The 255,300-nt window shown below is 46.6% G+C and overlaps 2 protein-coding genes across 5 annotated transcripts; both read right to left on the reverse strand.

Moving 5' to 3' along the window:
• Positions 1–78,261: 78,261 nt before the first annotated feature.
• Positions 78,262–207,818, reverse strand: mipol1 (mirror-image polydactyly 1). Of its 4 annotated transcripts, none has more exons than XM_075448532.1 (14): positions 207,470–207,818; positions 195,866–195,957; positions 166,300–166,366; positions 165,923–165,966; positions 164,505–164,781; positions 153,996–154,101; positions 153,103–153,202; positions 151,610–151,736; positions 137,298–137,331; positions 137,038–137,208; positions 114,456–114,509; positions 97,260–97,354; positions 82,706–82,909; positions 78,262–78,798 (listed from the first exon to the last, which is right to left on the reverse strand). In XM_075448532.1, exons 1-14 carry the CDS (start codon positions 207,628–207,630, stop codon positions 78,732–78,734), a joined length of 1,599 nt encoding a protein of 532 aa, XP_075304647.1. In that variant the 5' UTR covers positions 207,631–207,818; the 3' UTR covers positions 78,262–78,731. The 4 variants fall into 4 exon arrangements, with proteins under 4 accessions (XP_075304647.1, XP_075304646.1, XP_075304649.1 ...); XM_075448531.1 differs by having other exon boundaries at positions 153,103–153,208; positions 207,470–207,814; XM_075448534.1 differs by lacking the exon at positions 207,470–207,818 and adding an exon at positions 196,300–196,587 and having other exon boundaries at positions 153,103–153,208.
• A 25,938-nt stretch (positions 207,819–233,756) lies between these two features.
• lrrc57 (leucine rich repeat containing 57) lies at positions 233,757–243,865 on the reverse strand. Its single transcript, XM_075448536.1, has 6 exons — positions 243,720–243,865; positions 241,154–241,408; positions 239,932–240,067; positions 239,580–239,848; positions 234,599–234,784; positions 233,757–234,521 (listed from the first exon to the last, which is right to left on the reverse strand). The coding sequence occupies exons 2-6, from the start codon at positions 241,235–241,237 to the stop codon at positions 234,480–234,482; spliced, it is 717 nt and encodes a 238-aa protein (XP_075304651.1). The 5' UTR covers positions 241,238–241,408; positions 243,720–243,865; the 3' UTR covers positions 233,757–234,479.
• Between the last annotated feature and the right edge of the window lie 11,435 nt (positions 243,866–255,300).

The following is a 255,300-nucleotide window of genomic DNA, read 5'->3' on the forward strand; positions in this document are numbered from 1 at the left end:
ACATGTTTCCACATGTTCCCACATGTTCCCACATGTTCCCACAGTTCCACATGTTTCCACATGTTTCCACATGTTCCCACATGTTTCCACAAGTTTCCACGTTTCCACATGTTCCCACACGTTCCCACACTTTCCCACACGTTCCCACACATTTCCCACATGTTTCCACATGTTCGCAAATGTTCCCCGATGTTCCCACATGTTCCCAAGTGTTCCCACATGTTCCCACACGTTCCCACACGTTCCCACACGTTTGCACATGTTCCCACACGTTCCCACATATTCCCACATGTTTCCACGTTTCCACACATTCCCACATGTGCCCACATGTTCCCACATGTTTCCACATGTTTCCACATGTTCCCGCATGTTCACGCACGTTCCCGTATGTTCCCACATGTTTCTGCATGTTCCCACATGTTTCCATGTTCCCACACGTTCCCACATGTTCCCACATGTTTCCACATGTTCCTACATTTTTCCACATGTTCCCACATGTTTCCACATGTTTCCACATGTTTCCATGTTTCCACATGTTCCAACATGTTCCCACATGTTCCCACATTTCCACGTTTCCACATGTTTCCACATGTTCCCACATGTTTCCACTTTTCCACATGTTCCAACATGTTCCCACATGTTCCCACATTTCCACATGTTTCCACATGTTTCCACACATTCCCACATGTTCCCACATTTCCCACATGTTCCCACATGTTCCCACACGTTCCCACATGTTTCCACAAGTTTCCACGTTTCCACACGTTCCCACACGTTCCCACACTTTCCCACATGTTCCCACACATTTCCCACATGTTTCCACATGTTCGCACATGTTCCCCGATATTCCCACATGTTCCCACGTGTTCCCACATGTTCCCACACGTTCCCACACGTTCCCAAACGTTTGCACATGTTCCCACACGTTCCCACATATTCCCACATGTTTCCACGTTTCCACACATTCCCACATGTGCCCACATGTTCCACATGTTTCCACATGTTTCCACATGTTCCCGCATGTTCCCGCACGTTCCCGTATGTTCCCGCATGTTTCTGCATGTTCCCTCATATTTCCATGTTCCCACATGTTCCCACATGTTCCCACATGTTTGCACATGTTCCTACATGTTCCCACATGTTCCCACACGTTTCTACAAGTTCCCACACGTTCCCACATGTCCCCACATGTTCCCACATTTGCCCACATGTTTCCACATATTCCCACGTGTTTCCTCGTTTCCACACATTCCCATATGTTCCCACATGTTCTCACGTTTAAACATGTTCCCACATGTTTCCGCATGTTCCCACAAATTTCCACATGTTCCCACATGTTCCCGCATGATCCCAGACGTTTCCACATGTTCCAACATGTTTCCGCATGTTCCCACATGTTTCCACAGGTTCCCACTTGTTTCCACGTTCCCACACGTTCCCACATGTTTCCACACGTTCCCACTCGTTCCCACATATTCCTACATGTTCCCGCATGTTCTCACATGTTCCCACATGTTTCCACATATTCGCACACATTTCCTCGTTTCCACACATTCCCATATGTTTCCTCGTTTCCACACATTCCCATATGTTCCCACATGTTCTCACGTTTCCACATGTTTCCACAAGTTCCCACACGTTTCCAAATGTTCCCACATGTTTCCACATGTTCCCACACGTTCCCACATGTTCCCACATGTTCCCCCATGTTCCCGCATGTTCCCGTATGATCCTGCATGTTTCTGCATGTTCCCACATGTTTCCACGTTCCCACAAGTTCCCACATGTTCCCACACTTTTCCAAACGTTCCCACACGTTTCCAAATGTTCCCACATGTTCCCACATGTTCCCAAATGTTTCCAAGTTTCCACATGTTCCTACATGTTCCCACATTTCCACATGTTTCCACATGTGTCCACATTTCCACATTTCCACATGTTCCAAAAAAATTTCCACATGTTCCCACATGTTCCCACATGTTTCCACATATTCCCCGATGTTCCCACATGTTCCCACGTGTTCCCCGATGTTCCCACATGTTCCCACGTGTTCCCACATGTTCCCACACGTTCCCACACGTTTCCACATGTTCCCACATGTTTCCACATGTTTCCAAATGTTTCCACATGTTCCAACATGTTCCCAAACGTTTCCACGTTTCCAAGTGTCCCCACATGTTCCCACATGTTCCCAAATGATCCCACATGTTCCCACATGTTCCCACATGTTCCCACATGTTCCCAAATGTTCCCACACGTTTCCACAAGTTCCCACACGTTCCCACATGTCCCCACATGTTCCCAAATTTTCCCACATGTTTCCACATATTCCCACATGTTCTCACGTTTCCAAATGTTTCCACGTTCCCACACGTTCCCACACGTTTCGAAATGTTCCCACATATTTCCACATGTTCCCACACGTTCCCACATGTTCCCACATGTTCCCCCATCTTCCCGCATGTTCCCGTATGATCCCGCATATTTCTGAATGTTCCCACATGTTGCCACATGTTTCCACGTTCCCAAATGTTCACACACTTTTCCACACGTTCCCACATGTTCCCACACGTTTCCACATGTTCCCATATGTGCCCACATGTTTCTGCATGTTGCCAAATGTTTCCACGTTCCCAAACATTCCCACACTTATCAAAACGTTCCCACACGTTTCCAAATGTTCCCACATGTTTCCACATGTTCCCAAATGTTCCCGCATGTTCCCGTATGTTCCCGCATGTTTCTGCATGTTCCCACATGTTCCCACATGTTTCCACATGTTCCCACATGTTCCCACATGTTTCCACATGGTCCCATATGTTTCGACGTTTCCACATGTTCCCACATGTTCCCACATGTTTCCACGTTTCCACATGTTCCCACACGTTCCGACACATTTCCACATGTTCCCACATGTTTCCACATGTTCCCCGATGTTCCCACATGTTCCCACACGTTTCCACATGTTTCCACATGTTTCCACATGTTCCCACATGTTCCCACATGTTCCCACATGTTTCCACATTTTCCCACATGTTCTCAGATGTTCCCACATGTTCCCACATGTTTCTACAAGTTCCCACACGTTCCCACATGTCCCCACATGTTCCCACATTTTCCCACATGTTTCCATATATTCCCACATGTTTCCTCGTTTCCACATATTCCCATATGTTCCCACATGTTCTCACGTTTCCACATGTTCCCACATGTTTCCACGTTTCCACATGTTCCCACATGTTCCCACATTTCCAAATGTTTCCACATGTTTCCACATGTTCCCACATGTTTCCACGTTTCCACATGTTCCCACATTTTCCCACATTTCCAAATGTTTCCACATGTTTCCACATGTTTACACATGTTCCCCGATGTTCCCACATGTTCCCACGTGTTCCCACATGTTCCCACACGTTCCCACATGTTCCCACACGTTTCCACATGTTCCCACACGTTCCCACATATTCCCACATGTTTCCACGTTTCCACACATTCCCACATGTGCCCACATGTTCCCAAATGTTTCCACGTTCCCACATGTTCCCACGTGTTTCCTCATGTTCCCACATGTTTATACGTTCCCACACGTTCCCACATTTATCCATAAGTTCCCACACGTTTCCAAATGTTTCCACATGTTTCCACATGTTTCCACGTTTCCACATGTTCCCACACGTTCCCACACATTTCCACATGTTCCCACATGTTCCCGCATGATCCCAGACGTTTCCACATGTTCCAACATGTTTCCGCATGTTCCCACATGTTTCCACAGGTTCCCACTTGTTTCCACGTTCCCACACGTTCCCACATGTTTCCACACGTTCCCACTCGTTCCCACATATTCCTACATGTTCCCGCATGTTCTCACATGTTCCCACATGTTTCCACATATTCGCACACATTTCCTCGTTTCCACACATTCCCATATGTTTCCTCGTTTCCACACATTCCCATATGTTCCCACATGTTCTCACGTTTCCACATGTTTCCACAAGTTCCCACACGTTTCCAAATGTTCCCACATGTTTCCACATGTTCCCACACGTTCCCACATGTTCCCACATGTTCCCCCATGTTCCCGCATGTTCCCGTATGATCCTGCATGTTTCTGCATGTTCCCACATGTTTCCACGTTCCCACAAGTTCCCACATGTTCCCACACTTTTCCAAACGTTCCCACACGTTTCCAAATGTTCCCACATGTTCCCACATGTTCCCAAATGTTTCCAAGTTTCCACATGTTCCTACATGTTCCCACATTTCCACATGTTTCCACATGTGTCCACATTTCCAAATTTCCACATGTTCCAAAAAAATTTCCACATGTTCCCACATGTTCCCACATGTTTCCACATATTCCCCGATGTTCCCACATGTTCCCACGTGTTCCCCGATGTTCCCACATGTTCCCACGTGTTCCCACATGTTCCCACACGTTCCCACACGTTTCCACATGTTCCCACATGTTTCCACGTTTCCAAATGTTTCCACATGTTCCAACATGTTCCCAAACGTTTCCACGTTTCCAAGTGTCCCCACATGTTCCCACATGTTCCCAAATGATCCCACATGTTCCCACATGTTCCCACATGTTCCCACATGTTCCCAAATGTTCCCACACGTTTCCACAAGTTCCCACACGTTCCCACATGTCCCCACATGTTCCCAAATTTTCCCACATGTTTCCACATATTCCCACATGTTCTCACGTTTCCACATGTTTCCACGTTCCCACACGTTCCCACACGTTTCGAAATGTTCCCACATATTTCCACATGTTCCCACACGTTCCCACATGTTCCCACATGTTCCCCCATCTTCCCGCATGTTCCCGTATGATCCCGCATATTTCTGAATGTTCCCACATGTTGCCACATGTTTCCACGTTCCCAAATGTTCACACACTTTTCCACACGTTCCCACATGTTCCCACACGTTTCCACATGTTCCCATATGTGCCCACATGTTTCTGCATGTTGCCAAATGTTTCCACGTTCCCAAACATTCCCACACTTATCAAAACGTTCCCACACGTTTCCAAATGTTCCCACATGTTTCCACATGTTCCCAAATGTTCCCGCATGTTCCCGCCTGTTTCTGCATGTTCCCACATGTTCCCACATGTTTCCACATGTTCCCACATGTTCCCACATGTTTCCACATGGTCCCATATGTTTCGACGTTTCCACATGTTCCCACATGTTCCCACATGTTTCCACGTTTCCACATGTTCCCACACGTTCCGACACATTTCCACATGTTCCCACATGTTTCCACATGTTCCCCGATGTTCCCACATGTTCCCACACGTTTCCACATGTTTCCACATGTTTCCACATGTTCCCACATGTTCCCACATGTTCCCACATGTTTCCACATTTTCCCACATGTTCTCAGATGTTCCCACATGTTCCCACATGTTTCTACAAGTTCCCACACGTTCCCACATGTCCCCACATGTTCCCACATTTTCCCACATGTTTCCATATATTCCCACATGTTTCCTCGTTTCCACATATTCCCATATGTTCCCACATGTTCTCACGTTTCCACATGTTCCCACATGTTTCCACGTTTCCACATGTTCCCACATGTTCCCACATTTCCAAATGTTTCCACATGTTTCCACATGTTCCCACATGTTTCCACGTTTCCACATGTTCCCACATTTTCCCACATTTCCAAATGTTTCCACATGTTTCCACATGTTTACACATGTTCCCCGATGTTCCCACATGTTCCCACGTGTTCCCACATGTTCCCACACGTTCCCACATGTTCCCACACGTTTCCACATGTTCCCACACGTTCCCACATATTCCCACATGTTTCCACGTTTCCACACATTCCCACATGTGCCCACATGTTCCCAAATGTTTCCACGTTCCCACATGTTCCCACGTGTTTCCTCATGTTCCCACATGTTTATACGTTCCCACACGTTCCCACATTTATCCATAAGTTCCCACACGTTTCCAAATGTTTCCACATGTTTCCACATGTTTCCACGTTTCCACACATTTCCACATGTTCCCACATGTTTCCACATGTTCCCCGATGTTCCCACATGTTCCCACGTGTTCCCACATGTTCCCACACGTTCCCACACGTTCCCACACGTTTCCACATGTTCCCACATGTTCCCACATATTCCCACGTTTCCACGTTTCCATACATTCCCACATGTGCCCACATGTTCCCACATGTTTCCACGTTCCCACATGTTCCCACATGTTTCCTCATGTTCCCACATGTTTCCACATGTTCCCACATGTTCCCACATGTTCCCACATGTTTCCACAAGTTTCCATGTTTCCACACGTTCCCACACGTTCCCACACTTTCCCACACGTTCCCACACATTTCCCACATGTTTCCACATGTTCGCACATGTTCCCCCATGTTTCCACGTTTCCATACATTCCCACATGTGCCCACATGTTCCCACATGTTTCCACGTTCCCACATGTTCCCACATTTTTCCTCATGTTCCCACATGTTTCCACATGTTTCCACATGTTCCCACATGTTTCCACAAGTTTCCATGTTTCCACACGTTCCCAATACGTTCCCACACATTTCCCACATGTTTCCACATGTTCGCACATGTTCCCCGATCTTCCCACATGTTCTCACGTTTCCACATGTTCCCACATGTTTCCACGTTTCCACATGTTCCCACATGTTCCCACATTTCCAAATGTTTCCACATGTTTCCAAATGTTCCCCGATGTTCCCACATGTTCCCACGTGTTCCCACATGTTCCCACACGTTCCCACATGTTCCCACACGTTTCCACATGTTCCCACACGTTCCCACATATTCCCACATGTTTCCACGTTTCCACACATTCCCACCTGCACCCACATGTTCCCAAATGTTTCCACGATCCCACATGTTCCCACGTGTTTCCTCATGTTCCCACATGTTTATACGTTCCCATACGTTCCCACATTTATCCATAAGTTCCCACACGTTTCCAAATGTTTCCACATGTTTCCACGTTTCCACATGTTTGCAAACGTTCCCACACATTCCCACATGTTTCCACATGTTCCCCGATGTTCCCACATGTTCCCAAGTGTTCCCACATGTTCCCACACGTTCCCACACGTTCCCACACGTTTCCACATGTTCCCACATGTTCCTACATATTCCCACATGTTCCCACACGTTCCCACACATTTCCACATGTTCCCACATGTTCCCCGATGTTCCCACGTGTTCCCACATGTTCCCACACGTTCCCACACGTTCCCACACGTTCCCACACGTTCCCACACGTTCCCACACGTTTCCACATGTTCCCACATGTTCCCACATATTCCCACATGTTTCCACGTTTCCATACATTCCCACATGTGCCCACATGTTCCCACATGTTTCCACGTTCCCACATGTTCCCACACGTTCCCACACGTTCCCAAACGTTCCCAAACGTTCCCAAACGTTCCCACATGTTCCCACACGTTTCCACATGTTCCCACATGTTCCCACATATTCCCACATGTTTCCACGTTTCCATACATTCCCACATGTGCCCACATGTTCCCACATGTTTCCACGTTCCCACATGTTCCCACATGTTTCCTCATGTTCCCACATGTTTCCACATGTTCCCACATTTTCCCACATGTTCCCACATTTCAACATGTTTCCACATGTTTCCACATGTTCCCACATCTTTCCACAAGTTTCCACGTTTCCACATGTTCCCACACGTTCCCACACCTACCCACACGTTCCCACACATTTCCCACATGTTTCCACATGTTCGCACATGTTCCCCGATGTTCCCACTTGTTCCCACGTTTTCCCACATGTTCCCACACGTTCCCACATGTTCCCACACGTTTGCACTTGTTCCCACACGTTCCCACATATTCCCACATGTTTCCACGTTTCCACACATTCCCACATGTGCCCACATGTTCCCACATGTTTCCACATGTTTCCACATGTTCACGCATGTTCACGCACGTTCCCGTATGTTCCCACATGTTTCTGCATGTTCCCACATGTTTCCATGTTCCCACACGTTCCCACATGTTCCCACATGTTTCAACATGTTCCTACATGTTCCCACATGTTCCCACACGTTTCCACACATTGCCACACGTTCCAACGTTTCCACGTTCCCACACGTTCCCACATGTTTCCACATGTTCCCACATGTTCCCACATGTTTCCACGTTTCCACATGTTCCCACATGTTCCCACATGTTCCCACATGTTCCCACATGTTCCCAAATGTTCCCACATTTCAAAATGTTTCCACATGTTTCCACATGTTTCCACATGTTCTCAGATGTTCCCACATGTTCCCACATGTTTCTACAAGTTCCCACACGTTCCCACATGTCCCCACAAGTTCCCACATTTTCCCACATGTTTCCACATATTCCCACATGTTTCCTCGTTTCCACATATTCCCATATGTTCCCACATGTTCTCACGTTTCCACATGTTCCCACATGTTTCCACGTTTCCACATGTTCCCACATGTTCCCACATATTCCCACATGTTTCCACGTTTCCATACATTCCCACATGTGCCCACATTTTCCCACATGTTTCCACGTTCCCACATGTTCCCACATGTTTCCTCATGTTACCACATGTTTCCACATGTTCCCACATGTTCCCACATTTCCACATGTTTCCACATGTTTCCACATGTTCCCACATGTTTCCACAAGTTTCCACGTTTCCACATGTTCCCACACTTTCCCACACCTACCCACACTTTCCCACACATTTCCCACATGTTTCCACATGTTCGCACATGTTCCCCGATGTTCCCACTTGTTCCCACGTGTTCCCACATGTTCCCACACGTTCCCACACGTTCCCAAACGTTCCCACAAGTTTGCACATGTTCCCACACGTTCCCACATATTCCCACATGTTTCCACATTTCCACACATTCCCACATGTGCCCACATGTTCCCATATGTTTCCACATTTCCACACATTCCCACATGTGCCCACATGTTCCCATATGTCTCCACATGTTCCCGCATGTTCACGCACGTTCCCGTATGTTCCCACATGTTTCTGCATGTTCCCACATGTTTCCATGTTCCCAAACGTTCCCACATGTTCCCACATGTTTCCACATGTTCCTACATGTTTCCACATGTTCCCACATGTTTCCACATGTTTCCACATGTTTCCACGTTTCCAAATGTTCCAATATGTTCCCACATGTTCCCATATTTCCACATGTTTCCACATGTTTCCACATGTTCCCACATTTTTCTGCATGTTCCCACATGTTTCCATGTTCCCAAACGTTCCCACGTGTTCCTACATGTTTCCACATGTTCCCACATGTTTCCACATGTTTCCACATGTTTCCACGTTTCCAAATGTTCCAATATGTTCCCACATGTTCCCATATTTCCACATGTTTCCACATGTTTCCACATGTTCCCACATGTTTCCACGTTTCCACATGTTCCAACATGTTCCCACATGTTCCCACAGTTCCACATGTTTCCACATATTTCCACACATTCCCACACGTTCCCACACATTTCCCACATGTTCCCACACGTTCCCACAGGTTTCCACATGTTCCCACATGTTCCCACTTGTTCCCACATGTTCCCACATATTTCCGCATGTTCCCACATGTTTCCACATGTTCCTAGTTGTTTCCACGTTCCCACACGTTTCCACATGTTTCCACACGTTCCCACATGTTCCCACATGTTCCCGCATGTTCCCGCATGTTCCCACATGTTCCCGCATGTTTCTGCATGTTCCCACATGTTCCCCGATGTTCCCACATGTTCCCACGTGTTACCAAATGATCCCACACGTTCCCACACGTTTCCACATGTTCCCACACGTTCCCACATGTTTCCACATGTTCCCAAATGTTTCCACGTTTCCACATGTCCCCACATGTTCCCACATGTTCCCACGTGTATCCATATGTTTCCACATGTTCCCACATGTTCCCACATGTTCCCACATGTTTCCAAATGTTCCCACATGTTTCCACGTTTCCACATGTTCCCACATGTTCCCACATGTTCCCACATTTACAAATGTTTCCACATGTTTCCACATGTTTCCATGTTTCCACATGTTCCCACACGTTCCCACACATTTCCACATGTTCCCACATGTTTCCACATGTTCCCCGATGTTCCCACATGTTCCCACACGTTTCCACATGTTCCCACATGTTTCCACATGTTCCCACATGTTTCCACATGTTTCCACATGTTCCCACATGTTCCCAAACGTTTCCAGGTTTCCACATGTTCCCACATGTTCCCACTTGTATCCACATCTTCCCACATCTTCTCAGATATTCCCACATGTCCCCACATGTTCCCACATTTTCCCACATGTTTCCACATATTCCCACATGTGTCCTCGTTTCCACACATTCCCATATGTTCCCACATGTTCTCACGTTTCCACATGTTCCCACATGTTTCCACGTTTCCACATGTTCCCACATGTTCCCACATTTCCAAATGTTTCCACATGTTTCCAAATGTTCCCACATGTTCTCACGTTTCCACATGTTTCCACACGTTCCCACACATTTCCACATGTTCCCAGATGTTTCCACATGTTCCCCGATGTTCCCACATGTTACCACGTGTTCCCACATGTTCCCACACGTTCCCACACGTTCCCACACGTTCCCACACGTCCCCACACGTTTCCACATGTTCCCAAACGTTTCCACGTTTCCAAATGTTCCCACATGTTCCCACATGTTTCCACATGTTCCCACATGTTCTCAGATGTTCCCACATGTTCCCACATGTTTCTACGAGTTCCCACACGTTCCCACATGTCCCCACAAGTTCCCACATTTTCCCACATGTTTCCACATATTCCCACGTTTCCTCGTTTCCACATATTCCCATATGTTCCCACATGTTCTCACGTTTCCACATGTTCCCACATGTTTCCACGTTTCCACATGTTCCCACATGTTCCCACATTTCCAAATGTTTCCACATGTTTCTACATGTTCCCCGATGTTCCCACATGTTCCCACGTGTTCCCACATGTTCCCACACGTTCCCACATGTTCCCACACGTTTCCACGTGTTCCCACACGTTCCCACATATTCCCACATGTTTCCACGTTTCCACACATTCCCACATGTGCCCACATGTTCCCAAATGTTTCCACGTTCCCACATGTTCCCACATGTTTCCTCATGTTCCCACATGTTTATACGTTCCCACACGTTCCCACATTTATCCATAAGTTCCCACACGTTTCCAAATGTTTCCACATGTTTCCAAATGTTTCCACGTTTCCACATGTTCCCACACGTTCCCACACATTTCCACATGTTTCCACATGTTTCCACATGTTCCCCGATGTTCCCACATGTTCCCACGTGTTCCCACATGTTCCCACACGTTCCCACACGTTCCCACACGTTCCCACACGTTCCCACACGTTTCCACATGTTCCCACATGTTCCCACATGTTCCCACATGTTCCCATATATTCCCACATGTTTCCACGTTTCCATACATTCCCACATGTGCCCATATGTTCCTACATGTTTCCACGTTCCCACATGTTCCCACATGTTTCCTCATGTTCCCACATGTTTCCACATGTTCCCACATGTTCCCACATGTTCCCACATTTCCACATGTTTCCACATGTTCCCACATGTTTCCACAAGTTTCCACGTTTCCACACGTTCCCACACTTTCCCACACGTTCCCACACATTTCCCACATGTTTCCACATGTTCGCACATATTCCCCGATGTTCCCACATGTTCCCACGTGTTCCCACATGTTCCCACACGTTCCCACACGTTCCCACACGTTTGCACATGTTCCCACACGTTCCCACATATTCCCACATGTTTCCACGTTTCCACACATTCCCACATGTGCCCACATGTTCCCACATGTTTCCACATGTTTCCACATGTTCCCGCATGTTCCCGCACGTTCCCACATGTTCCCATATGTTCCCGCATGTTTCTGCATGTTCCCACATGTTTCCATGTTCCCACACGTTCCCACATGTTCCCACATGTTTCCATATGTTTCCATATGTTCCCGCATGTTCCCACACGTTCCAGTATGTTCCCTCATGTTTCTGCATGTTCCCACATGTTTCCATGTTCCCACACGTTCCCACATGTTCCCACATGTTTCGACATGTTTCCATATGTTCCCGCATGTTCCCGTATGTTCCCGCATGTTTCTGCATGTTCCCACATGTTCCCGTATGTTCCCGCATGTTTCTGCATGTTCCTACATGTTTCCACATGTTCCCACATGTTTCCACATGTTTCCACGTTTCCACATGTTCCAACATGTTCCCACATGTTCACACTTTTCCACATGTTTCCACATGTTTCCACATGTTCCCACATGTTTCCACAAGTTTCCACATGTTTCCACGTTTCCAAACGTTCCCACACATTCCCACACGTTCCCACACATTTCCCACATGTTCCCACATGTTCCCACACGTTCCCACACGTTTCCACATGTTCCCACATGTTACCACTTGTTCCCACATGTTCCCACATATTTCCGCATGTTCCCACATGTTTCCACATGTTCCCAGTTGTTTCCACGTTCCCACACGTTTCCACATGTTTCCACATGTTCCCACACGTTCCCACATGTTCCCGCATGTTCCCATATGTTCCCGCATGTTTCTGCATGTTCCCACATGTTCCCACATGTTTCCATATATTCGCACGTTTCCACGTTTCCTAACATTCCCACATGTTCCCACATGTTCTCACGTTTCCACATGTTTCCACGTTCCCACATGTTCCCACATGTTTTCGCATGATCCCACATGTTTCCACGTTCCCACATGTTCCCACATGTTTCCTCATGTTACCACATGTTTCCACATGTTCCCACATGTTCCCACATTTCCACATGTTTCCACATGTTTCCACATGTTCCCACATGTTTCCACAAGTTTCCACGTTTCCACATGTTCCCACACTTTCCCACACCTACCCACACTTTCCCACACATTTCCCACATGTTTCCACATGTTCGCACATGTTCCCCGATGTTCCCACTTGTTCCCACGTGTTCCCACATGTTCCCACACGTTCCCACACGTTCCCACACGTTCCCAAACGTTCCCACAAGTTTGCACATGTTCCCACACGTTCCCACATATTCCCACATGTTTCCACATTTCCACACATTCCCACATGTGCCCACATGTTCCCATATGTTTCCACATGTTCCCGCATGTTCACGCACGTTCCCGTATGTTCCCACATGTTTCTGCATGTTCCCACATGTTTCCATGTTCCCGCATGTTTCTGCATGTTCCCACATGTTCCCCGATGTTCCCACATGTTCCCACGTGTTGCCAAATGATCCCACACGTTCCCACACGTTTCCACATGTTCCCACACGTTCCCACATGTTTCCACATGTTCCCAAATGTTTCCACGTTTCCACATGTCCCCACATGTTCCCACATGTTCCCACGTGTATCCATATGTTTCCACATGTTCCCACATGTTCCCACATGTTCCCACATGTTTCCAAATGTTCCCACATGTTTCCACGTTTCCACATGTTCCCACATGTTCCCACATGTTCCCACATTTACAAATGTTTCCACATGTTTCCACATGTTTCCATGTTTCCACATGTTCCCACACGTTCCCACACATTTCCACATGTTCCCACATGTTTCCACATGTTCCCCGATGTTCCCACATGTTCCCACACGTTTCCACATGTTCCCACATGTTTCCACATGTTCCCACATGTTTCCACATGTTTCCACATGTTCCCACATGTTCCCAAACGTTTCCAGGTTTCCACATGTTCCCACATGTTCCCACTTGTATCCACATCTTCCCACATCTTCTCAGATATTCCCACATGTCCCCACATGTTCCCACATTTTCCCACATGTTTCCACATATTCCCACATGTGTCCTCGTTTCCACACATTCCCATATGTTCCCACATGTTCTCACGTTTCCACATGTTCCCACATGTTTCCACGTTTCCACATGTTCCCACATGTTCCCACATTTCCAAATGTTTCCACATGTTTCCAAATGTTCCCCGATGTTCCCACATGTTCCCACGTGTTCCCACATGTTCCCACACGTTCCCACATGTTCCCACACGTTCCCACATATTCCCACTAGTTTCCTCGTTTCCACACATTCCCATATGTTCCCACATGTTCTCACGTTTCCACATGTTTCCACACGTTCCCACACATTTCCACAAGTTCCCAGATGTTTCCACATGTTCCCCGATGTTCCCACATGTTACCACGTGTTCCCACATGTTCCCACACGTTCCCACACGTTCCCACACGTCCCCACACGTTTCCACATGTTCCCAAACGTTTCCACGTTTCCAAATGTTCCCACATGTTCCCACATGTTTCCACATGTTCCCACATGTTCTCAGATGTTCCCACATGTTCCCACATGTTTCTACGAGTTCCCACACGTTCCCACATGTCCCCACAAGTTCCCACATTTTCCCACATGTTTCCACATATTCCCACGTTTCCTCGTTTCCACATATTCCCATATGTTCCCACATGTTCTCACGTTTCCACATGTTCCCACATGTTTCCACGTTTCCACATGTTCCCACATGTTCCCACATTTCCAAATGTTTCCACATGTTTCTACATGTTCCCCGATGTTCCCACATGTTCCCACGTGTTCCCACACGTTCCCACACGTTCCCACATGTTCCCACACGTTTCCACGTGTTCCCACACGTTCCCACATATTCCCACATGTTTCCACGTTTCCACACATTCCCACATGTGCCCACATGTTCCCAAATGTTTCCACGTTCCCACATGTTCCCACATGTTTCCTCATGTTCCCACATGTTTATACGTTCCCACACGTTCCCACATTTATCCATAAGTTCCCACACGTTTCCAAATGTTTCCACATGTTTCCAAATGTTTCCACGTTTCCACATGTTCCCACACGTTCCCACACATTTCCACATGTTTCCACATGTTTCCACATGTTCCCCGATGTTCCCACATGTTCCCACGTGTTCCCACATGTTCCCACACGTTCCCACACGTTCCCACACGTTCCCACACGTTCCCACACGTTTCCACATGTTCCCACATGTTCCCACATGTTCCCACATGTTCCCATATATTCCCACATGTTTCCACGTTTCCATACATTCCCACATGTGCCCATATGTTCCCACATGTTTCCACGTTCCCACATGTTCCCACATGTTTCCTCATGTTCCCACATGTTTCCACATGTTCCCACATGTTCCCACATGTTCCCACATTTCCACATGTTTCCACATGTTCCCACATGTTTCCACAAGTTTCCACGTTTCCACACGTTCCCACACTTTCCCACACGTTCCCACACATTTCCCACATGTTTCCACATGTTCGCACATATTCCCCGATGTTCCCACATGTTCCCACGTGTTCCCACATGTTCCCACACGTTCCCACACGTTCCCACACGTTTGCACATGTTCCCACACGTTCCCACATATTCCCACATGTTTCCACGTTTCCACACATTCCCACATGTGCCCACATGTTCCCACATGTTTCCACATGTTTCCACATGTTCCCGCATGTTCCCGCACGTTCCCACATGTTCCCACATGTTCCCGCATGTTTCTGCATGTTCCCACATGTTTCCATGTTCCCACACGTTCCCACATGTTCCCAAATGTTTCCATATGTTTCCATATGTTCCCGCATGTTCCCGCACGTTCCAGTATGTTCCCTCATGTTTCTGCATGTTCCCACATGTTTCCATGTTCCCACACGTTCCCACATGTTCCCACATGTTTCCACATGTTTCCATATGTTCCCGCATGTTCCCGTATGTTCCCGCATGTTTCTGCATGTTCCCGCATGTTCCCGTATGTTCCCGCATGTTTCTGCATGTTCCTACATGTTTCCACATGTTCCCACATGTTTCCACATGTTCCCACAAGTTCCCACATGTTCCCACGTGTTCCCACATGTTCCCACACGTTCCCACACGTTATCACACGTTCCCACACGTTTCCACATGTTCCCACATGTTTCCACATGTTTCCACGTTTCCATATATTCCCACATGTGCCCACATGTTCCCACATGTTTCCACGTTCCCACATGTTCCAACATGTTTCCTCATGTTCCCACATGTTTCCACACGTTCCAACATGTTCCCACATGTTCCCAAATTTCCACATGTTTCCACATATTTCCACTTGTTCCCACATGTTTCCATAAGTTTCCACATTTCCACACGTTCCCACACGTTCCCACACTTTCCCACACGTTCCCACACATTTCCCACATGTTTCCACATGTTCGCACTTGTTCCCCGATGTTCCCACATGTTCCCACATGTTCCCACACGTTCCCACACGTTCCCACACGTTTGCACATGTTCCCACACGTTCCCACATATTCCCACATGTTTCCACGTTTCCACACATTCCCACATGTAACCACATGTTCCCACATGTTTCCGCATGTTTCCAAATGTTCCCGCATGCTCCCGCACGTTCCAACATGTTCCCGCATGTTTCTGCATGTTCCCGCATGTTTCCATTTTCCCACACGTTCCCACATGTTCCCACATGTTTCCACATGTTTCCATATACTCCCGCATGTTCCCGCACGTTCCCGTATGTTCCTGCATGTTTCTGCATGTTCCCAAATGTTTCCATGTTCCCACACGTTCCCACATGTTCCCACATGTTTCCACATGTTCCTACATGTTTCCACATGTTCCCACATGTTTCCACATGTTTCCACGTTTCCACATGTTCCAACATGTTCCCACATGTTCCAACTTTTCCACATGTTTCCACATGTTTCCACATGTTCCCACATGTTTCCACAAGTTTCCACAAGTTTCCACGTTTCCAAACGTTCCCACACATTCCCACACGTTCCCACACATTTCCCACATGTTCCCACATGTTCCCACACGTTCCCACACGTTTCCACATTTTCCCGCATGTTCCCACTTGTTCCCACATGTTCCCACATATTTCCGCATGTTCCCACATGTTTCCACATGTTCGCAGTTGTTTCCACGTTCCCACACGTTTCCACATGTTTCCACACGTTCCCACATGTTCCCACATGTTTCCACATGTTTCCACATGTTCCCACATGTTCCCAAACGTTTCCAGGTTTCCACATGTTCCCACATGTTCCCACTTGTATCCACATCTTCCCACATCTTCTCAGATATTCCCACATGTTCCCACATGTTTCTACAAGTTCCCACACGGTCCCACATGTCCCCACATGTTCCCACATTTTCCCACATGTTTCCACATATTCCCACATGTGTCCTCGTTTCCACACATTCCCATATGTTCCCACATGTTCTCACGTTTCCACATGTTCCCAAATGTTTCCACGTTTCCACATGTTCCCACATGTTCCCACATTTCCAAATGTTTCCACATGTTTCCAAATGTTCCCCGATGTTCCCACATGTTCCCACGTGTTCCCACATGTTTCCACACGTTCCCACATGTTCCCACACGTTCCCACATATTCCCACTAGTTTCCTCGTTTCCACACATTCCCATATGTTCCCACATGTTCTCACGTTTCCACATGTTTCCACACGTTCCCACACATTTCCACATGTTCCCAGATGTTTCCACATGTTCCCCGATGTTCCCACATGTTACCACGTGTTCCCACATGTTCCCACACGTTCCCACACGTTCCCACACGTCCCCACACGTTTCCACATGTTCCCAAACGTTTCCACGTTTCCAAATGTTCCCACATGTTCCCACATGTTTCCACATGTTCCCACATGTTCTCAGATGTTCCCACATGTTCCCACATGTTTCTACAAGTTCCCACACGTTCCCACATGTCCCCACAAGTTCCCATATTTTCCCACATGTTTCCACATATTCCCACGTTTCCTCGTTTCCACATATTCCCATATGTTCCCACATGTTCTCACGTTTCCACATGTTCCCACATGTTTCCACGTTTCCACATGTTCCCACATGTTCCCACATTTCCAAATGTTTCCACATGTTTCCACATGTTTTCAGATGTTCCCCGATGTTCCCACATGTTCCCACGTTTCCACATGTTCCCACACGTTCCCACACATTTCCACATGTTCCCACATGTTTCCACATGTTCCCCGATGTTCCCACACGTTCCCACACGTTCCCACATGTTCCCACACGTTCCCACACGTTCCCACACGTTTCCACATGTTCCCACATGTTCCCATATATTCCCACATGTTTCCACGTTTCCATACATTCCCACATGTGCTTATATGTTCCCACATGTTTCCACGTTCCCACATGTTCCCACATGTTTCCTCATGTTCCCACATGTTTCCACATGTTCCCACATGTTCCCACATGTTCCCACATTTCCACATGTTTCCACTTGTTTCCACATGTTCCCACATGTTTCCACAAGTTTCCACGTTTCCACACGTTCCCACACTTTCCCACACGTTCCCACACATTTCCCACATGTTTCCACATATTCGCACATATTCCCCGATGTTCCCACATGTTCCCACGTGTTCCCACATGTTCCCACACGTTCCCACACGTTCCCACACGTTTGCACATGTTCCCACACGTTCCCACATATTCCCACATGTTTCCACGTTTCCACACATTCCCACATGTGCCCACATGTTCCCACATGTTTCCGCATGTTTCCACATGTTCCCGCATGTTCCCGCACGTTCCCACATGTTCCCACATGTTCCCGCATGTTTCTGCATGTTCCCACATGTTTCCATGTTCCCACACGTTCCCACATGTTCCCACATGTTTCCATATGTTTCCATATGTTCCCGCATGTTCCCGCACGTTCCAGTATGTTCCCTCATGTTTCTGCATGTTCCCACATGTTTCCATGTTCCCACACGTTCCCACATGTTCCCACATGTTTCCACATGTTTCCATATGTTCCCGCATGTTCCCGTATGTTCCCGCATGTTTCTGCATGTTCCCGCATGTTCCCGTATGTTCCCGCATGTTTCTGTATGTTCCTACATGTTTCCACATGTTCCCATATGTTTCCACATGTTTCCACGTTTCCACATGTTCCAACATGTTCCCACATGTTCCCACTTTTCCACATGTTTCCACATGTTTCAACATGTTCCCACATGTTTCCACAAGTTTCCACAAGTTTCCACGTTTCCAAACGTTCCCACACATTCCCACACGTTCCCACACATTTCCCACATGTTCCCACATGTTCCCACACGTTCCCACACGTTTCCACATGTTCCCACATGTTCCCACTTGTTCCCACATGTTCCCACATATTTCCGCATGTTCCCACATGTTTCCACATGTTCCCAGTTGTTTTCACGTTCCCACACGTTTCCACATGTTTCCACATGTTCCCACACGTTCCCACATGTTCCCGCATGTTCCCATATGTTCCCGCATGTTTCTGCATGTTCCCACATGTTCCCACATGTTTCCACATATTCGCACGTTTCCACGTTTCCTAACATTCCCACATGTTCCCACATGTTCTCACGTTTCCACATGTTTCCACGTTCCCACATGTTCCCACATGTTTTCGCATGATCCCACATGTTTCCACGTTCCCACACTTTCCCACATGTTCCAACATGTTCCCACAAGTTCCCACATGTTCCCACGTGTTCCCACATGTTCCCACACGTTCCCACACGTTCTCACACGTTCCCACACGTTTCCACATGTTCCCACATGTTTCCACATGTTTCCACGTTTCCATATATTCCCACATGTGCCCACATGTTCCCACATGTTTCCTCATGTTCCCACATGTTTCCACACGTTCCAACATGTTCCCACATGTTCCCAAATTTCCACATGTTTCCACACGTTTCCACTTGTTCCCACATGTTTCCATAAGTTTCCACATTTCCACACGTTCCCACACGTTCCCACACTTTCCCACACGTTCCCACACATTTCCCACATGTTTCCACATGTTCGCACTTGTTCCCCGATGTTCCCACATGTTCCCACATGTTCCCACACGTTCCCACACGTTCCCACACGTTTGCACATGTTCCCACACGTTCCCACATATTCCCACATGTTTCCACGTTTCCACACATTCCCACATGTAACCACATGTTCCCACATGTTTCCGCATGTTTCCAAATGTTCCCGCATGCTCCCGCACGTTCCAACATGTTCCCGCATGTTTCTGCATGTTCCCGCATGTTTCCATTTTCCCACACGTTCCCACATGTTCCCACATGTTTCCACATGTTTCCATATACTCCCGCATGTTCCCGCACGTTCCCGTATGTTCCTGCATGTTTCTGCATGTTCCCAAATGTTTCCATGTTCCCACACGTTCCCACATGTTCCCACATGTTTCCACATGTTCCTACATGTTTCCACATGTTCCCACGTTTCCACATGTTTCCACGTTTCCACATGTTCCAACATGTTCCCACATGTTCCAACTTTTCCACATGTTTCCACATGTTTCCACATGTTCCCACATGTTTCCACAAGTTTCCACAAGTTTCCACGTTTCCAAACGTTCCCACACATTCCCACACGTTCCCACACATTTCCCACATGTTCCCACATGTTCCCACACGTTCCCACACGTTTCCACATTTTCCCGCATGTTCCCATTTGTTCCCACATGTTCCCACATATTTCCGCATGTTCCCACATGTTTCCACATGTTCGCAGTTGTTTCCACGTTCCCACACGTTTCCACATGTTTCCACACGTTCCCACACGTTCCCACATGTTCCCGCATGTTCCCATATGTTCCCGCATGTTTCTGCATGTTCCCACATGTTCCCACATGTTTCCACATATTCGCACGTTTCCACGTTTCCTAACATTCCCACATGTTCCCACATGTTCTCACGTTTCCACTTGTTTCCACGTTCCCACATGTTCCCACATGTTTTCGCATGATCCCACATGTTTCCACGTTCCCACACGTTCCCACACGTTCCCACATGTTCCAACATGTTCCCACAAGTTCCCACATGTTTCCGCATGTTCCCACATGTTTCCACGTTCCCACACGTTCCCACACGTTCCCACACGTTACCACACGTTACCACACATTTCCCACATGTTTCCACATGTTCGCACATATTCCCCGATGTTCCCACATGTTCCCACGTGTTCCCACATGTTCCCACACGTTCCCACACGTTCCCACACGTTTGCACATGTTCCCACACGTTCCCACATATTCCCACATGTTTCCACGTTTCCACACATTCCCACATGTGCCCACATGTTCCCACATGTTTCCACATGTTTCCACATGTTCCCGCATGTTCCCGCACGTTCCCACATGTTCCCACATGTTCCCGCATGTTTCTGCATGTTCCCACATGTTTCCATGTTCCCACACGTTCCCACATGTTCCCAAATGTTTCCATATGTTTCCATATGTTCCCGCATGTTCCCGCACGTTCCAGTATGTTCCCTCATGTTTCTGCATGTTCCCACATGTTTCCATGTTCCCACACGTTCCCACATGTTCCCACATGTTTCCACATGTTTCCATATGTTCCCGCATGTTCCCGTATGTTCCCGCATGTTTCTGCATGTTCCCGCATGTTCCCGTATGTTCCCGCATGTTTCTGCATGTTCCTACATGTTTCCACATGTTCCCACATGTTTCCACATGTTCCCACAAGTTCCCACATGTTCCCACGTGTTCCCACATGTTCCCACACGTTCCCACACGTTATCACACGTTCCCACACGTTTCCACATGTTCCCACATGTTTCCACATGTTTCCACGTTTCCATATATTCCCACATGTGCCCACATGTTCCCACATGTTTCCACGTTCCCACATGTTCCAACATGTTTCCTCATGTTCCCACATGTTTCCACACGTTCCAACATGTTCCCACATGTTCCCAAATTTCCACATGTTTCCACATATTTCCACTTGTTCCCACATGTTTCCATAAGTTTCCACATTTCCACACGTTCCCACACGTTCCCACACGTTCCCACACGTTCCCACACGTTCCCACACATTTCCCACATGTTTCCACATGTTCGCACTTGTTCCCCGATGTTCCCACATGTTCCCACATGTTCCCACACGTTCCCACACGTTCCCACACGTTTGCACATGTTCCCACACGTTCCCACATATTCCCACATGTTTCCACGTTTCCACACATTCCCACATGTAACCACATGTTCCCACATGTTTCCGCATGTTTCCAAATGTTCCCGCATGCTCCCGCACGTTCCAACATGTTCCCGCATGTTTCTGCATGTTCCCGCATGTTTCCATTTTCCCACACGTTCCCACATGTTCCCACATGTTTCCACATGTTTCCATATACTCCCGCATGTTCCCGCACGTTCCCGTATGTTCCTGCATGTTTCTGCATGTTCCCAAATGTTTCCATGTTCCCACACGTTCCCACATGTTCCCACATGTTTCCACATGTTCCTACATGTTTCCACATGTTCCCACATGTTTCCACATGTTTCCACGTTTCCACATGTTCCAACATGTTCCCACATGTTCCAACTTTTCCACATGTTTCCACATGTTTCCACATGTTCCCACATGTTTCCACAAGTTTCCACAAGTTTCCACGTTTCCAAACGTTCCCACACATTCCCACACGTTCCCACACATTTCCCACATGTTCCCACATGTTCCCACACGTTCCCACACGTTTCCACATTTTCCCGCATGTTCCCACTTGTTCCCACATGTTCCCACATATTTCCGCATGTTCCCACATGTTTCCACATGTTCGCAGTTGTTTCCACGTTCCCACACGTTTCCACATGTTTCCACACGTTCCCACATGTTCCCACATGTTTCCACATGTTTCCACATGTTCCCACATGTTCCCAAACGTTTCCAGGTTTCCACATGTTCCCACATGTTCCCACTTGTATCCACATCTTCCCACATCTTCTCAGATATTCCCACATGTTCCCACATGTTTCTACAAGTTCCCACACGGTCCCACATGTCCCCACATGTTCCCACATTTTCCCACATGTTTCCACATATTCCCACATGTGTCCTCGTTTCCACACATTCCCATATGTTCCCACATGTTCTCACGTTTCCACATGTTCCCAAATGTTTCCACGTTTCCACATGTTCCCACATGTTCCCACATTTCCAAATGTTTCCACATGTTTCCAAATGTTCCCCGATGTTCCCACATGTTCCCACGTGTTCCCACATGTTTCCACACGTTCCCACATGTTCCCACACGTTCCCACATATTCCCACTAGTTTCCTCGTTTCCACACATTCCCATATGTTCCCACATGTTCTCACGTTTCCACATGTTTCCACACGTTCCCACACATTTCCACATGTTCCCAGATGTTTCCACATGTTCCCCGATGTTCCCACATGTTACCACGTGTTCCCACATGTTCCCACACGTTCCCACACGTTCCCACACGTCCCCACACGTTTCCACATGTTCCCAAACGTTTCCACGTTTCCAAATGTTCCCACATGTTCCCACATGTTTCCACATGTTCCCACATGTTCTCAGATGTTCCCACATGTTCCCACATGTTTCTACAAGTTCCCACACGTTCCCACATGTCCCCACAAGTTCCCATATTTTCCCACATGTTTCCACATATTCCCACGTTTCCTCGTTTCCACATATTCCCATATGTTCCCACATGTTCTCACGTTTCCACATGTTCCCACATGTTTCCACGTTTCCACATGTTCCCACATGTTCCCACATTTCCAAATGTTTCCACATGTTTCCACATGTTTTCAGATGTTCCCCGATGTTCCCACATGTTCCCACGTTTCCACATGTTCCCACACGTTCCCACACATTTCCACATGTTCCCACATGTTTCCACATGTTCCCCGATGTTCCCACACGTTCCCACACGTTCCCACATGTTCCCACACGTTCCCACACGTTCCCACACGTTTCCACATGTTCCCACATGTTCCCATATATTCCCACATGTTTCCACGTTTCCATACATTCCCACATGTGCCCATATGTTCCCACATGTTTCCACGTTCCCACATGTTCCCACATGTTTCCTCATGTTCCCACATGTTTCCACATGTTCCCACATGTTCCCACATGTTCCCACATTTCCACATGTTTCCACTTGTTTCCACATGTTCCCACATGTTTCCACAAGTTTCCACGTTTCCACACGTTCCCACACTTTCCCACACGTTCCCACACATTTCCCACATGTTTCCACATATTCGCACATATTCCCCGATGTTCCCACATGTTCCCACGTGTTCCCACATGTTCCCACACGTTCCCACACGTTCCCACACGTTTGCACATGTTCCCACACGTTCCCACATATTCCCACATGTTTCCACGTTTCCACACATTCCCACATGTGCCCACATGTTCCCACATGTTTCCGCATGTTTCCACATGTTCCCGCATGTTCCCGCACGTTCCCACATGTTCCCACATGTTCCCGCATGTTTCTGCATGTTCCCACATGTTTCCATGTTCCCACACGTTCCCACATGTTCCCACATGTTTCCATATGTTTCCATATGTTCCCGCATGTTCCCGCACGTTCCAGTATGTTCCCTCATGTTTCTGCATGTTCCCACATGTTTCCATGTTCCCACACGTTCCCACATGTTCCCACATGTTTCCACATGTTTCCATATGTTCCCGCATGTTCCCGTATGTTCCCGCATGTTTCTGCATGTTCCCGCATGTTCCCGTATGTTCCCGCATGTTTCTGTATGTTCCTACATGTTTCCACATGTTCCCACATGTTTCCACATGTTTCCACGTTTCCACATGTTCCAACATGTTCCCACATGTTCCCACTTTTCCACATGTTTCCACATGTTTCAACATGTTCCCACATGTTTCCACAAGTTTCCACAAGTTTCCACGTTTCCAAACGTTCCCACACATTCCCACACGTTCCCACACATTTCCCACATGTTCCCACATGTTCCCACACGTTCCCACACGTTTCCACATGTTCCCACATGTTCCCACTTGTTCCCACATGTTCCCACATATTTCCGCATGTTCCCACATGTTTCCACATGTTCCCAGTTGTTTTCACGTTCCCACACGTTTCCACATGTTTCCACATGTTCCCACACGTTCCCACATGTTCCCGCATGTTCCCATATGTTCCCGCATGTTTCTGCATGTTCCCACATGTTCCCACATGTTTCCACATATTCGCACGTTTCCACGTTTCCTAACATTCCCACATGTTCCCACATGTTCTCACGTTTCCACATGTTTCCACGTTCCCACATGTTCCCACATGTTTTCGCATGATCCCACATGTTTCCACGTTCCCACACTTTCCCACATGTTCCAACATGTTCCCACAAGTTCCCACATGTTCCCACGTGTTCCCACATGTTCCCACACGTTCCCACACGTTCTCACACGTTCCCACACGTTTCCACATGTTCCCACATGTTTCCACATGTTTCCACGTTTCCATATATTCCCACATGTGCCCACATGTTCCCACATGTTTCCTCATGTTCCCACATGTTTCCACACGTTCCAACATGTTCCCACATGTTCCCAAATTTCCACATGTTTCCACACGTTTCCACTTGTTCCCACATGTTTCCATAAGTTTCCACATTTCCACACGTTCCCACACGTTCCCACACTTTCCCACACGTTCCCACACATTTCCCACATGTTTCCACATGTTCGCACTTGTTCCCCGATGTTCCCACATGTTCCCACATGTTCCCACACGTTCCCACACGTTCCCACACGTTTGCACATGTTCCCACACGTTCCCACATATTCCCACATGTTTCCACGTTTCCACACATTCCCACATGTAACCACATGTTCCCACATGTTTCCGCATGTTTCCAAATGTTCCCGCATGCTCCCGCACGTTCCAACATGTTCCCGCATGTTTCTGCATGTTCCCGCATGTTTCCATTTTCCCACACGTTCCCACATGTTCCCACATGTTTCCACATGTTTCCATATACTCCCGCATGTTCCCGCACGTTCCCGTATGTTCCTGCATGTTTCTGCATGTTCCCAAATGTTTCCATGTTCCCACACGTTCCCACATGTTCCCACATGTTTCCACATGTTCCTACATGTTTCCACATGTTCCCACGTTTCCACATGTTTCCACGTTTCCACATGTTCCAACATGTTCCCACATGTTCCAACTTTTCCACATGTTTCCACATGTTTCCACATGTTCCCACATGTTTCCACAAGTTTCCACAAGTTTCCACGTTTCCAAACGTTCCCACACATTCCCACACGTTCCCACACATTTCCCACATGTTCCCACATGTTCCCACACGTTCCCACACGTTTCCACATTTTCCCGCATGTTCCCATTTGTTCCCACATGTTCCCACATATTTCCGCATGTTCCCACATGTTTCCACATGTTCGCAGTTGTTTCCACGTTCCCACACGTTTCCACATGTTTCCACACGTTCCCACACGTTCCCACATGTTCCCGCATGTTCCCATATGTTCCCGCATGTTTCTGCATGTTCCCACATGTTCCCACATGTTTCCACATATTCGCACGTTTCCACGTTTCCTAACATTCCCACATGTTCCCACATGTTCTCACGTTTCCACTTGTTTCCACGTTCCCACATGTTCCCACATGTTTTCGCATGATCCCACATGTTTCCACGTTCCCACACGTTCCCACACGTTCCCACACGTTCCCACATGTTCCAACATGTTCCCACAAGTTCCCACATGTTTCCGCATGTTCCCACATGTTTCCACGTTCCCACACGTTCCCACACGTTCCCACACGTTACCACACGTTACCACACTTTTCCAAATGTTCCCACACGTTTCCAAATGTTCCCACATGTTCCACCATGTTCCCATGTTCCCACATTCCCACGTTCCCATGCTCCCACGTTTCCACATATTCCCACTTGTTCCCACATTTCCACATGTTTCCACATATTTCAACATTTCCACATGTTCCCACACGTTTCCACACATTTCCCCATGTTCCCACATGTTCCCACGTGTTCCCACATGTTTCCACATGTTCCTACATGTTCCCACATGTTCCCATATATTTCCACATGTTCCCACATGTTCCCACATTTTCTACAAGTTCCCACACGTTCCCATATGTCCCCACATGTCCCCACATGTCCCCACATGTTCCCACATTTTCCCAAATTTTTCCACATATTCCCACGTTTCCTCGTTTCCACACATTCCCATATGTTTCCTCGTTTCCACACATTCCCATATGTTCCCACATGTTCTAACGTTTCCACATGTTTCCAAACGTTCCCACATGTTCCAACATGTTCCCGCATGTTCCCGTATGATCCCGCATGTTTCTGCATGTTCCCACATGTTTCCGCATGTTCCCACATGTTTCCATGTTCCCACACGTTCCCATATGTTCCCACATGTTCCCACATGTTCCCACATATTCCCACATGTTTCCGCATGTTCCCACATGTTTCCACGTTCCCACAAGTTCCCACACGTGCCCACACTTTTCCAAACGTTCCCACACGTTTCCAAATGTTCCCAAATGTTTCCAAGTTTCCACGTTTCCACATGTTCCCACATGTTCCCACATGTTCCCAAATGTTCCCACATGTTCCCACATGTTTCCACATATTCCCCGATGTTCCCACATGTTCCCACACGTTCCCCATCGTTTCCACATGTTCCCACATGTTTCCACATGTTTCCACATGTTCCCACATGTTCCCAAACGTTTCCACGTTTCCATATGTCCCAAAATGTTCCCACATGTTCCCACATGTTCCCACATGTTCCCACATGTTCCCACATGTTCTCACGTTTCCACATGTTCCCACATGTTTCCGCATGTTTCCACACATTTCCACATGTTCCCACATGTTTCCACATGTTCCCCGATGTTCCCACATGTTCCCACACGTTCCCACACGTTTCCAAATGTTCCCACATGTTCCCACATGTTCCCAGACGTTTCCACATGTTCCCACATGTTCCCAAACGTTTCCACGTTTCCACATGTCCCCATATGTTCCCACATGTTCCCACATGTTCCCACATGTTCCCACATGTTCCCACACTTTTCCACACGTTCCCACACGTTCCCACGTTTCCACGTTCCCACACGTTCCCACATGTTTCCACATATTCGCACGTTTCCACGTTTCCTAACATTCCCACATGTTCCCACTTGTTCTCACGTTTCCACATGTTTCCAAGTTCCCACACGTTCCCACATGTTTCCACACGTTCCCAAACGTTTCGAAATATTCCCACATGTTTCCACATGTTCCCACACGTTCCCACATGTTCCCACATGTTCCCACATGTTCCCACATGTTCCCAAATTTTCCCGTATTATCCCGCATATTTCTGCATGTTCCCACATGTTCCCACATTTTTCCACGTTCCCAAATGTTCACACACGTTTCCAAACGTTCCCACATGTTCCCACACGTTTCCACATGTTTCTACATGTGCCCACATGTTTCCGCATGTTCCAACATGTTTCCAAGTTCCCAAACATTCCCAAACTTTTCAAAATGTTCCCACACTTTTCCAAATGTTCCCACATTTTTTCACATGTTCCCACATGTTCCCGCATTTTCCCGTATTTTCCCGCATGTTTCTGCATGTTCCCACATGTTCCCACATGTTTCCACATGTTCCCACAAGTTTCCACATGTTCCCACATGTTTCCACGTTTCCACATGTTCCCACATGTTCCCACTTTTCCAAACGTTCCCACACGTTTCCAAATGATTCCACATGTTGCCACATGTTCCCACATGTTCCCACTTGTTCCCAAATGTTTCCACGTTCCCACGTTTCCACGTTTCCACATGTTCCCACATGTTCCCACATGTTCCCACATTTCCACATGTTTCCACTTGTTTCTAAATTTCCACATGTTCCCGAACGTTCCCACACATTTCCACATGTTCCCACATGTTCCCACAGGTTTCCACATGTTCCCACATGTTCCCACAGGTTTCCACATGTTCCCCGATGTTCCCACATGTTCCCACACGTTCCCACACGTCTCCACATGTTCCCACATGTTTCCACATGTTTCACATGTTCCCACATGTTCCCACATGTTCCCAAACGTTTCCACGTTTCCACATGTTCCCACATGTTCCCAGATGTTCCAACATGTTTCCACATGTTCCCACATGTTTCCGCATGTTCAACACATTTCCAAATGTTCCCACATGTTCCCACATGTTTCCACATGTTCCCACGTGTTCCCATATGTTCCCACATGTTCCCACATGTTTCCACATGTTCCCACATGTTTCCACATGTTCCCACACATTTCCAAATGTTCCCACATGTTTCCACATGTTTCCACATGTTCCCACATATTTCCACATGTTTCCACATGTTCCCACACATTTCCAAATGTTCCCACATGTTCCCACACGTTCCCACACGTTTCCATATGTTCCCACAAGTTCCCACACGTTTCCACATGTTCCCATATGTTCCCACATGTTTCCACGTTTCCACATGTTTCCACATGTTTCCACATGTTCCCACGTGTTTCCACATGTTCCCACACGTTCCCACACGTTTCCAAATGTTCCCACATGTTCCCATATGTTCCCAGACGTTTCCACATGTTCCCACATGTTCCCAAACGTTTCCACGTTTCCACATGTCCCCATATGTTCCCACATGTTTCCACATGTTCCCACATGTTCCCACATGTTCCCACATGTTCCCACACTTTTGCACAAGTTCCCACACGTTCCCACGTTTCCACGTTCCCACATGTTCCCATATGTTTCCACATGTTCCCACAAGTTTCCACATGTTCCCACATGTTTCCACGTTTCCACATGTTCCCACATGTTCCCACTTTTCCAAACGTTCCCACACATTTCCAAATGATTCCACACGTTTCCATATGTTCCCACAAGTTCCCACACGTTTCCACATGTTCCCATATGTTCCCACATGTTTCCACGTTTCCACATGTTTCCACATGTTTCCACATGTTCCCACGTGTTTCCACATGTTCCCACACGTTCCCACACGTTTCCAAATGTTCCCACATGTTCCCATATGTTCCCAGACGTTTCCACATGTTCCCACATGTTCCCAAACGTTTCCACGTTTCCACATGTCCCCATATGTTCCCACATGTTTCCACATGTTCCCACATGTTCCCACATGTTCCCACACTTTTGCACACGTTCCCACACGTTCCCACGTTTCCACGTTCCCACATGTTCCCACATGTTTCCACATGTTCCCACAAGTTTCCACATGTTCCCACATGTTTCCACGTTTCCACATGTTCCCACATGTTCCCACTTTTCCAAACGTTCCCACACATTTCCAAATGATTCCACATGTTGCCACATGTTCCCACATGTTCCCACATGTTCCCACTTGTTCCCAAATGTTTCCACGTTCCCACGTTTCCACGTTTCCACATTTCCACATGTTCCCACATGTTCCCACATGTTCCCACAGGTTTCCACATGTTCCCCGATGTTCCCACATGTTCCCACACGTTCGCACACGTCTCCACATGTTCCCACATGTTTCCACATGTTTCCACATGTTGCACATGTTCCCACATGTTCCCACATGTTCCCAAACGTTTCCACGTTTCCACATGTTCCCACATGTGACCAGATGTTCAAACATGTTTCCACATGTTCCCACATGTTTCCGCATGTTCAACATATTTCCAAATGTTCCCACATGTTCCCACACGTTTCCACATGTTCCCACGTGTTCCCATATGTTCCCACATGTTCCCACATGTTTCCACATGTTCCCACATGTTCCCACATGTTTCCACATGTTCCCACACATTTCCAAATGTTCCCACATGTTCCCACATGTTTCCACATGTTCCCCGATGTTCCCACATGTTTCCACATGTTCCCACACATTTCCAAATGTTCCCACATGTTCCCACACGTTCCCACACGTTTCCATATGTTCCCACAAGTTCCCACACGTTTCCACATGTTCCCATATGTTCCCACATGTTTCCACGTTTACACATGTTTCCACATGTTTCCACATGTTCCCACGTGTTTCCACATGTTCCCACATGTTCCCACATGTTCACGCATGTTCCCGCATGTTCCCAAATGTTCCCAAATGTTTCGACGTTCCCACATGTTCTCACATGTTCCCACACGTTTCCACACGTTTCCACACGTTCCCACACGTTCCCACACGTTCCCACGTTTCCACATGTTCCCATATGATTCCGCATGTTCCCACACGTTTCCACACGTTCCCACATGTTCCCACATTTTACCAGATGTTTCCACATGTTACCAGATGTTCCCACATGTTTCCAAACGTTCCCACACGTTTCCACATTTTCCCACATGTTTCTGCATGTTCCCACACGTTTCCAAACGTTCCCATACGTTTCTACACGTTCCCACACGTTTCCACACGTTCCCACACGTTTCCACACGTTTCCACATGTTCCCACATGTTTCCACATGTTCCCACATGTTCACACATGTTCACAAATGTTCCCACTCGTTCCCACACGTTTCCACATGTTCCCACATGTTCCCAGATGTTCCCACATGTTCACACATGTTCCCACATGTTCTCACGTTCCCACATGTTCCCACATGTTCCCACATGTTTACACATGTTCCCACATGTTTCCACATGTTTCCAGGTTTCCAAGTTTCCACGTTTCAACACGTTCCCTAACATTCCCACATGTTCCCACATGTTCCCACACGTTCCCACATGTTCCCATGTTTCCACGTTCCCACACGTTTCCACGTTCCCACATATTCCCACACGTTTCCATATGTTCCCACGTTTCCACGTTCCCAAACGTTTCCACGTTCCCACATGTTCCCACACGTTGCCACATCTTTCCACATGTTCCCAGATTGTCCCAGATGTTCCCACATGTTTCTACATATTCCCACGTTTCCACATGTTCCCACATGTTCCTACATGTTCCCACACGTTCCCACATGTCCCCACATCTTCCCACATGTTTCCACGTTTCCACACGTTCCCTCATGTTCCCACATGTTCTCACGTTCCCACATGTTCCCACATGTTCCCACATGTTCCCACATGTTTCCACATGTTCCCACGTTCCCACATGTTCCCACACGTGTTCCCATGTTTTCACGTTTCCACGTTTCCACGTTTCCACATGTTCCCAAACGTTCCCACACGTTCCCACACGTTCCCACGTTTCCACATGTTTCCAAATGTTCCCACATGTTCTCACACGTTCCCACACGTTCCCGCATGTTCCCTCCTGTTTCCACGTTGCCACACGTTTCCACACGTTTCCACATGTTCCCACATGTTTCCACGTTGCCAAACGTTCCCACATGTTTCCACATATTCCCACATGTTTCCACACATTTCCACACGTTCCCACATGTTCCCACACGTGTTCCCACATGTTCCCATACGTTCCCACATGTTCCCACATGTTTCCACATGTTCCCACATGTTCCCACACATTCCCACATGTTCCCTCACGTTCCCGCATGTTCCCGCATGTTCCCACATGTTCCCACATGTTCCCACATGTTTCCACATGTTCCCACGTTTCCACACGTTCCAACTTGTTCCCACATGTTCCCACATGTTTCCACATGTTCCCACATGTTCCCACATGTTCCCACACATTCCCACATGTTCCCACATGTTTCCACATGTTCCAACGTTTCCACACGTTCCAACATGTTCCCACATGTTCCCATATGTTTCCACAAGTTCCCACATGTTTCCACATGTTCCCACATGTTCCCACACATTCCCACATGTTCCCTCACGTTCCCGCATGTTCCCGCATGTTCCCACATGTTCCCACATGTTCCCACATGTTTCCAAATGTTCCCACGTTTCCACACGTTCCAACTTGTTCCCACATGTTCCCACATGTTTCCACATGTTCCCACATGTTCCCACACATTCCCACACATTCCCACATGTTCCCACATGTTTCCACATGTTCCAACGTTTCCACACGTTCCAACATGTTCCCACATGTTCCCACATGTTTCCACAAGTTCCCACGTTCCCACACGTTCCCACACGTTCCCACACGTTCCCACACATTCCCACACGTTCCCACATGTTCCCACGTTTCCACACGTTCCCACATGTTCCCAAATGTTCCCACATGTTCCCACATTTCCACACGTTCCCACATGTTCCCACATGTTTCCACATGTTCCCACATGTTCCCACACATTCCCACACGTTCACACACGTTCCCACATGTTCCCACATTTCCACACGTTCCCACATGTTCCCACATGTTCCCACATTTCCACACGTTCCCACATGTTCCCACATGTTTCCAAATGTTCCCACGTTCCCACATGTTCCCACATGTTCCCACACGTTTCCACATGTTCCCACGTTTCCATATGTTCCCTCGTTCCCACATGTTCCCACATGTTCCCACATGTTCCCACATGTTCCCACACGTTCCCACATGTTCCCACGTTTCCACGTTCCCACACGTTTCCACGTTCCCACATGTTCCCACACTTTTCCACATGTTCCCACGTTTCCACGTTCCCACACGTTTCCACGTTTTCACATGTTCCCACGTTTCTGCACATTCCCACATTTTCCCACATGTTTCTACATGTTCCCACATGTTCCCATGTTTCCACGTTCCCACATGTTTCCACAGGTTCCCACACGTTTCCACGTTTCCACACGTTCCCAGACGTTTTCACATGTTCCCACATGTTCCCACATGTTCCCACACGTTCCCACATGTTTCCACATGTTCCCAGGTGTTCCCACATGTTCCCACACGTTGCCACATTTTTCCACATATTCCCAGATTTTCCCAGATGTTACCATATGTTTCTACATGTTCCCACATGTTTCCACATGTTCCCACATGTTCCCACACGTTCCCACATGTCCCCTCATGTCCCCACATGTTTCCACGTTTCCACACGTTCCCTCATGTTTCCAAATTTTCCCACATGTTTCCACACATTTCCACACGTTCCCACATGTTCCCACACGTGTTCCCACAAGTGATCCCAAATGTGTTCCCACACATGTTCCCATATGTTCCCATACGTTCCCAAATGTTCCCACATGTTTCCACATGTTCCCACATGTTCCCATATATTCCCACATGTTCCCTCACGTTCCCGCATGTTCCCACATGTTCCCACATGTTCCCACATGTTTCCACATGTACCCACGTTTCCACACGTTCCAACATGTTCCCACATGTTCCCACGTTCCCACATGTTCCCACATGTTCCCACATGTTCCCACATTTCCACACGTTCCCACATGTTCCCACATGTTTCCACATGTTCCCACGTTCCCACATGTTCCCACATGTTCCCACACGTTTCCACATGTTCCCACGTTTCCATACGTTCCCTCGTTCCCACATGTTCCCACATGTTCCCACATGTTCCCACATGTTCCCACGTTCCCACACGTTTCCACGTTCCCAGATGTTCCCACACGTTTCCACATGTTCCCACGTTTCCACGTTCCCACATGTTTCCACGTTTCCACACGTTCCCTCATGTTCCCACATGTTCTCACGTTCCCACATGTTCCCACATGTTTCCACATGTTCCCACATGTTTCCGCATTTTCCCACGTTTCCACGTTCCCACATGTTCCCACACGTGTTCCCACGTTTTCACGTTTCAACGTTTCCACATGTTCCCACACGTTCCCACACGTTCCCACGTTTCCAAATGTTTCCACATGTTACCAAACGTTCTCACACGTTCCCACACGTTCCCGCATGTTCCCACATGTTTCCACGTTGCCACACGTTCCCACACGTTTCCACATGTTCCCAAATGTTTCCACGTTGCCACACGTTCCCTCATGTTTCCAAATTTTCCCACATGTTTCCACACATTTCCACACGTTCCCACATGTTGCCACACGTGTTCCCACAAGTGATCCCAAATGTGTTCCCACACATGTTCCCACATGTTCCCATACGTTCCCACATGTTCTCAAATGTTCCCGCATGTTCCCACATGTTCCCACATGTTCCCACATGTTTCCACATGTTCCCACGTTTCCACACGTTCCAACATGTTCCCACATGTTCCCACATGTTTCCACATGTTCAACCATGTTCCCACACATTCCCACATGTTCCCTAACGTTCCCGCATGTTCCCGCATGTTCCCGCATGTTCCCGCATGTTCCCACATGTTTCCACATGTTCCCACGTTTCCACACGTTCCAACATGTTCCCACGTTCCCACGTTTCCACATGTTCCCACGTTCCCACACGTTCCCACATGTTCCCACGTTTCCACACGTTCCCACATGTTCCCAAATGTTCCCACATGTTCCCACATTTCCACACGTTCCCACATGTTCCCACATGTTTCCACATGTTCCCACATGTTCCCACACATTCCCACACGTTCCCACACGTTCCCACATGTTCCCACGTTTCCACACGTTCCCACATGTTCCCACATGTTCCCACATTTCCACACGTTCCCACATGTTCCCACATTTCCACATGTTCCGACGTTCCCACATGTTCCCACATGTTCCCACATGTTCCCACGTTTCCACATGTTCCCACACGTTCCCACATGTTCCCACATGTTCCCACGTTTCCACGTTTCCACATTCCCACACGTTTCCACGTTCCCACATATTCCCACACGTTTCCACATGTTCCCACGTTTCCATGTTCCCACACGTTTCCATATGTTCCCACGTTTCTGCACGTTCCCACATTTTCCCACATGTTTCTACATGTTCCCATATGTTCCCACGTTTCCACGTTCCCACATGTTTCCACACGTTCCCACACGTTTCCAAGTTTCCACACGTTCCCAGACGTTTTCACATGTTCCCACATGTTCCCACTTGTTCCCACACGTTCCCACATGTTTCCACATGTTCCCAGGTGTTCCCACATGTTCCCACACGTTGCCACATTTTTCCACATGTTCCCAGATTTTCCCAGATGTTCCCACATGTTTCTACATTTTCCCACATGTTTCCACATGTTCCCACATGTTCTCACATGTTCGCACATGTTCCCACACGTTCCCATATGTCCCCACATGTCCCCACATGTCCCCACATTTTCCCACATGTTTCCACGTTTCCACACGTTCCCTCATGTTCCCACATGTTCTCACATGTTCGCACATGTTCCCACACGTTCCCACATGTCCCCACATGTTCCCACATGTTTCCACGTTTCCACACGTTCCCTCATGTTCCCACATGTTCTCACGTTCCACCATGTTCCCACATGTTCCCACGTTCCCACATGTTCCCATACGTTCCCACAAGTTCCCACATGTTTCCACATGTTCCCACGTTTCTACACGTTCCAACATGTTCCCACATGTTCCCACATGTTTCCACATGTTCCCACGTTTCCACACGTTTCCACATGTTCCCACATGTTTCCACGTTGCCACACGTTCCCACATGTTTCCACATGTTCCCACATGTTTCCCCACATTTCCACACGTTCCCACATGTTCCCACACGTGTTCCCACACGTATTCCCACATGTGTTCCCACACATGTTCCCACATGTTCCCATACGTTCCCACATGTTCCCACATGTTTCCACATGTTCCCAAATGTTCCCACACATTCCCACATGTTCCCTCACGTACCCGCATGTTCCCGCATGTTCCCACATGTTCCCACATGTTCCCACATGTTTCCACATGTTTCCACATGTTCCCACGTTTCCACACGTTCCAACTTGTTCCCACATGTTCCCAAATGTTTCCACATGTTCCCACATATTCCCACACATTCCCACATGTTCCCACATGTTTCCACATGTTCCAACGTTTCCACACGTTCCAACATGTTCCCACATGTTCCCACATGTTTCCACGTTCCCACACGTTCCAACATGTTCCCACGTTCCCACATGTTTCCACATGTTCCCACGTTCCCACACGTTCCCACATGTTCCCACGTTTCCACACGTTCCCACATGTTCCCAAATGTTCCCACATGTTCCCACATTTCCACACGTTCCCACATGTTCCCACATGCTTCCACATGTTCCCACATGTTCCCACACATTCCCACACGTTCCCACATGTTCCCACGTTTCCACACGTTCCCACATGTTCCCACATGTTCCCACATGTTCCCACATGTTTCCACATGTTCCCACATGTTCCCACACATTCCCACACGTTCCCACATGTTCCCACGTTTCCACACGTTCCCACATGTTCCCACATGTTCCCACATGTTCCCACATTTCCACACGTTCCCACATGTTCCCACATTTCCACATGTTCCCACGTTCCCTCATGTTCCCACATGTTCCCATATGTTCCCACGTTTCCACATGTTCCCACACGTTCCCACATGTTCCCACATGTTCCCAGGTTTCCACGTTCCAACACGTTTCCACGTTCCCACATATTCCCACACGTTTCCACATGTTCCCACGTTTCCACGTTCCCACACGTTTCCACATGTTCCCACGTTTCTGCACGTTCCCACATTTTCCCACATGTTTCTACATGTTCCCACATGTTCCCACATTTCCATGTTCCCACATGTTTCCACACGTTCCCACACGTTTCCACACGTTCCCAGACGTTTTCACATGTTCCCACATGTTCCCACTTGTTCCCACACTTTCCCACATGTTTCCACATGTTCCCAGGTGTTCCCACATGTTCCCACACGTTGCCACATTTTTCCACATGTTCCCAGATTTTCCCAGATGTTCCCACATGTTTCTACATTTTCCCACATGTTTCCACATGTTCCCACATGTTCCCACATGTTCCCACATGTTCCCACATGTTCGCACATGTTCCCACACGTTCCCACATGTCCCCACATGTCCCCACATGTCCCTACATGTTCCCACATGTTTCCACGTTTCCACACGTTCCCTCATGTTCCCACATGTTCTCACATGTTCGCACATGTTCCCACACGTTCCCACATGTCCCCACATGTTCCCACATGTTTCCATGTTTCCACACGTTCCCTCATGTTCCCACATGTTCCCACATGTTCCCACGTTCCCACATGTTCCCATACGTTCCCACAAGTTCCCACATGTTTCCACATGTTCCCACGTTTCTACACGTTCCAACATGTTCCCACATGTTCCCACATGTTTCCACATGTTCCCACGTTTCCACACGTTTCCACATGTTCCCACATGTTTCCACGTTGCCACACGTTCCCACATGTTTCCACATGTTCCCACATGTTTCCACACATTTCCACACGTTCCCACATGTTCCCACACGTGTTCCCACACGTATTCCCACATGTGTTCCCACACATGTTCCCACATGTTCCCATACGTTCCCACATGTTACCACATGTTTCCACATGTTCCCACATGTTCCAACACATTCCCACATGTTCCCTCACGTTCCCGCATGTTCCCGCATGTTCCCACATGTTCCCACATGTTCCCACATGTTTCCACATGTTCCCACGTTTCCACACGTTCCAACTTGTTCCCACATGTTCCCACATGTTTCCACATGTTCCCACATGTTCCCACACATTCCCACATGTTCCCACATGTTTCCACATGTTCCAATGTTTCCACACGTTCCAACATGTTCCCACATGTTCCCACATGTTTCCACATGTTCCCACGTTCCCACACGTTCCCACACGTTCCCACACGTTCCCACACAGTCCCACACGTTCCCACATGTTCCCACGTTTCCACACGTTCCCACATGTTCACAAATGTTCCCATATGTTCCCACATTTCCACACGTTCCCACATGTTCCCACATGTTTCCACATGTTCCCACATGTTCCCACATGTTCCCACATGTTCCCACATGTTCCCACACTTTTGCACACGTTCCCACACGTTCCCACGTTTCCACGTTCCCACATGTTCCCACATGTTTCCACATGTTCCCACAAGTTTCCACATGTTCCCACATGTTTCCACGTTTCCACATGTTCCCACATGTTCCCACTTTTCCAAACGTTCCCACACATTTCCAAATGATTCCACATGTTGCCACATGTTCCCACATGTTCCCACTTGTTCCCAAATGTTTCCACGTTCCCACGTTTCCACGTTTCCACATTTCCACATGTTCCCACATGTTCCCACATGTTCCCACAGGTTTCCACATGTTCCCCGATGTTCCCACATGTTCCCACACGTTCGCACACGTCTCCACATGTTCCCACATGTTTCCACATGTTTCCACATGTTGCACATGTTCCCACATGTTCCCACATGTTCCCAAACGTTTCCACGTTTCCACATGTTCCCACATGTGACCAGATGTTCCAACATGTTTCCACATGTTCCCACATGTTTCCGCATGTTCAACATATTTCCAAATGTTCCCACATGTTCCCACACGTTTCCACATGTTCCCACGTTTTCCCATATGTTCCCACATGTTCCCACATGTTTCCACATGTTCCCACATGTTCCCACATGTTTCCACATGTTCCCACACATTTCCAAATGTTCCCACATGTTCCCACATGTTTCCACATGTTCCCCGATGTTCCCACATGTTTCCACATGTTCCCACACATTTCCAAATGTTCCCACATGTTCCCACACGTTCCCACACGTTTCCATATGTTCCCACAAGTTCCCACACGTTTCCACATGTTCCCATATGTTCCCACATGTTTCCACGTTTACACATGTTTCCAAATGTTTCCACATGTTCCCACGTGTTTCCACATGTTCCCACATGTTCCCACATGTTCACGCATGTTCCCGCATGTTCCCAAATGTTCCCAAATGTTTCGACGTTCCCACATGTTCTCACATGTTCCCACACGTTTCCACACGTTTCCACACGTTCCCACACGTTCCCACACGTTCCCACGTTTCCACATGTTCCCATATGATTCCGCATGTTCCCACACGTTTCCACACGTTCCCACATGTTCCCACATTTTACCAGATGTTTCCACATGTTACCAGATGTTCCCACATGTTTCCAAACGTTCCCACACGTTTCCACATTTTCCCACATGTTTCTGCATGTTCCCACACGTTTCCAAACGTTCCCATACGTTTCTACACGTTCCCACACGTTTCCACACGTTCCCACACGTTTCCACACGTTTCCACATGTTCCCACATGTTTCCACATGTTCCCACATGTTCACACATGTTCACAAATGTTCCCACTCGTTCCCACACGTTTCCACATGTTCCCACATGTTCCCAGATGTTCCCACATGTTCACACATGTTCCCACATGTTCTCACGTTCCCACATGTTCCCACATGTTCCCACATGTTTACACATGTTCCCACATGTTTCCACATGTTTCCAGGTTTCCAAGTTTCCACGTTTCAACACGTTCCCTAACATTCCCACATGTTCCCACATGTTCCCACACGTTCCCACATGTTCCCATGTTTCCACGTTCCCACACGTTTCCACGTTCCCACATATTCCCACACGTTTCCATATGTTCCCACGTTTCCACGTTCCCAAACGTTTCCACGTTCCCACATGTTCCCACACGTTGCCACATCTTTCCACATGTTCCCAGATTGTCCCAGATGTTCCCACATGTTTCTACATATTCCCACGTTTCCACATGTTCCCACATGTTCCTACATGTTCCCACACGTTCCCACATGTCCCCACATCTTCCCACATGTTTCCACGTTTCCACACGTTCCCTCATGTTCCCACATGTTCTCACGTTCCCACATGTTCCCACATGTTCCCACATGTTCCCACATGTTTCCACATGTTCCCACGTTCCCACATGTTCCCACACGTGTTCCCATGTTTTCACGTTTCCACGTTTCCACGTTTCCACATGTTCCCAAACGTTCCCACACGTTCCCAAACGTTCCCACGTTTCCACATGTTTCCAAATGTTCCCACATGTTCTCACACGTTCCCACACGTTCCCGCATGTTCCCTCCTGTTTCCACGTTGCCACACGTTTCCACACGTTTCCACATGTTCCCACATGTTTCCACGTTGCCAAACGTTCCCACATGTTTCCACATATTCCCACATGTTTCCACACATTTCCACACGTTCCCACATGTTCCCACACGTGTTCCCACACGTATTCCCACATGTGTTCCCACACATGTTCCCACATGTTCCCATACGTTCCCACATGTTCCCACATGTTTCCACATGTTCCCACATGTTCCCACACATTCCCACATGTTCCGTCACGTTCCCGCATGTTCCCGCATGTTCCCACATGTTCCCACATGTTCCCACATGTTTCCACATGTTCCCACGTTTCCACACGTTCCAACTTGTTCCCACATGTTCCCACATGTTTCCACATGTTCCCACATGTTCCCACATGTTCCCACACATTCCCACATGTTCCCACATGTTTCCACATGTTCCAACGTTTCCACACGTTCCAACATGTTCCCACATGTTCCCATATGTTTCCACAAGTTCCCACATGTTTCCACATGTTCCCACATGTTCCCACACATTCCCACATGTTCCCTCACGTTCCCGCATGTTCCCGCATGTTCCCACATGTTCCCACATGTTCCCACATGTTTCCAAATGTTCCCACGTTTCCACACGTTCCAACTTGTTCCCACATGTTCCCACATGTTTCCACATGTTCCCACATGTTCCCACACATTCCCACACATTCCCACATGTTCCCACATGTTTCCACATGTTCCAACGTTTCCACACGTTCCAACATGTTCCCACATGTTCCCACATGTTTCCACAAGTTCCCACGTTCCCACACGTTCCCACACGTTCCCACACATTCCCACACGTTCCCACATGTTCCCACGTTTCCACACGTTCCCACATGTTCCCAAATGTTCCCACATGTTCCCACATTTCCACACGTTCCCACATGTTCCCACATGTTTCCACATGTTCCCACATGTTCCCACACATTCCCACACGTTCACACACGTTCCCACATGTTCCCACATTTCCACACGTTCCCACATGTTCCCACATGTTCCCACATTTCCACACGTTCCCACATGTTCCCACATGTTTCCAAATGTTCCCACGTTCCCACATGTTCCCACATGTTCCCACACGTTTCCACATGTTCCCACGTTTCCATATGTTCCCTCGTTCCCACATGTTCCCACATGTTCCCACATGTTCCCACATGTTCCCACACGTTCCCACATGTTCCCACGTTTCCACGTTCCCACACGTTTCCACGTTCCCACATGTTCCCACACTTTTCCACATGTTCCCACGTTTCCACGTTCCCACACGTTTCCACGTTTTCACATGTTCCCACGTTTCTGCACATTCCCACATTTTCCCACATGTTTCTACATGTTCCCACATGTTCCCATGTTTCCACGTTCCCACATGTTTCCACAGGTTCCCACACGTTTCCACGTTTCCACACGTTCCCAGACGTTTTCACATGTTCCCACATGTTCCCACATGTTCCCACACGTTCCCACATGTTTCCACATGTTCCCAGGTGTTCCCACATGTTCCCACACGTTGCCACATTTTTCCACATGTTCCCAGATTTTCCCAGATGTTACCATATGTTTCTACATGTTCCCACATGTTTCCACATGTTCCCACATGTTCCCACACGTTCCCACATGTCCCCTCATGTCCCCACATGTTTCCACGTTTCCACACGTTCCCTCATGTTTCCAAATTTTCCCACATGTTTCCACACATTTCCACACGTTCCCACATGTTCCCACACGTGTTCCCACAAGTGATCCCAAATGTGTTCCCACACATGTTCCCATATGTTCCCATACGTTCCCAAATGTTCCCACATGTTTCCACATGTTCCCACATGTTCCCATATATTCCCACATGTTCCCTCACGTTCCCGCATGTTCCCACATGTTCCCACATGTTCCCACATGTTTCCACATGTACCCACGTTTCCACACGTTCCAACATGTTCCCACATGTTCCCACGTTCCCACATGTTCCCACATGTTCCCACATGTTCCCACATTTCCACACGTTCCCACATGTTCCCACATGTTTCCACATGTTCCCACGTTCCCACATGTTCCCACATGTTCCCACACGTTTCCACATGTTCCCACGTTTCCATACGTTCCCTCGTTCCCACATGTTCCCACATGTTCCCACATGTTCCCACATGTTCCCACGTTCCCACACGTTTCCACGTTCCCAGATGTTCCCACACGTTTCCACATGTTCCCACGTTTCCACGTTCCCACATGTTTCCACGTTTCCACACGTTCCCTCATGTTCCCACATGTTCTCACGTTCCCACATGTTCCCACATGTTTCCACATGTTCCCACATGTTTCCGCATTTTCCCACGTTTCCACGTTCCCACATGTTCCCACACGTGTTCCCACGTTTTCACGTTTCAACGTTTCCACATGTTCCCACACGTTCCCACACGTTCCCACGTTTCCAAATGTTTCCACATGTTACCAAACGTTCTCACACGTTCCCACACGTTCCCGCATGTTCCCACATGTTTCCACGTTGCCACACGTTCCCACACGTTTCCACATGTTCCCAAATGTTTCCACGTTGCCACACGTTCCCTCATGTTTCCAAATTTTCCCACATGTTTCCACACATTTCCACACGTTCCCACATGTTGCCACACGTGTTCCCACAAGTGATCCCAAATGTGTTCCCACACATGTTCCCACATGTTCCCATACGTTCCCACATGTTCTCAAATGTTCCCGCATGTTCCCACATGTTCCCACATGTTCCCACATGTTTCCACATGTTCCCACGTTTCCACACGTTCCAACATGTTCCCACATGTTCCCACATGTTTCCACATGTTCAACCATGTTCCCACACATTCCCACATGTTCCCTAACGTTCCCGCATGTTCCCGCATGTTCCCGCATGTTCCCGCATGTTCCCACATGTTTCCACATGTTCCCACGTTTCCACACGTTCCAACATGTTCCCACGTTCCCACGTTTCCACATGTTCCCACGTTCCCACACGTTCCCACATGTTCCCACGTTTCCACACGTTCCCACATGTTCCCAAATGTTCCCACATGTTCCCACATTTCCACACGTTCCCACATGTTCCCACATGTTTCCACATGTTCCCACATGTTCCCACACATTCCCACACGTTCCCACATGTTCCCACGTTTCCACACGTTCCCACATGTTCCCACATGTTCCCACATTTCCACACGTTCCCACATGTTCCCACATTTCCACATGTTCCGACGTTCCCACATGTTCCCACATGTTCCCACATGTTCCCACATGTTCCCACGTTTCCACATGTTCCCACACGTTCCCACATGTTCCCACATGTTCCCACGTTTCCACGTTTCCACATTCCCACACGTTTCCACGTTCCCACATATTCCCACACGTTTCCACATGTTCCCACGTTTCCATGTTCCCACACGTTTCCATATGTTCCCACGTTTCTGCACGTTCCCACATTTTCCCACATGTTTCTACATGTTCCCATATGTTCCCACGTTTCCACGTTCCCACATGTTTCCACACGTTCCCACACGTTTCCAAGTTTCCACACGTTCCCAGACGTTTTCACATGTTCCCACATGTTCCCACTTGTTCCCACACGTTCCCACATGTTTCCACATGTTCCCAGGTGTTCCCACATGTTCCCACACGTTGCCACATTTTTCCACATGTTCCCAGATTTTCCCAGATGTTCCCACATGTTTCTACATTTTCCCACATGTTTCCACATGTTCCCACATGTTCCCACATGTTCCCACATGTTCTCACATGTTCGCACATGTTCCCACACGTTCCCATATGTCCCCACATGTCCCCACATGTCCCCACATTTTCCCACATGTTTCCACGTTTCCACACGTTCCCTCATGTTCCCACATGTTCTCACATGTTCGCACATGTTCCCACACGTTCCCACATGTCCCCACATGTTCCCACATGTTTCCACGTTTCCACACGTTCCCACATGTTCCCAAATGTTCCCACATGTTCCCACGTTTCCACACGTTCCCACATGTTCCCACATGTTTCCACATGTTCCCACATGATCCCACACATTTCCACACGTTCACACACGTTCCCACATGTTCCCACGTTTCCAAACGTTCCCACATGTTCCCACATGTTCCCACATGTTCCCACATTTCCACACGTTCCCACATGTTCCCACATGTTTCCACATGTTCCCACGTTCCCACATGTTCCCACATGTTCCCACACGTTTCCACATTTTCCCACGTTTCCATATGTTCCCTCGTTCCCACATGTTCCCACATGTTCCCACATGTTCCCACACGTTCCCACATGTTCCCACGTTTCCACGTTCCCACACGTTTCCACGTTCCCACATGTTCCCACACGTTTCCACATGTTCCCACGTTTCCACGTTCCCACACGTTTCCACGTTTTCACATGTTCCCACGTTTCTGCACATTCCCACATTTTCCCACATGTTTCTACATGTTCCCACATGTTCCCATGTTTCCAAATTCCCACATGTTTGCACACGTTCCCACACGTTTCCACGTTTCCACACGTTCCCAGACGTTTTCACATGTTCCCACATGTTCCCACATGTTCCCACATGTTCCCATGTTTCCAAATTCCCACATGTTTGCACACGTTGCCACACGTTCCCTCATGTTTCCAAATTTTCCCACATGTTTCCACACATTTCCACACGTTCCCACATGTTGCCACACGTGTTCCCACAAGTGATCCCAAATGTGTTGCCACACATGTTCCCACATGTTCCCATACGTTCCCACATGTTCTCAAATGTTCCCGCATGTTCCCACATGTTCCCACATGTTCCCACATGTTTCCACATGTTTCCACATGTTCCCACGTTTCCACACGTTCCAACATGTTCCCACATGTTCCCACATGTTTCCACATGTTCAACCATGTTCCCACACATTCCCACATGTTCCCTAACGTTCCCGCATGTTCCCGCATGTTCCCGCATGTTCCCGCATGTTCCCACATGTTTCCACATGTTCCCACGTTTCCACACGTTCCAACATGTTCCCACGTTCCCACGTTTCCACATGTTCCCACGTTCCCACACGTTCCCACATGTTCCCACGTTTCCACACGTTCCCACATGTTCCCAAATGTTCCCACATGTTCCCACATTTCCACACGTTCCCACATGTTCCCACATGTTTCCACATGTTCCCACATGTTCCCACACATTCCCACACGTTCCCACATGTTCCCACGTTTCCACACGTTCCCACATGTTCCCACATGTTCCCACATTTCCACACGTTCCCACATGTTCCCACATTTCCACATGTTCCGACGTTCCCACATGTTCCCACATGTTCCCACATGTTCCCACGTTTCCACATGTTCCCACACGTTCCCATATGTTCCCACATGTTCCCACGTTTCCACGTTTCCACATTCCCACACGTTTCCACGTTCCCACATATTCCCACACGTTTCCACATGTTCCCACGTTTCCATGTTCCCACACGTTTCCATATGTTCCCACGTTTCTGCACGTTCCCACATTTTCCCACATGTTTCTACATGTTCCCATATGTTCCCACGTTTCCACGTTCCCACATGTTTCCACACGTTCCCACACGTTTCCACGTTTCCACACGTTCCCAGACGTTTTCACATGTTCCCACATGTTCCCACTTGTTCCCACACGTTCCCACATGTTTCCACATGTTCCCAGGTGTTCCCACATGTTCCCACACGTTGCCACATTTTTCCACATGTTCCCAGATTTTCCCAGATGTTCCCACATGTTTCTACATTTTCCCACATGTTTCCACATGTTCCCACATGTTCCCACATGTTCCCACATGTTCTCACATGTTCGCACATGTTCCGACACGTTCCCATATATCCCCACATGTCCCCACATGTCCCCACATTTTCCCACATGTTTCCACGTTTCCACACGTTCCCTCATGTTCCCACATGTTCTCACATGTTCGCACATGTTCCCACACGTTCCCACATGTCCCCACATGTTCCCACATGTTTCCACGTTTCCACACGTTCCCTCATGTTCCCACATGTTCTCACGTTCCACCATGTTCCCACATGTTCCCACGTTCCCACATGTTCCCATACGTTCCCACAAGTTCCCACATGTTTCCACATGTTCCCACGTTTCTACACGTTCCAACATGTTCCCACATGTTCCCACATGTTTCCACATGTTCCCACGTTTCCACACGTTTCCACATGTTCCCACATGTTTCCACGTTGCCACACGTTCCCACATGTTTCCACATGTTCCCACATGTTTCCCCACATTTCCACACGTTCCCACATGTTCCCACACGTGTTCCCACACGTATTCCCACATGTGTTCCCATACATGTTCCCACATGTTCCCATACGTTCCCACATGTTCCCACATGTTTCCACATGTTCCCAAATGTTCCCACACATTCCCACATGTTCCCTCACGTACCCGCATGTTCCCGCATGTTCCCACATGTTCCCACATGTTCCCACATGTTTCCACATGTTCCCACGTTTCCACACGTTCCAACTTGTTCCCACATGTTCCCACATGTTTCCACATGTTCCCACATATTCCCACACATTCCCACATGTTCCCACATGTTTCCACATGTTCCAACGTTTCCACACGTTCCAACATGTTCCCACATGTTCCCACATGTTTCCACGTTCCCACACGTTCCAACATGTTCCCACGTTCCCACATGTTTCCACATGTTCCCACGTTCCCACACGTTCCCACATGTTCCCACGTTTCCACACGTTCCCACATGTTCCCAAATGTTCCCACATGTTCCCACATTTCCACACGTTCCCACATGTTCCCACATGCTTCCACATGTTCCCACATGTTCCCACACATTCCCACACGTTCCCACATGTTCCCACGTTTCCACACGTTCCCACATGTTCCCACATGTTCCCACATGTTCCCACATGTTTCCACATGTTCCCACATGTTCCCACACATTCCCACACGTTCCCACATGTTCCCACGTTTCCACACGTTCCCACATGTTCCCACATGTTCCCACATGTTCCCACATTTCCACACGTTCCCACATGTTCCCACATTTCCACATGTTCCCACGTTCCCTCATGTTCCCACATGTTCCCATATGTTCCCACGTTTCCACATGTTCCCACACATTCCCACATGTTCCCACATGTTTCCAGGTTTCCACGTTCCAACACGTTTCCACGTTCCCACATATTCCCACACGTTTCCACATGTTCCCACGTTTCCACGTTCCCACACGTTTCCACATGTTCCCACGTTTCTGCACGTTCCCACATTTTCCCACATGTTTCTACATGTTCCCACATGTTCCCACATTTCCACGTTCCCACATGTTTCCACACGTTCCCACACGTTTCCACACGTTCCCAGACGTTTTCACATGTTCCCACATGTTCCCACTTGTTCCCAAACTTTCCCACATGTTTCCACATGTTCCCAGGTGTTCCCACATGTTCCCACACGTTGCCACATTTTTCCACATGTTCCCAGATTTTCCCAGATGTTCCCACATGTTTCTACATTTTCCCACATGTTTCCACATGTTCCCACATGTTCCCACATGTTCCCACATGTTCCCACATGTTCGCACATGTTCCCACACGTTCCCACATGTCCCCACATGTCCCCACATGTCCCTACATGTTTCCACATGTTTCCACGTTTCCACACGTTCCCTCATGTTCCCACATGTTCTCACATGTTCGCACATGTTCCCACACGTTCCCACATGTCCCCACATGTTCCCACATGTTTCCACGTTTCCACACGTTCCCTCATGTTCCCACATGTTCTCACATGTTCGCACATGTTCCCACACGTTCCCACATGTCCCCACATGTTCCCACATGTTTCCATGTTTCCACACGTTCCCTCATGTTCCCACATGTTCCCACATGTTCCCACGTTCCCACATGTTCCCATACGTTCCCACAAGTTCCCACATGTTTCCACATGTTCCCAAGTTTCTACACGTTCCAACATGTTCCCACATGTTCCCACATGTTTCCACATGTTCCCACGTTTCCACACGTTTCCACATGTTCCCACATGTTTCCACGTTGCCACACGTTCCCACATGTTTCCACATGTTCCCACATGTTTCCACACATTTCCACACGTTCCCACATGTTCCCACACGTGTTCCCACACGTATTCCAACATGTGTTCCCACACATGTTCCCACATGTTCCCATACGTTCCCACATGATCCCACATGTTTCCACATGTTCCCACATGTTCCAACACATTCCCACATGTTCCCTCACGTTCCCGCATGTTCCCGCATGTTCCCACATGTTCCCACATGTTCCCACATGTTTCCACATGTTCCCACGTTTCCACACGTTCCAACTTGTTCCCACATGTTCCCACATGTTTCCACATGTTCCCACATGTTCCCACACATTCCCACATGTTCCCACATGTTTCCACATGTTCCAATGTTTCCACACGTTCCAACATGTTCCCACATGTTCCCACATGTTTCCACATGTTCCCACGTTCCCACACGTTCCCACACGTTCCCACACAGTCCCACACGTTCCCACATGTTCCCACGTTTCCACACGTTCCCACATGTTCACAAATGTTCCCATATGTTCCCACATTTCCACACGTTCCCACATGTTCCCACATGTTTCCACATGTTCCCACATCTTCCCACACATTCCCACACGTTCACACACGTTCCCACATGTTCCCACGTTTCCACACGTTCCCACATGTTCCCACATGTTCCCACATGTTCCCACATTTCAACACGTTCCCACATGTTCCCACATGTTTCCACATGTTCCCACGTTCCCACATGTTCCCACATGTTCCCACACGTTTCCACATGTTCCCACGTTTCCATATGTTCCCTCGTTCCCACATGTTCCCACATGTTCCCACATGTTCCCACACGTTCCCACATGTTCCCACGTTTCCACGTTCCCACACGTTTCCACGTTCCCACATGTTCCCACATGTTTCCACATGTTCCCACGTTCCCACATGTTCCCACATGTTCCCACACGTTTCCACATGTTCCCACGTTTCCATATGTTCCCTCGTTCCCACATGTTCCCACATGTTCCCACATGTTCCCACACGTTCCCACATGTTCCCACGTTTCCACGTTCCCACACGTTTCCACGTTCCCACATGTTCCCACACGTTTCCATATGTTCCCACGTTTCCACGTTCCCACACGTTTCCACGTTTTCACATGTTCCCACGTTTCTGCACATTCCCACATTTTCCCACATGTTTCTACATGTTCCCACATGTTCCCATGTTTCCACGTTCCCACATGTTTCCACACGTTCCCACACGTTTCCACGTTTCCACTTGTTCCCAGACGTTTTCCACACGTTCCCACACGTTTCCACGTTTCCACTTGTTCCCAGACGTTTTCACATGTTCCCACATGTTCCCACATGTTCCCACACGTTCCCACATGTTTCCACATGTTCCCAGGTGTTCCCACATGTTACCACACGTTGCCACATTTTTCCACATGTTCCCAGATTTTCCCAGATGTTCCCACATGTTTCTACATGTTCCCACATGTTCCCACACGTTCCCACATGTCCCCTCATGTCCCCACATGTTTCCACGTTTCCACACGTTCCCTCATGTTCCCACATGTTCTCACGTTCCCACATGTTCCCACATGTTCCCACATGTTTCCGCATGTTCCCACGTTTCCACGTTCCCACATGTTCCCACACGTGTTCCCATGTTTTCACGTTTCCACGTTTCCACATGTTCCCACACGTTCCCACACGTTCCCACGTTTCCAAATGTTTACACATGTTCCCACACGTTCTCACACGTTCCCACACGTTCCCGCATGTTCCCACATGTTTCCACGTTGCCACACGTTCCCACACGTTTCCACATTTTCCCACATGTTCCCACATTTCCACACGTTCCCACATGTTCCCACATGTTTCCACATGTTCCCACGTTCCCACATGTTCCCACATGTTCCCACATGTTCCCACACGTTTCCACATGTTCCCACGTTTCCATATGTTCCCTCGTTCCCACATGTTCCCACATGTTCCCACACGTTCCCACATGTTCCCACGTTTCCACGTTCCCACGAGTTTCCACGTTCCCACATGTTCCCACACGTTTCCACATGTTCCCACGTTTCCACGTTCCCACACGTTTCCACGTTTTCACATGTTCCCACGTTTCTGCACATTCCCACATTTTCCCACATGTTTCTACATGTTCCCACATGTTCCCATGTTTCCACGTTCCCACATGTTTCCACATGTTCCCACACGTTTCTACGTTTCCACACGTTCCCAGACGTTTTCACATGTTCCCACATGTTCCCACATGTTCCCACACGTTCCCACGTTTCCACATGTTCCCAGGTGTTCCCACATGTTCCCACATGTTCCCACATGTTTCCACATGTTCCCACATGTTCCCACGTTCCCACATGTTCCCACACGTGTTCCCATGTTTTCACATGTTTCCACGTTTCCACATGTTCCCAAACGTTCCCACACGTTCCCACACGTTCCCACACGTTCCCACGTTTCCACATGTTTCCACATGTTCCCACATGTTCTCACACGTTCCCACACGTTCCCGCATGTTCCCTCCTGTTTCCACGTTGCCAGACGTTTCCACACGTTTCGACATGTTCCCACATGTTTCCACGTTGCCACACGTTCCCACATGTTTCCACATGTTCCCACATGTTTCCACACATTTCCACACGTTCCCACATGTTCCCACACGTGTTCCCACACGTATTCCCACATGTGTTCCAACACATGTTCCCACATGTTCTCATACGTTCCCACATAATCCCACATGTTCCCGCATGTTCCCACATGTTCCCACATGTTCCCACATGTTTCCACATGTTCCCACGTTTCCACACGTTCCAACTTGTTCCCACATGTTCCCACATGTTTCCACATGTTCCCACATGTTCCCTCACATTCCCACATGTTCCCACATGTTTCCACATGTTCCAACGTTTCCACACGTTCCAACATGTTCCCACATGTTCCCACATGTTTCCACATGTTCCCACGTTCCCACACGTTCCCACACGTTCCCACACGTTCCCACACATTCCCACACGTTCCCACATGTTCCCACGTTTCCACACGTTCCCACATGTTCCCAAATGTTCCCACATGTTCCCACATTTCCACACGTTCCCACATGTTCCCACATGTTTCCACATGTTCCCACATGATCCCACACATTTCCACACGTTCACACACGTTCCCACATGTTCCCACGTTTCCAAACGTTCCCACATGTTCCCACATGTTCCCACATGTTCCCACATTTCCACACGTTCCCACATGTTCCCACATGTTTCCACATGTTCCCACGTTCCCACATGTTCCCACATGTTCCCACACGTTTCCACATTTTCCCACGTTTCCATATGTTCCCTCGTTCCCACATGTTCCCACATGTTCCCACATGTTCCCACATGTTCCCACACGTTCCCACATGTTCCCACGTTTCCACGTTCCCACACGTTTCCACGTTCCCACATGTTCCCACACGTTTCCACATGTTCCCACGTTTCCACGTTCCCACACGTTTCCACGTTTTCACATGTTCCCACGTTTCTGCACATTCCCACATTTTCCCACATGTTTCTACATGTTCCCACATGTTCCCATGTTTCCAAATTCCCACATGTTTGCACACGTTCCCACACGTTTCCACGTTTCCACACGTTCCCAGACGTTTTCACATGTTCCCACATGTTCCCACATGTTCCCACATGTTCCCACATGTTTCCACATGTTCCCAGGTGTTCCCACATGTTCCCACACGTTGCCACATTTTTCCACATATTCCCAGATTTTCCCAGATGTTCCCACATGTTTCTACATGTTCCCACATGTTTCCACATGTTCCCACATGTTCCCACACGTTCCCACATGTCCCCTCATGTCCCCACATGTTTCCACGTTTCCACATGTTCCCTCATGTTCCCACATGTTCTCACGTTCCCACATGTTCCCACATGTTCCCACATGTTTCCGTATGTTCCCACACGTGTTCCCACGTTTTCACGTTTCCACGTTTCCACATGTTCCCACACGTTCCCACACGTTACCACGATTCCAAATGTTTCCACATGTTCCCACACGTTCTCACACGTTCTCACACGTTCCCGCATGTTCCCACATGTTTCCACTTTGCCACACGTTCCCACACGTTTCCACATGTTCCCACATGTTTCCACGTTGCCACACGGTCCCTCATGTTTCCAAATGTTCCCACATGTTTCCACGTTGCCACACGTTCCCACATGTTCCCATACATTCCCACATGTTCCCTCACGTTCCCGCATGTTCCCACATGTTCCCACATGTTCCCACATGTTTCCACATGTCCCCACGTTTCCACACGTTCCAACATGTTCCCACATGTTCCCACATGTTTCCACATGTTCCCACATGTTCCCACACATTCCCACATGTTCCCTCACGTTCCCGCATGTTCCCGCATGTTCCCGCATGTTCCCGCATGTTCCCACATATTCCCACATGTTTCCACATGTTCCCACGTTTCCACACGTTCCAACATGTTCCCACGTTCCCACATGTTTCCACATGTTCCCACGTTCCCACACGTTCCCATATGTTCCCACGTTTCCACACGTTCCCACATGTTCCCAAATGTTCCCACATGTTCCCACATTTCCACACGTTCCCACATGTTCCACCATGTTTCCACATGTTCCCACATGTTCCCACACATTCCCACACGTTCCCACATGTTCCCACGTTTCCACACGTTCCCACATGTTCCCACATGTTCCCACATGTTCCCACATTTCCACACGTTCCCACATGTTCCCACATTTCCACATGTTCCCACATGTTCCCACATGTTCCCACGTTTCCACATGTTCCCACACGTTCCCACATGTTCCCACATGTTCCCACGTTTCCACGTTCCCACACGTTTCCACGTTCCCACATATTCCCACACGTTTCCACATATTCCCACGTTTCCACGTTCCCACACGTTTCCACATGTTCCCACGTTTCTGCACGTTCCCACATTTTCCCACATGTTTCTACATGTTCCCACATGTTCCCACGTTTCCACGTTCCCACATGTTTCCACACGTTCCCACACGTTTCCACGTTTCCACACGTTCCCAGACGTTTTCACATGTTCCCACATGTTCCCACATGTTCCCACTTGTTCCCACACGTTCCCACATGTTTCCACATGTTCCCAGGTGTTCCCACATGTTCCCACACGTTGCCACATTTTCCCACATGTTTCCACATGTTCCCACATGTTCCCACATGTTCCCACATGTTCCCACATGTTCTCAAGTGTTCGCACAAGTTGCCACACGTTCCCACATGTCCCCACATGTCCCCACATGTTCCCACATGTTTCCACGTTTCCACACGTTCCCTCATGTTCCCACATGTTCTCACATGTTCGCACATGTTCCCACACGTTCCCACATGTCCCCACATGTTCCCACATGTTTCCACGTTTCCACACGTTCCCTCATGTTCCCACATGTTCTCACGTTCCCACATGTTCCCACATGTTCCCACGTTCCCACATGTTCCCATACGTTCCCACATGTTCCCACATGTTCCCACATGTTTCCACATGTTCCCACGTTTCTACACGTTCCAACATGTTCCCACATGTTCCCACATGTTTCCACATGTTCCCACGTTTCCACACGTTTCCACATGTTCCCACATGTTTCCACGTTGCCACACGTTCCCACATGTTTCCACATGTTCCCACATGTTCCCACACGTGTTCCCACACGTATTCCCACATGTCTTCCCACACATGTTCCCACATGTTCCCATACGTTCCCACATGTTCCCACATGTTTCCACATGTTCCCACATGTTCCCACACATTCCCACATGTTCCCTCACGTTCCCGCATGTTCCCGCATGTTCCCACATGTTCCCACATGTTCCCACGTTTCCACACGTTCCAACTTGTTCCCACATGTTCCCACATGTTTCCACATGTTCCCACATGTTCCCACACATTCCCACATGTTCCCACATGTTTCCACATATTCCAACGTTTCCACACGTTCCAACATGTTCCCACATGTTCCCACATGTTCCCACATGTTTCCACATGTTCCCACATTCCCACACGTTCCCACACGTTCCCACACGTTCCCACACATTCCCACACGTTCCCACATGTTCCCACGTTTCCACACGTTCCCACATGTTCCTAAATGTTCCCACATGTTCCCACATGTTCCCACATTTCCACACGTTCCCACATGTTCCCACATGTTTCCACATGTTCCCACATGTTCCCACACATTCCCACACGTTCCCACATGTTCCCACGTTTCCACACGTTCCCACATGTTCCCAAATGTTCCCACATGTTCCCACATTTCCACACGTTCCCACATGTTCCCACATGTTTCCACATGTTCCCACATGATCCCACACATTCCCACACGTTCACACACGTTCCCACATGTTCCCACGTTTCCACACGTTCCCACATGTTCCCACATGTTCCCACATGTTCCCACATTTCCACACGTTCCCACATGTTCCCACATGTTTCCACATGTTCCCACGTTCCCACATGTTCCCACATGTTCCCACACGTTTCCACATGTTCCCACGTTTCCATTTGTTCCCTCGTTCCCACATGTTCCCACATGTTCCCACACGTTCCCACATGTTTCCACATGTTCCCAGGTGTTCCCACATGTTCCCACACGTTGCCACATTTTTCCACATGTTCCCAGATTTTCCCAGATGTTCCCACATGTTTCTACATGTTCCCACATGTTTTCACATGTTCCCACATGTTCCCACACGTTCCCACATGTCCCCTCATGTCCCCACATGTTTCCACGTTTCCACATGTTCCCTCATGTTCCCACATGTTCTCACGTTCCCACATGTTCCCACATGTTCCCACATGTTTCCGTATGTTCCCACGTTTCCACGTTCCCGCATGTTCCCACACGTGTTCCCACGTTTTCACGTTTCCACGTTTCCACATGTTCCCACACGTTCCCACACGTTACCACGATTCCAAATGTTTCCACATGTTCCCACACGTTCTCACACGTTCTCACACGTTCCTGCATGTTCCCACATGTTTCCACTTTGCCACACGTTCCCACACGTTTCCACATGTTCCCACATGTTTCCACGTTGCCACACGGTCCCTCATGTTTCCAAATGTTCCCACATGTTTCCACGTTGCCACACGTTCCCACATGTTCCCACATGTTCCCACATGTTCCCATACATTCCCACCTGTTCCCTCACGTTCCCGCATGTTCCCACATGTTCCCACATGTTCCCACATGTTTCCACATGTCCCCACGTTTCCACACGTTCCAACATGTTCCCACATGTTCCCACATGTTTCCACATGTTCCCACATGTTCCCACACATTCCCACATGTTCCCTCACGTTCCCGCATGTTCCCGCATGTTCCCGCATGTTCCCGCATGTTCCCACATGTTCCCACATGTTTCCACATGTTCCCACGTTTCCACACGTTCCAACATGTTCCCACGTTCCCACATGTTTCCACATGTTCCCAAGTTCCCACACGTTCCCACATGTTCCCACGTTTCCACACGTTCCCACATGTTCCCAAATGTTCCCACATGTTCCCACATTTCCACACGTTCCCACATGTTCCACCATGTTTCCACATGTTCCCACATGTTCCCACACATTCCCACACGTTCCCACATGTTCCCACGTTTCCACACGTTCCCACATGTTCCCACATGTTCCCACATGTTCCCACATTTCCACACGTTCCCACATGTTCCCACATTTCCACATGTTCCCACATGTTCCCACATGTTCCCACGTTTCCACATGTTCCCACACGTTCCCACATGTTCCCACATGTTCCCACGTTTCCACGTTCCCACACGTTTCCACGTTCCCACATATTCCCACACGTTTCCACATATTCCCACGTTTCCACGTTCCCACACGTTTCCACATGTTCCCACGTTTCTGCACGTTCCCACATTTTCCCACATGTTTCTACATGTTCCCACATGTTCCCACGTTTCCACATGTTCCCACACGTTCCCACATGTTCCCACATGTTCCCACGTTTCCACGTTCCCACACATTTCCACGTTCCCACATATTCCCACACGTTTCCACATATTCCCACGTTTCCACGTTCCCACACGTTTCCACATGTTCCCACGTTTCTGCACGTTCCCACATTTTCCCACATGTTTCTACATGTTCCCACATGTTCCCACGTTTCCACGTTCCCACATGTTTCCACACGTTCCCACACGTTTCCACGTTTCCACACGTTCCCAGACGTTTTCACATGTTCCCACATGTTCCCACATGTTCCCACGTTTCCACGTTCCCACACGTTTCCACGTTCCCACATATTCCCACACGTTTCCACATATTCCCACGTTTCCACGTTCCCACACGTTTCCACATGTTCCCACGTTTCTGCACGTTCCCACATTTTCCCACATGTTTCTACATGTTCCCACATGTTCCCACGTTTCCACGTTCCCACATGTTTCCACACGTTCCCACACGTTTCCACGTTTCCACACGTTCCCAGACGTTTTCACATGTTCCCACATGTTCCCACATGTTCCCACTTGTTCCCACACGTTCCCACATGTTTCCACATGTTCCCAGGTGTTCCCACATGTTCCCACACGTTGCCACATTTTCCCACATGTTTCCACATGTTCCCACATGTTCCCACATGTTCCCACATGTTCTCAAGTGTTCGCACAAGTTGCCACACGTTCCCACATGTCCCCACATGTCCCCACATGTTCCCACATGTTTCCACGTTTCCACACGTTCCCTCATGTTCCCACATGTTCTCACATGTTCGCACATGTTCCCACACGTTCCCACATGTCCCCACATGTTCCCACATGTTTCCACGTTTCCACACGTTCCCTCATGTTCCCACATGTTCTCACGTTCCCACATGTTCCCACATGTTCCCACGTTCCCACATGTTCCCATACGTTCCCACATGTTCCCACATGTTTCCACATGTTCCCACGTTTCTACACGTTCCAACATGTTCCCACATGTTCCCACATGTTTCCACATGTTCCCACGTTTCCACACGTTTCCACATGTTCCCACATGTTTCCACGTTGCCACACGTTCCCACATGTTTCCACATGTTCCCACATGTTCCCACACGTGTTCCCACACGTATTCCCACATTTCTTCCCACACATGTTCCCACATGTTCCCATACGTTCCCACATGTTCCCACATGTTTCCACATGTTCCCACATGTTCCCACACATTCCCACATGTTCCCTCACGTTCCCGCATGTTCCCACATGTTCCCACATGTTCCCACATGTTTCCACATGTTCCCACGTTTCCACACGTTCCAACTTGTTCCCACATGTTCCCACATGTTTCCACATGTTCCCACATATTCCCACACATTCCCACATGTTCCCACATGTTTCCACATATTCCAACGTTTCCACACGTTCCAACATGTTCCCACATGTTCCCACATGTTTCCACATGTTCCCACGTTCCCACACGTTCCCACACGTTCCCACACGTTCCCACACATTCCCACACGTTCCCACATGTTCCCACGTTTCCACACGTTCCCACATGTTCCCAAATGTTCCCACATGTTCCCACATGTTCCCACATTTCCACACGTTCCCACATGTTCCCACATGTTTCCACATGTTCCCACATGTTCCCACACATTCCCACACGTTCCCACATGTTCCCACGTTTCCACACGTTCCCACATGTTCCCAAATGTTCCCACATGTTCCCACATTTCCACACGTTCCCACATGTTCCCACATGTTTCCACATGTTCCCACATGATCCCACACATTCCCACACGTTCACACACGTTCCCACATGTTCCCACGTTTCCACACGTTCCCACATGTTCCCACATGTTCCCACATGTTCCCACATTTCCACACGTTCCCACATGTTCCCACATGTTTCCAAATGTTCCCACGTTCCCACATGTTCCCACATGTTCCCACACGTTTCCACATGTTCCCACGTTTCCATATGTTCCCTCGTTCCCACATGTTCCCACATGTTCCCACACGTTCCCACATGTTCCCACGTTTCCACGTTCCCACACGTTTCCATATTTCCACATTCCCACATGTTTCCACACGTTCCCACACGTTTCCACGTTTCCACACGTTCCCAGACGTTTTCACATGTTCCCACATGTTCCCACATGTTCCCACACGTTCCCACATGTTTCCACATGTTCCCAGGTGTTCCCACATGTTCCCAGACGTTGCCACATTTTTCCACATGTTCCCAGATTTTCCCAGATGTTCCCACATGTTTCTACATGTTCCCACATGTTTCCACATGTTCCCACATGTTCCCACACGTTCCCACATGTCCCCTCATGTCCCCACATGTTTCCACGTTTCCACACGTTCCCTCATGTTCCCACATGTTCTCACATTCCCACATGTTCCCACATGTTCCCACATGTTCCCACATGTTTCCGCATGTTCCCACGTTTCCACGTTCCCGCATGTTCCCACACGTGTTCCCATGTTTTCACGTTTCCACGTTTCCACATGTTCCCACACGTTCCCACACGTTCCCACGTTTCCAAATGTTTCCACATGTTCCCACACGTTCTCACACATTCCCACACGTTCCCGCATGTTCCCACATGTTTCCACGTTGCCACACGTTCCCACACGTTTCCACATGTTCCCACATGTTTCCACGTTGCCACACGTTCCCTCATGTTTCCAAATGTTCCCACATGTTTCCACACATTTCCACACGTTCCCACATGTTCCCACACGTGTTCCCACATGTGATCCCAAATGTGTTCCCACACATGTTCCCACATGTTCCCACATGTTTCCACATGTTCCCACATGTTCCCATACATTCCCACATGTTCCCTCACGTTCCCGCATGTTCCCACATGTTCCCACATGTTCCCACATGTTTCCACATGTTCCCACGTTTCCACACGTTCCAACATGTTCCCACATGTTCCCACATGTTTCCACATGTTCCCACATGTTCCCACACATTCCCACATGTTCCCTCACGTTCCCGCATGTTGCCGCATGTTCCCGCATGTTCCCGCATGTTCCCACATGTTCCCACATGTTTCCACATGTTCCCACGTTTCCACACGTTCCAACATGTTCCCACGTTCCCGCATGTTTCCACATGTTCCCACGTTCCCACACGTTCCCACATGTTCCCACGTTTCCACACGTTCCCACATGTTCCCAAATGTTCCCACATGTTCCCACATTTCCACACGTTCCCACATGTTCCCACATGTTTCCACATGTTCCCACATGTTCCCACACATTCCCACACGTTCCCACATGTTCCCACGTTTCCACACGTTCCCACATGTTCCCACATGTTCCCACATGTTCCCACATGTTCCCACATTTCCACATGTTCCCACGTTCCCACATGTTCCCACATGTTCCCACATGTTCCCACGTTTCCACATGTTCCCACACGTTCCCACATATTCCCACACATTCCCACACGTTCCCACATGTTCCCACGTTTCCACACGTTCCCACATGTTCCCAAATGTTCCCACATGTTCCCACATGTTCCCACATTTCCACACGTTCCCACATGTTCCCACATGTTTCCACATGTTCCCACATGTTCCCACACATTCCCACACGTTCCCACATGTTCCCACGTTTCCACACGTTCCCACATGTTCCCAAATGTTCCCACATGTTCCCACATTTCCACACGTTCCCACATGTTCCCACATGTTTCCACATGTTCCCACATGATCCCACACATTCCCACACGTTCACACACGTTCCCACATGTTCCCACGTTTCCACACGTTCCCACATGTTCCCACATGTTCCCACATGTTCCCACATTTCCACACGTTCCCACATGTTCCCACATGTTTCCAAATGTTCCCACGTTCCCACATGTTCCCACATGTTCCCACACGTTTCCACATGTTCCCACGTTTCCATATGTTCCCTCGTTCCCACATGTTCCCACATGTTCCCACACGTTCCCACATGTTCCCACGTTTCCACGTTCCCACACGTTTCCATATTTCCACATTCCCACATGTTTCCACACGTTCCCACACGTTTCCACGTTTCCACACGTTCCCAGACGTTTTCACATGTTCCCACATGTTCCCACATGTTCCCACACGTTCCCACATGTTTCCACATGTTCCCAGGTGTTCCCACATGTTCCCAGACGTTGCCACATTTTTCCACATGTTCCCAGATTTTCCCAGATGTTCCCACATGTTTCTACATGTTCCCACATGTTTCCACATGTTCCCACATGTTCCCACACGTTCCCACATGTCCCCTCATGTCCCCACATGTTTCCACGTTTCCACACGTTCCCTCATGTTCCCACATGTTCTCACATTCCCACATGTTCCCACATGTTCCCATATGTTTCCGCATGTTCCCACGTTTCCACGTTCCCACATGTTCCCACACGTGTTCCCATGTTTTCACGTTTCCACGTTTCCACATGTTCCCACACGTTCCCACACGTTCCCACGTTTCCAAATGTTTCCACATGTTCCCACACGTTCTCACACATTCCCACACGTTCCCGCATGTTCCCACATGTTTCCACGTTGCCACACGTTCCCACACGTTTCCACATGTTCCCACATGTTTCCACGTTGCCACACGTTCCCTCATGTTTCCAAATGTTCCCACATGTTTCCACACATTTCCACACGTTCCCACATGTTCCCACACGTGTTCCCACACGTGATCCCAAATGTGTTCCCACACATGTTCCCACATGTTCCCACATGTTTCCACATGTTCCCACATGTTCCCATACATTCCCACATGTTCCCTCACGTTCCCGCATGTTCCCACATGTTCCCACATGTTCCCACATGTTTCCACATGTTCCCACGTTTCCACACGTTCCAACATGTTCCCACATGTTCCCACATGTTTCCACATGTTCCCACATGTTCCCACACATTCCCACATGTTCCCTCACGTTCCCGCATGTTGCCGCATGTTCCCGCATGTTCCCGCATGTTCCCACATGTTCCCACATGTTTCCACATGTTCCCACGTTTCCACACGTTCCAACATGTTTCCACGTTCCCGCATGTTTCCACATGTTCCCACGTTCCCACACGTTCCCACATGTTCCCACGTTTCCACACGTTCCCACATGTTCCCAAATGTTCCCACATGTTCCCACATTTCCACACGTTCCCACATGTTCCCACATGTTTCCACATGTTCCCACATGTTCCCACACATTCCCACACGTTCCCACATGTTCCCACGTTTCCACACGTTCCCACATGTTCCCACATGTTCCCACATGTTCCCACATGTTCCCACATTTCCACATGTTCCCACGTTCCCACATGTTCCCACATGTTCCCACATGTTCCCACGTTTCCACATGTTCCCACACGTTCCCACATGTTCCCACATGTTCCCACGTTTCCACGTTTCCACGTTCCCACACGTTTCCACGTTCCCACATATTCCCACACGTTTCCACATGTTCCCACGTTTCCACGTTCCCACACGTTTCCACATGTTCCCACGTTTCTGCACGTTCCCACATTTTCCCACATGTTTCTACATGTTCCCACGTTCCCACGTTTCCACGTTCCCACATGTTTCCACACGTTCTCACACGTTTCCACGTTCCCACATGTTCCCAGACGTTTTCACATGTTCCCACATGTTCCCACTTGTTCCCACACGTTCCCACATGTTTCCACATGTTCCCAGGTGTTCCCACATGTTCCCACACGTTGCCACATTTTTCCACATGTTCCCAGATTTTCCCAGATGTTCCCACATGTTTCTACATTTTCCCACATGTTTCCACATGTTCCCACATGTTCCCACATGTTCCCACGTTCCCACACGTTCCCACATGTTCCCACGTTTCCACACGTTCCCACATGTTCCCAAATGTTCCCACATGTTCCCACATTTCCACACGTTCCCACATGTTCCCACATGTTTCCACATGTTCCCACATGTTCCCACACATTCCCACACGTTCCCACATGTTCCCACGTTTCCACACGTTCCCACATGTTCCCACATGTTCCCACATGTTCCCACATGTTCCCACATTTCCACATGTTCCCACGTTCCCACATGTTCCCACATGTTCCCACATGTTCCCACGTTTCCACATGTTCCCACACGTTCCCACATATTCCCACACATTCCCACACGTTCCCACATGTTCCCACGTTTCCACACGTTCCCACATGTTCCCAAATGTTCCCACATGTTCCCACATGTTCCCACATTTCCACACGTTCCCACATGTTCCCACATGTTTCCACATGTTCCCACATGTTCCCACACATTCCCACACGTTCCCACATGTTCCCACGTTTCCACACGTTCCCACATGTTCCCAAATGTTCCCACATGTTCCCACATTTCCACACGTTCCCACATGTTCCCACATGTTTCCACATGTTCCCACATGATCCCACACATTCCCACACGTTCACACACGTTCCCACATGTTCCCACGTTTCCACACGTTCCCACATGTTCCCACATGTTCCCACATGTTCCCACATTTCCACACGTTCCCACATGTTCCCACATGTTTCCAAATGTTCCCACGTTCCCACATGTTCCCACATGTTCCCACACGTTTCCACATGTTCCCACGTTTCCATATGTTCCCTCGTTCCCACATGTTCCCACATGTTCCCACACGTTCCCACATGTTCCCACGTTTCCACGTTCCCACACGTTTCCATATTTCCACATTCCCACATGTTTCCACACGTTCCCACACGTTTCCACGTTTCCACACGTTCCCAGACGTTTTCACATGTTCCCACATGTTCCCACATGTTCCCACACGTTCCCACATGTTTCCACATGTTCCCAGGTGTTCCCACATGTTCCCAGACGTTGCCACATTTTTCCACATGTTCCCAGATTTTCCCAGATGTTCCCACATGTTTCTACATGTTCCCACATGTTTCCACATGTTCCCACATGTTCCCACACGTTCCCACATGTCCCCTCATGTCCCCACATGTTTCCACGTTTCCACACGTTCCCTCATGTTCCCACATGTTCTCACATTCCCACATGTTCCCACATGTTCCCACATGTTTCCGCATGTTCCCACGTTTCCACGTTCCCACATGTTCCCACACGTGTTCCCATGTTTTCACGTTTCCACGTTTCCACATGTTCCCACACGTTCCCACACGTTCCCACGTTTCCAAATGTTTCCACATGTTCCCACACGTTCTCACACATTCCCACACGTTCCCGCATGTTCCCACATGTTTCCACGTTGCCACACGTTCCCACACGTTTCCACATGTTCCCACATGTTTCCACGTTGCCACACGTTCCCTCATGTTTCCAAATGTTCCCACATGTTTCCACACATTTCCACACGTTCCCACATGTTCCCACACGTGTTCCCACACGTGATCCCAAATGTGTTCCCACACATGTTCCCACATGTTCCCACATGTTTCCACATGTTCCCACATGTTCCCATACATTCCCACATGTTCCCTCACGTTCCCGCATGTTCCCACATGTTCCCACATGTTCCCACATGTTTCCACATGTTCCCACGTTTCCACACGTTCCAACATGTTCCCACATGTTCCCACATGTTTCCACATGTTCCCACATGTTCCCACACATTCCCACATGTTCCCTCACGTTCCCGCATGTTGCCGCATGTTCCCGCATGTTCCCGCATGTTCCCACATGTTCCCACATGTTTCCACATGTTCCCACGTTTCCACACGTTCCAACATGTTTCCACGTTCCCGCATGTTTCCACATGTTCCCACGTTCCCACACGTTCCCACATGTTCCCACGTTTCCACACGTTCCCACATGTTCCCAAATGTTCCCACATGTTCCCACATTTCCACACGTTCCCACATGTTCCCACATGTTTCCACATGTTCCCACATGTTCCCACACATTCCCACACGTTCCCACATGTTCCCACGTTTCCACACGTTCCCACATGTTCCCACATGTTCCCACATGTTCCCACATGTTCCCACATTTCCACATGTTCCCACGTTCCCACATGTTCCCACATGTTCCCACATGTTCCCACGTTTCCACATGTTCCCACACGTTCCCACATGTTCCCACATGTTCCCACGTTTCCACGTTTCCACGTTCCCACACGTTTCCACGTTCCCACATATTCCCACACGTTTCCACATGTTCCCACGTTTCCACGTTCCCACACGTTTCCACATGTTCCCACGTTTCTGCACGTTCCCACATTTTCCCACATGTTTCTACATGTTCCCACGTTCCCACGTTTCCACGTTCCCACATGTTTCCACACGTTCTCACACGTTTCCACGTTCCCACATGTTCCCAGACGTTTTCACATGTTCCCACATGTTCCCACTTGTTCCCACACGTTCCCACATGTTTCCACATGTTCCCAGGTGTTCCCACATGTTCCCACACGTTGCCACATTTTTCCACATGTTCCCAGATTTTCCCAGATGTTCCCACATGTTTCTACATTTTCCCACATGTTTCCACATGTTCCCACATGTTCCCACATGTTCCCACATGTTCCCACATGTTCTCACATGTTCGCACATGTTCCCACACGTTCCCACATGTCCCCACATGTCCCCACATGTCCCCACATGTTCCCACATGTTTCCACGTTTCCACACGTTCCCTCATGTTCCCACATGTTCTCACATGTTCGCACATGTTCCCACACGTTCCCACATGTCCCCACATGTTCCCACATGTTTCCACGTTTCCACACGTTCCCTCATGTTCCCACATGTTCTCACGTTCCCACATGTTCCCACATGTTCCCACGTTCCCACATGTTCCCATACGTTCCCACAAGTTCCCACATGTTTCCACATGTTCCCACGTTTCTACACGTTCCAACATGTTCCCACATGTTCCCACATGTTTCCACATGTTCCCACGTTCCCACACGTTCCCACATGTTCCCACACGTTCCCACACGTTCCCACATGTACCCACGTTTCCACACGTTCCCACATGTTCCCACATTTCCACACGTTCCCACATGTTCCCACATGTTCCCACGTTCCCACATGTTCCCACACGTTCCCACATGTTCCCACGTTTCCACATGTTCCCACGTTTCCACACGTTCCCACATGTTCCCACATATTTGTGTGGAGATGCACACATGTAGCACATGTAGCACAGATATATACTCGTACTGCAGTGACTCACCATGTGGGCGTGGCTTCCTTTTTTTGTTTGTGTGCATATGAACACAAGTTGTTTCCCACATGAATCAGTTTCTGTGACATATTGTGAGTGGAATGAAAGAAGTGGTAACAGGTTGGAGGATGTGGCAGTGGAGTTAACCAGAGTATAAACTCTTCTTTTATTTTAAACCTCCCTTAGTGTGTGGTTGATTTAAAGTGTCGCAGCTGATCGGTTCGGTTGGTGAAAACTCTTTTTCCTGGGAAATCAAATGATGAGTCGTCTCTATTTCCAGGGGAAGCTGTAGTTCAGAGGCTGGGCTGGCCTCCCCAGTCCACATGTCAAAGTGAGCAAAAACCTTCCCCGGGCATCTCTGTGTGGAGGAGGAGCTTTGAGCCTGGGCTCAAAGCTGATGGTGGTGCAGAGGGTGGTGCAGAGGCTGCCAGCTTGTGTGGGGGAGAGGGTGGTGCAGAGGGTGGGGCAGAGGCTGCCTGCTTGTGTGGGGCAGAGGGTGGTGCAGAGGGTGGGGTAGAGGGTGGGGCAGAGGCATCATGGACCCAGCTAATCCAGCATCTCACAGACACCAGCAGAGTTCTTCAGGATGGATATTCTCCAGTGAAATGATAAATTATAGTCTTACTAACAAAAGTAAGAAGCAGGGTTGTTTTCAGGCTTTCCCGCTTATCTTACCTCTTTTATTTCTCCCCCTACCCGAACCAGGGTTTGCATCCCCACCCCGCTGTGACTGGTGTGCAGTTGGTGAGAGGCTGAGGTAGCTTGTGCCTGTAAAAAGATGGTTGTTGCGGTGTGAGGAGCAGATCTATATAGGGAGTATAGGGAATTACTCACTGAGTCTGGTCCTTTATTTTATTATTTATTTTTTCGTTAGCACAAGTTTCTTGTGTTTACCTTGAATAGGGATGGCTCAGGTAATCCTGAAACATCCCATAGTTAAGCTGCTATAGGCCTAGACTGCTGGGGGGCCTCATCTGTCACACCTTTCCTCACTTTACTCTCTTTATGTATATGTGATATTATTGTGGTCATTAACTCGTGTTTCCCTGTTCCAACAGATATCGTTTGAATGGTGTTACAGTGCCGCCGCCGCTGCGGCCCTTCCCCCCTCCCCCCCTTTCTGTCTTCTCAAACCCCAGCTGGTCGAGGCGGATGGCCACCCTTCCTGAGTCTGGTTCTGCCAGAGGTTTCTTCCTGTTAAAAGGGAGTCGTTTCTCTCCACAGTCGCCTCTGGCACGCTCAGGCCGGAAGATTGGACCGAAAAACAAAAAGTTTTCAGTGCAATCTGTTGGTTTTCTTAGCTAGGAAATTGTTTTTGAATTGGCTCTATATGAACGAATTGGATTATTTTATGAATTATGATTATTATTAATTAATTGAATTCCAATTGGCTTGAATTGGACTTACTATCTAAGTGCCTTGAGATGATATTTGTTGTATTTGGCGCTATATAAATAAAAATGAATTGAATTGAATTAAAGTAAAGCAGGCTGCCCACCGCTCCAGGTGGGCATCTGTCTATGAGTGTGTGACCCTGTGCATGTGCATGTGTGTGTCAACAGATGCCAACCTGGATGGGTTAAAAAGTGGAGGACAAATTTCGTGTGTATGCATGTATGCATGACCAATAAATCGGATCTTAATCTTAATCTTAATCTTGATTTAGATTTCTGAGAAAAAGTGATTTGATGTATTGTCCTACCAGTTAGAACAGGCCACACTGAGGCTCCAGAACAGGCCCATATACCCATGTTTTCATGTAAAAACTTAATGAGCCTGTCATCTAGATTAAAAGGTGGAGACAACATGACGTTCAGAGAAGGGAAGAGAGTGGAAGACAGACGAAGAAGAAGAGATGTCAGAACAGCCTGAAGGAAGTCCTCCTGCTTCCGTTTGCTGTCGTCTCTTCCTTTTGTTTTGTATGAACATACATGACATGAATGTTTGACACACACACACACACGCACGCACACACACACACACACACACACACACACACACACACACACACACACACACACACAGCATTTTCAGTTGAAATGATGAAACACCACTTTGAGGATGTTCATTCAGCCTTTTTGTTCATAAAGGTAAAAGAAAGAAAAGGAAAGAAAAAGAAATCACAGATGTGACACAAAGCTACTTCCTTTATCAGCTGAGCATTCCACATTTCTAATCATTTCATAAAACTGTTGTAACTTTTGGCTTCTTTTTATCAGGTGGAGGAGAGGAGAAACCAAAGAAATCTTGGTTAGTTCTTCATTTCAGCTCCTCTGTCTCTGCTGGCTGCTTGAATGATGGAAGAACATCCTTCTCCATCAGGTTCCAGATTTGTTGTACAGCAGCAGCACAGGTCAGCTCTGCAGGGTGGAGGCTTGTCATGGAGCATTTGTTTCAGTTCAACCTTAAATTTGAACTCAGATGATGGAGGAAATCTGCTTGTTTTCATCTTTCTCTGTTTCATTGGACCAAGCATCATCTCCTTGTCCAGAGCAGATTGGTGATTCATCTCTTCTTGAAGAGTTTAATAATTCTTTCCATTGTTAGCTTCCATGTTGTGGCCATGTTTCATTCAGCAGTTGTAAAAGCTCATGAACCTCTACAGGAACTCTCTTTAGCTGCACATTCATGTGCATATTTAGACTGGTGCAAACTTCCTGGTGATTCTTTAAGTTCTTCCTCTACTGAGTCTGAAAGAATTGCAACAAATGGGAAGGAAAGCAGGTTTTACAGAGGCAGAATGTTCTGTTTTTACATAAAACTGTTCTGTGACATATCTGTGAGTTTTTCTGTTCTTTTTTCCTTTTTGCAAAAGAAGAAAAGCTGAATGAACCTTCTCTACATGCTTTTTCTGGCCAGCATTACATTTTTTATTTTATTTAATGGTGTTCATTATTGGTTTCTGTGGTTCATCAAACACAACATTTACTTTTAGAAAAGAGTAAATATCTGATGTAGTATTATTTCAGCTGATAACGTGGTGTCCATCCTTCACCGATGATAGTTCAGATACTGTTACCATCACAACTAACAATTCTACTTTACCACATGTCCATTCATATATTACGGTGTGATATGTTGAGTGGTAAGTGACCCATTTCTACAAAGAATTACAGCATTACATCTCATGTGTTGATGGTCTTATCAGAAATTTTCCAAAGAGTGTCCCATTCCGGCTGGGTGTAACCTTTGTGTAACCTGTTCCCATCCTGTCCCAGAGTCCTGTTCCAATCCTGTTCCAGAGTCCTGTTCCCATCCTGCTCCAGAGTCCTGTTCCCATCCCGCTCCAGAGTCCTGTTCCAATCCTGTTCCAGAGTCCTGTTCCCATCCTGCTCCAGAGTCCTGTTCCCATCCTGCTCCAGAGTCCTGTTCCCATCCTGTCCCAGAGTCCTGTTCCCATCCTGTTCCAGAGTCCTGTTCCCATCCTGCTCCAGAGTCCTGTTCCCATCCTGCTCCAGAGTCCTGTTCCCATTCAGTTGCAGAGATCTGTTCACATTCTGTCCCAGAGTCCTGTTCCCATCCTGTTCCAGAGTCCTGTTCCCATCTTGCTCCAGAGTCATGTTCCCATTCAGTTGCAGAGATCTGTTCACATTCTGTCCCAGAGTCCTGTTCCAATCCTGTTCCAGAGTCCTGTTCCCATCCTGCTCCAGATCCAGAGTCCTGTTCCCATCCTGTTCCAGAGTCCTGTACCCATCCTGCTGCAGAGTCCTGTTCCCTTCCTGCTCCAGAGTCGTGTTCCCATCCTGTTCCAGAGACCTGTTCCCATCCTGTTCCAGAGTCCTGTTCCCACCCTGTTCCAGAGTCCTGTTCCCATCCTGCTCCAGCATCCTGTTCCCATCCTGTCCCAGAGTCCTGTTCCCATCCTGCTCCAGAGTCCTGTTCCAGAGTCCTGTTCCCATCCTCTTCCAGAGTCTTGCTTCAGAGTCTTGTTCCCATCCCGTTCCAGAGACCTGTTCCCATCCCGTTCCAGAGACCTTTTCCAGAGACCTGTTCCTGAGACCTGTTCCAGAGACCTGTTCCCATCCTGATCCAGAGTCCTGTTCCCATCCTTTTCCAGAGTCATGTTCCCATCCTGATCCAGAGTCCTGTTCCCATCCTGTTCCAGAGTCCTGTTCCCATCCTGTCCCAGAGTCCTGTTCCCATCCAGTTCCAGAGTCCTGTTCCCATCCTGTTCCAGAGTCCTGTTCCCATTCTGTTCCAGAGTCTTGTTCCCATCTTGCTCCAGAGTCCTGTTCCCACCTTGTTCTAGAGTCCTGTTCCCGTCCTGCTCCAGATCCAGAGTCGTGTTCCCATCCTGCTCCAGAGACCTGTTCCCATCCTGTTCCAGAGTCCTGTTCCCACCCTGTTCCAGAGTCCTGTTCCCATCCTGTTCCAGAGTCCTGCTCCCATCCTGTTCCAGAGTCCTATTCCCATCCTGCTCCAGAGTCCTGTTCCCATCCTGTTCCAGAGTCCTGTTCCCATCCCGTCCCAGAGTCCTGTTGCCATCCTGTCCCAGAGTGATGTTCCCATCCTGTCCCAGAGTGATGTTCCCATCCTTTTCCAGAGTCCTGTTCCCATCCTGATCCAGAGTCCTGTTCCCATCCTGTTCCAGAGTCCTATTCCCATCCTGCTCCAGAGTCCTGTTCCCATCCTGTTCCAGAGTCCTGTTCCCATCCCGTCCCAGAGTCCTGTTCCCATCCTGTCCCAGATTGATGTTCCCATCCTGTTCCAGAGTCCTGTTCCCATCCTTTTCCAGAGTCCTGTTCCCATCCTGATCCAGAGTCCTGTTCCCATCCTGCTCCAGAGTCCTGTTCCAGAGTCCTGTTCCCATCCTGATCCAGAGTCCTGTTCCCATCCTGATCCAGAGTTCTGTTCCCATCCTGCTCCAGAGTCCTGTTCCAGAGTCCTGTTCCCATCCTGTTCCAGAGTCCTGTTCCCATCCTGCTGCAGAGTCCTGTTCCCTTCCCTTTCCAGAGTCCTGTTCCCATCCTGTCCCTGAGTCCTTTTCCCATCCTGCTCCAGAGTCCTGTTCCCATCCTGTTCCAGATTACTGTTCCCATCCTGTTCCAGAGTACTGTTCCCATCCTGTCCCAGAGCCCTTTTCCCATCCTGCTCCAGAGTCCTGTTCCCATCCTGCTCCAGTCCTGTTCCCACCCTGTTCCAGAGTCCTGTTCCCATCCTGTCCCAGAGTCCTGTTCCCATCCTGTTCCAGAGTCCTGTTCCCATCCTGTTCCAGAGTCCTGTTCACATCCTGTCCCAGAGTCCTGTTCCCATCCTGCTCCAGAGTCCTGTTCCCATCCCGTTCCAGAGTCCTGTTCCCATCCTGCTACAGAGTCCTGTTCCCTTCCTTTTCCAGAGTCCTGTTCCCACCCTGTTCCAGAGTCCTTTTCCCATCCTGTCCCCGATTCCTTTTCCCATCCTGCTCCAGAGTCCTGTTCCCATCCTGTTCCAGAGTCCTATTCCCATCCTGCTCCAGAGTCCTGTTCCCATCCTGTTCCAGAGTCCTGTTCCCAACCCGTCCCAGAGTCCTGTTCCCATCCTGTCCCAGAGTCATGTTCCCATCCTGTTCCAGAGTCCTGTTCCCATCCTTTTCCAGAGTCCTGTTCCCATCCTGATCCAGAGTCCTGTTCCCATCCTGCTCCAGAGTCCCGTTCCAGAGTCCTGTTCCCATCCTGATCCAGAGTTCTGTTCCCATCCTGCTCCAGAGTCCTGTTCCAGAGTCCTGTTCCCATCCTGTTCCAGAGTCCTGTTCCCATCCTGCTGCAGAGTCCTGTTCCCTTCCCTTTCCAGAGTCCTGTTCCCATCCTGTCCCTGAGTCCTTTTCCCATCCTGCTCCAGAGTCCTGTTCCCATCCTGTTCCAGATTACTGTTCCCATCCTGTTCCAGAGTACTGTTCCCATCCTGTCCCAGAGCCCTTTTCCCATCCTGCTCCAGAGTCCTGTTCCCATCCTGCTCCAGTCCTGTTCCCACCCTTTTCCAGAGTCCTGTTCCCATCCTGTCCCAGAGTCCTGTTCCCATCCTGTTCCAGAGTCCTGTTCCCATCCTGTTCCAGAGTCCTGTTCACATCCTGTCCCAGAGTCCTGTTCCCATCCTGATCCAGAGTCCTGTTCCCATCCTGCTCCAGAGTCCTGTTCCCATCCCGTTCCAGAGTCCTGTTCCCATCCTGTTCCAGAGTCCTGTTCCCATCCTGCTACAGAGTCCTGTTCCCTTCCTTTTCCAGAGTCCTGTTCCCACCCTGTTCCAGAGTCCTTTTCCCATCCTGTCCCCGATTCCTTTTCCCATCCTGCTCCAGAGTCCTGTTCCCATCCAGTTCCAGAGTACTGTTCCCATCCTGTTCCAGAGTCCTGTTCCCATCCTGTTCCAGAGTCCTGTTCACATCCTGTCCCAGAGTCCTGTTCCCATCCTGATCCAGAGTCCTGTTCCCATCCTGCTCCAGAGTCCTGTTCCCATCCCGTTCCAGAGTCCTGTTCCCATCCTGTTCCAGAGTCCTGTTCCCATCCTGCTACAGAGTCCTGTTCCCTTCCTTTTCCAGAGTCCTGTTCCCACCCTGTTCCAGAGTCCTTTTCCCATCCTGTCCCCGATTCCTTTTCCCATCCTGCTCCAGAGTCCTGTTCCCATCCAGTTCCAGAGTACTGTTCCCATCCTGTTCCAGAGTACTGTTCCCATCCTGTTCCAGAGTCCTGCTCCCATCCGGTTTCCATCCTGTTCCAGAGTCCTGTTCCCATCCTGTTCCAGAGTCCTGTTCCCATCCTGTTCCAGAGTCCTATTCCCATCCTGCTCCAGAGTCCTGTTCCCATCCTGTTCCAGAGTCCTGTTCCCAACCCGTCCCAGAGTCCTGTTCCCATCCTGTCCCAGAGTCATGTTCCCATCCTGTTCCAGAGTCCTGTTCCCATCCTTTTCCAGAGTCCTGTTCCCATCCTGATCCAGAGTCCTGTTCCCATCCTGCTCCAGAGTCCTGTTCCAGAGTCCTGTTCCCATCCTGTTCCAGAGTCCTGTTCCCATCCTGATCCAGAGTCCTGTTCCCATCCTGCTCCAGAGTCCTGTTCCAGAGTCCTGTTCCCATCCTGTTCCAGAGTCCTGTTCCCATCCTGCTGCAGAGTCCTGTTCCCTTCCTTTTCCAGAGTCCTGTTCCCATCTTGTCCCCGAGTCCTTTTCCCATCCTGCTGCAGAGTCCTGTTCCCTTCCTTTTCCAGAGTCCTGTTCCAATCCTTTTCCAGAGTCCTGCTCCAGAGTCCTGTTCCCATCCAGTTCCAGTGACCTGTTCCCATCCTGTTCCAGAGTCCTGTTCCCATCCTGTCCCAGAGTCTTTTTCCCATCCTGCTCCAGGGTCCTGTTCCCATCTTGTCCCAGAGTCCTGTTCCCATCCAGTTCCAGAGTCCTGTTCCCATCCTGTTCCAGAGTCCTGTTCCCATTCTGTTCCAGAGTCTTGTTCCCATCTTGCTCCAGAGTCCTGTTCCCACCTTGTTCCAGAGTCCTGTTCCCGTCCTGCTCCAGATCCAGAGTCCTGTTCCCATCCTGTTCCAGAGTCCTGTACCCATCCTGCTGCAGAGTCCTGTTCCCTTCCTGCTCCAGAGTCGTGTTCCCATCCTGTTCCAGAGACCTGTTCCCATCCTGTTCCAGAGTCCTGTTCCCACCCTGTTCCAGAGTCCTGTTCCCATCCTGCTCCAGCATCCTGTTCCCATCCTGTCCCAGAGTCCTGTTCCCATCCTGCTCCAGAGTCCTGTTCCAGAGTCCTGTTCCCATCCTGTTCCAGAGTCTTGCTTCAGAGTCTTGTTCCCATCCCGTTCCAGAGACCTGTTCCAGAGACCTGTTCCCATCCTGATCCAGAGTCCTGTTCCCATCCTTTTCCAGAGTCATGTTCCCATCCTGATCCAGAGTCCTGTTCCCATCCTGTTCCAGAGTCCTGTTCCCATCCTGTTCCCATCCTGTTCCAGAGTCCTGTTCCCATCCTGTCCCAGAGTCCTGTTCCCATCCTGCTCCCATCCTGTTCCAGAGTCCTGTTCCCATCCTGTTCCCATCCTGTTCCAGAGTTCTTTTCCCATCCTGTCCCAGAGTCCTGTTCCCATCCTGTCCCAGAGTCCTGTTCCCTTCCTGCTCCCATTCTGTTCCAGAGTCCTGTTCCCTTCCTGTTCCAGAGACCTGTTCCCGTCCTGTTCCCATCCTGTTCCCATCCCGTTCCCATCTTGTTCCAGAGTCCTGTTCCCATCCTGCTGCAAAGTCCTGTTCCCATCCTTTTCCCATCCTGTTCCATCAGCTTCCTTTAACGACCCTTCTTAAGGCTTTGGGAACTGAGGACACTGATTGTTGCAGTTTTTCAGAGGAATCTGGGTCCATTCCTGCTGAATCCCAGGTTTCAGCTGCTCATCAGTCCCTGGTTGTTGCCGCCTGGTTCTCCTCTTCATGATGCTCCAACATGTTAAGCAGAAGACAGATCTGGACAGATGTGGGCTGCAGACAGGCCGGTGGAGCTCACACACTCTGTGTGGATGAAGCTGCTGGAAGTCCTGCAGAATGAGGTCTGGCGGCGTCCTGCTGAAATAACCACGGAGCTCCCGAGAACAGACGTCACCTGTATGGAAGCATCTGTCTCTCCAGAACTCCAACATCCAGCTCTGCATTAGTGGCACCCTCATACAGATGAAGGAGACTGCCCTCCGTGGTTAGTAAGCTCAGGCAGGCCAAAATGACCTGCAGAAAATATGGCCTTTAGTGCTCATCAGAGCAACTGCATATGAAGTGTTAAAACGCCATCCATGTTGGCCTAACTATGAGTTTTTTCCAAACTCAATCAAGTGAAGTTATTTCCTAAATAAAAGCAGGAACCTGTTCTGGAGCCTGTTCTGGGGCTCATTATGCTCAGACCAAAGCTGCAGAGGTTGCTCAACATGGTGGACAGCACTGCACACCCTCTGCACACCCTCTGCACACCCTCTGCACGACACACTGATCACACAACAGTGTGTTGCTATGAAATGATTTTTATTATTGTCATTGATATTTTCATTATTTGTGGCCTGTTAAAGGAAACATTTGAGAGTGGACACACCCATGAGTCACATGTTTCACCTTCTGCTTGTCAGGGCGGAACTTAAAAAGATTCTGCTCACGGGTATGGAAATACAACCTATGTTGGCAAATGGAGGACATGTTGCCATGGACCCTGATGCCCCCCCACACCATCCCAGACGCTGGCTTTAAAGCTTTCTCTGAGAACAGCCTGGATGCTCTTTCTCAGCAGTTTGTCCCAGAAGCTGCTGAAAGATGGACTCATCTGTCCACAGAACACGTGTCCTCTGTCTTTCTGTCCATCTGAGACCAGCTGGTGTCCAGAGAACTGGGCAAACCAGACAAATAATCCAGAATAATCAGACACTTCTTACTTTGACAGGAGGCAACTGACTCCTTGAGGGGGGGGGCACTGGCTGTGGTGAACGGACCCGTTGGAGGGTGAGCACATGAGTAGGTTCAGAGGTGTCCCCAGGGGTTATCTGACCCGGGAAACAGGTGAAAGCAGGAGTTACAGAGGCTTTCTAGTTGCTCGCAGGAAGCTTTTCACAGTATTCTGCTGTGTAGACACAAAATATTATTCTTTTAGTCATTAGATTATATCAGCCAGAAACAATAACGGGAAGAAGAGATACTTTCGGACATTTTAGTTGTTAAGATTAGAATAGGTACAATATTATAATTCATGTAAAATCCTTTAGTTCTTACTGAAAAATACTTTAGTTCTTATTGAAATGTATTTTCCATACATGTTCCATCCTATTCAGGACAGTGCACACTCACACTCAGTTTGGAATAATCGGTTAAGCTAACACGCCTGTTTTGGACTGCAGGCGGAGGGCAGAACACCTGCAGAGAACCCATGAAAGCAATAAAACCTCAGGTGTACTTCTCTGGATGTTCCTGTTATTACATCATGACAGGCGCGAGCTCGGGCAGAAACCAGCTGCTTTTGTGTCTTTGTGTTGGTTGTAAAGAATTCCAACTCTATGTGAGGAATCAGAAGGAAGTTGAACACCTTAATCTCCTTCCACCTGGTGGTGCTGGTGCCAGGACCAGCATCTCTGTTCTCAGAGGGTTCCTGAATGTGACTCTGCTTGGTTTGGAGTTTTGAGTCTGATCCAGTATTACTGACACTCTGGTTCGGGTTTTAAACTTCCAATCACAGCAGACTCAGAAATGAACAACGATCTGAAACCCAGCTGATGGAGTGTGTTACCTGCGTGCCTCTGCAGGGCTTTAGATCGTGTGCGCTCACATTATTCAGACACGTGAGAACGTTGGGCACTCCTGGTCAATCTCACAGACAGGAGAAAACCAATCAGATGGCAGGATTCCCTGTGGCGATGGACTTCATTTTCTCATGTAAGGAGTCTGAACGTGATTCTAGAGTTAACAACAGATCAGAGAGATCAATAGCACACACACACACACACACACACACTCCCAGGTGGCGTCAGAAGTTGGAGCTCCAACAAACTGAGTCTTTCTTGAGAACAAGCAGATTAACGGCTGAAGGATTAAGACTGGGACACCCAAGTCGACCACAAGTGGTCTGTTGTTACCATGGTAACCAGCCCATGGGGGGGGGCGCCCCCTTTACAACCCACACATAATGTCTTCATTAAACGGGTGGTTGTGGGGGTGGGGAGTCACAGTAGAAGATGAACTCACCTTTCCTTAGTTTTTATTTCATGTAATCTCTGAGGAATGCCACATCTCACATGCTGCTACAAATGATCTATCCAGAAATATCTTTATTCTGTTCTATAATCATAAAGACATCTGAGCTCTTCAGACAGACTCATGTAAAGTGTATTTCCATACACTGATCCAGTGCTCTGCAGTGTCTCACATCCTGGATTCAGCCTCAGTTTGAGCAGCTTTTTCCATTTCTAATATTTCATTCACAGTGGAAAAAAGAAAACATCAAATGTTGAAAGTATTATGAACAATATGAGCTCATCTTGAATCTGATGGCAACAACACATTTAAAAAACGTTGTGACGGGGCAACGAAAGGCTGGAGAAGTGAGTGGTGCTGAACAAAATGGCTGCAGGAACATGTTGCAGCTCATTAGATTCATTAGCAACAGATCAGTGACATGATGAGGTATAAAAAGAGCACCTTAGAGAAGCAGAGCCTCTCGGACTTTAAATATTCCATCATCTACAGCACCTGATATCGTCAACAGATTCAGAGAATCTGGAGGCATCTCTGTGATCCATTTCAGTAAAATGTCAGGAAAACATTGCATTTAGTTTTTACACACAGTTTACACATCCAAACTCTTTTAGAACTGGGACTGTAATCAACACCTGTTTCAGGATGCAGGTTAGTGTCTTTGTGTTGATGAGGGTCTTCACAAAGCAAGAAAAACACACATCTGTGTGTGTGTTTGGTTTAAAACTGCCAGGAAACAGCAGCGTAAGCCACAAGCACAGCCGGACACTCCAGTGCATTTCTACCGGGTAGATTTGTCTGATCTCTCCGGCTGCTTCCTTTAAAGAGACAGTTGGACAAAGTAGTTGAAACTTGTCAAAGTCAAATTTTAATTTGAAGTTTTCGGGAACATGAAGTCAGAGTGGCTTCCTCTCATTTGTCACAGCGATCCTCTGAAATTAAACTGAGCAGAGTTTTATGTTTCTAACAGAAGAGACAAACCTTAAATCAACAGAAGAACTAAAAAGAAGACTGATCTGCAATTAGAGACAGAGAAGAAGAGGAAGAGCAATCATCCAGAGCACAGATGAAGACTGGACTCGGGATGTCTGACTGACAGTCAAAGCTCTCCCTTTAAAAAAGGAATTATGTTGGGAGAATTAAATGGATCGAGAGCAAAAACTAAACCTAACCGAACTTTGTTCACTTTGTGAGGAACACAATTAAATCACTTCTCCCAAAGAAAACCCCTTCAACGCTCCTTTCCCACCTCAAACCAGTTGGATCTTTGTGTGTTCCCATGAAGAACTCTCTAAAATTCAGAGTTTACAATTTGAAAGCTGAATTTGTTGTGTTGCTGTAAACAGAACTGCAGGTGCTGATGACAAAGTTATTACCATTTTATTTCATGTTGAGGCCAAAGAGAGAAAAAATCCATCATATTCAGAACAACAAATCGAAATCCTAAAAAACAAGAAAGAAAGAGAAACAAAGGTACCTTACTGAAAGCTGCAACAACAATAATAATAATGAAATATTATAATAATAATAACAATAATAACAAAATAATAAAATATATAATAATAACAATAACAACAACAGTAATAATAATGAAATATATACAATAATAACAATAACATTACAATAATAATAACAATAATATCAATAATAATGAAATATATATATAACAATAATAACAAAAATAATAAAATATATAATAACAACAAGAATAACAACAGTAATAATAATAATAATAATAATGAAATATATATAATAACTATAATATTACAATAATAATAATAATAACAATAACAATAATAGCAGCAGCTGCAGGGTGTTAACGGAGAAGTCAGATGACAGCCCGGAGACTTCCTGTTCCAACTTTCTTCCTCAGCACTTCCACCAGACGCTCCAGCCTGAGGAAGAGGAACATGTGTGAGTCAGAAAGGCTGAACTACAAACTGAAGAAGGTGTGAAGACATCAGGTCCCCTAAGTTACCCTGCAGGCCCACCTCCTCTGCTCCGGGGGGGGGAAGAAGAGGAGGAGGAAGGTCTGCAGGTGGGAAAAAACAACAGGCCTGAGTCACTTTAGAGAGCAGAAACCCAGTATAGAAAGAAGAAGTGAAGAAAGAGGCAGCTGATGTGTGTGTGTGGGGGGGGTGACCTTCTAACTCTTAGTGAGACTTTCTCCCCCTCTCAACTCAAATTAAACTCCCCGTCTGTAATAAGCAGCAGATTCTCCGCAGCCCTTCCCATCACAGAGCAAACATTCCTCTTCACTGCCCTGAAACCTGCGAGCCCCCCACTCCCTGCTGGCAGCCAAATTAGAGCTGAAAGGCCCAGGTTTGAGCCCACGAGGACAGCGCTGGACGCAGGCGGAAGACTTAAGCTGTTTTCATCATGAATCCCATCCCTTCATCTTCAGAAGAGCAGCAGCAGCAGAGGAAGGCACGTTATTCTGAATCAGAGCGAGTCAAACTCTAAAGGCTTAATTCTTCCTGATCAGCTTGGCAGCAGAGACACTCAGAGATGTCCGCTGAATATGAATCACCGCAGCTACAGCTCCTCCGGCTCGCATGCTTCACCTGCAGTCTGACGGCTGCTCATGCACACCGTCACATGTTGCTGATAGCATGGAGAAGCTGTTGAACCGCAGAGAGGCTTCCCTCCAGAGGGAGAAGGCATCCACCAGACAGGAAACAAATATGACAGAGCTGTGTTCCACTAATTATCCTTTCATCATCTATCAAACTGCTGGGAAGCCTGACCTGAGGGCTGAAACATCAGAGAAGGAGAACAATAAATGCACTGATCATATTTCCATCCCAGTTTAATTCCTCGGTGGGGGGGGGGGGTCTTCAACACGATTTTGCCTCTGTTCATAAACCTATGACAGCTCAGGTGTGGAGGGATGGTCCACAGGTGGGAACATCTGGTTCAATCACCAGACCCGTGTTGGTCAGAGTCCTGAACCCCCCACGGCTCCCAACATGTTCATCATTGGGCTGAATATAAAGAGCAAACATAAAGATAGCACCTGTGAATGAAAAGGACATTTGAAAGTGAATAAGGTGATAAATAAGTCAGGAGCATCGTCTGGGGGAGTGTGGAGGAGCTTCCTGGTGGAACAGCGCTGTTAACAACTCACTCGGAGCTCCTTCCTGCTTTAAAGACTTGAAGAAAACAACTTAGAAGCGGATGTTGGGGCGGTCGGTGGCGTAGTGGGTTAACCAGCCGCCCCATGTACAGAGGCTACAGTCCTCGCTGCAGCTGGCCCCGGTTCCAGTCCCGCACCGAGCGGCCCTGTGCTGCATGTCTCCCCCTCTGCCTTGCATTCCTGTCTCTCTCCAGCTGTCCTATCATTAAAGGCATAAAAAGCCCCAAAAAAATATTAGAAAAAAAAAAAGAAGCGGATGTTGTGGAGAAAAAGTCAGACGCGCCATGGTCAGCCTCTTATGGGGAATTTATTGAACAGACCGTCACAAAGACGTGTACAGTTCAGAATGCCGGAAATTCCCTTTGACCTCAGTTTGTGACAATCTTTTATACCCTCCTGAATCACTCATTGTCCTGGAGGCAATGTCACATGTCACCTGTCAGATGTCAGATGTCACATGTCACCTGTCACCTGTCACCTGTCACATGTCACACGTCACACGTCACACGTCAGATGTCACCTGTCACATGTCACCATCACGTCACATGTCACCGTCAATTCAATTCAATTCAATTCAAAAATACTTTATTTATCCCAGAGGGAAATTAAATGTTGATGTAGCTCAATTAAATCAAAGAGTTATTATAGATGCTGATGGCTGTGGGCAGGAAAGATTTCCTGTAGCGGTCCGTTTTGCATCCAAACTGAAGAAGCCTTTGACTGAAGAGACTCTGTTTTCTGATAACAGTCTCATGGAGAGGATGTTCAGGGTTGTCCATAATTCTCTTGATTTTATGCAAAATCCTTCTTTGCATTATTGTCTCCAGAGGTTCCACAGTCGTCCCCAGAACAGAACCAGCCTTCTTTATCAGGTTGTTGAGTCTTTTTAGGTCCCTGGTTCTGATGCTGCTGCCCCAACAGATGACGCAAGAGGAAATGACGCTCTCAACAACAGACTTGTAGAAGACCTGCAACATCTTGTTGCAAACCTTGAAGGACCTTAGCTTCCTCAAGAAGTACAGTCTGCTCTGTCCTTTCTTGTAGATGGCTTCACTGTTGTGTCTCCAGTCCAGTCTGTTGTCCAGATGAACACCAAGGTATTTATATTCCTCAACCACCTCCACTTCTTCTCCCATGATGGAAACAGGGTTTGATCTGACCCTGTTTCTCCTGAAATATACAATCATCTCCTTTGTTTTGTTAACATTCAAGATGAGATGATTGTTCCCACACCATGCCACAAAGCGGTCCACCAGCTCTCTGTACTCAGCTTCTTGTCCATCTCTGATACACCCGACAACTGCAGAGTCATCTGAATATTTCTGTAGATGACAGGAGTCTGACTTGTACTGGAAGTCTGAAGTGTACAGAGTGAAAAGGAATGGTGAGAGTACAGTCCCCTGTGGTGCTCCTGTGCTGCTGATCACCTGGTTAGACACACAATTCTTCAGTCTGACAAACTGTGGTCTGTTTGTCAGGTAGTCATTAATCCAGGTGATTGTTGAGGCCTCCACCTGAGTCTTCTGGAGTTTCAGACGAAGCAGATCAGGCTGGATTGTGTTAAATGCACTGGAGAAATCAAAGAACATGATCCTCACAGTGCTGCCTACTTTGTCCAGATGACAGTGGGCTTGTTGAAGCAGGTGTATGATAGCGTCTTCAACTCCAACTCCATGGCGATAAGCAAACTGCAGGGGGTCCTGATATGTGCTGGTTTGCTTACACAGGTGGGTCAACAGGAGTCTCTCCAGGACCTTCATGATGTGGGATGTCAGGGCAACAGGTCTGTAGTCATGTAGTCATATGTCACACGTCAGATGTCACCTGTCACATGTCACCTGTCACACGTCAGATGTCACCAGTCACATATCATGTCACATATCATGTCACACGTCAGATGTCACCTGTCACATGTCACCTGTCACACGTCAGATGTCACCAGTCACATATCATGTCACATATCATGTCACACGTCAGATGTCACCTGTCACATGTCACAAGTCAGGTGTCACACGTCAGATGTCACGTCACATGTCACCTGTCACACGTCAGATGTCACCTGTCACATGCCACACGTCAGATGTCACACGTCAGATGTCACAAGTCAGGTGTCACACGTCAGATGTCACGTCACATGTCACCTGTCACACGTCAGATGTCACCTGTCACATGCCACACATCAGATGTCACACGTCACATGTCACACGTCAGATGTCACACGTCAGATGTCACCTGTCACACGTCACAGGTCAGATGTCACTTGTCACCTGTCACATATCACATGTCATACATCAGATGTCACACGTCACATGTCACACGTCAGATGTCACACGTCAGATGTCACCTGTCACATGTCACACGTCACAGGTCAGATGTCACCTGTCACCTGTCACATGTCACACATCAGATGTCACCTGTCACATGCCACACGTCAGATGTCACACGTCAGATGTCACCTGTCACATGTCACACGTCAGATGTCACCTGTCACATGTCACACGTCACATGTCACAGGTCAAATGTCACCTGTCACCTGTCACCTGTCACCTGTCACATGTCACATGTCACACGTCACATGTCACCTGTTTATGTCACACATCCTTTGCAAAGCAGTTGAAGCGCAGAGCTGCAGAGGAAAACCCGGCTCTGGTTTGTCGGAAGCTCACCTGCGGACTCTCTCGCCGGCCTCTCGCTCTGCCTCCTGGCAGCGTTGAAGCTCCGCCTCCACGCTCTGCTTTTCCCTGGTTAGCTGCTGCAGCTGGAGCAGGAGTGGGGGGGGCTGAGAGGGAGGGGCCTCCTCACCTGCCTCCTCACACTCTGCTGAGGAAATGATGTCACAAGGCAGGGAGGGAAGAGCCAGGTCCTGAGAGCTGATAGAGGAGGAAGATTATCAGGTTTGGTCAAACTAATGTTCACCTCTGCTGATCTTCCAGCTCAGATGTTTGAGTCTGAATTCTCCCAAGTCTGAGGGAGTATGAATCATTCTGACATCAAACATCAGCCACATTTAATTCACATATTATAAAGAAGATTTATAGGGCAATGGTCATATGAATCCTGAGACTTCAATGTTTACTGAAGCTTTGAAATGGTCATCCAGGCTTAAAAAGCACTATGTAAGAACTGTCCATTTACCAGAGGAGCAAAAGACCAAAGGAGAGTGCGTTATTTTCCTGGTGCTGCTCTGCTCAGTTAACTGTCGGCTGCATAAAGTGCCACTTCAGACAGAAAACGCAAATGAATTCAGCAAAAATCAATTAATGAGTGAACAAATACAAAGGGAAGAAAAATAATGTCCAAAATACATAATCATTAATGAAATATGGGGAAAAAATGGCAAGAATCTGTTTCCATCTATTTTCTACACCATTAATATAGTTATTAGATTTTTGCCAAAGGATTTACATTTTGGATCGGGCCCCACATTGAAGTTTCTGGAAATTCTCATCATCACACAGAAGCAGGAAAAGAATCATTAAACAGCAGTTTCACCATTTCGCTGTCACAATATATCACAATATATCACAATATGGACAAATCATTGCTTATATCCATGTGTGTGAGGCAAAGTCGAGGAGATACACCGCATTATAAAGACACCCAAAGTATTAAAATCAATGTAATGGCATAGCATTTAAAGAGAAGTTGTGGTAAAAAGAGAAATTAGTTGCATAATGTTTCCATCAGAAACTGATTATTTGTTTTCAAGCACATGTGTGAGAGACTTTTAGAGATTTTGCTCACATGAGAGACAGATGAGGGGGCGGACAGAGGGAAACCCGGCTGAGACAAAACTGAAGTGCTTCAAAAACCTTCTGAGTTGTGTTTCTTCAGGAAACTGAGCTCATTTGTTGGGTTCTTGGATGGAAACCAGGAATCAGAAGCCTGATCTGATCCTGGTCTGATCCTGGTCTGATCTGATCTGATCCTGATCCTGATCCTGATCCTGATCCTGGTCTGATCCTGATTTGATCCTGATCTGATCCTGATCTGATCTGATCTGATCCTGATCCTGATCCTGATCCTGATCCTGGTCTGATCCTGATCTGATCCTGATCTGATCCTGATCTGATCCTGATCTGATCCTGGTCTGATCCTGATCTGATCCTGATCTGATCCTGGTCTGATCTGATCCTGATCCTGATCCTGGTCTGATCCTGGTCTGATCCTGATCTGATCCTGGTCTGATCCTTGTCTGATCTGATTCTGATCCTGGTCTGATCCTGGTCTGATCTGATCCTGATCTGATCCTGGTGCAGCTCCTCACTGTGAAGTGGTACATAGATGATCCACCATCGCCTCATACACACTCAAAATGGGGGATTGAATCTAAGAGAGGTTACCATGCAATCTGTTGGTTTCCTTAGCTCGGCAACTTAAAAAAAAAAAAAGATTTTTATCAATTAAAAAAAAAACAGATACTCAAAAAAACTCCAAGGCACTCTCCTTTAGATGTAACTGAAAATCTTTTATTGGCATAGTCATTGTATCCTAAAACATCCATGTGTTTCTGTCCCTAGCCTTCCTCCAGGTGTCTTAACACTAGAGTTCCACCAATAGGAATTCTCCACCTGGAACGTAACTCTCCCCCAGGAGTAATAGGTTTGGAGCAAGACAAGGAGGCTCATTTCGAGTAATGAGTATGAGTTTCTATATAATGAAAACCTATAAGCATTTGAGATTTATCATATCCATCTTTCAATTAGAAAAAGGTGATAGGGTAAGCACACTTAATCTGAGGGAGGCTTTTGGTTTTTTTAGATTACAGGTCACTAAATATCCAGGCCTGAATGAGGAGCCAGATGTTCTTGGTAAAAGTTTTCTGTAAACATCTTTAGTAACAGGTAGGATATTGGTAAAATGTTATTTCCCACGGAAGCCCTAAAGAGTCATACATACATACATTTTATTCCATCCGTTTTCTTGTGATAACGAGATTATTTGATTTCAGATCTCGAGAAAACAAAATGATGGTCTAGTCCATTAAATCATTGCAGGAAACATCCTTTAGTGTAGCAATGTCAGAGGAGAATGTCGATCACCGCATCACATATCTCTTCAATCAAGGCCTGACAGGCTGAAATAGCTCTATGCCTTGCTATTACAGATAATGTACACATTAGTGGGCCTCAGCTGAGAAGACGGTTAGCAAGGATTCAGCTTTATCAGAGGCGCAATCTAACTGAGGCCGATGTCGTGATTAATACACAGCTGAGCAGCTGAGTTCTGAGACGAAACAAGAACAAATACTTCACTGATACACTAAAGGTGTGCACTATCAGTAGCCTCTCTGGTCCACTTTGTTTTACATGACCAGCACTGGAAATCAGTATTATCTCACCAAATATGATTTGACTGTGAAATAATAACATTAACATCATAATTAAATGTTAAAATCAGTTGAATGCAAAAATAGAATACAAAAATATTTCCTCAGTGGGATGTCACCTGTCACATGTCACCTGTCACACGTCAAAATAGTAATTAGTAATCAGATTTTTGACAAGAAATAAGACAATTATTCTTGGTAAAATTTTGAGCTTTTGCACATGAGCAGTGTTTTAGTTTCTGTAGTTGTTGCAGAACTATTAAAGTGTGAATTGTGGGTCTCTATGGTGAATAACACACGGAGGCGAGGCTGTAACTTCTGCTCTTTGAGTAGCCGCTCAACTTCATAACCACATACAGGAGTAACCAATCACCCAACACCCGGAGTGTCACAGTCATAAACAGTCGAGCACCGAGGGCTCCATCAGATACACCACAAGCAGACACGCAGCACGCAAATGAATGATGTCCTTATCACAAGAAAAAACGGAGGAAAATTATCTGGTTATCACGAGAAAACGGATGGAATAATATATATTAGTATGTCCGTTTCGGGCTTCTGTAATCTGAAATTTTCATGGAATTGAACTGTTTATGATGTGTTGATGACATTTAGAACATGGGTCAAAAAATGCCTTCTCCAGTTGTTTCTATCCATCCATTATTTGTAGTTTTCTGTAGTTTTCTGTGTGAGTAGTACTCCATCACAGGTGGAGAATTCCTTTGGGGTGAATTCCAGTTTAGGGACACCTGGAACTTCTTTAAATGTGTTTAAATAGCGGGCCGACACATGTCGGTGTCTTAAAAGACACTATGCCATAAAAATAAAGGAATTCATTTCTAAAGGAGAGTGCCTTGGAGCTTTTTTGATGATCTAGTTTTCTCAACCCTATCTAAAGAGTACCTCAGATAAATATTGTTCAATCCCGGAAGTGCTCAGTTGCAAACAAGTTTTTGAGATAGCTTTTTATGAATTGGAAATTTGATTGGATTATGATTATATTACAGTGAATTGGACTGTATCTTTGCAATGCCCTGAAATCCCATTTGGTCTGAATTAAACTGAGTTGATATCCACAGAGGAGGGATTCAGGTTAATTAAAGGTAAACAGAGAGCCAAAAGTTTGGCCAGCTGAGTGCTGGATGTTGAGGCTGAACCAGATTCACAGTGAGATTGGTTTTCTGATGGTTACCATGGATACAACATTACAGCTTGATACCAATGTCAGAATCTTCCTGTATTGTCTGTCTCCTATGTTTCTCATGAATACTCTGTCCTGGTGTGATTTTCACCTGTCTCTGAGTCTGACATTGATCTCAACCTTCAGGTTCATGAATGGAGTCCCGCAGAAAAGAACTCGAACCTCTGGCAGAACAGAGGAATTGTGTAACACACAAAGATGTTTCTGTCACATGCATTTCTTCATCTTTTCTTTAAGGTTCTTTTGGGCACCGGTGGCCTTTATTTGACAGTAGGTAGACAGGAAAGGGCCAGAGAGAGTGCAGAAAGACATGCAACAAAGAGCCTCAGCATGTATGTTAATCACCATTTGCTCGTAAATAATGTTCAGATATATGTGGCACTGATATCACCACAAAGCCACACCCACTATTTTTAATGAGCTGTATAGAATTCCCACAGTGTAGTATCCAAGTCAAGTGGGTCCCCTGCACTCCACCCAGACATCCCCTAACATCCCCTAACCAGCAATGCCAGCTCTAAACTCTAGCACACAATCTTCCACTGTGTGCACGTGTAAACAGTAACTGCGGAGAAAGTCCAAACTAAATTGGCCACACATTCTCCAAAATATCAGTAGTGTTTGTAAACTGCTTTAACTTCACTTCAGAATCAGAGATTAGGGCACAGGAAGACAGCTGGTCATGCCTGATATGGTTAACATTGATGCCTTCACTGTGGAGTTGGTGGAAAAATTGAGTAATGGCGGGTTAAACCATCATAAAGCAGGTTGATGAGTGAAGGGTCAATCTGCTAGAGCCTCCTGGGTAGCAGCCTCAGCCAAGTCTGAAACATGGACATACTAACTTTTTGTTAGTAGACCAGTCACTCGAGGGGTTGAAGGATAGGACAACTGACATGCTTACATTATGATCCATCAGCTCTATAGCCAGATCAACCACAAAAGTGATACTCTGGCATATCTGACTCTTCAATGTTAACAACTCTTTCAACACTTTCAATAACAGGATATGCCTTTTTGGACATTTTCCAGGATGCTGCACAGTAATTTTAATCTGTTAAGAAGAAAACCCGTGTATCCTCATTCAGAGACTGGAACTTCATTTACAGCTTGGTCCCTAGTATAATGGCTGCTTTCTGTAGAACATTCCCACAGAGGTGCATTCAACAAGGGGCAGAGAGTTGTTTGGCAGGGCTAAGCTCCTAAGCAGAGATGACGAGGCAGTTAGGTGAACCACCCACCCAAAAAAGATGGATGGAAATATTTCGGTATTCTGAGGAAATCACAGAATAGAAGAGAATTCCGGATCGAGGCCATTAAAAGGACGGACTGATCCCACGAGTCCCAAAGACATTAAAGTCTTAAACAAAACACCCAGTTTTTCTCAAAATACAAAACTCCAATCCAGTGTTATACGACTTTATCTCTTGTATCTACACAGAGAACATAATTATATCCATTATAGGATATATATGCACCTAAATGTTGGGATTTGGTCATTTCTCTGCACATCTGATAATGACTTTATTGATATTGTTGATGTGGTCTATGCTAACAATGGAATCAGGGCCTGCTATTGTCTCAGACTAAGGTAGCTGTAGACCGTGTCCCGTTCAATATGTCAGGTGGACATATAACAGGGATTTTTTATTAAATGTGGCAGGTTGCAAAGTGTAGCTTTTTGTAAATATTTCAAATGATCAAGCCTGGTGAAATGACGGCTAACACCAGAAACAACCAATGACAAAAAAACTGGTAAGATGATTCAGAAGTATTGTCAGCTCACATATAACATAATATTAAAACTATGGAAGAGTCTTTCATGATTGAGTTATCTCATTGCTAAGTCAACAAGAATTAACAAACGATGAAAATGTGAGTTCATTGAAGAAGACAATTTTGTTCTGGATGTTTTCTCATCTGCTAATGTTTGTAAGAATCCAGCCTAAGGTAACTCAAGAAGCTCTTAAACTCCTTATAGCAGACACAGCTTAGGTTCTTGTGGTCATAGATGTCAATGGTTGACTGGTAGCCAAACATTGATCCCAGAATTTCTTTAACAGAGTCCTGGCAGAGTTAAAGTACATCTGATTAGAGACAGCACAGATCCTGGGGTCTTTGGTAGCTCTGAGGTGTCCTGACTACACTCACCTTTCCTCCTGAAATGTTGACTAGGTCAAACCTGGTAGCACATCACTTTCATGTTTCATGTCAGCTGAGTGTGAACTGCTGCAGTCACATCAACAATCAGTCACACAGCATAATAAATAACAGCTCTGTTCAAACTTTCCTCCTCCATGGCTTCCCCTCCAATAAGCAGCTGCAGAGTTGGAGGGGAGTTCTTTTTCTCCAGCCTTTGAGCCAAATGAACGAGAGAAAATTGAGATGCAGCTTCTGCTCTTCATCTGAATAAATATCAACATTTTCAGCTACTCCCATCCACCACCAGTTTAACACGATGCTCTGTGTTTTCTAGCATCATAACAATTCATATGGCAAAACAAAATGTCATTCTAAAAAGAACTTACAGTTTTGGGATGCATTCTTAGAAACAGCAGGGAAGGTGGAGGATGTGTCCTCAGGTGAAGTAAGCATTACATTTTCACATAGAAAACACAGAAAAATGACTTCCAACGGCTTCAGTGCACCACCACTGCTTCAAACACCTGCCAAGTGCTTGGCACACAGATAGAAACTGTTAATGAGATGCAACATGTGAGAACTACACCGTATTACAGGCTGTCTCTTTCACTGGCATGTCTGAATCAGGGTGTGAAACATTCCCATTAACATGCGCGACGTGTGGCTGACTGACAGCATCACTTTAACAGCGTGATGAAGACTTGACACTATGATCAACTGCAGAGCCACACATCTTAAAAGAAACACCCGAGCACTACAAACACAGATCTTTCATGGAATACTGACCCTAAACCTTTAGCCCACATATCTGCCAGGACCAGACAGAATGTCCCCACTCTGTAAAAGTGTCTTAAAGAAAAGTCTCTGCCTCTCCAGTCCACACAAAGACAAAAACACAAAGAAATATTTTGGAAAAATTAAAATCAGTTTTTTTCCCCTCCAAAAACGATTGAAGTCAAACCAAAAGCCAGAATCCTCCCTCTTCCCGTGCCTCCCCAGTTGTCTCTGCAGGTGTTCGGCAACAATCCTGTTGATTTATGGAGGCTCACAGTTTGTTCAGCATGGACAGACTTGCTGCTCATCTTTATTCTGTTTAACTCTGCAGCATACTGAAGTCTCAACGTGGAATTCTGCTGCTGATCCCAGAGCAGAAACCTCACCTCAGTCATGCTCTGAATCTACCTCATCATGTCTTATTCCCACATGGTTTGGTTTTGTTTTTCCGGAGCTCATAATCCTCCTTCTCAGATCAGAAAAGTTATGTCAGCGGTCTGCCACTGCAGTTGGACGGGGGGAATCAGAATAATGTGCGAATCAGAGTCAAACATCACAGGATGAACCACAGCTGGGGACTCTTTCTGACTCCTTTACATGCAATCAGAAAAGGTTAAAGGTCAAACACACAGGTGGGCCCCGTGTTCGTATACCTCACCATCTCTCAGTTCATCGGTCCAAACTGACCAATTAATCATATGTTCCATCTTTACATACGAGGAGTCTCCTTGATTCAACTGAATTCTAACAAACATTCATTCAGTCCTGTCTCCACCCACTGCCACTGCATGGATGTATTCATTGGTGAGTTAACAGCAGGTGGAGCTAATTGTCCACTTGGTGTCATTAAACCAGTGCTCCCAAAATGGTGGACAATGGAGCAAAATACAATCAAACAAAGAGTCATGAGTTTCAATCAACTCCAGAAGTACTTTGCCCACACTCTTCTTCCCCCATCTACCCGCTTCAGCCAATCCCAGGATTGTTTTTTTTCCACTCTTTATTATTCTAATTTCATCTTGTTTTTTACACTCTTTATTACTCTAATTTCATCTTGTTTTTTACACTCTTTATTATTCTAATTTCATCTTGTTTTTTACACTCTTTATTATTCTAATTTCATCTTGTTTTTACACTCTTTATTATTCTAATTTCATCTTGTTTTTTATACTCTTTATTATTCTAATTTCATCTTGTTTTTTACACTCTTTATTATTCTAATTTCATCTTGTTTTTTACACTCTTTATTATTCTAATTTCATCTTGTTTTTTACACTCTTTATTATTCTAATTTCATCTTGTTTTTTACACTCTTTATTATTCTAATTTCATCTTGTTTTTTACACTCTTTATTACTCTAATTTCATCTTGTTTTTTACACTCTTTATTATTCTAATTTCATCTTGTTTTTACACTCTTTATTATTCTAATTTCATCTTGTTTTTTACACTCTTTATTACTCTAATTTCATCTTGTTTTTTACACTCTTTATTATTCTAATTTCATCTTGTTTTTTACACTCTTTATTATTCTAATTTCATCTTGTTTTTACACTCTTTATTATTCTAATTTCATCTTGTTTTTTACACTCTTTATTATTCTAATTTCATCTTGTTTTTTACACTCTTTATTACTCTAATTTCATCTTGTTTTTTACACTCTTTATTATTCTAATTTCATCTTGTTTTTTACACTCTTTATTATTCTAATTTCATCTTGTTTTTTACACTCTTTATTATTCTAATTTCATCTTGTTTTTTACACTCTTTATTATTCTAATTTCATCTTGTTTTTTACACTCTTTATTACTCTAATTTCATCTTGTTTTTTACACTCTTTATTACTCTAATTTCATCTTGTTTTTTACACTCTTTATTACTCTAATTTCATCTTGTTTTTACACTCTTTATTACTCTAATTTCATCTTGTTTTTTACACTCTTTATTATTCTAATTTCATCTTGTTTTTTACACTCTTTATTATTCTAATTTCATCTTGTTTTTTACACTCTTTATTACTCTAATTTCATCTTGTTTTTACACTCTTTATTACTCTAATTTCATCTTGTTTTTTACACTCTTTATTATTCTAATTTCATCTTGTTTTTACACTCTTTATTACTCTAATTTCATCTTGTTTTTTACACTCTTTATTATTCTAATTTCATCTTGTTTTTACACTCTTTATTATTCTAATTTCATCTTGTTTTTACACTCTTTATTATTCTAATTTCATCTTGTTTTTTACACTCTTTATTACTCTAATTTCATCTTGTTTTTTACACTCTTTATTACTCTAATTTCATCTTGTTTTTACACTCTTTATTATTCTAATTTCATCTTGTTTTTTACACTCTTTATTATTCTAATAAGCAAAAATCAGGAGGTGAAAGTCACTGATATCAAGACAAGAAAACTCATTGAGCATGGAGGGTTTCATCCCAAATCCTGCACCCAGAGACTATACCTAAGCAGAAGAATAAAGCCTGGGGCCTGATGAATTACAAAACAACAAAGATTCAGGAATACATCACAAAGAGGGCACCCAGTGTTGAACTGTGGAGTGAATGAGTCAATCAGCTGAAACCCAGTGAGGAAGAAAGGGTACTATCATGGCAGGATAAACTACTGCAAATCAGTGGCTGATATTGAGAACTCCCATCAGTGGCTAGTAAAATGTTAGCAATGAATCAACTCCCTCTGACTGTTTAAATGTTCACGTTCCTCGAACCACAGGCAGAGGAGGAGGAGTGGCAGCTATCTTCAGATCAGGGTTACTCATCAGTCCCAGACCCAAGATTAGTTTGAGCTCTTTTGAATCTCTGATTCTCAGTTTTTCCCACGCAAAGTGGAAATCCCAGAAACCTCTTGTGTTTGTTGTTGTGTATCGTCCACCTGGCCCTTATTCTGAGTTTCTGTCTGAATTCTCAGAGTTTTTATCCCAGTTAGTGCTGAGTACAGATAAAGTCATTGTAGTGGGTGACTTTAATATTCATGTAGATGTTGAAAATGACTGCCTGAATATGAACTTTAATTCTATATTAGACTCTATTGGATTTTCTCAGAGTGTTCACAGACCGACTCACTGCCTTAATCACACCCTTGATCTTGTGCTGACTTATGGCATTGAGAGTGAACAGTTAACAGTGTTCCCTCATAACCCTGTCTTATCTGACCATTTTCTGATAACCTTTGAGTTTACATTACTTGACTATACAGTTTCTGAGAAGAAATTTACGTATAGAAGGTGTCTATCAGAGGATGCTGTAACCAGATTTAAAGAATTAATTCCATCATCCTTTTCTTCACTGCCATGTGCAGATATGACAGAGGACGACTACCTAAACTTTACTCCAGCAGCACTTGACTCTCTTGTTGACAGCACTATAGTTTCAATGCGTACAGCACTGGACAATGTTGCCCCTCTGAAAAGGAAGGTAATCAGCCAGAAGAGGTTGGCTCCTTGGTATAATTCACAGCTGCGTGCTTTAAAGCAGACTGCAAGAAAGCTGGAGAGACAGTGGCGTTCCTCTAATTTAGAAGAGTTTCAGTTAGTCTGGAAAGATAGTTTAATAACGTATAAGAAAGCCCTTCGTAAAGCTAGAACTGCTTATTATTCATCATTGATAGAAGAGAATAAGAATAATCCCAGGTTTCTCTTCAGCACTGTAGCCAGTCTGACTAAGAGTCCGAGCTCTGCTGAGCCAGGTATTCCTTTAACTCTCAGCAGTGATGATTTCATGAGCTTCTTTATCAATAAAATTGTTTCTATTAGAGAGAAGATTGATGGAGTCCTTCCCACTATTATCAGTGATGTATCATCAAGTACAGCAGCTTTAGAAGTATCTTTAGAACCTGATTTGTATTTAGACGGCTTCTGTCCAGTTGATCTCTCTGAGCTAACAACAGCAATAGTCTCTTCTAAACCATCAACTTGTGTTTTAGACCCAATCCCAACCAGACTGTTCAAGGAGGTTTTCCCATTAATTGACACTTCCATATTGGATTTGATCGATCTGTCTTTGTTGACAGGATATGTACCTCAGCCTTTTAAGGTTGCTGTAATTAAACCTTTACTTAAAAAACCTACTCTTGATTCAGAAGTGTTGGCTCATTATAGACCTATATCCAATCTCCCTTTTATGTCTAAAGTTCTTGAAAAAATAGTTGCAGCTCAGCTTTGTGATCATTTACACAGAAATAATCTGTTTGAAGAGTTTCAGTCAGGATTCAGAGTGCATCATAGCACAGAAACTGCACTGCTGAAAGTTACCAATGATCTCCTCTTAGCCTCTGATAGCGGACTTGTGTCTGTGCTTGTCCTGTTGGATCTCAGTGCTGCATTTGATACAGTCGATCACAGTATCTTATTACAGAGACTTGAACATGTTATTGGGATTAAAGGAACTGCATTAGGCTGGTTTAAGTCATATTTATCTGATAGATTTCAGTTTGTTCTTGTAAATGAAGAATCTTCCTCACACACCAGAGTAAGTCATGGAGTTCCTCAGGGTTCTGTGCTTGGACCGATTCTTTTTACTTTATACATGCTTCCATTAGGTAACATTATTAGACAGCATGGCATAAATTTCCATTGCTATGCTGATGATACCCAGTTGTACTTATCTATAAAACCAGATGAACCCAATAGGTTGGTCAGACTACAAGCATGTCTTAAAAACATAAAGACCTGGATGACAGAACTGTCTGCTTCTAAATTCAGACAAACTGAAGTCGTTATCTTTGGACCTGAGCGTTTCAGGGAGAAATTGTCTAGCTATATAGTTACTCTAGATGGTATTTCCTTGGCTTCTAGTTCTACAGTGAGGAACCTTGGAGTTATTTTTGACCAGAATTTATCATTTGACTCGCATATAAAACAGGTCTCTAGGACTGCTTTCTTTCACCTTCGTAATATTGTTAAAATCAGGAACATCTTGTCTCAGAGTGATGCAGAAAAACTAGTCCATGCATTTGTTACTACGGGAGATTGGACCAAAAAAGAAAAGGTTTTCAGTGCAATCTGTTGGTTTCCTTAGCTAGGAAATTGTTTTTGAATTGGTTCTATATGAACGAATTGGATTATTTTATGAATAATTATGATTACATTGAATTGAATTCTAATTGGCTTGAATTGGACTTACTATCTAAGTGCCTTGAGATGACATTTGTTGTATTTGACGCTATATAAATAAAAATGAATTGAATTGAAGAGAAGAGAAAGACTTGTAAATGGTAAATGGACTGTACTTGTACAGTGCTGTTCTAGTCTAGCTAACCACTCAAAACACTTTTACACTACACTGTCCTAGGTCCTAGGTTGCAATTAAAGATTTGGCTCTTAGCTTATGTGTCATGGCAAACTCTACTCATACATCTTTACCTCAGGGCGTACCTCAGGGCTCAGTCCTTGGTCCCCTTTTGTTCTTCATTTACATGCTACCTCTTGAACCAAGATGTATATTATAATTTTTATGCTGATGACACTCTTCTGTACATGCACATAAAACCCCAGATCACACACTAATCTCACAGCTTGTCTTTCTGTATTAAATCCTGGATGGCCCAACATTTACGAGAGTCTGAAGTAATTCTGTTTGCTCCCCTGAATTGTTTTAGTCCTGTTGGTTCTAATCTAGGTGGTCTTTCAAATAATATCACCCAGCCTGTAATTGATTCTAGGAGTAACATTTGACTTTATGGACTCTTTGACCTGGTACGTTCTCTTCTGACCATTGAGATACACAGATAGTGCCCGTTAAGTGTGTCCAGATCACAGTTTGTGCCAAAGGGAGATCAGGCTTGTTCTATTTGGGCCCCAATCTTATAGAACTCTCTGCCCATTGAAGTCAGACACACCAAGTCTGTAACTCCCTTTAAATCCTTTCTGGAATCTGTCCTCTTTGAGAAAGACTTTGGCACTTTCTTATACATTTATAACACATTTGATTGAAGTGCTTTGTGATCATCCATCTGACTTAATTCACCTTAACCCTTATTAGCACACTACTATACAAATAATACTTAGAATAATAATAATAACTAGAAGATTTCTGAAGAAATTTAGAAGGGGCCTGCCAAAGTGTGCGTATCGCTCAACCAATCACGGCTGTTGTTCAATGTGCTTCATTGTTCATTATGAAAAGCAGAGCAATGAGACTTCCAGAAGCTCTTCGTCATCATCAGCTCGTCTTCATCACATTCACAAGCAGCTCTGTGTCTCTTTAGGGTTACACTGAGCTGTCTGCTTCAGCCATTTTGATTGTAGGAAATTTTCTCTTCACAACCTGTAGTTTCAAACAGCCCAAAAACAGCTGGCCCACTGATTAATTGTGCTGTTGAAACTTCAAAGGACTGGCTGGGCCACTAATAGCCTTGTTTCTATGGTAATTAATCTCCCTCATTTAACTGACAGTTAAGCTGCCCCAGCTGCTGCTACACTAATTATATGAGACTCAGGCTTCTCAGAGCCAAAAAACCTCTACGAACAGATGCTTCCCATTCGGAAACCGTAAGAGCTACGGAAATAATTCTCGCAGAATGAGCGAGGGACGCCTTTGGACTTCAATATTCCCGCGTTTCAGATCTGTAACACATTCACGGTGAAAGCACGGATGAGAGAAAGGAGGGCTTCAGGAGCTGATGAGATTCTGAGAATTGGATGAATTAAAATGGGGATTTGAGGTCTTTGAGCCCCGACATCACTTTGCTCTGAGGGGCTCTGAGAGCAAACGGTCAGCCCTAGATGAAATATGGAAACATTTTATGAATCCCAACATGCGTGCCTATATTATGACAGTACATAATGGCATTGGAGCGATATTTGTAAGCGTGAGGGCGATTCGAAAATGAATCTGAGGTCAGAACTCTTGCTCTTCCCACACTAATGAAATGGCAGTTGTGCTCTAAAAATTCAAATTTTGCAGATTTTGGCCAAAACTTTGGGTCGCTTGGAGGCATGCTGTGGGAAATCCGCAGCAGGTATCGACATGGCGTCTTCACTTCTGAACACAGCACAGCACGTATCTACAAACTGACATTTGAATGGCGTTTCTAGGTTAATGCATCATGACACAGTAACTGCTCAAAATTTGTTTTTTTTATGATTTTTCCAGGTCATCCCCCTGTTTATTCCTAGGGGGGGCTTTGGGGGGCTGTTTTTTGCTTATTACGTCGCCATGGTAACTCCAATCTTCAATAAAAGTAATAGCCCGCGAAAACTCATTTAGCCGGTCGTTTTGATATATATATTGTTGGGAATGTGGACGGAAGAATAAATATAGCCTATAAATAAATAAATCTATAAAGAGACACGTTTTCAATGTTAAATCCCATAGACTTTTGCCAACGGAATAGTAATAGGTGCCTTGCCATGCATTTGCATGGAGGCACTGCATAGATTTATAGATTTATATATTTATTCTAAAGGGACAGTTCGCCGCTTTAAGAAGAAGCATCCATGTCATCCTTTGATGCCGTTTAGGCTTGAATGCTTCTTCTTTAGGCCTTGCGAGCCATTCCTGAGCAGCCGTGATTGGTTGAGCGATACGCACACTTTGGCAGGCCCCTTCTAAATTTCTTCAGAAATTTTCTAGTTATTATTATCATCAGAAAAGAAGTCCACCTGCCTTCTTCTTAGTTCATCAGGATTACCACACATATCATTTCACAGGTATCTTTGACACAACAGCTGTATCTCTATGGATCTTATGTAAACAAGGAGCTGGGACACTACTTCAGTGTGAAGGATCTTGTGAAGGCTGAGGCTCACTGACCTGTGATTGGCTCGTAGTGCCTGAATCTCAGCCTCCAGCTGGCATCTGTCCTCCAGGGCTGCATCTCTCTCTCTTTGCAGCCTCAACAACTCCTCCTGATCCAGTAAAAACACAAGTTAATCCCAATGACTTTGTGATTATCAACTGAAGTCAACATCAGCATGGTGAAAGCATCAGTGTGAACGATGGTCCTCAACACAGCATCAAGTTATTTAAATCAGCAACACCTTTCCTTTCTGTTCTATCTTGTGTTATTAGCTGTTAACCCTGTTTATAATGCACAAAAACTGTGTCTGAAGGTTTAAAGGCATGAAGCAACACTCGAGTGTTTGAAAAATTGCATTTGTGCTTTAAGTGCAGATGCGCACAGGAAGAGATCAAGCTCTGGATCCTTGCATCTAAGTGAGTGTATAAAGAAAGGCTTAAAAACTAATTGACTAATTAACTAACATGAGGGTCAACATACTGCATAATGAGGGTTTGATTTTTATCAGCAGATGTGTTTTTATGGTGCCATATCATCATTTCAGGCTGCTCCAGCACTGGAACTCCAGGTGTATTCTGAGACCTGTGAATGGATCAGTTCAGGGTGTACCCTGCCTCCACCCAATCACAGCTGGGATAGGCTCTAGATGTCCCGCCTCCCCAAATGGAATTTAGCGCATACAGGAAAATGGATGGATGGTTTGTGAATGTAGAAAAAATTATATGGATTCCTAAACTTTGTTAGAAACGATGGAGCAGAAGGTGGAAGACAGGACAAACAGAGAAACACTGACTGTAAATATTTTTATTAGAGCTCCAAATAAATAATAGCTACTTGACTTAAAGCCACGCTAAAGAAGTCTGCGAGCCTTAAAGGTTAGTGATTCTGACTCGTTCTGAAACTTTTGTCATGTACATTCTGGGGCCTGAACCTGCCCCGAGATAAAGCCCCACATCAGTTTGTGTGTGATATCCCACATCGGTAGCAGGGTTAGCCAAATGACCTTCTGCTACTTTAACTCAGGTTCTGTACGTTGTCCTCTAACTGGCCTAGTTGGAGACTGTTCAGAACCAAGGAAAATGCACAAATGCAGGCCCACATAAAAGTGTAGAGATAGTTAATAATATAACGTACTGAATTCAGTTCATGTTTTAGTCCCATCTGCATCTTTTTCTGTTGCTTTTCACACTCATATTAATAAGCCACTATTAATGTGTCACCCTATAAGTGTGATCTGCCATAAAACACTCATGTTGGGCAGAGTGAAAGTGAAGCATAGTTACAGGTTCTCCCCTCTGCTGAAGAGCCGAACCTGTGAGCCGAACCTGTGAGCCGAACCACTGAGCCGAACCACTGAGCCGAACCTGTGAGCCGAACCTGTGAGCAGAACCTGTGAGCCGAACCACTGAGCCGAACCACTGAGCCGAACCTGTGAGCCGAACCACTGAGCCGAACCTGTGAGCCGAACCTGTGAGCTGAACCTGTGAGCCGAACCACTGAGCCGAACCTGTGAGCCGAACCTGTGAGCCGAACCTGTGAGCCGAACCTGTGAGCCGAACCACTGAGCCGAACCTGTGAGCCGAACCTGTGAGCCGAACCTGTGAGCAGAACCTGTGAGCCGAACCTGTGAGCTGAACCTGTGAGCCGAACCTGTGAGCCGAACCTGTGAGCCGAACCACTGAGCCGAACCTGTGAGCCGAACCTGTGAGCTGAACCACTGAGCCGAACCACTGAGCCGAACCACTGAGCCGAACCTGTGAGCCGAACCTGTGAGCTGAACCTGTGAGCCGAACCACTGAGCCGAACCACTGAGCCGAACCACTGAGCCGAACCACTGAGCCGAACCTGTGAGCAGAACCTGTGAGCAGAACCTGTGAGCCGAACCTGTGAGCCGAACCTGTGAGCCGAACCTGTGAGCAGAACCTGTGAGCCGAACCTGTGAGCAGAACCTGTGAGCCGAACCACTGAGCCGAACCACTGAGCCGAACCACTGAGCCGAACCTGTGAGCCGAACCTGTGAGCCCAACCTGTGAGCCGAACCTGTGAGCCGAACCTGTGAGCCGAACCTGTGAGCCGAACCACTGAGCCGAACCACTGAGCCGAACCACTGAGCCGAACCACTGAGCCGAACCTGTGAGCCGAACCTGTGAGCCGAACCTGTGAGCAGAACCTGTGAGCCGAACCTGTGAGCCGAACCACTGAGCCGAACCTGTGAGCCGAACCTGTGAGCCGAACCTGTGAGCAGAACCTGTGAGCCGAACCTGTGAGCAGAACCTGTGAGCCGAACCTGTGAGCCGAACCTGTGAGCAGAACCTGTGAGCCGAACCTGTGAGCCGAACCACTGAGCCGAACCTGTGAGCCGAACCTGTGAGCAGAACCTGTGAGCCGAACCTGTGAGCAGAACCTGTGAGCCGAACCTGTGAGCCGAACCACTGAGCCGAACCTGTGAGCCGAACCTGTGAGCCGAACCTGTGAGCAGAACCTGTGAGCCGAACCTGTGAGCTGAACCTGTGAGCCGAACCTGTGAGCCGAACCTGTGAGCCGAACCACTGAGCCGAACCTGTGAGCCGAACCTGTGAGCTGAACCACTGAGCCGAACCACTGAGCCGAACCACTGAGCCGAACCTGTGAGCCGAACCTGTGAGCTGAACCTGTGAGCCGAACCACTGAGCCGAACCACTGAGCCGAACCACTGAGCCGAACCACTGAGCCGAACCACTGAGCCGAACCACTGAGCCGAACCACTGAGCCGAACCTGTGAGCAGAACCTGTGAGCAGAACCTGTGAGCCGAACCTGTGAGCCGAACCTGTGAGCCGAACCTGTGAGCAGAACCTGTGAGCCGAACCTGTGAGCAGAACCTGTGAGCCGAACCACTGAGCCGAACCACTGAGCCGAACCACTGAGCCGAACCTGTGAGCCGAACCTGTGAGCCCAACCTGTGAGCCGAACCTGTGAGCCGAACCTGTGAGCCGAACCTGTGAGCCGAACCACTGAGCCGAACCACTGAGCCGAACCACTGAGCCGAACCACTGAGCCGAACCTGTGAGCCGAACCTGTGAGCCGAACCTGTGAGCAGAACCTGTGAGCCGAACCTGTGAGCCGAACCACTGAGCCGAACCTGTGAGCCGAACCTGTGAGCCGAACCTGTGAGCAGAACCTGTGAGCCGAACCTGTGAGCAGAACCTGTGAGCCGAACCTGTGAGCCGAACCTGTGAGCAGAACCTGTGAGCCGAACCTGTGAGCAGAACCTGTGAGCCGAACCTGTGAGCCGAACCTGTGAGCCGAACCTGTGAGCCGAACCTGTGAGCCGAACCTGTGAGCCGAACCACTGAGCCGAACCACTGAGCCGAACCACTGAGCCGAACCTGTGAGCCGAACCTGTGAGCAGAACCTGTGAGCCGAACCTGTGAGCCGAACCTGTGAGCCGAACCTGTGAGCAGAACCTGTGAGCCGAACCTGTGAGCCGAACCTGTGAGCCGAACCACTGAGCCGAACCACTGAGCCGAACCACTGAGCCGAACCTGTGAGCCGAACCTGTGAGCCGAACCTGTGAGCCGAACCACTGAGCCGAACCACTGAGCCGAACCTGTGAGCCGAACCTGTGAGCAGAACCTGTGAGCCGAACCTGTGAGCCGAACCTGTGAGCCGAACCTGTGAGCCGAACCACTGAGCCGAACCTGTGAGCCGAACCTGTGAGCCGAACCTGTGAGCAGAACCTGTGAGCCGAACCTGTGAGCCGAACCACTGAGCCGAACCTGTGAGCCGAACCTGTGAGCCGAACCTGTGAGCTGAACCTGTGAGCCGAACCTGTGAGCTGAACCACTGAGCCGAACCTGTGAGCCGAACCTGTGAGCCGAACCTGTGAGCCGAACCTGTGAGCTGAACCTGTGAGCCGAACCTGTGAGCCGAACCTGTGAGCCGAACCACTGAGCCGAACCACTGAGCCGAACCTGTGAGCAGAACCTGTGAGCTGAACCACTGAGCCGAACCTGTGAGCCGAACCTGTGAGCCGAACCTGTGAGCAGAACCTGTGAGCCGAACCACTGAGCTGAACCTGTGAGCCGAACCTGTGAGCCGAACCTGTGAGCTGAACCTGTGAGCCGAACCTGTGAGCAGAACCTGTGAGCCGAACCTGTGAGCCGAACCTGTGAGCAGAACCTGTGAGCAGAACCTGTGAGCCGAACCTGTGAGCCGAACCTGTGAGGCGAACCTGTGAGGCGAACCTGTGAGCCGAACCTGTGAGCAGAACCTGTGAGCTGAACCACTGAGCTGAACCTGTGAGCTGAACCACTGAGCCGAACCACTGAGCCGAACCACTGAGCCGAACCTGTGAGCAGAACCTGTGAGCTGAACCACTGAGCCGAACCTGTGAGCTGAACCTGTGAGCTGAACCTGTGAGCCGAACCACTGAGCTGAACCTGTGAGCTGAACCTGTGAGCCGAACCTGTGAGCCGAACCACTGAGCTGAACATGTGAGCTGAACCTGTGAGCTGAACCTGTGAGCCGAACCACTGAGCCGAACCTGTGAGCAGAACCTGTGAGCCGAACCACTGAGCCGAACCTGTGAGCAGAACCTGTGAGCCGAACCACTGAGCCGAACCTGTGAGCCGAACCTGTGAGCCGAACCTGTGAGCCGAACCACTGAGCCGAACCTGTGAGCAGAACCTGTGAGCCGAACCACTGAGCCGAACCTGTGAGCCGAACCTGTGAGCCGAACCACTGAGCCGAACCTGTGAGCCGAACCTGTGAGCCGAACCACTGAGCCGAACCTGTGAGCCGAACCTGTGAGCCGAACCTGTGAGCCGAACCACTGAGCCGAACCACTGAGCCGAACCACTGAGCCGAACCTGTGAGCTGAACCACTGAGCTGAACCTGTGAGCTGAACCTGTGAGCAGAACCTGTGAGCCGAACCACTGAGCCGAACCTGTGAGCCGAACCTGTGAGCTGAACCACTGAGCTGAACCTGTGAGCTGAACCTGTGAGCAGAACCTGTGAGCCGAACCTGTGAGCCGAACCTGTGAGCAGAACCTGTGAGCAGAACCTGTGAGCCGAACCTGTGAGCCGAACCTGTGAGCAGAACCTGTGAGCAGAACCTGTGAGCCGAACCTGTGAGCCGAACCTGTGAGGCGAACCTGTGAGCAGAACCTGTGAGCTGAACCACTGAGCCGAACCTGTGAGCAGAACCTGTGAGGCGAACCTGTGAGGCGAACCTGTGAGCTGAACCTGTGAGCAGAACCTGTGAGCAGAACCTGTGAGCCGAACCTGTGAGCCGAACCTGTGAGCCGAACCTGTGAGCCGAACCTGTGAGCAGAACCTGTGAGGCGAACCTGTGAGCCGAACCTGTGAGCCGAACCTGTGAGCCGAACCTGTGAGCAGAACCTGTGAGCTGAACCACTGAGCCGAACCTGTGAGCCGAACCTGTGAGGCGAACCTGTGAGCCGAACCTGTGAGCAGAATCTATGAGCCGAACCTGTGAGCCGAACCTGTGAGCCGAACCACTGAGCCGAACCACTGAGCCAAACCACTGAGCCGAACCTGTGAGCTGAACCTGTGAGCAGAACCTGTGAGCAGAACCTGTGAGCCGAACCTGTGAGCCGAACCTGTGAGCAGAACCTGTGAGCCGAACCTGTGAGCCGAACCTGTGAGGCGAACCTGTGAGCCGAACCACTGAGCCGAACCTGTGAGCCGAACCTGTGAGCAGAACCTGTGAGCAGAACCTGTGAGCCGAACCTGTGAGGCGAACCTGTGAGCCGAACCTGTGAGCCGAACCACTGAGCCGAACCTGTGAGCCGAACCTGTGAGCCGAACCTGTGAGCAGAACCTGTGAGCAGAACCTGTGAGCCGAACCTGTGAGCCGAACCTGTGAGCCGAACTTGTGAGCCGAACCTGTGAGCCGAACCTGTGAGCCGAACCTGTGAGCCGAACCACTGAGCCGAACCTGTGAGCCGAACCACTGAGCCGAACCTGTGAGCCGAACCTGTGAGCAGAACCTGTGAGCCGAACCTGTGAGCCGAACCTGTGAGCCGAACCTTTGAGCCGAACCTGTGAGCCGAACCTGTGAGCCGAACCTGTGAGCCGAACCTGTGAGCAGAACCTGTGAGCAGAACCTGTGAGCAGAACCTGTGAGCCGAACCTGTGAGCCGAACCTGTGAGCCGAACCACTGAGCCGAACCTGTGAGCCGAACCTGTGAGCCGAACCTGTGAGCCGAACCTGTGAGCAGAACCTGTGAGCCGAACCACTGAGCCGAACCTGTGAGCCGAACCTGTGAGCCGAACCTGTGAGCCGAACCTGTGAGCCGAACCTGTGAGCCGAACCTGTGAGCAGAACCTGTGAGCCGAACCTGTGAGCCGAACCTGTGAGCCGAACCTGTGAGCCGAACCTGTGAGCCGAACCTGTGAGCCGAACCTGTGAGCCGACTGTCACTGTGTCTTTGGTGGAACTGTGCAGACTCCAGCAGGGATTACAGACCTGATCCTGACCTCCTCCTCTATTCTAATTAAAGCCCTCAAGGTCTGAGAGTTTAAAGTGCAACATCAAAAGAGAAACCAAACCCAGAGAGTCAATATGTGTCTTCTCCAACCGGGCCAGATGAGGTGCTTCAAAAGAGCCGCCGACTTATTAATCAGAATAATTTCCAAATGAGGTGATCAGCAGGCAGGACAACACAGAGCTGACCTTTAACATGAGGAGTTAAGGTCAACAAAAGAGCGAAGGGTGGGTGGAGAGAGGTAACAAAACTACCCTGCCCGGACCTCTAACACAAGGAGGGCAGATTACAGAGACGGGGAGGACGAGGGAGGTGGAGAAAATGAGTGGAATCTTTAATGAGCGCAGAGAAGAAGCAGGACAGGAGGTGGAGTCGGAGCTGTGAGAGACGGGGGGCAGAGGTGGAGGAGGGGGAGGAGGAAGGGAGATAAATGTACACTGACCTTTAAAGGGAACAGAAGACCTGAGGACATGAGGGGAACTTGTTCAGGATGCGGTGGTGCAGAGGTGCAGAGAGGAATGACAGAAGAAGAGTTTCTCCCAGTTTAACATCTACTCCTCACAGCAGGAGATTCTCAATAAGACACAACTTCTCATAAGAGAAGACACCCTGGATGGAACATGGGGAGAGTACATATTTCTGTCTATTCCTCCCTTCATTGATCCATCTGCCAGAGAAGATCTCAGGCAGAAGTGTCTGTATGATGAACAGATTGATAGTCATGCCTCTCCCCTGGCACACCGACTCATTATGAAAGGATACAGAATGATACAGGAAAGACCTCCTGCATCATTCTGCATCATTCTGTGCTGCAGCAGAGCTGAGGAAGCGTCTGACTGATCACTCTGTGGTTTCAGCACAATGTTATGGAAAGGTTAGGCTGTTTGTTCATCACCTTGTGCAGCATTCTTCTTTTTACAACCAGCTGCAGGGGCTCCAGAGCAGCCCCCAGCACAGAGCCAGCCTTCTTTATCACTTTGTTCACTTCCTTTGAGGCTCTGATGACGCTGCCCAACAGATGCTGCAAAGCGAACTGGACCATCTCACTGGACCAGTCCATCTCACTGGACCAGTCCATCTAACTGGACCAGTCCATCTCACTGGACCAGTCCATCTCACTGGACCAGTCCATCTCACTGGAGCAGCGTCTTTGCCCCATTATACCTGCACAGCAGCAGAATCCAGTTACTGACTGGAGTTTGTCTGAGGCTGGGACGTTGTGGACTGTGAGAAAACTTTCCAGACATCCCGCTGCTTCAAACTTTCTCTGTGGGAGATCAGCTGAGTTCACTGCACAGACGTTATCTTTAAGTTACTTTAACAGTGATTTGGTCAGATGAAGCTGATACGAGTGTGTTTATGGGAGTTTTTGACCATTCTTCAAGGTTTAGGAGTGTTTATGGGAGTTTTTGACCATTCTTCAAGCTTTAGGAGTGTTTATGGGAGTTTTTGACCATTCTTCAAGCTTTAGGAGTGTTTATGGGAGTTTTTGACCATTCTTCAAGCTTTAGGAGTGTTTATGGGAGTTTTTGACCATTCTTCAAGCTTTAGGAGTGTTTATGGGAGTTTTTGACCATTCTTCAAGGTTTAGGAGTGTTTATGGGAGTTTTTGACCATTCTTCAAGCTTTAGGAGTGTTTATGGGAGTTTTTGACCATTCTTCAAGCTTTAGGAGTGTTTATGGGAGTTTTTGACCATTCTTCAAGCTTTAGGAGTGTTTATGGGAGTTTTTGACCATTCTTCAAAGTTTAGGAGTGTTTGACCATTTTTCAAGGTTTAGGAGTGTTTATGGGAGTTTTTGACCATTCTTCAAGCTTTAGGAGTGTTTATGGGAGTGTTTGACCATTCCTCAAGCTTTAGGAGTGTTTATGGGAGTTTTTGACCATTCTTCAAGGTTTAGGATTGTTTATTGGAGTTTTTGACCATTCTTCAAGCTTTAGGAGTGTTTATGGGAGTTTTTGACCATTCTTCAAGGTTTAGGAGTGTTTATGAGAGTTTTTGACCATTCTTCAAGGTTTAGGAGTGTTTATGAGAGTTTTTGACCATTCTTCAAGGTTTAGGAGTGTTTATGGGAGTTTTTGACCATTCTTCAAGCTTTAGGAGTGTTTATGGGAGTTTTTGACCATTCTTCAAGGTTTAGGAGTGTTTATGAGAGTTTTTGACCATTCTTCAAGCTTTAGGAGTGTTTATGGGAGTTTTTGACCATTCTTCAAGGTTTAGGAGTGTTTATGGGAATTTTTGACCATTCTTCAAGCTTTAGGAGTGTTTATGGGAGTTTTTGACCATTCTTCAAGCTTTAGGAGTGTTTATGGGAGTTTTTGACCATTCTTCAAGCTTTAGGAGTGTTTATGGGAGTTTTTGACCATTCTTCAAGCTTTAGGAGTGTTTATGGGAGTTTTTGACCATTCTTCAAAGTTTAGGAGTGTTTGACCATTTTTCAAGGTTTAGGAGTGTTTATGGGAGTTTTTGACCATTCTTCAAGCTTTAGGAGTGTTTATGGGAGTGTTTGACCATTCTTCAAGGTTTAGGAGTGTTTATGGGAGTGTTTGACCATTCTTCAAGGTTTAGGAGTGTTTATGGGAGTTTCTGACCATTCTTCAAGCTTTAGGAGTGTTTATGGGAGTGTTTGACCATTCTTCAAAGTTTAGGAGTGTTTGACCATTTTTCAAGGTTTAGGAGTGTTTATGGGAGTGTTTGACCATTCTTCAAGGTTTAGGAGTGTTTATGGGAGTTTTTGACCATTCTTCAAGGTTTAGGAGTGTTTATGGGAGTTTTTGACCATTCTTCAAAGTTTAGGAGTGTTTGACCATTTTTCAAGGTTTAGGAGTGTTTATGGGAGTTTTTGACCATTCTTCAAGGTTTAGGAGTGTTTATGGGAATTTTTGACCATTCTTCAAGCTTTAGGAGTGTTTATGGGAGTTTTTGACCATTCTTCAAGCTTTAGGAGTGTTTATGGGAGTTTTTGACCATTCTTCAAGCTTTAGGAGTGTTTATGGGAGTTTTTGACCATTCTTCAAAGTTTAGGAGTGTTTGACCATTTTTCAAGGTTTAGGAGTGTTTATGGGAGTTTTTGACCATTCTTCAAGCTTTAGGAGTGTTTATGGGAGTTTTTGACCATTCTTCAAGGTTTAGGAGTGTTTATGGGAATTTTTGACCATTCTTCAAGCTTTAGGAGTGTTTATGGGAGTTTTTGACCATTCTTCAAGCTTTAGGAGTGTTTATGGGAGTTTTTGACCATTCTTCAAGCTTTAGGAGTGTTTATGGGAGTTTTTGACCATTCTTCAAGCTTTAGGAGTGTTTATGGGAGTTTTTGACCATTCTTCAAGGTTTAGGAGTGTTTATGGGAGTGTTTGACCATTCTTCAAGGTTTAGGAGTGTTTATGGGAGTGTTTGACCATTCTTCAAGGTTTAGGAGTGTTTATGGGAGTTTCTGACCATTCTTCAAGCTTTAGGAGTGTTTATGGGAGTGTTTGACCATTCTTCAAAGTTTAGGAGTGTTTGACCATTTTTCAAGGTTTAGGAGTGTTTATGGGAGTTTTTGACCATTCTTCAAGCTTTAGGAGTGTTTATGGGAGTGTTTGACCATTCTTCAAGGTTTAGGAGTGTTTATGGGAGTGTTTGACCATTCTTCAAGGTTTAGGAGTGTTTATGGGAGTTTCTGACCATTCTTCAAGCTTTAGGAGTGTTTATGGGAGTGTTTGACCATTCTTCAAAGTTTAGGAGTGTTTGACCATTTTTCAAGGTTTAGGAGTGTTTATGGGAGTGTTTGACCATTCTTCAAGGTTTAGGAGTGTTTATGGGAGTTTTTGACCATTCTTCAAGGTTTAGGAGTGTTTATGGGAGTGTTTGACCATTCTTCAAGGTTTAGGAGTGTTTATGGGAGTATTTGACCATTCTTCAAGGTTTAGGAGTGTTTATGGGAGTGTTTGACCATTCTTCAAGCTTTAGGAGTGTTTATGGGAGTTTTTGACCTTTCTTCAAGCTTTAGGAGTGTTTATGGGAGTGTTTGACCATTTTTCAAGGTTTAGGAGTGTTTATGGGAGTGTTTGACCTTTCTTCAAGGTTTAGGAGTGTTTATGGGAGTTTTTGACCATTCTTCAAGCTTTAGGAGTGTTTATGGGAGTTTTTGACCTTTCTTCAAGGTTTAGGAGTGTTTATGGGAGTGTTTGACCATTCTTCAAGCTTTAGGAGTGTTTATGGGAGTTTTTGACCTTTCTTCAAGGTTTAGGAGTGTTTATGGGAGTGTTTGACCATTCTTCAAGCTTTAGGAGTGTTTATGGGAGTGTTTGACCATTCTTCAAGCTTTAGGAGTGTTTATGGGAGTTTCTGACCATTCTTCAAGCTTTAGGAGTGTTTATGGGAGTTTTTGACCTTTCTTCAAGGTTTAGGAGTGTTTATGGGAGTGTTTGACCATTCTTCAAGCTTTAGGAGTGTTTATGGGAGTTTTTGACCTTTCTTCAAGGTTTAGGAGTGTTTATGGGAGTGTTTGACCATTCTTCAAGCTTTAGGAGTGTTTATGGGAGTGTTTGACCATTCTTCAAGCTTTAGGAGTGTTTATGGGAGTTTCTGACCATTCTTCTAGAAGCACATCTGTGAGGTCAGACACTGATGTTGGACAGAAGGCCTGGCTCTCAGTCTCTGCTCTGATTCATCCCAAAGGTGTTCTATCGGGTTGAGGTCAGGACTCTGTGCAGGCCAGTCAGGTTCTTCCACACCAAACTGGCTCATCCATGTCTTTATGGAGCTTGCTTTGTGCACTGGTGCGCAGTCATGTTGGAACAGGAAGGGGCCGTCCCCAAACTGTTTCCACAGAGTTGGGAGCATGAAATGGTCCAAAATCTCTTGGTATGCTGAAGCATTCAGAGTTCCTTTCACTGGAACTAAGGGGCCAAGCCCAGCTCCTAACAACAACCCCACACCATAATCCCCCCTCCACCAAACTTTACACTTGGCACAACGCAGTCAGACCAGTACCGTTCCCCTGGCAACCGCCAAACCCAGACTCCTCCATCAGATGCCAGATGGAGAAGCGTGATTGGTCCCTCCAGAGAAGGCGTCTCCACTGCTCTAGAGTCCAGTGGCGGCGTGCTTTACACCGCTGCACCCGACGCTTTGCATTGCACTTGGTGATGTATGGTTTGGATGCAGTTGCCATGGAAACTCATTCCATGAAGCTCTCTGCGCACTGTTCTTGAGCTAATCTGAAGCCACATGAAGGTTGGAGGTCTGTAGAACTCTGCAGAAAGCTGGGACCTCTGAGCACCTCAGCATCCTCTGACCCCGCTCTGGCATTTTACGTGGCCGACCACTTCCTGGCTGAGTTCCTGTCATTCGCTTCCACTTTGTTATAACACCACTGACAGCTGACTGTGGAACATTTAGCAGAGAGGAAGTTTCACCACTGGACTTGTTGCACAGGTGGCATCCTATCATGGTACCATGGTAGAACTTAAGCCTCATTTCCACTGTCAGTACGGCTCGGGTTACTTCGTATCGGTACGGTACGGGTCGGGTCTCTTTGGGTCTCTTCAGCTTAATGTGACACTGGCTCCAGTTGAAACCACTCTCTGCCATTTTTGCAGCAATTAGCTGGAAAACTTTTTGGTTTGGCACAGTGCCATCGAGCTCCCGCTGCGCAGCCTCCTCACCAACAACGGAGAGCAGAGCCTGGAATCGGTCCTGTGTGCTCGGTACCCCCAAGCAGAAGGGTTACAACAATGGTAAAGGGTTCCATGGGACCGGTACACTTTCGTGGTAGTGGAAACACTGAAATAAACGAACCGTTCTGAACCGACCCGTTCTGCTTAGTGGAAATGAGGCTTCACTGAGCTCCTGAGAGCAAGCCATTCTTTCACAGATGTTTGTTGAAGCTGTCTGCATGCTGAGATGCTGGAGTTTATACACCTGTGGCCATGGAAGGAACTCCTGAATTAAATTATTTGGATGGGTGAATTAAAGTAATACTATGTAACATTTCTACCTTAAAATAACAGCTTGAAAAAAATTGTGCGGCTAGAATGAGTTTTAATATTACGATTGGCCTGTCTCCTATGCCCTTCGGAGGTCTGAGTTGGAAAAACTGCGCTATGTAACTTTGCTGGAGCGGCCCGGGAGCTGAGCGGAAGTACTTCGACTTGCTTTCTGGCACACCTACCGCAAAAACAAATAGACCCCTCTCACGCTCCCAGGTACATTTGATTACTCTTACCTTCTCGGTCGACATAGCTTGCACCTTCTGACTCCTCGCCGGTTCGTCAACAAACGTGAAACGTGAAAGCGAAAGGGTGTTGTATTTACGACAGTGTAACCGTACATTACCTCCAAGCCTGTAGGGGGAGCTCCATAGTGGGCTTTTTGAGAAGTTACATTATATTGCTTTAATACTTTTGGCAATATAGTGTATCTACGTGCATTTAACAGTCCGGTTTTGGTCAGACGAACATAATTAGTTTTTTCCAAGTGTCATACCATCATGCTAAGTGTTTTGTCTCTAGTTCAGTCTGTTAGCAGGTGAACACTCAGGTGGATGTAGTTTTCTACACCATCTCCACTTCTTCTCACAGGATGGAGACAGTGTTCGGTTTATTTCTTTTCTGCTACTGTAACAATCCACAGTCATCTTATGGTCTCACTGGTCATTTTCTATTTTTCAGAAAATGTTCTTGAAAAAGCTACTGATGAGGACTAGGCCAGTGGGAGAGGATGGGAGGAGAGGGTTAAATGAAAGGCACTTCCTCTGGCCTTTATCGAAAAGAGGATGAGGAGTACAGTAGGGGGTGTCCTTTAAAACAAGTAGTTCACCGATTAGCTTCCACATTAAGTGGTGTGACATGTATGAGCAGCAGTGGAAAGTACTTCAGGGCTTCTGCTCCAGTTCTTCCATACCATCAAGTACTTTCTCATATTACTTAAACTGTATTACATTTACATTGCCATTGTCTTTACATGTTATTTCCAGATTTTTAAATCAATCTCCATCCCCCTAGTCTATAGGAAACTGGTCCGGTTTGTTTCCACGACTTTTACTGAATGCTGCAGCCTACACCTCCGACAATCACTAACAAGACTTCCAAACAACACAACTTTACTCCTTTATCTGCTTTAAAGGTCTGCTCTCCAGGTTCCACATCGTGGGTCTGGTTTTAAGGCTAAAGGTCCTGCTTTAAAGGTCTGCTCTCCAGGTTCCACATCGTGGGTCTGGTTTTAAGGCTAAAGGTCCTGCTTTAAAGGTCTGCTCTCCAGGTTCCACATCGTGGGTCTGGTTTTAAGGCTAAAGGTCCTGCTTTAAAGGTCTGCTCTCCAGGTTCCACATCGTGGGTCTGGTTTTAAGGCTAAAGGTCCTGCTTTAAAGGTCTGCTCTCCAGGTTCCACATCGTGGGTCTGGTTTTAAGGCTAAAGGTCCTGCTTTAAAGGTCTGCTCTCCAGGTTCCACATCGTGGGTCTGGTTTTAAGGCTAAAGGTCCTGCTTTAAAGGTCTGCTCTCCAGGTTCCACATCGTGGGTCTGGTTTTAAGGCTAAAGGTCCTGCTTTAAAGGTCTGATCTCCAGGTTCCACATCGTAGGTCTGGTTTTAAGGCTAAAGATCCTGCTTTAAAGGTCTGCTCTCCAGGTTCCACATCGTAGGTCTGGTTTTAAGGCTAAAGGTCCTGCTTTAAAGGTCTGATCTCCAGGTTCCACATCGTAGGTCTGGTTTTAAGGCTAAAGATCCTGCTTTAAAGGTCTGCTCTCCAGGTTCCACATCGTAGGTCTGGTTTTAAGGCTAAAGGTCCTGCTTTAAAGGTCTGATCTGAAGAACAGGTCTAACAGTTTCAGCTCTGGGTTTTCAGCAGTTCTCTGACTGCCTGGCGTTAATTTGCTGGCAGCTGCCGGTGTTTCTGTGTGAAATTAAAATGCTCACTCAGTTCTAATCCCCTCAGAGCCCTACAACCTAATTAACAGGCTTCAGGAGGATCCACAGAGCAGCGCTACATTAATAACAAAATCTAATTTATTTCTGCTGAAAAAACACAGATGCAGCCAGAGCTGCATGAACAGGCTCAACCAGAGGTTTCTCTGATTCTACTGAAAATAAGATCCCAGACTGTCCCAGACTGTGTCCCAGACTGTGTCCCAGACTGTGTCCCAGACTGTGTCCCAGACTGTGTTCCAGACTGTGTCTCAGACTGTGTTCCAGACTGTGTCCCAGACTGTGTCCCAGACTGTGTTCCAGACTGTGTCCCAGACTGTGTCCCAGACTGTGTCCCAGACTGTGTTCCAGACTGTGTCCCAGACTGTGTTCCAGACTGTGTCCCAGACTGTGTCCCAGACTGTGTTCCAGACTGTGTTCCAGACTGTGTTCCAGACTGTGTCCCAGACTGTGTCTCAGACTGTGTCCCAGACTGTGTTCTAGACTGTGTCCCAGACTGTGTTCCAGACTGTGTTCCAGACTGTGTCCCAGACTGTGTCCCAGACTGTGTTCCAGACTGTGTTCCAGACTGTGTTCCAGACTGTGTCTCAGACTGTGTCCCAGACTGTGTTCTAGACTGTGTCCCAGACTGTGTTCCAGACTGTGTCCCAGACTGTGTCCCAGACGGTGTCCCAGACGGTGTCCCAGACGGTGTCCCAGACTGTGTCCCAGACTGTGTTCCAGACTGTGTTCCAGACTGTGTCCCAGACTGTGTCTCAGACTGTGTTCCAGACTGTGTCCCAGACTGTGTTCCAGACTGTGTTCCAGACGGTGTCCCAGACTGTGTCCCAGACTGTGTTCCAGACTGTGTTCCAGACTGTGTCCCAGACTGTGTCTCAGACTGTGTTCCAGACTGTGTCCCAGACTGTGTTCCAGACTGTGTCCCAGACTGTGTCCCAGACTGTGTTCCAGACTGTGTTCCAGACTGTGTCCCAGACTGTGTCTCAGACTGTGTCCCAGACTGTGTCCCAGACTGTGTCCCAGACTGTGTCCCAGACTGTGTTCCAGACTGTGTTCCAGACTGTGTCCCAGACTGTGTCCCAGACTGTGTCCCAGACTGTGTCCCAGACTGTGTCCCAGACTGTGTTCCAGACTGTGTCCCAGACTGTGTCCCAGACTGTGTTCCAGACTGTGTTCCAGACTGTGTCCCAGACTGTGTTCCAGACTGGTTCTGTGTGAGTTCTATGATGGACTGGTTATCTCTCCAGGTGTACCCCGCCTCCCACCCAGTACCAGCTGGGATAGGCTCCAGCCCCCCTGCAGCCCCCCTGTAGCCCCCCTGTAGCCCCCCTGCAGCCCTGCATTGGCTTAAGGTGGTATAGAAGATGGAGGGGGATATCAAACTGACATGGTCAGAATCTTGGACCTAACCCTGTATTTGTGTCAAAATCAGCATTTCAATACAAGCCTAAATAACGTTTGTCCTGTTAATTAATGGAAACAGTTGCACAAATATTAATCAGTTATCAAAATGATTGCAGATGATCAATATTTCGAGTGACTCAACATATTTTGAAACATTTTTTTCTTCTTTGTTGACATGAAGCAGCCCAAGCAAAGACAACATCTGAATTCCATCTGAGCTAATCCCTCTCTGTCACGACTGATGAGCCAGCAGTGGTGTGTGCTGGTGTTTCTCTCAGAGACACACACCTCTCCTGCTATTTTTCATCTTTCTTCCTGCTCCACTGGAGTGTCTGTCTATCGGGCCACCTTAAGCTGCACACTCCACACAGGCCAGACTTTAGAGAGGCCAGAAGAAAGAAACAGAAAAAGAAAGAGGCATGTCTGGAGTTCACCAACAGGCATCTGAAAGACTCATCAAAAGCAAACTCAAACGGACTCAAACATCTTGTCAGATGAGACACTGATGGTGATCAAAACACTGTGAAAGTACTGTGGCACAAACTCAACACCTGGAAACAGCATCCCCACAGGGAAGCATGGTGGTGGCAGCGCCATACTGTGGGGATGGTGTCATGCACAGGGCCTGGGGAGTAAATACAGACAAAGTCTGCAGGTCCTCCAGACAGACTGGGTGGGAGGTTAACCCTAAATCCACTGCTGAAAGGTCTCTGAATGGGCAAGTCCATGTCCAGAGGTCAGTCCAACTGAAACCTGTGCTTTGATTGAAAGATTACTGAACACCAGATGAACCCATCCAGCTTCAGGGAGCAGTTCTGTCTTAAGGAATGGACAAAACTCCCAGCAGCCAGATGTGCTAAGCTTAGAGACCTGCAGCTGCTACTGGATTAAACCTGAAAAGCATTAGAGCTGGTGGTTCATGCACGCACACGCAAGATTTCTTTGTGTGTGGTTCGAGTGCTTTACTTCTTTTCTGTTTCATAATTAGAAATATTTTCACACCTTCAACATGATGTTTGTTACTGAAACAAACATCCCTAAGTATCCCACGAGTTCATCTTTTCTGTCTCTTCTGTTCTTTGGTGCTTTTGATGTGAATAAGTTAGTGATTCATGGTTAATCTTTTCCCAGCTGTCACAGTGGACCGTCTGTACTCTGCACACAGCAGAGTCTATTGTGTTCCCCCGTTGTGTTTCAGAGGCGTCTCCACTCAGCCTCTAATGTCAACAGATGACCTCCTATGACCCTTGTTTGGAGGGCAACTCCCAGTTTGGACATGACTGAGCTGAATTCAGACAGAAACGTCAGAGTAGTTCCCTGTTTCAACATGCACACAGTTTGTTTCTAGTTGCTATGACGATATCCCACTATCCCAATTTAACACTGAAGGGGGAGAGAGTGTGTATGTTTACCTGGCTCGCCCACAGCTCTCTCTGCTGAAGCAGGTCCTCTTCCAGACTTTTACACTGCGGACACACAGGATCACAGGTTCATGCTGACTGTATTATGTGTGTATTACACCAAAATATGAAATATAACTGTGGACTCACAATAACTATTCTAAGACTGCATTCTGAGAATTTTAGCAACTGGGTGATTTTTATGAACTTCTTGAATGGAGAGATCTCATGTTTTGGTCCAAGACCAAATTTTTGGAAAATGGAAAATACTTTATTCAATCCAAAGGGAAGTTATATATAATTGTGTATTAGATTACTTTATGGGCAGCATCAAGAGTTTCTAACAAAATGTGGGACAAATCTACTTCTACAAAATAAACCTCAGTGGCTGGCTTTTACCAAAGTTGATATAGAACCTCAGTCATGCCAAACTTGGGTTATGAATTTGATGTTAATACCTGTGACTTAAGGAAAGATACGATCCATATCTTCTTTTGCCTTCCAGTGATGAAAATGTTGTGCCTGTACCTTCTTCATATAGTAATGAAAGAATTTCATAACTTTACCCTATTTGCGCTCTAGAATTAATACGTATGTTTTTGTGCAGATTGGGCTTAAATCCTTGGAGAAGTTAACAAAGTTAAGTTTTGCATATTTTGCAATGCTGCAAAAGAACTTTAAAGAAGCAAAGAGGTGTAGTGTTACCTGACACAGCTCCATTCAGGGAACACGGGTATATAAGGTTTCAGATTGTGAAACAAATTGTATGGGAAAACATGTTGACCTTAATTATAGTGCTATCTGTAATATTTTGTTTCTAAGATACATGAAAGGGTCTGCCCCAATCCAGCAAATAACATTCTGAAAAGTCTAATGATGTAGGCTATCCAATTACTGTACTTTTACAACTTAAAGGTATGACGACAGTGATGCCTGGTGCTGGGAAACGCATGTGCTTGCAGCATATGTGGTCCCAAAATCCATGGATTGGATCCAACAAATTTTGATGAAGATCTTCCTGACCACTTCTTCAACTTTTTTCTGGCTGGAAAAAGTCTTTGAACTTTTTTTTTTCTCTTCACCAAAAAGACTTTATCTAACCTACTTGATGAAATGAACTCAGCACACATCTGACATCTGAGTTTTACAACTTTGAATACCTCATTGGTTTGTACACTTCAGTACCATGGACAGCGCACAGGAGTCTCTTTTTGTAAAACCCTTTTTTTGTGTCGAGAGCAGAATAGAAGATTAGAATAGAAAAATATTTTATTCATCCCAAGTGGGGGAAATTCAAATTACTCAAGTAGCTCAAAAAATTATAAATATTTACAATGACTGTATATTAACAACAACAACAACAATAATAATACTAATAAAAATACTACTACTACTAATAATAATAAGAATAAGAAATGACTAAATAATACATTTGAGAAGAACATGTCAGCAGTCACTGTTAAAAAGATTATTTTTTATATATTATTATCATTATGATAGTTAAAGTTCCCAGGTTGTCTTAGATTTCCTACAGTAAATCAAAAATATTATGCCTCAATATGTTCCAACAAAGCCTTCATCTGGCATTTCAAATAAACTGCTAACCAACTCACAGTCAGAGTGGTTCTTCCTCCTGGCAGCAGCCATCAGTCAGATCAAGTTTAAAATTCAAGAGATGTTTTCTTTCAGTAATGGAACAATCAACGCTGCAAACCTCAGTAAATCACACTGCATGATTCAGTTAAATCCAAATAGTATTTTCTGACGACAAAAAGCATTGTTTCTCACTTTAATAGAAAAAAAACAACAACAAATATATCTGGCTGTACAGCTCCACCACATCAATGCTACACTGAAATTTACACCACTACCAACAGAACAGTGTGCCAATTCACAACATTATGAAGCTGTGTGGCACCCCGACTGTAACATTATGCAGCATCAGCACTCACTTCTCAACCTGTGGACGCCTCCAACAAAGCTTCCACCAAGCCTAAAATTTCACTGAACACAAAAGAACACAAAATAAATTTCACTGCAAGCCATCAATGCATCATTGTTAAGCAAATTCCTCTGCATGTGCAGGTGACACCAACAGTAATGGCTTCAATAAACAAAAGGAGGAGGACTGTGCCACAGTAAAGCACACAAACCTGTAAAGGAGGAGGAGCTGTAAACTGCCAGGTGGAAGGTCAGCAGCTAAGACTCCTGGCTTACCCGGAACACATGTCGAGGCGTCCTTGGGAAAGACACTGAACCCGACATTGTGTCCATCATGTATATGTATGTGACAGAGAAAAACGCACTGTGGAGCGTGCAACACTATAGACTAAGCCGTGCTGTATGAGTGTGTGTGTTTGAATGTGACTTGAAGTGTAAAAGCTCTTTGAGTGGTCAGCTCGATTAGAAAAGAGCTATATGGGTAAACTCCATTTAGCATTTTAACATTTAAAAAATGAGGTGCATCCTGGCCCTGGTCACACAAAACCTCCCCCTAAACAATTGGCAAAGCCCCCCTAAAATCCACTTATTCCACCTAGTTTTTAACATTAGCCTTCGATAATAATCTAATTCAGCCACTTCAAATGACAACCCACACAATCTTGGGTCTGGGAGATCAGGCTCTGCTTACCATCCTTTCAGGCTATTTTCAGCCCTATTGACACTGTTAAAAAAACCTGATAATACCCTCTACCATCTGGCTCTGGAGTCTAATGTGAAGGTGTTTGATTGGCATGTAGACCTACATCCAATGACTCGGTCTAAGGTGTAAGGTTAAACGGCTGCATCAGCAACAGACCCGGGTGTACACACCAAGGATGCTGCAGTTAGGGTAATTCCATTTACAGAATTTTCTTGACAGAAACATTTGTCTACCGACCAGAACATCTCACAAGATGGCAATAACTTGTGGACAAAAAGAGATGAGACTGCTCTTTTTATTTTTTTTACAGCTGTAAAATCAATCTGACATCTGCGGACATCCACAGTCCAGTCAAAAGTAGTAACAAGAGTGATTATCCCAGAGTTGGGATTATCAGAAGCAGCCTGAAGGATAAAGCTATCCCTTATAGCACTGCCGTCCTCTGGGAGTTGGAGGTATGCTGGACTGGTAGGGGTTAGCCCACAGCACGCCTGCAATGGTAAGCCTGCGACTGCACACAATGGGAAAGGCTTACAATATAACATTATAATAATGTCATCAGTAGATAAACTACCTTATTTTTCCTCCAAAAGATGCTAATAATAATAATAATAATAACTTTAATTATATAGCACCTTTCAAAGGACCCAAGGTCACTTTTCAATAACATAAACAAAGAACATTGTCACAGACCAACAATCAAACAAGCAGAACACAAGATACACAGACAGGTTGAAGGGGATTACTGGTTGAAAGCAATGTTGAACAGATGAGTTTTGAGGATGGTTTTGTAAATGTCCAGAGACGGGGTATCGCGTATATCAGGGGGGAGAGAGTTCCAGACGGTGGGTGCGGCAAAACTGAGTCAGGAGCGAGGAATGGAGCGCAGAGTCCGGGATGTGGTGTGGAGATGGAGGAGGTCAGACAGGTACTGGGGGGCCAGGCCATGGAGGGACTTTTAAGTGAGGAGTAGCATTTTGTATTTTATGAGGAACTTGACCAGGGGCCAGTGGAGGTGAGGGTGGGGGTGATGTGCTGCCAGGGCTTGGTGCGAGTGAGGACCCTGGCAGCTGAGTTCTGGACGTACTGGAGCCTGTCCAGGGTTTTGTTGGGAACCCTGAACAGGACACCACTGCAGTAGTCCAAACGGGAGGGGATGAAGGAGTCAATGATTTTTTCTGCCACAGAATTGGAGAGTGATGGTCGGAGTCTGGCAATGTTTTTCATATGGAAGAAGGCAGATTTGGTGACGGATTTGATGTAGGACTGGAAAGAGAGGGTGGAGTCGAGGAGCACACCCAGGTTGCGGACCACTGGGGATGGAGAGATGGTAGAAACGTCCATGGTCAGGAGAAATTCTCCAACATGCCTGAGTAGAATCTTTCTTAACCACCACCATGAGCTATGTTTTACTGCTGTTTAGTTTGAGTAGATTTGATGATGTCCAGGTTTTGGTTTTGTGCTAATGTAAAGCTGGGTGTCATCAGCATATGACAAGGACAAGGCAATGCACTCAAATGAGGTGTTATGTAACACAGGCAGCTGTTTGATGAGGACATCAGCACGGAAGATTACTGCCAACCCTCCTCCACGACCACGATGCTAGACAGCATCTAGAGGAACCACCACTATACTAAACAAAGAGCCCACCAACATTCCCACAACTGTTCCTTCTACATGTGTCTGAGCTCTTGCTTGCAGCTAGGTTATGATCACAGAAAACGTCTGGATAAGGCAAACAGTATTTATGGTATAAGTATAAGTCTCCATGTAACTGTATGAATTTCTTTGAACTAATAGTGTATGTGGGAAGTCAGTTTATTATTCTCTGATATGATATGATAAGATATAATAAGATTATTGTGTGTAGGTGTGTGTTTGTGTGTTTGAACTCAGATTCGCCAGATGACTTCCACCTGAAAACATGCTAAAATGATTTCCAGTAAAAACTGTAAATGTGTGTTAGATTAGATTAGATTAGATTGTACTTTATCACACGACGGGGAAATTCACTTGTCACAGCAGCAACAATAGACATGAAACAAGAATTTAAAAAAGATAAACATTTTTTTAAAAGAGAAAAAGCAAGTACTAAAAAGTAAGGAAAAAAAAAAAAGTAAGCACTAAAAAGTAAAGTGACCTAGTATAAATAATATTGCACATTGTGAAGTTGAAATGAATAAAATATAAATAATACGGGTAAAGAAAAATCTCTGTATGATTATCATGGGAAAGGCAACAACATGATCAGTGGGTGCATGTGTTGTAAAGTCTGACAGCAGCCGGGATGAAGGACCTGCGGAACCTCTCCTTCCTGCACTGTGGGTGTAACAGTCTGATGCTGAAGGAGCTGTACAGGGACCCCACAGTGTCATGGAGGGGGTGAGAGGAGTTGTCCATGATGGATGTCAGCTTAGCTAACATCCTCCTCTCACCCACATCCTCAATGGAGTCCAGGGGACGGTCTAGGACAGAGCTCGCTCTCCTGATCAGTTTGTTCAGTCTCCCTCTGTCTCTGTCCGTGCTGCCCCCTCTCCAGCAGACCACAGCTCCAGTTTCCTCCTGTAGCTGTCCTTCCCCTTCCTGATCCTCAGCCGGAGTTCCTTCTGGACTCTGCGCAGCTCTTCTTTGTCCCCCGATCTAAAGACCCTCTTCTTCTCGTTGAGCAGTGCCTTTATCTCGGAGGTCACCCAGGGTTTGTTGTTGGGAAAACACTGTACCAACTTGGAGGGCACAGTGTTCTCCACACAGAAATGAATATAATCTGTAATGCAGTGGGTCAAACTGTCTATGTCACTGCCATGGGGGCTGCAGAGTGCTTCCCAGTCTGTAATCTCAAAGCAGTCTCTGAGATCTGAGCCTAGCACTAGTCTCCTCAGACCACAACTTCACAAGCCTCTTCTCAGGCGGTTGTTGATTCACCACAGGAGTGTAGTCTGTGACCAGGTGGACAAGGTTGTGATCTGAGCGACCAAGAGGGGGGAGGGGGGATGAGGTGTATGCATCCTTGATGTTTGCATACAACAAGTCCAAAGTTTTATTGTCCCTGGTGTGGCATTTCACGTATTGTGTGAAGGTGGGGAGAGCAGAGGACAGGGAAGCATGATTGAAGTCACCAGAGATGAGGAAGAGGGATTGGGGATGCTGAATTTGAAGCTGGGAAACAACAGTGTGGATCTGCTCTGTAGCAGTAGCAGCGACAGCAGAGGGGGGGATGTACACAGTTACAGCAATAACATGTGAAAACTCCCTCGGGAGGTAGTACGGCCGCATGCTAACCGCTAACAGCTCCAAGTCTCTGGTGCAGAGTTGCTCCTTAACACTAGCCCCTTTCACACTGCCGAATAACCCGCGTTTAATTCGCGAATTTAGCGTGTCCGCTGTTGTGTTCACACTGCCGACCCGGGCTGCCGCGTCAACTCGACTCGCCTTTCGACCCGCGTCGGACCCTAGTCTTTTTGCCGAGCCGAGTTTGATGTGAACACAATCGACGCGGGTCGGACGTGGGCGTGACGTGAGGAGTTTAGGCTAAAAGACAGAATGGACAGCTGATTCAGAACAACAGAGACAGGTGAGGACAAGTTTTACTCTGTTGTAGCCTACAACAAGTTTGAGACATTTTTTAATATGGCCAACTGGTGAGACAAGGAGGTCCGCGAGCTCCTCAGCCTCCGAGCAGAGGACGTTATTTACCGCCACATTTCGGGGACGGTGAAAGATGGACCTCTGCTGGAAGGGCTGGCGAGAAAGATGGGAGAGCGCGGTTTCCCACGCAGCAAGACGCACCGTAAAGTAACATCTCCATGAACTGCATTGCAAAAATGAGTTCTCAAGGTGTCCCGCCATCGTTTGTTTGAAAAATTTGATGCAGACAGGTGTATTTCACCCTACCTCCGACGCATGGCTTGTGCCTACGTCATTGTACACGCCCAGCATTTTATGTGTTTCGTGTGACGCTCTGCCACTAGGCAACTCCCCCTGAACTCGGCTTCAGGCGACACGGGTCACCCTGACACGCCAAGCGTTCACATTGCTCGACGCGGGTCGAAGGTGCAATTTGGACCCGCTAAGATAGCGGGTCGCAGTGTGAAAGGGGCTACTGAAGTGTCCCGGGTGGCACCATCTATCATTCACAATAAATAATAATAATAATAATAATAATAATACATTTTATTTTTCGAAGCGCCTTTCAGGTCACCCAAGGTCACCTTACATTAAAATTTGAGAGCATTAAGAAAAATAATAAAAGCATAAAAACATGAGGCAACATAAAACAGAAGTGCACAGAGTCCAGTTATAGGGAGAATGCCAGTTTGAATAGGTGAGTTTTAAGTTGGGATTTGAATGATGTGATGGAGTCTGACTGTCTTATGAGTGGGGGGAGGGAGTTCCAGAGCCTGGGTGCTGAGCAGCTGAAGGCTCGGTCACCCATGGTCTTGAGGCGTGACGTGGGGATGGTTAGCAGTCCAGCAGAGGTTGAGCGGAGGGTGCGGGAGAGAGTGTGTTGGTGAAGGAGGTCGCTGAGGTAGGTGGGGGCTAGGTTGTGGAGAGCTTTATAGGTGAAGAGAAGATTTTTGTAGTGAATGCGGTATTGTACTGGGAGCCAGTGAAGTTGAATGAGAACAGGGGTGATGTGGTCCAAAGATTTGGTACCGGTGATGATCCGGGCGGCTGAATTCTGGATGATATGCAGTCTGTTAATGAGTTTGGTGGGGAGTCCAGTGAGCAGGGCATTACAGTAGTCAATGCGGGATGTGACAAATGAATGAACCAGGATTTCAGTGCTGGATTGGGTCAGTGATGGGCGGAGTCTGGAGATGTTGCGGAGGTGGAAGAATGCGGTTCGGGTGATATTTTGAATGTGGGGTGCAAATGAAAGGGTTATGTCCAGAATAACGCTGAGGCTCTTGACTTGGGGTGAAAAGGGGACAGGAAATCCGTCGATGATGATGGGTGGAACTGGGTTGTGATGTGATTTGGTGAGGATGGATTTGGAGCCGATGAGCAGGGCCTCAATTTTGTTGCTGTTAAGTTTAAGGAAGTTCCTGCTCATCCAGCTCTGGATGTCTTCAAGGCAGATGATGAGGGAGGGGGGAGGGATGGCGGCGGTGGGTTTGGAGGAGATGTAGACCTGTGTGTCGTCAGCGTAACAGCGTAACAGCGTAACAATTCCCCCTCCCTCCTTCTTACTGCTCTCCGTAGCTTTCCTGTCAGCCCGCACCTCTTGGAATCCGTCCAGGGTGATGTGTGAGTTGGGAGAAAGTTCGTTCAGCCACGTCTCCGTGAAACACATGAGGCTGCATTCCCGATACTCCCTCTGCAGCCGGGTAAGCGCCGTTAGCTCTTCCATCTTGTTTGGGAGAGATCTTACGTTCCCCATGATGACAGACGGTAAGCATGGTTTATACCGTCTCTTTCGCTGTCTGCGCTTCACTCCCGCTCTGCATCCTCTTCTCCGTCGCCGTATCTCCATGGGGATCTCCGGCCGCTCCGCGCAGGGAATGGGTGTGTTTATGGGTGTGTTTACGGGTGTGTTTACGTGTTATCTGTGTTTATGGGATGTAATAACAGATTTGAGAGATGCTGATAGTTACCAAATGTCATCAGCTTTGTGTTCAAAGATTCAGTCAGGTTGACATAGTGGTGAAAGTTGCAACATTTCAAACTTATTTAAATGTCTCAAACGCCTGCTGTTGAGGCAACGAACTCTGCAAGTCTTTCCTACAGACATGTAAGTTCCTGGTGTAAAAAAATTAGTATATAGGAATGACTTTAAATAAACATTAACCTCTGCTTTTCCCTGAAAATCCTGCCCTCACTTTGTACTGGAATATCTAGTTTCAAAGATACAGTTCAATTCAAGAAAATTAGAATCCAATTCATTGTAATACAATCATAATCCAACCAAATCCATCCATCCATCCATTTTCTATACCCGCTAAATCCAACTCAGGGTTGCGGGGGGCTGGAGCCTATCCCTGCTGTCATTGGGTGAGAGGTGGGGTACAGCCTGGACAGGTCGCCAGTCCATCACAGGGCCACACAGAGACAAACCAGACAAACCACCATCCACGCTCACACTTACTCCTAACATGCATGTTTTTGGACAGTGGGAGGAAGCTGGAGTCCCCGGAGAGAACTCACACATACACAGGGAGAACATGCAGACTCCACACAGAAGGATGCTAACCACTACACCACTGTGCAGCCTCCAATCAAATCCAATTCATTATATTCCAAATTGGTCAAATTCATACGGTGTCAATCTTTTAAAAAAGCTGCCGAGCTGAGGAAACCAAGAGATTGCACCAAAACTTCTCTTCCCTTTTAACAGGAAGAAACCTCCATCAGAACCATAACCAGGAAGGGCGGCCATCTGCCTTGCCCAGCTGGGGATTGAGAGGACAGAAAAGAGGGGATACAGAAAGGCAAGGATGTGTGTCCATGTGAGTGAGAGAGAGTTTTTCTTATGCAGCAGTTATGCTGATAAGTGGATGCATCTAAAGAAACACATTGGGGTAAAATATATTTGATCTTTCATTATAACAAAATCTTGTTTAATCACTTAGATTAAATAATTTTAAATGAATTATAAAATATAATCTTTCACATTTGATATATGTCAATATTTACAGATTGGGCAGTGACGAGTCTAAATAACTAAGCACATTGAGTTGCCTGTGGTATGAAATGCGCTTCATAAATAAAGATTGATTGATTGATTGATTGATTGATTGATGGAACTAATAACTTACAGCTCAAAGTCTGCTGTAGAGGAGTCGAACAAGAAGATAACAATGGACATGGCCACAGAGAGAAAAGAATAAGGACTGCTTGATCCATTGTCGAGTTAAAATACAAAATAAAAGATGTTAAAAAGCAAAGATGGTAGAGTTTGGATGTGGTAGCCAGTCCAGGTGCTTGTTTTCCAGCTGCATACAGTTCCAATGCTGTTCACTGGCTCATTTTTTAAAATGGTCACTCCAGTGGTCAATATCCTCCAAGCGGACAATCAGCAGTGCGATCCCCTACCCAGCCCTAGGTCAAAGTGTCCTCGGGCTAAACACCGAACCTCACACCAGTATCAGTGAGTGATTCTAGAAAAAAAGTGTTTTAGGGTTTGTGGGTTTTGGTATGTTCTTGGGGTTTTAGTTAATGGGGTGTTATATTCCAGTTAATTCTTTGCCTTTTAGTCTCTTGGTTCCACATTGTATGTTGAGTGTATTTATCTGTCAATCATCATGGCTTTGGTATTTGTTCTGTGCTCTGGTTCAGTTATTCTTAATGCCTTGCTTTAGTCTCCATTCTGTGCTCTGGTTCAGTTCTGCTCGAGTTCTGGTGCTTTGTTTTAGCTTTATTCTTTGTGCTTTATTCTGTTTTAGTTTTCAGTCCTCTATGTTTGATTCAGTTGTCTGTGTTCTGTTTAGTTTCTGGTTGTTTTCAGTCCTTGGTTTAATTCCTCTATTCTTGGTCTTTATGGATTTCCAGTTCCTTGATTTGTTTAATAAAGATATCTTTGTTTAAGGGCTGCACTGTAGTGGTGCTCATCACCGTTGCCTAACAGCACGAGGGTTTCTGGTTCGAATCCTGGCTGGGGCCTTTGCCTGTTCTCCCTGTGTAAGCGTGGGTTCTCTTCAGGTTCTCCAGCTTCCTAACCGGTGTCTCTAAATTGTGAGTGTGTGTGGGTGTGCATGGTTGTGTGGCCCTGTGATGGGGTGAACTGTCTAGGGTGTTCCCAGCCTGTTGCCCAGTGACAGCTGGGATAGACTCCAGCCCATCACGACCCTGGGTTGGATTAAGCGGATATAGAAAATAGATGGATCTTTGGTTCATTGTTAGTCTGCCTCTGGCCTGTCTGCATTTAACTCCATTATCTACTTTAAGACAAATCACAACAAAGTGTTGCATATAAAGAGTGGAAGTACATAATAGGAAGCACTGTACGATTGTTTGGGTGAAGGAAAAACACACTGAAAAGTACTTTGTTGAACCCAGACAAGGTTAAAGAGGTGTTATGTAAGTATATACACATATATCATAAGTGTCTGAATATTGAAAAAGATAATATATGTTTTAACATGTCATAACATTTTCAAAAGTTGTTTTCCTAGAAAAAGTCCTGATAAAACTAAACCTGAGTGCTGTACTGTCTAATCCACCTGCAGCAGGTGACTATCTGTTCATGTTAAATCACTAACTGAGCTCAAACCGGGTTGAAACAGCAATATGGTCCTTTAAAGATGGGTCAGCTTGTGAGAATCAAACCAGCAACTGTCCTGTGGGGCTGCCATCAGGGTGTGTAGTGGTCTGTGGCTGTACTTTAATAAGCTGTGATAACCTGTAATTACTCAATAAGAAGCACGAAGCTCAGCTGCCTTATGGGCTGGCACACTAGGGGACAACCAGCCCCCCTCTTTTCTAATATTTCCCAGAAGCCCCAGCTGCCGAGGGAGATAATCCCTGAGAGATGAGGAGAGGGAACAAGGGATCGGTGAGCACCAGGGGGGAGGAGAGGAATCCTCCAGCATGGAGTGCTTTCTCTCTCTTAGTCTTCTATGAGGATTATGGCGGCATTTGAAACATATTTCACTGCAGTGCAGCAGTGGAACGAGGGCGGGATTAAGGTGTTACTGTGGAGGGGTGGTGTTAACGCAAAGGGGAGGGGTGTTAAAAGATGGCGGAGTAGCAATATTGGCAGGGTGGTACTGTTGTTGCAGTGAAGCTGATACACTGGTGAGTTTTAAAGTTAAGGGAGGCAGGGGTCATGGGAAAATGATGGGGTCGTTAAAGTGTGAGGCCAAGTGCATTGAAGTGGGGTGAGTTAAAGGTTTAGATATAATTCATATGTGCAAGTACCACATCACCTATGAAAGTACCACCTCACATGTACAGCTTCAGCAATACAGAATGTGAAGGCAGTGCATGAAGGTAACTCAAGTTGTTACAGTGAGTGTCAGAGGGTGACACAGTGAGAGGGTGTCAGAGGGTGTCAGAGGGTGACAGAGGGTGACACAGTGAGAGGGTGTCAGAGGGTGTCAGAGGGTGACAGAGGGTGACACAGTGAGAGGGTGTCAGAGGGTGACAGAGGGTGACACAGTGAGAGGGTGTCAGAGGGTGACAGAGGGTGACACAGTTAGAGGGTGTCAGAGGGTGTCAGGGGGTGACAGAGGGTGACACAGTGACAGGGTGTCAGAGGGTGACAAAGGGTGACACAGTGAGAGGGTGTCAGAGGGTGTCAGAGGGTGACAGAGGGTGACACAGTGACAGGGTGTCAGAGGGTGACAGAGGGTGACACAGTGAGAGGGTGTCAGAGGGTGACAGAGGGTGTCAGAGGGTGACAGAGGGTGACAGAGGGTGACACAGTGACAGGGTGTCAGAGGGTGACACAGTGAGAGGGTGTCAGAGGGTGACACAGTGACAGGGTGTCAGAGGGTGACACAGTGAGAGGGTGTCAGAGGGTGACACAGTGACAGGGTGTCAGAGGGTGACAGAGGGTGACACAGTGAGAGGGTGTCAGAGGGTGACACAGTGACAGGGTGTCAGAGGGTGTCAGAGGGTGACACAGTGAGAGGGTGTCAGAGGGTGACACAGTGACAGGGTGTCAGAGGGTGACAGAGGGTGACACAGTGACAGGGTGTCAGAGGGTGACAGAGGGTGACACAGTGAGAGGGTGTCAGAGGGTGACAGAGGGTGACAGAGGGTGACACAGTGACAGCGTGTCAGAGGGTGACACAGTGACAGGGTGTCAGAGGGTGACAGAGGGTGACACAGTGAGAGGGTGTCAGAGGGTGACACAGTGACAGCGTGTCAGAGGGTGACAGAGGGTAACACAGTGACAGGGTGTCAGAGGGTGACAGAGGGTGACACAGTGACAGGGTGTCAGAGGGTGACAGAGGGTGACACAGTGACAGGGTGTCAGAGGGTGACAGAGGGTGACACAGTGACAGGGTGTCAGAGGGTGACAGAGGGTGACACAGTCAGAGGGTGTCATTGTCTTTCAACCAAAGGTGGCCAGTGACACATTTAGAATGATCGTCCTGCAGTGTCTGTTGTAACAGCGTGCATCTTCTAACCAACAAAAAGGAGCGTAGCATAGAGAGATGTTCTGGTCAACGCGACGCTGGAGCTGCTGTCTGAAAACAGAAACAAACCTGAACTGTGTCAACAGAAGTTAAACAACAGAAAGATAACTTTGGAAACTCAACCCCAGTTCAAATACAGCTCAGTTTGCACACATCTAATATAACGTCATAGCCGCGATCATCACGTGCCTGTCTCACAGTGTGGCTTGCAGAGAACTTTCATGTGCTTTTTACAGTGGGAGGGTGTTGGTGGGTGGTACACAGCGTTACATTGACAGGGTGATGGGTGCATCACAGTGTGTTGAAGCTTCACAGTTCACAGGCAGTACATGTTAGAAGTGAGGGGTTGTAGGGTACTCTGCCTCTTTATGGCCAGAGAGGGACAGATTTTATTTTGGGGTCACACCTTCGTTCATCGAGCATCAAAGACACAAGTGGTTTGCATGTTTGAGCTAACCTGTGTGTAGATTAAGAGCATATACATGGAGTCGGCCCAGCAGACACCTCGGTGACCAGGGAAGAAGGTGGTCTCTCCCAATAAGACATGAGCTCCACTGAAAACATATGTGAATGCTCCCTCTAACATAAAAAAAGGATGCTGTCTGTTCTCTGTGAATTTAATCCTACTTGGTGCTAAGCACAGATACAGCGATTTACTTTAACATTCATAGAGATGTTACAATGACTGTAAACACTGCTTTTAATTTATTATCTTGCCGTTAGCCTTTTTTGGGGGGGGGGGGGCTTTTATGTCTTTAATGGATAGGACAGTTTAGAGAGACAGGAAGCTGGGGGCAGAGTGAGGGGGAACAACATGCAGCAAATGGCCGACCGATGCGGGACTCGAACCTGGGCCAGCTGCAGCGAGGACTATAGTCTCTGTACATGGGGCGCCTGCTGTACCCACTATGCCACGGACCACCCCACTGTTAGCCATTTTAATCAGAAGTTTTCATGTTATTACCAAAAAAAAAGCTACCGACTTTTACATCTGTAGGTGGTATACTGGATCAGGGATGAGCTGGGCTGCTGTGATTGGCTGTTTTGCACATCAGTAGTGGTTTGTCATTAGGGCTGCTCTATTAGCTTTGATTTTCTTACTCAAACAGTTGAGAGGTGGAACTGGCGAGAGCCAGTTGTGAAGTAGCATTGTTCAGTGACAGCATCTGGTTTTAAGATTAGGCTTAAAACTTTCCTTTTGACAAAGCTTATAGTTATGCCTATAGTTAGTTCAGGTTACCCTGAAATATGTTTCAGCATTTTTTACACCAACAGAATAAAGTTCAAATGGAGATTCCAACAATGTTCTGCACTAAAGTGACAGTAGCTCTAATAATATTGTGTGAATTTCTGTATTTTTGGGATTGGCTGCAGGAGCACAAACTAGACTCAAACGTGTCTCTACCCCGTTACAAGAGAATACGAACCGATAGGTAGCAGCAGTTAAAGCAAAGGTGGACGCATCGCAGTGCTTGTTCACAGATGGTATAATCCTGGACATGGAACTGTGAGGGAGATGACCTGTACCTGGAACATGGAACTGTGAGGGAGATGACCTGTAATCTGGGACATGGAACTGTGAGGGAGATGACCTGTACCTGGGACATGGAACTGTGAGGGAGATGACCTGTAATCTGGGACATGGAACTGTGAGGGAGATGACCTGTACCTGGGACATGGAACTGTGAGGGAGATGACCTGTAATCTGGGACATGGAACTATGAGGGAGATGATCTGTACCTGGGACATGGAACTGTGAGGGAGATGATCTGTAATCTGGGACATGGAACTGTGAGGGAGATGACCTGTACCTGGGACATGGAACTGTGAGGGAGATGACCTGTAATCTGGGACATGGAACTATGAGGGAGATGATCTGTACCTGGGACATTGAACTGTGAGGGAGATGACCTGTAACCTGGGACATGGAACTATGAGGGAGATGATCTGTACCTGGGACATGGAACTGTGAGGGAGATGATCTGTACCTGGGACATGGAACTGTGAGGGAGATGACCTGTACCTGGAACATGGAACTGTGAGGGAGATGATCTGTAACCTGGGACATGGAACTGTGAGGGAGATGACCTGTACCTGGAACATGGAACTGTGAGGGAGATGATCTGTAACCTGGGACATGGAACTGTGAGGGAGATGACCTGTACCTGGGACATGGAACTGTGAGGGAGATGACCTGTACCTGGGACATGGAACTGTGAGGGAGATGACCTGTACCTGGGACATGGAACTGTGAGGGAGATGACCTGTACCTGGGACATGGAACTGTGAGGGAGATGACCTGTACCTGGGACATGGAACTGTGAGGGAGATGGCCTGTACCTGGGACATGGAACTGTGAGGGAGATGATCTGTACCTGGGACATGGAACTGTGAGGGAGATGACCTGTACCTGGGACATTGAACTGTGAGGGAGATGATCTGTACCTGGGACATGGAACTGTGAGGAAGATGACCTGTACCTGGGACATGGAACTGTGAGGGAGATGACCTGTAACCTGGGACATGGAACTGTGAGGGAGATGATCTGTACCTGGGACATTGAACTGTGAGGGAGATGACCTGTAACCTGGGACATGGAACTGTGAGGGAGATGACCTGTACCTGGGACATTGAACTGTGAGGGAGATGACCTGTAACCTGGGACATGGAACTGTGAGGGAGATGATCTGTACCTGGGACATGGAACTGTGAGGGAGATGACCTGTACCTGGGACATGGAACTGTGAGGGAGATGATCTGTACCTGGGACATTGAACTGTGAGGGAGATGACCTGTAACCTGGGACATGGAACTGTGAGGGAGATGATCTGTACCTGGGACATGGAACTGTGAGGGAGATGACCTGTACCTGGGACATGGAACTGTGAGGGAGATGATCTGTACCTGGGACATGGAACTGTGAGGGAGATGACCTGTACCTGGGACATGGAACTGTGAGGGAGATGACCTGTACCTGGGACATGGAACTGTGAGGGAGATGACCTGTACCTGGGACATGGAACTGTGAGGGAGATGACCTGTACCTGGGACATGGAACTGTGAGGGAGATGACCTGTAACCTGGGACATGGAACTGTGAGGGAGATGACCTGTACCTGGGACATGAAACTGTGAGGGAGATAACCTGTAACCTGGGACATGGAACTGTGAGGGAGATGATCTGTACCTGGGACATTGAACTGTGAGGGAGATGACCTGTAACCTGGGACATTGAACTGTGAGGGAGATGATCTGTACCTGGGACATGGAACTGTGAGGGAGATGACCTGTACCTGGGACATGGAACTGTGAGGGAGATGACCTGTACCTGGGACATGGAACTGTGAGGGAGATGACCTGTACCTGGGACATGGAACTGTGAGGGAGATGACCTGTACCTGGGACATGGAACTGTGAGGGAGAGGACCTGTAACCTGGGACATGGAACTGTGAGGGAGATGACCTGTACCTGGGACATGAAACTGTGAGGGAGATAACCTGTAACCTGGGACATGGAACTGTGAGGGAGATGATCTGTACCTGGGACATTGAACTGTGAGGGAGATGACCTGTAACCTGGGACATTGAACTGTGAGGGAGATGACCTGTAACCTGGGACATGGAACTGTGAGGGAGATGATCTGTACCTGGGACATTGAACTGTGAGCGAGATGACCTGTAACCTGGGACATGGAACTGTGAGGGAGATGATCTGTACCTGGGACATGGAACTGTGAGGGAGATGACCTGTAACCTGGGACATGGAACTGTGAGGGAGATGACCTGTACCTGGGACATTGAACTGTGAGGGAGATGACCTGTACCTGGGACATTAAACTGTGAGGGAGATGACGTGTAACCTGGGACATGGAACTGTGAGGGAGATGATCTGTACCTGGGACATTGAACTGTGGGGGAGATGACCTGTAACCTGGGACATGGAACTGTGAGGGAGATGACCTGTACCTGGGACATTGAACTGTGAGGGAGATGACCTGTACCTGGGACATTGAACTGTGAGGGAGATGACCTGTAACCTGGGACATGGAACTGTGAGGGAGATGATCTGTACCTGGGACATTGAACTGTGAGGGAGATGACCTGTAACCTGGGACATGGAACTGTGAGGGAGATGATCTGTACCTGGGACATGGAACTGTGAGGGAGATGATCTGTACCTGGGACATTGAACTGTGAGGGAGATAACCTGTAACCTGGGACATGGAACTGTGAGGGAGATGACCTGTACCTGGGACATGGAACTGTGAGGGAGATGACCTGTACCTGGGACATTGAACTGTGAGGGAGATGGCCTGTACCTGGGACATGGAACTGTGAGGGAGATGACCTGTAACCTGGGACATGGAACTGTGAGGGAGATGATCTGTAACCTGGGACATGGAACTGTGAGGGAGATGGCCTGTACCTGGGACATGGAACTGTGAGGGAGATGATCTGTACCTGGAACATGGAACTGTGAGGGAGATGATCTGTAACCTGGGACATGGAACTGTGAGGGAGATGACCTGTACCTGGGACATGAAACTGTGAGGGAGATGATCTGTAACCTGGGACATTGAACTGTGAGGGAGATGGCCTGTACCTGGGACATGGAACTGTGAGGGAGATGATCTGTAACCTGGGACATGGAACTGTGAGGGAGATGGCCTGTACCTGGGACATGGAACTGTGAGGGAGATGACCTGTAACCTGGGACATGGAACTGTGAGGGAGATGACCTGTACCTGGGACATGAAACTGTGAGGGAGATGATCTGTACCTGGGACATTGAACTGTGAGGGAGATGACCTGTAACCTGGGACATGGAACTGTGAGGGAGATGACCTGTACCTGGGACATTGAACTGTGAGGGAGATAACCTGTAACCTGGGACATGGAACTGTGAGGGAGATGACCTGTACCTGGGACATGGAACTGTGAGGGAGATGACCTGTAACCTGGGACATGGAACTGTGAGGGAGATGACCTGTACCTGGGACATTGAACTGTGAGGGAGATGACCTGTAACCTGGGACATGGAACTGTGAGGGAGATGACCTGTACCTGGGACATGGAACTGTGAGGGAGATGACCTGTAACCTGGGACATGGAACTGTGAGGGAGATGACCTGTACCTGGGACATTGAACTGTGAGGGAGATAACCTGTAACCTGGGACATGGAACTGTGAGGGAGATGACCTGTACCTGGGACATGGAACTGTGAGGGAGATGACCTGTAACCTGGGACATGGAACTGTGAGGGAGATGACCTGTACCTGGGACATTGAACTGTGAGGGAGATGACCTGTAACCTGGGACATGGAACTGTGAGGGAGATGACCTGTAACCTGGGACATGGAACTGTGAGGGAGATGATCTGTACCTGGGACATGGAACTGTGAGGGAGATGATCTGTGCCTGGGACATGGAACTGCTAGCCGTGAGGTTACGTCCATATTATCTACCAGAGAGTTCATCTGTGTTATTCTGGTAGTGGTGTAAATATTACCTGGCATTGCTGCCTACACAGTCTGACATCATCAGCTCAATTGTTGCCAGGATACAAACACAACACCCAAACTGGGGATTTCTACCAAGTCTCCCTCTCTGCTATATTTCCAATCTATATATATATTATTGCACTGTTAGCTCAGAGCTGCCGTGTTGTTGGTATCCGAGGCGTTCAGGGGGCTTATAGGAAGATTTCTACACATACACATCTACTGGGATGGCGTCATCCACGAACGCTGCTGCAGCACAGCTCATTCAGTCCGTGCTCTGTGACGGTCGGCTAACTTCACAGTTTGCTGCTGCTAGTTTTGTACAACATGGCCATTTGGAAATACGCAATAACGAACCATGTTACCAGCAGCAGTAGCAAATTCCGTGTAAAGATGCTGCAGCGGCGGCGCGTCAATGACGCCATCCCAGCAGATGTGTGTGTAGAAAGCCCCCCATAAGCCCCCCGAACGCCTCGGATAACAACAACACGGCAGCTCTGAGCTAACAGTGCAATAGTACACGTTCATTCATTCATTGGTGGAGTCCTACACATACCTGGGAGTAACTGGACAGCAGACTAAACTGGAAATGGAACACTGAGGCTGTCTACGACAAGACAGAGTAGACTGCACTTCTTAAGGAAGCTTTGGTTCTGCAGTGTCTGCAGCAAAATGTTGCATTTCTTCTGTAAGTCTGTGGTGCTTTACAGCCTCTGTTGGGGCAGCAGCATCAGATCCAGTGCATCAAAGAAGCTGAACAAACTGATAACGAATGCTGGCTCTGTGCTGGGGACTGCTCGGGATATGCAAAAAGAAGAATCCTACGCAAGTTAGTGAACATAAAAAACAACAGTGCCCATCCTGCAAAAAGAAGCTGAGTTATCCTTTCTCTCTGCCAGCAGGAGTTCTGCCAGATGTCCTAAAGAGTGAAAAAGTCCCATCTGTGCTGTTGCTGTCAATTTTAGAGCCTCCACCTGAGACATTACGTTCAATAAAGGTGTGCATGTGTAAAGAGAAAGTAAGGTGTGCCTGTGGAGGAACATCCAATCTATGCTGAGGTTAAATAGACTTTAGTTAGGCATTAGGGATTAAGAATACGATTGAACTGGAGCGCTACAGGGAGTTGGAGCAGCTAAGTGTCGGCAGGTTCTATCACAGCAGGGTGTTTCAGCGTCTTCCAGCTGCACGACTTCACAGGCTGCTCCATCGTTACTAAACAGATGTTAATATGACGTGTCATCTTTCACAGGTGTAGTTTTTGTGTTTTGGACAAACCACTTCATCAGTTCACTCTCCCCTGGTGGCGGTTTTCAGGGTCACCAGAAGGCTGCTGCAGGCAGGTTACCATGGTGACAGCAGTCTGTCAGTCACACTGAGGGAATAGATGAAGGTTTCTGATCTGATTCCTTTTTCATCTATGAAACCCATCAGGAGAAGGCGGGGCTTCTAAGCCCACCACCTGCAGCAAAGCATGCTGGGAGCACACCCCATGTCAACATTCCACTGCCCCACTCTATCTCTCTCTCATCCCACCATCAGTCAGACTCCTCATCTTTTTCATTTCTTCTGATTCGCCCCACCCCAACAGAGAGCAGTATATGAATTGTGGGTAATAAATCCAGCACTCTGCAGGTTTTGGTAATAAACTCTGTGAACTGAACTTTGATAATAATCAGCCTCCAGAGGAGAAATGGCAAAAAGAAAATCTGGATTTGCTTCTTTAAACTAGAAAAAGTCCAAACAAGAAAAGTGCAGCTACATAACATAGATGTGACTGAGTGACAGCTCACTGTTAGAGAATAAAACAGCAGCATTCCATAATCATCCAAGGTTCAGGACAGAAACCTGGTGGAAGGGTGGATGTTCACTCTTCACTTTGCACCAACATCCAGAGCTGTCGCCTCACCAAGACATAAAGAAACTTCTTTCACATTTAAATATTAATGTCTGTAGCTTTTAGGTCCTCTCTGATACTAAATGTATTTCCTGCTAAAGTGTATGCTACTAATGATTACATGAAACAAGGAAAAAAAGAAAATAAATAAAAAGAGAAGAGAAGAAAAGAAACAACTTTCTCTATACAATGAAAAACAGTGTGCGCCTTCCAATCAAAACGGAGCTTAAACAGTCAGAGACTGCTGCAACCAGGACATCTGCAGTTTTTAATTCCTGCCCACAAAAACAACATTTCATAATTACTTTATGTTCTGAACATTTCTTCTTCATTTGTATTTTAATTTGGTCAATTCTACTAATAGGACTAGGTGTTTCAGTCCCTAACATGCTCAGCACTTAGCTTCTATGGAGATGTATTCCAGTGTTTTGTGGTGTTTAAATGGGAACAGAGGGTAGGAGAGAAGAGAGCAATGATGATAAAAAAGGAGAAAGAGAGGATGAGGAAGGGCGAGGAAGGGCGAGGGGCCAGATCGGGCTACCTACTCCCCTGCCGGACTGGGCTGTACACTCTACCTTCCCCTGCTTCCACCCTCAGGTGGGAGAAGAATAGAGAATAGAAGAAGAAGAACAAGTGTTTATCGGTTTTTCATTTGTGGAATACCGTCCTTGTCAAGAACTATCGAGTGGCTTGGTAAAACATTAAAATCATTCTGGCTTATTCAGACTCAGTAGAGGAAGAACTTAAAGAATCACCAGGAAGTTTGCACCAGTCTAAATATGCACATGAATTTGCAGCTAAAGAGAGTTCCTGCAGAGGTTCATGAGCTTTTACAACTGCTGAATGAAACATGGCCACAACATGGAAGCTAACAATGGAAAGAATTATTAAACTCTTCAAGAAGGTCATTCAAGTGTGATGAAAGATGTTGGTTGTTCCCTGTCAGCTTTGTCTAAAATTTGGAGCAAGAACAAAACAAATGGGAAGGTTTTAAAAGGGAAACATACAGCTGTCTAAGAGTCGGGACAGAAAACTCAAAGCAATATGTCTGAAAATAGAAAATGTCCAACAGAAGAAATGAAACAGAAGCAGGAGCCAATGTTTGTGAGAGAACTGTAAGAAACCGGCTGGAGGAAATGGGATTTCCATCCAGAGAAGCAAAAGTAAAGCATCAGTAGCACCTGAAGAGAAGAGAAGCAGGTCCCAGTGGCTGAAGAGAAGCAGCCATGGACTGTGGATGGTTGGAAGGAAGAGAGACTCAGAGATTAATCACTGACCAAGTTGGTAACCTCGGAGTGTTGATAGACTCAGATCTGACTTTCAGCAGCCACATCAAAGCTGTCACCAAGGCAGCTTTTTACCATCTCAGAAACATCAACAGAATTAAAGGTTTCCTCTCCCAAAAAGACCAGGAGAAACTCATCCATGCATTCATCTCCAGTAGACTCGATTACTGTAATGCTCTTTTAACTGGACTTCCCAAAAAGAGCATTAAACATCTGCAGCTCATCCAGAACGCTGCTGCTAGAGTTTTAACCCGGACTAAGAGATCTGAACACATCACAGCAGCTTTAAAATCTTTACTCTGGCTTCCAGTCAGTCACAGAATAGATTTTAAAAGCCTGCTGATGGTTTACAAATCCCAGAACGGTTTAGGCCCAAAATACATCTGTGATATGTTCAGAGAATATAAAGCCAGCAGAGCTCTTAGATCCAAGGACTCAGGTCAGCTGGTCCAGTCCAGAGTCCAGACTAAACATGGAGAAGCAGCATTTAGCTGTTCTGCTGCGAACAAGTGGAACAAACTGCCAGTGGAGATTAAACTTTCACCGAATGGAGACATTTTTAAATCCAGGTTAAAAACATTTCTTTTCTCATGTGTCTATGCATGAAATATCTTTTAACTTATCTAGACTGTTGCCTGATTTTAAATTCATTTAAATGATTTTATTTGTTTCTCTTTATATTATTTTATGTATTTTTAATGCTTCTTGCACTCCCTGCTGCAATGCTTTTATTTTATGTAAAGCACTTTGAACTGTTTGTACATGAAATGTGCTATACAAATAAATTTGTATAAGGTGTAGATTTGATTTGATTTGACCAATCTGCTCTGGACAAGGAGATGATCCTTGGTCCAATGAAACATAGAAAGATGAAAACAAGCAGATTTCCTCCATCATGGATGATATGGGGCTGGTGATGGACCAGGGGAGATGGCAGCCATTAGCTCTGCAGGAAACGTGCAGGAGGACACTTTTCTCATCACATCAGTCAAAAGGAGGTTTGGTGATTTCCTCCAGCCGGTTTCTTACAGTTCTCTCTCAAACATTGGCTCCTGGTTCTGACCGTTTGCCGTGCCATCAGGAGCACTCTGGAGCTCAGTGTTTTGGCAACGCCCTCGTGGACATTTGGTGGGACTGAGGACCGAAGCACCTGCACAGCAGTTCATCAGCCAGGTTAGTGGACTCACCTTGTGAGAAGATCTGTCTCTTTCATCCATCACAGACTTCATCTCTTGAGCTGTTATTTCATGTTGTCGTTGCCGTGTCAACCGCAGATGCTGAATGAGAATGGACCCAAACTTCTGGATGTCCTGGACAGAGTCCGCCTCACAGACACTCTGAAGGAGGTCATCCACATCCTAAAGATCCAAAGCAAACAGAACTGCTCAGATCATCAACCTGATGCTAAATAATACAACTAAAATACAAGTCCAGCGAGAGGCTTTACCATGTGAGGGTCCTGCAGGCTGATGTTCTCCAACCTGGCAACAGACGGAAGCACACAGTTAGCTTTAGGTCTGAGCAGTGTAAATGCTGCTCCCTGATCACAGCTGCCCAGGACAGCAGGTGAAAGCAGACTTTATCTTTGTTTCAGCAGTAAGACATGAAAAGGCTCATATCCAGGTTCTGAGTGGACCATTCCTGCACCCTGTTCACACTGTTCTGGCATAGGTTCATCCAACAGCATGCTCCTTCTGCTTCGACTCTTCAGCTGGCTCAGAGGAAAGAATTTATTTCTGAAATAAAGTGAAATGACAGGTAGGGTGAACTGGTACCCTGTAGCAGAGAAACTGGGGCCCACAAAGGCTCCTGCTTCCCTCCCAATGACCACATCAGAGCTGGGCCTCAGAGCTGGACCTCAGAGCTGGGCCTCAGAGCTGGGCCTCAGAGGGAGCCTCAGAGCTGGGCCTCAGAGCTGGGCCTCAGAGCTGGGCCTCAGAGCTGGGCCTCAGAGCTGGGCCTCAGAGCTGGGCCTCAGAGGGAGCCTCAGAGCTGGGCCTCAGAGCTGGGCCTCAGAGCTGGGCCTCAGAGCTGGGCCTCAGAGGGAGCCTCAGAGCTGGGCCTCAGAGCTGGGCCTCAGAGCTGGGCCTCAGAGCTGGGCCTCAGAGCTGGGCCTCAGAGGGAGCCTCAGAGCTGGGCCTCAGAGCTGGGCCTCAGAGCTGGGCCTCAGAGCTGGGCCTCAGAGGGAGCCTCAGAGCTGGGCCTCAGAGCTGGGCCTCAGAGCTGGGCCTCAGAGCTGGGCCTCAGAGCTGGGCCTCAGAGGGAGCCTCAGAGCTGGACCTCAGAGCTGGGCCTCAGAGGGAGCCTCAGAGCTGGGCCTCAGAGCTGGGCCTCAGAGGGAGCCTCAGAGCTGGGCCTCAGAGCTGGGCCTCAGAGCTGGGCCTCAGAGGGAGCCTCAGAGCTGGGCCTCAGAGCTGGGCCTCAGAGCTGGGCCTCAGAGCTGGGCCTCAGAGGGAGCCTCAGAGCTGGGCCTCAGAGCTGGGCCTCAGAGCTGGGCCTCAGAGCTGGGCCTCAGAGGGAGCCTCAGAGCTGGGCCTCAGAGCTGGGCCTCAGAGGGAGCCTCAGAGCTGGGCCTCAGAGCTGGGCCTCAGAGGGAGCCTCAGAGCTGGGCCTCAGAGCTGGGCCTCAGAGCTGGGCCTCAGAGGGAGCCTCAGAGCTGGACCTCAGAGCTGGGCCTCAGAGGGAGCCTCAGAGCTGGGCCTCAGAGCTGGGCCTCAGAGCTGGGCCTCAGAGGGAGCCTCAGAGCTGGACCTCAGAGCTGGGCCTCAGAGGGAGCCTCAGAGCTGGGCCTCAGAGCTGGGCCTCAGAGCTGGGCCTCAGAGCTGGGCCTCAGAGCTGGGCCTCAGAGGGAGCCTCAGAGCTGGGCCTCAGAGCTGGGCCTCAGAGCTGGGCCTCAGAGCTGGGCCTCAGAGGGAGCCTCAGAGCTGGGCCTCAGAGCTGGGCCTCAGAGGGAGCCTCAGAGCTGGGCCTCAGAGCTGGGCCTCAGAGCTGGGCCTCAGAGCTGGGCCTCAGAGGGAGCCTCAGAGCTGGGCCTCAGAGCTGGGCCTCAGAGCTGGGCCTCAGAGGCGGCCTGAGCTTCATTATGTCCTGCGATCCTGAAGGCCATCTGAAAAACCTCTATCATTTCAATTTCCAGCTGAAAAGATTCCGCTGAACGGACACGTGCTTTTCCTCCCATGCAAACAGGAGTCATGATGGTGGACGTGCAGCTGGTAACTAGCTTATCTCCTGCCTCTCCTCCTGGGAAGCTCTTTTTCATTTAGCCTGCTGCTGTTTTGCTGTAATAAACTGTAATAAGGTGGCCGAGGCTGCTCGCTCTGCAGGGAACAGCAGGTAATGAAAGACTGGCCGCCTCCAATAAAGCTCCTCTAACACCCTGCTTACAGCCCATCCAGCCCGGCTCAGCCCGGCTCGGCTCGGCTCCCTCCACCACCATCATTAACACTCCCACACACCTCCGTTCAACAGAGGCACGCTGCCAGCAGCCATCAGAGGAATCAGATGATCCGAGTGAGGAAAAATCAATCTGCAATCATCCTTTAAAAAAGTTTCACTTGTCAGACAAGATTTCACAGCTGCAGCTGAACTTAATCTTTATGACACCAGGGCCAGCTCAAGGCCTTAGCTCTTCTTTTTAAAAGGAATATGCCTTTGTCTTAAAGACTATTAACAAATAAAAACACTGCAGCTCACAGGTTTATGTAGGGCTGCAGAAAGGTTTTGCCCCTTAAACGGCATTCCCGTATAGCTCTGTCTGAGTGGAATGATGTGCTGTTACTGACCACATGAACGGAACCTGTGACAGATGTGTACCAGCTGTGGTGTAGACCTGCTTCTTTTAAAGGGATCCATGTCCAAATCTAAATCCTGAGCCCCACACCAGAGAGAACTGAACGGTGGCTCTGCTGACATGCACAGTACTGTTCAGATATGAAGCTGGTTACGAGCTTATTGTGAATATGAGCTGAATGAGGTCATGATCACAATAAGCAGTAACAGGCTACATGCAGAACTCACATCTTATCAGACATCTACATGCTTTCATCCGATTTCTACAGCCTTCCAGTGTTCCTGCAGCATGCTGCACATATGCACACATGTTTTATGATCAAAGCCCCAGGATTGTGTTCCATAACAACTTAAGATTAAGATCCGATTTATTGGTCATGCATACATGCATACACACAAAATTTGTCCTCCAATTTTAACCCATCCAGGTCGGCACCTGTTGACACACACTTGCACATGCACAGGGTCACACACTCAGAGACAGATGCTAACCTGGAGCGGTGGGCAGCCATGAAGCGCCCGGGGAGCATGGGGTGCCCTTGCTCAACTTCTAACTGGGAAAATTCAAAGAAAGCGCTAACAGAAAGCAGCTTCATGTAAAGTTTGTGTCATTCAACAGAAGGGTAGCATACTGAGTACATGTCAAATCCTGTATTTCTTTATTCATGAATAAATAAAAGGTGGGACAAAGTGCTTGTTTGGCTCATGGACGTTCAAATGTCCCACCTCCAGAGAAGAGGGATGCGGAAGTGCAAGCCAGCACAGAACAGGACGGCTGAAGAATAAATGATAAATGGGAATAAGAATCTCCTGGCCTCAGATGGCTGCAGCAGAGCCTCAGATGGCTGCAGCAGAGGCTCAGATGGCTGCAGCAGAGCCTCAGATGGCTGCAGCAGAGCCTCAGATGGCTGCAGCAGAGCCTCAGATGGCTCCAGCAGAGCCTCAGATGGCTGCAGCAGAGCCTCAGATGGCTGCAGCAGAGGCTCAGATGGCTGCAGCAGAGGCTCAGATGGCTGCAGCAGAACCTCAGATGGCTGCAGCAGAGGCTCAGATGGCTGCAGCAGAGGCTCAGATGGCTGCAGCAGAGCCTCAGATGGCTGCAGCAGAGCCTCAGATGGCTGCAGCAGAGCCTCAGATGGCTCCAGCAGAGCCTCAGATGGCTGCAGCAGAGCTTCAGATGGCTCCAGCAGAGCCTCAGATGGCTGCAGCAGAGCCTCAGATGGCTGCAGCAGAGCCTCAGATGGCTGCAGCAGAACCTCAGATGGCTGCAGCAGAGCCTCAGATGGCTGCAGCAGAGGCTCAGATGGCTGCAGCAGAGCCTCAGATGGCTCCAGCAGAGCCTCAGATGGCTCCAGCAGAGCCTCAGATGGCTGCAGCAGAGGCTCAGATGGCTGCAGCAGAGCCTCAGATGGCTGCAGCAGAGCCTCAGATGGCTGCAGCAGAGGCTCAGATGGCTGCAGCAGAGCCTCAGATGGCTGCAGCAGAGCCTCAGATGGCTGCAGCAGAGCTTCAGATGGCTGCAGCAGAGCTTCAGATGGCTGCAGCAGAGCCTCAGATGGCTGCAGCAGAGCCTCAGATGGCTCCAGCAGAGCCTCAGATGGCTGCAGCAGAGGCTCAGATGGCTGCAGCAGAACCTCAGATGGCTGCAGCAGAGCCTCAGATGGCTGCAGCAGAGCCTCAGATGGCTGCAGCAGAGCTTCCGATGGCTGCAGCAGAGCCTTAGATGGCTCCAGCAGAGCCTCAGATGGCTCCATCAGAGCCTCAGATGGCTGCAGCAGAGCCTCAGATGGCTCCAGCAGAGCCTCAGATGGCTGCAGCAGAGGCTCAGATGGCTCCAGCAGAGGCTCAGATGGCTGCAGCAGAGGCTCAGATGGCTGCAGCAGAGGCTCAGATGGCTGCAGCAGGCTCAGGTGGCTGCAGCAGAGCCTCAGATGGCTGCAGCAGAGCCTCAGATGGCTCCAGCAGAGCCTCAGATGGCTGCAGCAGAGCCTCAGATGGCTGCAGCAGAGATTCAGATGGCTCCAGCAGAGCCTCAGATGGCTCCAGCAGAGCCTCAGATGGCTGCAGCAGAGCCTCAGATGGCTGCAGCAGAGCCTCAGATGGCTCCAGCAGAGCCTCAGATGGCTGCAGCAGAGCCTCAGATGGCTGCAGCAGAGGCTCAGATGGCTGCAGCAGGCTCAGATGGCTGCAGCAGAGCCTCAGATGGCTGCAGCAGAGGCTCAGATGGCTGCTGCAGAGCCTCAGATGGCTGCAGCAGAGCCTCAGATGGCTGCAGCAGAGCCTCAGATGGCTGCAGCAGAGCCTCAGATGGCTGCAGCAGAGCCTCAGATGGCTGCAGCAGAGGCTCAGATGGCTGCAGCAGAGGCTCAGATGGCTGCAGCAGAGCCTCAGATGGCTGCAGCAGAGCCTCAGATGGCTGCAGCAGAGCCTCAGATGGCTGCAGCAGAGCCTCAGATGGCTGCAACAGAGGCTCAGATGGCTGCAGCAGAGCCTCAGGTGGCTGCAGCAGAGCCTCAGATGGCTGCAGCAGGACACACAGAAGCAGCAGCTGCCTGGTGGTGCTTTAGAAACTACAGAAAGGATGGAGCCGAGTGTTCTGCACGTTCAGGAAAGAATGTCCTTAGAAGCTCAGACAGAAGGTCAGCTGATCCCAACAGGCCAGGTGGGCCGGATGTTTAGAAGTTGGCATGTTAATAATTTTCATTAAAGACAGATTTGATGAAGTGCTGAAGAATCATGGCATGATGATGAAACATCTGCACAGAACCAGATTCAGATCTGCTTTATGACCCTCAAACACACATCTGATGACTGAGAAGCTCTTCTAAAATGTTCTGCAGCATCAGCCAACACCCTGATGATGATAACTTGTCTCATTTCATCCATCTGCGGCCCGTTTCAGCCCACACAGGGGTCCCTGTGGGGGTCCCACACCTGTCTGAGAGGGTCCAACAGAGCCTTCAGAAAGAGAGAAGAAACAGCGATGGCTGCCGCCTTACATTATTCATACACACACCTAAAACACACCGACACACACTTTACTGAAGCCACCTCCTCCATCAGGAAAACAGACACACACACACACACACACACTCACACACAGGGAGGTGTTCAGGGCTGCCTCCTGCATCAGGAAAACACACACACTCACACTCAGGGAGGTGTTCAGGGCTGCCTCCTGCATCAGGAAAACACACACACACACACTCAGGGAGGTGTTCAGGGCTGCCTCCTGCATCAGGAAAACACACACACAGGAGCAGAAAGTGACACACACTCTGAGTCCTGACAGATGGAACATGCTCCTCCATATTCTGTCCTCATAAAAAGGATTGTGGCCTCCAATATCAATTACCCTCTCATCCTGGGGGGTGGGGGAGGCAGAGGGGGAGGGAGGAGTAAGAGGGGTATTATCTTTAATTAGATTTTCTGCTCTATTTGGCTGCTGCTCGAGGAGGACGAGAGCTCATTTCATAGCTCTTAAACAAGGCTGAGGAGGTGCATAATGAAGAGGAAGAGGAGAACAGCAGTGGCTTGTGTTCCTCCTTCAGCACAAACTAAAGAAATCAGTGAGGAGGTTCTGCTCAGAGGTTCTGCTCAGAGATTCTGCTCAGAGGTTCTGCTCAGAGGTTCTGCTCAGAGGTTCTGCTCAGAGGTTCTGCTCAGGGCGGCTCGGGGGGGGGAAGCGGTGCACCGTCAACACCGTGTATGGTGAGGGCGGGGCTCTGCTGACCTCATCTAGGGACGTCGTGAGTCGGTGGGGGGAATACTTCGAGGGCTCCTCAATCCTACCTACACGCCTTCCGATGAGGAAGCAGAGTTGGGGAGCTCGGACGTGGGGCCTCCCATTTCTGGGGCTGAGTTTGCCGAGGTGGTCAAAAAACTCCTCGGTGGCAAGGCCCCGGGGGTGGATGAGGTCCGTCATGAGTTCCTCAAGGCTCTGGATGTTGTAGGGCTGTCTTGGTTGACATGCCTCTGCAGCATCGCGTGGACATCGGGGACAGTGCCTCTGGACTGGCAGATCGGGGTGGTGGTCCCCCTCTTTAAAAAAGGGGGACCGGAGGGTGTGTTCCAACTATAGGGGGATCACACTCCTCAGCCTCCCTGGTAAGGTCTATTCGGGGGTACTGGAGAGGAGGATCCGCCGGATAGTCGAATCTCGGATTCAGGAGGTGCAGTGTGGTTCTATTTCATCCCTACTGACCGCCAGAGGGCGGTGCTGAAAGCACTGAATGTCCCTTCGCACATGCGCCGTTCGAGTAGTAATACCAACAGTCACACCTGTGACATGTCGGATGATCAATCAGAGGCTATATAGCCTGACGTCATCCGTCACTCTGTTCTTTTTTCTTCTCGCGTGCGGTTCGCTTGCATAGCATCAACCTTTCTTGGTCATTTCACTGTTGTTTGACGCCCCATTTGCCCGTTGGCTGGAGCAGCGATATTTCGCCCTCCTAGGGGCTGCGACTGGTTACTCTTTGATCGATCTTCTGTGTGTTGGTGATGGTCGCGTTTGCGCCCCCCCTCCCGACTCACAGCTTCTCGTTGGTGTTGTGATACGCACTTCAGCTTGGCTACTTGTTAGCCTCTCCGGTTGTTGTTGCGCTTTAAATTCTGATGGTAGCGCCTTAAACTACCGTTTTTTCAGTTCTGAACTGAGCTACCTGTGGTAGCATCTGAGTTTCGTTTGCTTTAATCGGTGACGGTGGCGTCACGCCCCCCTCTCCCGATATTAAACAGCTGATTAGTTCTGAACTGAGCTACCTGCGGTGGCATCTCAGTTTTGTTTGCTTTAATCGGTGACGGTGACGTCATGCCCCCCCTCTCCCGATATTGAACAGCTGATTGTTTAGTTTCCTAAACTGAGCTACCTGCGGTAGCATCTGAGTTTTGTTTGCTTTAATCGGTGATGGTGGCATCTCGCCCCCCCTCTCCCGATGTTAAACAGCTGATTGTTTAGTTTCCTAAACTGAGCTACCTTTGGTAGCATCTAAGTTTGATTTCTTTATTTGGTGATGGTAGCGTCTCGCCCCCTCTCCCAATTTTAGCCAGCTGATTATTCAGCTTTGAATTGAGCTACCTGTGGTAGCATCTGAGTTTGATTGCTTTTGGTGGCGTCTCGCCCCCTCTCCCGATTTTAGCCAACCGCTTATCCGGTTTTGGAGTGAGCTACCTATGGTAGCATCTGAGTTTTCTTGCCTTAATCGGTGACGGCAGCGTTTTCACCCCCCTCTCCCTATTTTAGCCAATATCTCACTCTATCTTGTGCTGAGCTTTAATTGGTGATGGCAGCGTTTTCGCCCCCTCTCCCGATTTTAGCTAATATCGCACTCTATTTTGCGCTCTGCTTTAATTGGTGACGGCAGCGTTTTCGCCCCCTCTCCCAGGTTTTGGCTTGTCGTCCTGTATTCTGGGCGTAGCTGACAGTGTCAGCTCCTCTGTTCTTTCTGCCTGCGGTTGGACGCGGGTCAGTTTCGAACATGGATGGCTCCCACTGTTGTGTGGATTGATAGACCGTGCTTCAGGCAGATGATGGCCACGACCTGTGCCCTGCCTGCCTTTGACATGATCGCCTGGTGGGGACCCTATCAGAGAATTCCTGCATGAACTGTAGTTACATGCCCCGTGCTGTGTGGGTGACTCGGCTGGCAATGACCTTCCACCTTCTGGGAAGGTGACCCTCCCTAGGCGCTCGAAGCTCCGGAATGAGGCCACAGCCTCTGTGGCTCCTCCTAAGAAGAGTCGAGCCAAGTCTGATCAGGGCCTTTCCACGAGAGTTGAGCGTCTGTCTGCAGAATTGGGAGAAGTGAAATCCCTTCTTCAGGCACGCCAGCTGGATCCTTCGCTGGTTGGATTCTCTTCTCCACCCATGCCTGAGTTGGCTTCGGAGGTGGACGTGTTGTCTTTGCCTGCCTCTGCCCCTCACTTTAAGAGTGAGGAAGGGGCGCAGTCGTCTCGGGCAGAGACTGGCTCACTCTCTTCGTCTCAGAGTGCAGCTGGTGGGTTGAGTGGCAGCTCTATGTGGGACATCATGCATATGGAGCTGCAGTTAGACGTCCCGCAGGTGGAGGAGTCCGCTCCTGGAAGTGCCTTTTTTCAGGCGCAGACGGGCCCCTTCTGTCTCTGAGTTACGCGCTTGTTGGCGGAACTAGAGCCTTTCACGCCTCTCCACAGATGGTCGCGTGCTGGCAGCTATACATGAGTCGGTTAAAGCGGGCTTGGATCTTATGCCTGCGGTTGAACCTGAGGTGGCCACACTATGGTGTCACCAGATGAGGCTCTGCATCGTGATGTGCCACAAACTCTGGCCGCCGCCCCATCAAGGGCCATGGGGACAGACGATGAGGCCACCAGGCCAATCGTCGAATATTTTTCCCATCAGCAGCTCAGTTATTGGGCTGCTCATGCTGGGGATCCATGGGTGGTTACCACCCTTACCTCTTGTTACCGGCTACAATTCCAACGGCGGCCTCGCACGTCACGCCGGGTCAGGGTGACCATAATCACTGACCCGGTGTAAGCTCAAGCACTGGACCAGGAGCTTTCTGCCCTCCTGGCCAAGGGTGCAATAGAGACAATTGATCCTCTGCAGCAACCCAGAGGCTACTATTTTGGGTCTCAAGGGGACTGAATCGATATCTAAGGTGCTGTCTTTTCACAGGCTCACGACGGCAGAGGTTCTTCAGACTGTTACGAGGGACAAGTGGTTTCCCTCAACAGACCTGACAGATGCATACTTTCATGTACCTCTTGCGGCAGAGCATCGCCGTTTTTCTCCGGTGCTCCCGTTTAGCCTCTCTCTCTCCCCGAGGGTGTTCACTCGGAGTGTAAAAGCAGACCTTTCTCCTCTGCGGAATGAAGGCTCTGCCATACCTCGACGATTGGCTTCTGCACCCCATCCCGAGCGCATGCTTCTCGCGATACGAGTCGTCTGCTTGGTCATGTGTCCCAGTTGGGCCTCCAGGCCACCTTGGAGAAGAGCTGCCTGACCCCATCTCAGACAACCACTTTTCTTGGGGTGTCTCCGGATTCACCATGAGGGCTTACCCATCTGCTCAAGGGTGAACGATATTCTACGGTGGGTCAGTCGATTCAGGCTGGGCCGACAGTTTCCTTACGTCGCCTTCCTGCGGCTACTGGGCAAACTGACGTCGGTCACTCGGGTTGTGCCCTTAGGTCTGCTATCACTGCGCCCTAACACATAAACGTACTGGAGCTGCGTACTGAGCATCTGGCTCTCAGACACCTTTTGCCCACCTGAAGGGGAATTATGTTCTGATTCGGTCAGGCAACGCCTCTGCGGTCTACCACCTCAACCATAAAGGTGGCACCGGGTCAGCGCGGCTTCTGTAAGTGTCCAGAGATCTCCCGGAATGGGCCTCTCCTCGCCTGTCCACCCTGCAGGCAGGGTACCTACCAGGGCGGCACAACCATGTCGCAGACTCTCTTTCCCGCCAGGCGACTGCTCCGGGAAGAGTGGTCCCTTCACAGCGACTTAGTGCTCAGGATCTGGGACCTCTTTGATCGGGCAGAGGTAGATCTTTTCACCACAGAGGAATCGACTCGATGTCCTCGATGGTATTCCCTTAAGGGGGCATCTGGTGCACTGGGCCAGGACGCATTGGCTCATCCCTGGCTAAGGGTCCTCCTATATGCTTTCCACCCCTGTCTCTGATTTGGCCTGCTCTTCGGAGGGTTGCCGAGGAGGGCCACGAGAGGTTACTAGGGGCTCCGTGTTGGCCAGCACGGCCATGGTTCCCGCTCCGGCAGGGTCTGTCACGGCATCCCGTGGTGTTTTCCGACCAGAAGGGATTTTGCTGTCCCAGTTGGGACTGCTATGGCACCCCAATCCTCAACGCCTCCGACTGTGAGTGTGGCCGCTGGACGGCTTGAGCAGCTGCTGACAGGATATTTGGGTCCCGGTAGATGCACCCTTTTGAGTGTCTGGGCACCCTCGACTCGCCAGTGATGTGACGAAAGGTGGCGACTGTTTTCCCAGTGGTGTTCTGCCCACAATGGTGATCCACTCACCTGTGCAGTGTCCACTATCCTGGAGTTTCTCCAGTCTCTTCTTGATAAGGGCCGCTCTCCTTCAACACTTAAGGTGTATATAGCGGCGATATCATCAAATCATGCTGGCTTTGAGGGCTGTACCATGGGGAGCCATATTCTACTTTATCTTTTCTTGCGTGGTGCTCGTAGGTCGCACCCGCCGATGGTTCCACAGGCACCAGTTTGGGATCTGCCCTTGGTTATTGAAGCTCTGTGCCACTATCCATTCGAGCCTTTGGCGCAGGCCCTAGGTTACGGAGGCCCTAGGTTAGGTTGTCCTCCTTCCAAGCAACGCCTCTCCCATTGGATCGTGGGCGTCATCTGACACGCCTACGCTGCGGGACGCTGCTACCCACTCGTTGGTGTGAAGGCGCACTCTACCAGGAGCGTCTCCGCTTCCTGGGTAGCCTTGAGAGGGGTCTGATGGAAGCAATATGTGCTGTGGCATCATGGGCTTCCCCGAGCATGTTCACCCGATTTTACAGGGTTAATGTGGCCTCCCCTCATCCTCTGGACCAGGTTCTGCGGCGAGGGTCCTCTGAGCCTTCTCAATGAGGTATTTGCTCTGGATTCTTCGTGACGCCGCTGGTATTAGTCATTCAGTGCTTTCAGCACCGCCCTCTGGCGGTCAGTAGGGATGAAATAGAACGTAAGTTACGTATGTAACTACGGTTCTATGAATCCCGGATGACCGCCAGAGCTTCTCTGTCACTCAGAATCCTTGCGTTCCGCGAGAAGATTCTGTAAGAACAGAGTGACGGATGACGTCAGGCTATATAGCCTCTGATTGATCATCCGACATGTCACAGGTGTGACTCTGTTGGTATTACTACTCGAACGGCGCATGCGCGAAGGGACATTCAGCGCTTTCAGCACCGCCCTCTGGCGGTCATCCGGGATTCATAGAACCGTAGTTACATACGTAACTTACGTTTTCGTCCTGGCCGTGAAACAGTGGACCAGCTCTATACCCTCGGCAGGATCCTGGAGGGTACATGGGAGTTCACCCAACCGGTCTACATGTGTTTTGTGGACTTGGAGAAGGCGTTCGACCGTGTCCCTCGGGGACTCTTGTGGGGGGTGCTCCGGGAGTATGGAGTGCCGGACCCCTTGATATGGGCTGTTCGGTCTCTGTATGACCGGTGTCAGAGTTTGGTCCGCATTGCCGGCAGTAAGTCGGACATGTTTCCTGTGAGGGTTGGACTCCGTCAGGGCTGCCCTTTGTCACCGATTCTGTTCATAATTTTTATGGACAGAATTTCTAGGTGCAGCCAGGGCGTTGAGGGGGTCCGTTTTGGCGACCTCAGAATCAGGTCTCTGCTTTTTGCGGACGATGCGGTTCTGTTAGCGTCGTCTGGCCGTGACCTTCAGCTCTCACTGGAGCGGTTCGCAGCCGAGTGTGAAGCGGCTGAGATGAGAATCAGCACCTCCAAATCTGAGACCATGGTCCTCGGCCGGAAAAGGGTGGAATGCCCTCTCCGGGTCGGGAACGAGATCCTTCCCCAAGTGGAGGAGTTCAAGTATCTCGGGGTCTTGTTCACGAGTGAGGGACGAATGGAACAGGAGATTGACAGACGGATCGGTGCGGCATCTGCAGTGATGCGGGCTCTGCACCGGCCCGTCGTGGTGAAGAAGGAGCTGAGCAGGAAGGCGAAGCTCTCGATTTACCGGTCAATCTATGTTCCTACCCTCACCTATGGTCACGAGCTGTGGGTAGTGACCGAAAGAACGAGATAGCGAATACAAGCGGCCGAAATTAGTTTCCTCCGCAGGGTGTCTGGGCTCTCCCTTAGAGATAGGGTGAGAAGCTCGGTCATCCGGGAGGGGCTCAGAGTAGAACCGCTGCTCCTCCGCATCCAGAGGAGTCAGATGAGGTGGCTCGGGCATCTGGTTAGGATGCCTCCTAGACGCCTCCCTAGTGAGGTGTTCCAGGCCCGTCCCACTGGGAAGAGGCCCCGGGGACACGTTGGAAAGACTATGTCTCTCGGCTGGCCTGGGAACGCCTCGGGGTCCCCCCAGAAGAGCTGGAGGAAGTGGCCGGGGACAGGGACGTCTGGCTTTCTCTGCTCAAGCTGCTGCCCTCGCGACCCGATCCCCGGACAAGCGGAAGATGATGGATGGATGGATGGATGGATGGATGGATGGTTCTGCTCAGAGACACTGATCTGGTTCTGAAACACAGCACAGCTTCCCACAGCTGCTCGCACCAATAAAGACAGAACGGGATTCATCATCAGCACAACAGCGTTCATACACCAGGCTTCCTTTAGCTGCTGCAGCCTGTTCTTGATGCTGTTAACCTATTAAAGCAATACTATGTAACATTTCTACCTTAAAATAACATCTTGAAAAAATTTGTGTGGCTAGAATGAGTTTTAATATTACGATTGGCCTGTCTCCTATGCCCTTCAGGGGTCTGAGTTGGAAAAACTGCGCTATGTAACTTTGCTGGAGCGGCCCGGTGGCGGCCCGGGAGCTGAGCGGAAGTACTTTGACTTGCTTTCTGGCACACCTACCGCAAAAACAAATAGACCCCTCTCACGCTCCCAGGTACATTTGATTACTCTTACCTTCTTGGTCGACATAGCTTGCACCTTCTAACTCCTCGCCGGTTCATCAACAAACGTGAAAAGTGAAAGTGAAAGGGTGTTGTATTTACGACAGTGTGACCGTACATTACCTCCAAGCCTGTAGGGGGAGCTCCAGAGTGGGCTTTTTGAGAAGTTACATTGTATCGCTTTAACCCGTTAACCTGTTAACCTGTTAACCCGTTAACCAGTGACCAACCCAACAAAGAATGAAGTCCTACTCAGATGCCTGCTGCAGCTTGTTCCTGGTGCTGTTAACCCGTTAACCTGTTAACCGGTGACCAACCCAACAAAGAATGAAGTCCTACTCAGATGCCTGCTGCAGCCTGTTCCTGATGCTGTTAACCTGTTAACCCATTAACCTGTTAACCCGTTAACCTGTTAACCGGTGAACAACCCAACAAAGAATGAAGTCCTACTCAGATGCCTGCTGCAGCCTCTTCCTGATGCTGTTAACCTGTTAACCCGTTAACCGGTGACCAACCCAACAAAGAATGAAGTCCTACTCAGATGCCTGCTGCAGCCTGTTCCTGCTGCTGTTAACCTGTTAACCCGTTAACCTGTTAACCAGTGACCAACCCAACAAAGAATGAAGTCCAACTCAGATGCCTGCTGAAGCCTGTTCCTGATGCTGTTAACCTGTTAACCTGTTAACCGGTGACCAACCCAACAAAGAAGGAAGTCCTACTCAGATGCCTGCTGCAGCCTGTTCCTGCTGCTGTTAACCTGTTAACCCGTTAACCTGTTAACCAGTGACCAACCCAACAAAGAATGAAGTCCAACTCAGATGCCTGCTGAAGCCTGTTCCTGATGCTGTTAACCTGTTAACCCGTTAACCAGTTAACCTGTTAACCAGTGATCAACCCAAAAAAAAGGAAGTCCTACTCAGATGCCTGCTGCAGCCTGTTCCTGATGCTGTTAACCTGTTAACCCGTTAACCAGTTAACCTGTTAACCAGTGACCAACCCAACAAAGAATGAAGTCCTACTCAGATGCTGTTAACCCATTAACCTGTTAACCAGTGACCAACCCAACAAAGAATGAAGTCCTACTCAGATGCCTGCTGCAGCCTGTTCCTGATGCTGTTAACCTGTTAACCCGTTAACCTGTTAATCAGTTAACCTGTTAACCCATTAACCTGTTAACCAGTTAACCTGTTAACCAGTGACCAACCCAACAAAGAATGAAGTCCTACTCAGATGCCTGCTGCAGCCTGTTCCTGATGCTGTTAACCTGTTAACCCGTTAACCTGTTAACCAGTTAACCTGTTAACCCATTAACCTGTTAACCTGTTAACCAGTGACCAACCCAACAAAGAAGGAAGTCCTACTCAGATGCCTGCTGCAGCCTGCGGGCACGAAGCAAAGCCGCGTCTCTCTCCTCATTGGCCAGCAGGAGTCGTGACATCAGAGCCTGATCTCTGTCCCTCTGAGATGCAAGCACCTCCTCCAACACCGCTGAGGAGACAAGGAGAGAGGAGACAAGGAGAGTCAGCCTGAGTGAATTCTTTTGAAACTAAAAAAAATATGTTTGTTACTCCTCAGACTGACCAACCAACCAGAGAAGAGATCTTTATTACTACACTGTGTGTGTGTGTGTCTGTGTGTGTGTGTGTGTGTGTGTGTGTGCGCGTGTGTGTGTGAGAGAGAGTGTGTGTGTGTGTTCAAGCTGTAATAAAGCAGAAATGACCACAGCTCTTGTGAGACTGAAAGTGAGGTGGAAATCATCACAGAGCAGAGACTCTGCTGGTTATTGGAACGCTGCTGTTTGGGTGTGTGTGTGTGTGTGTGTGTCTTCCAGCAGGATCCATTCATTCTGCTGTTGTGTCAGAAGGGACTCGGCTAAATCAAGCCCACATCTCTTAACAGCACAGCAGTCCTGAATGGTCTGTTCCCAGCTGCTCTGACAGCAGCCTTGCAGATGTTAACATGTGATCTATTGGATCCAACATCTGGATGTGGTCCATTGGTGTCAGCAGGTGTCTGCAGATTAGCTGGGAGGTCTTATCAACCTGATCCTGGGTCAGAGACAGAAGAGTTAACGTGCACTCAGCAGTCTGAACTCTGTCCATCTTTACGCAGGTTTCCTCATGAAAACCTCCACATCACCACCGTGATGGGGAAGCTGTGGCACAGGAGGAAGAGCAGCTGCCGACCAATCAGAAGCTCGGTGCTTTGACTCGAGCTGCTTCAGGCCTCAGGTCCTTGGGCAAGAAACTAAAGCCTGTGTATGAGTGTGTGTGAGTGTTTAGAAGCTCTGTGTAGCCTGTGATCACACACATGCATGCAGCCTGCAGCTGCTGTGTCATCATTAAAGACGAGGTCACCTCTTCCAGTCCTCAGGCCTTCATTAGACAAAGGCGCCTGCCCTCACACTGTCACACGCTTTTAATAAGAGAAGAAATTAAATCAGAGCCAACAGACAGCCACAGCCTGATAACACAGAAGACCCGGATAGCTTGAGTACAAAATAAATTAAGTGTACTGCATGATTAACTGAGAAAACACAGTTCTGATGCTGCAGAAGATTTGTTTTCATCAGTAAAAGCACACTCCTTATTAACACAGCATCTTTCAGCCCAGCTTAACATGTAGGAAACGAAAACTTCATGCAGTCTGCAGCTGCTAGATCATGAAAATGTGTTCATCTCTCATCACTTAACTCCATGTGTTTGTGTGTGTGTGTGTGTGTGTGTATGTGTATGTGTGTGTATATATATATATATATATATATATATATATGCGCATGTTTTAAGAGCCACAAAGCCATGTTTGTATCAGGAGTGTAGACTGTGACATGGGCCTCCCCTCTTCCCCTTCTCACATGTGGGCCTCTCCCAGCGTTGGGCATCCCTTTGCTCCTCTTTCAGCTCCTCGTCCACCTCCCTCCTCTGCAGCTCCTTCTCTTTCTGAACCAGCTGCTCCTGCAGCTGAAAAACAGCAGTGAGTTACAGACTGTCTGCTTCTTTCAAGAAGTTCACTTCGACTCTGGGCTTTGTTTCCTGAACAAAAATCAGAGCTGAAGATGATGCTGTAAGGCAACGAGCTTCAGCTTCAATTGGTTTACTTTTATTGCAAGGCGCTTTCACAAATGGGTTGTGTCTGCTGGTGCAAAAAGGCTGTCTTCGTTAACTCGCTGTTCCTCATCATAACTCACACGGGCCAATCAGAGACTGTCCTTACACACATCCGCCAGCGTTGCAGAATCAGCTGAGTGACTAAAGTGCTGTTGGTTAGAGTTCCACAGTGATGTGTGGATGTACACACGAGCTGGGATCATTTGGTTTTTGTTACTTCCTTCCTTGCAAAATGAGAAAAGACGATTTTCAAGAAAGACAGTTTAAAAAAATGTCATTGTTGTCCCCAGCATGAATCTGTGGAATCGCTATGCTCAGGTGCCCTAAGATTTCATATTTTCTGGCTTACATGCAGTGTTAAAACAATATGTTATCACCTTAAACATCACCCAAAGCTGTAAAAAATACACGCACATGTTTTTGTATGTTAATGTCAAAGGAACTCGTTTTATACTAAAGTCTGAAATTCTCGCGCAAGCCTTTTTCTTTTTTACCTGTTTTTTCTTTGCAAAGTTGCTTCGGGATTAGATGTATGAAGAGATTTTAGCATCATGGATACAGTGAGAGAAAAGGGGCTTAACAGTGCTTTGTGTTCATAAATCTATACACAAAACAACTGTGTAAAGACAAAGATTCTTACCTTGTTGTTGATTTCTCTCAGAGTGTCGAGCTCCTTCAGTAAGAACGAGATGTTTTTGTCTTGATCTAAACTCTGAAGTCCAACTGATGCAGCCATCTGATGAGGGCTACAGGACACAAAACAGGGTTCATTTCATCAGTGAGCACTGTGGTGGAAGATGAGCATGGACAGACTTTCAACAGACTACAGAGGTGATCGGTGTTTGAACTGCTGAATCAGCTGTCGGCTCGAGTAAGAAAGGCCACAGAGTAGGAGTAAAACATCTTCCATTCATCCACATAGAGATACACATATATTATGAAACACACTGAGGGCCTGGATACAGATCCTATTAGCGTACATCCTACATGTACATTTACAGGTTAAAAACCCTCCGACTAACATATCACGAGAACACAGAATCAGGGAGAAGATAATACACCACAACAGGAACAGACGACAGAAAGAACTGATTAACAAGGGGGCCCCGGCCTACCACTGCACACAACCAACCACAACCACACTCAGGGAGCCTAAAAAGCTCCATTTCACACAATACATAAACGAACAACACCCCGGGAGGTACTAAACAAAACAGAACCAATAACTAAGAAAACAAAAATTAGGATCGTGCAAAACAGACTCTCATCCACCGAAACACCTGGACAGGAGTGTGGTTTCACTCCATTTTTCTCAAATAACCCTCCTTTAATCTTTTCCAAAAGAAACAAGGCCCCAACCTCGTTCCTACAAAGTTTCCACCGAGAACCAAGTCCACCCGGACAAAATTATAATCTATACACTACAAAAAATTAGGTTGAATAAACTAAATTTTTTTCTCAAATGACCGGAAAAAATTAGGACCCCCAAAAACTAATCTACATAATCCCATAAATCCCCCTAACCCCAACCTTAAACCGAAACCCCCCCAATTTTACACTGCTCAAAATCTAATAATTACATGATTTTATCCCCGTTTTACTCTCAAATCTCATAGACTTTCTAGCCACCTATTGGTTACATTTTCCCTAAATCCTCTAAACTAAAACCCAAATAACGTCAATCTCCACTTGGACGAAATTACATTTGATACACTATAAAAAACTATACAAATTAAAAACTAACCAATTTTTAGTTTTCAACGAACCTAACTTAAACAGAACCCTCCAAACCTTAAAATACGTAATCCCATAACTACATAATCCTACCCAACCATAACCCTAACCATAACCCTTACACACAACCTTAACTACAAATCAACCCTAACCGGCAACCATATCCTAACCTTAACCAGAACCAACCTTAACCCTCACCCGTACCTTAACCATAACTAACCCTAACCCTCCCCTAACCCTAACCCTAACCCTAACCTTAACCCTACCCTAACCCTAACCATCCCCTAACCTTAACCCTAACCCTCCCCTAACCCTAACCATCCCCTAAACTTAACCCTAACCATCCCCTAACCCTAACCCTAACCTTAACCCTACCCTAACCCTAACCCTAACCATCCCCTAACCTTAACCCTAACCCTCCCCTAACCCTAACCCTAACCATCCCCTAAACTTAACCCTAACCCTCCCCTAACCTTAACCCTAACCCTAACCATCCCCTAACCCTAACCATCCCCTAAACTTAACCCTAACCATCCCCTAACCCTAACCCTAACCTTAACCCTACCCTAACCCTAACCCTAACCATCCCCTAACCTTAACCCTAACCCTCCCCTAACCCTAACCCTAACCATCCCCTAAACTTAACCCTAACCCTCCCCTAACCTTAACCCTAACCCTAACCATCCCCTAACCCTAACCCAACCCTAACCCCCCTTCTCTCCCCCCGCAACACACGACACACACCGATACGGACCTTGTGTCTAGCGCACCCACTTTTAACATAAACCCAGAAATGCACGGAGTTTCCCACGGCCTCCTGAGTTACTCCAAGACCATTCCAGCACACGCAGCAACCATCAGTCGGATCCTGAGCGACAGTGCACCTCCCTTGGCACCTATACCAAACTCCATGGTGATTGAACAGGAGTCCGAACTGAGACATCACGTAGGAGGGGGCCATTGAGCCTAACCCCAACCCTAACCCTAACCCAGGTGCTGGTGGCTCTAAGGCTGGATTCCCCACAGAGGCCATGGATTGTCCTCAGTTTTATTTTTACAGGTGTAGCAGCTGGTGTCTGGTGTTTCATTGTTTTCTCTGATTGTTTCTTCCTATTTCTGTTCCGTTTCTTTTTCTTTGCTCTCCCTCTTTCCCTGTCCCCCGGTCCGGAGCGCTACATCATAATGCTAGCAAGTTGTAGCAGCTCCAACCAAATAGTTTGTATTTTATTTTAATTCTTTTACCATTCCAAAGGAAGAAGTGTTCACAACAAGACCCCCAGTCCCAGGCATGATGAAGAGCTGGTTGGAGGAAGTTTAAATCATAACGTCCCTCAATCATGATGAGGAATATGAAATTGATAATAAATATAATGAACAAGCTTGCAGTATTGACAAGAATACAGCAGGTTTTGTGTTTCCCTAAGACATGGCTGCAGGAGCATACACTGAATTCAAACATATCTCTCCACTTTTAGAGGATACGAGCTGACTGACACATCAGAAGCAGCAGCAAATGCAAAAGCAAAGGCGATGGTGTCACAGTGCTTGTTAACAACAGATGGTGTAATCCTGGACATTTACTGTGAAGTAGAGAGTCCTTACCCAGGACACTGAACTGCCTCCTGCGAGTTAAAGTCCATATTACCTACTGAGAGTGTTCATCTGTGTTCATCAGTTGTAAAGGCGGTGTATATATTACCACGCGGCGCCCCTGATGCTATCTGTGATGTCATCCGCCCAGTCATTGCCAGACTATAAACACCACATCCCAAAGCAATCATGGCAATGACTGGAGGATTTAAACCAAGTCTGGTTCTCTGCAGCACTTCAACCCTTTCAACAGTTTGTCAACTGCTCCACAAGAGAAAACATATTTTATGTTCATGTAAAAGATATACACAGCTCCTCTGTACATCCCCCATTAAGGAAAATCAGACCACAATCTGGTACTCCTCACCCCCACCTATACACCTGTTGCAGATCAAACAGGAGCTGGATTAGTTATTAGCGAATATTAATAAGTGGGACAGTTATTATCATTCAGTACAATTAAAAAAACTAAAGATATTACTTGCACGGTAACATTTAGCAAAGTCAGAAGTTAATAACTAAAACCCAGTTTCAGTCTCAAAGTATGTTGGTCTATATGTGTCAATGTGGGATAGATATGACGCGTACAGAAAAGACATGATGGCTAAGGATCCGAGCACTGAGCTTCACAACAAGCATTTCTCACAGTGAGCAGTCTGTGTAAGCACGTTTGCCAGCATGTGAAAGCCAATGGCAAAATGATGCCCTGTGACAAAGGCCATGCAGGGTGGGATGTTCAAATCCTGTCTGCGTGTCTACTTCTGGTTAACAAAGACATCAAATGTTAGTGTGTGACTTATGTTTAAAGGGGATAGAGAATCAAAATCGTCTTTTTCACGTTTTTGGTGTTAGTTCTGAGTCTCCCCGCTGTGGGGAGTACACACGAAGTGCCAGCAAGTGTCAGAACCTCTGTTTCAAGTACTCCCCTTTTTAGAATAGCCCCCAGAATATCCCCCAATCCCTTTTTGTGAAAAAGTGACGTCACTTTTTCAGCAATCACCCCCCCACACCCAAGTCCACAGCCACCCCGTTTCAGACACGCCCCTTCGGCGAGAAACAGCAACAGGTGAGCCTTCCAAGGCTGTGAAAGCGGACTACGATCGTTACATATTCTTCCCCCGGAAAGCAATGTTCGCGATCAATGGCTTTTATTTATTTTTAACAGCATCCCCAACCGCCGACTTTTCCTTTGCTCTGCGCATTTCACGGAGTACAGTTTCACAAACCTTGCATGATTCCGAGCAGCTCAGTAGATGGTCTGTTCCGACAGGGACAGACACAGACTGCAGCGAGCTGTGGCTCCGCTGAGACGGTGATCGGCTGCACGTCTCCAGGACTATGGGGCGAGCAGGTCGGATCACAGCTGACCCTTCTCTATTTGCACCACTCCCCTCGGGCAGGAGGCTTCGGCCCATTTGGACCAGAACCTCCCGTCACAAAAACAGTTTTTTCCCCCCTTCAGTTGGACTTATGAACACTTCATAATCACCTCATAACCTGCCCCAGTCACTTTACCATCATTAAAATTGCACTAATGAAGCTGCACTGTTGTTGCTCTGTATATTGGATACTGTGTATTGTTGTACACACCTTGTACATTTTACATTCATATATTTTTATTCTTTATTTTTTATTATTATATCCTATGTTACATGTTTGCATCTTACGCCGCAGCAAATTCCTAGTTAGTGAACACTGTTCACTAACAATGGCAATAAAACGAATTCTGATTCTGATGAGCTTACTTTCCAGTCAGTGTATTACTCTATAGCTCTGTTTTCAGTGAGAGCAAGGGCAGCCAATCAAGCAACGGCAACCGAATAGCGCCAACACCTACCTGCATTTCATAATGAGGTTGCCAGATAAGCTCTGAAACGACGCCAGTAAGGGAAAAAGACGCATACTAAACCCAGCATAGTAACAGCTGTTTCAGAGAGCCTTTTAGGGAGGTTCTGAGCCATTACAGACCCAACCAATTTTTTTGAGCTACATATCACATCACAGAACAAGGATTAATGCCCCATTCAACCATTCTCTATCACCTTTAAGGTACCAGGTTCAAAAAAGGAGGATGTTAGTTTGCATGCAAGATCACAACTAACATCAACTCAGCTCACGTTAACCTGGGAAGGAAGCAATGGATTTACAGAACAAAGTCCAGTTTGATCCACAAGGGAATGACTTCAGTTTTTGATGTCCCCAACATACCCATTGTTCAGCAGCAACCTTTGTCCACAGACTGGAAAGCACTCTGTGAGTCATATGGAGATGATGTCAGTGCCATGACCGAGTGTTACAGACTACATTAACTTCTCTGCTGAGAGCATCATCCCCACAAGGACAGTGAGTTGCTTCCCATAACAATTGGGCTGTAGCTCAGGAGGAAGTGCAGTCATCTGCCAACTGGAGGGTTTGTGGTTCAACTCCCGGCTTCCCCAGGGCACATGTCGAAGTTTACTTGAGCAAGACACTGAAACCCCACGATGCATCCATCGGTGTATGAATGTGTATGACTGATGAAAAAAGTACTGTGTACTAACTACATTCAACACCCTGCAAGAACTTCTTTAGTGCATTGAAGGAAGACCCAAAGTTAGTCCAACCGAAGCTGATGGCATCACACCTAACACCTCCTTGGGTAAGAGTCCAGGCGAAGTCACCACACAAACACACCGACCATGGACATCGCATATCCTCCCCTCGTTGAGAAAAGACATATCTGCGGTAATCTAACAATAAATACTAAAAAATAATAAATAATCAAAATAATAAATCTAACAATACTACGGTTATCAACGCTGAGCTCGAGCACGTGAAGGCTAATGTTGGAGCCATCGAGGAGGGACTATCAACATGGTCAGACTAAGTTGTATCAACGCACCGCACAATGTTAGGACAATGTTAGCATTGATAGTCTCTCTCAATCCTGAAAAGGTATTTGATCGAGTGGAATGGTCTTTTTTGTTTCTGGTATTAGAAAAATTTGGTCTAGGCCCTAATTTCATTAATATGATTAAATCCTTTTATTCTGACCCAATCGCCACAGTTAATATACATGGCCTGATGTCTCAAGGTTTTCCAGTGTACAGGGGATGCAGACAAGGATGCCCCCTGTCACAGGGTCCCCCCAGGATTTTTCCACTCAAATTTAAGACTTTTTAAGACCTTTTTAAGACCATGTCCAATGAAATTTAAGACCAACCTCGCACCTATTCTGGCATACATTTATGAAATAATGCAAAAGAAATCTGTCAGAATAACAGAATAACACAGGGACAAATAACAATTACTTATTTTAATAAAGAATAAAGTGATGAATGTCCAGCTGTTTAGTTTTTGTGCTTTTGTTTAGACTTTCGTCAAGCATGACCACAAATCCAGACGCCTTATTGACCTGGTCGGTCAGTTGTTTGGTGATGAAAGGGGCCAGACCAAACTTGGTAATATAGGCAGTCTTGTTGCTCCCATATGTGAAAGTAGCCGCGATCTCCGAGTCGGGGAACATCACTTTGAAGAGCTTGCTTATATTTTCATTTGACGTATAGGAGTAGTGGTCCGATATCGTCTTTAATATCCACGTCACCTCTCCCTTAAGAGTTGGCGTCGAGCCACAAAAAGCTCGTATGTTACCTGGCTGTGTGGGCTCGGTGTTGCTGGCAGCCGAGGTGACTGTTGAGGTTGGCGTCGGGTTTGCGGCGCAGAACTGGGATATGGGTGCCTGCTTCTGTGTAGCAGCTAAGCATGCTAAATGTTTAGCACTCTTCATGTGCGACTCCAAGGCCAAAAGACCCATTGTGCCGAGCTTGAATTTTTTTAGGCACAGACGGCACTGAGCCTCACACTCATTCCCCGGTACAGCCTGAACCCAGTCATATTTTGATTCATTGAGCCATAGTGGATTAAATCTGCACTTGCCCATCCCAAAGCTGCTGCGCGAGCGACGGCATCGGTGGGTCAGCGGCGTAACTGTGCACGTTCTAGCGTAATGTGGCGTTCTAGTACACTTGGAAATCAGGATTTTCCGACCGCGGAGTTGAAACAGTGCATTAATGCCACCTCATGTCGGAGATCGATAGTCGGAGAGAAAAAAAAAATCATTTTACAACGCAACATTCCATGTTTTGTTTTTTGTTAGTGTTTTACTAAGTATACAGTTATGTTGTTGAGCTGTACTATCATGCAGATAAGGGAGAAAATAAGACCTTTGAGAATGAAATTTAAGACTTGTAAACAAAATGTAAGACCTTTTCAAGGCCTTAATTTACGGTTATCAAATTTAAGACTTTTTCAAGTTTTTAAGACCCCGCGGGTACCCTGTATCACCTTTGTTGTTTTTATTGTTCATTGAACCCTTGGCGGAGGCTATCAGAACTAACCCTGATATATCTGGAATTAGGCTAGGTGAGGGAAACCATGTTATTTCTTTATTCGCGGATGATGTGCTTTTATATTTGAGTAATCCCGAAAAGTCAATCTCTGCAGTTTTGAATTCCCTAGCTACATTCAGTGCATCTTCAGGCTACAAGATTAACTTGGGGAAGTCTGTTGCTATGACCTTTAATATACTCCACGATATGTTAATACAATTCCCCTTTCAGGTGTCCAAGGGCGGCTTCATGGACTTGGGTATCTTTGTTACTCCGGACTTAAACAATTTGTTTGAAACTAATTACTCTCCTCTGATTCAAAAAGTTAAAAATGACTTGACGAAATAGACTTCTTTACGGACCCCTTTTTTTTTGTTTGTTTGTGCTGCTCATTTACATGTCTCCTGGCATAGTCCTCAATACTATATGTGCTTGTAACTCATATAATTCATACACCTATGGATGCATCGGTAAGCAACGTGGGATTTAGAGTCTTGCCCAAGGATACTTCGACATGTGGAACCGGGAGTAGAACCACCGACCTTCCGATTGGTGGGTGACTGCTCTTCCTCCTGAACTACAGCCGCCCCACTGACATCCCATTCTTAATCCAGAGGGTTTAATGTGACGTCGGCCCACCCTTTGCAGCTATAACAGCTTCAGCTCTTCTGGCCAAGCTTTCCACAAGGTTTAGGAGTGTTTATGGGAGTTTCTGACCATTCTTCAAGGTTTAGGAGTGTTTATGGGAGTGTTTGACCTTTCTTCAAGGTTTAGGAGTGTTTATGGGAGTGTTTGACCATTCTTCAAGGTTTAGGAGTGTTTGACCTTTCTTCAAGCTTTAGGAGTGTTTATGGGAGTGTTTGACCATTCTTCAAGGTTTAGGAGTGTTTGACCTTTCTTCAAGCTTTAGGAGTGTTTATGGGAGTGTTTGACCATTCTTCAAGGTTTAGGAGTGTTTATGGGAGTTTCTGACCATTCTTCAAGGTTTAGGAGTGTTTATGGGAGTGTTTGACCTTTCTTCAAGGTTTAGGAGTGTTTATGGGAGTGTTTGACCATTCTTCAAGGTTTAGGAGTGTTTGACCTTTCTTCAAGCTTTAGGAGTGTTTATGGGAGTGTTTGACCATTCTTCAAGGTTTAGGAGTGTTTGACCTTTCTTCAAGGTTTAGGAGTGTTTATGGGAGTGTTTGACCATTCTTCAAGGTTTAGGAGTGTTCATGGGAGTGTTTGACCATTCTTCAAGGTTTAGGAGGGTTTATGGGAGTGTTTGACCTTTCTTCAAGGTTTAGGAGTGTTCATGGGAGTGTTTGACCATTCTTCAAGGTTTAGGAGTGTTTATGGGAGTGTTTGACCATTCTTCAAGGTTTAGGAGTGTTTATGGGAGTGTTTGACCTTTCTTCAATGTTTAGGAGTGTTTATGGGAGTTTTTGACCATTCTTCTAGAAGCACATCTGTGAGGTCAGACACTGATGTTGGACAGAAGGCCTGGCTCTCAGCCTCTGCTCTGATTCATCCCAAAGGTGTTCTATCGGGTTGAGGTCAGGACTCTGTGCAGGCCAGTCAGGTTCTTCCACACCAAACTGGCTCATCCATGTCTTTATGGAGCTTGCTTTGTGCACTGGTGCGCAGTCATGTTGGAACAGGAAGGGGCCGTCCCCAAACTGTTTCCACAGAGTTGGGAGCATGAAATGGTCCAAAATCTCTTGGTATGCTGAAGCATTCAGAGTTCCTTTCACTGGAACTAAGGGGCCAAGCCCAGCTCCTAACAACAACCCCACACCATAATCCCCCCTCCACCAAACTTTACACTTGGCACAACGCAGTCAGACCAGTACCGTTCCCCTGGCAACCGCCAAACCCAGACTCCTCCATCAGATGCCAGATGGAGAAGCGTGATTGGTCCCTCCAGAGAAGGCGTCTCCACTGCTCTAGAGTCCAGTGGCGGCGTGCTTTACACCGCTGCACCCGACGCTTTGCATTGCACTTGGTGATGTATGGTTTGGATGCAGTTGCCATGGAAACCCATTCCATTAAGCTCTCTGCGCACTGTTCTTGAGCTAATCTGAAGGCAACATGAAGGTTGGAGGTCTGTAGAACTCTGCAGAAAGCTGGGACCTCTGAGCACCTCAGCATCCTCTGACCCCGCTCTGGCATTTTACGTGGCCGACCACTTCCTGGCTGAGTTCCTGTCATTCGCTTCCACTTTGTTATAACACCACTGACAGCTGACTGTGGAACATTTAGCAGAGAGGAAGTTTCACCACTGGACTTGCTGCACAGGTGGCATCCTATCAGGGTACCATGGTATATAAAGATTGAACTACAACGGCTTCTGGTCAGTGAGGCTGCGAGTGGTAAGGTCTCCAGTGACATCATCTTAGAGTGGGTTTCATTAGTGGATCACCTATGTGTATTCAGGTCAGGTGTTTTAAAGTGAGGTTGTGGTCGCATATTATCAAATGTGAGGCACGGAGCTGCAGGCAGCAAGTTTAATAAGCACCGACTGATGTACGCCAGTAATTCTCTCATATTACCTTAAAGGTCAGGCTGCTTCTTAGCGTAATAAAGCAGGTAAATAAGACACTGAATATGGCTGACACAGTCTTCTGTAATTGACTGTTTCTGACTTTATTATATCAGTTGCTTCTAATCAACTTCTTCACCTTCCTGCTGCAATTGCTTTTACTATCTTTCTATTTCTGCCTGGCCCTCAAACACTTCAACTAATCAAATGAAATCTAAATTTAACAGCTTACACTTCATACAGTGATGCACAGGTTTATTTGAAAAGTATCTAAAGAGGAGACAAATGAACCTGAATTACAGAAAGACAGGGAGCTTCAATAAAAAGCAATAAACTTTTTAATAAATCTGTCTGTGGCAAGGCTCTAAACATATCACATTAATCTTTTCAAAAAACACACAAAAACTTGACATTATGGAACTCTCAGTATAACCAATATCATTATTTCAATGTGTAATAATCTATAGTTCTGATAAATCACTTCTTTTTCTTTATTTTCAAAGCATTGAGGTGAATGGGACTTCTTACGAGCTGAGATGTTGAATCCTCTCCAGCTCAGTGTTAGAAACTGAACTCTGATACTGAGATCTGATGCTTTTGGTTAATGTGAAACAACAGCTACATGTCCAAGGTGATTTATAAGACTGGTTCAAATCAAATGGAGCAGCCCATCAGCTTTCCCAAACCAGCTCATTGTGTTTGTTTGTTTCTTTAATTGTCTGCAGGTACTTCAACCCTCTCACTTCCACTTTTTTAATGCTTCTTTTTCAACCTCATTTCTTGGTGCTTCCTCTGCAACTGTTTAGTTCTAAACATGAAGCCAAATTTATTTATACATCATCAATAAAATACAGGAGCAGTCGTGGTTTAGTAGCAGCAGTGGTGGTAATAAGGGTGATGAGTACTTAGAGAGTTGTAGCAATGTCTCCCCTCTCACCTGTCGCCAGGAGGGATCAGCTGTGTTCCCTGGGCAGGACTACCAGGACCTCTGGATGCTGCATCTTCATCGGAAGCATCCCTGCAACTCTCTGCCCAAGGAGATGGGCCCCGGCTGGTGGGAAGGTCCACCTCCATCTCCCCTGGACCTCTTAGAAACCTGGAGGACAAGGGAGACAAAGGGCTCCTGTAGGATGGAGGAGAGACGGGAGACACACAACTCCTGTGGGAGACAAGGGAAGGGGAGCAGGAGATGGGAAACTCCTGAAGGTGACTGGCTGAAAGAGACAGAACGCTCGGTGAGAGTCAGTAGGACTGAAATACTCCTTTTTTAGAGAAATCTGATGAATGTTTCATTAGGGAGGGAGGGAGGGATGGATGGAGGGAGGGAGGGATGGAGGGATGGATTGATGGATAGATGGATGGATGGATGATGGATGGATGGATGGATGGATGTTTGGATGAATGGATGGGTGAATGGATGGATGGAAGGAGGGATGGGTGGATGATGGATGGATGGATGGATGGATGGATGGATGGATGGATGGATGTTTGGATGGATGGATGGATGGATGGATGGATGGATGTTTGGATGGATGGATGGATGGATGGATGGAAGGAGGGATGGGTGGATGATGGATGGATGGATGGATGTTTGGATGGATGGATGGATGGATGGATGGATGGATGTTTGGATGGATGGATGGATGGATGGATGGAAGGAGGGATGGGTGGATGATGGATGGATGGATGGATGGATGGATGGATGGATGGATGGATGGATGGATGGATGGATGTTTGGATGGATGGATGGATGGAAGGAGGGATGGATGGATGGATGTTTGGATGGATGGATGGATGGAAGGAGGGATGGATGGATGGATGTTTGGATGGATGGATGGATGGATGTTTGGATGGATGGATGGATGGAAGGAGGGATGGATGGATGGATGGTTGGATGGATGGATGGATGGAAGGAGGGATGGATGGATGGATGGAAGGAGGGATGGATGGATGGATGGATGGAAGGAGGGATGGATGGATGGATGGATGGATGGATGGATGGATGGATGGATGGAAGGAGGGATGGATGGATGGATGGATGGATGTTTGGATGGATGGAAGGAGGGATGGATGGATGGATGGATGGAAGGAGGGATGGGTGGATGATGGATGGAGGGATGGATGGATGGATGGATGGATGGATGGATGGATGGATGGATGGATGTTTGGATGGATGGATGGATGGATGTTTGGATGGATGGATGGATGGATGGAAAGAGGGATGGATGGATGGATGTTTGGATGGATGGATGGATGGAAGGAGGGATGGATGGATGGATGTTTGGATGGATGGATGGATGGAAGGAGGGATGGATGGATGGATGTTTGGATGGATGGATGGATGGATGGTGTTACCTTGAGAGCAGTTGCTGAGGCCTGTGTTCAGGCTGATCTCTGGTCTGTAAAACACAGGATTTGAGTTAGAGAGTAAACGTGAAGTGAGGCCTTATTCTCGGCTGAGCTCTGCAGCTACAAAGTGTTGCTGCTCTATGATTGGAAGGGACGTTAGTTTGTGACGCCATCACAGACACAGGAGAGGAGAATCACTTTACCTTACAGGGTGAACACGTGCCAAAAGCTTACAGTGGGCAGCGCAGTCTCTACTCATTAAAACATGTCACCCTTATCTCCACCCTCATCTCCACCCGTATCTCCACCCTTATCTCCACCCGTATCTCCACCCTAATACCGGGGTGGGAGCAGAACTTACAGACAGCAGGGCTTGCACCTACCTGTTGGCACTGTTGAGGCACTGAGAGGGCAGGCGCTGTCGCAGTTCCACATTGACTTTGGGATTAGCTGGCAGTAAAAGAAATAAAAATGAAAATCACAACCTGAACAGCTGAAACACTGTTACACTCTGCCAGCCTGAATCCTGCCAAGACAGCAAATACTTACAGATCATTAACAGAACAAACGCAGCTTTAAGGTGCTGTTAAAGGCAATTACTGGATTCCATTAACAAAGGCAGCAATCAGAGTAAGCTCAACAAGGCTAGTTAAAATGGTGGCAGGTCTCATATTAAACATCTAATCATTCAAAATGAAGCAACAAAACGCACACACACAGACCAATGTAACAGTAGAAGAGGTGGAAACAAATCCCAGCTCCCTCACTATTAGCACTCAGTGCAGCCATGACACCGTGGATGATCACTTCTGGATAATCAAGACTTTAAACAGCAGCAACTGAAGGCTTTGTGTGCTCTTCTGTTCTTACACTGGCAGCAGTGTTTTCCAGGATTACCCATCTGTTTCATGTGAAGCAGTGGACTTCCATCTGTGTGGTGGGTGACTCTCTGCCTCACTCACAGGTGAAATGGTCCATGCGAGCACTCTGACTTCATCTTTAACGTTGCAAAGAAAAAGATTTCTGACCCTTATGAAGGCTGCAGCCATGCCACACAATAGATACAAACTGTGTAATCAACCAAATAGAAGATGCTCAGAAGATTAGTTCTTCATAAATCAGTAAAGAGAGAAAACACGACTGACAGGCCGTTCTGCACGAATCCTCGGCGTTCAACCACAACATCACAGGCCGAGCTGTTCTGGCTGCCAAACAGCTGAATTACAGTTAATACTGCATCATTTCTTCTACACTTGGAAACTTTTCTAATTTCCTCCTGTCCTCCGCCCCACCCCACCCATCCGTCTGCCTCCCCCATGGTTCTGATCTTCTTGTGGACTCAAAGCTAATTGATCACGGCGGCTCCTCTTATTATTCATGTACAATTACAGATGTGATAATGTGCTTAAATCCTTCTAAATGACCGTTCATGCCTCGTGTTCGCTTTGAAGTCTCGTCAAAGATGGAAAAATCTGCAGAAAAAAGGGAAAACACAAAGGCCAATCAAAGGAGCAATCTCCATGCACCAATCAGAGAAGGAGGGGGGAAGCAAGGGGAGGCGTGTGTCCCCCACCTCCCCCTTCTTTTTCATGGAATATTAACTAAAGTCCATTAATTTTTTAAGCTGTATTTAATACATTTTGTGCAGAAAGTTTTGAGCGGTGAGTGCTGGGTGTTCCAGCTGACTGCATGAATATTAATGACGGTGTTACAATGATTAAAGAGGCTTCAAGTCAAATCCAACACAATCCGCCTGTGATCCGCCCCGCCGTCACCACGCCGCCGCCATGCCGCACATGAATTTAGATACGGACATTAAGCCAAGGAGAGACACGACATACAGAGGACAGGCACACACATACACATGTATATTCAACAGAGCAGAGAACATACAGTAAATATGATGCCCAACATGCATCTGCATATAAACAGCGCAGCAGCAAGTGGGAGCTTCCATCCTGCTCCGTCCACCTGAGCAACAAACCAAACCCCTTCTTCCAGTGATCAATCATCAGAAATATGTGTCCTGTAACCATGGAAATGTTTGACTTTTGACTGCACAGGCTTCTTCAGACTTTTTTCATCATTACTCCTAAGATATATCTACAATCGCCTTGTAGTTGAATTGTGCTATACAAATAAACTTGCCTTGCCTAAGAAGTTGGAACATTCAAATATCAGTCAGATTTCAGTTGCAACCAATCAAATAATACATTGATCACATATAGTTGGGTCATTCCAGGTCAGTTGTGATCTATCTGAACTGCAGGGGAAGTTCTTTCACTCCAAACATTTGACAGTTTGTTCCACACTTGTGATTTACCCTGGGAACATGAACCAACTCGTTCATGGTCTCTGATGTCAGCTTTTAAAGCGGCGTCTGTGACGTGAAGCTGAATCACGCAGTGTTGAACGTTTTCCCTCTCCTTTGTCTTGTTGAAAGGGGAATCTGTACAACGGGGAACCAGTGCCCAAAGCAACAGTCGATTATCTTTTTGCACATGTTACAGCCACGTGTAAACATGGCTCATATTTACAATTTTGTTTAAAGGTTCAAAATGTTTCTAAATTATAGCTCAATCCCACTTAAAGCAACAAGTTTCAATAATCCTACCGTTTCTATGGAATTACAAGGCTGTTACGCGTCTGAATCCCAAGATGCATGCAGTTTTGCTCTGCTAAATTGTAAAATGCATTATAGGACTGTGCACATGTCCATCATTGGATGGTGGAAGAAAGCTTTATGTCAAATTGCTGTTTGGTTTGTCTCCATAACAATCATTGTGTAGTCGTCCTAACAGGCTAAATTATTCATATTTTTGGAAAATTCTGTTATCCGTATCACTAAAATAATACAGAGGCAGATAAAGTTATGCACCAACTGCCTGAAAACATATGCAGACACCTATTACTAGAATAGGTGACTATGAATGTATATTATATGAAATGTTATCTAAATGCGATTTACAAACATATCTATATCTATAGATAGATAGATATAAATATATACAAAATATATTTACATATTTAAAATATATATTTGTATAAATATATGTATATACAGTTCTTCTATCAGGCTCTTTATACCAGAGCTCAAATCGGATCCTGGATGGGATGAATGTTTGAGTAATAAACATGATTGTTCTGTCAGATTATGTGTTATACAACACATAAACGAGTATTTGATGGTTCTTTTTTTTACCGATACCTCCCCTGTTTGCAACATTACGCTCTCAAGCAGCATTTACCAATGTTTTTTTGTAGCATTACATTGGGAAATACACCCTTTATCACCATGCCTTATGAAAAGAAATATGAAAGGATGGCAGTTATGTTTGGTTATGTTATATGACAACCATCTTTAGCAGATGGATGAAAACATTAATGTTACAGATCATGTGTGAAAAGGGCTTCAGAAATGTTGGGAGGAGCTCAAGTTGTCAGCGGACATAATTAAGTCACAAACACTTTAAAGTTGCATGTAACCGAAAAAAAATAAAATCCTAGATGTGTTTTAGACAGACTTTCATGAGACTTTTTGGGGGTTTGAGGTTTATCAAACAGCAACTGATAGGGTTACTGAAAAAACAAAGTAACTTTTGACTGCGGAGTAGCTGCAGGGTAGCTACAGGGTAGGGTAGCTGCAGGGTAGCTACAGGGTAGGGTAGCTGCAGGGTAGCTACAGGGTAGGGTAGCTGCAGGGTAGCTACAGGGTAGGGTAGCTGCAGGGTAGCTACAGGGTAGGGTAGCTGCAGGATAGCTGCAGGAAAGCTACAGGGTAGGGTAGCTGCAAGGTAGCTACAGGGTAGGGTAGCTGCAGGATAGCTGCAGGAAAGCTACAGGGTAGGGTAGCTGCAAGGTAGCTACAGGGTAGGGTAGCTGCAGGGTAGCTACAGGGTAGGGTAGCTGCAGGGTAGCTACAGGGTAGGGTAGCTGCAGGGTAGCTACAGGGTAGGGTAGCTGCAGGATAGCTGCAGGAAAGCTACAGGGTAGGGTAGCTGCAAGGTAGCTACAGGGTAGGGTAGCTGCAGGATAGCTGCAGGGTAGCTGCAAGGTAGCTGCAGGATAGCTGCAGGATAGCTGCAGGATAGCTGCAGGGCAGGGTAGCTACAGGGTAGGGTAGCTGCAGGGTAGCTGCAGGATAGCTACAGGGCAGGGTAGCTACAGGGTAGGGTAGCTGCAGGGTAGCTGCAGGATAGCTGCAGGATAGCTGCAGGATAGCTGCAGGGCAGGGTAGCTACAGGGTAGGGTAGCTGCAGGGTAGCTGCAGGATAGCTGCAGGATAGCTGCAGGATAGCTGCAGGGCAGGGTAGCTACAGGGTAGGGTAGCTGCAGGATAGCTGCAGGATAGCTACAGGGTAGGGTAGCTGCAGGGTAGCTACAGCAGTGGTCCCCAACCACCGGGCCGCACAGAACCGGTACCAGAACGTTTGTATTTTTTCTTTTTTTTATTGATTATCAGTCTAAAGATGTTTTATTTTGAAAAGTGACCTTTTATTTTGAAAAGTGACGTCTGTGCGCAATGACAGTCAAGACGCTTGTGATAGGTTACCAGCAGTTACCGCAAAAATTTAGCCCACAAGCTAGCAAAAATGAGTAAAAAACAAACATCTTTGGCGAGCTTCTTTGGAAAGGGGAAAAGGCCCAATGAGGAGACAGAAGAAGAGCCTACAACATCTAAGAAAAAGAAAGCTGCATTTAAAAGAAAATATCAAGAGTCCTACTTAAAATACGGGTTCATCCCCACAGGTGATTCTCAGGCGCCGAGCCCGCTCTGTGTAATATGTGGTGACAGGCTTGCAAATGAGGCAATGAAGCCTTCAAAACTGCTTCAGCACATGGAGACCAAGCACCCTGCATTAAAAGAGAAGCCTTTGGAGTTTTTTTAAAGAAAAAAACATGAACAAGAAGGACAGAAGCAATTACTGATTGCCAACACATCAACAAATGTGAGTGCACTGAGAGCATCATACTTGGTGGCTAATCGTATTGCTAAGGCGAAGAAACATTTTACTATTGGTGAAGAATTGATCCTGCCCGCCACTAAGGACATTTGCCGTGAACTTCTGGGAGAGGCTGCAGTTAAAAAGATAGCACAGGTTCCTCTTTCGGCTAGCACCGTCACTAGGCGAATTGAGAATATCGCAGAGGACATTGAGCAGCAGTTGTTGGAGAGGATTAATAAGTCACTGTGGTACGCAATCCAGGTTGACAAGTCTACTGATGTTGATAACAAGGCGATACTACTTGTTTATGTGCGATATATATATCAGGAGGATGTGCAGGAGGATATGTTATGTGCACTATTGTTGCCAACCAACACCACAGCCGCAGAACTATTCAAGTCTCTGGATGATTACATATCAGGAAAACTAAATTGGTCCTTTTGTGTCGGCATATGCACGGACAGAGCTGCTGCCATGACCGGACGGCTTTCTGGTTTAACTGCTCGGGTTAAGGAGGTTGCACCTGAATGTGAGTCAACGCACTGTGTCATTCACAGGGAAATGCTGGCTAGCCGAAAAATGTCACCTGAACTAAACAGCGTGTTGAATGATGTCATTAAAATGATTAACCACATCAAAGCGCATGCCCGTAACTCGCGCCTATTCGAGCAACTTTGTGAGGAGATGGACGTGGAGTACAAACGCCTTCTCTTACACACTGACGTAAGGTGGCTATCTAAAGGCAGATCATTGGCAAGAGTGTTTGAATTACGAGAGCCGCTGCAGAGGTTCTTTTCAGAAAAAAAGTCACCACTGGCAGCATATTTCAGTGACAAGGAATGGGTCGCAAAACTTGCTTATTTGTGCGACATATTCAACCTGCTCAATGAACTTAATTTGTCACTTCAGGGGAAATTTGCAACTGTCTTCAAGTTAGCAGATAAAGTAGCTGCATTCAAAGCCAAACTGGACTTGTGGGGACGTAGTGAACCGAGGGATATTTGACATGTTTCAAACATTGTCTGGGATTTTGGAAGAGACCGAGCCTGAGCCATCATTCTCCCAGCTGGTGCAGGATCACTTGTCTTTGCTTTTAAAAGAGTTTGAGCGGTACTTCCCGACCACAAAAGACCCACGGACTGCGAAAGAATGGATCCGCGACCCGTTTGTGAACAAACCTGGTGAATCGAGCTTGTCTGCGCTAGAAGAAGATCAACTGCTGGACATTGCAAATGACGGTGGCCTTAAAAGTATGTTTCAGACAACAACTGTGCCAGTGTTCTGGATTAAAATCAAGGAGGAATATCCTGAGATCGCCCAAAAAGCATTGAAAACCCTGCTTCCATTTCCAACCTATCTTTGTGAAGCGGGATTTTCTGCAGTGACCGCATCCAAAACAAAACTGCGTAGTAGACTGGACGTACGGAACACACTTCGGGTGTCATTGTCTCCCATTACCCCCAGATGGGACCAGCTTGTTGCAGAGAAACAAGCTCAGGGCTCCCACTAATTCAGCGTAATGGTAAGTTGTATTTTTATGCACTTTATATTTGTTTTTATGCCGGTCGTATCATTTTATTTCGTCATATTTTTCCGGCACCCATTGCAGGCCGGTCCGTGAAAATATTGTCTTACATGAAACCGGTCCGTGGCGCAAAAAAGGTTGGGGACCGCTGAGCTACAGGGTAGGGTAGCTGCAGGGTAGCTGCAGGGTAGCTACTCTACCTCCTGAGCTACAGTACCAGTGATACTCTTGTACATATCCAACACTACATCTTTACAAAAATTCCTGGCTCCAGGACGGGTGGGTTGAAGTAAGGTATGACAGACAGAGAAAATTTAAAAAAAATTTGCTTCATTGTCACTAAGATCTACGGTTCTCATATTTATAAACTGAAAAAAAATTAAGTCAACTGAACACATAATATTTAGCCCCAGGAACCAATATCATATATCTATATCATATTGATATATTTTGTCTTACAGAAACCTGGCTGCAACAGGAGGATCATGTTAGCATTAATGAAGCAACTCCCTCTGACTGTTTAAATGTTCACGTTCCTGGAACCACAGGCAGAGGAGGAGGAGTGGCAGCTATCTTCAGATCAGGGTTACTCATCAGTCCCAGACCCAAGATTAGTTTGAGCTCTTTTGAATCTCTGATTCTTCCCATGCAAAGTGGAAATCACAGAAACCTCTTGTGTTTGTTGTTGTGTATCGTCCACCTGACCCTTATTCTGAGTTTCTGTCTGAATTCTCAGAGTTTTTATCCCAGTTAGTGCTGAGTACAGATAAAGTCATTGTAGTGGGTGACTTTAATATTCATGTAGATGTTGAAAATGACAGCCTGAATATGAACTTTAATTCTATATTGGACTCTATTGGATTTTCTCAGAGTGTTCACGGACCGACTCACTGCCTTAATCACACCCTTGATCTTGTGCTGACTTATGGCATTGAGAGTGAACAGTTAACAGTGTTCCCTCATAACTCTGTCTTATCTGACCATTTTCTGATAACCTTTGAGTTTACATTACTTGACTATACAGTTTCTGAGAAGAAATTTACGTATAGAAGGTGTCTATCAGAGGATGCTGTAACCAGATTTAAAGAATTAATTCCATCATCCTTTTCTTCACTGCCATGTGCAGATATGACAGAAGACGACTACCTAAACTTTACTCCAGCAGCATTTGACTCTCTTGTTGACAGCACTATAGTTTCAATGCGTACAGCACTGGACAATGTTGCCCCTCTGAAAAGGAAGGTAATCAGCCAGAAGAGGTTGGCTCCTTGGTATAATTCACAGCTGCGTGCTTTAAAGCAGACTGCAAGAAAGCTGGAGAGACAGTGGCGTTCCTCTAATTTAGAAGAGTCTCAGTTAGTCTGGAAAGATAGTTTAACAATGTATAAGAAAGCCCTTCGTAAAGCTAGAACTGCTTATTATTCATCATTGATAGAAGAGAATAAGAATAATCCCAGGTTTCTTTTCAGTACTGTAGCCAGTCTGACTAAGAGTCCGAGCTCTGCTGAGCCAGGTATTCCTTTAACTCTCAGCAGTGATGATTTCCTGAGCTTTTTTATTAATAAAATTGTTTCTATCAGAGAGAAGATTGATGGAGTCCTTCCCACTATTATCAGTGATGTATCATCAAGTACAGCAGCTTTAGAAGTATCTTTAGAACCTGATTTGTATTTAGACGGCTTCTGCCCAGTTGATCTCTCTGATCTAACGACAGCAATAGTCTCTTCTAAACCATCAACTTGTGTTTTAGACCCAATCCCAACCAGACTGTTCAAGGAGGTTTTCCCATTAATTGACACTTCCATATTGGATTTGATCAATCTGTCTTTGTTGACAGGATATGTACCTCAGACTTTTAAAGTTGCTGTAATTAAACCTTTACTTAAAAAACCTACTCTTGATTCAGAAGTGTTGGCTCATTATAGACCTATATCCAATCTCCCTTTTATGTCTAAAGTTCTTGAAAAAATAGTTGCAGCTCAGCTTTGTGATCACTTACACAGAAATAATCTGTTTGAAGAGTTTCAGTCAGGATTCAGAGTGCATCATAGCACAGAAACAGCACTGCTGAAAGTTACCAATGATCTCCTCTTAGCCTCTGATAGCGGACTTGTGTCTGTGCTTGTCCTGTTGGATCTCAGTGCTGCATTTGATACGGTCGATCACAGTATCTTATTACACAGACTTGAACATGTTATTGGGATTAAAGGAACTGCATTAGGCTGGTTTAAGTCATATTTATCTGATAGATTTCAGTTTGTTCTTGTAAATGAAGAATCCTCCTCACACACCAGAGTAAGTCATGGAGTTCCCCAGGGTTCTGTGCTTGGACCGATTCTTTTCACTTTATACATGCTTCCATTAGGTAACATTATTAGACAGCATGGCATAAATTTCCATTGCTATGCTGATGATACTCAGCTGTACTTATCTATAAAACCAGATGAACCCAATAGGTTGGTCAGACTACAAGCATGTCTTAAAGACATAAAGACCTGGATGACTCAGAACTGTCTGCTTCTAAATTCAGACAAAACTGAAGTCGATATCTTTGGACCTGAGCGTTTCAGGGAGAGATTGTCTAGCTATATAGTTACTCTAGATGGGATTTCCTTGGCTTCTAGTTCTACAGTGAGGAACCTTGGAGTTATTTTTGACCAGAACTTATCATTTGACTCGCATATAAAACAGGTTTCTAGGACTGCCTTCTTTCATCTTCGTAATATTGTTAAAATCAGGAACATCTTGTCTCAGAGTGATGCAGAAAAACTAATTCATGCATTTGTTACTTCAAGATTGGACTACTGTAATTCTTTATTATTGGGCTGTCCCACATATTCTCTGAAAAGCCTCCAGTTGATCCAAAATGCTGCAGCCAGAGTTTTGACGAGAACTAACAGGAGAGATAATATTTCTCCAGTTTTAGCTTCTCTTCATTGGCTCCCTGTTAAATTCAGAATAGAATTTAAGATTCTTCAGCTCACATATAAAGCTCTTAATGACCGAGCTCCATCATATCTTAAAGATCTCATTGTAAGATATTTTCCTAACAGAGCACTTCGTTCCCAAACTGCAGGTTTACTTGAGGTTCCCAGAGTTTCTAAAAGTAGAATGGGAGGCAGAGCCTTCAGTTATCAGGCCCCTCTCTTGTGGAATAAGCTGCCAGTAAATGTCCGGGAAGCAGACACCCTTTCCACTTTTAAGACCAGGCTTAAAACTTTCCTTTTTGATAAAGCTTATAGTTAGGGATGGCTCAGGTGATCCTGAAACATCCCATAGTTAAGCTGCTATAGGCCTAGACTGCTGGGGGGCCTCATCTGTCACACCTTTCCTCACTTTACTCTCTTTATGTATATGTGATATTATTGTGGTCATTAACTCGTGTTTCCCTGTTCCAACAGATATCCTTTGAATGGTGTTACAGTGCCGCCGCCGCCGCCGCCCCCCCCCTTTCTGTCTTCTCAAACCCCAGCTGGTCGAGGCGGATGGCCACCCTTCCTGAGTCTGGTTCTGCCAGAGGTTTCTTCCTGTTAAAAGGGAGTCGTTTCTCTCCACAGTCGCCTCAGGCACGCTCAGGCCGGGAGATTGGACCGAAAAACAAAAAGTTTTCAGTGCAATCTGTTGGTTTTCTTAGCTAGGAAATTGTTTTTGAATTGGCTCTATATGAACGAATTGGATTATTTTATGAATTATGATTATTATTAATTGAATTCCAATTGGCTTGAATTGGACTTACTATCTAAGTGCCTTGAGATGACATTTGTTGTATTTGGCGCTATATAAATAAAAATGAATTGAATTGAATTGAATATAAAGATTCTTCATCCAGTTTAACTGAAGAGTTCTCAACATGGAAAACAGGGTGAGTGTGACATCTAGAAGTAAGTTGTTTTATAGGTTTAATACTTTGGGATAACTCTTATGAATATAATTGTAATGAACAACTTCTTGAAAAAAATCCTTAGATTCCTCAAAAGCCTCTTTCAAACACGCATTACACCTTTTGGCTCAAAAAAAGACGTCTTTGTTGACCTGCCGCCCTTCTTTCTTGTAATTCACACATGCCAAAGAGGCGCCTCAGCCCCACATCGCTATGTTGTTTCACACATTAAGCTGGTGTTGCAGAATCAGCTGAGTGACGACAGTACCACCGTTAGATTGGTGAATGATGCTGGCCTGTGAAAACAAAGTTATTGTTGTTGTCAAGCATGCTGGATACAGAATGCCCTGTGTTGACTAAAAACAGGTGAATGTTACACTGTCATGTTTCAGTCTAATGCCCTGTGTTGACTAAAGACAGGTGAATGTTACACTGTCATGTTTCAGTCTAATGCCCTGTGTTGACTAAAGACAGGTGAATGTTACACTGTCATGTTTCAGTCCAATGCCCTGTGTTGACTAAAGACAGGTGAATGTTACACTGTCATGTTTCAGTCTAATGCCCTGTGTTGACTAAAGACAGGTGAATGTTACACTGTCATGTTTCAGTCCAATGCCCTGTGTTGACTAAAGACAGGTGAATGTTACACTGTCATGTTTCAGTCTAATGGCCTGTGTTGACTAAAGACAGGTGAATGTTACACTGTCATGTTTCAGTCTAATGCCCTGTGTTGACTAAAGACAGGTGAATGTTACACTGTCATGTTTCAGTCTAATGCCCTGTGTTGACTAAAGACAGGTGAATGTTACAGTGTCATGTTTCAGTCTAATGCCCTGTGTTGACTAAAGACAGGTGAATGTTACAGTGTCATGTTTCAGTCCAATGCCCTGTGTTGACTAAAGACAGGTGAATGTTACACTGTCATGTTTCAGCCCAATGCCCTGGGTGGATGAGCTCATGGACAAACTAGGCATAGCTTTTTTTCTTTCAGATTAGTGCTGCCAGTCTGCTGAAGTGGCGCTGGTCATCTTGTGTCTATTTGTATATCAGATTTCTCTACTGCGCTTTTTTTTTTCTGTTTGCTTTTTATTTTCAAGATGCTTTGGATGCTGTGTGGCTTAAAGTCTGAGGGAAGCCGAAATGATCTACGTTCTGAATTACTCACATCACAGAAAAATGAAAAATCAGTTATGAAAACAATCTCCATGTAAATGAAATCAGGTCTCAAAGTGATAAGAAAATAAGCAGTACTGGGGGCATGTCTGCAGTTGATGGAGATCAACACATCTCAGATGAGCTTTTATTAGCCACACTATACGGAATTAGTGTACCTGCTGATCCACACCGTCTTTCAGTCAAAGCTGGTAAACTGCCATGTGGACGTAAGGCACACGTTGGGAGTGATTCTCAACTGTCTATCACCGTGGCTCTGCACCAAAATAAATCCAGCGAGCGTCCACTGTCTGTAGTTACTCCTGAAACTTTGGTTCGCCATGGAGGTGTCCTAAAACCAGTTCTACTGCCTATTCTCCAAATGAATCCACAGTGTGTGGTAACTCCAGCACATGCACACAAAGTCTGCAACAACATGATGGGTAACTTGGACCTTATAATAATATAATATACTGAGCATAAATCCAGTTCTCTGAGTTGGAGTGTTGCCATCTCTGAGGAGGAGCACAATGCTAATCCACTTTTTCTTCATGTCATTGATCCTCTGCAGTTCAAGCAGAAAGACAAAGTTCTGCAACTGCTGGCATGAATGTAGGACACATTTCCACCATGAAGGCAGAAGAGTCAGCTAACTAGTTACTTATCCAAAGCTAAGTGTGAGTTTATCTACCGAGTGTGTTCACATGTGCTACTTAGCGCACCTGCTCCTGACACTCCCTGTGAAGTCACTATGTTTCTAGGTTACGAACACAACACCTGAATGCATTAATGCAATTTACTGGAAATTATGCCTTTACTTCCACCTTTCCAACAACTAATTTCATTCTATTTTGTTATCAAATCTATTTGTTCTGGAACCGCTGCAGCGGCTCAATTACCGCGGCAGGTCAAGCTCACTGCCAACTGGAGGAAGTGTGCAGATGGACAGAGGGAGGCGGCGTATCTGGACTATGATGGGGGCTGCAGGCAGGACATGAGCTGAAAAGCGGGATCCATAAAGAGAAGCATTTTCATTTGCACAGGTTCATGATAAATTATGGGACAACTATGGGAAACTAAATTAAATCTGGACACACCTGCTCTTTCCAAATGAAAGCAGTTGTGCTCATACTGCTGATTGGTACTTTATGTAATAATACAACTCTGTGCAAAGCAAATAGTTTTCTTTTTTCAACATTCTGTTCACATTAGCAGAAACATCCTCCCAATGCAGCAATGTCCAAGGTGGTTGAAATTAACATGTATCCACACACACACACGCACACACACGCACGCATTCCTGCACAGAAAACACCAGCTATTTGTATGTTCAAACAAACCAGAGCCAACAGCCCACCCTCATCTAACAATACACTGAGTGTGTGTTTGCATGTGTGTGGACCACCCACTCAGCAGATTAAAGACTGTTCACACAACTGTCTCCTCCCCTCTCTCTTCATTCTCTCTCAGCCCTGCTCAGGATTTTTTTTATCTTCTTCTGTCATTAAACTAAACCTTTCCCCACACGGTGTGAGTGGCTCTGTGGTTTGTGGTTTAATCAATATATATATATAGACATATATACATGTATACATGTCTATGTATATATAGATTTGTATGAATAATTTCAGGCTTGACTGTGTGTGTGTGTATATATATATATATATATATATATATATATATATATATATATATATAAATAAATATGTGAAGCATCGTCTTGGTCTCATGATGTGAAAATGTGAACAGCATGATGAGGAGGTTCTAATTGAAGCAGGAAATGTATTAGTGGATTCATGGATCAAACACCTGTTGTGAATTTTGCCGTTAAGCTCGGTTAGAGAACAGCAACCTGCACAAAAAGTACTAAAACATTAAACAGTTGGACATGTGCATTCAAAGGTTTACAGAAGGCCACTTTAAGTTCACCTGTAAAGGTTAGAATGCAGTCCAGGTTCATCCTAAAATTTCACCCGAAAGCCGAATATCCCTAACTTAGTGAGTAGTGCATATATCTATATACTGTATGTAAATGCATATATAGATGGGATGTCACTTCAGTGAAGGTGGAATGACCTAACGAGCGCTACCAGAACAGAAACTCTTGCAGACCCAGCTCTTCAGAGAGCATCTCCTACCCTGCACCTCCCTCTGCCTGCACTCCATCTCTGCACTGCCACCTCTGACAGAGCCTTATTCGTGGATTTCCTTCTGTGTAGCTTATTGTTAGCTTTGACGTTAGCTGTAATGTTATATCCTCATTTGTAAGTCGCTTTGGATAAAAGCGTCTGCCAAATAAACACAAGTTCATATGCGTGTAAAGGCAGATGAGCCAACACTTTTGGCAACACAGTGTGTCTATATACGTATGGAAAAGTTTGAGCACCCCTGACTATTTCCATTCTTGTCATTTATAAATTACTTCATTTTGATCTATGAAAAAACTGATGGACACAGGAATATTTCAGTAGGGAAATAAGGTTTATTGGGTTAACAGTAAATGTGCAATATGCATCAAAACAAAATTAATTTAGGCACCCCAAAAGAAACATCCCGTCTAGTAGAGCCTCCTTTTGCAGAAATAACAGCCACCGGATGCTTCCTGTAGCCTGGAATGAGTGTCTGGATTCTGGATGAAGGTATTTGGGGTCATTCTTCCTGACAAAACATCTCCAGTTCAGTTAGGCTCGATGGTTTCTGAGCATGGACAGCCCGTTGCAAATCATCCCACAGATTTTCAGTGATATTCAGGTCTGGGGACTGGGATGTTTTTTATGGAATGCTGTGCTCTTTTGCCGCCATCCATAACGGTGCTGGTTATGCCCAATTAACTCAATCTTTGTTTCATCAGTCCACAACACCTTATTCCAGAATGAAGCTGTCCAAATGTGCTTCTGCAGACCACAAGCTACTGTTTGTGGCGTGTTCTCAGAAACGTCACTCTCCCGTTCAGCTTTTCCTTGTGCAAGGTATGCCGGACTGTTGGAGGATGCACAGTGACACCTGCTGCTGCAAGATGATCTTGTAGGTCTTTGGAGGTGGTCTGTGTGTTGTTTTTGACCATTCTTTGGCCTTTGCCTCTGCGATATCTTTCTAGGCCTGCCACTTCTGGCTTTAACAAGAACTGTGCCTGTAGCCTTCCATTTCTTCACTATAGCCGCTTTCGGACTGTAGGAACCATTGGCAGTTCTAATAACCTTTTAATCCGTGAGGCCGTTTTCTCCCGCATTCGGACATACAGGAACTCGGGGCCATCTCCCTCAGTTCCTATAACCATTTCAGCTCCTTCTCCGAGGTCGGGTCTTTTCAGGGTTCCTTAGAACACATCTGATGGAGGTGTTTGGTGGTCGTAAGCTACGCCCCATGTCATGTTGTCAGGTTGAAATGTTTCCTCATACAACACGGACACAACCGGCGGGTGTTTAATAAGTTAAACCTCCACGTGGTCTCCTTTGTCTGCGGCGCTCTGCTCTCCTTCCTTCATGAAACCAAGAAGTATGGCCTGCGCTCCATCCTTCGTCTCCTGACTCTCTCTGTGAGCTCTTCCAGCCTCGATATTAGACGCCCGATGTGATCGTCCATGATTAATATCACCATCATGCAGACCATAAACACAGTGGCCTCCCCACTCTCCATATTAGCTTCTTGGTGGTGTTTTTTCTTCTCTCCTTACTTTTACCGGGTTTTGTTTTGTTCTGTTTTGTTGTTGAATGTGGCGCTAAAGTAACACGTCACTGACGCAGACGGCTGCGTCGCATCAGTCCTGACCTGGTCCCGACTCATGTGCGAATGCAGACTGAAACAGTTCTGCTGGGGAAGGGCAGTTATCAGAACCAAATTCGAGTAGGACAGTTCTGATAACTGCGTTCTTAGAACGGCTCTGTCCGAAAGCAGCTAATGTTCCTCACAGTAGATTCTGATAGCTGAAATCTCTGAGATAGCTTTTTGTAGCCTTCCCCTAAACCATCTTTGTTTCCAGGTCATTTGAGAGTTGTTTTGAGGCCCCCATGTTGCCACTCTTCAGAGGAGAGTCAAAGAGAAGGACAACTTGAAATTGGCCACCTTAAATACCTCAAATTCTCTAATGACTGGATGCACCTGTAATGAGGCTCAGTGCTTACTGAGCTCTGCAAACCAATTTTGTGATCCAATTAATCAGTGTTAAGTAGTTACAGGTCTTCAACTCAATAAAATGACAGGGGTGCCCAAATTTTTGCACGACGATTTTTAAAATTAGATTTAATTTCATACAACTTGCTATTGTTGCACTAAATGTCTTTGTCTGGAAAACACCGCAGTACTCTTTCTTCAGATTCTTCTCCTCACATATAAAGCTCTTAATGACCGAGCTCCATCATATCTTAAAGATCTCTTTATAAGATATTTTCCTAACAGAGCACTTCGTTCCCAAACTGCAGGTTTACTTGAGGTTCCCAGAGTTTCTAAAAGTAGAATGGGAGGCAGAGCCTTCAGTTATCAGGCTCCTCTCTGTGGAACCAGCTGCCAGTTTGGGAGGCAGAGCCTTCAGTTATCAGGCCCCTCTCTGTGGAACCAGCTGCCAGTTTGGGAGGCAGAGCCTTCAGTTATCAGGCTCCTCTCTGTGGAACCAGCTGCCAGTTTGGGAGGCAGAGCCTTCAGTTATCAGGCCCCTCTCTGTGGAACCAGCTGCCAGTTTGGGAGGCAGAGCCTTCAGTTATCAGGCCCCTCTCTGTGGAACCAGCTGCCAGTTTGGGAGGCAGAGCATTCAGTTATCAGGCCCCTCTCTGTGGAACCAGCTGCCAGTTTGGGAGGCAGAGCCTTCAGTTATCAGGCCCCTCTCTGTGGAACCAGCTGCCAGTTTGGGAGGCAGAGCCTTCAGTTATCAGGCCCCTCTCTGTGGAACCAGCTGCCAGTTTGGGAGGCAGAGCCTTCAGTTATCAGGCCCCTCTCTGTGGAACCAGCTGCCAGTTTGGGAGGCAGAGCCTTCAGTTATCAGGCCCCTCTCTGTGGAACCAGCTGCCAGTTTGGGAGGCAGAGCCTTCAGTTATCAGGCCCCTCTCTGTGGAACCAGCTGCCAGTTTGGGAGGCAGAGCCTTCAGTTATCAGGCCCCTCTCTGTGGAACCAGCTGCCAGTTTGGGAGGCAGAGCCTTCAGTTATCAGGCCCCTCTCTGTGGAACCAGCTGCCAGTTTGGGAGGCAGAGCCTTCAGTTATCAGGCCCCTCTCTGTGGAACCAGCTGCCAGTTTGGGAGGCAGAGCATTCAGTTATCAGGCCCCTCTCTGTGGAACCAGCTGCCAGTTTGGGAGGCAGAGCCTTCAGTTATCAGGCCCCTCTCTGTGGAACCAGCTGCCAGTTTGGGAGGCAGAGCCTTCAGTTATCAGGCCCCTCTCTGTGGAACCAGCTGCCAGTTTGGGAGGCAGAGCCTTCAGTTATCAGGCCCCTCTCTTGTGGAACACGCTGCCAGTTTGGGAGGCAGAGCCTTCAGTTATCAGGCCCCTCTCTGTGGAACCAGCTGCCAGTTTGGGAGGCAGAGCCTTCAGTTATCAGGCCCCTCTCTGTGGAACCAGCTGCCAGTTTGGGAGGCAGAGCCTTCAGTTATCAGGCCCCTCTCTGTGGAACCAGCTGCCAGTTTGGGAGGCAGAGCCTTCAGTTATCAGGCCCCTCTCTGTGGAACCAGCTGCCAGTTTGGGAGGCAGAGCCTTCAGTTATCAGGCCCCTCTCTGTGGAACCAGCTGCCAGTTTGGGAGGCAGAACCTTTAGTTATCAGGCCCCTCTCTGTGGAACCAGTTGCTGGTTTGGCTTCAGGAAGCAGACACCCTCTCTACCTTTAAAATCAGGCTTAAAACTTTCCTTTCTGATAAAGCTTATAGTTAGGGATGGCTCAAGTGATCCTGAAACATCCCATAGTTAAGCTGCTATAGGCCCAGACTGCTGGGGGGCCTCATCTGTCACACCTTTCCTCACTTTACTCTCTTTATGTATATGTGACATTATTGTGGTCATTAACTGGTGTTTCCCTGTTCCAACAGATATCCTTTGAATGGTGTTACAGTGTTTGTTGTCCCCTCTTTTCTGTCCTCTCAAACCCCAGCTGGTGGAGGCGGATGGCCACCCTTCCTGGTTCTGGTTCTGATGGCCACCCGTCCTGGTTGTGGTTCTGATGGCCACCCTTCCTGGTTCTGGTTCTGATGGCCACCCTTCCTGGTTCTGATGGCCACCCTTCCTGGTTCTGGTTCTGCCAGAGGTTTCTTCCTGTTCAAAGGGAGTCGTTTCTCTCCACAGTCGCCTCAGGCACGCTCAGGACGGGAGATTGGATTTGATTACCATGAATTGAACTGTATCACTGAAGTTCCATGAGATGACATTTGTTGAGATTTGGCGCTATATAAATAAAACTGAATTGAATGTAATAATCAAACTGAGACCTAAACTCAGAAAGTCTGCAGTGTCCTTTCCAACAGAAAGATGCTGCAGACTTTACACGAAAGATTTAATGGATGTGTAAAAATAAACCTCTTTCTTCTGCTTCACATGAAACAGAGGATCTAATCTTCTGCTGATAGGGGAAAGAAGAACTACCTCCAAGTGGACTCTTCTGGCTTCAACTGCATTTCTCATTTAGTCAATTTTATATTTATTTTTTAATCATCATTTTTGTTTAGTTTTTTATCCAGTCGATAAAAAACGGGACTGAATTCAAAAACTGAAGAAATGAATGTGAGCTAACTGTGTTCCAGCTCCACTGTCAGTATAAGGACAGGTGTGTCTGCCCTGTCAATGCAGCACACCCTTCCTCTGCTGCACTCAAACCACTGTTTTCATGGTTTCACATTCAAAGCGAGAGGTGTGACAGAGAAAAAAAGACTTCTACAATGAAAGGAATTCACAACTGTTGTATTCAGATGCCCTGCAGAATCTGACCCTCCTTTCTGCCTCATGTAACAGCCCAAACCACTAAACTACCGTAGGTGCTACTGAGAACAAAGAAAAAGGATTTCCTCCTCTTAGATTTGGTTATGTGTAGTAGTGTTGGACTAAGACCTGGTTTTACACATCAGTCCCAACATTGTGTGTTTTAAATTTTAAACATGCTCCTTGGGGTTAGCATGCAGGGTCCCTTCACATAAAAGACAGCCCCAGAGCAAAGAGGGATCCTCACAAAATGGTGTGGAAGACTTTCTGGAAATGATTCACCACCATCAGTGTAGTTTTCTACACTTAGCTAGAACATGTTTTTTTCCTTTTAAGGCTGTAGAAAGACCGTTTGCCTTTACACCAACCTGGTTCAGGTTTTTGTTCCAACGAGGACACACAGCCATGTGTCCAACAGAGGAAACCCTTTCCTACCCTTACCCTTCCTTACCCTTCCATACCCTTCCTAACCCTTCCTAACCCTTCCTTACCCTTCCTAACCCTTCCTAACCCTTCCTTACCCTTCCTAACCCTAACCCTAACCCTAACCCCTTCCACAGAGGAAACAAACTCAATCACTCAAATTCACTGTAATATCAGTTTCTATAGAATAACACAGGAGTTGTAGTTCACTGATTTTATTTTAGATAGTTATTAAATGGCAGGGTTTTAGACCCTAAAAATTCCCTGGTTACATTATCTGAAGAGGAAGTAACTTCTGCATGACCGAATGTTAGTGGTGGGACAAAGTTATTATTTTCTTGGTCACCATAGGTCATTATATGCTTTTCACCAAATGGGATTTTATTTGTAGTTTTTTTATTTCTCAGCCCCTGATACAGATGGAAACATGGCCGTTTCCAACGGGAGAGAAAAAGGTAGATGGGCATCATGGGGAAGTCTGATCACTGGAAGACAAAGGGAACGAGCCTGGAGCCCTGATGAGGACGCAGCAGAAAATATTTGTTTCACAGAAACATGGCTGCGTCAGATTCTTTTTCTCTGCCAGCTCAGTCAGTTAGCTGTGACTCCAGCACAGAGAATAACCTCTGGAGTAAGTTAATGGGACTTTAACGGGTTATTTATGGTGCATAAAGCCTAAATGCTTCATGAGAGCAAAGATGTACAAAACAATCTATAATAATGCGTTAGTTTGAGCTGGAACCATGATGGATAATAAAATCTGAAGTAATGATGACCTGATTTTATTCACTTTGGGACTCTTTACCTTACTGGATCATTTATGGACTCCTGTTCCATTCTCCACTCCAAAGATGTGTCCTCCTGCACATTTCTACACTGGAAGTTAGAGTGGGCCGTTGTTCCACAGCACGGGGGCTGTTGTGAGCATCAGTTTGGTGTTTAAGAGCCCTGACTATCCGGGCAGACAGAGACTGCAGACAGAGCGGTAACAGAAAGGAGGAGGATCACAGAGCTGGTTAACCTCTTAACACACACTGTCCCGTGAACGGGACGCTGACGCCATTTTGTTTACAAATTTTTAACGAAATTGATGTCATACGGCATGTACACAAACATATAATTGTAATGCCGCATACCGTTTGAAAGCTGAAACCGTCAGCTATCGTTTGAGCCCAACCACGAAGAACAACACTCTCCACAGCACTAACAGTAGTGTGATCTTCTCTGTATGTGACGCCATGGTATTTGCAACTGAAAACAATGCAATTGACACTTCAGGCATAAACCTGGAAGTGTTACCTTTCCAATGGTACCAAGTACATGCATGTATCTACAACCATGTGGGATCTCTGCTACTTTCAAGTTGGGTATGCCAATTTCGGAAATGAAGTTTGAAAAAGGGGGTGTGTTCTAAAGGGTTAACAACAGATGCTGTAACCCTGAACCTGGCTGCAGGAACAGCTCTAACAGCTCTCTGCTCAGCTTTAAGGCTACGGCTACACGAAAACGAAACGAGGTTTTTTTTGAAAACGGGTTCGAAAATTCTTGCGACCACACGGAAACGCGCTGCTGTCCAGACGACAACGATGAAACGATACAGTACACACGCCACTGTGTCACGCCACGCTGTGAGACAATAGAGAGGTGTTAAAATTGGCTCCCAGCGTCAACGTGTGGCTGACGCAAAAACGTTTTTGCTGTAACAATGGAAACGAAACGAGGCCGTTTTCAAACTTTCCCACTCTGGAACCCGTTTTCAAAAACTATCGTTTTGGGGTAGTGGGAACGCCGGCTCCGTGTGGCCGCGACAGCGAAACGATAAGAAAAAGTATCGTTTACAGTGAAAAACGTTTCCGTGTAGCCGCAGCCTTAGACTATCCGGGCAGACAGAGACTGCAGACAGAGCGGTAACAGGAAAGGAGGAGGATCACAGAGCTGGTTAACAACAGATGCTGTAACCCTGGACCTGGCTGCAGGAACAGCTCTAACAGCTCTCTGCTCAGCTTTAAGACTATCCAGGCAGACAGAGACTGCAGACAGAGCGGTAACAGGAAAGGAGGATCACAGAGCTGGTTAACAACAGATGCTGTAATCCTGGACATGTCACTGAGAAGGAGCGTCTCTGCACCCCAGATGTTGAACTGCTGGCTGTGAGCTTCTGTCCATGTTGTCTGATGAGAGAGTTCACCTGAGTTACCTGCTGACGCTGTGTGTGACATCATCAGCTGAGCTGTTGCTAAGCTACAGAAACAACTCCCCAAACCATTCATGGCCATCGCTGAAGATTTCTACTCCATCAAGGTATTTAGCAGATTACTTTCTTTCTGAATCAACTGCAGCCCTGGGCCGGTCTGGTTGAATAAAATAAGAAAGAGGTAAATAAACACATCAGGTTATCTCAGGATAACACTCAGAATGTGCTTCCTGTGTTGGGCAGCAGGCCCTGACTCACAGGTTGCTGCTAAACAACAAGCAGCTGCATCAAAAGCAATCTGCAAAATAAAGGCAATCTCCGAGCACACTTTGGTGAACGAGCAGCACATTTACTGTCTGATGTGAACAGTGCAGTGTTACTGCTTCTTATTGGTCAAGGGAGAATGACTGTAGCCATAGTAACACAATCACTCTATCACTAATCTCCAGCAGGCTTCATCCTCTGTGGTAACATCCAGGATCTAAGCCCAACACTTCACTGAAATCGTATCTGATCAGGTACAAAGTCAAAGTCCAAATCTAAAACTGTCCTCAGGACACATTTGGACACCATACTCTGTCCTGCTGTCAGAGGACAGAGACACATCCCCCCCAGAAGAACCAACACTGTCCAACTGGACTAAAGTCCAGGGCTGAATACAAAGAGCTTTCTTAAACACAATCAAGATGGGGGTACAAATGACATTGGTGTTTCTGTCAAACTGCCAACATCCTTGTTTGACAGTTCAAACAGCCGGTATTCAGGCTGGAAGTCCTTGGACTCAATCTGAATCTTCTAACTGATTCCTAACTGGGTGGGGTGCTCATGTTAAGGAAGATAAACTATTTCCCTCTTTCAGAAGAATAAAATCTAATTCAAAACAATTCAAAGCAAAAATAGCTGTATTCTTAATATTCACAATCAATTTAGCTTATTGTACAATGAAACTAGTTTTAGTACTGATAGGAAACATTCTAATATGTATCATGAGTGATTTACGCTGCTGCCCAACAGACGCAGGTCATGGCAGAGAGGGATTCCAAAAGCTCTCCTCCAGAACCTGTGTGGCTGCACTCGGGAACACAGGAATGTCCCGTTCCTGTGAAGCAGGGAGAGGAAGCAGAGAGAGGAAGCAGAGAGAGGAAGCAGAGAGAGGAAGCAGAGAGAGGAAGCAGAGAGGGGAAGCAGGAAGAGGAAGCAGAGAGAGGAAGCAGAGAGGGGAAGCAGAGAGGGGAAGCAGAGAGAGGAAGCAGAGAGAGGAAGCAGGAAGAGGAAGCAGAGAGAGGAAGCAGAGAGGGGAAGCAGAGAGGGGAAGCAGAGAGAGGAAGCAGAGAGAGGAAGCAGGAAGAGGAAGCAGAGAGAGGAAGCAGAGAGAGGAAGCAGGAAGAGGAAGCAGGAAGAGGAAGCAGAGAGAGGAAGCAGAGAGAGGAAGCAGAGAGGGGAAGCAGGAAGAGGAAGAAGAGAGAGGAAGCAGGAAGAGGAAGCAGGAAGAGGAAGCAGGAAGAGGAAGCAGAGAGAGGAAGCAGAGAGAGGAAGCAGGAAGAGGAAGCAGAGAGATTAAGCAGAGAGAGGAAGCAGAGAGAGAGGAAGCAGGAAGAGGAAGCAGGGAGAGGAAGCAGAGAGAGGAAGCAGGAAGAGGAAGCAGGGAGAGGAAGCAGGAAGAGGAAGCAGAGAGAGGAAGCAGGAAGAGGAAGCAGAGAGAGGAAGCAGAGAGAGGAAGCAGGAAGAGGAAGCAGAGAGAGGAAGCAGAGAGAGGAAGCAGAGAGAGGAAGCAGAGAGAGGAAGCAGGAAGAGGAAGCAGGGAGAGGAAGCAGGAAGAGGAAGCAGAGAGAGGAAGCAGAGAGAGGAAGCAGAGAGGGGAAGCAGAGAGGGGAAGCAGGAAGAGGAAGCAGAGAGAGGAAGCAGGAGGAGGAAGCAGAGAGAGGAAGCAGAGAGAGGAAGCAGGAAGAGGAAGCAGGAAGAGGAAGCAGAGAGAGGAAGCAGAGAGAGGAAGCAGGAAGAGGAAGCAGAGAGAGGAAGCAGGAGGAGGAAGCAGGAAGAGGAAGCAGGAAGAGGAAGCAGGAAGAGGAAGCAGGAAGAGGAAGCAGAGAGAGGAAGCAGGAAGAGGAAGCAGGAAGAGGAAGCAGGAAGAGGAAGCAGAGAGAGGAAGCAGAGAGAGGAAGCAGGAAGAGGAAGCAGGAAGAGGAAGCAGAGAGAGGAAGCAGAGAGAGGAAGCAGAGAGGGGAAGCAGGAAGAGGAAGAAGAGAGAGGAAGCAGGAAGAGGAAGCAGGAAGAGGAAGCAGGAAGAGGAAGCAGAGAGAGGAAGCAGAGAGAGGAAGCAGGAAGAGGAAGCAGAGAGATTAAGCAGAGAGAGGAAGCAGAGAGAGAGGAAGCAGGAAGAGGAAGCAGGGAGAGGAAGCAGAGAGAGGAAGCAGGAAGAGGAAGCAGGGAGAGGAAGCAGGAAGAGGAAGCAGAGAGAGGAAGCAGGAAGAGGAAGCAGAGAGAGGAAGCAGAGAGAGGAAGCAGGAAGAGGAAGCAGAGAGAGGAAGCAGAGAGAGGAAGCAGAGAGAGGAAGCAGAGAGAGGAAGCAGGAAGAGGAAGCAGGGAGAGGAAGCAGGAAGAGGAAGCAGAGAGAGGAAGCAGAGAGAGGAAGCAGAGAGGGGAAGCAGAGAGGGGAAGCAGGAAGAGGAAGCAGAGAGAGGAAGCAGGAGGAGGAAGCAGAGAGAGGAAGCAGAGAGAGGAAGCAGGAAGAGGAAGCAGGAAGAGGAAGCAGAGAGAGGAAGCAGAGAGAGGAAGCAGGAAGAGGAAGCAGAGAGAGGAAGCAGGAGGAGGAAGCAGGAAGAGGAAGCAGGAAGAGGAAGCAGGAAGAGGAAGCAGAGAGAGGAAGCAGGAAGAGGAAGCAGGAAGAGGAAGCAGGAAGAGGAAGCAGAAAGAGGAAGCAGAGAGAGGAAGCAGAGAGAGGAAGCAGAGAGAGGAAGCAGGAAGAGGAAGCAGGGAGAGGAAGCAGGAAGAGGAAGCAGAGAGAGGAAGCAGAGAGAGGAAGCAGAGAGATGAAGCAGGGAGAGGAGGCAGGGAGAGGAAGCAGAGAGAGGAAGCAGAGAGAGGAAGCAGAGAGAGGAAGCAGGGAGAGGAAGCAGGGAGAGGAAGCAGAGAGAGGAAGCAGAGAGAGGAAGCAGAGAGAGGAGGCAGGGAGAGGAGGCAGGGAGAGGAAGCAGGAAGAGGAAGCAGGAAGAGGAAGCAGGAAGAGGAAGCAGAGAGAGGAGGCAGGGAGAGGAGGCAGGGAGAGGAGGCAGGGAGAGGAAGCAGGGAGAGGAGGCAGGGAGAGGAGGCAGGGAGAGGAAGCAGGGAGAGGAAGCAGGGAGAGGAGGCAGGGAGAGGAAGCAGGGAGAGGAAGCAGGGAGAGGAGGCAGGGAGAGGAGGCAGGGAGAGGAGGCAGGGAGAGGAAGCAGGGAGAGGAAGCAGGGAGAGGAGGCAGGGAGAGGAAGCAGGGAGAGGAAGCAGGGAGAGGAGGCAGGGATAGGAAGCAGGGAAAGGAGGCAGGGAGAGGAGGCAGGGAGAGGAGGCAGGGAGAGGAGGCAGGGAGAGGAAGCAGGGAGAGGAGGCAGGGAGAGGAAGCAGGGAGAGGAAGCAGGGAGAGGATGCAGGGAGAGGAGGCAGGGAGAGGAGGCAGGGAGAGGAATCAGGGAGAGGAGGCAGGGAGGAAGCAGGGAGAGGAGGCAGGGAGAGGAGGCAGGGAGGAGGCAGGGAGAGGAGGCAGGGAGAGGAGGCAGGGAGAGGAGGCAGGGAGAGGAGGCAGGGAGGAGGCAGGGAGGAGGCAGGGAGAGGAGGCAGGGAGAGGAAGCAGGGAGAGGAGGCAGGGAGAGGAAGCAGGGAGAGGAAGCAGGGAGAGGAGGCAGGGAGAGGAAGCAGGGAGAGGAAGCAGGGAGAGGACGCAGGGAGAGGAGGCAGGGAGAGGAAGCAAGGAGAGGAAGCAGGGAGAGGAAGCAGGGAGAGGAATCAGGGAGAGGGGGCAGGGAGAGGAAGCAGGGAGAGGAAGCAGGGAGAGGAAGCAGGGAGAGGAATCAGGAAGAGGGGGCAGGGAGAGGAGGCAGGGAGAGGAGGCAGGGAGAGGAAGCAGGGAGAGGAAGCAGGGAGGAGGCAGGGAGAGGAGGCAGGGAGAGGAGGCAGGGAGAGGAAGCAGGGAGAGGAAGCAGGGAGAGGAGGCAGGGAGAGGAGGCAGGGAGAGGAGGCAGGGAGAGGAGGCAGGGAGAGGAAGCAGGGAGAGGAGGCAGGGAGAGGAGGCAGGGAGAGGAAGCAGGGAGGAGGCAGGGAGAGGAGGCAGGGAGAGGAGGCAGGGAGGAGGCAGGGAGAGGAAGCAGGGAGAGGAGGCAGGGAGAGGAAGCAGGGAGAGGAGGCAGGGAGAGGAGGCAGGGAGGAGGCAGGGAGAGGAAGCAGGGAGAGGAATCAGGGAGAGGAGGCAGGGAGAGGAGGCAGGGAGAGGAAGCAGGGAGGAGGCAGGGAGAGGAGGCAGGGAGAGGAGGCAGGGAGGAGGCAGGGAGAGGAAGCAGGGAGAGGAGGCAGGGAGAGGAAGCAGGGAGAGGAGGCAGGGAGAGGAGGCAGGGAGGAGGCAGGGAGAGGAAGCAGGGAGAGGAATCAGGGAGAGGAGGCAGGGAGAGGAGGCAGGGAGAGGAAGCAGGGAGAGGAAGCAGGGAGAGGAAGCAGGGAGAGGAAGCAGGGAGAGGAAGCAGGGAGTGGAAGCAGGGAGAGAAAGCAGGGAGAGGAGGCAGGGAGAGGAGTCAGGGAGAGGAGGCAGGGAGAGGAGGCAGGGAGAGGAAGCAGGGAGAGGAGGCAGGGAGAGGAGGCAGGGAGAGGAAGCAGGGAGAGGAGGCAGGGAGATGAGGCAGGGAGAGGAGGCAGGGAGGAGGCAGGGAGAGGAGGCAGGGAGAGGAAGCAGGGAGAGGAGGCAGGGAGGAGGCAGGGATAGGAGGCAGGGAGAGGAAGCAGGGAGAGGAGGCAGGGAGAGGAGGCAGGGAGGAGGCAGGGAGAGGAAGCAGGGAGAGGAGGCAGGGAGAGGAGGCAGGGAGGAGGCAGGGAGAGGAGGCAGGGAGGGGAGGCAAGGAGAGGAGGCAGGGAGAGGAGGCAGGGAGAGGAGGCAGGGAGAGGAAGCAGGGAGAGGAAGCAGGGAGAGGAGGCAGGGAGAGGAGGCAGGGAGGAGGCAGGGAGAGGAGGCAGGGAGAGGAAGCAGGGAGAGGAGGCAGGGAGAGGAGGCAGGGAGGAGGCAGGGAGAGGAAGCAGGGAGAGGAGGCAGGGAGAGGAGGCAGGGAGAGGAGGCAGGGAGGAGGCAGGGAGAGGAGGCAGGGAGGGGAGGCAAGGAGAGGAGGCAGGGAGAGGAGGCAGGGAGAGGAGGCAGGGAGAGGAAGCAGGGAGAGGAAGCAGGGAGAGGAGGCAGGGAGGAGGCAGGGATAGGAGGCAGGGAGAGGAAGCAGGGAGAGGAGGCAGGGAGAGGAGGCAGGGAGGAGGCAGGGAGAGGAGGCAGGGAGGGGAGGCAAGGAGAGGAGGCAGGGAGAGGAGGCAGGGAGAGGAGGCAGGGAGAGGAAGCAGGGAGAGGAAGCAGGGAGAGGAGGCAGGGAGGAGGCAGGGATAGGAGGCAGGGAGAGGAAGCAGGGAGAGGAGGCAGGGAGAGGAAGCAGGGAGAGGAGGCAGGGAGAGGAGGCAGGGAGAGGAAGCAGGGAGAGGAGGCAGGGAGAGGAGGCAGGGAGGAGGCAGGGAGAGGAGGCAGGGAGGGGAGGCAAGGAGAGGAGGCAGGGAGAGGAGGCAGGGAGAGGAGGCAGGGAGAGGAAGCAGGGAGAGGAAGCAGGGAGAGGAGGCAGGGAGAGGAGGCAGGGAGAGGAGGCAGGGAGAGGAAGCAGGGAGAGGAGGCAGGGAGAGGAGGCAGGGAGGAGGCAGGGAGAGGAAGCAGGGAGAGGAGGCAGGGAGGAGGCAGGGAGAGGAGGCAGGGAGGGGAGGCAAGGAGAGGAGGCAGGGAGAGGAGGCAGGGAGAGGAGGCAGGGAGAGGAAGCAGGGAGAGGAAGCAGGGAGAGGAGGCAGGGAGAGGAGGCAGGGAGAGGAGGCAGGGAGAGGAAGCAGGGAGAGGAGGCAGGGAGAGGAGGCAGGGAGAGGAGGCAGGGAGAGGAGGCAGGGAGAGGAAGCAGGAAGAGGAAGCAGGGAGAGGAAGCAGGAAGAGGAGGCAGGGAGAGGAAGCAGGAGGAGGAAGCAGAGAGAGGAGGCAGGGAGAGGAGGCAGGGAGAGGAGGCAGGGAGAGGAAGCAGGGAGAGGAGGCAGGGAGAGGAGGCAGGGAGAGGAGGCAGGGAGAGGAAGCAGGGAGAGGAGGCAGGGAGGAGGCAGGGAGAGGAAGCAGGGAGAGGAGGCAGGGAGAGGAAGCAGGGAGAGGAGGCAGGGAGAGGAGGCAGGGAGAGGAGGCAGGGAGGAGGCAGGGAGAGGAGGCAGGGAGAGGAGGCAGGGAGAGGAGGCAGGGAGAGGAAGCAAGGAGAGGAAGCAGGGAGGAGGCAGGGAGAGGAAGCAGGGAGAGGAGGCAGGGAGAGGAGGCAGGGAGAGGAGGCAGGGAGAGGAAGCAGGGAGAGGAAGCAGGGAGAGGAGGCAGGGAGAGGAGGCAGGGAGAGGAGGCAGGGAGAGGAGGCAGGGAGAGGAAGCAGGGAGAGGAGGCAGGGAGAGGAGGCAGGGAGAGGAGGCAGGGAGGAGGCAGGGAGAGGAGGCAGGGAGAGGAGGCAGGGAGGAGGCAGGGAGAGGAGGCAGGGAGAGGAAGCAGGGAGAGGAGGCAGGGAGAGGAAGCAAGGAGAGGAAGCAGGGAGGAGGCAGGGAGAGGAAGCAGGGAGAGGAGGCAGGGAGAGGAGGCAGGGAGAGGAGGCAGGGAGAGGAAGCAGGGAGAGGAAGCAGGGAGAGGAGGCAGGGAGAGGAGGCAGGGAGAGGAGGCAGGGAGAGGAAGCAGGGAGAGGAGGCAGGGAGGAGGCAGGGAGAGGAGGCAGGGAGAGGAAGCAGGGAGAGGAGGCAGGGAGAGGAGGCAGGGAGAGGAAGCAGGGAGAGGAGGCAGGGAGAGGAGGCAGGGAGAGGAAGCAGGGAGAGGAAGCAGGGAGAGGAGGCAGGGAGAGGAGGCAGGGAGAGGAAGCAGGGAGAGGAAGCAGGGAGAGGAGGCAGGGAGAGGAGGCAGGGAGAGGAGGCAGGGAGAGGAAGCAGGGAGAGGAGGCAGGGAGGAGGCAGGGAGAGGAGGCAGGGAGAGGAAGCAGGGAGAGGAGGCAGGGAGAGGAAGCAGGGAGAGGAGGCAGGGAGAGGAGGCAGGGAGAGGAGGCAGGGAGGAGGCAGGGAGAGGAGGCAGGGAGAGGAAGCAGGGAGAGGAGGCAGGGAGAGGAAGCAAGGAGAGGAAGCAGGGAGAGGAGGCAGGGAGAGGAGGCAGGGAGAGGAGGCAGGGAGAGGAAGCAGGGAGAGGAGGCAGGGAGAGGAGGCAGGGAGAGGAAGCAGGGAGAGGAGGCAGGGAGAGGAGGCAGGGAGAGGAGGCAGGGAGAGGAAGCAGGGAGAGGAGGCAGGGAGAGGAGGCAGGGAGAGGAGGCAGGGAGAGGAAGCAGGGAGAGGAGGCAGGGAGAGGAAGCAGGGAGAGGAAGCAGGGAGAGGAGGCAGGGAGAGGAGGCAGGGAGAGGAGGCAGGGAGAGGAGGCAGGGAGGAGGCAGGGAGAGGAGGCAGGGAGAGGAGGCAGGGAGAGGAGGCAGGGAGAGGAGGCAGGGAGAGGAGGCAGGGAGGAGGCAGGGAGAGGAAGCAGGGAGAGGAGGCAGGGAGAGGAAGCAGGGAGAGGAGGCGGGGAGAGGAGGCGGGGAGAGGAAGCAGGGAGAGGAGGCAGGGAGAGGAGGCAGGGAGAGGAAGCAGGGAGAGGAAGCAGGGAGAGGAGGCAGGGAGAGGAGGCAGGGAGAGGAGGCAGGGAGAGGAAGCAGGGAGAGGAGGCAGGGAGAGGAGGCAGGGAGAGGAAGCAGGGAGAGGAGGCAGGGAGAGGAAGCAGGGAGAGGAAGCAGGGAGAGGAGGCAGGGAGAGGAGGCAGGGAGAGGAGGCAGGGAGAGGAGGCAGGGAGGAGGCAGGGAGAGGAGGCAGGGAGAGGAAGCAGGGGGAGGAGGCAGGGAGAGGAGGCAGGGAGAGGAGGCAGGGAGGAGGCAGGGAGAGGAGGCAGGGAGAGGAGGCAGGGAGAGGAGGCAGGGAGAGGAGGCAGGGAGAGGAGGCAGGGAGGAGGCAGGGAGAGGAAGCAGGGAGAGGAGGCAGGGAGAGGAGGCAGGGAGAGGAAGCAGGGAGAGGACGCAGGGAGAGGAGGCAGGGAGAGGAGGCAGGGAGAGGAGGCAGGGAGAGGAAGCAGGGAGAGGAGGCAGGGAGAGGAGGCAGGGAGAGGAGGCAGGGAGAGGAAGCAGGGAGAGGAGGCAGGGAGAGGAAGCAGGGAGAGGAAGCAGGGAGAGGAGGCAGGGAGAGGAGGCAGGGAGAGGAGGCAGGGAGGAGGCAGGGAGAGGAAGCAGAGAGGGGAAGCAGGAAGAGGAAGCAGAGAGAGGAAGCAGGGAGAGGAGGCAGGGAGGAGGCAGGGAGAGGAGGCAGGGAGGAGGCAGGGAGAGGAGGCAGGGAGGAGGCAGGGAGAGGAGGCAGATGTAGCTGATCCAACAGCGACGCGTGGCTGCTGCAGTCTGAAACAGCAGCAGCACGTTGGTGGGGAAAGGAACTCAGTGCCCCCAAATGGACAAACTGACTTATTACCTCTGCTCCTGAAACCTGTGTGTTCTGACTGTTGCAATAGCATTTCACACAAAGATTTCAATCTTAAACTGCATTTGTGTTGTCATGGAGACATGGAGAGACAGTAGTCCAGCTGTATGTATGCAGTGGTACTCTGGTGTTTTTACTCTCCTCTCTGCAGTGTTTTTACCCTCTCTGCAGTGTTTTACCCTCTCTGTAGTTTGTTTACCTGTGTACATGTCCACCAGAGAGTCCTGGAGGTCTTTGCTGGGGGTCCATGAGGGTCCACCGACTCTCTGTGGGCTCTCCAAGCTGCTCTGCCTGTAAACACAAAGCACATGTTCCCGTTAGGCTGCTGCCAGCACACCTGGGCTCTCAGAGCCCCACACTTCAGCTGACACAGTTAGCTCAGGTTAGCTCAAGCGGTTCACAGGTGGTCATGTGACCTCCTCCGCTCACATCCCTGAAGACCCCCAAATCTGGCCCACGTATTTAGAAAGCAGCCTACCAGCACGGTCTGAAGCGGAGCAGCTGTGTGGTAACAGAAACACTCTGAACACTCACAGGTCAAACTGGTTCCGTTTCCAGACAGACCAGTTCAACTGAAAAAAAGACCAGTAACCTCAGAGGAACCTGTGGAACCGAGCTGCTCGCCACACACACCTGATCACATGACATGTGGTCACATGGTTCAGCTGCGTACGGGCCGTTACCTCGCTGACAGACCCCTCTGTGCCACTCTAAGCCAGAGTGTTCCACGTGTTCCACACCCAGTTTAAAGTAGAAAACAGCTGATGACAGCACAGAGCTGTGACTGCTGCATAAGACCAGTTACAGATGCATGCTGGGAGATGAAGGAAACACCTTCAGCTCTGCTGTGGCTGCTGCCCACAGACAGGAGGCAGCACAGACCAGTTACAGATGCATGCTGGGAGATGAAGGAACCACCTTCAGCTCTGCCTGTGGCTGCTGCCCACAGACAGGAGGCAGCACAGACCAGTTACAGATGCATGCTGGGAGATGAAGGAAACACTTTCAGCTCTGCCTGTGGCTGCTGCCCACAGACAGGAGGCAGCACAGACCAGTTACAGATGCATGCTGGGAGATGAAGGAAACACCTTCAGCTCTGCTGTGGCTGCTGCCCACAGACAGGAGGCAGCACAGACCAGTTACAGATGCATGCTGGGAGATTAAGGAAACACCTTCAGCTCTGCTGTGGCTGCTGCCCACAGACAGGAGGCAGCACAGACCAGTTACAGTTGCATGCTGGGAGATGAAGGAAACACCTTCAGCTCTGCTGTGGCTGCTGCCCACAGACAGGAGGCAGCACAGACCAGTTACAGATGCATGCTGGGAGATGAAGGAAACACCTTCAGCTCTGCTGTGGCTGCTGCCCACAGACAGGAGGCAGCACAGACCAGTTACAGTTGCATGCTGGGAGATGAAGGAAACACCTTCAGCTCTGCTGTGGCTGCTGCCCACAGACAGGAGGCAGCACAGACCAGTTACAGTTGCATGCTGGGAGATTAAGGAAACACCTTCAGCTCTGCTGTGGCTGCTGCCCACAGACAGGAGGCAGCACAGACCAGTTACAGATGCATGCTGGGAGATGAAGGAAACACCTTCAGCTCTGCTGTGGCTGCTGCCCACAGACAGGAGGCAGCACAGACCAGTTACAGATGCATGCTGGGAGATGAAGGAAACACCTTCAGCTCTGCTGTGGCTGCTGCCCACAGACAGGAGGCAGCACAGACCAGTTACAGATGCATGCTGGGAGATTAAGGAAACACCTTCAGCTCTGCTGTGGCTGCTGCCCACAGACAGGAGGCAGCACAGACCAGTTACAGTTGCATGCTGGGAGATTAAGGAAACACCTTCAGCTCTGCTGTGGCTGCTGCCCACAGACAGGAGGCAGCACAGACCAGTTACAGATGCATGCTGGGAGATGAAGGAAACACCTTCAGCTCTGCTGTGGCTGCTGCCCACAGACAGGAGGCAGCACAGACCAGTTACAGTTGCATGCTGGGAGATTAAGGAAACACCTTCAGCTCTGCTGTGGCTGCTGCCCACAGACAGGAGGCAGCACAGACCAGTTACAGATGCATGCTGGGAGATGAAGGAAACACCTTCAGCTCTGCTGTGGCTGCTGCCCACAGACAGGAGGCAGCACAGACCAGTTACAGTTGCATGCTGGGAGATTAAGGAAACACCTTCAGCTCTGCTGTGGCTGCTGCCCACAGACAGGAGGCAGCACAGACCAGTTACAGTTGCATGCTGGGAGATTAAGGAAACACCTTCAGCTCTGCCTGTGGCTGCTGCCCACAGACAGGAGGCCTCTCCGGCTCTTACTTCAGTTGCTGCTGCAGCTCACAGATCTTCCTCTTGGCCCTCTGCAGTGCTAACTGAACATCCACAGACCTGCTGCCCAAACTGCTCACTGCCATCCCCACAGCTTCAGCTCCCGGACACACATCTGACCCGTCCCTGAGAGCCGCCACCCTCTAGCTCAGAGGAGGAGCCCAGCTCACTCTGAACCTTCAGCAGGTAGAATATTGATGAGCTCACAGGATCAGGTGACTCATCAACTCTCAGGTGACTCAAGCATTGGGCCCAGTCCAAAGAATGAACTCCCAACCACCTTTCTTAGGCTCTTTGCCTCCACCTCCACGGAAAGCATGGGGGGCTTAAGGGAAGATGGGAGGAGACTTCTTTAAGGACGTTTCTGCAGCTGTTCAAGAAATATTCCAGCCAAACTTCTTTGTTTCATGTAATCACTGTTACACAGAGGCTATCTGCTGTATGAGAGATAATATATAGCACTTTATTTTCAAGGGTTAGTCACAGGCTGCTTCCCCTCCCATCTTCATATTTATCCACACCGATCACATCAGGAAGGTTACAGCTGCAAGGAATTGTGGGGCAGAATTATTTCCTGTTAGCTGAAGGACGTGATAAAGGAAAGCTCTGTTCATGAGAGTTTACAGGATTCACACATCAGATCAGCGTGGTCCAGCTCAGTTAGGAAGGCTCCGGACCTGATGGACCTGTTGGTCCTGTTGGTCCTGTTGGTCCTCTTGGACCTGTGGGACCTGTAGGTCTTGTTGGTCCTCTTGGTCCTGTGGGACCTGTGGGACCTGTTGGACCTGTTGGTCCTGTTGGACAAGTTGGACCTGTAGGACCTGTAGGACCTGTAGGACCTGTTGGTCCTGTTGGTCCTGTAGGACCTGTAGGACCTGTTGGTCCTGTTGGACCTCTTGGACCTGTGGGACCTGTAGGTCCTGTTGGTCCTCTTGGACCTGTGGGACCTGTTGGTCCTCTTGGACAAGTTGGACCTGTAGGACCTGTAGGACCTGTTGGTCCTGTTGGTCCTGTAGGACCTGTTGGACCTGTTGGTCCTGTTGGTCCTGTAGGTCCTGTAGGACCTGTAGGACCTGTTGGTCCTGTAGGTCCTGTTGGACCTGTAGGACCTGTTGGTCCTGTAGGACCTGTAGGTCCTGTTGGACCTGTTGGACCTGTAGGACCTGTTGGTCCTGTAGGTCCTGTAGGACCTGTAGGACCTGTTGGACCTGATGGACCTGTAGGTCCTGTTGGACCTGTAGGACCTGTTGGTCCTGTAGGTCCTGTAGGACCTGTAGGACCTGTTGGTCCTGTTGGTCCTGTAGGACCTGTTGGTCCTGTAGGTCCTGTAGGACCTGTAAGACCTGTAGGACCTGTTGGTCCTGTAGGACCTGTAGGACCTGTTGGACCTGTAGGACCTGTTGGTCCTGTAGGACCTGTTGGACCTGTTGGTCCTGTAGGACCTGTTGGTCCTGTAGGTCCTGTAGGACCTGTAGGACCTGTAGGACCTGTAGGACCTGTTGGTCCTGTAGGACCTGTAGGACCTGTAGGACCTGTAGGACCTGTTGGACCTGTAGGACCTGTTGGTCCTGTAGGTCCTGTAGGACCTGTAGGACCTGTTGGTCCTGTAGGACCTGTAGGACCTGTTGGTCCTACAGGTCCTGTTGGACCTGTTGGACCTCTTGGACCCCGGCTGCTGTCTGCAGGATGGTCACAGACCGCCATGCACTCAGTTTGTGATGTCACAGCATGAAAGCTGTTCTGAGGCTGACCCCCTGAACATTAAAGATGACAGAGGAACGACAGATTCATTGATCACTTGTGTTTATTGATGACTGCGTGAACAGTGATGGTCATTCCCTCTGCTGCCTCTCAGCGTCCTTCAGCAGTTTGTCCAGCAGCGTCACGTCCACTCCATGCTTCATGACAAACTGCCCGTTCAGGTGGAACACGGGTATGTCCCATCTGTACCTGTCCCACCACAGCCTGTTCTCTGGAAGACTGATGTCCACCTGCTGCAGGGTGAACTGAGGACACACACACACACACACACATCACTCTGAGGCGGCACCATGACCACACACACACACACATCACTCTGAGGCGGCACCATGACCACACACACACACACACACACACACATCACTCTGAGGCGGTGCCATGACCACACACACACACATCACTCTGAGGCGGTGCCATGACCACACACACACACACACACACACACACACACATCACTCTGAGGCGGTGCCATGACCACACACACACACATCACTCTGAGGCGGTGCCATGACCACACACACACACACACACACACACACACACATCACTCTGAGGCGGTGCCATGACCACACACACACACACACACACACACACACACACATCACTCTGAGGCGGTGCCATGACCACACACACACACACATCACTCTGAGGCGGCACCATGACCACACACACACACACACACACACACACACACACATCACTCTGAGGCGGTGCCATGACCACACACACACACATCACTCTGAGGCGGTGCCATGACCACACACACACACACACACACACACACACACACACACATCACTCTGAGGCGGTGCCATGACCACACACACACACATCACTCTGAGGCGGTGCCATGACCCCACACACTAAGTCAGGCCTCTGTTATTGCAAACAGGGAGAACACAAGTTTCCCGTTTTCACATCCAAATGAAAAAACAGATTTGTCACATGCAGAATCTCTGGAGCGGCACCACTGCAGTTCCTTATGTACATGCCATAGGCTGGAGGGCATGGATGTAGTTCAGGAAGTGCCTGTCCTGGGGTAAAGAGCTGAGGGAGGCTGCCTCTCTACACATCTAAACGTGGACACATATGAGCGTTTAACACGGAGCGTGTATCTCACCCTGTGCTTGAACGGCTGCAGCACTTCTTTAGCTTCATCACACAGAGGACACGGATCCTACAGAGACACACAGCAGCTGGGATGTGACACTTCATACAGTTCATACAGTCTGCAGCCCGGCAGAGCGATGCTACATCACGCCACACCGGCTGGAACACGCATGCTGCCTCTGAGCGAGCTGCGAGGTCAGCGTGATGGAACAGCTCAGTGTGGCTTTGGAAGTGTGGGAGCTTCTGAGGGCGTTACCTTGGTGAACAGAGTGAGAGTGGGCAAAGCTTTGGTGGAAAACAGCCTGAGAAGCTGCACAGCTGAAGGTCGAGCTGAAGGTCGACATGAAGTCTTCAGAGCAAACATTTCATCTGAGAACACAAACACAGACAGTTACTGACGCCCAGCAGGAAGCAGGAAACAGGAACCAGGAAGAAGCCAGCAGGAAGCAGCCAGCAGGAAACAGGAAGCAGGAAGCAGCCAGCAGGAAACAGGAAGCAGGAAGCAGGAAGTGTAGCGACCTGACGTGAGTGCTTACCCGATGTGAGTACTCCGGATATCCGGGCGCGTATTTGGCGCGTATTTACGACAGTTTTACCTCAGCTACTTAATTTGAGTAGCACAGACCTAGTTGAGTAGGAGGAGAGAATCTGTGGTCAGACTCCTGACAGGTCTGACTCCTGACAGAAGATGGAAGGCTCTCAGTTTTATGAGAATGTAAAAACGTTTTTAGAGACGGGGCAAGTTTTGCCCCTCTGGGGGAAGGAGGAAAGATGGAAGGTTCGCCGCGCATCGAAAAACTTTGTACTGAAAGGTAAGCCCAATTTCATCACATTCCGACTTGACATTTTTTTCAATCTTACTCGAGATATAAATAATAAACTTGATTTATGTCAGCAATTATAGGCCTACCTATCCGCTTGCTCGGAAGCGGAGGCGCATTTATTGCTGTCATTAATCATGTTATTACATTTTGTTGTTTTACTCTGTTTTGTCAGAATGTCAATGTTTGTCAGAACTGTCGCTTGATGCTGACTAGCACTTATAAAGGCAGCGTTCACGACAGCGAGCCAAGGAGATGATGTGCGATCAAGACTTTTTTGTTGTTTTACTCTATTGTTTTGTCAGAATGTCAGTGTGGAATTCACTTGATGCTGACTAGCACTTGGCAGCGAGCCAAGGAGATGATTTGCGATCAGGACTTAACCTCACGTAGCCTTATCAAAAAGTCTAAATTCGTTAGGCCTATAATTTTTCTTGTTTTAATAGATCGTCGCATATTTTATGTCGGACCAAAGCGGCAGTACATGCGGCTGGTGGTGACCAGTGACGCGGAAAAAACTGCCGTCCTTAACGAGTGCCACAATCTCCCTGGGTCTGGCAACCACAGAGGTGTAAGGGGTACTAGAAACAAAACTATTGCTGGCTATTTCTGGGACGGCCAGGCAAAGGACGTCGAGAACTGGGTAAGTAAGAAGCCTACTTTTATTCAGAATTTTATTCATATCATCTTGTATGCCTAGTTCCTCATTGTGTCTGATTTTGTCGTCACACGCAGTAAAAATGTGAGTGGAAAGAAGTCTCCTATGTGTTGTTATTATTTGTCTAAGGTGAGATGCTGCCACAAGTGTCAGCTCAATGACCCCATCCAAACGGATGCCCCAGCCCTGCATCCCATAAAGGTAGCGAGTTTTTATTCAATTCAAGCAGGCGGTTTGCATTCTTTCAAGAAAAAACATACACAATGTGTGTTACTTTTATGTATCCATCTGCAAAATGTAGGTGACATAAATATGAGGCATTTTTGTCAGGTTACAGATCCCTGGACCGTCATCGGGCTGGACCTTGTTGGTCCACTGAAGGAAACGGAAAGAGGACATAAGTACATCATGTCCATGACCGACCTGTACAGTAAGTGGGTTGCTGCCGCCCCTCTTCCTTTATGAACCCACCACAAACTTGATCCAACCAGTCAGCTGATTGTAAGACAAGTACACAGGTGTACTGGTTACCCGGATAAGTTACCTCTGTTGGAAGGAAAGACTGAAGTGTGTGTGCGCACACCTGACCCTTTACTGTCCATTTGTGTGTACTTCTTCCTCTCGGACCGGTGATCCCTCATTCAACCTGGTGACTGAAAAGGATCCTGTGGAGGACCACGTGAGGGAGGCCGAGAACATGCCAATGGTAAGCAAATTGGCATGAAACTACAATAGTCCACAATGTATCAATGTGAAGCTATAGTTCCCCTGCGCCCTGCCCCGTTGTGTACAAAGTGTTTTTAGGGGTCAGGGGTCTGTTTTATTTGCTGTGCTTTTATGGTTATGGTATGCTTTTAATATGGTTGCATGATACCTCTACATTGCGAACTTTGTGCTGTAAACATCTGTGTGCTGTGATTACTGTGTAGAGGTGTGCAATTATTTATTTCCTTTGTTTGCAGTTTGTTTATTTTCTTGTTTGTGTTGGTTTTCTTTGTTTGCTGTGCCTTGATTGCTGTGTTTTTTTCCCCTTTGTTTGGAGTTTGTTTATTTTCTTATTTGTTTTAGTTTTCTTCGTTTGCTGTGCAGGAAGTTCGCAATGTAGTTGTTTCGTTTTTCCAATTACTGTCCACCTCTTAGTGTTCATCATCTCCTGTTCTGGCAGGCCTACATTGGCTGCCTGTCTCCTATAGAACTGACTTTAAGATTCTGCTAACAGTGTTTAAAGCATTACACGGTCTTGCTCCCTGTTACATCTCTGACGTGCTCTCTTTTTATGCCCCTGCCCCTAACCCTAGTGACTGTCTCAATGTATACCTCTACATTGTGAACACAGTCCACTGCTATGCAGTAAGATCATGTACTAACTTCTGTGTTGGTTTTCTTTGTTGGCTGTGCTTCAAGTTCGCATGTGTACTATACATGTTAATATCAGAGTAGCACTGTGCTTTTATTACTCGCCTGCCCTCTCTGCAACTCTGCACATTTAGAATGTTTTATACAAGAAGAAGAAAATAAAGGAAAGTATATGTTTTGCAACAACTGTGTCCTCAAGTTCTTTCAAACCTGCAGGGGAAATTGTTTGTGTACAGCAGCCCTAGTGATGCCTCACCCTTAATGAGACTGGCGTAGTCAAAGTTTTGACCTGTGTAACATCCCCTGGTTACACATGCACCAGGTTTTCATAAATTAGACACTTGTTGATACTTAACGGTTAGTGGAATTTCAAATAGCGTTAATTTTTTTTTTTTTTGTAGCATACAGAAGTAAAGACAGATTGCCCCCAAAAATGTCAGGTGGCACAACAACAGAAAATTGTCTTTGGTGTGGCTCCGGTCTCTCACAGACATTAGACGGTGCCCAGGTACCTAAAAACTTCCACGTGCTCCACTGTCTGCCCTTGGATGGAGTGGCTGGAACAGAGAGTGAGTGTGTGTGTGTGTATATATTTTTTTTATTATTTTTATTTTTATTTTTTTTTTTGTCATTCACCAATGTATGCAAAAGTAATCATATAAAACCAGTTAGTCTACTGTTTATGTCCCCTTAATTTTGAAATGAAAATGGTTTTTTTTGTTTTTTTTACTACTATATTTCAATATTGACTATGCGCATTCAGCTCTTGGTTGGTCTTGTGCTTGACTCCCAACATAGATTAGTGTAATCCTAAAGTTTTAAAACAATGGTGTTTATAAGACTTTCAGTCCAGTCTGCTTGACAGCGCGTGTGTAGTGGTAATGAAGAATCATTCACGGCAGAGAACAGGTAGGCTAATGGTAGACAATAGCACCAAACGGCGTCGTACTAATCTTATATTGTTATTGTTTTGTGTCAACCGTGAGTCGCGCATGAGCACACCGTTGTGCAGTACTTCTGCACAACGGTGTGCTCATGCACGACTCACATCGGGTAGCAGTGGTACCGCAAAGCATTCGTGATGTTCGAAAAGCACATTTGGGCATGTAAATACTCGCCCGGATATCCGGAGTACTCACATCCGGTAAGCACTCGCGTTGGGTTGCTACAGGAAGCAGCAAGCAGGAAGCAGGAAGCAGCCAGCAGGAAGCAGGAAACAGGAAGCAGGAAGCAGCCAGCAGGAAGCAGGAAACAGGAAGCAGCCAGCAGGAAGCAGCCAGCAGGAAGCAGCAAGCAGGAAGCAGGAAGCAGCCAGCAGGAAGCAGCCAGCAGGAAGCAGCCAGCAGGAAGCAGCAAGCAGGAAGCAGGAAGCAGGAAGCAGGAAGCAGCCAGCAGGAAGCAGCCAGCAGGAAACAGGAAGCAGCCAGCCAGCAGGAAGCAGCCAGCAGGAAACAGGAAGCAGCCAGCCAGCAGGAAGCAGCCAGCAGGAAACAGGAAGCAGGCAGCCAGCCAGCAGGAAGCAGCCAGCAGGAAACAGGAAGCAGCCAGCCAGCAGGAAGCAGCCAGCAGGAAACAGGAAGCAGGCAGCCAGCCAGCAGGAAGCAGCCAGCAGGAAACAGGAAGCAGCCAGCAGGAAGCAGCCAGCAGGAAGCAGCCAGCAGGAAGCAGGAAGCAGCCAGCAGGAAGCAGCCAGCAGGAAGCAGTCAGCAAGAAGCAGTCAGCAAGAAGCAGTCAGCAGGAAGCAGGAAGCAGCAAGCAGGAAGCAGGAAGCAGCCAGCCTCCTCCTCACTGGCCAATCAGGTGCAGGAGCCCGCCACACACACTTCTACAGTGATAGAACCCAGCTGGTGCCGGGCCACAGACAGAATCCGACCTGACAGCAGACAGGACGCTGCTGCCTTCAGCCAGCAGGATGGACACTGCTGCCTTCAGCCAGCAGGATGGAAGCTGCTGCTTTCAGCCAGCAGGGTGGACGCTGCTGCTTTCAGCCAGCAGGATGGAAGCTGCTGCTTTCAGCCAGCAGGGTGGAAGCTGCTGCTTTCAGCCAGCAGGGTGGAAGCTGCTGCTTTCAGCCAGCAGGGTGGAAGCTGCTGCCTTCAGCCAGCAGGGTGGACACTGCTGCTTTCAGCCAGCAGGATGGAAGCTGCTGCCTTCAGCCAGCAGGATGGAAGCTGCTGCCTTCAGCCAGCAGGGTGGACGCTGCTGCTTTCAGCCAGCAGGATGGAAGCTGCTGCTTTCAGCCAGCAGGGTGGACGCTGCTGCTTTCAGCCAGCAGGGTGGACGCTGCTGCTTTCAGCCAGCAGGGTGGAAGCTGCTGCTTTCAGCCAGCAGGATGGACGCTGCTGCTTTCAGCCAGCAGGATGGACGCTGCTGCTTTCAGCCAGCAGGGTGGACGCTGCTGCTTTCAGCCAGCAGGGTGGACGCTGCTGCCTTCAGCCAGCAGGGTGGACGCTGCTGCTTTCAGCCAGCAGGGTGGACGCTGCTGCCTTCAGCCAGCAGGGTGGACGCTGCTGCCTTCAGCCAGCAGGGTGGACGCTGCTGCTTTCAGCCAGCAGGGTGGAAGCTGCTGCTTTCAGCCAGCAGGGTGGACGCTGCTGCCTTCAGCCAGCAGGGTGGACGCTGCTGCTTTCAGCCAGCAGGGTGGACGCTGCTGCCTTCAGCCAGCAGGGTGGACGCTGCTGCTTTCAGCCAGCAGGTGGACGCTGCTGCTTTCAGCCAGCAGACAGGACGCTACTGCCTTCAGCCAGCAGGTGGACGCTGCTGCTTTCAGCCAGCAGACAGGACGCTGCTGCTTTCAGCCAGCAGACAGGACGCTGCTGCTTTCAGCCAGCAGGGTGGACGCTGCTGCTTTCAGCCAGCAGGATGGAAGCTGCTGCTTTCAGCCAGCAGGGTGGAAGCTGCATCCCTGAATGTGAGAACATGTGAAAACTCCAGTGGTGACCTGAAGTTAAAACTGGGGACATTTCCAGTTCAGGGCTCACATATCAGGTGTTTTGATCTGATAAAGAAGGAGCAGGAGGAAATGTGAGAAGCTCCCAGCATCCACCACCACTCACTTAGTGTTGCAGACCACACACATTCCTTACATCCTCCCTCACTACACACAGCTGCATTTCTGTTTGACAAGTACAGCTCCCATCAAGTGCTTTAAAGAAAATGTGCATCTGGTATGCAAAGCTGCATGTTTTCAGAGAAAGTCCTGCTTCTCTACTCATGGAAGCAGAACCACAGATCTTCCTTTTCTGTTGGAGGGTAACAGCAGCGGCCTTAAGTTCTTAAGGAACACAGCTAACATGGTTCCTCATGTTAGATTCATCAGAAAATACAGAAAGCAGTTTTCCCCTGCCATGTGACCCCAAACACCAGGCTAACATGAGGACAACCTCCCCAGGACACATCTTTCTGGAGAACTGTGAGCTGTGCTGGTCCACAGAGCCCGGCACCTTTCACCCATCTGTCCATCATGACATCACACAGCTCAAAACAACCAAGTCGGTGTTCCGCTCTGAAGCCACCAGCTCCCCCTGCTGGACAGAGCGGGTACCGCAGCAGCCAGCAGCATGTCCACCCGTGGAAAACAGGAGCTCAGCCCACGGGGAGCACGGACACGCGTCTACAACACAACTGTCTCACTGTCAGAGTGAAACTGTCTCACTGTGTCCCCGCTTTACTCATGTGGATGTGCTCACAGATTCCGGCGCAGCCTGCTAGCTCAGACTCTTCAGAACCGAGTCCGGTTCGACACAGTCCAGGACAGCCGTAAACTCACCAGCTCCTGACGTGCAGTCCCGGTTCTGTCTCAGAGGAAACCCAACTCAGTCCTTTGGTGCCACAGGTTACTTTTATTCCGAGTCTGAAATAAGTTTTCAGCTGACCCACTTCTTCTTCTTCTTCTTCTTCTTCTTCTGCTCTAAAGGCAGCAGCCGGCATCCTCAGAGCCTCACTGCTGCCACTCTGTGGAAGCAGCTCCTCGGTACCTTTAGTTCAGTTCTTGTTAGAAAGCCCATATTTCTTAACAACCCCCTTTCCCACCGCTCACACCACACATTATTCAGGGTCAGAATGTTCTCTTTTGAGGTGATGACAGAAGATGTTGCAGTAATCTTTCTCAGACAGAGATTGGGTTTTGGTCACAGACACAGAATGATATCAGGAAGTATAAGAGGATCTCACAAGCTGCTGTCGTTGGGAATTCTGAGTATGCTGCCGTGTGATATGTTCCTATGTTGTTCCTGTTAATAAACTCCCCAAAAGGTGAGTGTGACTGCTCTTTTCTCCACAACATAAAGGTGATTTGATCCGGTTTGAGTGTGTTCATTTATGCTTGTGTGTGTGAAATCCTGCCGTTGTGGATCTGAAAAAGGTCTTTTGTGTGAAAAATAAAGGTTCCAACTCAGTCCATCCCTTGACTCTCTTCATTCCCTTTTTACTGCTTGTTATATGAGTAAAGCACACACATAGATTTAGTACATACAGCCTAATATACATACTCTGCCTCCCATTCTACTTTTAGAAACTCTGGGAACCACAAGTAAACCTGCAGTCTGAGAGCAAAGTGCTCTGTTGTTTTTTAGGGGGTTGTGGCATGTGGTGGGGTGTGGCGGTGCTTTTCCCCTGTTGGGGGCAGCTTGGGTTGGCCTGGGTGATGGTGGGTCTCAGGCCCAGGATGCTGCGACTATTGTAACTGCGTGGTTGTTTTATTTTTTTTTCCTTTTTCTTTTCTTTATTTGTAGGGGCCCTCTGGGAGTGGGGCAGATGGGTGCCTTCTGGGTGCACAGTAGCTCCCCGAACACTGTCGCTGCGGGCCCCGGACCTGATGGACATCAGGCCCTCCCACCCTGTGGCAGGTGCCAGGGAACAGGGGTGCCTATGGCGGCCAGTCTCTGGCTGCCCTCTCCGGGGAGCCTCTCTCCTCCCAGTCTTCTACTTCCTCATACCCTTCTCCCATCTGACTCCTGTACACAGCACACACTCACACACATAGGGTTTTGAGGTCGTGTGTGTTCTGTGGGGTGTCGTGGATGGGACCATGTAGGTGGTCCCCTTTTCTGCACTCTGCAGCCCCCCGCCCCTGTTTTAATTACACCTTACTCAGGTCACACGGATCGAGACCTGAGTACGAGCAGCGGTAAGCGGAAAGGCGGGGGTGTTATACTGTTCTTTAATCAGAGACGGGTAAACCCCCGCTATGTGACCGTTAAGGAGAGGGTTTGTTGTCCAGACATCGAACTGCTGTCAGTTGGTTTCCGTGCGTTCTATGCACCCAGAGAGTTCCCATACACAGTCGTCATTGTTGTTTACATTCCACCGAGGGCGGCACCTACAACGGTGTGTGACGTCATCCATGACGCCGTTGCTAGGATACAGACCCAGCATCCTGAGGCATTCATTGCAATCCCAGGAGATTTCAACCACGTCTCTCTATCCTCCTGCCTGACTGGCTTTGTACAGTATGTGGACTGTCCAACACGTGGAGAAAGGACATTAGATCTGTTCTATGCTAACGTGAAGGAGGCTTACAGGACAGTGTCTCTTCCACCACTGGGTAGATCTGATCACAGCATGGTCTATCTACAACCCACATACAGACCGTGTGTACAAAGACTTCCTGTTACTACCAGATCTTTCAGGAAGTGGTCACCAGAGGCGTGTGATGCATTGAGAGACTGCTTTGATGTCACAGACTGGGCTGTACTGCTGGAGGAAGAAGAAATGGACATGGACATGGACAGGAGGGTCAGCACCATCACAGACTACATTAACTTCTGTAGGGACACTGTGATTCCAGTCAGGACTGTAAGGTGCTATCCAAATAACAAACCATGGATCACCAGTGATATCAAAGACCTCCTGAAGAAAAAGAGGGCGTTCCAGAATGGGGATAGAGAAAGGCGGAGGAGTGTACAACAGGAGCTTAAAAAGACACTACGTGGGGCGGTCGGTGGCGTAGTGGGTTAAGCAGCCGCCCCATGTACAGAGACTACAGTCCTCGCTGCAGCTGGCCCCGGTTCCAATCCTGCACCGAGCAGCCCTTTGCTGCGTGTCTTTCCCCTCTCTCTGCCCCCTGCTTCCTGTCTCTCTCCAACTGTCCTCTCATTAAAGGCATAAAAAGCCTAAAAAAATACTTTAAAAAAAAAGACATTACATCGAGCTAAGGTGGAGTACAAGAAAAAAGGTGGAGAGACAGCTGGAGAACAATAACACCAAGGAGGTGTGGAGTATGGAAGCAAATCGTAATCAAAATTCAAATTCAAATGCATTATCAGAAATGCTTTTTCATTTTAAGAATGTGGCTGCATTATTTGACTCATAAATAAAATTACTAATCAATCATCCTATTGCATTTCAATTTTCTTCTTCAAGACTGCACATTCTATGCCATAATCAAAAAGAAAACAAAGCGGACATTGCTTTTTCGTTTTCCTGGTCTGCATGCAAAATACTGCCCACAATTCGATAACGAAAAAGCAATCTGAGCCGAGCTCCAAGATGGCGCTGTAATCGGTCGCAGCCACGAGAACAGCTATCGGACAATTTTAATTTAATATGTAAGAACCTGTCTTATTGACTGAATTCCGGCCTATCTGACTAACACAGAGACCATCTTCAATTGAAACAAACTTTTTGACGTTATTAAGGGAAGTTTACGTTTGTTATGGCGAATTCCGGTGTCAAGAGAAAGCCTCCGCGCAAAATGGACACTGGAGCTAACATTCTTCTTGATGTTGAAGACCTCCACAACTATGCTAACGGCAAAGGCGCGATTGAACTGATGAGTGAGGACTTTCCCTCTGAGCCCTTAACGCCGGAGAAACCTCCAGTTAAAAGGGGAAAAAATGAAATGGCTGCTGAAGATATAAGTGGCACTTTGTCACAGTTGATAAACTCGAGATCGGACGAATTGAAGAGAATAGTGGAAGATAACACTGCTCACATAACTAGCCTGAGGGGAGATGTGGAAGCGATTTGCCAGCAAATGGGTGAAGTGAAGAACAAAGTAGACCAACTAGATGCTGCTTTTGAGGGGGAAAAGGAACGTGTTGGCAAGCTGGAGTCACGTATCACAGAGCTGGAAAGGTACTCAAGACGGTGGAATCTGAAGCTACACGGGGTAACCGAACAACTGGAAGACAAAAATGTGCGTCAAGAAGTCATCCGTATCTGCCAGAAGGTGGCACCAGAGGAAGGCGAACGTCTCCCTCATACCATTGATTTCGTGCATCGCCTTGGAGAGAAGAAGGAGAATGGCCGCAGAAGCATCATCCTGCAATTCTGCTCACGAGTGGCGAGAGATGCTGTGTGGGTAGCAGCAAAGGGGTGTGCCTTCCTTCAAGAAAACAACCTGCGCTTCGCGGAGGATCTCTGCAAAGCTGACAGGGAGTCGAGGAAAGCGTTGTGGCCGTTCGTGGAAAAAGCCAGGAAGAAGGGGAAAAAAGCCTACTTTGTAGGCGGCCGTGCCTTCATTGAAAAAAAGGAAATGACTCTGCAGGGAGGTATCATGCCATAATGCTGTCTCCAACAGGTGATTGTTCACTGACTGAACGTTAACTGTTTACACAAAGTTTTGCGGGCCTATATGTTGGCGCCTTTATGGTTCTTACTTTAAAAAAAAAAAAAGAAGGGTTGATACGATGCTGTTCTCAGGGCATCTCACCAAGTTACTAGTTCCAACTTTGAAGCTGTACTTACCAGTTTATTTTTTTGTTCTGCATTTACTATTTCTCTTTCTATAGTCTCTCTCAACGCCAGGGGTTTAAGAGACAATTTGAAAGCGTTATTTTTATTTGCAAAACAATGCAACACGGATTTTTGTTTTTTTCAGGAAACACATTCTGTAGGTGATGACGTGCCTTTTTGGAAATCACAGTGGGGCAATGAAGCATACTTTTCACATGCATCCACACGTTCTGCAGGTGTCTGCACCCTTAAAAATAAATTCACGCAAAGTGTACTGCATACAGATACAGATAAAAATGGTCACTATGTATGCACAGTCATTAACATTCATAACGTTTTTCTCATAATAATTAACATATATGGTTACAACACAGTAAATGGTAACAACAGTCTTCTTACTGAGGTAGAAAGTAGGATACTTCACTGGCTGTCTAAATTTCCTAATGCTCATCTACTTTTAGGCGGTGACTTTAATATTACTATGGACAACACAGTTGACAGATGGCCACCAGGCTCCCAGACCAATTCCAGTGCAGCATTAGGATCTCTAATGCAAAGGTTTGATTTAATAGATTTATGGCGAGAACATTTTCCTACTGACATATTGTTTACATGGAGTAATGCATCCAAATCTAGACAATCACGAATTGATTTTTGGTTAATATCTAGTAATCTCAAAAGCAGCACAAAAACAGAGATTCTCCCGTCCGCTCTCACTGATCATAAGGGCATTAAGATTCACATTTCTCTTCTCCCAAGTTCAAACAGCCCAAGAAGCTCATATTGGAAAATGAATAGCTCTGTTCTGAGTCACATATGTGTTAAGGCAAGGGCTAAGGAACTTATCCAGATCTTTTGGAATGAGGCTGTAGTAGAAGGAAGGTATGGAATGAAATGGGAACTGTTTAAATTTGAGGTTGGGCAGTTTTTCAGAAGTTACTGTAGTTCTCTTGCTAAAGCAAAAAGAATTGAAGAAGAAAATATAATAGGAAAAATTACCACCTTATCCTCTATATGCCCTGATAAACTTACTCCTGAAGACAAAGAGACTTTGTTTGAATACCAAGGTAAAATTGATAATCTATATAAAACTAAAGCTGAAGGGGCTTTTGTAAGATCTAGAAGGCGCTGGTTGGAGGAAGGGGAGCAAAATTCCGCATATTTTTTCAGGTTAGAAAAATCTCAGTCTGTTTACAACACTATACATCAACTTAGAATAAGGGATACAGTCTGCGATGATGCGAAACAGATAGCAAACTTTTGCTCTAACTTCTATAAAAATTTATACAGTTCTCAATATTGTGAAGAAAGTGCCAACTCATTCCTGAATTCATTAGATGTTAACCCAATAAGCAAGACTGACAAAGAACTTTGTGATTGTCCTATTACTATTAAGGAAATTATTGATTCAATAAAAAGCCTAAGAATTAACAAATCACCTGGTGCAGACGGTGTCACCTCTGAGTTTTATAAAGCCTTTTGTAAAGAATTAGCCCCCTTTCTATTACAAGTGTTTAAAGAAAGTATCTCTGAGGGCACTCTCCCACCAACCTTAACACAAGGCTTAATTACTCTATTACCAAAACCAAAAAAAGACCATTTAATGATAGAAAACTGGCGCCCTATTAGCCTACTGAACACTGATTACAAAATCCTAGCTATTATATTAGCCAAAAGGATAAAATTCACATTGCTTGACATTACAGACGAAACTCAATCAGGTTTTATGGAAAGTAGGCACATCTCTAATAATATTCGATTAGTACTTGATATACTCGATTATCCAGATTATATTCAAAATGACAGTTTTATACTATTTTTGGATTTTTACAAGGCCTTTGACTCAGTTGAACACGAATTTATTTTTAAAACACTTCAGAAATTTGGTTTTGGTGACTTTTTTTGTAAAGCAATAAGAACCTTATATTGTAATGGTAATAGTTCAATTAAATTAAAGAATGGTTCATCCCCCAGGTTTGAACAAAAATGTGGCATTCGGCAGGGGTGCCCGATTTCCCCTTACTTATTTTTGCTATGTACCCAATTATTGGCTAATCATATAAAGAACAGTGGTCTAAAGGGAATGTCTGTGCTAGATAGAGAGATCATTATAAGTCAACTGGCTGATGACACTACACTGTTTTTAAATGACTCATCACAGGTCTCTGTTGCATTAGACATTATTCAGGTTTTTTCTTTAGCATCAGGTCTACATTTGAATGTGAACAAATGTGAACTGATGGCAGTCAAAGGTTGTAATATTGCGTCTATTTCCAATATACCAGTAAAAGAGCAAGTTACCTACTTGGGTATAGTTATAACTAAGGATCAGAATCTCAGGTGTTGCGTCAACTTTAACCCTGTAATTGATAAAACAAAAAAAAAGTTTAATATGTGGCTCCAAAGAGATTTGTCAGTGAAGGGTAGGACTCTACTTTCAAAAGCTGAAGGCATATCCAGATTGACATATGCTGCGATAGCATTGGGTGTGGATACCAAAATGTGTAAAAGCATTGACCAGTTACTATTGAATTTTATTTGGAAAAACAGAACACATTATGTTAAAAAATCTGTTATGATGAATGACTACAACAAGGGTGGGCTCAAATTTATTGACTTCAGTACGCTAAATAACACTTTTAAAGTTAACTGGATTAAAAACCATTTAAAAGAACCTGCTTCAATATGGAATTTTATCTCTAGTCATGTGTTTTCTCAGTTGGGTGGTTTAAAGTTTATTCTGCTTTGTAATTATAATGTTGACAGGCTTCCTGTTTCTCTTTCAAACTTTCATAAGCAAGCTCTTTTGTCTTGGTCTCTTCTTTACAAGCACAATTTTTCTCCAAATACTTACTTTATCTGGAATAATAGGGATATATGTTACAAAAAGAAATCTATATTTTTTGATAACTGGTTTAGGAATGGTATTGTTTCAGTAATTCAACTTCTTAATGAACAGGGTAACCTTTTCAGTTACCAAGAATTTCTTCAGCGTGTAAAAATACCTGTTACTCCTAAGCAATTTGCCATTGTTTTTGATGCAATTCCACTGGGAGTGATCATGCTCCTGAAAGGTTGTTCTGATGATACTCCTCAGCTTGATCCTCTTCTGACACATGTTGGTAGAATATGCTTGATGCCCACTACCCGTAATAATAACCGGACTGTGCGCAATCTATTTCTAAAGGACATTATTTCTGTACCTTGTGCAATCTCAGCTTGGAGTGGATATGCCAACGATATATGCTGGACCAAGGCTTGGACACTACCCAACAGATTCTTACTGGTCAATAAAGTAAAAGAAGTGTCCTTTAAAATCATTCACCGTTTTTACCCAGTTAAATCCTTTTTAGCTAAATTCAGTAAAGGTATTGATACTAATTGTACTCTTTGTAATACACATCCAGAATCACTTATTCATCTTTTTTGGTTTTGTGAGTTTTCAAGAGACTTGTGGCGAAAGATTTGTCGTTTTATAATTGACCATATTTGTGAAACTTTTGAGTTACGTTTGCAAGATGTTTTATTTGGTTTTACCAATTTTAGTAAGGAGCTGGATGAGGAATATTTTCTTTGTAATTTAATTGTTCTTCTGGCAAAATTCCATATACATAAGTGTAAAGTACTTAAAATGAGGCCTTCTTTTGTTTATTTTCGTAGGGACGTGAACATTTATCTCAAAAACATTTATGCCTCAAAGAACAAAAAAGCAATGAAAACTGTGAATTTATGTACAAAATTTAATATTGTTTTATAGATGTGTGTCTGCTTTGTTTGTGTCTGCATTATCTAACCCCTGGCGTGTAGTTATTGTATCTGTCTTTGTTTCTGTACTTGTCTGTTTTTTATTTAATTAAAAAAAAAAAAAAAAAAAAAAGCAATCTGAGCGGCGCAGGAGAGTGACGTCACGCCTGCTGACCGTGCTACCCATCATGTAGGCTACGGTAGGGGGCGGTGTGCATATTTGCTGTACAGTTAGCTGCCCAGGTGGAGTCAAACAATATTTCCGATTCTGATGCCCGTGACCGGGTTGAACGGGTCACAGAGAGCTTGGCTGCATACTCTGCCGTCACAGATTCAGAGGTTAGTGCAGCAAGGGCTAGCGCGCCGAGGCCGCGGGCACAACCGGCCACGACTTTCTGGCTGCGGCCATTACTGAGGGAGCAGCCATTAATGAGGCTGAGACAGACGTTGTGAACAGGAGTCAGGGAATTACCTTTCACAGGTAGGATTCAACATTATTATTGGTTGTATTTTGTCAATAGAATATTATTGTACTGTATTTGTGTCTGCCGGCGAAATCGTAGCCAGCAAACGTTAAACTAGGATATGTTTATAGCGGGTGTTATGCCGAGAAGTGCACCCCCTGCTGGTCGTACTTTAAGGAGAGTCTGTGATGGAATGATATGATAAAACTACATCATAATTTGTTTACCTAATTGAATTAACGGATGCAAATCTCAACAAGTCCAAATTTGTATATAAAATTAAAATAACCAAATTTCATAGTTTCAGGTTCATTTTTATATCATTTCATCTGGGCTATAATGAGTTGAGATTGTTAATAGAAAATGTATCCAACCGTCTTTCGTGTTGACTACAAAAGTATTAGTCACGGCCCTTACTTTTGAATATATGTCCAATAATATAAAAATAGTTAGGAATAGGAGTACTCTAAACTCTACAATTGTCGGATTATCATAATTGTACACGTATTATTAATTTACATGAAGAGATGTGGAAAAAAGATGCACGAATGAAACACCATTGTCAGCTCAATATTATTTTTTTTGGATAAATGTAATAATCCACACCTGAAACGGTTTACGCGCGCTCCGTGAATGGGAGTGCACTTCCCGGCAGAACACCTCTGTTCACACGGCTATTAGGCCAACGGAGACTTCATAAATCATATATTCCATAACACAGGCTTAGATTACAACTAACACAAGAATGCTACTTTTGAAATAATGCAAATATTACTGTTATAACATTGACCATCAGATTTTACACAGGTTTATTAATGACGTTTATTATGCCTGTATTATTCACATGTAATTCTTTCATCCTAACAAAAGTATTTACCTCATGTCTCATACCCACGCCTCAGATTGTCCGACCGAGAGTTGGTGTTATTCCCTCCATCTTGGGCTTACAGGTTCACCTAATAAGAGTAGGTGTATCATCATAAGGCTATTAGCATTCATAAATTGAAATATTATCAATAACAGGGCGGGGTGAAATACTTATCCCTGTGTGTGTGTGTATTTTTATATATTTCAATATTATGCTTCTTCATTTTAGCCAGAAAAGGGCAGGACTACATGTTCTTCCAGAAATTGGATTATTACATTTATCCAAAAAAATCATATTGAGCTGACAATGGTGTTTCATTCGTGCATCTTTTTTTCACATCTCTTCATGTAAATTAATAATACGTGTACAATTATGATAATCCGACAATTGTAGAGTTTAGAGTATTCCTATTCCTAACTATTTTTATATTATTGGACATATATTCAAAAGTAAGGGTCGTAACAATATTGAAATATATAAAAATACACACACACACAGGGATAAGTATTTCACCCCGCCCTGTTATTGATAATATTTCAATTTATGAATGCTAATAGCCTTATGATGATACACCTACTCTTATTAGGTGAACCTGTAAGCCCAAGATGGAGGGAATAACACCAACTCTCGGTCGGACAATCTGAGGCGTGGGTATGAGACATGAGGTAAATACTTTTGTTAGGATGAAAGAATTACATGTGAATAATACAGGCATAATAAACGTCATTAATAAACCTGTGTAAAATCTGATGGTCAATGTTATAACAGTAATATTTGCATTATTTCAAAAGTAGCATTCTTGTGTTAGTTGTAATCTAAGCCTGTGTTATGGAATATATGATTTATGAAGTCTCCGTTGGCCTAATAGCCGTGTGAACAGAGGTGTTCTGCCGGGAAGTGCACTCCCATTCACGGAGCGCGCGTAAACCGTTTCAGGTGTGGATTATTACATTTATCCAAAAAAAATAATATTGAGCTGACAATGGTGTTTCATTCGTGCATCTTTTTTCCACATCTCTTCATGTAAATTAATAATACGTGTACAATTATGATAATCCGACAATTGTAGAGTTTAGAGTACTCCTATTCCTAACTATTTTTATATTATTGGACATATATTCAAAAGTAAGGGCCGTGACTAATACTTTTGTAGTCAACACGAAAGACGGTTGGATACATTTTCTATTAACAATCTCAACTCATTATAGCCCAGATGAAATGATATAAAAATGAACCTGAAACTATGAAATTTGGTTATTTTAATTTTATATACAAATTTGGACTTGTTGAGATTTGCATCCGTTAATTCAATTAGGTAAACAAATTATGATGTAGTTATATCATATCATTCCATCACAGACTCTCCTTAAAGTACGACCAGCAGGGGGTGCACTTCTCGGCATAACACCCGCTATAAACATATCCTAGTTTAACGTTTGCTGGCTACGATTTCGCCGGCAGACACAAATACAGTACAATAATATTCTATTGACAAAATACAACCAATAATAATGTTGAATCCTACCTGTGAAAGGTAATTCCCTGACTCCTGTTTGCAACGTCTGCCTCAGCCTCATTAATGGCTGCTCCCTCAGTAATGGCCGCAGCCAGAAAGTCGTGGCCGGTTGTGCCCGCGGCCTCGGCGCGCTAGCCCTTGCTGCACTAACCTCTGAATCTGTGACGGCAGAGTATGCAGCCAAGCTCTCTGTGACCCGTTCAACCCGGTCACGGGCATCAGAATCGGAAATATTGTTTGACTCCACCTGGGCAGCTAACTGTACAGCAAATATGCACACCGCCCCCTACCGTAGCCTACATGATGGGTAGCACGGTCAGCAGGCGTGACGTCACTCTCCTGCGCCGCTCAGATTGCTTTTTTTTTTTTTTTTTTTTTTTTAATTAAATAAAAAACAGACAAGTACAGAAACAAAGACAGATACAATAACTACACGCCAGGGGTTAGATAATGCAGACACAAACAAAGCAGACACACATCTATAAAACAATATTAAATTTTGTACATAAATTCACAGTTTTCATTGCTTTTTTGTTCTTTGAGGCATAAATGTTTTTGAGATAAATGTTCACGTCCCTACGAAAATAAACAAAAGAAGGCCTCATTTTAAGTACTTTACACTTATGTATATGGAATTTTGCCAGAAGAACAATTAAATTACAAAGAAAATATTCCTCATCCAGCTCCTTACTAAAATTGGTAAAACCAAATAAAACATCTTGCAAACGTAACTCAAAAGTTTCACAAATATGGTCAATTATAAAACGACAAATCTTTCGCCACAAGTCTCTTGAAAACTCGTTTTGTAACATATATCCCTATTATTCCAGATAAAGTAAGTATTTGGAGAAAAATTGTGCTTGTAAAGAAGAGACCAAGACAAAAGAGCTTGCTTATGAAAGTTTGAAAGAGAAACAGGAAGCCTGTCAACATTATAATTACAAAGCAGAATAAACTTTAAACCACCCAACTGAGAAAACACATGACTAGAGATAAAATTCCATATTGAAGCAGGTTCTTTTAAATGGTTTTTAATCCAGTTAACTTTAAAAGTGTTATTTAGCGTACTGAAGTCAATAAATTTGAGCCCACCCTTGTTGTAGTCATTCATCATAACAGATTTTTTAACATAATGTGTTCTGTTTTTCCAAATAAAATTCAATAGTAACTGGTCAATGCTTTTACACATTTTGGTATCCACACCCAATGCTATCGCAGCATATGTCAATCTGGATATGCCTTCAGCTTTTGAAAGTAGAGTCCTACCCTTCACTGACAAATCTCTTTGGAGCCACATATTAAACTTTTTTTTTGTTTTATCAATTACAGGGTTAAAGTTGACGCAACACCTGAGATTCTGATCCTTAGTTATAACTATACCCAAGTAGGTAACTTGCTCTTTTACTGGTATATTGGAAATAGACGCAATATTACAACCTTTGACTGCCATCAGTTCACATTTGTTCACATTCAAATGTAGACCTGATGCTAAAGAAAAAACCTGAATAATGTCTAATGCAACAGAGACCTGTGATGAGTCATTTAAAAACAGTATAGTGTCATCAGCCAGTTGACTTATAATGATCTCTCTATCTAGCACAGACATTCCCTTTAGACCACTGTTCTTTATATGATTAGCCAATAATTGGGTACATAGCAAAAATAAGTAAGGGGAAATCGGGCACCCCTGCCGAATGCCACATTTTTGTTCAAACCTGGGGGATGAACCATTCTTTAATTTAATTGAACTATTACCATTACAATATAAGGTTCTTATTGCTTTACAAAAAAAGTCACCAAAACCAAATTTCTGAAGTGTTTTAAAAATAAATTCGTGTTCAACTGAGTCAAAGGCCTTGTAAAAATCCAAAAATAGTATAAAACTGTCATTTTGAATATAATCTGGATAATCGAGTATATCAAGTACTAATCGAATATTATTAGAGATGTGCCTACTTTCCATAAAACCTGATTGAGTTTCGTCTGTAATGTCAAGCAATGTGAATTTTATCCTTTTGGCTAATATAATAGCTAGGATTTTGTAATCAGTGTTCAGTAGGCTAATAGGGCGCCAATTTTCTATCATTAAATGGTCTTTTTTTGGTTTTGGTAATAGAGTAATTAAGCCTTGTGTTAAGGTTGGTGGGAGAGTGCCCTCAGAGATACTTTCTTTAAACACTTGTAATAGAAAGGGGGCTAATTCTTTACAAAAGGCTTTATAAAACTCAGAGGTGACACCGTCTGCACCAGGTGATTTGTTAATTCTTAGGCTTTTTATTGAATCAATAATTTCCTTAATAGTAATAGGACAATCACAAAGTTCTTTGTCAGTCTTGCTTATTGGGTTAACATCTAATGAATTCAGGAATGAGTTGGCACTTTCTTCACAATATTGAGAACTGTATAAATTTTTATAGAAGTTAGAGCAAAAGTTTGCTATCTGTTTCGCATCATCGCAGACTGTATCCCTTATTCTAAGTTGATGTATAGTGTTGTAAACAGACTGAGATTTTTCTAACCTGAAAAAATATGCGGAATTTTGCTCCCCTTCCTCCAACCAGCGCCTTCTAGATCTTACAAAAGCCCCTTCAGCTTTAGTTTTATATAGATTATCAATTTTACCTTGGTATTCAAACAAAGTCTCTTTGTCTTCAGGAGTAAGTTTATCAGGGCATATAGAGGATAAGGTGGTAATTTTTCCTATTATATTTTCTTCTTCAATTCTTTTTGCTTTAGCAAGAGAACTACAGTAACTTCTGAAAAACTGCCCAACCTCAAATTTAAACAGTTCCCATTTCATTCCATACCTTCCTTCTACTACAGCCTCATTCCAAAAGATCTGGATAAGTTCCTTAGCCCTTGCCTTAACACATATGTGACTCAGAACAGAGCTATTCATTTTCCAATATGAGCTTCTTGGGCTGTTTGAACTTGGGAGAAGAGAAATGTGAATCTTAATGCCCTTATGATCAGTGAGAGCGGACGGGAGAATCTCTGTTTTTGTGCTGCTTTTGAGATTACTAGATATTAACCAAAAATCAATTCGTGATTGTCTAGATTTGGATGCATTACTCCATGTAAACAATATGTCAGTAGGAAAATGTTCTCGCCATAAATCTATTAAATCAAACCTTTGCATTAGAGATCCTAATGCTGCACTGGAATTGGTCTGGGAGCCTGGTGGCCATCTGTCAACTGTGTTGTCCATAGTAATATTAAAGTCACCGCCTAAAAGTAGATGAGCATTAGGAAATTTAGACAGCCAGTGAAGTATCCTACTTTCTACCTCAGTAAGAAGACTGTTGTTACCATTTACTGTGTTGTAACCATATATGTTAATTATTATGAGAAAAACGTTATGAATGTTAATGACTGTGCATACATAGTGACCATTTTTATCTGTATCTGTATGCAGTACACTTTGCGTGAATTTATTTTTAAGGGTGCAGACACCTGCAGAACGTGTGGATGCATGTGAAAAGTATGCTTCATTGCCCCACTGTGATTTCCAAAAAGGCACGTCATCACCTACAGAATGTGTTTCCTGAAAAAAACAAAAATCCGTGTTGCATTGTTTTGCAAATAAAAATAACGCTTTCAAATTGTCTCTTAAACCCCTGGCGTTGAGAGAGACTATAGAAAGAGAAATAGTAAATGCAGAACAAAAAAATAAACTGGTAAGTACAGCTTCAAAGTTGGAACTAGTAACTTGGTGAGATGCCCTGAGAACAGCATCGTATCAACCCTTCTTTTTTTTTTTTTAAAGTAAGAACCATAAAGGCGCCAACATATAGGCCCGCAAAACTTTGTGTAAACAGTTAACGTTCAGTCAGTGAACAATCACCTGTTGGAGACAGCATTATGGCATGATACCTCCCTGCAGAGTCATTTCCTTTTTTTCAATGAAGGCACGGCCGCCTACAAAGTAGGCTTTTTTCCCCTTCTTCCTGGCTTTTTCCACGAACGGCCACAACGCTTTCCTCGACTCCCTGTCAGCTTTGCAGAGATCCTCCGCGAAGCGCAGGTTGTTTTCTTGAAGGAAGGCACACCCCTTTGCTGCTACCCACACAGCATCTCTCGCCACTCGTGAGCAGAATTGCAGGATGATGCTTCTGCGGCCATTCTCCTTCTTCTCTCCAAGGCGATGCACGAAATCAATGGTATGAGGGAGACGTTCGCCTTCCTCTGGTGCCACCTTCTGGCAGATACGGATGACTTCTTGACGCACATTTTTGTCTTCCAGTTGTTCGGTTACCCCGTGTAGCTTCAGATTCCACCGTCTTGAGTACCTTTCCAGCTCTGTGATACGTGACTCCAGCTTGCCAACACGTTCCTTTTCCCCCTCAAAAGCAGCATCTAGTTGGTCTACTTTGTTCTTCACTTCACCCATTTGCTGGCAAATCGCTTCCACATCTCCCCTCAGGCTAGTTATGTGAGCAGTGTTATCTTCCACTATTCTCTTCAATTCGTCCGATCTCGAGTTTATCAACTGTGACAAAGTGCCACTTATATCTTCAGCAGCCATTTCATTTTTTCCCCTTTTAACTGGAGGTTTCTCCGGCGTTAAGGGCTCAGAGGGAAAGTCCTCACTCATCAGTTCAATCGCGCCTTTGCCGTTAGCATAGTTGTGGAGGTCTTCAACATCAAGAAGAATGTTAGCTCCAGTGTCCATTTTGCGCGGAGGCTTTCTCTTGACACCGGAATTCGCCATAACAAACGTAAACTTCCCTTAATAACGTCAAAAAGTTTGTTTCAATTGAAGATGGTCTCTGTGTTAGTCAGATAGGCCGGAATTCAGTCAATAAGACAGGTTCTTACATATTAAATTAAAATTGTCCGATAGCTGTTCTCGTGGCTGCGACCGATTACAGCGCCATCTTGGAGCTCGGCTCAGATTGCTTTTTCGTTATCGAATTGTGGGCAGTATTTTGCATGCAGACCAGGAAAACGAAAAAGCAATGTCCGCTTTGTTTTCTTTTTGATTATGGCATAGAATGTGCAGTCTTGAAGAAGAAAATTGAAATGCAATAGGATGATTGATTAGTAATTTTATTTATGAGTCAAATAATGCAGCCACATTCTTAAAATGAAAAAGCATTTCTGATAATGCATTTGAATTTGAATTTTGATCACGATTTGCTTCCATAGTGGAGGGGCATGAGGACCATCACTGGATACAGACTGAAGAACTCTCAGTCTGTAGAAGGTGATGTGGACAGAGCCAATACTTTCAACCATTATTACAACAGGTTTGTTGGTGTGGCCAAGCCTCCTCGTCCACCTGACAGCACCTCCACTTCTGCAGCAACTTCCACCACTAGCCCTCCTCTGTCTAGCTGCACCCCCACCCCCATCTCTATGGTTGATAGCAACCTCACTCCTGTCGCCATCCCTCCGCTACAACCTCTGTTTCTAACTATAGAGGAGGTTGGAGCTGAGCTCAGGAGACTTCAGTCAGGGGGGGCTTCAGGCCCAGATGGAGTCTGTCCAAAGCTTATCTGCTGGATGAAGATGTCAGTAACACCAACTCTGGTTAAACACTGAAAGGGTAATATATCAGAGGGCTAGCAGTAATGACATGATTAATAAGATGGATGCTGGTCTTAACAAAGTAAAACCCATCCTTTCTGGGCAGCATTTTGAAAGAGTAACCCATGCATTTGTAACCACGCGGCTGGATTACTGTAATGCACTTTATATAGGAGTCGGTGATTCGTGCATTTCCCAGCTTCAGAGGGTACAAAATGCTGCTGCACCCTGTTTTAGCTTCTTTACATTTCAGGATTCATTTTAAAATCCTTTTATTTGCTTTTAAAGCCCTTAATGACCTTGCCCTCCCTACCTGTCGGAGCTGTTCCATCCTTACACACCCGCCCGTTCCCTCAGGTCAGCCGACCAGTTGTTTCTGAGGGTCCCAAAGAAAAAGCTCAGAGGGGGCCGTGCTTTTTCTGGAGCAGCTTTGGAATGACCTTCCCTCGGCATAAGACTCTTCACTTTGTGTTTTTAAATCCCTTCTTAATCTCTCTCCTACTGCTTTTATATTTGACCTTTTGTATTTTATGATTGTTTATAGCACTTTGGTCCTGGTCCTTTAAAGTGCTTTATAAATAAAGTTGGCATGGTATTAATAAGCACGTGTAGCTAAACGCAATAGGACAGCCAAGAGGGATCCCCTTAAGAATTAAAGCACAGAATGCGGTTGAGGCAGGGTTTATATCTTGCCTTGAATCCCGTTTAATGAAAACAGAGTGGATTAATTATATATGCCACAAACAGCAGAGCAGGCTGAACTTTCTGAGTGAAGGGCTTGCAGCTTTAGGAGAATTGGTGCATGAGACGGGCAGGGTGGCGTGGCACAGATTGGGTTTGGCTGACATGAAAGTTGTTTGCCAGGTTTGGAAAAAAGTGTTTCTAATTTATAGCTGGGTAGTGCTCCTAACTTCTCCTTCCAAGTTCGCTCCGGGGGCTGATCCCAGCCAAAGTGCAAAGTGAAAGAGTTGCGCCACGTTGCCCTTTTCAGAATTATTACCATTTTTCTCATTTAGTCCTAACAACAATAGCAGTTATTGCTCATTCTATCCCATAGAAAGTACTATGGTTATATTATAGGTTGCCCATATATTCACAAACATGGAAGCGTGTAATGGTTCACTTTATTTTGAAAAGTTTCTTTAGTTTAGTCTGCGTTCTAAGTATTCCACAACTGTATTAATATGCTATTTGGTTCATGTTTGTTAGTAATTGTTAGTTTATTCAGAGGTCAGTCACCACTTTGGAGGCGTGGCCATAACAACCTTTCCCTGAGTTACAACAGGTTATCAGCTCCTATAGGCAGCAAACCACTGAGCGTGGTTCCATTAAGGAAGTTTTGATGCTGTTTCATTTACTGAATATTCTCTGTAAAGCTGAATTTGAATATCTCATTTATTCAGTATTTTCCTTTCTTAATGATGTTTCGTGTACTTAATATGTATGGAGGTAGTTAATAACTGTCAGTTTATTCCGTCTCTCTGATCTTAAGCTGTGTCTCATCCCTGCCCTCCTCCACAGGGTCTCTGCCCGGGAAGGATGTTCCTCTGAGGGGGTTCTTTAGCCACATATGCATCGGTTATCCAGTCTGAAAGGAATCTCCGGTGATCCTTGCATGTTGCTGCGGTGACCTGCATCTCTGCCGAATGCATGAGGAAATAGCGCTGCTGGCCGAGAGGCTGCAAAGTCCAGCCCGACTACTGAAGTAGTGCCACACAAACGTAGAAAAATAAGAAAATAAGGAAGGAAACAGACACAGAAAGAAATGATTAAAGGTGGTAATATAAAGAGAAATTACTCAACATGAAGGAACAGAACAGGGAACATCATCCCTGAAGTAGAATCAATAAACAGATAACAGGGTTAAACTTTGCTGGTTATATTCAAATATGAAGTCAGTTTATAGAATCAAAGCACATTCCTTCCCAAGCTTTGCCTGTGAGTAACAACATGATGAAGCATCAGCCTGATGAATCCATGAGTCCAAGCTGGATAACATGAGAATATATTACAGCCACAGCAGCAAAGGGTGCCGACGTCAGCAGAGTTCAGTTAAACAGGAAGGATCCTGTTCACATTAAACTCTGTGATATCCTGAAGAGTGCATCAGAGACTGTGGGGACAGCAGCTCTGCTGAGCATCAGGGAGAAACAAAGTATCTGACTGATATCTGACCGATATCTGACTATATCTGACTATATCTGACCGATATCTGACTATATCTGACTATATCTGACTATATCTGACCGATATCTGACTGATATCTGACTATATCTGACTATATCTGACCGATATCTGACTGATATCTGACTATATCTGACTATATCTGACCGATATCTGACTATATCTGACCGATATCTGACTGATATCTGACCGATATCTGACCGATATCTGACCGATATCTGACCGATATCTGACTATATCTGACTATATCTGACCGATATCTGACTGATATCTGACCGATATCTGACTATATCTGACTATATCTGACCGATATCTGACTGATATCTGACTATATCTGACTATAACTGATCGATATCTGACCAGTGTTCGAATTACGGGGGGTACCGGGGGGGTCTGACCCCCCCGATTGAGACTTGATACCCCCCAAATGGGACTAAATTACACTTTTGGGGGGTACTGAAAAAATTGATCTATTATTAAAATCAGGTGTTGAAAATGTCTTATTACTAAGTATTTTTCAATGTGTACTATGAATAACCAAATAAAATGCGTTTTGGAACACCCCTTCAATGGACTGTACCACCAGCGGGCGTTTCGCATGTTCGCAGGCAGCTCGCGATAGTCCAAAACATCAGCAGCACTGAGATGCAGGCTGTTGATGCCCGTTAAAATGATGTTTGAGATGCGAGCGCGTGGAATTAAGCTGTCAAGGTGGAGGTTTCCCGTGATTTGTTAAATGAAACTAACAAATCAGACTAATATTATTTCAACTTTAAAGCACTGAACTTACAAACACTCAAGACAGGTGACCGCCCTTCCCTTTCTCCCATGAGAAAAAAGTTAGCCTAGGAACATGCACAAGTAGTCTCAGTTCAAAGACAGAGGCGGACTGCTCTAATCCAGAATACACCAACCAACATACTTGATGTCAGAAAATAAAGTACAAGGCTTATCATGTGTTTAAAGCACAATTGGAATATTATCATTTAACTAAGTTAGAAGAAGGCAAATGGATAGTGTGACTCCACCAAGCAAGAAGCAAGGATAGCTGTGTCGAGCAAGAAGGCAAAAAGGATAGCATGCCCACAAAGAGGTAGGAAAAATGGGATTCCTTACCATATGTCCGCCGTGACAAATATAGGATTAATCATAATTTTGACTGTGTTTGAAGCCATTTCATGTAGCAGCTAGCAGTATACCATGACTACTAGCACCACGGGGCTGTCTGATGGCACTTTTCAATCTCAAGAAAAGCGCACACTGTTTACAGCGGACATTACAAGCTATGTTGAATTTGGCAGTTGTAGTCTGATCATTTACAGCTTGATTCTGTATGCGTCATTGGGTTCACTTTGCTGACATTGACATTTCTTGATTGCGTCTTATGGGCACTACATAATGTAGGCTAGTTGCTAGTTTGCTAGTGGGCTTTTGGTAAGCCATACAGCTGTTTGAAGTTGGGTCGTTGCTAGGTTTAATATTTATGTATTATTCTGCATGTGTTGGTTCTGCTGCTGTGCTTGTTGCTAACTGGAAAGTTAGCAACGTCCTGCTGCAGCAACGTGTGTGAGACAAACTTTGGCTAGGTGGTTGAACTTGACAGTGCTGCGTGCAGATTTGAGCTGAATTCACCTGCGCAGCGCGGATTTTGCAGGGTTGCCAGATGATTTCCAAACATGCTCAAACCCCGCCTGGAGGCACTAAATCTAAACTAAACCAGTCTAAACTGAATTCTATTTATTTCTATGGCCATAGAGCCGTATACAGATACAGAAAAACTCGCCCAATAGGCCTACCCATTTTTACCCGCAGACGGTCATCCAAAACAGCCCAATCTGGCAACACGGAGTTTACGGAGACGAGTGCTTTGATGTGATCTTCCCACAAACGTGGTCACTTGATTCATATGAGGGAGTTTGCAAATGATAACGTATTGTTGTGTTTGCATATCATGATTTTTTTTTGGGGGGGGGTGACGTCATCAATTGATCCGCAAAAAGTCCGACCCCCCCGAAGCCCGGTGGATAATTCGAACACTGTATCTGACTGATATCTGACTGATATCTGACCGATATCTGACTATATCTGACTGATATCTGACCGATATCTGACTATATCTGACTGAATCTGACCGATATCTGACTATATCTGACCGATATCTGACTATATCTGACTGTATCTGACCGATATCTGACTGATATCTGACTATATCTGACCGATATCTGACTGTATCTGACCGATATCTGACTATATCTGACCGATATCTGACTATATCTGACTGAATCTGACCGATATCTGACTATATCTGACCGATATCTGACTATATCTGACTGTATCTGACCGATATCTGACTGATATCTGACTATATCTGACCGATATCTGACTGTATCTGACCGATATCTGACTATATCTGACCGATATCTGACTATATCTGACTGTATCTGACCGATATCTGACTGATATCTGACTATATCTGACCGATATCTGACTGTATCTGACCGATATCTGACTGATATCTGACTATATCTGACTGATATCTGACCGATATCTGACTATATCTGACCGATATCTGACTGATATCTGACTGATATCTGACCGATATCTGACTATATCTGACTATAACTGATCGATATCTGACTGATATCTGACTATATCTGACTGATATCTGACCGATATCTGACTATATCTGACTGATATCTGACTATATCTGACTGTATCTGACCGATATCTGACTATATCTGACTGATATCTGACCGATATCTGACTATATCTGACTATAACTGATCGATATCTGACCGATATCTGACCGATATCTGACTGATATCTGACCGATATCTGACCGATATCTGACTATATCTGACTGATATCTGACCGATATCTGACTGATATCTGACCGATATCTGACTGATATCTGACCGATATCTGACTATAACTGATCGATATCTGACCGATATCTGACTATAACTGATCGATATCTGACCGATATCTGACTATATCTGACCGATATCTGACTATATCTGACCGATATCTGACTATATCTGACTATATCTGACTATATCTGACTATATCTGACTATATCTGACCGATATCTGACTATATCTGACCGATATCTGACCGATATCTGACTGATATCTGACTATATCTGACTATATCTGACCGATATCTGACTATCTGACCGATATCTGACTATATCTGACTATATCTGACCGATATCTGACCGATATCTGACTATATCTGACCGATATCTGACTATCTGACCGATATCTGACTATATCTGACTGATATCTGACTATATCTGACTGATATCTGACTATATCTGACTGATATCTGACTATATCTGACTATATCTGACTGACCAGCATCTGCACGCCTGCGGGAACACTGCTCACTGGTTCACACTGCTCACTGGTTCACACTGCTCACTGGTTCACAGGTTCACACTGCTCACTGGTTCACACTGCTCACTGGTTCACAGGTTCACACTGCTCACTGGTTCACACTGCTCACTGGTTCACACTGCTCACTGGTTCACACTGCTCACTGGTTCACAGGTTCACACTGCTCACTGGTTCACACTGCTCACTGGTTCACAGGTTCACACTGCTCACTGGTTCACACTGCTCACTGGTTCACAGGTTCACACTGCTCACTGGTTCACACTGCTCACTTCTGAAAGAAGGCTTTGCTGCACAGAAAGGTTAAATATCTTACTTTTATAGTAAATTATTTTTAAAGCACAATTGGAATATTATCATTTAACTAAGTTAGAAGAAGGCAAATGGATAGTGTGACTCCACCAAGCAAGAAGCAAGGACAGCTGTGTCGAGCAAGAAGGCAAAAAGGATAGCATGCCCACAAAGAGGTAGGAAAAATGGGATTCCTTACCATATGTCCGCCGTGACAAATATAGGATTAATCATAATTTTGACTGTGTTTGAAGCCATTTCATGTAGCAGCTAGCAGTATACCATGACTACTAGCACCACGGGGCTGTCTGATGGCACTTTTCAATCTCAAGAAAAGCGCACACTGTTTACAGCGGACATTACAAGTTATGTTGAATTTGGCAGTTGTAGTCTGATAATTTACAGCTTGATTCTGTATGCGTCATTGGGTTCACTTTGCTGATTGACATTTCTTGATTGCGTCTTATGGGCACTACATAATGTAGGCTAGTTGCTAGTTTGCTAGTGGGCTTTTGGTAAGCCATACAGCTGTTTGAAGTTGGGTCGTTGCTAGGTTTAATATTTATGTATTATTCTGCATGTGTTGGTTCTGCTGCTGTGCTTGTTGCTAACTGGAAAGTTAGCAACGTCCTGCTGCAGCAACGTGTGTGAGACAAACTTTGGCTAGGTGGTTGAACTTGACAGTGCTGCGTGCAGATTTGAGCTGAATTCACCTGCGCAGCGCGGATTTTGCAGGGTTGCCAGATGATTTCCAAACATGCTCAAACCCCGCCTGGAGGCACTAAATCTAAACTAAACCAGTCTAAACTGAATTCTATTTATTTCTATGGCCATAGAGCCGTATACAGATACAGAAAAACTCGCCCAATAGGCCTACCCATTTTTACCCGCAGACGGTCATCCAAAACAGCCCAATCTGGCAACACGGAGTTTACGGAGACGAGTGCTTTGATGTGATCTTCCCACAAACGTGGTCACTTGATTCATATGAGGGAGTTTGCAAATGATAACGTATTGTTGTGTTTGCATATCATGATTTTTTTTGGGGGGGGGGGTGACGTCATCAATTGATCCGCAAAAAGTCCGACCCCCCCGAAGCCCGGTGGATAATTCGAACACTGTATCTGACTGATATCTGACTGATATCTGACCGATATCTGACTATATCTGACCGATATCTGACTGTATCTGACCGATATCTGACTATATCTGACTATATCTGACCGATATCTGACCGATATCTGACTATATCTGACCGATATCTGACTATATCTGACGATATCTGACCGATATCTGACTGATATCTGACCGATATCTGACTGATATCTGACCGATATCTGACTATAACTGATCGATATCTGACCGATATCTGACTATATCTGACCGATATCTGACTATATCTGACCGATATCTGACTATATCTGATCGATATCTGACTATATCTGACTATATCTGACCGATATCTGACTATATCTGACCGATATCTGACTATATCTGATCGATATCTGACTATATCTGACCGATATCTGACTATATCTGATCGATATCTGACTATATCTGACTATATCTGACCGATATCTGACTATATCTGACCGATATCTGACTATATCTGACCGATATCTGACCGATATCTGACTATATCTGACCGATATCTGACTATAACTGATCGATATCTGACCGATATCTGACTATATCTGACCGATATCTGACTGATATCTGACTATATCTGACCGATATCTGACTATATCTGACTATATCTGACCGATATCTGACCGATATCTGACTATATCTGACCGATATCTGACCGATATCTGACTGATATCTGACTATATCTGACCGATATCTGACCGATATCTGACCGATATCTGACTATCTGACCGATATCTGACTGATATCTGACTATCTGACCGATATCTGACTATATCTGACTGAATCTGACCGATATCTGACTATATCTGACCGATATCTGACCGATATCTGACTATATCTGACCGATATCTGACTATATCTGACTATATCTGACTGACCAGCATCTGCACGCCTGCGGGAACACTGCTCACTGGTTCACACTGCTCACTGGTTCACACTGCTCACTGGTTCACACTGCTCACTGGTTCACAGGTTCACACTGCTCACTGGTTCACACTGCTCACTGGTTCACACTGCTCACTGGTTCACACTGCTCACTGGTTCACACTGCTCACTTCTGAAAGAAGGCTTTGCTGCACAGAAAGGTTAAATATCTTACTTTTATAGTAAATTATTTTTCAGCATTTCTTAATAAGAACAAATTGGAAATATGGATGCAGTGGGAGTATGTCAGCAGGTTTATGTTGGATCAGCTCAGAATGCTTTAACAAACAAAGGATAAAAACTGAAAGGTTCCAGATGAGCTCGGTGTCTGTGGCCCTCCCCACGATGTCAGCATGCTGAGGAAGAGTCAGAAACTACAGGATCCTAAAGCAAGCTGAGGACAGGCTGAAGACAGGCTGAAGACAGGCTGAAGACAGGCTGAAGACAGGCTGAAGACAGGCTGAAGACAGGCTGAAGACAGGCTGAAGACAGGCTGAAGACAGGCTGAGGCTTTGCTGCCCTCTGAGCTCCTCCACGGCAGCTGGTAGCACGGCCCCACAGCACGCTGTTTTACAGGAAAAGGGCTGGGACGCTTGTCTTTCAGATTTCAGCTCTAACAGCACCCTGAACAGGAGTCAGAAGCTAACCGACACTCATCAGAACCTCACCGACACTCGTCAGAACCTCACCGACACTCGTCAGAACCTCACCGACACTCGTCAGAACCTCACCGACACTCGTCAGAACCTCACCGACACTGATCAGAACCTAACCGACACTGATCAGAAGCTAACCGACACTGATCAGAAGCTAACCGACACTGATCAGAAGCTAACCGACACTGATCAGAAGCTAACCGACACTGATCAGAACCTAACCGACACTGATCAGAAGCTAACCGACACTGATCAGAAGCTAACCGACACTGATCAGAACCTAACCGACACTGATCAGAAGCTAACCGACACTGATCAGAAGCTAACCGACACTGATCAGAAGCTAACCGACACTGATCAGAAGCTAACGGACACTCATCAGAACCTAACCGACACTGATCAGAAGCTAACGGACACTCATCAGAACCTAACCGACACTCATCAGAACCTAACCGACACTCATCAGAACCTAACCGACACTGATCAGAAGCTAACGGACACTCATCAGAACCTAACCGACACTGATCAGAAGCTAACGGACACTCATCAGAACCTAACCGACACTGATCAGAAGCTAACGGACACTCATCAGAACCTAACCGACACTCATCAGAACCTCACCGACACTCATCAGAACCTCACCGACACTCATCAGAACCTCACCGACACTCATCAGAACCTAACCGACACTGATCAGAAGCTAACGGACACTCATCAGAACCTAACCGACACTGATCAGAAGCTAACGGACACTCATCAGAACCTAACCGACACTCATCAGAACCTAACCGACACTGATCAGAACCTAACCGACACTGATCAGAACCTAACCGACACTGATCAGAACCTAACCGACACTGATCAGAACCTAACCGACACTGATCAGAAGCTAACCGACACTGATCAGAAGCTAACGGACACTCATCAGAACCTAACCGACACTGATCAGAACCTAACCGACACTCATCAGAACCTAACCGACACTCATCAGAACCTCACCGACACTGATCAGAACCTCACTGACACTCATCAGAACCTAACCGACACTCATCAGAACCTAACCGACACTCATCAGAACCTCACCGACACTGATCAGAACCTCACTGACACTCATCAGAACCTAACCGACACTCATCAGAAGCTAACGGACACTCATCAGAACCTCACCGACACTGATCAGAACCTCACTGACACTCATCAGAACCTAACCGACACTCATCAGAAGCTAACGGACACTCATCAGAACCTAACCGACACTCATCAGAACCTAACCGACACTCATCAGAACCTAACCGACACTCATCAGAACCTAACCGACACTCATCAGAACCTAACCGACACTCATCAGAACCTAACCGACACTCATCAGAACCTAACCGACACTGATCAGAAGCTAACCGACACTCATCAGAACCTAACCGACACTGATCAGAAGCTAACCGACACTGATCAGAACCTAACCGACACTCATCAGAACCTCACCGACACTGATCAGAACCTCACTGACACTCATCAGAAGCTAACGGACACTCATCAGAACCTAACCGACACTCATCAGAACCTAACCGACACTCATCAGAACCTAACCGACACTCATCAGAACCTAACCGACACTCATCAGAACCTAACCGACACTGATCAGAAGCTAACCGACACTCATCAGAACCTAACCGACACTGATCAGAAGCTAACCGACACTGATCAGAACCTAACCGACACTCATCAGAACCTAACCGACACTGATCAGAACCTAACCGACACTCATCAGAACCTAACCGACACTCATCAGAACCTAACCGACACTCATCAGAACCTAACCGACACTGATCAGAACCTAACCGACACTCATCAGAACCTAACCGACACTGATCAGAACCTAACCGACACTGATCAGAACCTAACCGACACTGATCAGAAGCTAACCGACACTCGTCAGAAGCTAACCGACACTGATCAGAAGCTAACCGACACTGATCAGAAGCTAACCGACACTGATCAGAAGCTAACCGACACTGATCAGAAGCTAACCGACACTGATCAGCCTCACAGTTCCCTCTGCCCTGAAGCTACCCTGAAGCTGCTCCACTGATCTCCACTGAAATACATCTCGATGTCAGACTCCTGGCCAGCATCCAGTCCTGTGAAGTTGAAGCTTTTCTAATGAACAGTCTGCTTTGTTGTTCCCGCTGGATGGAAGATGCTGCAGGAGATGAATGTCTGTGTCCATCTGTCAGCAGGTTCAGCTGTTAGTGGGGTACCATGAAGACTGCCCTGCTGCCCGAGGTCTGAAGCAGCAGTGGGGGGTGCAGGGGTGTGGCAGAGACCGAGGCTGGCCACACCTGCAGGTGGCGCTCAGAGATCCAGACTGCTCATCAAGGCTTCTCAGGCAAACTTCTTCTTGGTGGCGGTGAAGCGCTCCATATACTGAGGAAGGAGAACAGGAGCGTTACAGAGCAGCTGAGAGCAGCAGAGAGAAACCGGGGGGGGGGACGGGGACTGACCTGCTCGTAGCCCTCCAGCTCTCTGAGCCTCTTCACCTCAAACAGGTTCCCTTCCACAGAGAACAGAGACACCCGAGACTCAGTCAGGATGGACTGAGGGATGGAGGACAGTTCCAGGCAGTTCTCCTCCAGGCGGAGAACCTTCAGCCGGGGACACCGAGAGACTTCCTCGGACAGCACCGAGATCTGAGCAGAGGAGGAGAAACCAGGTTACTGATGAGTTACTTACTGATGAGTTACCGATGAGTTACTGATCTGTTACTGATGAGTTACTGATGTGTTACTGATGTGTTACTGATGTGTTACCGATGAGTTACTTACTGATGAGTTACTGATGTGTTACTGATGTGTTACTGATGAGTTACTGATGTGTTACTGATGAGTTACTGATGTGTTACTGATGTGTTACTGATGAGTTACTGATGTGTTACTGATGAGTTACTGATGTGTTACTGATGAGTTACTGATGTGTTACTGATGTGTTACTGATGTGTTACCGATGAGTTACTTACTGATGAGTTACTGATGTGTTACTGATGAGTTACTGATGTGTTACTGATGAGTTACTGATGTGTTACTGATGAGTTACTGATGTGTTACTGATGTGTTACCGATGAGTTACTTACTGATGAGTTACTGATGTGTTACTGATGTGTTACTGATGTGTTACTGATGTGTTACTGATGATTTACTGATGTGTTACTGATGAGTTACTGATGTGGTACTGATGTGTTACCGATGAGTTACTTACTGATGAGTTACCGATGAGTTACTGATGTGTTACTGATGAGTTACCGATGAGTTACTGATTAGTTACTGATTACTGATGAGTTACTGATTAGTTACTGATTACTGATGAGTTACCGATGTGTTACCGATATGTTACTGATTACTGATGAGTTACTGATGAGTTACTGATTACTGATGAGTTACTGATGTGTTACTGATGTGTTACCGATGAGTTACTTACTGATGAGTTACCGATGAGTTACTGATTAGTTACTGATTACTGATGTGTTACCGATATGTTACTGATTACTGATGAGTTACTGATTACTGATGAGTTACTGATGTGTTACCGATATGTTACTGATTACTGATGAGTTACTGATGAGTTACTGATTAGTTACTGATTACTGATGAGTTACTGATTACTGATGAGTTACCGATGTGTTACCGATATGTTACTGATTACTGATGAGTTACTGATTACTGATGAGTTACTGATGTGTTACCGATATGTTACTGATTACTGATGAGTTACTGATGAGTTACTGATTAGTTACTGATTACTGATGAGTTACTGATTACTGATGAGTTACCGATGTGTTACCGATATGTTACTGATTACTGATGAGTTACTGATGAGTTACTGATTACTGATGAGTTACCGATGTGTTACCGATATGTTACTGATTACTGATGAGTTACTGATGAGTTACTGATTACTGATGTGTTACTGATGTGTTACCGATGAGTTACTTACTGATGAGTTACTGATGTGTTACTGATGAGTTACTGATGTGTTACTGATGAGTTACTGATGTGTTACTGATGAGTTACTGATGTGTTACTGATGTGTTACCGATGAGTTACTTACTGATGAGTTACTGATGTGTTACTGATGTGTTACTGATGTGTTACTGATGTGTTACTGATGATTTACTGATGTGTTACTGATGAGTTACTGATGTGGTACTGATGTGTTACCGATGAGTTACTTACTGATGAGTTACCGATGAGTTACTGATGTGTTACTGATGAGTTACCGATGAGTTACTGATTAGTTACTGATTACTGATGAGTTACTGATTAGTTACTGATTACTGATGAGTTACCGATGTGTTACCGATATGTTACTGATTACTGATGAGTTACTGATGAGTTACTGATTACTGATGAGTTACTGATGTGTTACTGATGTGTTACCGATGAGTTACTTACTGATGAGTTACCGATGAGTTACTGATTAGTTACTGATTACTGATGTGTTACCGATATGTTACTGATTACTGATGAGTTACTGATTACTGATGAGTTACTGATGTGTTACCGATATGTTACTGATTACTGATGAGTTACTGATGAGTTACTGATTAGTTACTGATTACTGATGAGTTACTGATTACTGATGAGTTACCGATGTGTTACCGATATGTTACTGATTACTGATGAGTTACTGATTACTGATGAGTTACTGATGTGTTACCGATATGTTACTGATTACTGATGAGTTACTGATGAGTTACTGATTAGTTACTGATTACTGATGAGTTACTGATTACTGATGAGTTACCGATGTGTTACCGATATGTTACTGATTACTGATGAGTTACTGATGAGTTACTGATTACTGATGAGTTACCGATGTGTTACCGATATGTTACTGATTACTGATGAGTTACTGATGAGTTACCGATGTGTTACTGATGAGTTACCGATGAGTTACTGATGTGTTACCGATGAGTTACTGATGTGTTACCGATGAGTTACTGATGTGTTACCGATGAGTTACTTAGGCGCCGTTTACACATACCCGGGTATTTTGAAAAACGCATATTTTCTAACCTTCGTTTTCAAAAAAAAACCCGTGCACACAGCCCCGTTTTTAAAAAAAACCACGTCTACATTGATCCGGAGAAATACGCTATCAGGAGCTGTTAAATTACGCCAAGCCTGACGGTGGCAATGTTAGAACAATGAGAATTCCACACAAGCCAATCAGAAGCCTAATAGAGAACCGCTGACAGGCAACTTTCTTCACAACATCAACAGAAGCGCGCATGTGAGTACTCTCACCCTGGATGTGCGGGCGTAGCAGTTCTGCTAGGGAAAGGAGTGAAAATCGTGACATCCTGAAATTTTCCCTCCATTCCTCCGGGACAACAAAGCCATTTTCAAAATTTTCCCACCATAAAGCAGTCCGTCCGGGTCTAATCCAGAATCGCCGTCGCTGGCGGTGGTATGGCCGGGCTCTGTCTGCCAACAGAAGCTCCGCAATTGTTGCCCTCCGCGCCGTAATGCGCCTTTGTTGTTCAATACTTTGTAGGAGTGTAATTTTCAAAATCACACAAGCGAGTATAGCTCTCAACAAAATAAATGCTGCTAGTACCTCCATGCTTGCCAGATAAACAATGAAGGGCGTTATCCTGCCACTATGGTGGATAGGGGCGGGGCTCTGTACTATGACGACAACTCCGCATTCCATTCTGAAAACTCCGTTTTTTTCTCTTTCAACCTGTTTACACACAAACGCTAAACGGAGTTTTTAAAAAATCTCCACTTTTGCCGGAGTTTTTTTTTAGCTTCGTTTTCGGAGGAAAAAACTCCGTTTGTGTATAAACGAAAGGCACAAATGAAGGGAAAGGTCTTCGTTTTTCAAAATACCCGGGTATGTGTAAACAGCACCTTACTGATGAGTTACCGATGAGTTACCGATGTGTTACCGATGTGTTACCGATGTGTTACCGATGTGTTACCGATGTGTTACCGATGTGTTACCGATGAGTTACCGATGTGTTACCGATGTGTTACCGATGTGTTACCGATGAGTTACCGATGTGTTACCGATGTGTTACCGATGAGTTACTGATGTGTTACCGATGAGTTACTGATGTGTTACCGATGAGTTACTGATGAGTTACTTACTGATGAGTTACTTACTGATGAGTTACCGATGTGTTACCGATGAGTTACTGATGAGTTACTTACTGATGAGTTACCGATGAGTTACTGATGTGTTACCGATGTGTTACCGATGAGTTACTGATGTGTTACCGATGTGTTACCGATGAGTTACTGATGAGTTACTTACTGATGAGTTACTGATGTGTTACCGATGTGTTACTGATGAGTTACCGATGTGTTACCGATGAGTTACCGATGAGTTACCGATGAGTTACCGATGAGTTACCGATGAGTTACTGATTACCGATGAGTTACTGATTACCGATGAGTTACCGATGAGTTACCCATGTGTTACCGATGTGTTACTGATTACCGATGAGTTACTGATTACCGATGAGTTACCGATGTGTTACCGATGAGTTACTGATTACCGATGAGTTACCGATGTGTTACCGATGAGTTACTGTGGTGTTACGCTCAGCTGCAGGCTCAGCTGCAGGCTCAGCTGCAGGCTCAGCTGCAGGCTCAGCTGCAGGCTCAGCTGCAGGCTCAGCTGCAGGCTCAGCTGCAGGCTCAGCTGCACGCTCAGCTGCACGCTCAGCTGCAGGTTCAGCTGCACGCTCAGCTGCACGCTCAGCTGCACGCTCAGCTGCACGCTCAGCTGCAGGCTCAGCTGCAGGCTCAGCTGCAGGCTCAGCTGCACGCTCAGCTGCAGGTTCAGCTGCACGCTCAGCTGCAGGTTCAGCTGCACGCTCAGCTGCACGCTCAGCTGCAGGCTCAGCTGCAGGCTCAGCTGCAGGCTCAGCTGCAGGCTCAGCTGCACGCTCAGCTGCACGCTCAGCTGCATGCTCAGCTGCACGCTCAGCTGCACGCTCAGCTGCATGCTCAGCTGCACGCTCAGCTGCACGCTCAGCTGCACGCTCAGCTGCACGCTCAGCTGCACGCTCAGCTGCAGGTTCAGCTGCAGGCTCAGCTGCACGCTCAGCTGCACGCTCAGCTGCACGCTCAGCTGCACGCTCAGCTGCAGGTTCAGCTGCAGGTTCAGCTGCATGCTCAGCTGCAGGCTCAGCTGTAGGCTCAGCTGCAGAAATGCAAAAATGATTCTAGAACAAAAACATGGCTCCGTGCTTTCAGAGAGCTCCACATGGCCAGGTTCAGATCAGCAGATCCGTACCGTCTCATGCACAACAAAGGGGTCTGAGTCCTGGTTTCAAACATGTGTGAAAAGATGAAAAATCAAATCATTTCAAGAACCAAGAACATGGTTCCAGTTGCCTTGTATTTAAGCCCCTAGGCTTTAATCTGACCATGAGGCCTGACCTGGATGAGGAAGAATCTACAGACACGGGCATACCTGGTTCTGGTTAAGGTTGATCTCGATGACCTGCAGTTTTGACACCTCTGCAGGGACGCTCTGAATCCTGTTTCGTGACAGATCCAGAAGGTCCAGCTGCCTCAGGGTTCCAAGTCCTGTTGGAAACTCTGAGAAGTGGTTTCCTGCCAGGCTGAGCGTGCGCAGAGCTTTGAGCTGGCCCAGAGAGGGGGGCAGCTGCTGAATCTGGTTCCCATTCAGAATCAGGGTCTCCAGCTTCTTTAGCTTCCCAATGTCACCGGGAAGCCCAGCTGTGGGGAAAAGCAGAAGAAATGTGAGAAGAAGTGATGGTAAAAGACCGAGCTGAATCCCTGACAGAGCATCCGTTACTCACTCAGCCTGTTGGAGTTCAGCGTCAGACTTCTGAGCTGCAGGAAGTTTCCGATGGAAGGAGGAAGAGCCTGAATCTTGTTTTCTGACAGGTCTACTGTTCTCAGGTTAGCGGTGAGCCTCTGCAGCTCCTCTGGAAACTGAAACAAGACCGACACCAGCACACGTCACCAGCTGACCCCCACAGCTTCATTTCAACATTCTTTAGTCCCCTTCTACTTCAGAACGGGTTAAGGTTACAGTCCAGGATGAAGCAGTGCATTTCTGCACAGCTCCGCTCCACATCTACAGCAGAGTTTCCACAGGTTTCAGGTCCTCAGTGGGTTTCCTGCAGTGTTTCTGAGTGGAAGACACTAGATCAAACAACAACCACTGCTTCACCAGTTTATCCTTTAGATCAGTGGTTCTCAACCGGTGCCGCGAGTAGACTACAGGATGAGGAAAAAATAAATAAATAAAAAAAAATAAAAAAAATCACGAAAATTCCCTCCTCGAAAATGCAAGAAGTTGGACTATTGTTTGACTAGTTTCATTTCAAATTTACCAGGGGGTAGTATTTTGAGCCTGCGACGTCACGTAACGTCACGTGTCGTGGGGGTGGGGCCGTGAAGGGGGAGGGGTGGTGTCGGGAGGAGGGGGGGCCCCAACTGCAATGAACCATCTTAGGGGGGGCCCCGCTTGCAAAAGGTTGAGAAACCCTGCTTTAGATGATCAAGAGCAGACACTATTCTATAATCAATTCAATCATTTGAACTAGAAAACTGGGTTTTTCTTATAGAAAGTGCTTATTTGTGAAAGTAATCAGAGAAAGAACCCAAACCCCGGGTGTTGGTCTCAGCTGAGTTACAGTGAGACTCATTTCTGTTGCATTACATGAAGAAGAGGTGTTTCAGCCTGAGTTACAGCCAGGACCGGGCCGGCAGATCATCCACCTCATCAACAGTTTATGGACGGAAACATTCATTCACACAATGTCTGCCATCACTTTGCTGAGTGCAGAATCAGATGAATTATTTATCTGGAAATCTGCAGCAAAGTGCTGGAAGCAGGCGAGTAGTTTTACTTCAACAGAAGATCAGAACAATGTGTGCTGGTTTGTTTGATAATCACACATGTGCCGTGTGGACAGATAAGTCTCCTGTGGACAGATAAGTCTCCTGTGGACAGATAAGTCTCCTGTGGACAGCAGTTCAGAGTTTAACATCAAATACAGCGACGGCTCTCACCTCTTGCAGCCCTTTCCCCGTCAGCTGAAACACTCCCGTCTTCTGGGAGGTTTCTAGGTGAGACTTCAGAGCACTGTTCCCCATTTGGACCTGCAGCGATGTTCCAGCCCTCTACCTGTCCACCTGATCTGGGTCTGCAGCAGCAGGGCTCACTTCATACCCAGAGGAGCGATGAAGGGTCAGCTGACAGCTCTCTGAGCCCCTCTCCTCCTCCTCCTCTTCAGTGGGTGGAAATGAGATCAGATGGTGAAATCCCTGCAGGACACAGTCCACAAAGACGCTCAGCCTCAGGCTCTGTTTACACCCTGTACTAAGATGCCTCTGTGCTGACAGCTGGAAACAGTGGTGTGGAAACATCTGAGATTGGATCAATCAGCTCTGATTCAGAGACGGTCAGGCCATTCTCAACAGAAATACTCTGCACTTCATTGAGACTTTTTAAACCCAGCTCAGCTTTACCTGGTGTTGGGCTCAGCTCAGCTCTGCCAGCTGACCAACAGCTTCTCAGACATTAGTGGATTTATGAGGGATAATCTGTCATCAGCAGAGACTCTGTGGGACGCAGGCTGCATCTTTAAAGGAGAAGTTCTTTTTTTTTTTTAAACCTGGACCTTAAAATACCTTCATCTACTCACCGATAACAGTTTGGTGAAAATTGGCATCCTTCGGCCCCATTTAGATCTGCGTATGTCCACCCGAAGGACGCCGACTTTCACCAAACCGTTAACTGTTTCTCTTCTCCTTTAAGAGCAGAGAGGTGACATCCAACCATAAGTGCTTTATAGCAGGTGTAAACAGGGCCTGAGTCACCAGTATCATTGTTCAATCAGTCCAAGCTTTACTGGCTTTAAGCTTTAGGTGTGTACACACAGTCTGACAGGACTTCTGATCTTTGTTCTGTTCCAGCTCAGCTGAACAACCAGAGGTGTCCCAGGGACGACTGGAAACAGGGTAAATGTTGGAAAAGGTTTCAAGTCAGTTCATTATCACTGGGCCACCAATAAGTGCACAGATGTGGCCCCTTAAAAATGATAAAACAGAAGTTGTGACAGAAAGCTCAGGAGTTTAGCTTTCTCATGTTTCCTCTGAGTCTGTATGAATAGAAGATGACCAACAACAGATAAAAACTTTCATGGCAGGAAATTCTCACCGTATATACATGACAGCGTGTCCATTTTCTAAATATAACAATGTCTTTAACTGTGAAAATCTCAAACAGCATCTATATCAAATATTACTTTTATAAGACAATAATCCTGCTACAGTCATTATTAATTAACCTGATCACTTTCATGCTGTTTCTGATTCATTTTAAGTTACAGCAATTTGACAGTAATCAGTGGAAAAAGCTGGTTTGTCATTTTCCACAAAGACAGAATAACAGAAATGTTTCATTGTGACCAGCCAACAAAAGCCTGAGTATTCCCAGTATCACAAAGAAATCCAGAAACAGCTCTGCTTTGTGCTGCTGCTCTCCGTCTCATCAGATATCTGTGCATGAACTCGTCTGTTCCCAGGCCTATTTAAGCAGACCTCAGGGGGGAGCAGGGACACAATCATGTGAGGGGCAACAGAAGCTTGATGCACATACCAAAACAGAACATGCATGTTAGGAAGGGTTGGACAAATATTTTGTTTTAAGTCGCTTTCTTTGTGCTTTTTATCCTATTCTAAGTATTCAAAATGTCCTTTACAGCAAGAAAAGACAAGGTCCTCGCTGCAACTTACAGGCTGAAAATGAAAAAGGGTTGTTCTGAAGATTGGGAGGCGCAACAATCAATGTTTACAGTGCGATTTACTCCCGAGCATATAACCATCTGACAGCATGTGAGACTACACCGGTGGTGATGCTTTCCTTTCAGAAGGGAGCGGACACAGAATTCATAAGAAAAGCCATCTATTTGGATGGCTGACGGAGACTGCTCAGTTTGTCACTGACAGCCAGCCTGGGATCATCCCCGTCCTGATACTGAACCACCTCACAGGGCAGAAAAGGAGAAGCTGAAGTTGCACTGAAAGGACATGTGAGGTGCTGAGCTTCGGTTTAAATGTCATGTTTCCTGTTGGTTAGAACAGAAAGAAGGCAGATATCTCCTCAGCTGCGTGAAGAAGGCAGAGAAATGGTCAGGTATACTTTAGCTGTGATGATGCACCACACAGATATTTAACAGCCATCTTCAGAGGCTGCAGGAGGCCCATTATCACACCTGAGGATGGGTGCTGCTGCCTCAGGGGCCATACTGCTCAGCTGTGCTCTGTCCCTGACTGTTCTCACAGCCTCAGGCCTTTCTTCAATACAGGCCCGAGTTCAACGGGTTCTCTGAGAAGGGAACCAGAGGTGAGCACCGAGGCCAGCCTTCACCCAGCCTTCACCCAGGCCAGCCTTCACCGAGGCCAGCCTTCACTGTTCAGCACGCCAATGATCGGCACAGCAACGACTTCAGTGGCTTTATCCAAACTCACAGAGAAAGTTACAGAGTAATCTGGAGCTGCGTTAGCTAGGCTAGCTTGCTAACAGCTACAGTAGCAAAGCCTACCGGAAGTGAGTCTGTTTAGTTTTACTTACGTCAGGGCGGACGCACGTTGAGCCTCGGAGCCAGACCTTTAACAGTGAACTCTGGTGAAGAAAGTCTTTTCAAATTTATTAAATGAAACAGAAATGACTTGTAGCGGCAGAGGGCGTCGCTGATACTCTGGTTGAGCCTTACTTGTTCTGACGTCATGGTAACGCAGACGAGGATAATCTCACGAGATCGAGGCGCTGCAGCTGTTCGCCTGGCCAGCGGCAGGTGGCGACAAAGAGATCCCACTTCCGGTTACAGCTGATTCAATTTAAGAAAACATGTTTAGCCCATACACCAGTTTTATCACATTATGTTGTTGCTTTAATTCCATTTTACATCGGTTCTTATATGTGAATCACAACAGTTTCACACAAAGCTTGCCAGAAGTGTTTGTGTTAAATACTGTATTAACAGAATACAGCTTTAAAATCAGGTAAAAGAAAACCAAGCAAACTTTCAAGTTTCCATAAAACGTCATATTGTTGAGCCGACATCTAAACCAATTAGGTGTTAGATCCACTTAGAGCCAGATGTCCATTGTCCACTGAGGTTGTGCTCACCAACTTTATCACATTATTCTAGCCTTTCAGGATGAAATTCTCAGAAAAACTGAGAATCCAGAGCACTCAAAAGCTCACATTAGAGAAATGAAAGTTCTCAGTGTCAAAGGACACTAAATTAAAATAAAAAAAAAACAGATCCTAGAAACACTTGTAGCAATAAGGTCAAACACTGTTGTTAGAGCAAAATATCCATCCTAATAGAGACTTTAGAATGCTTTGTGACAGGTGTGCCCCAGAGTCATCAATCCTCTGAAATTACTCAAAGTTTGATCTTTGTTCCTTAAATTGTCTTAAGACACGGAAGAATGTCTTAGGAACATCCTGTCTAGAACATTCTGTTTGCCCAGTCTTACTCATAATCACCCATCTATTTAGAATATTTTCAAGTTGAAATAAATTAGATGTTTTTTCCTCTGTCCTGCAATATCATCACAAAGCATGACATATTTTATTTCACTAATAATACCCAGTTCTACTAATGTTTGAAGAAATCATTGTAAATACATTACTGAATTTATCATTTCTTGTACTCTTATTATAATCTTGAAGTGTGAGCAGAGTGGAACAGAATGTCATACTTCTTCAGGTGTTCTCACCACAACAGAGATACATACTGTAGTTTCAAATATCACAAAATGTCCTCGACCAATGAAATGCATGCATGTTGTCCAGCTTCATGACTTGGGATGACTACGTGTACTTTCATGTTACTACTCTCTGTTTGTATCACTGTATAAAAGCGTTGGGACTTGGCTCAAGATCAAGGTCAAATGTATTCATGTAGCACGTTTAAAAACAACCAATGTTGTTTACAGGTAAACATACAATAATGCACATCAAAAAAAATGGAAATGTAATGACAAGATGTCTGAAGCTCATTTCGACTCGAAGTCCAGTGAAAAATGGGTTTTCAGCTGAGTTTTAAATGCAGTAACTGTTTAAGCTCAGAAAAGAAATAAGTCCCAGGCACTCAAAAGTAGAACAGGAAGAAGGTATAAATTAAAAAGCCTTTAATGACTTTGGCTAATCATAATAAAATACCAACATGTTTCAACCACCACCGTGGTCTTCATCAGGGCAAAGCAGAAGTCAAAGAATGAACAACGGTTAAAACAGTTTAACCCCACACCTGGATCAGGTGTATAATTAGTGTGCCACCAATAACAATTGGGAGAGTAAGGCGCACCTATCATAGAGGAGGGAGGGGGGGGGGGGCATAGATCACAATACAATAATTGTTGTCAAAGTTACAGCATGACAAAAACAATAAACCCCTTAGATAGCCTATACAAAATAGCAAATGGGCAGATAATGACATCAAAACAACATACAGACAAAATATCATAAAAAACATTTAAACTCGATATCTTCATTCAGGCCTGGATACCTAAGCGCATTAACTGGTGGATCCAAAACGTCTCACGTTGGTAGAGCCTGCGGATCCGGTCACCGCCTCTATCTAAAGGCCTGATGTGCTCCAAAGCCTCAATTTTTAGCAAGGAGTCGTTCTTATTGTGCGCTTGTAGGAAATGTTGGGCCATCTGGTAGTCAGCATTAACAGTGCGTATCGCATATTTATGCTCAGCAAGTCGATCACGTAGGCGTCTGTTAGTGCGTCCTACATAGAACACACCTGGGCACGGACAGGACAGACGATAAATTACAAACGTGGTGTTACAATTTATAAAATCTTTTATTTTATATTCCTTGTTGGTTTTGAAATCAGTAAGTGCTTTTGAAGGAATAAGATGAGCACAATGAGGGCAATTATAACAACGGTAGACTCCCACCGGTCTCTTGAGCCAACTCTCCTTTTTCTCAGGAGGAAGATGGGTGTGTACGAGTCTGTCGCGCAGTGTCGGAGCACTTTTGTAGGAGACTAACGGGGGTTCAGGAAAGATCTGTTGCAGATCAGGGTCCGAGTTAATAATGGCCCAATTATTCCTGATGATCCGTGTAACCTGTTTGGCCTCTGAGCTGTATTGTGTAACAAAAAAGGGGCGAGATAGTTTATTTCTATTAAGGCTCTTTTTAATCAGAGTGTCTGAGCGCTTCAGAGCCTGCGCTCTTAACCGGGCTTGCGCCACCGTATCAGGCTTGTAGGCTCTCTTCCTGAAGCGGTCAGTCATGTCATTGGCCTGTCTTTCAAACTCCGCCTCATTGCAGATGCGGCGTAAGCGCTGGAACTGACCAAAAGGGATGTTGTCGATAAGGTGCTGTGGGTGAAAGGAATCGGCTCTAAGAATGGTGTTGCGAGATGTCTTTTTCCTAAAGATGGTGGTGTGCAGATTACCTTCTTGGTCAAACTGTTTAAGCTGTTCTTTTTTGTAGAGGTAAGTTGTTCCAGAGTGGACCTTTATTTCTGAGTCTGGACCTGGGAACTGCCAGCCCATTTAAAACCTTAAAAACTAGCAATAAAATATTAAATGTATTCCATTTCTATTCTAAAATGGACAGGAAGCTAGTAGAGTGATGCTAAAAGTGGGATAATATGCTCATGTTTTCTGGTTCCAGTTAAAAGATGAGAGGCAGTACTTTTCTCCAACTGAAGCCAACAAAGAGATGATTGATCCAAACCAACATACAAGGAATTAAAATAATTCAGAATAATTCAGTTGTATTGTTATAAAAGCATGTATAACTTTTTGGAAATCGTCATAAGATAATAGGGCTTCACTTTGGCCAACAGTCATAACTGGAATAAGCTGTTTTGACAAGACAACTGATCTGTTTATCCATCCATCCACCCACCCACCCAACCACCCATCCATCCATCCATCCATCCATCCATCCATCCATCCATCCATCATTTATCATCCATTTATATGAGGTCGGGTCACTGGGGCAACGGGCTCAGTACAGACACTCAGACATCGAGATTTCATGTTAGCATTAATGAAGCAACTCCCTCTGACTGTTTAAATGTTCACGTTCCTGGAACCACAGGCAGAGGAGGAGTGGCAGCTATTTTCAGATCAGGGTTACTCATCAGTCCCAGACCCAAGATTAGTTTGAGCTCTTTTGAATCTCTGATTCTCAGTTTTTCCCACGCAAAGTGGAAATCCCAGAAACCTCTTGTGTTTGTTGTTGTGTATCGTCCACCTGGCCCTTATTCTGAGTTTCTGTCTGAATTCTCAGAGTTTTTATCCCAGTTAGTGCTGAGTACAGATAAAGTCATTGTAGTGGGTGACTTTAATATTCATGTAGATGTTGAAAATGACTGCCTGAATATGAACTTTAATTCTATATTAGACTCTATTGGATTTTCTCAGAGTGTTCACAGACCGACTCACTGCCTTAATCACACCCTTGATCTTGTTCTGACTTATGGCATTGAGAGTGAACAGTTAACAGTGTTCCCTCATAACCCTGTCTTATCTGACCATTTTCTGATAACCTTTGAGTTTACATTACTTGACTATACAGTTTCTGAGAAGAAATTTACGTATAGAAGGTGTCTATCAGAGGAGGCTGTAACCAGATTTAAAGAATTAATTCCATCATCCTTTTCTTCACTGCCATGTGCAGATATGACAGAGGACGACTACATAAACTTTACTCCAGCAGCACTTGACTCTCTTGTTGACAGCACTATAGTTTCAATGCGTACAGCACTGGACAATGTTTCCCTTCTGAAAAGGAAGGTAATCAGCCAGAAGAGGTTGGCTCCTTGGTATAATTCACAGCTGCGTGCTTTAAAGCAAACTGCAAGAAAGCTGGAGAGACAGTGGCGTTCCTCTAATTTAGAAGAGTCTCAGTTAGTCTGGAAAGATAGTTTAACAATGTATAAGAAAGCCCTTCGTAAAGCTAGAACTGCTTATTATTCATCATTGATAGATGAGAATAAGAATAATCCCAGGTTTCTTTTCAGCACTGTAGCCAGTCTGACTAAGAGTCCGAGCTCTGCTGAGCCAGTTATTCCTTTAACTCTCAGCAGTGATGATTTCATGAGCTTCTTTATTAATAAAATTGTTTCTATCAGAGAGAAGATTGATGGAGTCCTTCCCACTATTATCAGTGATGTATCATCAAGTACAGCAGCTTTAGAAGTATCTTTAGAACCTGATTTGTATTTAGACGGCTTCTGCCCAGTTGATCTCTCTGAACTAACAACAGCAATAGTCTCTTCTAAACCATCAACTTGTGTTTTAGACCCAATCCCAACCAGACTGTTCAAGGAGGTTTTCCCATTAATTGACACTTCCATATTGGATTTGATCAATCTGTCTTTGTTGACAGGATATGTACCTCAGACTTTTAAGGTTGCTGTAATTAAACCTTTACTTAAAAAACGTACTCTTGATTCAGAAGTGTTGGCTCATTATAGACCTATATCCAATCTCCCTTTTATGTCTAAAGTTCTTGAAAAAATAGTTGCAGCTCAGCTTTGTGATCATTTACACAGAAATAATCTGTTTGAAGAGTTTCAGTCAGGATTCAGAGTGCATCATAGCACAGAAACAGCACTGCTGAAAGTTACCAATGATCTGTGCTTGTCCTGTTGGATCTCAGTGCTGCATTTGATACGGTCGATCACAGTATCTTATTACACAGACTTGAACATGTTATTGGGATTAAAGGAACTGCATTAGGCTGGTTTAAATCATATTTATCTGATAGATTTCAGTTTGTTCTTGTAAATGAAGAATCTTCCTCACACACCAGAGTAAGTCATGGAGTTCCCCAGGGTTCTGTGCTTGGACCGATTCTTTTTACTTTATACATGCTTCCATTAGGTAACATTATTAGACAGCATGGCATAAATTTCCATTGCTATGCTGATGATACTCAGCTGTACTTATCTATAAAACCAGATGAACCCAATAGGTTGGTCAGACTACAAGCATGTCTTAAAGACATAAAGACCTGGATGACTCAGAACTGTCTGCTGCTAAATTCAGACAAAACTGAAGTCGTTATCTTTGGACCTGAGCGTTTCAGGGAGAAATTGTCTAGCTATATAGTTACTCTAGATGGTATTTCCTTGGCTTCTAGTTCTACAGTGAGGAACCTTGGAGTTATTTTTGACCAGAACTTATCATTTGACTCGCATATAAAACAGGTTTCTAGGACTGCCTTCTTTCATCTTCGTAATATTGTTAAAATCAGGAACATCTTGTCTCAGAGTGATGCAGAAAAACTAATTCATGCATTTGTTACTTCAAGATTGGACTACTGTAATTCTTTATTATTGGGCTGTCCCACATATTCTCTGAAAAGCCTTCAGTTGATCCAAAATGCTGCAGCCAGAGTTCTGATGAGAACTAACAGTAGAGATCATATTTCTCCAGTTTTAGCTTCTCTTCATTGGCTCCCTGTTGAATTCAGAATAGAATTTAAGATTCTTCTCCTTACATATAAAACTCTTAATGACCGAGCTCCATCATATCTTAAAGATCTCATTGTAAGATATTTTCCTAACAGAGCACTTCGTTCCCAAACTGCAGGTTTACTTGAGGTTCCCAGAGTTTCTAAAAGTAGAATGGGAGGCAGAGCCTTCAGTTATCAGGCCCCTCAATTGTGGAATAAGCTGCCAGTAAATGTCCGGGAAGCAGACACCCTTTCCACTTTTAAGACCAGGCTTAAAACTTTCCTTTTTTATAAAGCTTATAGTTAGGTCTGTTGAATCTTATAGTGTGTCTGCTAGTGTGTCTTGTTCTGCCTCCACCTCTGGCACCCTCTATACTTTCATTACCCCCTACCCGAACCAGGGTTTGAATCCCATTCCCGCTTATCTTACCTCTTTTATTTCTCCCCCTACCCGAACCAGGGTTTGCATCCCCACCCCGCTATGACTGGTGTGCAGTTGGTGAGAGGCTGAGGTAGCTTGTGGCTGTAAAAAGATGGTTGTTGTGGTGTGAGGAGCAGATCTATATAGGGAGTATAGGGAATTACTCACTGAGTCTGGTCCTTTACTTTATTTTATTATTTATTTTTTTTCGTTAGCACAAGTTTCTTGTGTTTACCTTGAATAGGGATGGCTCATGTGATCCTGAAACATCCCATAGTTAAGCTGCTATAGGCCTAGACTGCTGGGGGGCCTCATCTGACACACCTTTCCTCACTCTACTCTCTTTACGTATATGTGATATTATTGTGGTCATTAACTCGTGTTTCCCTGTTCCAACAGATATCCTTTGAATGGTGTTACAGTGCCGCCGTCGCGGTGGCCCCCTGCCCCCCTCCCCACCCCCCCCCACCCCTTCCCCCCCCCCCCTTTCTGTCTTCTCAAACCCCAGCTGGTCGAGGCGGATGGCCACCCTTCCTGGTTCTGGTTCTGCCAGAGGTTTCTTCCTGTTAAAAGGGAGTCGTTTCTCTCCACAGTCGCCTCAGGCACGCTCAGGCCGGGAGATTGGACCGAAAAACAAAAAGTTTTCAGTGCAATCTGTTGGTTTTCTTAGCTAGGAAATTGTTTTTGAATTGGCTCTATATGAACGAATTGGATTATTTTATGAATTATGATTATTATTAATTAATTGAATTCCAATTGGCTTGAATTGGACTTACTATCTAAGTGCCTTGAGATGACATTTGTTGTATTTGGCGCTATATAAATAAAAATGAATTGAATTGAATTGAATTTCCTCCTCTTCACAACGATGCCTTGAGATCCTGTCCATGAAAATTACAAACAGGATCGGAATCAACGAGCAGCCCTGGTGGAGTCCAGCACGCACTGTAAACGATTAAGAACAGAATTTTAGGAACACCCTTTAAAATAAAACGAAGATCTTCAAAAGAAGTGAAATCGCCAAATGAGATCTGTTTACACTAAAGATAGCCTACATTCCAATGTAAAGAGATCTCATACCTTATATAGGCAGCCACTCAAACAAGTTGAGGTAGTGAGGTTTTTAGGGGTTTGGATGGATTGCAAACTGACTTTCAGGGATCATATTGAGAGAGTTGTCATTTTATGAATAATTATGATTACAATCAATTGAATTCCAATTGGCTTGAATTGGACTTTATTAGCCTATCTAAGTGCCTTGAGATGACATTTGTTGTATTTGGCGCTATATAAATAAAATTAATTGAATTGAATTGAATTAAGTGTAAAAAAGCAGTTAATATACTTAGATGTCTAGTTTTTTTTTTTTTTTTTTAATTTTTTTTTTTTTAATTAAATAAAAAACAGACAAGTACAGAAACAAAGACAGATACAATAACTACACGCCAGGGGTTAGATAATGCAGACACAAACAAAGCAGACACACATCTATAAAACAATATTAAATTTTGTACATAAATTCACAGTTTTCATTGCTTTTTTGTTCTTTGAGGCATAAATGTTTTTGAGATAAATGTTCACGTCCCTACGAAAATAAACAAAAGAAGGCCTCATTTTAAGTACTTTACACTTATGTATATGGAATTTTGCCAGAAGAACAATTAAATTACAAAGAAAATATTCCTCATCCAGCTCCTTACTAAAATTGGTAAAACCAAATAAAACATCTTGCAAACGTAACTCAAAAGTTTCACAAATATGGTCAATTATAAAACGACAAATCTTTCGCCACAAGTCTCTTGAAAACTCACAAAACCAAAAAAGATGAATAAGTGATTCTGGATGTGTATTACAAAGAGTACAATTAGTATCAATACCTTTACTGAATTTAGCTAAAAAGGATTTAACTGGGTAAAAACGGTGAATGATTTTAAAGGACACTTCTTTTACTTTATTGACCAGTAAGAATCTGTTGGGTAGTGTCCAAGCCTTGGTCCAGCATATATCGTTGGCATATCCACTCCAAGCTGAGATTGCACAAGGTACAGAAATAATGTCCTTTAGAAATAGATTGCGCACAGTCCGGTTATTATTACGGGTAGTGGGCATCAAGCATATTCTACCAACATGTGTCAGAAGAGGATCAAGCTGAGGAGTATCATCAGAACAACCTTTCAGGAGCATGATCACTCCCAGTGGAATTGCATCAAAAACAATGGCAAATTGCTTAGGAGTAACAGGTATTTTTACACGCTGAAGAAATTCTTGGTAACTGAAAAGGTTACCCTGTTCATTAAGAAGTTGATTTACTGAAACAATACCATTCCTAAACCAGTTATCAAAAAATATAGATTTCTTTTTGTAACATATATCCCTATTATTCCAGATAAAGTAAGTATTTGGAGAAAAATTGTGCTTGTAAAGAAGAGACCAAGACAAAAGAGCTTGCTTATGAAAGTTTGAAAGAGAAACAGGAAGCCTGTCAATATTATAATTACAAAGCAGAATAAACTTTAAACCACCCAACTGAGAAAACACATGACTAGAGATAAAATTCCATATTGAAGCAGGTTCTTTTAAATGGTTTTTAATCCAGTTAACTTTAAAAGTGTTATTTAGCGTACTGAAGTCAATAAATTTGAGCCCACCCTTGTTGTAGTCATTCATCATAACAGATTTTTTAACATAATGTGTTCTGTTTTTCCAAATAAAATTCAATAGTAACTGGTCAATGCTTTTACACATTTTGGTATCCACACCCAATGCTATCGCAGCATATGTCAATCTGGATATGCCTTCAGCTTTTGAAAGTAGAGTCCTACCCTTCACTGACAAATCTCTTTGGAGCCACATATTAAACTTTTTTTTTGTTTTATCAATTACAGGGTTAAAGTTGACGCAACACCTGAGATTCTGATCCTTAGTTATAACTATACCCAAGTAGGTAACTTGCTCTTTTACTGGTATATTGGAAATAGACGCAATATTACAACCTTTGACTGCCATCAGTTCACATTTGTTCACATTCAAATGTAGACCTGATGCTAAAGAAAAAACCTGAATAATGTCTAATGCAACAGAGACCTGTGATGAGTCATTTAAAAACAGTGTAGTGTCATCAGCCAGTTGACTTATAATGATCTCTCTATCTAGCACAGACATTCCCTTTAGACCACTGTTCTTTATATGATTAGCCAATAATTGGGTACATAGCAAAAATAAGTAAGGGGAAATCGGGCACCCCTGCCGAATGCCACATTTTTGTTCAAACCTGGGGGATGAACCATTCTTTAATTTAATTGAACTATTACCATTACAATATAAGGTTCTTATTGCTTTACAAAAAAAGTCACCAAAACCAAATTTCTGAAGTGTTTTAAAAATAAATTCGTGTTCAACTGAGTCAAAGGCCTTGTAAAAATCCAAAAATAGTATAAAACTGTCATTTTGAATATAATCTGGATAATCGAGTATATCAAGTACTAATCGAATATTATTAGAGATGTGCCTACTTTCCATAAAACCTGATTGAGTTTCGTCTGTAATGTCAAGCAATGTGAATTTTATCCTTTTGGCTAATATAATAGCTAGGATTTTGTAATCAGTGTTCAGTAGGCTAATAGGGCGCCAATTTTCTATCATTAAATGGTCTTTTTTTGGTTTTGGTAATAGAGTAATTAAGCCTTGTGTTAAGGTTGGTGGGAGAGTGCCCTCAGAGATACTTTCTTTAAACACTTGTAATAGAAAGGGGGCTAATTCTTTACAAAAGGCTTTATAAAACTCAGAGGTGACACCGTCTGCACCAGGTGATTTGTTAATTCTTAGGCTTTTTATTGAATCAATAATTTCCTTAATAGTAATAGGACAATCACAAAGTTCTTTGTCAGTCTTGCTTATTGGGTTAACATCTAATGAATTCAGGAATGAGTTGGCACTTTCTTCACAATATTGAGAACTGTATAAATTTTTATAGAAGTTAGAGCAAAAGTTTGCTATCTGTTTCGCATCATCGCAGACTGTATCCCTTATTCTAAGTTGATGTATAGTGTTGTAAACAGACTGAGATTTTTCTAACCTGAAAAAATATGCGGAATTTTGCTCCCCTTCCTCCAACCAGCGCCTTCTAGATCTTACAAAAGCCCCTTCAGCTTTAGTTTTATATAGATTATCAATTTTACCTTGGTATTCAAACAAAGTCTCTTTGTCTTCAGGAGTAAGTTTATCAGGGCATATAGAGGATAAGGTGGTAATTTTTCCTATTATATTTTCTTCTTCAATTCTTTTTGCTTTAGCAAGAGAACTACAGTAACTTCTGAAAAACTGCCCAACCTCAAATTTAAACAGTTCCCATTTCATTCCATACCTTCCTTCTACTACAGCCTCATTCCAAAAGATCTGGATAAGTTCCTTAGCCCTTGCCTTAACACATATGTGACTCAGAACAGAGCTATTCATTTTCCAATATGAGCTTCTTGGGCTGTTTGAACTTGGGAGAAGAGAAATGTGAATCTTAATGCCCTTATGATCAGTGAGAGCGGACGGGAGAATCTCTGTTTTTGTGCTGCTTTTGAGATTACTAGATATTAACCAAAAATCAATTCGTGATTGTCTAGATTTGGATGCATTACTCCATGTAAACAATATGTCAGTAGGAAAATGTTCTCGCCATAAATCTATTAAATCAAACCTTTGCATTAGAGATCCTAATGCTGCACTGGAATTGGTCTGGGAGCCTGGTGGCCATCTGTCAACTGTGTTGTCCATAGTAATATTAAAGTCACCGCCTAAAAGTAGATGAGCATTAGGAAATTTAGACAGCCAGTGAAGTATCCTACTTTCTACCTCAGTAAGAAGACTGTTGTTACCATTTACTGTGTTGTAACCATATATGTTAATTATTATGAGAAAAACGTTATGAATGTTAATGACTGTGCATACATAGTGACCATTTTTATCTGTATCTGTATGCAGTACACTTTGCGTGAATTTATTTTTAAGGGTGCAGACACCTGCAGAACGTGTGGATGCATGTGAAAAGTATGCTTCATTGCCCCACTGTGATTTCCAAAAAGGCACGTCATCACCTACAGAATGTGTTTCCTGAAAAAAACAAAAATCCGTGTTGCATTGTTTTGCAAATAAAAATAACGCTTTCAAATTGTCTCTTAAACCCCTGGCGTTGAGAGAGACTATAGAAAGAGAAATAGTAAATGCAGAACAAAAAAATAAACTGGTAAGTACAGCTTCAAAGTTGGAACTAGTAACTTGGTGAGATGCCCTGAGAACAGC

This window comes from Odontesthes bonariensis, chromosome 17, assembly GCF_027942865.1.
Source record: "Odontesthes bonariensis isolate fOdoBon6 chromosome 17, fOdoBon6.hap1, whole genome shotgun sequence".
In the NCBI taxonomy this organism is placed as follows: domain Eukaryota; kingdom Metazoa; phylum Chordata; class Actinopteri; order Atheriniformes; family Atherinopsidae; genus Odontesthes; species Odontesthes bonariensis.

Bases quoted from the DNA above. Each gene is read 5' to 3' on its own strand.
- mipol1 (XM_075448531.1), bottom strand. From the start codon at position 207,630: ATGCCGGCTGCTGCCTTTAGAGCAGAAGAAGAAGAAGAAGAAGAAGAA. The intron at 166,367-195,865 runs GTAAACAAACTA...TTTTACTGCCAG, and splicing joins TCTGGTGGACATGTACACAG to CTAATCCCAAAGTCAATGTG. The intron at 164,782-165,922 runs GTAACACCATCC...TGTCTCTTTCAG, and splicing joins CCTCAGCAACTGCTCTCAAG to CCAGTCACCTTCAGGAGTTT.
- lrrc57 (XM_075448536.1), bottom strand. From the start codon at position 241,237: ATGGGGAACAGTGCTCTGAAGTCTCACCTAGAAACCTCCCAGAAGACG. The intron at 239,849-239,931 runs GTGAGTAACGGA...TTTTCCCCACAG, and splicing joins GCTGAACTCCAACAGGCTGA to CTGGGCTTCCCGGTGACATT. The intron at 234,785-239,579 runs GTATGCCCGTGT...TCCTCTGCTCAG, and splicing joins TCAACCTTAACCAGAACCAG to ATCTCGGTGCTGTCCGAGGA.